General features: G+C 49.2%; 9 protein-coding genes and 1 long non-coding RNA gene across 15 annotated transcripts in view; 5 read left to right on the top strand and 5 right to left on the bottom strand.

Moving 5' to 3' along the window:
• The window catches only part of RTN4R (reticulon 4 receptor), a 65,127-nt gene extending 39,357 nt beyond the window's left edge, over positions 1-25,770 (bottom strand). Inside the window, exon 1 of the mRNA XM_015878491.2 lies at positions 25,515-25,770. Coding sequence (XP_015733977.1) covers positions 25,515-25,536 — 22 coding nt within the window. The 5' untranslated portion in view covers positions 25,537-25,770. The remainder of the gene's footprint in view (positions 1-25,514) is intronic.
• A 19,418-nt stretch (positions 25,771-45,188) lies between these two features.
• LOC107321212 lies at positions 45,189-174,700 on the bottom strand. Its single transcript, XR_001558498.2, has 3 exons — positions 173,968-174,700; positions 156,477-156,627; positions 45,189-46,326 (listed from the first exon to the last, which is right to left on the bottom strand). It is a non-coding gene; the product is annotated as an uncharacterized LOC107321212 (long non-coding RNA).
• Positions 174,701-210,145: 35,445 nt separating this feature from the next.
• LOC107321433 (proline dehydrogenase 1, mitochondrial-like) lies at positions 210,146-217,952 on the top strand. The gene is made up of 14 exons (XM_015878330.2): positions 210,146-210,456; positions 210,552-210,760; positions 213,861-213,895; positions 214,132-214,281; positions 214,364-214,428; positions 214,654-214,770; positions 214,867-214,946; positions 215,208-215,289; positions 215,572-215,664; positions 215,754-215,900; positions 216,009-216,184; positions 216,269-216,367; positions 216,473-216,561; positions 217,314-217,952. The coding sequence occupies exons 1-14, from the start codon at positions 210,178-210,180 to the stop codon at positions 217,499-217,501; spliced, it is 1,809 nt and encodes a 602-aa protein (XP_015733816.1). The 5' UTR covers positions 210,146-210,177; the 3' UTR covers positions 217,502-217,952.
• A 1,391-nt stretch (positions 217,953-219,343) lies between these two features.
• Positions 219,344-232,522, top strand: SCARF2 (scavenger receptor class F member 2). 2 transcript variants are annotated; one of them, XM_015878329.2, is made up of 11 exons: positions 219,344-220,106; positions 223,262-223,320; positions 224,330-224,431; positions 224,591-225,110; positions 225,185-225,403; positions 225,818-225,946; positions 227,289-227,392; positions 227,458-227,575; positions 228,999-229,120; positions 230,154-230,303; positions 230,674-232,522. In XM_015878329.2, the coding sequence occupies exons 1-11, from the start codon at positions 219,370-219,372 to the stop codon at positions 231,855-231,857; spliced, it is 3,444 nt and encodes a 1,147-aa protein (XP_015733815.1). In that variant the 5' UTR covers positions 219,344-219,369; the 3' UTR covers positions 231,858-232,522. The 2 variants fall into 2 exon arrangements, with proteins under 2 accessions (XP_015733815.1, XP_015733814.1); XM_015878328.1 differs by having other exon boundaries at positions 219,355-220,106; positions 230,151-230,303.
• Positions 232,523-237,473: 4,951 nt separating this feature from the next.
• Positions 237,474-242,150, top strand: LOC107321407 (protein DGCR6). Its single transcript, XM_015878290.1, has 5 exons — positions 237,474-237,660; positions 238,642-238,802; positions 239,005-239,105; positions 240,871-241,011; positions 241,495-242,150. Exons 1-5 carry the CDS (start codon positions 237,551-237,553, stop codon positions 241,576-241,578), a joined length of 597 nt encoding a protein of 198 aa, XP_015733776.1. The 5' UTR covers positions 237,474-237,550; the 3' UTR covers positions 241,579-242,150.
• Positions 242,151-244,015: 1,865 nt separating this feature from the next.
• Positions 244,016-249,319, top strand: SLC7A4 (solute carrier family 7 member 4). The gene is made up of 5 exons (XM_015878282.2): positions 244,016-244,456; positions 245,489-246,494; positions 246,598-247,274; positions 247,633-247,741; positions 247,896-249,319. The coding sequence occupies exons 2-5, from the start codon at positions 245,513-245,515 to the stop codon at positions 248,087-248,089; spliced, it is 1,962 nt and encodes a 653-aa protein (XP_015733768.1). The 5' UTR covers positions 244,016-244,456; positions 245,489-245,512; the 3' UTR covers positions 248,090-249,319.
• A 345-nt stretch (positions 249,320-249,664) lies between these two features.
• Positions 249,665-255,437, bottom strand: LOC107321409 (leucine-rich repeat-containing protein 74B). 2 transcript variants are annotated; one of them, XM_032447951.1, is made up of 8 exons: positions 254,982-255,437; positions 254,744-254,876; positions 253,961-254,167; positions 252,977-253,086; positions 252,476-252,591; positions 252,013-252,091; positions 251,817-251,912; positions 249,665-251,431 (listed from the first exon to the last, which is right to left on the bottom strand). In XM_032447951.1, the coding sequence occupies exons 2-8, from the start codon at positions 254,847-254,849 to the stop codon at positions 251,258-251,260; spliced, it is 888 nt and encodes a 295-aa protein (XP_032303842.1). In that variant the 5' UTR covers positions 254,850-254,876; positions 254,982-255,437; the 3' UTR covers positions 249,665-251,257. The 2 variants fall into 2 exon arrangements, with proteins under 2 accessions (XP_032303842.1, XP_032303841.1); XM_032447950.1 differs by having other exon boundaries at positions 254,744-255,437.
• Positions 255,438-255,644: 207 nt separating this feature from the next.
• On the top strand, positions 255,645-261,852 carry P2RX6 (purinergic receptor P2X 6). Its single transcript, XM_015878288.2, has 13 exons — positions 255,645-256,009; positions 256,080-256,230; positions 256,351-256,422; positions 257,199-257,274; positions 257,435-257,528; positions 257,734-257,814; positions 257,926-258,067; positions 258,281-258,390; positions 258,545-258,638; positions 258,751-258,816; positions 259,069-259,146; positions 259,438-260,338; positions 260,516-261,852. The coding sequence occupies exons 1-12, from the start codon at positions 255,660-255,662 to the stop codon at positions 259,528-259,530; spliced, it is 1,407 nt and encodes a 468-aa protein (XP_015733774.2). The 5' UTR covers positions 255,645-255,659; the 3' UTR covers positions 259,531-260,338; positions 260,516-261,852.
• LOC107321408 (transmembrane protein 17B-like) lies at positions 260,032-260,892 on the bottom strand. Its single transcript, XM_015878291.2, has 3 exons — positions 260,723-260,892; positions 260,504-260,617; positions 260,032-260,324 (listed from the first exon to the last, which is right to left on the bottom strand). Exons 1-3 carry the CDS (start codon positions 260,873-260,875, stop codon positions 260,061-260,063), a joined length of 531 nt encoding a protein of 176 aa, XP_015733777.1. The 5' UTR covers positions 260,876-260,892; the 3' UTR covers positions 260,032-260,060.
• AIFM3 (apoptosis inducing factor mitochondria associated 3) overlaps positions 261,701-283,959 on the bottom strand; it is a 23,026-nt gene continuing 767 nt past the window's right edge. Inside the window, exons 1-21 of one of the 4 annotated variants that reach the window (XM_015878284.2) lie at positions 280,119-280,345; positions 279,695-279,847; positions 275,932-276,145; positions 274,137-274,246; positions 273,631-273,740; positions 273,458-273,502; positions 272,766-272,862; positions 271,914-272,026; positions 270,801-270,887; positions 269,972-270,063; positions 268,657-268,787; positions 268,087-268,202; positions 267,770-267,841; positions 267,258-267,321; positions 266,734-266,810; positions 266,362-266,479; positions 266,037-266,135; positions 265,508-265,583; positions 263,283-263,387; positions 263,152-263,172; positions 261,701-262,941 (exon numbers count right to left, since the gene is read on the bottom strand). In XM_015878284.2, coding sequence (XP_015733770.1) covers positions 262,902-262,941; positions 263,152-263,172; positions 263,283-263,387; positions 265,508-265,583; positions 266,037-266,135; positions 266,362-266,479; positions 266,734-266,810; positions 267,258-267,321; positions 267,770-267,841; positions 268,087-268,202; positions 268,657-268,787; positions 269,972-270,063; positions 270,801-270,887; positions 271,914-272,026; positions 272,766-272,862; positions 273,458-273,502; positions 273,631-273,740; positions 274,137-274,246; positions 275,932-276,145; positions 279,695-279,725 — 1,818 coding nt within the window. In that variant the 5' untranslated portion in view covers positions 279,726-279,847; positions 280,119-280,345 and the 3' untranslated portion in view covers positions 261,701-262,901. Of the gene's footprint in view, positions 262,942-263,151; positions 263,173-263,282; positions 263,388-265,007; positions 265,090-265,507; positions 265,584-266,036; positions 266,136-266,361; positions 266,480-266,733; positions 266,811-267,257; positions 267,322-267,769; positions 267,842-268,086; positions 268,203-268,656; positions 268,788-269,971; positions 270,064-270,800; positions 270,888-271,913; positions 272,027-272,765; positions 272,863-273,457; positions 273,503-273,630; positions 273,741-274,136; positions 274,247-275,931; positions 276,146-279,694; positions 279,848-280,118; positions 280,346-283,959 lie in introns of those variants that run through there. The other 3 variants (XM_015878283.2, XM_015878285.2, XM_015878287.2) reach the window with 3 other exon arrangements.

Genomic DNA, 283,959 nt, shown 5'->3' with positions numbered 1-283,959 from the left:
GTTTGTTGCTCAGCAAATGTCTGCATCTTTCATGTAGGAAAGATTTTCCTTGGGCTTTGGCATCGCTTTTCAGTTCGGATGAGCATTTTAAGAACTAACCTTAAGGAACAGACTTGTATAGAGGAAAAACCACCTCAGTGGAGAAACTGGGAAAATGCTAAGAAACTAATTAAAGAAACAAGCACAAAATCTCCAACTTAACAACGCAAGCTTGGAAGACAGGAAAAAGCTTCAGACTCCCGACATGAAAAGAAGGAAAACTAATTTAAGTCTTAAAAGCATCTTGTTGTCGTTGTTTTGTGCTTACCCTGATTTCCCTACACATAACAGCTCTGCTATCTCTCTTTCACATGCATGTACATTGCCAGGCCTCTACCATGCTGGGTTTTGAGCAGATCTTTGCTCATCCAGGCCACCAAAATTTCATCAGACGAGGTCAGGAGCAGCATTCAAAGCAATGCATTTGCCTTCATTGAGGCCATTTCTCCTCTTAATCCATGCGATCCATCTCAGACTACTGCAAGGCCAGGCATGGGGCCCATTGGTATGGTAACCTATCTCCAGCAGCTGTGTGTGCCATGGGGCAAGAAGGAGGCCTGGCCTCAGAGGGGATGTGTCAGCGACCTGTAAGGAGAACAAATCTGTCCCTAAGACAGCATCCCTGCCTGGTCCATGGTCACATGTTAATAAAGCCTAGGAGACAATAGTGTCACCTGAACACGCCAATAGCACCAAACATGCCACCTGCGTCTGCTCCTGTTATAGCACACTGCTCCTGTTATAGCACACGTGCTCCTTGCACCGACCCTTTTTCCACCTTTGGCCATCGATCTGGAGAGCCCTTTTCACTTAGATGTCTTTTTAGAAGGGTGTAATGGCTGGGAGTCGCTCCAGCAGATGGCCAGCATGAGCAGCTCCAGACATGAAACTATTAAAGAGCATTTAAAGAGCAGCAGAGCTGTGAAGGATCTGGAGAGTGAGACTTACATGGAGCTGCTGAGAGAACTGGGATGGTTCAGTCTGGAGAACAGGAGACTCAGGGGAGACCTTAGTACTCTCTGCAAAGTCCTGAAAGGAGATTGCAGTGAGGTAGGAGTCAGCCTCTGCTCCCAGGTAACAGTGATAGGATGAGAGGTGATGGTCTTAAGCTGCACCAGGGGAGGTTCAGGTTAGATACTATGAAAAACTTATCCAAAAGAGTGTTAATGCATTGGAACAGGCTGCCTATGGAGGTGGTGGGGTCACTGTCCTTGGAGTTATTCAAGAACTATGGAGATGTGGCACTGAGGGACATGGTTAAGTTGGCAGCATTGGTGGCAAGTGGACAGTTGGACTTGATGATCTTGGAGGTCTTTTCCAGCCTTAATGTTTCTATGATTCTATGGCACTATCACACCGCCATCCCAGAGCAGGAACAGTGCGTGCACAGCACATGTACTAAGAACCACATGTAAAGGCTGTGACCTGATAGCATTCCCAGGGCCACGGCACTGTTGACCAACATCATCTATTCAAAACTGGCCCCAATCTTCACAAGTTTTGATCTTTGCAAAGGAGATCAGGCTGTGTGAGGTTGGTGGCACTTCACAGCCTAAGCTGCACACTCAGAAATTATATGAAGATGGGAAAGGTCAGGCAGTGAGAGTCCTTGATGAAATTCTTTGCAAAACCACTCTGCAACATAAAACACTCAGCCTGCTATTTAAAGAGGGGACTCTCCCAAGAGACAATCTTGGCGCTGATTGTAGGAAAGGAAGGAGTTTTTGCCTTACTACACATTGTCTATGAAAGCTCTGCTGCCAGCATAGCCCTGGCCTGGCTTCACCTGAAACCCATGTAAATGAGTGTTGAATAACACAGGGAGGAAGGAACTCCTGCAGAAAGGATGGCTGAGCATGGACAAGGAGAACATGTATGGGATACAGAACCTGCTTAGAGGCACTGTGCAGACCCAAGTGCAACTCCAGATCAGGCTCACACTCCTGGCTAAGAGTTTTATGGACATGAGCTCCCTCAGCTGAACTTCAGCTTATTCTGTTCCAGCCATGCTGTTGCTGGTAACTCTGGCCATTGCTGCTGATGGGGACAACAGGGAGATCTCAGCATGAGACCAGCCCTGCAGGGACAGGGACAATGGGACAAGAGAAGCTCAGACTCACCATATGCCTTAGGAAGGAGATGGACACCATGAAGCTCAACATAGGAGGCCAGGAATGGCTGGACCACAGCTGTGTGTGTGAGCAGCACCCAACTCAGCAGGGAGGTTTTGTAGGATCCCATTCTGCCTAACCTGAAACGTACCCACCCATCTTTCTATCTGAGAAGTGGTGACTACATAGGGAGGCCACTGAGAGCAAAATCATCTCACTTACATTATAATCTGAGCTCAGACATTAGCAACAGCTTGAAATTCCAGTGAGAAAGAGAAGGGTAGCATAGAACAGCAGGTAAAGGCAGAGGGAAGGAAGGAGAGAAGCTGCTGCTTTCCACGATGAGGACAGGGTTGGTATGAAGCCAACCAGCCTCGCTCAGAGAGGAATAAAATAAAGAGAAACTTCATTGCCCGTGCCCAAATGCATCAGATCCAACCCTGCCTCCTTCCTAAGTCTGTCAATCTGCCAGGGCATGTCTGAAAGCAATAACTACTCACTGCAAAGTCAGCACCCAGCCAGTGCCATAGCTCAAGTCACTGTGCTCAGACTGAATGCCAGCAATAAATGTGAGCACATGGTGGCCTGCTGCAAGTCCAGAAGTGATCTGGCAGCATAGAGAAAGCACAAGGAAAGTGTTGCTCCAGTCTGAGGCCATCCCAAGTGAGCGTGGAGAAAGGCACATCTTGACAGCAAGCTTAATGTGAGCCAGCAGTGTGCCCTGCCAGCCAAAAGGGACAACAGGAGCCAAGAATGAGAGCAACTTGAGACATGGGCAGACACTGATAGGACAAGGAGAATGGCTTTATACCAAAAGAGGGGAGATTTAGGTGAAATTCATTACTCAGAGGGCAAGGAGGAGCTGGCTCAGACTGCACAGAGCTGTGGGTGCTGCATCCCCAGTGGTGCCATGGATGGGCCCTGGGCAGCCTGAGCTGGTGGTGGCAACCAGCTCAGGGCAAGTAATTAGAACTGGATGAGCTTCAAGGTCCCTTCCAGCTCAAGCCATTCTATACTTCTCTGATCCTCATGTGTCCCTTCCAACTCAGGATACTCTGAGTCCCTGTGGAAGAGCAGAAGGAATTGCAAAGAGAAGCCTGGAATGGTATCAAGAGACAGGAAAAAAAGGTGTAGGATGGAAGAATCTGCCTCTCTTCTAAAGAGGAATTAAAATAGGTGACCTGATAACAGCATCTAAGCATTTTGGGGAAGAAAACAAGAGGGTACTCAAAGGCTCTTTAATTCAGCAGAGGATGTGAAAGTATGACCTAGCAGCTTAAGGTTAGAACTTAAATCAGAAATGAGTCACAGTGATTAGCCTTAACCATGAACAACAGAGAGAAATAGCAGCATCTCCATCTTCTGGTGCCTTCAAAGCCAGTCTGTCCAGACAGTAAGCTGCATTCCCACACACAGCCTAGCTATTGCAACAGAGCTCTACCAGGCCACAGTGCATCTCTCACATTCCTGTTCTCAAATACAAGATCTTGCCTTCTTAGCAAGCCCTTGCTACAGCTCACTTATGAAGCTGTTCAATAAGAAGCACCAATTGCCATGCAAGCCTCCTGCACCCCTCACACACCCCATCACTCCCATCACCCATCCCTCCCCTCTGCTTGCAGCCCTCCAGGCAGTCTTTGCTCTTTATATCAGTGCTTACAAGCCAGGCTGTAAGCAGGGAGGGGAAGGAAGGAATGTTATATGTGATGCCTGCAAATTATAGAGAGCAAGGTGCTCCCACATTTGCAAACCAGCTGGGATTGTATTTCCTAGTTTTGTTTTCTGTGGGAAATCTGCAAGGAGGAAGAGGGGGATAATGCTGAAATCCCCCCCAGAGCATTTGCAAAATGCACTTTTCTCAGCATTTCTTCTGAATAGTAATCCTGTCTTTTTAGCAGGACTAATTCCTTCTAATCCCAGGGTGCAGCTCGCCCTTATGTCAGCTCTTTTTCCAGCCCCAGGTCATGAGCTCTGCAGCAACAGTGACAATGACAGTGCCAGGAGTTGCCCAGAGGAACTCAAAGCTGCATCAGAAGTGCCACCATCCTGATGTTAGTCATGGAGCTGATATTCATGGCCAAGACATCCAATATCCTCTCCACTCCTTCCTCTAGCAGAGGTAAAGGTTGGCTCCCAGGCATTCGTTACTGTTGGCACATTGCTTTCCAGCAATGGGCACATAAGTAATATCCTGCCCCAGCCTTGGGAAGAGCTCCCCACTATAAATATGCATGACTGAAGAAGCCATCCTGGCTTCATGCTGCATGGTAAGTGGAGGGGCAACCCTACAGCCTTCCCCATGACATGAACAGCCAGACCCTGCAGTATTACATATCTGAAGGAGGTTCCAGACTGACCCTGACCAACATGGGCCCTCAGTGCAGGAGAGCTGCAAGCTGCAACCAGATAGGATCCCTCAGTCTGGAGAGCAAAGGTGAATTCACAGCTCAGCAGAACACAGCAGGGATGCACTTGGCCGGAGCACATCTTCTGCTAGTGAAAATAAAATGTAAGACTCTTAATTATTAATCAGTTCATATGCAAAATAGGTATCATAGCAGAATGGGGGAAGGGGAACGCATTGTTCCTTAAGAATAAATATTTAACATGATACAGAACAGCATGAATTTTTAAAGAGAAGTTTTTGTAACTGCTGAAGTTCTTGAACTGCTAAAGAAGCAGAACATATTCTAGCAACGATGCCAGATTCTGGAGAGGGCAACAGCCATTTGCACGCAGGCAATTGCAGAGGATTAGGAAAGATGGAAGAGCCTGGACCACGAGAACACCAGTTTTTCAACTATCATCCTCCTATGCCTGCAGTTGTCCTCCTATTTTCCCAGCTCCCAAACTTCCAGCTACAAATAGCTGTTGTGCTAGATGGGGTTGGCACTCACAGCCCTTTTTCCCTCCGGGTGAAGCAAAAAGAGCTGAAGGCATTCCACCAGCTCTCTCCTCTCTATGGTACCTCCATAGCCAGGGCATCACTTGGGGCTCTATCACTCTTACAGACACTGGAAGGGCAGAGCTCAGAGCAGATTTCAGTTCCCAGGTCCCTGCTCCAGCTCTGTGCTATAGGGCAGGAAATGCAGAGGTGATGGGGCACCACACATTGGGGACAGAGATGACACCCCACAGCACTATCCCAGCTCTCTGGCTGCTTAGAAGAGCCACAAGGAGCAACATAGAAACTAACCTGGCCTTTCCAACTTTAGACCAAAGTCAGACAGAACAAAGGCCACCAAAGGCACTTTTACAGGTGGAAGCACCAAGAAAGGAGGCTGAGGGAAGGGTCCAAGTCCTCAGTGCTGGGCCAAAGGAGAGAGCCCAGCAACAGCAGTACTAGCTCTGAAGTGAAAGAGTTAAGACAGATACATTGGTGGATGCGCCCACAGCTGTCCCTGCTCCCAGTCCTGAGGACAGTCCCCCCTCTGCCAATGGGCTGCAGGAAAGCTATTACATTCTCCTTTGATATACGCCTCCCATAAATCCAAGGACTGTAAATTAGGGTAACCTTCTGTTTTAAGGGCTGTCTGAGCTCTGCAAAGGCATCCCAAAGTCAGGGAGATCCTCATTGGAGACATCAGGACTGCAGGCACAGGGAGCAGGACACGCCCTCAAAGAGGGTTAAATGGTGACAACCGAGAGCACTGAGGTACTACCATGGAGATGTGATGATGTGAAGCACTGGAACAAGTGTCCCAGAGAGGTGGTGGTGCCCCATCCCTGCAGACACCCACTGTATGGTGACAATAATAAAAAAATGATAGTGGTAAATATCCAAAAGATTATTTATAGGAAAAACTCACCCATATGGAAGCCTTCAGTTTGCTGGGAACCACTGAAGCAGTCTCCACCAAGAACCAATCTCCAAGAGATGCTGCCTTAGTTGTGGTCAGCCCTTAAATGAGGTCTAGAGGAGGTGGAGTCAAGCTCCACCCCTTCTAGGAGCACAGCTAAATTACTCTCACCTGTGCTCCCACAGCTGACCCAACACTTGCCTCGGCTGATTAATCAGAGGTTCAGGCTGTGATTACCAGTTACCCATACACCCACAACCAGGTTGGAGGGGCTCTGAGCAGTGATGGAGCTGTGGGTGTCCCTGTTTATTGCAGGGGAGTTGGACCAGATGGGTTTCAAATGGTTCTATGACCCAGTTTTGTGCCTTGAGATCTTGATTTCACAGCTCCAGCACAATCTTAAAGCATCTGTGACCACACGTGGAGCACCATATTCCCATCACCACACAGCCATGGGCTGCCATAAACAGAGTGGTTCAAAACAAACCTGCCCAGAATCACTCAGGGTTGACACCTCACAAGACAGCCTCATTCCCAAGTGATGGACAGGAGGTACCAGAGGCTGGTACCCAGATATAGGGCATCCCAATGTGAGGCACCATGCACCCAAGAAGCAGCTCCGTTTCTGGCTTCGGTGCTGCCACCCAGTACATTTGCACCCTAGTCCAGGCAGAGCATTAACACACACTGAAATCTGAACCTGAAACTAAGCAGATGGGTTTCCCAACAGAAAACATCCCTGAGAACCCAGCCTGCTCATCTGCTTCTGGATGAGAAATCTAATAAAGTCATTGAGGTGAGTTAGGGCTGGGCACCATTATTCTCCCCCAATTTGTGCTGTCAGCCCCTTGTAAAACATGACGTATGACTCTGAAAATTCATCTCGGGGCCCCAAACAGAATTTATTCTGCTGTAAAAAAGAAATGTGCTGAAAGAGGCTGTGAACAGCGGCCCAGGGACCTCCATGCCACTGAAAACACACACGCACTGATCTCAGCAAACAATTGATTTTATTCCCCATTGCCGCCATCCGTCTCCACTCTATCCATTGCCAAATCTGGCTGGCAGGAGAATATGAGTTTTAAAGGTCACTACTTAATGATGTTAAGGAGCTGTCCTCCTTCCCAGATAAAATACTGATCAATCTGTAATATTTCTGATCGGGCTCTGCTCGTGGAGGAGATGGAGGGGGATTCTGTTCCCCTTTGTGTTTCAAATATACATAGAGCCCTGTCTGAAATGGAGCTGATAACTCACACTGCGGACTGATGAAGACTGGACCTGACACATCACATGTCCAGCTCATGGGCAGGAAGCCAGCAGAAAGGGGTGATGAAGCACAGTTTAGGTATCTGTACAACATCATGTGCTATTATATCCTTACATAACTTAATGTATAAGTGTTCAACCGTTACTTTTCCCATTGCCTGTGCAGAATTAGAGCAGTCAGAGCAGCCCTGGACCCACTTCTCTCCTTGCAAGTCATGCTGCTGGGCTCAGCAGAGGGCTCACGTGATGATTAGAGATTGAAGCTCTGCTGAATTAGGACTGGGGCCCTTATTGTGTAGCCGAGATATTCTGTCCTTTTGGGAAGTAGACCCATGCCTGGCTAGCCAGCCTTGCCTTCTTGCAGGCATAGATTTCAGTTTTTTGTTGGCACATGTTGAGAGTTTAAGTTTAGGACCAGGCTGCCCAGAGCCACATATTCAGGAGATATTCAAAGCTAAGTTGGGTGGGACTCTGGTCAGCCTGATCTAGTGGGGGGCAACCATCCCACAGCAGGGGTGTTGGAAGTGGATGATCTTTAAGGTCCCCTCCTACCTAAGCCATTCTATGATTCTATCCTAACCTTCCTGCAGGCACTGATGTAGGTTTCTGGTCTCCTTTGAGCAGAGCTTGAGCTTAGTGTTGAGCTCCAGATTTTACCATATTCAATAACAGGGATTTGTTTAATATTTGGAAGTAGATCTTTGACTGGCAGCTACTCTTACCCCACCTCCCATGGTGAAAGCAAACTGGGGCATTGCCTCACCATACAGCTCTGGGAGGTGTGGGACCCTGAGCAGCAGAGGGACAGCATCACTCTACCACCCTCAGCACAACCCCCTGTTTTGGAGAGAACCTCATTCTGGGGCTACAAACCTTCTTTCTGGTGATGCTGCCACTCTGCCAAGCCCAGCTTTATGCTTTGCCAAGCACAGCACCCACAAAACCAGAGGAGAAGTAATGGCTCCAGCCCTGCTTACAAGGCAAGAACTTGGGAGCCCTCCCACAGCCCACATACAGAAATGGGCTTTTCTGGCTTCTGCTTGCTGGAAGAAGCAGCATGATTTAAACATTGCCTCCTAAACCATGTGCAAGCACACTGCACAGAGCAAGAGCAGCACAGACCATCTCCCTCCCCAACCCTGCACGCTCTCATCCCCTTCCCACGCAGCACAAGAGAAAGAACTTGAATACTCCAAGTCCTCAGAATGAACCAAAGAGCTCCAATACCACCAAAACGCCTTTAATTTTCCATCGGATGTACAGCCTGCAACGAGTGCTTTGCCAGAGGAAACCTGCTCATCATTAATTCAGCAGCCAGCACATTTTGGAGTCTTTCTGAAATCCCCACAAAGAATTCCAGGGATGGGGAAAGGGATTTTTTGGGGGGGAGGTATTTTATTTATGTATCTATCTTTAAAATTCTAAAGCCCCCTCGGAGGTGCTCAGACTTTTAAGGCTCTCCGGAGATGGTGTCTGTATCTTCTACTTTCCTTTCTTGCTCACTTTGCTCTGCAAAGTAAATCCCTCTGACTTTTGGCTCACTAAACCAACCAGCCGCCGTGCCTCTGGTGCCTATGGAGACACTATGGGCTCCCAAACACTTTGCTTCACTCAATGGCAACAAAGAGTAAATTAACAACATCCCAGACCCCTCTTTCTGAACACTTCCATACAAAAATAAGCTATTTTGTAGCAATCCAGGCCAGGATCTTGAAGCAACCAAGGAGCCTCGACTGTGTGTGCATGCAGGGAAACAGAAGCAGGTCAGCGTATCTTTTTCTCCCTTTTTACCTGCAGGTGGATCTCAGTGGAGCTCCCAGAGGTGGCTGAGGCTGAATCAAGCTGCATCACAAAGGGATAGAAAAACCAGAAGCCCATCCGACCTCCTGGATGCTCCTTCTAAGTTCTTACTGCCCTCCAGCTCCCAAAAGCTGCAGCAAAGGGGCTGGGCTGCCCCTTCATCCATCCCAAGCAGAAAAGCTAAAAGTCATAAAGCTATTTTGTTTTGGAGATCCTTTAGCTTGGAGGTGTCCCTCAAGGCATTCCCCAGTGACATCTGGTAGGGCTTTGGTACAACCATTCCAACCTGTGCCCTGGTTCTGGTGGAGATGAGCAGGGTCTGAACAATCCCTGTCATTAACAGGTTCTCCTTGGTTATATACCACCAGCACCGTGCAAGCATCACAGTCAGATCCCAGTCAGACCCCCACCAACTTGGATGCTCCTGCAGACACAATTCCTGCTGACAAGAGTTTGATTTATCCCATGAAGAGGGGACAGAGCTGCAATGCAACGCTGTGATAGCAAAGCTTCTGAGGGCAGCTGTTGTGCTGGGTGGTAGCGAGGTGTGCTTGCTGGCTTGTCCAGCTACCAAAGACATGGGAGGAGCAAGGGATGAAGCTCAGCAATTGATACGATCTGCAGTTCATGTTTGTTTTACCCTCCGCTGGAGAAGTCTCCAGCGCTATAACCAAGACTTCAGTTCTATGCTTTGCTGGAATAAAGCCTGCTGTTTTCATCCAGAGTGCGTAAAGTGGAGTCAAAGGTGATTTACTGAATGGAGAGCAGTGATTTCCTGCAAGCAATGCACAGAACTCCACTGGCTTCTGTTTCCGACATCTGCAACCCCAAGCAAGACCGAGAGGGCTCATCTGGAGAGCTGGGGATGCTCTTGTGATGGGTAAAGGGAAACAATATCCCACGTAACTCACTAATCCAGCAAGCAGTGGAGAGAAAACCCACACAGCCCAACAACATCGGAGGTGCCCCAAGGGCATAACCAACAGCTCAGGTCTCTGAAATCAGCTCACAGGCAGAGAGCACCTCCTGCTCAGAAACAGCAGCAGAAATATCACTGCCGTCCACCTGACCTGGAAAAGCAGCTTAGGGGGAAGCGAGCAGATGACAGCAGCAGGGAAGGAGCCAGCGTGCCAGAATTAGCTGCCCCAAGGAAAGGGGATTACATGGTTTGGCATGTCCTGGGGGCAAGGCAGCAGTCAGAGCCAACAGGAGGGGGAAGGAGAGGAGTCAGGGAAGGGCAGAGGCTGGGACAGCAGGGCTCAGCAGCATCACCCGAGCTCGGCTGCTGCTTGCAGCAAAGCAGAGGCAGAGCCAGGAGCAATGCTCAGAGGTGATGCTCAGCATGCCAGGCACATGGTCAGTAGAGCAAAAGGTGCTCATGTCCATGGTGTATGGGAGGAGAGCACAAACATAACAGGATCTACAGGCAAACATGGATGAGGTGCATTTCCCAGCAATATCCCAGTCATGAAGCAGAGTAGATAGGAAAGAAAGAGAAGGAAGAAACAAGACAGATTAATGAGGTAGGGCTGAAATATGAGACCAAATATTTTAGAATATGCCCGCATATTCCAGGTGCTCTTTAAATTTGTACAGTCTAGTTACCCTACTATCTAAAATGCAATTGCCTACGAAACCTGTACAGCTTCATGCTCTCAGCAACCAAAGCAGACGAGTCTTCCCTCCCTCCCTCCCTCCCTTCCTTCCTTCCTTCCTTCCCTTTTCTTGGTTCCTTCCTCCTTCCTTCCTTCCTTCCTTCTTCCTTCTTCTTCCTTCCTTCCTTCCTTTCCTTCCTTACTCCTTCCTTTCCTCATTCTTCCTTCCTTCTTCTTGCTCCTTCCTTCCATCTTTTCCTTCCTTCCTTCCTTCCTTCCTTCCTTCCTTCCTTCCTTCCTTCCTTCCTTCCTTCCTTCCTTCCTTCCCTCTTTCCCTCCTCCCTTCCTCCCTCCCTCCCCTCTTTGTTTCTTTCTTCCTTTCCTTTTTACCTCCCTTCTTTTTTCTTCCTTTCTTTTTAGGGAAGGGCTCAGAGGCATTGTGATTAGAAGAGACCCAATGACACTTACTTTGAGCTCTGACAGCATTTTCTGAGAAAAGCCCATCTCTTCTGACTGATCTGCAGAGACGAGAGGATCAGGCCTGATGCCGTACTGGGCATGGAGCCTACTTGGCTGAGAGGGAGCTCCTCAGTAGAGCTGAATGCAGAAGGCTGTGAGCCATGTCTATGGGCAGCACTCATTCACTCTACATCTCACTCGGAGCATCCCTTCTGCACTGTACTCACTCCATCCAGAACAAGAGGGGAATGCAGCCCTGATCCTAGAAGAGGACATGCAAGAAGCTTCTACAAAATACTGCAAAATACTGCAGTCTTTTCCAACCTAAACAATTCTCTGACTCTATACCAGTGGGCAAGGCAAGAGAAAAAGGGCATCAGCCCATGGTTTGGGTGTGGGATCCCAGCACCATCTCTCCAGATGAATGAGCAGCAGAGATGCTCGGCCATCTCATCCTGCTCCCATCAAGCACTCACATGGCTGTGGAGCTGCTGAAAGGCACAGCACTAAGCTGAGCTGCTGGGGAAATCTTGCTGCAAAGCCATTCATGCCCCTCTTTGAGCTATCGGGTAGAGCTGGGCATGCCGTGGAGCGATAGCATTGAGTAATCCCCTCAACAGACACTCAGCCTTGAAGAAGAAAAGCAACCAACAAAGGGATATTTAAGGTTGCTACTGAGCACTTAATATAGTTTATATTTACAGCTTAATGGCTTTTCAGCATCACTAACTTCCATTCCAACAAGAAGACTTCCACTGTATTGCTTCAGCTTAAGTGATAACTACATCTTCACATTAATAAATATTTTAAAACAGTGGAACTCTAAACTCCTCTGGCACAGAGCCGGCATCTGCTCAGCTGGAGCCTGCATTTGCACATGAGAGAGAACAGATGGAACAACGCCTTCCGGATCCCCAGGACCACAGCAGCAAGGAAGCTCTCCAGCCCCATGATGGTATAGCTCAGCCTGTGGGAGACATTCTCCCTCCTCCACCTCCCTTAAGGGGTCACCTTGTTGCACCTATACATCCCACGCTGAGCCCTGGGGGCTGTGAGTCGGACCCTTGAACTCTCACATACACCCCAAAGTCTGCAAGGCTGGCACATGGTTGCACAGGTCATTGTAAAGTGCTGTTCCTCATGATGATGGAGATGCCTAAAAGCTCCTTCCTGAGAGCATTCAGACACTTCAGCTCAGGGAACTGGAGGATCAGCTCACAGCAGAGGCAGATTCTTTCTGCAGCTCTCAGTCCCTGCATCACATTAGCTGCAGCATGGCTTTGTGCCACTGGTGTCCCTTGGTTGTACTGAGGCTTGGCTTAGCCCTCAGGTGAGCTTGGTTATCCCATGCAGACAGGTTTTGTGGCTGAGAGATGCAAGAAAAAACCCAAAAAGCCAACCAAAATTCATTCTCAGTAAGAATAGTTGGGCATTGGCACAGCTGCCCAGGGAGTGGTGGGGTCACAATCCCTGGAGGTGTTCCAAACCACGCAGATGTGGCAGTGAGCGACATGATCAGTGGGTATGGTGAGGGCACTTTGGGGTTGGACTCGGGCAATTTAAGAGGTCTTTTCCAGCCTTTATGATTCTATGACCCTAAAGGACACTCAGGCTTAAGGAATTACACTTTACAAGCCTGCATCATGCCAACAAAACCATAACGGGCCATGTGGGCCATGTTGTGCCAAGGAGCCCATCCTCTCCTTGCTCTTAAACACTGATTCCTGCACAGCCTCCTCAGCCAGGAGTGATGCTGTCCACGCTCATCCCATAGACCTCTCCAGATATAAAGTTCTTGCTGCAAACATGGCCTTCAGCTTGTGGCCATACAACCCTCCAAGGGATCCCATTGCACAACTGTCACATGCATGCATGTATAAATGCTCCTCTGTGCAACCAGCAAGCAGAGTCATGGCTGGGAATAGCTGGTAAACACCAAACAAAGAGTGGATCATCTCTGCTTCTGATTGCCTGGATGGTTTACTAAAGGAGGGAGGGGAAAAATCCACTTTCTCGTAAGGATCCTGCTCTGTGAATGACATTATGCCTCTGCTCGTATAGGAAATTCTACAAAGCTCAGTCGAAGGAAAACCGTGACTTGTATGGTGCAAGATACAAATCCTTAGAGCTGACAAATGGATGTACCCATCTGCTGTGCATAGTATTATCTCCCTCCATAAAGAGAAAAGGATGGGGAGGGGGGAGAGGGAGAAAAAAAAAGAAGGAGAAAGTGGATTGAACTTTGGATGCTTTTCATTTCCCTACAATGTGCAGCAAACTGTGATTCCTATTCATTAAGGGAGAAGATTGACATTCATTATAGTGTGCATTAAATTCCTCATTCTTCTGCTACCTTCAGAATTAGTCTACAGAGGGTAGTAACCAGTAATTTCTATATTGAATTTCTAGTAACTACAGTGGTGTTTTTCTTCCAAGTAAGCAAGGCAGTTATACTAAGACACTCTTCCTCCTGAAAGAGTAAAACAGGCAGCACCACCTGAAAGCTCTGTTGCTTTCCTTTACAGTTGCAGTTAGACAAGCAGCTTCTGAAGGTGTTTGGGAAGAAAGCCCTGTAGCCCAGAGCGCAGACAGCTCTGCTGGACTTGTGGCTCTCCCTCCCTCAAAATGCCTTCCAGCTCTGGTTGTATATAACCATAATACGTTGCCAGCATAGGAGATGTATCAGTCCCATTGAGCTGGGGCAGGGAAGCCACAAGTGTGCATATATCCATTTACAGGACCCAACAGAGTGAGCCAGAGGATGGCTCCCATATCAATTCCATCCCCTCCTAAGGAGAATGCCAAGAGGGTGGTGCGTGGGTTAATGGGACCAGGCTGTGTCACCCATAGCTCTGTCACTACCAATATCCCTTATCTCTGGTGGGGATTTGGATGAATGTGATCTTAGCAGCGCAATAAGTAATTTGCTTCTATGGTTTTAACCAAGCAGCCCAATATCTCCTCAGACAGCAGGGGACCTGCAGACATTACACACAGATCAGATAGCATACAGCACACAGTATCCATAGCCAAGCAAAGCAGAGTGAGGAATACAGTAAAGGGGACAGTCATCTTTTTGTCCTTGCAGCCTACAGCTTTGGAGGCAAGATGTATGTCAGAGAAACCATCTGGGTGGTAGGTCAGCTCTGAGGGCACATAGAAGTCCATCCGCTTTCTAAGCAGCCTTTGTATCCTATCTAGAGGGCAGAGCACATGGTTTCTTAGGTAGAACATGGCATGAAGAACCCCGAGCCTGCATGGGACCTGCCTCCCCAACCCACTCTCTGGAGGACATCCAGCCCCACCAGCCTGAGCTACACCCAGGAAGCAGAGCCCTCCAGCAGGGTCTGGAGCAGCAGCTGTTCTCACACGCCTGACTTGCCATACCCTCATCAAATCGTTGCTTAAACAGCAGAGAAGACAGTGAAGAATGGTTACAGAGTGCCAGGTACACACCGGGTGCTTTAATCTGCTCAACCTATGAAAGAGCCATCAGGATGTGCAAAGCCTGTTGGCACCCCTCCCTTCAGGGCTGCCCTTGGTGTACCAAAACCACAGCAAAGCTCCCCAAAAGGGCACCAATGAACATGGGGACAGGGATTCCAGAGCTGAGATGGCCAGGAGAAACACAAAGCCTGCACCACAGCACTTTGCCCTGCCAGCTCCCACAGACACTGGTTGGCACCTTCAGAGACCTTCTAATGGAAGGTCTGATGCTCCAGAAGCAGGTGTGAACTGCTTACAGACTCTTGGGAGCCTGGACATCACACAAACTGGACTTGTCACCCATCTGTGGAAGCAGCATGGTGTCTTATAAGCTCTATGGTGAGTACACAAGGAGGTGGGCTGAGTGTCCATGTTGGGGATGGGGGACACGACTGCTTCACATTGCATCTCTGAGTACCATCACTGCATGAACCCCTCTCCTCACACACACTCTTTCACTGCTCTCTATCTAGACAGTGTCTAGACCCCCAGCTGACACAACATGGGGTACCACAGGGAATGCAAGGCAGACTGGACAAGGCACACTTCTCAGTGGGCTCAAACACTGTTATCAGAGCAGGCTGAGCAACAAGCCTTGTTAGGGACATTCTGACCACTGAACCCACCAAGCAGGGGGCACAACCGCTTTCTTGCTGCTGAAGAAACTGCACTATGTCAAAACACATAACAAGACAGCTTTAGTAATGAAGGCTACCTCCTTTCACTGGCTTCACTCACACCCTTGTCACTCAGAAAGCCTGTGGGCCTATCTGCCATCTCCTTAGCTCGTGACCTTTGAAGGACAACTCATGGGATTGCCCTGCACTGTTAACATTCGAAAGCAGAGCAATCATCTTAATAGGTTTTAAGGGACATAAATAAGCTCATCACAACTCTGGACTTGAGTTCTCTATCCAGGAATTCACCTCCTCCTTGCATCTCTGTGTATTAACACCAGCAGCTCAAACACCAGCATTTGAAGGTTGGACTTGATGATCTTAGTTGTCTTTTCCAACCTAAATGATCCTATGATTCTGGCAATAGCTTCAATGCTTAACTACCAGCAGTTTTCCTGTACAGAAAATCTCTGCTTTACCATCTCTCTCCTGGGGAATGAGGACTGTATGGGCAGCATCCTCCCCACCTCTCCTCATAGCACTACGTTATGTCTGCCCCCATCCATTGCTCACTCACTCTCCAGAGGACTGCTGTGTTTGTATTTTATTAATTAAGGAGATTTTAATACACCTGTGATGGGTTTGTAATGTCTCTTATCTGAATTTACTGGGAGTTACAGAATACATATCAGAGCTTCAACGTACTCTTAATTAGCACCCAAGCAAATAAGAGCATGCTAGATCTGGAGATCTTTGGGGCCTCACGCTCCCCATCTCAGAACCACAGGAGATGTGAATGTAATTTCAAACAGCTTGGAAGGGCACCTCCAAGGTATTTGTCATTGCTTTCCAAACCCTTATTTACTCTCTACTGTTTCCAAAAAGCCCTCGGGGAGCTGGGAAATGAATCTATTTTCCTATTGAAACCCATCACATGGACATTCTGTTTGGCTATATTTAGGGATGCTTGTGAAGGCACTCTGCTCTTTTAGCTCAGGGTCCTGCTGGCTCCAGCTGTTCTGGAGGGTGCTGCAGCTGCACACCTTGTTCTTTGGGAGCTCCTGCACTGCTGACCCCAAAGCACTTCTGCACAGAGACAGCACTGGGAAGCGTAATAACTCTGCAGAAAGCTGTAGGGGACATCAGCAGCCACACAACCAGAGCCATGCACGGCGCTCTTCAGGTTATTTCCACCTTCCCAAACTACTGTTGAGCTCTACAGCTGGCACAGCCCATATAGGTGCAACGAGAACGCTGCAGAGAGGCACATTCATGCTGACAGGAGCCAGGAGCAGTAACAGAGCTGATGTGACAGGGATGGCTTCAGCACGGCTGGCCCAGCAAGCAGAGCAGAGCCCTCCTGGGACATGGAGATGGTCTTCGGTTATTCAGCCATGCTGAAATCCATCTTCCTTGCTCTGTCACTCCTGCCTGCGCTGTAATCACTTCTTTGTTTTGCTCTATAGACACCTCCCAGGGGCAGCCTGGAAACTCAGCCTTTCAGCTTAGTGTCGGCCCAAGCTAGGATGGTCCCATCAGTCACTGCCAGCCACAACACCTGGGATTCCCTTCAGCTCTGCACATCAAGCAGGGCTGGGAGCTCCCTCCTGCAGCACTGGTTGGGTCACATAGATCATAGAATGGTTTGGGTTGGAAGGGACCTTTAAGATCATCCCATAAGAGCTCCATGAGCTCCATCCCTCAAGGCAGAGGAGCATCCCAGTACTGCTGTGCCACTGCCACCAGCTCCTCCCAGCACCCACAACAGGGACAGAACCCTCCTTACATCACTCAGGAACCAGCTCAAGACCTTCAGGCTTGTTTCACCTATCAGGGCAGCTTCTGCCGGCAGTGAAGGCAATGAGTATGGCTAGCTCCTGCTTGTGGGGAAGGCTCCCTGGGAGGGGGGCTCACCTTAACCCCCACAGACAGAGCATATGCCACCCATGCCCACTCCCCTGCCAGCAGTCCCAGCTTGATGCCCTGAATGACATTTCCCAGGAAAAGAACAGCACAGTAAATTCAAAGGTTAAATTTGCATATATTTCCCAAGGCTGCTGGGAAGAGTCAGCCACTAGTTCTGAGATGGGCTGCTGCCAGCCTGCCATGCAGGTAGCACCCACCTTGCACCCAGTGGGGCTGCCCATGAGATCCTTTGCACAGCAAACCCTGGCTCGTCCCTATGCCTTTTGTCACCGTGCTTTCTCCTGGATGCTAGAACCTCTTTCCCCACCAGTTCCAACCCATTGAGCCACACACCCCAGCTCAGCCCACTCCACTGCCCCTAAAACAGGCAGCTGCCCCAGCACATCATGCACCCAGGTACATGTGCAGCCTGTGATGGGTGTTTTGGTCTAACAACCAAGCACCCTTTCTAACGATCCAGAAAGGCCCAGAGGTTACTTGGCCTAAATGACGGATCCCACTCATCACCTTCATCCCCAAGAATAAGAGCTTTGCAGCATTGGGTGGAGGGAGCTGCTGGGGTAGGTGGGCTGCAGCTGGAGCCAAAGCTTGGCCAAGGCCCTTCTTTAGGAGCTGCTGGAATGCACTAAGCTCTGCTCTTGCCTCTGTGCCAGTTTTGACACTTGCAACAAGGTGTAATATTCCTCACCGTGTCATTTAGCTCCTATCACATTGAGAGATCCCTGTGCCATCATTGTCTCCAATTATCACTTCCCACCTCTCCCCGTGCCAAGTGGCAGGCTCACCCCTTTCACTCACAGCATCTCTCAGCATTGCAGAGAGCCTGTGCTGCTCCAGCCCTGCATACACAGAGAGCTCATACATTCAGCAGCCCGGCACTGTGCTCCTCAGGCTCAGAGCAACAGGATCACAGCTTGTCCCATCTCCTCCCTGGGGGCAATGTCCTGCAGTCACACAGTGGGGCAGCACATCAGGTGCTCAGCGATCCAGCTGACAGCAAAGCTGCACCTCGTGCCCCAGCCTTGTGCTCCGCCTGCATTGCAGCAGATGGCAGCGGGTGCCTCATTCTCACCCCCTGTGCTTTTTTTAGGAGTTTGGGCAAGGGGGTCACATTCAGACAAGCAACAAAACCTTTGCTTCAGGAATACAGGAACAAAATAGAAGTGCTAAGAAACTGCAGCTGACACAGCCCAACACATCCATCTCAGCTGCAGCAAGAGGAGGGAGGAGGCTGCAGGTGGGGAAATGGGCCCATGGCACGTGGAGAGCTGCCTTGACTGGCATCCATGGGGTGCTGGCCATAAACACGCACAGAAGGCATTGAATGCATCAAAGAGATGGGATCCCCCTCCAGCAACAAAGGAGATCAGCACAGGGATCCCTCCCAGCTGTGGGAGATGCTCAGTGCAACCAAAGCAGGTGAGATGCACCTGGGGTAGAGGTGAGCCCGGTGCCAGCACCCCAGCACTTCTCCATCAGTGCATCAGGTCAAGCACTCCCCAGCCTTCCCATAAATCCAAGGTCCTCAGGAAGTGACCAAGCAAACTGCTTTCAAGAAGACTTTGTCCCTTGCAGCCCAGCTGGCCACCCAGAAGCGTAGGATTAATTGTAAGCCTAGCAAAACACTAGGAAAGCCAAAAATAAATACAACGAAAGAAAAACATTTCCCGCTGGAAAGCCATGGCCAAGTAAAGTCAGTCTCTTCTGGGCTGGTTCCCAGGAGGCAGCTCAGATTCATTTATTCTGCCACTCATATAAATGTCTCTCTTTGGCTGTGCAGCTCCCTCGGTGCTGCCATCCAACCTGGGAGAACAAGGGCCCCTTTTTCTCCCTCAGTGCCAATCTCTGAGCAACAGAGCAGAGCCTGAGCAGCCCCAGCCTCAGGAAAACTGCAATAGTGGTTGCTGAGCTGGGGAAGCCATTTAAGCAGCCTGCAGCCCACCTCCCCCTTGCCCTACTAGCATTGCTGGGTTCAGCCCTATGCATCCACCACCACTCATGGCATGCCTGCAGCACCGTGCTCTCCCACCATCCATCACTGTGCACGTGGTTAGTGTCAGCACTCAGGACCGTGAGCTGCTGTAATTACCATTATTAATTCCCCCCTCCCTTCACGACATATTAGCTGCAAATTGAGAAAATAGGGAGGGAGGGAGGGAGAAGGGAGAGAAGTCCCTGAAGTTGATAAATCAGCTGCTGGCAGAGGAGTGATGCCCGCACCTCAGTGCACACCAGGCACAGCCCCAAGTGAGCAGGAATGGAATGAAGCAAAGCAGGGATATAAGTGCCCACGTGGAGACAAAGCTTCCACATCACTCCGGACAGACAGCTCCCAAGCACCCTCCAGACCAGGAGGTGGATGCTCTTATGCAGCACCAAGGGAGGTGGGGAGCAGTAAATAAAACCCACACTGCGTTACCCAGCCAACAAAATGGGCCACTGTCAAACTGCTGTGAGGCTGTGAACGACAGGAGCTTTCCCAGAGCTCACACTAATGCCTTTCCTCTGAAGGGAAAGGGACAGACAGCCCTCTAGTGTAAAGCCAACGCTAACCACATCAACACGGCCATGGGAAGCATCAATCACACCAGCCACAGGCTGGCCACACAGAGAATCACACAGAATCACAGGTGCATTAAGGTTGGAAAAGACCTCTAAGATCATCCAGTCCAGCCATCCATCCACCACCAATACCGCCCACTAAGCCATGCCCTTCAGTGCTACATCTGCCTTTTCTTTATACACCTCCAGCGAGGGCTCTCAGCTGGAAGCAAGAAAATCCAAATCCAGGTCCTCCCAAGGTCTTCCCCATCCCCTCTCCTCCTGCTGTGTATTTAAGAGTCACGCTGGGTTGGCATCCCCTTCCCACGCACGTCACTGAGCATCACGCACAGCCCCGACCATCACTCACAGCCTTAAGAAAGGAGGCCCAATTAAAATCAATATTTAAAGTCATCAAACGAGAGCGCAACAAATCTTAACAGCCACACAATTCACTCTGACATAACGACGCAGGGTGCAGAGCGAAGAGCCGCGCCGCAGCGCCGACAGCAAAGTTCTGCCCACGGTCATCAAAATTTAATGAAAACACACCAATTTTAAACACTTTTCCCCAAATCCAGCTCACAAAAGCTGTCACTTTGATGCGAACGGTCCCAGCCTCAGCCTCATCAGTCACTTTTACTTCCTCCTTAGTAGCTAAAGACGCAAATGAACTCCCAGCAAAGCGCACTGCTTCAGGAGAAGAATTTAGCAGCCAGATGGTTCAAGCAAAAGATTCATTCTTTGGGGGGGAGGGAAGAGTGAAATTTAACCAGTTTCCCCAGTGAGCAGCAGACAGGAAAGGATCTGACACAGCAGTAAGCAAAGCTGAACCACTATCACAGTTGTTGCTTCTGTTATATTAATGACCGCCCCTCTTCCAAGACAGTCATGTAAATTATAATTATCGCTAATGATGGATCGGTTTGTGCATGTCCATGCAAAGCTCTACAACAATCCCTGTTTTTCCAGGGCAGGAAAGAAAGCACCATAGTTGAACGTGAACATTCCTCTGTTTCCAATGGAAGGCAGAGAGATGAAAGGAATCACCATCCTTCGAAAGGCAAAGAGCCATCTGAGGGATGCACCCAGTTCATCTGAGATGGAGCAAAGCTGTGACCACCTGAAAACTCCCATCTGGGCAGTGAACCTCACTCTGCTCATGGAACAACACTGTTTTCTTTGGGCTTCTTCTCATTTTCACATGGAATTGCAGATGTGGATGGGAAGCAATCAATGGAGGCAGGGCTTGCAGTAAAGGCTCTCCAGACCTTTGAGGAGATGGCTGCAGATGAAGTATAGAAACATGCAGTGCAAGCAAGGTTTTCTGAGTCTAGATTCCAGGAAGCAGACAGCAAAATGGTCATCATTTAGCAAAAGGACTTTGATCTCTGAAGGATGTTGGTGGTGAAAGGGACAGAGGTATCCCACGTCAAAGGTGGTTTCTCCTTAGCTGGAGTTTGGGCAGAAGGGGAAGCCAACAGCAGAGCAGAACAAGGTGTTTAGAGTGTAATCCTGGACTTCCTCTAGGGTTTCCAGCCCATAGCTAAAGAACCCTTGAGCACAGCATGGAAATGAATGATATGCAAGGAGACACCTATGGACCCCAACTGCATGTGAGCAAATGGTGGCTCATATTGTGTGTCAGGAAGGTTCATCCCAGGGGATGCAGGCCCTGATGAGTCTTCTTCTGGCACTAAAATGATCACGATATGCAAGAACTTCCTTGCTTCCAAAACTCTCAAGTGTTTTTGCATGCTCCTATACAACGCTTTGACTTCCATTGGCAGCTCCAGGAAAGAAGGCTATAAAATAAAACAAAACACTTTTCTAATTCCCCGATTCCAGGAGCAGAGAGACAGTAAATACATCAAAATGTGCTGGTGCTGATGTTCAGCTCCAAGCTGCAATGCTAAGGCAGCGAGGGAGGCCAGAGCAGAGAGACAAACCTGCTGTTGGTGCAGCACAAGCCCTAAGGAGAACACTATCCATCTTGTTGCCTGATGCCTTGTCATTGCTGCCTGGACCCACATGCTTCAGCTCAGGGCTGACCTCTGTGAGCATTCTGGGGCCCTTGGGAGATAGCTCAGCATCACTCTCCCATCATTAGAGCTGGAAAAGCTGAGCAATCTCCTCAAGGGTACAGGGAAGTCAAAGGCAGAGCCTGGAACAGGGTGCAGAAGCTCAGACCACTGTGAAGCAAAGGAAATAGGGACAAAGCCCACACATACCACATGCAGATGCTTTCTGCCTCAAATCCAGGTAGGATTTCCATGTGTGCTGCAAACACACTATAGGAAATAGCCACTATGAAGCCACCCTGCTCTGAGCCATCACTGAACACCTCCATAGCAGCAGTCACCCAAACCTTGCGCTGCCTGCTGCTGTAGCTGTAAGAAGGGGTGAGTTTGCACACTGTAGCAATTACTTTAGCATTTCTATGCCAAACATGGAAGGATCCACCCTTGGCTTCTTGACTTTTCAGCATCGTTTTCTCCCTTTCCCTTTAGCCTTTGGAAACCTCCAGGAGTTGCAACCGTAGCAAAAAGGGAAGGAGAGGTCAGGCTCCGTGGATTCACAAGCTCCCTCCTCCCTCCCACACATACAGTACAAAGACCCAATTGGCTCCAGGATACAGCAGAAGGATGGGAGGGAGAAACCTTAGTGCAATTCCCAGCCCTTGCAGGCACCACAATGCAGTGCTGCCTTGCTCTTTGCAATGGTACAATGGTACAGGATGCTCCCGCTTCCTTGTGTGCGCCTCTTCTGGATAAACAAACCCCTTTAGGAACATCAAAAGAGGCACTTGGCACTCTGAGAAATGTCTTAATGAAGGTGACAGCAGCGTAGAGCATTGCAAATCCAGGGGAAGAGAGCACACGCTTAATTAGACCAACTCCTTTCTTCTCCCTTCTGTTCTGCCTCCCATGGCCTCAGCCACTCCACTGGGGCACATCCTGCAGCACAGCCGAGCCACGGGCAGTGGGTACAGCAGCCACAGGCAGGCTCAGCACAAGGATTAAAGCTCAGCTCCTCACAATCTTCCTTGTCCTGCTTTGTGCAGAGGCTCTGGCTCAACTGATCTCCCCTCTCCCTCCTCCTCCTCCCCACCCTTGGAGCTTGGTGTGGGGAGAAAAGGAGGATGCTGCGATTTCAGGGCAGGCAGCAGCTCCTTGCAGCAGCATCGTTGGGCATGCAGGGCCCATGGCAGCAAGCCCAGGAGCTGAGATCCAGAGCATCCTTCCCTTCTCTGCCCTAATTTCAGTCTCTCTCACTGCTTCTGAGCCAAAATTCATAGAGGTGCTGCTGGATTTGCTGATTTTGCCCCCCTTCCTCCCCACCACCGCCACTTCTGCACTTCATGAGCTGCCAGCATAGTTGTCACTATGCAAAGCCCAAAGCAGCCAAACATAGGATGCAGGTAATTAACAAAGAGCAGGGCTTGCAAGTACAGGGTTGCCACATTCCCCACGTTCTGGTCAGCAGCACAAACACCTGCTGCCCACAAACCACAGCAGTGCAGAGGGCAGTGGCAGCTCTCACTGCTTCTAATTCACTTCTTTTCTGGGCCAGCAGAGACACAACCACATCTGCACAGACACAACCCCACAGCACGGAGCAGCACAACGGCACCTCCACATTTTGGCTCTGATATTCCACTTTAAAAAGCCTCTCAAAACACATCCACGGATGGACCCATAGAATGTTGGTCCGAAGATTTTCGCTGCCTGGTGGGGAATAGGGAACGAAGCTCAGGAAATGCTGAGGCTCCTTGAAATGAATGAACAAAGTCCAGAATGGAAACATAAAATAATGCACTGATGAACGGTGTCTTCTCTCAAGGAAAAGAAAGAGCTGCTGCTGCATCTCCACATTGGTGTGGGTTCTTATACTACAGGATATTTGCTTTACATAAGAAAATCTATTAAAAAGAAAGAAAGAAAAAGCTTGGAAAGACCTTCTTCAGTATAAAGAAATAGTGTTAATAAAGCAGTAAGTGCTTAGAGCACCAGGTGAAAGCTCTGCCTCTAACTGCCCCTGGTGGCTATTTCTGGCTTGCAAAGCACTCGGAGCATCCTGGCAGCCCACAGTGGGAAACGTAGCCTAGATGCAGGAGGATGGTCACACATCCAAACATCATCCCCTAAGGTTCATAAGGACTTCACAGTCACACCTATCAGCAACCAGCAGTCTCTCACAAGCAGCAGGGAGAAGGGAAAAAATAAATAAAGAAATAAAGAAGGCAAAAATAAAAAAGTCAACCCCCTCAAAGCTTTGTTCTATAAATAAAGCTGTTGTAACATGGATCTTGTATTTCATTATCTCTGGTAGCAGCTGGAAACACAGGAAAGTCGCGGTGCAGAGAGACAGCCCTGCGCTGCAGCATCACTGAGTGCTCGGGTGCTGCACCACACCCAGCACCCTGGGTACCACTGCCAGCAGCACAGCGGGCAACCACGGGGCTCAGCTCAACCAAATGCCTACACCCACAGCACATCAGAGCAAAGGGATGCTGGCATCTCAGCATCACCCAAGGGCCCCACAGGCTGGCACCACAACCTGCTCCCCCCCTTGCTCCCACCCTGAAGGTGTTTGCTGAACAAAAAGCAATTGGCCATTTCAGAACTTGAAAAGGATTTGAGCCCTCCAAAAGAGGCGGTGTGTTAAGAGCAGAGCCGGGGAGCATCCCTTGACCGGTATAAATGAGTGAGCTGGAGTGCTCTCCAAAAAGAAAAAGAAACAAAATAAAAAGGAATATATATATTCCTTTATATATATATATACAGTGTATCTTTGATGGAGAAAGGAAGACGGCACACACGGGAAAGAACTCCGTGCATCTCTGTGTGCCAAACGCTCCCTCATCCAGCAGCCTGTGCAGCGGCAGAGCTGCTACGAGGGGCTGATGGCTCGAGTTCAGTATTGCAGCCCTCGGGCTGGGTTTCCAGCAACACACCTGGGCACGGCTTCTCCAAGCGGCCCGAACCTGAGAGCGTGTGTTCCTCCGAACGCGGGTCTTCATGTCGGGTTTCACCCGGAGGGACTGCAAATGGGATGGGCGAAACCACGAGCTCACAGCGGGGCACCCCCACACAGGGGCCGCAGCCCGACCCATCCGCACCGGCAACTCGAAAGCCAAAGGGCCGCCCGAGCAGATGGAAAAGGACGATCTGCAGGGCTTCTCCACGAGCCCCTCTCCCTGGCGGGCACCGAAGCGGGCTGGGGTCCATTAGGAAGGGGTCGGCCCCGCGCACATCCCCGGTCTCGGGGATCCCGCAGCCTCCGCGAACTTCCCCGGCCGGAGGCACCCGCAGCTCCTCCGCAACCTGGTCGGGAGCGGAGCATCGCTCCTCGGCAGCCGAGAAGGGAGCAGAGGAAAGCCGGGCTGGCTGCCTCCGCCCTCCTCTCAGGCTCCGCCGTTCCGGCCACCTCCCCCAGCAGCACGGGCTGCGCCCCGGTGGGAGGCAGCCTTGAGAGCGGAGGATGCCGCTTTTTCCCCCGGCCCAACCTCCTTAACACTTTACCTGCCCCAACTTCGGGGGGAGCCCGGCCGCACCGAGGCGGGGGTAGATGGAACAGGAGGGGCCTCAGCCCGCAGCTCGCAGCCGAGCTACCCCCCATCCAGCCCGGCCTCAGCCTCCGTTCACCCCTCCGCCTCTCCCGGGCCCAGAGAGATGCGGGCCCCCAGCCCGTGGGTTCCAGCCGCGCTTCCCCACCGGTGGGATCCGGCCGCTCCGCCGAAGAAAGTTGCAGGCAGGGAAGTTCCGAGTTCGCACCGCTCCGGGGGATGCGGCCACCTCGCTCTGCCCTGCCCTGGGGAGTCTCGGCGGGGGGGGGGGTGGTTATTGGGTAGTGGGGGGACGCACCTACCTTCAGCTATCGCCCTCTTCATCTTAGGGGTCGGGGAAGGCACGTCTGGAGGCGCAAAGTCGAGCGGCAGCGGTACAATCCTTGAGAAAGCGGAGCAGGTCCTCGTGCAAAAAAAACTTCAGCCCGAGCGCGGAGCGGAGCGCGGGGAGGGGGCTCTCCCTGTGCCGGTGCCCTCGCTCATCGGGGGAATGAGCAGCCCCCGAGCTGGAGTCAGCATCCAGGCGAGGCTCCCCCTCCCTCCCTGCCCGCCCGCCTGCCTCCTCCCTCCGTCCTCCCTCCCGCCCGCCGCACGCACGAGGCCGGGGCCGGGGATGCGGCGGATCCCGCGGAGGCAGAGCCGGAGGCGGCGGAGGGGAGCGCGGAGCCTGCAGCAGCGGATCCCGGGAGCGAACGAGCGGGGCGCGGGGCTTGGAGAGGCGATGAATGTTTTATGGGATCATGTGGTTTGACGTGAGAGGAATCAGCCTAGCTCGGATTTACTGGCTGGAGGAGTGAGAGGGAGGACGGGGGAGACGGGCACGGGATGGAAGGAAGGAAGGGAGGGAGGGGCCGCTCCGGGGGCAGCCGGAGCCGTTCCGACGGCGGCGGGTCCCCGCGGTGCCCGGGCAGGGCGGTGCGGGGATGGGAGGCTCATTCCTGGAGGAGAGGTGCCACCTAAAGGATGCCGCGGATAGGGCCGGCCGGGCGGCTGCGGGCATCGGGCCGACCGCTCCCCCGCCTCCAACCGGCAGCATCTCCGGGAGCCGCCCGCAGCGCTCGGCAATGGGATCACGGAAGGATCCGGGCGCTCCCGAGCCGGCTCCTCTCCGGGCAGGCTGCGGAGACACCCGGCTCGGCTCCACTCTGCCGCATGGCCCATTGCCGGGGTTCGCTTCTGCTGCTGTGGGGTCACTGCGTTCCCCGAGGAGGCCAGACCCCACATCTCGACACCCCCCCCCCAACCTCTCCCCGATCGCATCCCACCAGTGTGTGCTTTCGGGATCGTTCTCCTGACTGCTGCAAGGAGCTTACCTCAGTTTACCTAAAAGCATAACATTTACACTGATTGGAGGTGAAACACAGCGAAGATGCTTTTCCATCCTCATCCCTCTCACTAGTTTCCCTGTCCTGGAGCAGACAGTGCTTACTGCATGGGCAGCTCCCATCTGCAGCTGTCCCGAGGAGCAGGAAGCCAGATCTCATTAAACTGAACTCATTTGCTCAGTGGGCAAAGGAGGCAGGAAGGATGGTGCCAGAAACAGATGAATGTTTTGAATAGCAAGACATGGTGCCTCTGGCTCTGCTAGTAAGAGATTTCAAACTGCTATCTGTGCATACATATATATATAATGTATATATAGGTATGTATGCTATTGAATATTCATCTCTCTCTTATGACTTACCACCCTTATCTTGGCCATCTCCAGAGCTGCTTGCACCCAGGGCTTGTGCAGTCACCACATTCTTGAAGGCCTACCCAGTTTGCTCTGGAGGGATGGCATCAAGATGAGTCAAGAAACTGGTACAGTGTCTCCTCTCCACCAAAGACCTTCAACGCCTGTGGAAAAGAAGAAACACAACCAAAGAAAAGCTCAGTTGAGCATCTAAGCCAGCTGGAGAGCATTTATTAAGAGTGGGCTCTAATTAGGCGAGCAGCCTCAGCTGTCCACAGGCATCTGGGTTGCATGCCTTCCAGGTACCTTTTGCTGTCATTTTACTCATCATCCACAACCAGGGTGTAAATGTGAAGCTGGAGAAAGGCTCCCTTTGGGAACAATGTCAGATCACCAGGAGCAGGACAGGACCAGGTCAGCTTCAGGTGGCAGAGCTTCCACCTCTTTCCATTCTTCTCTACTCAATTTGCTTTGCATAGTATTTCCTCTACTCATTCTGCATAAGGGCAACCTCCAGCCCTACTCCTGCCCATCTTGAATCCCAACCTACACCCAATACAGTGCTTGCTGCCCAACCCCACCCTGCAACATACAGCCCCTCTTTTCTCTGCCTGTCCTGCACACGATGCCCCAAACTCTTTGAGAACATGCTGTCTAGGGAGTGCTGCGCTCTCACAATTTCTAACCTTCCTGGCTCAGATGGAACCATGGCCCATTTAGCACTTTGCTGTCTCCTTTGGGTCCTGTGGCAGGTAGCAGGTCTGCTCTGAAGTAGCAGATGGAGGAAGTTGCAGGTCTAAAGTCTCTTTCTGCAGTGACAGTCCAGCTCCTGCAAGTCAGCAATATGCTGCTCCTCCTTGTAAACACACCTCCAAGCACTCGTGTTTGAGTGGTGCCCTCTGACATTGCCATGTGCATTGGGAAAGAGAGGTCACCTACGTGCAGAGCATAAAGATCACTGCAAATAAAAGGACCTCGGAGCTGACATTGTCTGGGGGAGAGCTGGAAAGTGAACACAGGCAATGAAGGAGTTAACTGAAGCTATAGTCGCGAGGCCAAAAATTACAGGTTCTAACACCAAGACAGCAGGATCTTTGGCTGACATTTCTGAAAGGTTAATCTTAAAGTGGAGAGAGAACATCCACAGAATGCTGGGCCTGACTTTTCTAGCAGATCCCTGCCCCACTTGGGGCTGGTTTAAGACCCAGCACATGGGACACCATGAAGGAACATGGTGGCTGTGACCCTGGCATGCCAAGTAGCTCACCCTATTGCCAGCTGGTTTCCAAGCTCGTGTTATAAGACACAGAAGGCTCTTCCCTCTGTGCGTTGGACATTTGTGCTTTCCATCTCCCAACATGGCTAAGCGCTGTCTAGCAAAGAGAAAGAGCTTCCCAAGCAGGCGATCTCCTGGGAGATATGAGGTGGTTCGCAATTACAGCGTGAAGAGTTCTGTGCAGCTCATTTGCAGCTTGGAAAGGAGCCAGTATTCACTCAGATCAAGAGACACCTTGCTTTGACTGGATAATTACATGATCGTCTCTACCTAGCTCTTAATCACACTTAGATCAGTTCTCTTCCTTTTGGATCGTGAGTATTGTTTGCAAGGCTTCAGCTGGTCGCTTGCTCACTCATGCAGACACAGTGGCTGTAGCATGGATCTGAGGGTGCTGAGAAGAAGGTGGAGAGGCAGAAGGGGAAAATAAGACATTCAGACTTGGCCTAGGAGCCTAACTTTTCAGCCACTAGGAGCCCCACCCCACCTCTGTCAACTATCTCATCTCCTCACCATATCACTTTAGTTCAAGAAAAGATATTGAATATCTTTATTGTTCTTACATGCCTTGTTGGGGTTTATTTTGCTCCTACTGCCATGAAAAATGTACCAGAGCCTTGCAGTGCCTGGATGGGCAAAGCAGAGAAAGAATAGCTTCCCTTCTCTCAGTGCATCCAGCCCCTACCATAGGCAGTGATTCCCCATGGATGCTGCCTCTCCCAGCAAGGTGAATTATGAGCCTCATCGCTTCTGCTTCGTGATTTCTCTCCGATTTCAGACTTCTTCTGCCTCAGCAATAGGGTCGGCCTGGACGAGTCGCTCCTGTAAATCATCTCAGCGCTCGTTTCAGCCTGACACATCAATCCCTTCTCATCATGCAGCAAAAGGTTCCCACCTGGTCCTGGCAGTGCTGCAAGACTGGGACATGCCAGGAATCCTTCAGCATCTCTGTAGGGCTCATCCAGGCATCTCTCACAGACAGCTGCTGGAATTCAGGTCTTAGGGAGACTTAGCTGGATGAGAGCTTGCACGTGGCTTGGAGCTGCCCTAAGCTTACTCTGTCTTGACTATGAAGCAACTGGCAGTGCTGGAAAACTTTAAGGAAAGGGAAATGTAAAGCCCTAAAGAGATGTCTGCCAGTGACTTCCAGGCCAAGCTAATGATTCAGAACAGGGACTCCATCATGGACCTGGGTACTGGTGGGCTCTGCTGAGAAAGGCTCTGCATCCCCAGTGCCTGACCTTACCTACTCAAGGGCTGCCATTGGATTTCTGATTGGGGTGTAGGTTTCAGGACAGGATAGAATTCAAGACTGCAGTGACCAAGGAGTGGGAACACTCCTGAGAGCAACAGATGAAACATGACAGCCCCATCACAGCCACACCAGTATGAGTCAGCTGGGGTCATCCCCAGGCCCAATCACTGCAAGTCAGAAACTCAGAAGCTCTGCTGTTCCCAGCTCCACCACATGGATGGTGTGGGATGCAGCTCATATGTTCAATAAGTGGGTCAGTCTTTTGTTTTTCCCCCAAGCTTGCTGAACATTGTCTCTCTGCTTTGAGACAGTGAGATACACTTCTTCTACAATGATTGTTTGCTTGTTTTGTTTTATTTCCAGTTTATGTTTATTCTTTCTGAGTCCTACTCGTTGGGTGTTGCTTAGTGTCCTGGCTGGGGCAGCTGTATGGAAATACAGGAGGGCTATTGGAGAGCACTGGCAGAAAACAAACAATCTAGTTCATGATTAGGAGCATCTGCCCTTAAAGCCTGATTCTAAACGTCACATACATTTCATGGAGGAATGAGAGCATGGCAGAACCACATGACCATTCAAAACACCTCTGATTTCAGATCTGCAGTACTCCCAACAGAGTTAGCAAATGAGTTGCAGACCGGGAACTATCTGCAAATAGTTTCCAATAATGAATTGAGGTGCGAAAGCTGCAATCTGCTCCTAGACAATCTGTAAACAGAGGGAAGCAAAAATTCACCAAAATAAATTATTCATTTCAGATTACTCTCTTAGCTCATGCCTTAACTTGAAACCCTCCAGAGCCGGCAGTTATTTCCAGAGATGCTCCTATATCTTAAGCAGTGCAGTGTAAGGGGCAGACATGGTAATGGTGAAGCACACAGGGGTGTCTTGCCCCCCTTTGGCCAGAGCTCAACCCTTCCAAGTGATGTGACTTTGCTACCAAGCATGAGCCAGCTCCAAGAGTTATCCAGAGATGGGGAAGGCAAGGCTTTTAAGGGCCAAAAATTGGACTCTTCACCCATCCCAGTTGCCATTATCAGACAGAGATGGAAGAAACAGCCCTGGAACAGGAAATGAAACAGATGAGATGGGGAAAGGGCGGGGGAAGGACCAAACCAAATGGGGTATGGAGATGTGTAGCATGTTGGTATAGCAGTCATGGATAAAGACATGTGTGCTGGATGCTGGAGCCCACCTGTGTGATGAAGCAGGAACTGCATCCAGTCATCCTTTGTAATGTTTCCAAAAAGCCATGGGGGAAGAAATTGGCCCTTCTTAAGAAGAGCAAATTCCTCAAGAGTAACTTTGAGTTTCCTGAAGGCCAAAACCATTGAACTCAGGTAGACTGTCCAGGAGAAGGGTCCAAGCAGGATGTGTTCAAACAATCTGTAGGACTCAGTGTCCCATGCCAATGTACTTTTTCTGATGAGTTTAGGACTTGGCATGGCTTAATGCATGAAAAACTGGCTGAAGAGCAGAAAAACTATACATGGTAAAGAGAAACATATGGAGCTGGAGAGGTGCAAGATAGGAAACTGGGATCGTGCAGTGATGATTTGCTCAGTCATCCACAAAGACTGCACTCCCTGAAGTGATTTGAGCTGCTTATGGGTCTTCCTGTGTGCAGCAAGAGAGCGGTGAGGTGCTGGCACAGGCTGCCCAAAGAGGCTGTGGATGCGCCATTCCTGGAGGTCAAGGCCAGGTTGGATGGGGCCCTGGGCAGCCTGGTCTGGTATTAAATGTGGATGTTGGTGGCCCTGTCTGTGGCAGCAGGGTTGGAGCTTCATGATCCTTGAGGTCCCTTCCATCCCAAGCCCTTCTATGATTCTGTGATTCTATAAACTCAACCCTTTGCCTGCAAAATATCAGACTGGACTGGAGCATGTTAAGGTTTCTTGCAGAGAGTTGGGAGGCACTGTTATTTTCTCTGCATTAGAACTAATGCAAACTGCTACATGTGTATTCCTGAAAGCTTAACATGGGGTACATTGAGCTGAAACGTGGAAATACCAAGTTCAAAGCAGAGTCCTCCATCACCGATCATGCCAAAGTGGGAAGATCTGGAGAGCAATGTGCTTTATAGTATATAAGGGGGGTTTTGATTAAACATGACCACAGCCATCACCTGGAGAGAGTCTGTGACAACCTGGACTTCAAAATTTATCTCCTGTCCTACAACTTACTCTACTAAATAGAGAACACAATAGAGCTCACTCAAACAGTGAGCTCAAATCTGGCTGATTTGCCCTGAGCTTGGGTTAGGCCACCTTACGGACCCCACTGGTGGCTACTTTGGCCATTGATCTTTTTATACTGCACTTAAGAGCCTGAAGGGATGACTACAAACCCATTTTTGCACATCACATCCCTGGGAAAAAAAATTAAGTGCCCACGTAGTTTCCTAAAGAAAGTGGTTTTCAGGAAAAGACAGAAGGCTGGAGGTAAACATAATGCTTCTCTGTGGGAAGACTCTGAGTCCCTTGGAAATCAGTTCTCCTCGCTGAAAATCTGACTATCTATCTGAGAACCAGCTGCTTGATTTGCAGATGGAGCAGCATCAGTAAGAGGCGTCAGCCCAACATCTCTTGTTCAAACATGCTTTAAAATCAGGACCCCTTGAACTCATGCTGAGCAGGTGATGTGCAGGGATGCTCACCCCATGCTGGCAGCTTCATCAAGAGTCAATGTCACAGTGTATAGACAGAGCTTCAGCCTGAGCTTGTGGCTCATCCCATCCCCTTGGATTCAGTGTGGGTGCTCCCATTGGGCAGTGAACCACAGCACGCTGCTGCTGCCTTACCGAGGAAAGCGTTCCATTAGATAAATAGCCCTTAAGCAAATGGAAGAGCACTTACCCAAGGGCTGTGTTCAGGTGGCCAGACCAGGCTGTGTTCGAACCAGTGTGCCATATGGTGCAGAGACAGTGCTGTCCATTACTTTGCAATGAAATAATATTTTGTTTTACAATTGTTTGCAATTAGGCTTCTGCAGCAGATGAATAATCTGTTCTTGTTGATTCGACAGAGACGTTGTTTGGAAGGGGGACAAATAGCATGTGCTTCCCTCGCCCAGCAATCACAGGCATTAAAGTAGAGAAATACGGACTCGTCGATAATTCCTAGCGACAACTCCCATAAATTTAGCATCTCTGGCATCAAGCAAGCAATAAAGGAAAGAAACAGTGATTGGAGGAGCTACGGAACCCGCTGCCAAAAGGCAGCTCAGCCACTTGCTGCTTAGGTAGGGCTGTGGAGAAGGGCAGCAAGGGGCAAAGAGCAGAGCCCTGCTCTGTGCTGCTTCACTCTGAGGTGTGAGAGCCAATGGCACTGTGACCCCCGTGGGAGAAAGGCTTTCTCGCAGGCAGAAAATACAAGCCATTTTCAGAAGGCGAACAGATTTTGGTTGGGAGGTGAAGGAAGCGGAGGGCCAAGAATAGAAGGGAACAGTGGGCGGAATTCTGACTCCCTGCTGCATTCAAAGTAAAGTACAGGACAAGTTTCAAGGAAACAGCAGGGCAGACCTGGGGGGAGCCAACAGAGCAAATGAAGCCTGTCAGGGTGTTGGTGGTCTGACCACGCTGCCCCGCAGGAAGCAAGAGAGCATCAGGTTGGGTGCATCACGTGAGCTGCACCAGGGTGAGGTACATCACTCTTCTAATTGGGATAAGATTACTGGGATAAGGCAGGGTACAGAGGTCCAAGTGGTGGGCCCTTTATTATGGGCTGCAAAGCAGAGACAAGAAGCAGCAGAATAAGATCCTGGGTGACAGTAATGAAGCGGGTCATAAGCACGGAAGAGCTGAACATGAAACAGGGACAAATCACTCAAGTCACCGACAGCCAATCATTTCTAATACTTAACATTTTCAAACGCACATCTCTTTTTTCGGCCTCACAAATCTGTGCATGCACGGGCACGTTGCTAAGTGCATTGATAACACAGCAAGCTGCAGAGCAAAGCTGAACGCCATCTAAGTGGCGAAAACAGGAATTGCATTGGGCCTTCCCAGAGATGCAGAGAGGGCAAGGGAACGTTGGGAACGTTGCTTCCTTTCAAGTCCACAGCAGTCCCAAGGACAGCAATTGCATCCATGAAGGAGCCTGGATGGTGATGTGTCCCACCCCGTTTTAGCTCTTCTTGTGCAATCAGTCACTTCAAAGCTGGAAAAAATGCATTTCATGTTTTCTGAGAGTTGTGGGTGGTTGGGTGCTTTTCTCCAGTGCTTCCACGGAGCTGCTGTGAGTACCAGAGCTCTGCCAACCACACTGAAGGGTCCCCAAGATGACACCCTTGTAGTCTGTTATGTTGCTGGAGAGGGAAGTTGAGCTCCAAGAGGGAGGAAAGCATTTTTAAGTCAGACCAAATTACTCCTCACCCAGGAGGAGCCATTTAGCCATTTAGCCAACCTCCTGGGCCAGCTCCCAGTTTGTAGGGAGTTTGGAAGAACCAAGTGGGGTTCCATGCTGCCTTCCCTTTTGAAACCAAGCTCAGGCAGAGCTAAGATCATCCATAGAAGCGAAACAGGGCTGGGGGAGGGCTCTGAACCTGCTGACAACTTATGGTGTGATGCAGCATCCCATGGGTTTCTCCAGACAGCCCAGGCTGGGTGTCCAGATGGCAGACATGTAACATGAGAGCAGGTGAGCTGATAACCTGGCTGCTTGGACATCCCTGGGGGAAGTCCAGAGCCATCTCCCAGCCAGGCATCATCTGTTCTGTGTGTGGCAGGGGTGACAAGCAGCTTCTCTGGCTCACAGCCGTCCTTGCCCCTGTCAAACAGAGCTCCCCATTCACTTCTAATAGCAATGAGCAGAATGGGACTAATGGAAATGGATTGTTTTATTTCTTTCCTTTTGCAAAAGACCTGGCAAGATGTCAGAACACTGCACTGCCACTCTGTGCAGAGCGTGTTGCCCAGCTCTTTGCGTGCTCCTTTGCCATGCCTGGAGCTACGCAGCTCTTATTTTCAGCAGCAGAACTGGCTGCATAAAAGTGCGAGGAGAAGGCTTGGCTATCAGTCATCAGCAGATATTAATCACTCCCACAGAGGTGTTTACTGGAGGGGTGTATGTGTGTGCCTGCTTGTGTGCGAGAAGGGAGATGAACTGCCATTAGAATTGCAGATCGTGCACTTGTTAGCAAAGTGCCTAGACCCTGCTTTACAATTTGCTAATAATAAAGCATTTGTTCCCAGGAAACAAGCAGCCAGATTTATGTCTCGCTCACAAAAGGCTCCAATAGATATATTGATACCTTGTGAATCTGTAGCAAAGAGAGATATTGAAAAGCAGCTGTTTACCTGACTCCATCAACTCCTCTATTGATATCTGGGAGGCATTCATTTCACTATGGATAGACCACTTAGAATTGCTAACTCTCTGTTGCCAATACATCCCATATTTAGGGTTATTATATCACCATAAAATAGCTTTATGGGGCTATGAATATAGGCATGCATCAATATCCACAACTGCAGACACGGCTGTGTCATATGCCTGACAGTGCAGAGAGAGCCCAGGAAATAATGGGGCTCAGAAGAAGACCAGGGGACAGGGAACAGAGATTTCAGAGGGTGAATGCACAAAGGAGCATCTCCTGCTGCAGTTTACCTGTGTGAGTGTAGGGCTCAATGTTGCCTCCATACTGGGGTGCAGCCATACTCCAGCACTGGCGACTCAGTTTATCAGTACATCGTGACATTGCAGTGACTCTGGTGTCCCCTCAGCAATGCATTTGGGATGGAAGGAAGCTATGAAGCATCAAAAACACAATATAGATCATATAAAATGGCTTCCTCTAGAGCCTGCCATGGCTACACAGCCATAGCCAGCAGCAGTGGGTGGGGATGGAAGATGCTGGAAAGACCCCCAATGCCACCAGGAGTTCCTTCTACAAGCAGAATATCAGATGCAAAGAGGACAGACACAATGCTGCTGGTGATTTCAATGGGGCTTTTGATGCCATCCATAGTCAAGACCTTACACTGACTATCTGGTGTCTCCCCAACCCATTCACACACTCCAAATCTCTAACCACGCACTCAGGCATGCCCTTATTTCTTAGAGATCCGGTAAATCTGGACGGAGCTCAACACATGGCAGGTCTGCACACAGTGCACTGTCACTACTGCCAGGACAGGCCTCTCTGAGGCTCTATTAGACATTGCAGCTTACATCCTCCGTTACAATTGAGCTGATAAATAATGCACTAATGGAAAAGGAAACTTTATCCGGGGCATCTGGATTAAGACGGAGAGCTACCACAGCTTTTAGCTTTCATTTCCTGGCTCCAATGATGTATTTCTTAGCTTTGTTTCTACATGTGGATGCTTTTTTGCATAGAGCTTCCAAGAAGAGAGGAAACAGATTTTGAACGTCACACTTGAACTTTTGCTATTAACATTCTCCTGCACAATAATTCTTCCCTTTGCAAGAAAGCTGCTGAATCTCAGAAACCAAATGCAGATGGTACCCAAAGCACAGAAGGATTGAGAGGTGCCATCGAGCTCTTCAGAAAGCAATGCTGAGATGCTCTTGGATGATAAATTACCTCCATCAACCAATCTTTCTGCTTACCGCTGTATTCACCTAACAGAAGGAGCGGCCTTTCTCTTTCTGACCTGAGAGATTTTCATTCTGCCTATTAAATTAATAATTACAGCTTCATTTACCTGGGATCTCCAATGCCCAGACAGTATTGATTTTGCCCACGATGGTGTAAAGGAAAGACAGAGCCTCTCTCATTGAAGTTTTGGGCAGAGAGTCAACAGGGCTTCTCAGAAGGATGGGAGAAAGGAATCAAGGAGGCTGCTCAGCCCCATCCATCCCTGCCAGAAGCCTTCCTGGTGTTTGATGGCAGCACACCCAGGCTCTCAGGGGAATCCCATTCCCAGCAGGGAAGCGTTATTGGTATTTCTGATGCTCTTCCAATGCCCAGAAACAGCCCATGCTGAGAAACTGGGAGGCAGGAAGCACCTTTCCTGCAAGGCTGAACTGCCTGTGAAGGACTCCAGGCTCAGGACACTTAACCATGGTCAGGCAAGGAATAAAAGCTACAGCTCCAGAAACAGTACATCAACAAAACAGCTGTGCAGAGGATAAGCAGACTTAGTAAGGCTTTTGCCCAGCACAAGGGAAAACATATGTAAAAATAAAAAGTCTTAATACATAATCTTCAACTAATCTGTCGCTACATATTCTCTCTGCATTTAACTACTGCTATGCCAGGTGCAATGATAGTTGGTGTGTTACGGGCCATGTGATGCTCATACCTGCACTGTAGCAGTGGGCAGGATGTTATGTGCTGGGGCAGAAGGGAAGCAATGAGAAGGACTTGTCTGCAATGGGGGCTTGTCCAGACATTACAGTTTGCAGAGCAATTCTTTCTCCCTCTCCACCTCCTGTCCTGCCAGAAATGGTTTCACCCTATCCCTGGACATTGAGCATCTCCTCTTCAGTTGGAAATCTGATGCATAGTCCCAGGGTCACTCATTTCTTCCCTGCTCCATCAGCACCTCTCTAGGTATCTCCACCAGAAAGCTGCTGTGATGAAGTCTGCCTGGATTCTCTCGCAGGCACATGGGGTGGTTTACAGGCACCTAGCAGAAGAATCACCTCTAGCACTACAGACAGCCTTACTTCTTGGCCACTGCTTTAATCTGGTTGGATCTGAACCCAGCCTGGCCATTTTGCCCCTCGATCCCAAAAGGTTTTATGTATTTCCAGCTCCTCCAAGGCTGAGCTGTATCTTGTGATCAAAGCAGCAGAGAGATGAAGAGGCAATTCCTTCCTCTGAGGGATGTGTTGTCTTCCCTGTAGATCTCCACAAGACTCTACATGCTCAGAAACCAGCTTTGATCACATAAAAGATCTCAGATACTGCCAAAAAGAACTTTGTTGAGGACCTGGCTATTAATTGCACGCATTCACAAAGCGCCATCTCAAGATAAAGGCTGCAACCATTTAGGTGATCAATGGAGTTCACTTATCTATAACAGCTGATCATCCTTCTATGGGAGAACAGTAAATCAGCAGAAAAAGCTTCAGACTTGATAAAACAGATCTGCTGCACACCCTGGTTTCTTACAGAGACCTCCTCAAAGCCTCCAGAAGCTGAGAAGTTTCAGGATGGAACATACTAAGTGCCACCTCAGAGCAATGCATGCAGCTCCCAGGACAGCACAGTCTCTCCTAAACCTTCTCTAACTATAAGCTTGTTGCTCTTCATGGTGCCCTCACTGTCTGAAGGCTCCCCATGTGCTGCTGTGATTTCCACCAGCCATGGGTCCGATGACTGTGCTTTCCATTCTGCACCTTGAGGATGCCTTGTGTGGCTGGATTCCCAGCTGGGAAAGCATCCTCCTCTTCCCTGTTCAGCTCCCCAGCTTCGACAGGCACCAGCCCCGCACTGGCAATCAATTCTACATCACAAATCCAACCAGCTGCAATGTCCTGCGCAGAGGGAAAGAAGGGACAGGGCTGGCATTGAGAATGAGCAAAAAAGCCAGAGCCAGCCCGGAGCCTGTTGAGATCACCCACCCCTTCCAGCAGCATGAAAAGCACCCAGCAGTAACAGCAGTGGGGTTGGGGCATCTCCAAATGCTGGAGATAAAGGATGCCAGCTGTATCTCGCTGCTATTTTAAAACTTCTGTGAGTTAATCTGCAGTGTAGGGTTTAAAACCCTGAAGTCCTATTGGCAGAAGGAAAAGACAGAGCCCCAAATGAGTGAAATGAAGAAGGTTGTGGATGCCCCATCCCAGGAGGGCAGGCTGGATGTGGCTCTGGGCAGCCTGGTCTGGTGGATGGTGACCCTGCACATAGCAGGGAGGTTGAAAACAGATCATCTTTGTGGTCCTTTTCAACCCAGGCCATTCTATGATCCTATGAAGGGGTATTCACAGGTGCAAGCATTGCTGCAAGTTTCCCTTGCACTGGTGTAAACTCTGATTCTGGTGGGCTTTTTACTGTGCAGTTGGAGAGAAAGAATCCCTGATTGCATTGTCCCAGATGCCTTCCAGTAGTTAACAGAGTTGTGAGCAACTTATACCACTGGAAACATCACTGAAAAATCAGAAAATGATGGGAAAACAAGCAAAAGTGCAGGAAAAAAAACAACACCCATCCTTGGTGTTTAGAATGAATTGAAAAATATTAATTGAAATTAATATGCGAGCATAAGATGCAACACTCAGGACTTCTTAGATGTAGGAAGCAAGGAGCAAGAGGGGAGCTGAACAGCATCCAGGATGGTCTCCATTAGGAAGCTTTCACTTTCTGGCCTCATCATCCCAGATGGACTCAGGACCTCCACTGGCTTACACAGAAGTGAACCCCCCGCTGGTGCGTGGTGCAGACACGCTGCTCATTTGCTGTTTCAGGGACTCTGGATGCTGCCATCAGGAGGGTTGACTCAAGGCTTGCAAACAGTCCAAACAGCTTGGAGTTAAATTTACAAACGTTTGTGGCTCCTGGGGAATTGCTTTGTCTTGTACCGAGATCCTCCATCAGAGGAAAAGAAGGAGGAAAAAGGGACAGAAGAGAAAGAACTCTCAGGTTGTCTGGATTCTCACAAGGGAAACAGAAAAAAACACTTGGTAATCTGGGTAAGTAGCAAAGAAAGATGGGATTTCTCTCTCAAAATCCATGTATCTTCCATCTCCACGCAAGCACCTACTGGTAGCTTCCACAGCAAATTGATCCCGCTAATTCTATCCTAACTAAGAACAAAGTATTTAGGATAATGTCCAATTTGTTAGAAAACAGTTGTGTAAGTAGCAGAGGGCATTTCACTGCTATGAGCAAACAGCAAGCTGGGAAATTTGGCTGCAAACCACAGTCCCTGCTCTCCAGCAGCAGTTCTCCCATCTGCTTTTAGCAGAGGAACCTGCCTGCATGACTGAGCCTGATGGTGGCCAAAGTAGAACAAATGGCACCAATGAATCAGGCCAACACCCCTGTGCTGTGCTGTGTATGCTGAGCACATACATTTCTTGTTACGGAGCATCATGACCAATGGAGCAGCCTGTTGGTTAGCTAGACTATCAGCAAGCCAATTTGCTCCAAGAGAATTGGGCTGAGGAATATCAGAGCAGAGCATCCATCCCCCAGAGGCATCAGAGCAAACATGTCAAGCAGAGTGGTCAGCTCTGATCTGAGGAATCAAGAGGTTCACGTGCACAGGGCACAAGGTTTGAGTCAATATCTGAATCCTTGACACTGGAAAACAGCCAGCATTGCCCATCTGGAGCTTGGCAGGACCTGAGCACCCACCTCTACACACAGCTACATGCATGTACACAACTCTCCGACCTCCATGTTCCTTCTGATGGTGATGAGGAGAGAAACTGAAACCCAAATGGCTGAAGCCATTCTGCTGCATCCATGGAGACCCAAGACAGAACCAGTCTAGAGCATCTTTACTGCTATGTCCTTTGTCTACTGAAGTACTGGTGCAAAAATCTCCCAAGCTTGTGGCCAGTTGTAATTCTTACCTCCCATGGGATAAGAAGGATGGAAGAAGGAAGATGGGGATCGCTCATCTGTGATGCATTCAGTGACTGAAGAGGAGGTGAAATGTTCTGAGCGTAGAAGCCACTCAAGCAGCATCAAGAAGCAGGAAGGGATGTGCTTGAAAAGATGAATCCTGGCCTCCAGAAAACTCGTTTCAGGTGATAAGTCAGAAAATCTCATGACCATCAAGTGCAGTGAATCCATTCACACCACATTATTCGTATTTCTTGCTTTATTATGTTCTAAATTCCCATGGGTATCTGTTGATCCTCTTTACAAGTGTTTCACAAAAGTATTTGTCCCCTTTCATCTTTCTTCTTGGTTTTCCTTTCTTTTAAAACTTATTTCCTTATCTACCGCTCCTCTGCTCTGTTCTTGCTAATTCAACTTTGAGGCAGACAAGTCCATCCCCTCCTTCTTTCGTCCCTTGCTTCCTATTTCTTATCACATTTCATTTACTCCTTCTGTTTTTCTCCATCTTTAGGCCAGGTCTGTGCTGAGGCTGCTGTGGCTCTTCATATTGAGAGGGACTGAAATGAACTCAATGGGGTAGAGAGACCTTTTTTTTTTTTAATTAATTTATTTTATTATTATTATTTTGTTTCTTTAATGAAAAAACCCAAAGAAATAGGCTCTGGGGAACAGCCTGCCTGAGCACTCCAGGTCAGTTCAGCGGGCTGCAGAATTCAGCAAGGAATAGATTGTGGCTATCTATCCTGTTGTTTGGAGCACAGCAGACCACAAGCATATAGCATATGCATATAGGGGCAGTACAGGTCATGACTTTGTACTTAGCACAGAGTGGGCAGCAGTCCACTGGCCACAGAGGATTTAGATCTGAGCTCTCCTTGGGGAATGCCAAAGGATAGGAAAGCTCTGGGGTCTGAGTCTGGGGAGCAATAAGGTTTAGGGTAAGCCATCATGGTGGAGTGAGCTTTAGCAAGCTTGAAGCAGGGGTGACATGGATATGTTCCTAGGCAACCCGCTCTGGGTGTCCCTGTGTGAGAAGGGAGATTGGACCAGATGGACCCAGAGGTCCATGTGGATCAAGGAGGAATCCATGCTGTCCATCATTCTGTGATGAAGATGGCTCACGCTTTCACATGAAGGTCTTTTAGGGTGGAAGCAACTGATGGTGAGTCAGATCTTTCTGGATGAAGACTTCAGGTGACTGCCTGGGTCGGAGGGTTGAATGGCAGAGAACCTTGGGGGACCTGCAGGCTGGAAAGCATAGTTTGCACCTGCTGGGACTGAGGGGCAGAACAGCAGCACACTGTTGATTAAGCTCGTGTGTCAAAATGCAAGAGAAAACACATGGGGATGGAAGCCACACAGTGTGCAGACTGCACTGAACATCAATAGAAGGTGTGAAAAGAGGAGGATGGAGCTGGAAGTCATCTGGTTTGGCCATCTACAATATGAGGTTCTGTGAAACTATACTGAAATGTTGCCAAAAAACCAGCCCATGAAACCAGATCATTTTTCAGCGTTAAATCCATCACTTGTTTCTGGCACTAGCTTTCCTCTTCTGCTGAGGTTTCATAGACTGGGTGCACATATAGATGTTTTGCAATGCTGAGCTTGAAGAAATCCAGGCACCTCACAGAGCTGGGGGCTCAGATTCTCTTTGCAGAGCTCTGCCTTGGATTTGTACATTGCCCTGCAGGGCAGCTCTGAGCCACCACACATTTCCAGCAGCTCGCATGTGAAACAGAAATCTTTGTCCCATTCAAAGTCCTTCTTGGAGGGTTTCTGTGGGTTGTCTGATCCTGGGAAGAAAAGCTTTGGAAATAAGCCCATTTGGAGCAGCTGAGAGCCACCGTCGGTGCGGGGAAATGAGGCAGTTAAGGACATTCAGAATAAATGTCAAGAAATTGCAAGGAGAGTCACCTGCTCATTATTTTGCTAAGTTCTTGCTGAAAGAATGCTTCTTTAGGTAGCAAAAGATAGCTCCATGAGAAGCATTAAATGTCATTTCTCTTTTTTTTCCCCCCCCTTAAATCACATTAGGCAGAGCCATATGCCTTTTACAAGTTTCTGATAATGAAGGGCATGTAATAGTGACCTCATATAGCATAAGCGAGCCCTGTTTAACATGCTCATGCCTCCCTGGGTATTCATTACCAAGCTGACTGTGCCTGATGCAAACTCATCCAAGCCATTATTGCCCTGCTTTTTATTTGGGGATCACTTGAGCAGGCTGAGAGCCTTCGTCTTGGAGGGAATGTGCTTACACTTAAAGCTCTTCTGCATTTATTATAAGAGGTATTTAGGGCGGGAGGGTCATGGCTTCAATCAGCGTGCTGCATCTGGACTTATGAAACAGCATCTCATGTGCCCAGGTCTTTTGCCTTCCTAAAAACAGGGCTCTTGTAAAGATGTGGTACTTATTTGCTCCACGTAATACTGGGTAATGCCTCCCTCAGAGCTCTCTAGGGGTCTGGAAGCTGCAAAGCAAATCCAAAACAGTGCTGTCCCATCTTAGAAACCTGCTCCTCCATTGGGGGCAGCTTATCATGCTGACACAGCCACACTGGTCTAACAGTTCTTCTTCTGTCTGTTGCAATGTATGAGGTCTCTGGTAAGCTCCTGGTAAGCTTCTGCCACCCCTCTGTGCTTCAAACCACCACATCTGTGTTTGCCCCTGGATTGTTTACAGAGATGCTGACTAATAGAGGAATTGGAACAGGAGCTGTGAGTTTTTCCAGACTGGGAGCAGGTCTGCCATGGCAGGACCCCAGTGTTCATATCGAAATAGTGCTGCTGAATCTGCTAAGACAGATGGTGGAGGCAACACAAATCTGGCAGGGAAAGCAGAGGGGAACAAAAGGAGGTTGCTGGGATAGCCAAGAGCAGGGCTGGCAAGCTGGAGAATTGAAGAGGAAAGGAGGATTGTTTTCTTTCTGCTACATCTGTTAGCAACTTGCCTAAAATTCAGTCCTGTGAACCAGAAGACACTGATGGAGATCACCGTGTGGTTGTGCACCACGGTGGGTTGACCTCTACCTGCTCCCAAGCACAAGAAGAACCAGAGGCAGTGATAAAAGGAGGGGGAGAGGGATTTGAGAGGGATTCATGGAGGATGCCTTCTTCCTACCTAGCCTTATGTCCATGGGTATGTGCCAAGGAAGGAATGGAAGCATCCCCCTTCTAACAGTGCATAAAGTGACGTGAATAAACACACATGAATAAACAAGTTTCCACGTGACAAAAAATAACTGGAAAAGATTTTCAGGATAAGAAAAAGAAGAACCATTTTGATAGAATGAAAAACACTTGAGTGACATTACCTGCTTTGTATTTTTCACACCAGCTTTTCCAGCTCACTTCCCATTCCCATTTACAACGGGCTCATTCTGCACAGCTTTTGGCTCAGAACTTCCATCTCTCTGTGCTTTTCTTCTGAGGAAGAGTTTGGCTTTCCTTGCTGCTGGCATTGGAACCCCAGACCCATCACTTTCAGTTGGGGTGCTTTTAGTTAGACCTCACTTAAAGGCTGGCAGTGGAGGTGAGGGTATCTCATCTGGTGACCCCTGCATCCTTGAGGACCTTGCAGGCATTCTGAAGGTGAGCAGTTTCTTTCTCTTATTTTTGTGCTGTTGGGTTGGAGTGAATCCTCACTTGCTATAGCCAAGGATCTTGCTCCTCTCCTGTCTTGTGCTTTATGCTGTGTTACACCTATGTCTCTGCAATGTAGCCGTAGGTGGGAAAACATGTTCTGTACATAGGAAAATTCCCACAGTGTCTTTTATTCAGCAGAAATCAACAGCTCCAGGTCCTGACACAGCCAGGCAGGTGCTTGCTTGTTTTATGGACCTCCTTCTGATTTGATAGCTGGGGAGATTCACTGGCAGTTTCCAGTTGCAACCACAAAGGCACCTTTTAGGCCATGACCTGAGCAGACAGAGCCATCACAGCTGGATAAAAGAAAACATAGCACACAGTCAGTGCAAACCAAACATGCCCCAGCGGATCAGCTCAGGAGAAATTTAGACTAAGTCTCTAGCAACACAGAGCACGATGCCATCAGGACACACTGCTCTGCCTGCAGTTACTGCAGCCACGGGACCCAGCAAATGCTTCAGGAGCTTGCTCACAAGAGGTGGAATTGGGCCAACAGCAGCAGGAATGGACTGCAGGAGGATGACAGCACAGCCAGCCCCATTTTTGTCCTATGGGGGTAGCAGGGTTGTACCCCTCTCTGTTGGATAGGCTCTATGGATGGTTTAGGAGGGGCTGCTCTCACACTGTCCTTGTGCTGGCTGGGCAGCCTGATGCTGACCTGGATGATCAGGTCTAATTCCCAGACCCACATATCAGTGAGGGCAAAGCCACAGCCCAGCACACAGAGACATGGCACTCACCCACGCAGGCACGGCTGAACGTTTAATCAAATCACTGGCACCCTGCGCCTGGCCAGAGCCTTCCTGATAGCACTCGAGGAGATGGAAATGTAACATTTGAATGAATGGCCCTTTAATTATGCTTTATCTGTCCTGCTCTTTCGCTTCCCGCTGCAGAAAGCCAAGTGAATGTTAATGGGAAGGCGCTCCGCAGGGCGGCTCACAACCTCACACCTGCTTGCTTTCATGCTGCTGGATGCCTGCGCAGAGTATTAATTAAGCAATTAAGGCAAAGGAGGTGTCCTCTGGTCTGCAGCCCAAGCAAAACTCTCCCTTCAAGGACTCTGGACTCTGTCGCATCACCTGCCGTTATCAGCAACCCGCTGTAAGCTCCTGAGACCAGTGCAAAAAGCAGGCAGGAGAGGCTGGAGCTTAGTCAAGCAAATGCAGCGTGTGAGCTGCACAGTGAAACTGGCTCTTCCAGGGATTTCATCCATGCAGAGGTTTGGCCTGACCTTTCTTTCCTTCATTTCTTCCTTTTTTTTTAAGTGGGAGAGCATCCTCTACTTGAAGAAAAGTGCCATTCGAGCAGAATACAAAAGCTTTAGGAAAACTCCCATAGCAAAACTTTCCTAAGACTCTTTTTTTGCTACCTCTGGTTTTTGATGTACTCCAACCTGGCTGAGCTGTCTTTGAGAGCTTCAATGAGGGACATGTCAGCCAAGCTCCCATTGGACCAAGTGGAGTGATGGAGCAGTGCTACAGCTCTGCTGCTCCTGGAGAATATGGGAGATGGAAATGACAATAAGCTATTAGCCAGAATTTGATTTGAAGTCTAGGATAATTCACTGACTTCTGTCCTTTCAGCCAAATAGAAGAAAGAAGATGAAGAACACACACATACAAAAGTACTTGTTGGGGTTTTTTTTTTATTGATAGGGCAGGAGGTCTTCAATAGGAAGAAGGGATGGATTCATAAAGGAGTCAAGGATATTTGCCCCTTGAAAGAATACTGCTTTGTATCAGCCTTCTACATGAGAGGTCAATTACATCACTCTGACATCAGCACAGTGATGTCATAGATCCCATTGATTCAGTCACTTCTGTCTAATCCTGCTGCTAAAAGATAGGGTACCCCACTAAAATACCCCTGACCGCAGCCTGTGGATCCTGGCCATTGAGGAACACTGTCTCCTCTTACATAGTCCCTGTGGACCTAAACATAGGAGGAGGGTTGGGGAGAGGGAGGGAAATTAGATCCCTGAACAATACCTTCTATTAATGATAATGTCTTTACTTCTTCCTAGGGAGAATATTTGCTACCCAGCCATGTGCAGCCTGGAAAGGGGAATCTAGAGCTACAGATGGGACTCTCCAACAAGCTCTGTGAAATTCATCATACAGACAGAGAAAAGAGCTTAAAAGTCACAAGAGTGAAAGCCAAGCCTAGAAAATATCTCCTCTTCAATTAACAAATTCATTTACCTTGATTCACTGCCTTTCAAACAAGGGGTGCAATTAGTCGTGTTGTATGAGGCTGGTTAAAGAGCAGTGACCAAGGATCATTCCCATTGGAAGGGAAGCTAAAACCTGCAGCCGGACAGCTTGAACTGAAGAATTGCTCCTTTTCATGTGCATTGGTATTTCCTCTCTTATCTCCTCTGAAGAATCTATGGCTTCTCCACATTCCACCTTCTCTTTCTCCCATGAGCTGCTTGTAAATTAAGTCATTATTCTGGCACAGAATGGCTGATACTGGCAAGCAACCAGCAAAGCCATTAGCACAGACAGATCAGATCATAGACATAGATCACAGTCATAGAAAATCTTAGAAAGACTCACAGGCTCTTAGAAAGGAACCTCTGGAGGTCTCTACTTCCCATTCTGTCCCAGGTGACCCCATAGGTGCCTCTTACCAGGACGCTGTAATTGTTGTGTTTTTCTTAATGAACTTTACCCTTGTGTTTTCAGCCCACTTCTGCAGTGTTTTGTTAAGGCTACACAAGCTTCGATTCTTCAGTTTCTTCCAACTGGCCATGGAAGAATCCCCTTTATTCTGTAAAATAGGAATCAAAACCCAAAGAAGGTCAGTCTTGCAACAGATCTATCTGAACAGCCCTCTTGGCTTGACGTCAAGGTTGTTAGGAGCTCACTGAGAATAGTCCTTCACCTACTGGCACCCCTGTTATCATAGGAAATCTAGGGCTTATTTCCTTGCCTTGCTCAGAGAATATCCTGTTGCACTGTGTTAGGAGCCTTCAAGTTAATATATTTCACATCTGTTTCTTCCCTTTATCCACTAGGCCAGTTGCTGTCCAAAACAAATTGGTCTGATTTGGAATGATTTGTTTCTGACAGATCCCAGATGGTTCTTTTTTTCATCACCCAAAGATATCGTGTGCACTTACGAACTGAAGGCTTCGTACTTTCTGATATCAAAGCCAACCTGAGCTGCTGATGCCATTTGCCCCTCTTACAGGAAGCAGCAGCATGTGATTGAATGACATCACTTGGGCTGAGGTGTGATGTGGAGCACGCAGGACCTGGACACAACAAGTGGCATAAGGGAACTAGGACAGCTACAGAGCCAGTCCTGCCTTCCTTCTTTGAGAAACATGGTTGCATTGTTATTGGTGTGATAAGAAAGCAAACTGTCAATGGAAAAGGTGCATAGGGAACACAACAAGTGCAAATTAGGCTTGATTTGATGGGTAGATGTTTTGAACTTGCTGAAATTCATCAACCTGTGGTTGTTTTGCTCATGCCCAAGCACCCAGCCATGCCAAGCTCTGTCTCTTGGCAAAGAATCTGAGGACAGCTATGGCCCCAGCAGGAAGGTAGGAACACTCAGGTCATCCTGGCACCCCTGTGAGAGCTTTAAATGCTTCTCAGCAAGTCAGTGCCTGTGTTCTGATCCATTGCCAGCATGGGGATTTTGCTGAGGAGCACAACAAGACCCCTGTGTCACAGCAAGGGTCACGAATCCCCAAGGTGAAGCACTCCCAGGTAAAGTAACTCACTAGTTCCCAACTCCAATTCAGGCAGTGCTCTTAAGTGCATCCTTATCCCTTCTTCACCAAGCTGAAAAGGTTGACCAGGGTTGGCAGCTCTGATGATTCAGTCCTTAGAGAGCTGTTATTTTTCTTACAGCCCCAGCTGCAAGAGTCAGGGGATTACACGAGGCGCTCGGTCTTGAATGAAAATCACGGCAGAGCCAAACTTGTGACTGCAAAGAAAAACTGGAAACATGATTCCTACCAGCTCCAATAGGTAGATAAATAAATAAATGGAGGCAAATAAACAGAGCCGAGGTTTATTAATTTTTAAAATCTCATTATTTTAGGGCAGCATAAATGTTTTCTGTGACCGAAGTCAAGTGTTTTGAATGCTGGGGAGTTGGGGAGGGAGATGAGGAGCGTCTCAGTGCTCTGCTGCCCACATTCATTGTAATCAGATAATGAGCTATGGATGGGCTCGTCTCAAAGCCACCATCCACAGTGTCTGTTCCCTGACAGCATTTCTGGTGTGTTGCCAGTGCATATTAATTTTTGGTGTGATATTGTGCTTCATCTCCAGAAAGATGCTGTGGATGGGGTTGAATCGAGAAGCTCAGCACATCCACATTGCTCACCTTCCAAGAAGCTGAAATAAAGCCTGTTTGTTGGCTCTCAGCCTGGCCGTGGTGCAAAGCCCCCCTCTGCCCCTCCATCATTAAGGAGCAGAGTTGGGACAGGCCTTCTCCAGTTTAAATGCTTGAGTAAAAGCCAAGTCTTCCTCTTGACTTGATCTATAGAAAGACCTCATATGTTCAAACGACACTTTGTACAATAATCTGGCTCAATATAATTCCTGAATTGCAGGCAATACATATATCGGTAGATACACATCATAAGATACCTCTAAGTCTTCATGTATTGGCAAGCACACATCTATTGCCACCCAGTTTTGACCTTATCCCCAAAAGAAATGACTCAGATCTATCTTATATCAGCTCTCCAGCCTCAGGTAGGGCTGAATATCTTCAAGTGCCTGTTAATGCCTCGTGGAACTGATAACATTCAGAAGTTCAGACATGAAATTAAGTAGGCACAGCTGTAAATAGGAGCCCTCCTCCAGAGCATCCCTGGAGGTGTTAAGAAACACATAGAAGTGGCACATAGTGATGATGGGTTGACAGTTGGACTTGATGGCCATGGAGGTCTTTCCAACCTTAATGATTCCATGATTCTGTGATGTAAATGTCCTCAAGTGACAGCAATTACTTGAATGACTCAAGAGATTGTCATGCTGACATCAGCTAAAACTGTTGTATAAGGAGCTCCAGAAAGGAAGGGAAAGTAGAGAAAGGTGCTGACCTTCATGGTGCAAATCCCATCACTTGCCCACGCTGCTGGGGGGAGGGATGCCTATCTATTTCATAGGCATATCTCTACTCATGGCATTAAATTTAGTGGTCAGGGCCAAGGTAAGGCGCTCTGATTGTGATGGTGGCTTAGCACAGCAAAGGCAAGTGTTGAATTCCTAGTAGAAAATCGAAGGCTTCCTACTGACCTGCCTACGGAATCACAGGTCTGGTCTGGACATGCCTTGTCCTCCAACTGCTTTCAGCTTGTGCCTGCACAGCCATTAAGGAACTGCTGCTGTTGCATTGTGCACACCAGGTATTCTAAAGGCATAACAAAACCAGTTGCGACTGCTGAACAAGAGCCCGTTATGTTACGTTATGTTACGTTATGTTACGTTATGTTACGTTATGTTACGTTATGTTACCTTACGTTACGTTACGTTACGTTACGTTACGTTACGTTACGTTACGTTACGTTACGTTATGTTATGTTATGTTATGTTATGTTATGTTATGTTATGTTATGTTATGTTATGTTATGTTATGTTATGTTATGTTTTTTTACATACTCATTAATGTTGTATTGGCAATTCACAGCCCCCAGCGCTTGTCAGCTATTGACTAAGATAATAGCCCAGAGCTGCCAGGAACAACCCCAACCTGACCAGCTCTCCTGCTTAGGCAGCAACTATGAACACCATCTGCTGAACGAACCTGGCAGCTTGCGGATGTTCAGCATTAGTCTCAACCAGTTTTGGGATTCAGCTCCTTTGAGTCATTCCAGACCCTCACATCTAAAATGGAGCTGGTCTACATTGGACAAGAGAGCTCTGGGTGTTCAGTCCCTCAGCATCCAGCCATGTGCTTGAATGCAACAGCCAAGAAAAGTCTCCCATCTCTCCCAGAAACTCCCAAATCTCATACTGGAGATCTCAGGTTGCAGCTTTATTGGAACAGTTTGCTAATGGGAAGTTTCCCTGGGCACAGCCCTTGTCCCTCCTCTGCTCAGCCCATAGCTGGCATCAGGTTTGGCTCCAGCCTATCTCCTTCTGTCATTTCTCCCCTTGCCATTTCTCCAGTAACTTGGCTCTGAGTGATGAGCTGGGCCCAGGGCTGGCAGCAGAGCCCACACTGCAGCTGGTGGAGGGGGGAAGTTGTTGGCTCAAGCCACCAAGGTCATGAATGAAGCGCTGCTTGCATTGGAACATCCTGAGGTTGCTGCTTACGGAGCAAGGAAACAGTGGTGCCAGTGGGGCTCACCCAGAGCTGGTTGTATCTATGAGCTCCGTGAGTTTCCTACAGCAAATGCTTGCCAATATTGGGAGGGATAAGATAAGTAATCTCCTCTTTGGGGATTACTGCCCCCCACCACCTTGCATGCTCCTTTAGGGCAGGATACCACTGGGGCTGCTGGTTGATGCACCAAGGCTGGCAAGACTATCATTCAGCCCTGTTCAATACAAAGGAGCTGGTTCCCATCCTGCTTCCACTGGTTTATGCTTATCCCTTTTGCCTCACATCTTCATAATTGTCCTTCCCAGAGCCAGGTATTGTCACCCATCAGCACTTTGGCCAACACATTCAGGCACACAACTTCTCCCACTCAGCTTGATTTTCCAAGACCTGAGATCTCCTATCCAGCCCTCAATCAATTTATCAAGTGCAAGACTGATGCATTTTGGTGTTAATTTTAGCCAGGTTTGCTAAGGAAGCAGGAATTATGTGACATTACTGCCTGCCAGTCCTGCTGTTGCCACCTCAGTCAAGTCGAGCTAAAAGGCAGAGCTCTCCGAGATACCGTGTTCTTACAAATATAATGAAAGTATATAGCCAAGCTCCAGGAAGCAGACCCAAATTAGAGCTCTGCTGAGAAAGGCTTCCTTCTGAGATCAACCAACTTGCTAGACACGCAGGGAAACACACAGGAGGCAGCCACAGGAAACTAAGCCTCAGCATTTCTGCTGCCCGTGGAGCTACTTTTTGAAACAGAATACTCTGTGACAGTAAATCAAACGTCCAAGAAAATATTAAAGTCTTTCCATTTGAGAAACAGATTAAGCTCATGTAAGCTTCACTAAGCGAAGTTCCTGTTGGAATAAAAAAAGAAGGCAAGAAAATAAAAAGGCAATTCAATGAGCTGAGGGATTGAACGGGGCTTAAAACAAACTCCCAGGTCAACTTCACTATCAGTTCAATGGCCCAGTTTGCTTTAAATCTCTGTGTCAACAGGGAGAGGAAGCCAGAAGGCTGGAACATGCAGACTGGCACAGGGCTGCCTCTTTTAGCAGCATTCAAGCCATGTTCAGGCAGTGCCCTACTTAGGGAATGTGCTTATATCTTCACCAAGTTGGGGATGTTGTTTTAGCTACATCCCTTTAGCACTCAGATCCGTTATTTCCTCTGGAAGTGAACTCAATGACAGAGACCCCCTTGTTTCTTTGTGTAGTTTTCGTGGCTTTAAGGTAATGGCTTTAAGTTGTGCTAGGGGATATTCAGGTTGAATATCAGGGTAAATGCCTTCCCAGAGGAGCAGTGATGCACTGGCACAGACTGCCCAGGGAGTGGTAGAGTCACCATCCCTGAAGGTGTTCAGGAACAGGGTATATGATGCATTGAGTGACATGGTTTGGTGGTATGGTAGGGGTGAATTGATGGCTGGACTTGGTCTCAATGGTCTTTCCAACCTTTGTGATTCAGTGATTCACAACCATCCAGTGTGAGCACTCACCCCATACCCAGGCTGCTCTTTTACCAAGGACCAATGAAGAGCTATTGCTGGCAGGCCAAGACCTCACCAGGCAGCTGGTATTGAACTCCTGGGGGCAGGGAGCCTCCTTGTTGAGCTGTATCCCACATAATCTATTATAGGTTGAAATTTTGTGTTTTTACATGTATTACCATGTTTCCAAACTACTTCTGAAGCTCTTTCTCTGTCTTCTCACCCGTGGGCATCTTTTTTATTGTCTTCAGTTTTTCCTTATCAATCTCTCACTTTTCCTTGCTGCAGTTCTAACCAATAACCACGTCTTCTTTCCCTTTCTCCATTCTTTCCATGTTGCATTTTTATTTCTAACATGAGCCACTGCCAGCTCCATTTTGCCATTAAATCAGCATGGACTCCTAGCCAAAATTGTCTTCCTTCTTTAAAGTGAAATTATGACCTAATAAGCTCTCATTAAAGAACTTCCCATCTTCATTCACATCATTCTGATTAAAATTTCCCCTCCAAATTAATTCTACTCATAATTTTCCCCCAGCTTTGGGAAATAAGTCTTTCTAAAGCACCGAATGTATGTGCTTGTGTGTCTATAGATATATGGAATTACGTGGGACTAGTCTCTCTTTTCCTATATTAAAGATAATCAGGTCATGATCATGAGTCCCTGGGCAACCACTAACTTCCAACGTTGTGATTAATTCGTCTTTATCCATCATAACGAGATCCAAAATAAATTACTTCATGTTGGGGGCAATACCTTCCCTGTTAGAAAATTACTGTCTCTAATGTGAAATAATGCTAATGATGTTTGACTCCTGGCTGCCCCGGGTCTCTGGCATATGCAAGTACAGCACTGGGATTTGTCTTTATGTGCCTTGTGAAGTGGTGGGGATGTATCAGCTCATCCTCGTGCCTGAAAGGCCAATGGGAAATCCCAACCAGTCCTCCACTATGGGGGATATTAAGGACAAAGGATATTAAGGACAAAGAGGAGAAGGGATCTCTAAGTAATTTACCCCTGGTAAAGTGCAGATCTGCCCAATGAACACACCCAGAGGCTCCACAACATACAAACACTGGCTGCAGCTTTGCTGAATGAAGTGCCTCTTAGGGACAGGCAGGGAGGCTGAGGAGGTGAGGAAGGAGCTGAGGCAGCAGTGGGATTGCAATCTGCTCCCTGGTGTGGAGTGCCCACTTCTATCAATTTCAGTCCTGCCCGTGACAGATCAATCTGAAGCCCTTATCTATTGCTCATTTAATAAATCCCCCTCCTCTGGTTTTTCATCTTCACACACAAAAGGCACCAGCCCTGTGTTCTCTCTGTGAGATTACCAGTGTGAACACAATGACTGATCTCTGGCAGGGATGCTCATACATTACATTTTCCAGGGGACATATTGGCAGGGCTGGCTAAGCACCAGGTGTGAGAGCAATCACTGCTGGCTAGTGCAGAGATGACAGAAGACAATGCTAGGGGTGCTATGAACAAGTCCTCTGGATGCAACTGAGAGCTCAGTAATGGGAAACCTTCATCTGTTGGCCTTCCATCCTGCGTTTTCTATAGGTCCTTTGTCAGCTGGTCTATCCCACATTCTCTTCTCTGCCTTTCTCTGCCATGACATTCTGAATTCCCTTGGCTGTCATAACCATGGTTCTTTCTGGGATGTCTCCTTTTGGCACACTGGTGGAATCTGAGCACAGTGACTACAAGGAAGACTGTGCCATAGTACATGGTGGGACAGTTGGACTTTGTTTGGGTCTCGGTGCACGAATAATCTTGTCATGTTGTTCTCAAAGCAAGGAGAGCCATTAGGAACTGATGGAACTGATTAGGAACTGATTAGGAACTAAACTTTAAGGAGGAATTCTGGTGGAGAAAGAGGAAGAGCAGTTAAAGCACTTGCAGTGTATTAACTAAGTCTTCCATTTCAACAGCATCTCTTACCTACTTTTCTTTAGCAATAGAAAACCTTAATAGAAAAAGGTCCCTTGTCTGAGAGCCTCTTTGATGTTATTAAGGAAAGTAATAACTGTTTTCTGAGGTGGGGGGGAATAAATCAATTGAATGATACTAGGTTAAGGTGCTGTCATTGCTGGAATTTGATTCTTTCTGTAAGGAAAAACAAGGCTCAAAATACATTAACATGGGTGAAAACAGCAGCAGAACAGAAAATATCTCTCTTGTGAGAATTCCTATTGCAAGTCATTGCTGGAGGAGAAGCTTTCTCTTACCAAATCTATCCAGTGATGACCATACCATGAAGGACACTCACTGTAGTCAAATTAAAGCCTACTTGCTTAACAGACCTTGTTCACAGCAGGTGCTTCCACAGCTTGTAGTGTAAGGATACAAGCTCAGAGTTCTCTGAACAGCCAGAATTTCTTATATCTAATCTAAATCTCCTTTCTTTAAGTCTAAAACCATTCCCCACTGTTACAGGTCCTGGTAAAAAATGGTTTCTCTCCATCTTTTCTGTAAGATCCCTTTTCTCATTCCACTTCTAATCTTTGCAGGTGGGTTTGGAAGAGGTTCCTCAGCCAGGTTAATCACTTCAGAAAGAGACAGGTTGTATGTATTTCAAGGTGAGGCTTTCTGGGGCCAAACAGCCCTGAAGCAGCTCTGAGTTTCAATGCCTCCTTCAGGGAAAGGATCTGCCTGCTGGAATAGGCAGGAGAAAGAGAGCAGCCCATCCCCAAGGGTTAAGCTGAGCTGTTCAGAAGATGAGTTAAGTTACGTCTAAGCCTCTCTAATGAAACCTCCTCTTCCCGTTTGGAGGTAATCTTCCTTTGATCAAACCCTCTTCTCTCCTGATGAGAACACAGTGCAGTAATCAAGAAGCTAATCTGAGCCAGAGCAGCCTCACAGACCCCTCATAACCCACAGCATCACACTCCCAGCACTGTTTCCTTACTCTCCTCCCTGGTCTGCGTCAGGCATCTGCATATTGCTCCCACCCCACACTCCTGATGGAGCCTTCCCTTGAGCCCTGCAGGAACCCAAGCAGCACATTGATCCCCTGTGTTTGCAGAGGAAGAAATGGGGACCCGGAGCCAGCTAGTACAGGGACGGAGATCTGCCCACAGATTTCCCTTGCAGAGAACTCTCTCCAAAGACCAAGAGGACTTTTAAACTCCAAATCCAGGTTTTATGAGAATATAAACTTGAATAAGTGTGTTCCTGAAAGAGGAGGAACTCTGAGTTGCTAGGCCAGATGGAATAGAAATAAAAGAGCTCATAAACAACTCTTTCCCTTCCCAGCATGTCCCTGTGGATGGATCTTTACTTCTGGCTTGGTTATATCTAGCTCAGTGGCTTTCCGAGTTGCAACAAACTCTTAGTGAGTCCCCAGGACATCTTTTGCTTTTTGTCACCTCACCAAAATACATATTCCAGCTGGGAAAGCATCATCCCACCGCGTGGAATATCTAATTGTGCTGGATCAGGAAAATGACTCGGAAATGATGAGTCCCACCATGACTGCGGGGTGATATATCTTACAGCCCCCAGCCGGGGGAAGGGAGTTCTTGCTTTTCTTCCCTCTCTCAAACAGAGGATATATAGCTGATTTTGTGCTACCAGGAGGCCCTGCCTCTGATTTGCTTCTTGTGCTCATTGGGATTGTTGGATTATATCCAGAGATGATGCATATGCCACAGGGATTTATCCAGACTCTCCCCGAACACTAGACTTTTCCTCTTAGCAAGTCAGAGCATCTCACAAACACTGAGCATCACTAAGATGGTGAATGTGCTTCTCTTCTCCCAGCATGAAACGTGCACACTTGTTAAACCACATGCTCTCACCCATGGGTTTGTGCAGAGATGTGGGGCTGAGGTGCATGTTAATGCAAATTGAGGTCTGAATATCCAAGAAGAAACACAAAACAATACCCAAGTAGCTGAGCCCCTGAAATGTTCTTTGCACCAAGAATGAGAGATGTGCCTGGCCAATGTTATGCTCTGCTCAGCAAGAAGATTGAGTCACATTCATAGAATGGTTTGAGTTGAAAGGGCCCCCAGAGGCCAGCTGGTCCAACCCCCTGCAATGCACAGGGACACCCGCAGCTGATCAGTTGCTCAGAGCCCCTGCAGCCTGACCTTGGGTGTCTGCAGGATGGGACATCCACCATTCCTCTGGGCAACCAGTGCCTCTCTTGACTGGGAATCCTCAGTTTGGCAGTCCTGACGATCACAAGTGGGTGGGAAGGGCTGTGCTGTTGAACAACAGGACACCAATTCTTTAATAGCTTTTTCAAAGTGTGCTGGGCTCAGAGGAAGCCACTGACTCATTCCATTCTGTCTTTTAACGGAGATGCTCTAAGAGAAAGTAAAAAAGAGAGATGATCCTTGGTATGTTCCTGGGGAGGAGATTTCCTGCTTTAAATCAAGAGGAAAAGTCAGAGCAAGATTCACTGGCTGTAATGTGGAGCTTGAAGAAACGAGTTAAACGTAAGGAGCAAATCTGTAACACTGAAGGCAGCTGACCATTTGGTACTCGTTGCCAACAGGCTCATTAAATTTCCCATTAATTGGCATTCATAAATCAAGGTTGCACATCTCAGAAGAGGCTGCTGAGTGAGAGCTGGGCACAGCATCAGTGAGTGGGCTTCTCTGGCCTGTGTTAATCAAGGGGTCAGGCTGGTGGCCCCTCCTGAGTCTGAATCCTCAGCACAGCATCTTTCACAAGCATGAAGGTGTGTAGTCAAAGCAGAGCAGACCAGGTACACTTTATCTCAGTGGGGAGCATGAGGCCTCTGAGCACTGGGGGAGACAGGGATAGTTACTCTCTAAACAAATGACCAGAATCATGGGTTATTGCTGGATTTCTTTGCCTGGGTGGAGGGAGCAGGCTAATAACTCCATGGCTCAGCACATGTTCCCATAGGACAGGATGGCTGTCTGCTGTGCAGGATGGCAGTGTGATAGAGCATCGGTGCATTGCTCAGGATCCATGCCTGCAGCGTGTGATTAAAGTGGAGATGAGGCACACAAATCAAAGGTGTTCTTCTAGAGTATAAGGGGAAGAGCTGGATTGAAATTGCAGCCGCAGCCCAGCGGGACATCAGCTTTCCTCCATGGGAGAGTACAGCCTCATTTCTCTGTTCCTTACAAACCATCCCTTACGTACATACCCTTACTTACTATTCCTTACCCACTCTATTCCATACATACATGCAGGTCAGCATCCTGATGCTCCATGAGTAATGCTATGGGAGGCAGTTGCTAAAGGTGGAGATTTCCCATCACTTCCCTCAGGCTTAAGTCCCTCCAGGCTCACTGCTGGGCTATTGGCAAGGTCTGCCCTCATGCTCTTGCAGTCAGAGTACCCTCTGGTACTACTGGGACATGGCAGCATTCAGGATGGCACTTAGAAGATGTGAAACAGCCCTAGGTTAATGCTGTGGAGTAAGAGGAAACCCACCTCCTGCCAAAAGCTTTGTGTGCCTTTAGGAAACGTATATCACCCCCTGGACCCTACTCTGTAATTCTGGCACCTTCTCCAGGTCTGCTTTTCTATAGGCTCTCCTTGGGTGCAGCCTCTCCTGTCTATATCAATTGTCAATGTGGGAGTGAGAGGAGACCACTGCAGTTTGGTGAGCACATGGAAACTGCTCTTACCTTGAGAGGCACCAGGTTGGGTAAAACCCATCTATTGTGAGAGCTGGGGAAGGCAAGGGAGGCGCTGGCTGTGGAGCTAAGAGAGCAGAGCACATGGCAAGGATTTCAATTACGCTTTTGAAATACCGCCTTGCAAGGATCACCCTGAAAAAGGCATGGAGAAGAAGGAACTTAAAACAACGGGGACAATGTCCCCTTAAAATTGGATCCAAAATGAGCTTTATCTACACCCAGGAGCAGCACAGAATTTGTGAAAAGAGGACGTGTTTCCACTGGCATTTATTGTCCAAAGAGGATAATTTAGAGATACTTGCTGGAATGAGAAATAAAATCCAGAGAGATAACATAATGAAAAGGCAGACAATCAGACAGCCTTACCCTGAGAGCCGTGCAGCAAAGGATCAATCAAAGATTTCAGGCCTTCACATAAAAGAAGTGGTTTCTGCCTTTTATTAAGCTGATACAGTGAAAATAAGGCTCCAGGCAAAACACAGCTTCCCATTGTACCAGGGAAGGTCCAGAAAGCCCCGGTGAATCAGAAAAGCAGCAGGTCATCCCCAGGAGAAGAGCTAAGTGGGATGCGACCATGCAAATGCTCAGCAAAGCGTGGGCCATTTCCATGTAGTCACAGCAGGCTGCAAGCGCTGCTCCTGTAATCAGAGCTGGAGCACAAGCGCTGTGTGAAGCTGTCTGGAGTCCTTGATTTAGGCTGGGAAAATGCCTTTATGAGCAAAATAGCCAAGACCACAAGCGAGACCAGAGCGGGATGTGAGATGAAGAGTAACACAGAATCACAGAACCATAAAGTCTTCTAGGTTGGTAAAAAACCTTCAAGATCACTAAGTCCAACCATCAGCCTGACCTTCCAAGTCCCACCACATCCTTCAGAGGCACATCCACTCATCTGTTAAATACCTTCTGGGATGGGGACTCCACCACTTCACTGGGCAACCCAAACCAATGCCTAACCACATTTTCCATGAAGAGTTTTTAATTGACATCCAATCTGAACCTTCCCTGGCACAACCTGAGGCTTTGGTTTGAAGCTGAGGTTTCCTCAGCTGCACAAGGAAAGGTTCCTTCTTGACTCACTGACATCCTTGGGTCCAAAGGATGGAGAAGACCTGAGGGCTCTACCATTGAGTCTTCAGTAGTTGGGCATGTAAAGAATACGTGTCTGGGGTCTTCAGTGCAAGAAAGATGCGGAGCTGTAGGAACCCAGGTCCAGAGAAGGATGACCAGAGGTTGGAGCACCTCTGCTCTGTCTGATTTTGCTATTCCATCAGATCTCAATCCCTTTTCTGGGACACAGGCCACACCAAATGTAGCAGAATGCACAGAGAGATGGAAATCCTTCTCTTCCCCACAGAAAGACATGTTGGATGGATGCAAGGACAAAGTGTCGACAACCACAAGCCCAGCAGGAAGCTATTAAAGGAAGCTTTCATTCCACGGGGCTTAATTTTGCCTCTGAATGAAACACTCCTCATCTACAATGCCACCCAAATGAATAAGATGCAGAGCTTAACGCTCTGCACACTCAGTGTCTCAGGTCTGATATTTAATTAGCAGCTGACAGTTACTCTCCTGCTGAGAGAGGCTACAGATCACTAAGAATAAATGGGCACACACAGATTTTCCACTCACGGCTTTCAAGACACAGAGCAGAAACAGAGGAAAGTGGCATCTCTGCTTGCTTGGTGACACGAGACTTTGCAATGGCTCTGACAGCAGCAGGAAATTGCATTCAGCCTCCCCTGTTGTGGAAGCTGATCCTGCAGGTGGGACTGTGCCTCGGGAATGCTAAGGGAGACGATTTGTTTTACTCAGTGGAAAGCACCAATGGACAGATTCAGGTGGGGGATTTGGTATTGCAAGGGAAGAGTTCAGACTTTCTGTTGAGCCTCTTTTGCTTGCTGGGATTGGTCACCAGAAAGAGTCACCCTCTCTGTGCTGGGCTGCATTCCCTCATGTCCCCTTCTCAATTGAAACATACCCAACAGCACTCAGTGAAGCTCACTTGTTAAACTCCCTTAAAGTCTCCTTCATTTGATAAAAGCCACCCCTCCAAGACTCACACTCATGCCCTGATGCCAAGCACAAAGTCCCAGCCTGACATAGCAATCTCAAACCACAGTCCCAGGAGCTGCCTTCAGCTGCTGCTGGTTGAATTTTCCTGCACTCAGCTGGGGCTTTCAGTGTATGGACTCCTTGGGGACATTGTATGCCTGACATACAGAAAGAGCAGCGTGGTGATGGGTGGCAGCTAAACCCCTGGGACAGAGGGCTGAGGATGCAGAACGGGCTGCAGAGAGATGGCAGCAGGCAGGTCAGAGAGATGACAGCCCAGTGGGGCAGCCAGGGCCCTGACCCACCTCTGCTGCATCTCCTTCCAGCACAAAGTTCTGCACAAGCAATAACAAGAAGACAGCCGTGCCAGACAGCCCAACAAACAGCCTCCTGCGTCCATTTGCCCCTTTGACTTTCATTTCTGGCAGCAGCCAAGAAAGATGGAGAAAATTAAGTTGTGAAAGACTGACTTTGCTGTAGGTTTTAAAACTCCATCAGTCTGCAGGGATAGAATCAGACAATGGCTTAAGTTGGAAGGGACCTTAAAGATCATTGAGCTCCAACCAATAGCTGACAGTAGCTGATGGTATTTCTATTGTATATTGATGGTATTATAGCTCACCATTAATTTTCAGAGTATTTACTGAATGTTCACTTGGAAACAGCTCTGATCTGCATTTCCATAAGACCAGTCCCAAAAACAATGGCAAACAATTTAGAGCAGAAATAGCTTTCAGTTGGCTGGGTGGGTAGGAGGAAAAAGAAGCACGCACAGCTGGATCTTCATGGAATCATAGAATGGCCTGGGTTGCAAAGGCCCACAGTGCTCATCCAGTTCCAACCCCTGCTGTGTGCAGGGTCACCAACCAGCAGCCCAGGCTGCCCAGAGCCACATCCAGCCTGGCCTTGAATGCCTGCAGGGATGGGGCATCCACAGCCTCCTTGAGCAACCTGTTCCAGTGCATCATCATCTGAAAAGGGGGCAACTGTCCTAAAAATGCCTTCACATGAGCAGGGTCAAAAGGAGGGAGTTCAGAGGAGACCCAGTGCCCTCGTTATGAGTGTATGCAAACAGCAAGGACAGCACAGTACAGTTAGGACTTACACATTCCCTTTTAGAAATACACCTTCTGCAGCAGAGCTCACCACAAAAGTTTGCATCTCATCAGTCCTACAGTAATTGGCTCTTTCTCAGCCTAATAGTTCGTTATAATCTGTGGAATGGCTGTTGTCTCATTAATGTTGGTGTAATTATCCGGCAGTGGCAGAGACAGGAAATTTTTGGAGTTTTTGTTTTAATGCATTTGGGGCTTTTGACAACTCTTGGTGCTGTGCAGTGCTAGTGGTGGCAATAGGGCCCAACAGTGAGGAAGGAGGTAAATGTAGTCGGTAAAGAAGCAGCAGCTGATGCGTTTGGGAGGAGAAGCACCAGCTGGTGTGTGATCAGTGGATCTGGGCCTGGCTGGTAGACATGAACTGAGAACATCTGATGTTGCAGCTGGGCTTGACAGGCCAACTTTTCCTGCAAAACACGGATATTTGCCACTTCTTCCTAACCAGAATAGCTCTCAAAAGCCACGCGCTGAGCCAGTAGCTCCTGCAGATATTCCATGTATTTCCTAGTGTTGCTCTGCTTGAACTCCATCAGCATCCATTTAAATCACTGCATCCTAAAGGGACAAGGAAGACCCTGGAACTGCTGCCTAGAGAGCAATGGGTGCCTCATCCCCAATAGAGCTCAAGGCCAGGTTGGATGGGGCCCTGGGCAACCTGACCTGGCAGGAGACAACCGTGCCCATGGGATGGTGGTTGGAACTAAATGATCTTTAAGGTCCCTTCCAACCTGAGCCATTCTGCCATTCTGTAATTCTATGGCCCCTGTTTGGCACCCAGAATATGTTCTGGCTCCCAAAATACTGAAAGGGAAAAATAAAAGGCAGCAGATGACTTGTAAGATATCTTTGCCAGGACATCATACCCCTTTTTGTCCTGTACATTACCAGTTGTGAACATTTGTGCTGGCCTCACTGATTCCGCCTGACACTGGCATGGGTGCATGATCTGATCAGCCCAGTTGAGACTTATTTAGTCTGATTTTGGGTTGGTCCTGTGTTGTCCCCCAGGAGTTGGACTCAGTGATCCTTATGGATCCCTTCCAACTTGGGATATCCTGTGATTGTCGATCCTTAGACTTAATTCTTGATGGGAGACCCACAAGGCTGGGATATTTCCTACCTGCGGAACACCCCACCAAGCAGACAAGCAAAAAGACATCCCTCGCCTACCAACCCCTCCTCATGGCCTTGTCTTTTGTTTACTGAAGCAATGAGCTGATTTTACCTTCCTCAGAAATCCTTTGAGGATCTGGATGGGGAGCCTGGTGAAGAGCAGCAGCCAAGCATGACCTGCGAGCACTGGCACACAAACACATCAAAGGCTGAAAGCTGGGACAGGTGTCCCGAGGGTGAGCAGTGTTTTGGGTCCTCAAAAGCCTCAGCTCATAATGTTTGGGAAAGATGGAGGCAAACAAAGGGGGTAGGAACCCCTGGAAGCAATTGATAGCCCCAGGATAAATGCAGACAAAGAAGATCAAGGCAGGTTGGATGAGGAGGATGGAGGTAGAAAGAAAGAGGACTTGGAAAGAAGGCAAATGAAGAGGTTGGTTATGGGGAGAGCTGAGCTCAGCCTGTTTGTGTCATAGTGCAGTCAGCAGGACAAAACTGAAAGGCTGGAAAGGTTTGGAACAAGTTGGTTCTTCACTACATCAGTACTTGCAAAACTGTGGAGCGTTCTGGGGAAGAAAATGCTTAAATTGAGCCCTTCCAAAGACATGGGGGTAACTTAGGGCTTTATGCTGTGCAGTTCAGAGTCCTAAATGCCAAGCAAGGCCAAGAGGCTGTGACCACAACAGGAGCTGGAGGGCGACCTGGAGGGGGGACTCCATCTCTGAGACTGCCCCTGCTCCTGGAGACCTCATTTCTCCCCACTATGAAAGCACAGCACGAGCTGTCAGTGCCTGGGATGTATCTAGGTGACACAGTTTTCAGCACAGATCAAAGCAGCTGTGTCACAGAAGCCGAGTTGCTCAGCGAATGCCTTTACACTGTTTTCTTTACCCTGAAAAAAATACATTTTTTTTTCTCTGTATTTTAAAATTACAGAAAATGATGGAAAATGTGAAAAGAGAAGCACAGTCCTGACATGGCTCCTATTGCAGAGTGCAGAGGCTCTGGTTTGGTTGTTCCCCATCATTACATGGATTGTCACCCAGTGTCTTGCATCTTCATCCTTTGACATGAACTCAAAACTCCACTAAGTGTCATCGTTTAATTGGGTTTCCTGAATCAGCTGCTCGGCCTCATAGTCCACCCACAATCTCAGCTTGGGATCCACATTCCTTAGGAAGGATTTTTCCATCACTGCCCACCAATGCACTGGAAATGACCCTCAGCTGCAGACAACACCAATTATCCTACTGGGAAGATTTAGCCACATTGGTTAAAATTCACATCCCCGTTGGGTGCAGAGGTAATTAAATCTTACTATCATTATTGTGTAATAAAGGGCAACTGAAATTTATTTAATATGTGCTGGGTGAGAGGTGCTTCATTATAAAATTCAGTTATATATCCTTGGGGAGCAGTGCTTAGAGAGCAGAGGAATGGCAAGCGGAGAGGCAGAGCTGTCTGGCAGGAAGGCATTGCCTTGGGGTGCAGTTGGCCCAGTGGGGGGCAATTGGCACTTTGAAAGGTTAGTTGTGGCATTCTGGTGAGACAGAACAATGTGGGAGCAGTGTAGAATCATAGAACCATAGATTCATTAAGGTTGGAAAGGCTGTTAAGATCACCAAGTCCAACCATCAACCCATGCCTGCAGCTGTATGGTCACAGCCGATATCCAACTCCTTATATGTTTGTTTCATTGGGACTACTTCAGTAGCACTAATCACATCAATGAGATGGTCAAGGCAGGAGGAATTGTGCAGTTATCTGGTGTGGTACAAGGTAGATAATTCCATCCAGACAATCCGCCTTGACACCAAAGGCTCTCCTCCATCTACAACACATCCTCTAGGAAAGCGATGGTCACCTCCTATGAGAGTTTCTTTCTGGAGGTGAATCTCATGCCATGTGTTTCCATCAATCACTTCTTACAGTAAGGGCTGTGGCAACAGTCACCTACAGACAGGGTCTCCCGTCCGGCTTGACACCAGCCAAGGACTAATGGAGAGTCTCCATTCCCCTTTCTGACCATGGCACAGCAGTCAACTGTGACAAATGTGGTCTCACTGTGGCTTGAATCCAGTAACACACAACCACATGCTTCCCTCTGTGGCCAAGAATCTTTCCTGCACTGATTGAAAGGAGGTTTTGGGGAGCAGACCCCAGGATTCCAGCAGCCACCAAGTGCCACTGGCACCCCATGTGGCAAAGGCTGGCTGGGCAGGGGGGGATCTCATTGAAACCAAGCTGGTATGTGAGCAGCCCGCAGCCTGCACGCTTAATGAGCTGAATGCCTGGACATGCTCTGAATTCCCATGGGCAATTATTCCAGAGAGAGTCAATGCAGCTCGATGTGATTAGCCGTAACTACAACGTTCTGTGAAGTGTGTGCAGCCCCTGCTCTAATTGCTCATGTAGGCATGAGATAGCTGTTTTCCTCATGACCTCCTCTCAAAGCATTTTCACCGTGAGCTCCCACCTATCTGAACGTTTTCCCTGGAGTATCCCTCCACTCTCTGTGCCTCATCGCTCCGAGCATGACTGAGTGTTCCTGGTGTGACACTGCTGATCTGCTTCACAGCAAAGCTGAGAGCTGCCTGCCCTTAGGGGAACAAGGAAGGCACACTGAAGCCCTCCCCAAAACCTACTCCTCAGCGCTGCACTCCCCACTTGCTCTTACTGCTTTCAAGGGAAAAATCCTCCTGGTGACCTCTGCAAGAGGCTGCTTTGTGAGTCATCAAACTCCACTGCTAAATAGATGCTAACTGTCAGAGTAGGGTAAGGCACTGTCCAGAGCACATGAGCACAGCCCTCTGCTGCTGTAGACAGCTCTTCCTATCCCTCTGAAGAGCAGCAGCTCCTCCAGCCTGTCCCCACGCAGCCATACTTCTGCCATCTGATTGTCCTTGCTCACCGTGTCCACTGGGTCACAAGTAGAAGGCTTTTCTGAATAGGATCCACCAGGCAGTTTTCAGTGCATGGCCAAATCCCATGGGAAGGGTAGGGCGGTCATTAGGGCTCTGAGAGCATCTCCTGCCTAGGATACTCTTTGATGTAATTTAGGAGACATGGTGGTGATGGGTTGATGGCTGGTCTTTTCCAACCTTAACAATTCTATGATTCTAAGGAAAAAGCAGACACAGGGATTGTCTTAATCCTCATCTGGTGCTCCAAAGCTATGGCAGGTCTTACTGCAGGGATATCCTGCTTAGCAGTCAGAGCACATCAGCAGGGTGCTAAGGCTTCAGGAGAGGCTAGAGGACCTGCAGCCAATTAACCTTGCTAGCTAAATGAGGATGCAGGCTGCCAGGCCATTGAACTATCTGAACTGCTCTCTTCAGTCCCTCCTCAAGAGAAGCTCAATTAAAGGGATTTCTGCACCCTGCAGTCCAGCAACTCTGCAGGGCTCATGGCTGAGCTGAGAGCCCTCAGGTACTGTGAGCTTTACCACCCAAACCAATGCCCTTGGAAGGAGGGGAGCCATCTGGGAATGGCAACTATGCCAGACTCATGTATGAGTTTGCATCTGCTTTGGCCTGAAACACCCAATGGATTCACAGTGTGAATCAGCAGAAGTCTGTCTGCCCAGCCTCTAAGCTACGAGCAGAAACACAGCAAATCACTCCTGCAGCTGCTTCCCCAGCTGACACAGACCTTAGAGGTCTGACTTTGAGGTTTGAGAAGCAGAGAAGGCAGAAATGATCACCGTACCTCTCATGTCCTCCAGGAGAGAACTCGAGCTTTCAACAACAGCCATCTGAATTTGCACGAGGCCAGGCATCATCCTGCTCACACTTCCTTTGCTGTGACTCTCCAGCTCTCAGCGATGTCAGGTTAACGGGAAGTGTTACATCAAACACATTTTAAATGGCATCTTCAGTGGCAAAAGTGACAGGGCAAGAGCTGCTCCATGCAGGCAGCTTGTCTGCAGGTCTGTGTCAGTGCTGATGTGGGTAAGCAGAAAGCAGCAGATTTCACAGCCAACACTGATTTGGATGTGGCATTACTATGGAGGAAGGTAACTGCAGAAGGTGCGAGAGGGGCTGCAAAAGGTGAGCTGTGTGGTCTTGTACAAACCAAGGCAAAGCTTGTATGAAACCTTCATTGGGCAGAAAGGACACCCAAGCACAGGGCAAGCTGTTGTAGTCAGGCAGCTCTCCCATAGGACCACCCCTGTTCACTCAAGGGCAGCCCCTTCTTTAGGGGCTCAGGGATGGGCTGCTGGCTGCTTCTTTCCTTCATCAGAACCAAGCTGGCCCCAATTTCCATTGCATGGATGATCGTTGACTTCTGTCAACGGAGTTCAACACAAATTAGCTCGGTTTGGAAAGACAGCAACATTTACACTTCCAGACACAGAAAGTCAGTTTGATCCAAGAAAAGAAGAAGAAATCATTAATTCCCTCTTTCTGAAAGACTACTGAGCCTTGTGTCTCTGCCCAGAGCAAATCTAACTGGTTTAAACCCACAGGTGCCTCTGGCTGTCTTGCATCACAGCACGCTCTGCCTTGCCAGGGGAAGAAAGAGCACTGCAAGTAGAGCTGAGCCCTGGCATGGCCACCCTCCATCAGGTCTTCAGTGCTGCCTCCCTCAGGTGTTCAATGAGCCTCCATATCTGCAGGTGTCAGGCTCTGCATTCCCAGGTTGGCTTCCCTCCCTTTAAAACCCCAGGTATTATATGTGTCCATGCATTGAGAGGACTTGTATTTTAGCTGCATATAGTGAAGTTTTCTTACCACTAGGTACTTCAGCTCGTTCCATGATCTGGAAGCAGTGGAATGAAATGCCCATAGATGTACAAAGGGATGTACTTTGTCACACTGGGGAAGCACACTTATTGGAAGCATGCACTGTGAAAGGGAGAGATACTAGTAAACCCTTTCCTTTTTTGCTTCTCACTTAGTATCACACACACCTCATCTTCATTCATAGCATGTAATGTGGCTATTCCATATGTGAGGGGAGGCCAACCTGCCTCATTCCAGAAACACATCTCATGGTGTGTGGCCTTTCTGCCCAGTCACAGCAGTGCTGGCATCTGATGTCGGAAATGAAAAAGAGGCATTTGAATCATTTATGTATCATGTTACTTATCAACCTGGAAGCTTTACACCAGTGCTACTCAGACTAATGGTATTAATGACTTATAAACAGGAATACTCTTCATTTACTTGGGGCACTTAAGCCACCACCAACCATCTTTCCATCCTGCCAGGTCTCTCAATGGTCTGCAGTTGACCAGAAGTCCTTTCCCTGTTGAGGATTTTTTTCTGAGTATCACTTTACCCCTGAAGGAAATTAGCTGGAAACTCTGTTAGGAAGGCCCTGCTGGGCTAGGAAAGCCAAGTGAATCTCCAGGGGATCTTTAGGGGTGATACAGACTGAATATAAAAAAACACTAAATGTAGTGAAGCACTGACACAGGTTGCCCAGAGAGGTGATGGATGCCCCATCCTTGGAGGCACTCAGGGTCAGTCAATGGGGTTTTGAGCATGTGATGGAGCTGTGGGTGTCCCTGTGCACTGTAGGGAGTTGGACCAGATGGTATTTGAGCATCCCCTCCAATTCAAATGGTTCTTTGATTCTATGAAACCATACAATGAGTGTGAGCAACAGGGAGCTCCAAGAATATCCTAAGGAAAACAAACTGCACTAATTTGATGCCATCAGTGTCTTAGAAAGTTAACACACATTGACTCCTGGCTTCACAGCTGCTGGGTAGTTCCTTGGTAGCTGTGGTATTGCCTTTTTTCTACCTTCTTTCTCCCAATTAGTGACAAAAATCTTCATATCCAGGTGCTTCCCTGAGCAGCAAAGTGATGAAGGAACGCCTTGCTCTCCTGACAGTTGATTTTTCAACTGGATATTTGGCATCTAATACGCACCAAAATGAAAATATCCCCAGCATTATAAGGGCTCAGAGAGCTTTGCATTAATGTTGTATGCAGATGATGCGTTAATATATTTATCTGATCCAGCTCAATCTCTCCCTAATCTATTAGCATTAATATCCAAGTTGGAGGATAGAGCCAGATAGAAAACAAGCTGTTCCAAGCCTGACTTCATCACCTCCAGACGCTCCTGATGAAGTGTTTCGCAGCAACAGAGTTGTAAATTGTCCCCTCCAAGTTCACAGCACCTTGAGTCTGGGACAAAGCAAATATCATAAGGAGCAAAGCACTCCTTGCCAGGCCTTTCACTGTGGGCTATGAAAAGCTCTCTGGGTTTGGGGTATGATTTTAAGTATATTTTAAGTACTTTTAAATGCCTTTTAGCTGTAAAATCCTGCTGGCTCCTGAGCACATGGCCATGTGGGACAAACTATACCCCATCTGCTCAAGCACAAGTTTCTCCTTTTGCAGTTGTCTGTAATAAGACAAGGGGTGAAGCCCTGCTATTTCTGAGCTGTAAAATTTGGGCAGAACAAAGCCCTTCCCTATCTGCCCACCAAAGCCTCCTGCTGTAATGCACACTCTTGGGTTTGCTTGCAAGAGTGCCCAGCTCCATAAAGCAGCAACCTCCTGCCTCAGCCTGCAGGGAAGCCTTTTCTATCTCCTCCAGCTGAGACACAATACTTAAGGCCATAGTGGGCTGTGGCTCCAAAATACCCTTCCAATTCTGACCTGTGGGCAGAAAGACACCCCATTTTCCTGGGGCAGGTACCCCATTTTACACTGGGGTGAATCTAATCTGAGGGATAGGAGACAATGCTTCTGCAGTATCAACGATGAGGTGCACTATTTGAAGCAAATTTCTATGATTCCCCTCAAACATCCCAATGAGTTTAACCCAATGTATATTTCCTTGGCTCATGAATCAAGCAGATAGAGTGATCTGGCTCTGCTGTTTGTCCTTCACCTGAAATCAAAAGTCATATTTGTCTGCTGTGTGAACAAGATAAGCTTTGGGTGAGTAATGCTTCTGCCTCAACTGTAAGCCTTCAGAGTTCCAAAATACATAATAGAAACGTGTGTAGCTGTGATCATTACATATACAGGAATTAGAAAGGTTTGTTTCAGATCATTTGCGTTTGTTTTCCAAATTGTGTTTGCGCTCTTGAAAATGACATCAGCCCTGTGGTCTAAAGGAGAAACCAATGTTGAGAGGTGCAGGCTTCTATTTGTGACCTATCCTAATGACAGAACCGTTGTGTCAAACGAAGAGCTGCAATTAATGGCCCAAATGGGTAAAGAGCAATGCAAGCAACAGAATGAACAAGATGCAAAAGCCTTCTGAGAACCATGAGAGGGATTTTGCTAGATGCTACCTCTACACATTGGGGATCACACAGGAGCTTTGAGTGACCCTAGATGGCAAGCAGACAATATAGATACATGGCAAAGCTCTTCTGGTTTGGTCTCCAAAACAGTCTCCACAAACTGAAGGCAACTGCAGAATCATACAATCATTTGAGTTGGAAGGAATTTAGAGTTGGAAGGGAATTTAAAGGTCATCTAGTTCAACTCCAATATGGGATTCCATCAGGACAGTGTGAAGCCAGCTTGGTTTCCAGAGGTGTTCAGGTCCAAGAATGCACTGTTGGCTTCCCATGGCAGAGAGAAGTCCAGAAGCTCACAAAAAACTCACTCCATCTGCCTGGAGGTGTGTGCCCTCCCATCCAAAGAGGTCACAACAAATACTCCTATGCAAAGTCTTTTTGGACCTGGATACCTACTAGTGAGATAAGACACGGATTTCAGTTGGTGACCCTTCTTTTTACATCCACTTATTTTAAGACAACCCAAGAAAAAATTCCCCGAAATCACCTTGATCAATTCTTCATATATTTAATGAATTCCATCCAATCCCACTCTTCTAATAACAGGGTCCACACTCCCAGATGTGCCATCATAAATACACGCCACTCCTGTGACAAATACAGCCAGGGTGAAAAGTATATCAGGTACAAAAGACCTGAGAAATGGCAATTAAATGTGAAGGTAAACAGAAAACTCATAAACTTGCCTTGTTTTCTAGTTTGCCCTCAAAACTAAGGCCGTGCTCAAGCAGATAGAACTGGGTGTATGTGTGTATAATCAATGCACTTTAGTTGTGCGCTTTGCCTCTTAACGAAGGAGTGAATATGCAGATTTTGTAGGACTGTCAAGTGTCCTGATTCCATAAATGGTGTCCCCTGGAAAACATGACCTAAAAAGGTGCTTATGTTAAAATGACAGTGGAAATATTTATAGAACCCAGTATGAAGAGGTTTTCTATGCAGACTGAGCTCTGTTTGCAGTGATGGTTTGCAGTGTATCAGCACTCACTGCAAAGCACACTGCTGCTATGTTGGCCTGGATTGCCTCGTTGGCACCACTGGCATCCTCTGCATCTACAAATACCATGAGAACATACTTATCCATGGCATCTGGCTCTACGAAAGCCTGAAATCATGCATGGTTTCAAAGGTCAGTTTGCCACCACCAAACATCACATGAAACATTGATGAGGCTGTATTAGCTTATTGTGTATTAGACCATTCCTGGCACCGAAAGAAGAAAGGATGCTCCATAGTAAATAAGCCACTCCAGTAGAGACCTACATAACCATAGTGACTAACCCTTGGTGTGTGGAGCTCACTGTTTCTTGCTCACAATTGAACCTGGGTTCTCACAGTCTTTGCTCAGGTAGAGGAGCTTCTGGGAAGAGTCAGGTCCTGGCTGGTTGGCTGTGGGAAGCTGGCTGTGATGCCAACAACTGGCTCCCTGCCTGGGCTGCCAGCTTATCTCATTTTGCATTCCCATCCACTGCAACAGTGGGGAAATGTTTCTCCAGTTGCAGCTGAACAAACATCACTCCAGAGATCAGCAAAGGATCCCAGAGCTGCTCTTCAGGGAAAGCATAGCGTGCACAGGAAGGGATTGCTTTGGTTTTTGTTGCTAACGACAGGAGAGTGATCAGGATTTCTACAACAGCCCTTGGCTCAGGCTCTAATTAGCAACTCAAAACATGTGTTTTCAGTTCTTTCAACTGAGTGAGAAAGACTCAAAAGCCTCAGATATTGCTCATAGTGAGCTGAGTCTTAATGTGACATCAAGAGGCAGGCAAGATAAGAGTCTGCAGCTCTACTTCATCCTTTAAAGATACATATATAGGTACATCTTCCTTTTACTCAACTCCCTTTCAGCTTCTTTGGATACACCTTTGTTCTGTTCTGCGGTGCTGGAAAGCAACATAACCACAGTTAGACCATGGAAGGCAGGTCCTCCAGCTTTGTAAGATATGAGAGTAACCGCCACAGTGCAGGTCTTGTGGGGATACCCCTTTCCATGCTGTCCCAAAGGAACTGTTCATTGCTCTTCTCACTGTCATCACAGCTCAAGCTCTGCCCATCCTGGAAATACTGAAGGATGTCTAAGCGTTGCCTCCCATCCTTAAAAACTCTAGGAACATCCATAGACGTACACAGACACATAGGGATGTGCTGGCTCGTGTGCGCACATGCAGAACCCAACATCCACTGTAAGACTGCAAAGCCAATCAGTATTTAAAAAGAAAATTGCTTCTATAATCGCCATTAGGGACTCTTGTGAATAACTCTTAAGAGGCTGAGTTTAATCATATGATTATTCACTGATTTTTCTACCAAAGAAAAAAGGTATTCAGTAAGCAGGCTGGACTTGTCTGGGAAGCAGTCTGGGCTCTGTCCAAGGAATGTGAAAATCCTTGGGGTTGTGATGTTGAACACTGGTTTGGAAAATAAACCAGCCTGCTCCTTGTTCCTCCTATGGGACCCATTTCTCATTCTTGCCAAGTGACTTAAAGCAAGATGCTACCAAGTGGTCACAAATTACACCCCCCACCCCTGCCCCTCATCAGCATCATGCTGTGATCAGCAGAAGAGCCAAGTGCTTGCATTTGGGCTCTGTTCAGCCCCAGTTTCAAGATGCAGGGTTCTGCTGACTTTAATAAGCAATCCACCCTGACAAGCATAGCTCAAGTGGGGGACTTTCAAGAGTCTGTTTCTCATCAAGACCCTTCTGCTCTTGGCACCCATTATGGGATGTCCACCTTAACTCACCCAAAGGGATGTGATGTGTAGGAACCAGAGGCTGCCCTCCAGCTGGAACCATCCACAAACTGCTTAGTGCCCAGGGGTGTCAACTCTATTCAGTCCTCACTAAGACACTCCTCAGCCAACCTTTGTTAGGTTGGCCTTCGTAAGGCTGTCTGGTCTGGGTGCAGACACACATGGATCCCTCAGACAAGATGCACACTAAGCTTCATCCTCTTTTTCTGTGAAGACAGTATATTTTATACTAGGAATGGTCAAAACAGCAACACCTCATGAGCAGTTTACCCTATATGTGCCCTGGGGTCTGCTTCGGAAAGCTATCTCAGCAAATCTCCCCTTTTGTGCTAATGGCCCAAGTACTTGTAACAACGTAATGTCCTATTGATTAGTTATCCATTGTTAACAGATTTATGTGTAACTGCAAGCAAAAGTGTTTGATTTTTGACTGGATTCAAGGATCACTGCAGCCACAGGAACCCAAACCTAAAAGGTAGGAAGCTGCACTCGGGGTGTCAAAACCCTTTCCCAGTAGATTTGTAAACCCTTCATTTGGTGAAGGCCAGACCTGGAAGGATGATATGCTTTGACAGATGGACACATAGCACAAAAGTCCACTCTGACAGGCAAAGCAACCAACATGAGAGCAACCTCTGCCACAAGAGTGGGTCACAGCAGGCCTGGCATCTTGGCCCAGGCTCTCTGGTTGCCCAACAGTTGGACACACGTTACCTATGAAGTTCATGACATTCAACCATCATCTACTCTTCACAAGAGGGCCGTGACATGGGGTATCCATTGCTTCATTACAAATTCAGCCCCAGCTTCCCTGTGTGCTTCTAAATTACAGGTAGCACCTCACCAATCATCTTGCCATGGGTGCAAGTCAACACCATAGTTTTGGGATCCCTGGGTGTTGCCTATGGAGAGTTCAGCTCTTGGCACTGCATGGCTGCCCTTTGCTGGTATGTATTAGGAGTATCCTAGCACCAAGTGGTGGCATGGGAGAGAAGAAGGCCTACAGGTCCTCTTTCTACGTGCTCTAATGTCTGCTCAGTTCTCATTCCACCCTTCATCATCTGATTGTGAGTTCTGCCTATTTTCAGGGTGCACAGCCCGGCAACTCAGGGCAAACTCTGCATCTCTGTTCACATTTCTCAGCTGCCAGATGCTGCTGACACAGCCAGAGGTCCTAGCTGTAGTAATCTGGCCTTTAAACTCTAAGCCAGGCTTTGTACAACAATTAATTACCTCCTAACACAAAATCAATTGGAGCCTTTATTTTGCTCTGAACAGTAGTGATGAATAAGGCAAAGTTTCATCTTCTCTGCATTAAATAAACTTTTCCCTGATATGGCACCTGACAAAGAACAAATCTGCACGTGGTTCCACTAGTCCAGAACCTGGACAAGGCTGTGGTAGAAGGCAGCTGATGGAGAAACCCTGTTGGAGCTCCCCGTGTATCACAGCGCTGTTGTTGTCCTTATATCTAAGATAGATAAATTGGCCACGGCTTCTTGAAGCTGAAACACTCCACAATGCCAGGGAAAACATTTTGGCATTATCTCTTATAGATATATACATATGTATCTCTAATGCACTCAATATTTATGCTCATAAACAGAAAAAAATATACCTATGCTATGGATGTGCCACTGCACTCACATAGCTAATGGCCAGGCCAGGTTTTATGGTTAAATCCAGAATTCAAACCCTTTGCTGTTTAGGAAGAAGGCTTCAATACGCCGTAATGAAGGTTCATTACGTTCTGTATTAATTTTAAGACATGAATGCTTCATGTCAGTTTGTTCTCTGGAATATGTGGATTAGCCCAGATTCTCCAGATTTCCCTCTGAGTTAAAGCAGTGAGTTCTTTGGCAGCATTCTCAATCTCAACTCCTCAGGATAAGAGATTGCTGTTCCTTGACTCTGCCCCCATCCCAATGTTCTCTTTGTGTCAGCTTCTGGCTTTGCTCTCACTGGGACTAGAGGAGGAAGAGAGCAGCCGGACCAGCTTCACGCTTCACTTCATTGCCAGGACAAAGCTCCTCAAGAGCCCATTCCAGGGCAGGAGGACACCTCTGTTCCCACAGCCAATGCCACATGGGAACAACCTGTCAGTCCTTGACATCCAGAAGCAAGCTGCAGCTTGGATGAGCAGGGTCACCAGTCCTACCTGAGTTCTGACATCAAAACCCAAGCAATGCCCAGGGAGATACCTTCATACCTTCCCTCTCTTTGCTTTTAAGCTACCCAGATTCAAAACGTCCTCCCTGACATAGAACCCCAGGTGTAGTGAGAGTGGGAACAGGCAAGCTTTGTGGGTGCTCCAACGTGAGAGCCCATGATCCCCTAATGGCAGCAAACAAAGAAACAAAGAACACGCAGCATTAGCAGCACCAGATCCATCTATAACACAGCTACAGATCAGCGAGTCCTCTTGGCTGAAAACAGTATTTTTCCCCTCAGAAAATATACATGTAAACAGTCAACGCAAACAGTTTGCAAGGCTGTCAAATTGTTGCAGTCAAAAGATGAAGTTTCAAAAACGCCCTCAAGATCTGAACTGTTATTGAGTTTTTCTCTGCTTTTTTTTCCCCCCAGAGCTCCATCCTTTCATTTTTAAGTTGGTTTTTTTCTTCCTAAAGAAAACATTACAAAACACCCAACTCTACACCAACGAAGCAATCCTTGACGTGGCCTGGTTAAATATTCTGTTCAATCCGAAACTGTTGGCCCAAGAAATGCAAAACCTAATTGTTTGTGCAGCTGTGAACAGGAGAGCTTTGTACATTGCAAATGTATGCTTGCCCCGAAGAGTATTTTTATTGGACTTTAGCTGGTTGTGTGTGTTTCGGCATTGGAAGCTGTCGATACAAGAAGTCAAAATTAATCTGAGGCCAGCAGTACTACTTATTACACTGCTAAGAAAAAAACACACATATATTTTCCAGAGGATGCCAACAGCCCTCAGGTGCTGACATTACATTACATTACTGACTGCAGTTGATCTATAAATATCTAATGAGCCACCTGTTCCACTACCAACCCAACGAAGAAAGAGGCCACCATTAATCCTTGAATCACAGCGTTACTTTCAAGTCCATCCTATACTAAGATCTCACATTATTTCCCTCCACGTTTCCCACCAGCTTTTTCACTCCAAAATATTATGAAGCTCATTTCCAAACTTCATTTTTTTCCTTCCCAAAACCACGGCATTTTGATTGACTAAGTAGCAATTAGCATCTGAGTTGCTGTTATTTCATATCCTGCCAGTAGAAACATTTAAGTCAATATCCATCAGATTCATGAAAAACGCCTAAAACCTGGCCCTTTCCAAGCATAATTAGACTTGGGGAACAGTGCTGCTTTTATCTATAGGTCAGTACAAATATTAGCAATTAGCGAATATTAGCTGAGTCTATTTACTGTTTTTTTCCCCACTTCTGAGAAATACTCTTAAGTCTTATATTGGCTTTGCTCACACCAGAAACAGTCTTCTGGTTAGGTTAGCACCACCCCACAAGCTCCAGAGCATCGTTGAGTTGGGAATTCCCTGCTGAGTCATCTCAATGGTTTCATGACCATTCCACTCTATGTTTTGCAGCTCTACACTGGAAACACCTGCTTTCTTGCTGTTATTCATCATGAACTCCCAACATGCTGTAAGTGCAGGCAGAAGGTCTGCGAAGGAATCATAGAATAACCAAGGTTGGAAAAGCCGTACAGGATCACCCAGTCCAACCATCCACCTATCACCAATAGTTCTCACTAATCCATGTCCCTCAACACAAAGTCCAAACATTCCTTGAACACCTCCAGGGTCAGTGACTCCTCCACCTCCTCGTGCAGCCCATTCCACTGCCTGACCACTCTTTCAGATAAGTACTTCCTAATGTCCAACCTGAACCTCCCTTGATGCAACTTGAGACCATTCCCTCTGGTCCTATCACTAGACCCATAGCTCACTACAATCCCCCTTCAGACAGTTATAGAGAGTGATAAGGGTTCCCCTGAGCCCATCTCCTAATTACTGGTAGAAATGACTCCTTCTTCATTATGTCAGGGATATGGCCCAAAGACCATGACAAGAACCAAATGGCACCTGGGGTACAGGAACATCAAGGAAATGGTTAGAAAAGTGGCATATATTGAACTCGAGTTTATTCCAGCACAGTTTCTCTCCTCCTTGATGAGGAGCCGTGGCTCTGGCAATTATCAGTTGTGTCACAAACTTCAGCCCACAGCAAACTTAATTCACAGGTGAGTTTCTCAGCTTTACCTTGGTCTCAGGAATAAAGATTTCCCATTGGTCCAGCAGAGGAAAATGGATGGAAACAAAATCTGTTTCCACACAAGCCCCTTTTGCTGAGAGAGAAAAGACTTGAGCTGCCCTGGAATGCACAGGATGGGATAGCTGTGGGCAAAGCACATGGGAAGTAGGCTGGGAAATGCTTAATCCAGTCATTGCACTTCTATCTAGAAAGGTTTATAGGGCAATAAAGTGTGGTATCACCATGCTGGTAAGCCAAAACGCTCGAGTCAGAGAGCTGCTCTGCAATGACAGTGTTATTGCTGCTGATGCATTGGAGTGAAAGCCAGACCCAGAAGCCTTGCTGCTATCCTGTAGGAATGAAGAATGTACCAGATGGTCAAGTTAAGCAGATGGAAGAGAAAAACCAGTTGTGAATAATCTGCAAACAGATCCTCCAGGCTGCTTGCTCCTGGCAGTCAGGGCACTAGCAACGTGCATGTGGTACCTTCACAAGAGGGCAGAAGCACAGAGTAAAATTCAGGGCAAACGCTCCACACCAGCACAGCTGGATGTTCCCTTTGGCTATTTGGGTAAACAAAGCCCTGGTTTGGTCAGGACCGTGTCCAGAGACTGAAGCACAGCTCTCCTGCTGCTCTTGTTCCAGTGAACGTGCAGCACATCATCCCTGGTTACTGCCATCCTGCTGACATGGAGCCAATTACTGCCTCATTAGCAGTCGAGCAGCAGTCTGAACAAGGGACAGTGCTGACAAAGGCTGGTGGGAAGCAACAGCTCCTGCTCAGACTGCAAAGGGAGACCACAAAGGTGTTACGTGGCCTAACATCTCCCAGCACTGGGATGCTCAGACACAACAATTCAGGGCCAGCTGATGCTGGGGGCCTTCACACATCCTTGCTTCTCCTTTGTTTTCTTAGGTATGATGCTGCTCACCATGGCTTGGGTAATTATATCACATCCCCTATTGTGGGACATATTGCTAAGAACCAGTGCATTTAGCACCGTAGTCCCCATCATCTACTTTGCCCATCTCATGGGACATTGCCACAGGTTGGCCTTGCTGTATAGGTATAGAGCCCAGCAGCAGCACCCAATGCCCTTCATACTCCTGGAATCCGCTTTCTCTGCACGGTGGCACCTTGCTGATCCCCAAATCCTCCAGCACTGACATCTCCACACTACCACGTGCAGTAAACCATTCCAGATTTTCCTCCATGGGAAACAAAGAGCTCCCTGGCATCTGTTCTAGAGATCTTCAGGAAGCCAATTATCCTTGAAGGCAAACTGTCCGCAGATAATTGGAAATATAGACTTTTAACTGATGGAGTGTTGACTAAACTCCAGCTATTGCCTCACATGTGTCACATCAAATCTCTGAAGCTTCTTATAATGTTTAGCAGGTGCATTATCATGTCACATCCAGACAGGTGCCACAGTGCTGCACCTAATTGGAACCACGGTTTGCAGCATCCCTCCCACCACTGCTGCTGCTGCACAAAAGGAACTGGAGGAATTTGGCTATCTCTCTACTTTGAGCAGAGTGCAAGGAGTGGGCTGGTACTCACCTCCCTCCCTTGTGTTCCTGCTCTGTTGGGTGATCTTAGTGGTCATTTCCAACCTTAATGGCTCTCTGTCTCTCAAGCCAGGACGCTGTTATGTGGTTTTAACCCTAACAGCACCCCCTGCTCTGCAACATCCAGCAATGAAAGCACAGTATTGCTGCAGCACAGCCACCAAGATGAACTCTAACCACACCCCCAAGGACTCAGGGATATCTAAAGCTCTTCTGGTTCTTGGACAGCTTGCTTCAATCAAGTCATTAGTTCTCATTTCTTAAGCAAGCTGAGTGTTCTTCAGGAGGTTTTCTTGCATCCTACCTTCTTCATGAAGGAAGGAGGAAATCCCACAGCTTGAATCCAGCAAGAGCAAGCAGCGGAGGATACTTATCTGCATGTGAACCTGTACAGGGCAGTGTGGGTGGCTGCTTTTCTCTGCAGAGCTGGCAGGAAGGGCTGCAGTGAGGTCACCGTATTGACAGGCAGAGCTTTGCTGTTCTGGCAGCGTAGCCCATTTGTGTTGTTAATTAATGGCTTTGCTGGGGAAAGATAAATGCTCCAGCTTTATTGTCAAACAGAGGTAAATTTTTAATAAGGTCCAATTAGTGGCAGTTTCAAGTGGCAAGCAGCTCTGCACCTTCCCAGCTGCCTCCCAAGGAGGAGATGGGAGCAGCTGGAGTGGCCCCTTCATTAAAGTCCCTCTGGTGAGGGGAGTCCCTGCAGCACCCTGTATACAAACACACATGCTCATGTGTGTAACACACGGCAGCTGGGGAAGAACATGGCGCAGTGGGAAATGTACAGGAATATACCACTGTATCCTGGTCAGTGTCTGCCTATAATGCCTCAAACCAGCATCTCAAGGAAAGAGCTTAGTGTAGTTGATGCCACAGCTCCTGGGCTATGCTATGAGCACCAACAGCAGTAGGGTTGAGCTAAAGCCCTCATTGAGGAGTCATCTGGGTGTGGGCATTCACCTGTCTACAGCCAAACTAGCACAAGGGCATGGACAGAAGCAACTGCCAACTTCAAAAGCTGCTGGTGGTCATTTTACACTGGACAAAGTCATGTTTAAAGCCAACTGCTGAGCCAGCACCCAAGAGAAGGGCAATGAGGAGATCAGCACTGTTTGCTAGGAGCCATTTCAGACAGTTCCAGCTAGGGAAAGCTTTTCCAAAGTATCTGTGATGCTCTACTAGTGCTGGGAAGGTTGCTTTAGCAAGAAAGAAAGGTGAAAATGCAGATCCATTGACCTCTACAACCTACACCTTCCTTCAGCTGTGTCAGTATGAGAGACAGAAGCAGAACAAGTTCAGAGCATCATCCCCAGTGTGGGCACCTCAGGGCAGAGCTGCAGGTGTCTCTGACTCCCCTGCAATGAACAGGGGCATCACAGCTTCATCAAGTTGTTCACAGCCTGGTCTCCAGGAGCAGGGCTTCCACCACTCCATGTTGTCTGCAATTAACCAGCACTCTCAGGCCTCAGGGGTCTGTAGTTACAGATGGGAAGATAATGCAGCACAGAATGGCATCTGCTGAAGAGGTCTTTGGATCATCCCACCCCCAAAGGAGGAACCAGAGGTCCAAAGGATGCATGAGTACCAGCAGTCATTGTTCTTTCTTCTTGTTCTTGCTAATTATCCCAGAATCCCTGAAGATGTTTAATGCCTTCCCCTCAGTACGCAACAAAAAACACAATATGGGTTTACAAACTATGTTCTGTATAAATAGAACAATATTTCTAGCAGCACACTTCAAGTCAGGCTCAGTTATAAACACAAACGCACACACACAAACCTCTCCAGAAGGGCTTTAAGAGCTTCAAACTAGTGCTGCTTCATTGAAGAGAATCCCTCTGGTAGGCATTGTATCTCCAGCTGCAGTTATCCTTATGTATTAGAGGAGATTAAGAAACTCTCCCTAAAATAAGAAGACAAGGTTTCTTGGGGGAAATTCCTTCTGGCTGCTGCAGGTGGCCAACTGAAGCTCAGCAGCATGTCATTATTGAAGAGATTTTCTCAATGTGGAACTGTTCTGAGCAAAGCCTCTTGTACAGCAGAAACTTTTACCTGGGAGACAGACACCTATAATTCTATCTCTATGCATGAACAGCCCAGTCCCAAGCCTTAAAAGACAGCACTTTCTACTACCCAGCTTTCCTTCACCAGCTGTTGCCGTGTCTGTCTGAATGCAGCCAGGGGTATATGAGAAACCAGAAGGACACAATGAAGTCCCAGTGACTGCTTTTTAATACCCAAGCTGAGCAATACAGGCACAGCTGCCCTCACATGATTGCTCTGGGAAGGGCTTTGCAGCACTCAAACTGGAGCTTCTCCTTACATAGAAGCTTACGATGTGTTTGAAGGATACAACTCAATTCTTAACATATGTTGTTGTTTGTAATACTGGAACTATTCATGACAACCACAGACATTACCTGTAACCCTATATAAATGCTGAAGTCCTTTCATGCTTTCAAAGTCACTGGCTTCAACAGTTTTCTGTGCTAGTTTGTTGAGTGGAAAACTTTCCAGATAATTATGAACTCAAAAAGCTTTAATAAATGGAATACCTTGTGGTTTCATCTCATTAAACGATGGGATGAACCTCCTTTCCTCTCACCCTTCTAAGTTACCCTTCTTGTATACATACAAGAACGACTGACGTCACCCTATGGGATGTCTGAGCTGGGGGAGGTATGCCATTATTAAGTTAACTTCAGCCAAAGCAGCATCAGCTTGAGGCACAACATACAAACCACATAGGAAATAGTAAGTGTCCAGCAGCAGCTGCCTCATTCCCTTCAACATGAATGGATGTTGTATCCCAGGACAGAGCCCCTCAATCACCACTTGCAGTCAAGAAATTAATTGTTTGGCTGTTGGCTGCCTATATGTTGTTATAGGAATGTTTTTACACTTGAAGCTCCCTGAAGGCCTCTATAAGTATTCCACTCATAAATACAATTATAGCAGAGCTCTTGCTAGAAACAGCTATATATTATGGGATATTGCAGTCTCATCACCATACCAAAGTCATTGCAAAATCCAATAGATCAAAAGCAGAGAGTTATCACCTGAGCACTCACCCTGGTGGAAGTTCAGCACCTGAATACTGAAGATGTAGGCATTTCTAAAGGCTTCCCAGCAGGATTTTGCAGGTGGAAATTCCTTCCCTTTGCCTCTCCATACAAATGTGTGAAAACTGAGCAACTTCTTGCAGCATGGGTAGGTACTGCTAAGAGAAAAATTGCCAACTGGAGGAGACATAGGCTGATTAGGTGGAGCTCTTTAAATGCTGGCAAAGAGACAACCAGCTCATCCCTTCTGCAGGCCTCTTAATATCCCAGTGTATTAAAGAGATCGATCCTGTGATAACTCTCCCCAGCATAACAAAATGCTTTCAAGACCACCACTGACTCCTGCTAGATGGGCTTTTCAGACTGCTCTGAAACAGAAAGGTGAATGCAGGGTCCAGCATGTCAATGCTCTACCTGGAAACTCATAGCTCTGTGTAAAGGGAGGCCCTCAGACAGCACAACATAACCATTGCCAACCTTCCTTCAGGTACAAAACAAGGTAGAGAAGCTACTTTGGGGAGTACCAGGTACCCACCAGGACCTGTACAGAGGCCTGAGCTCCTATATCAAAGAGATACATGTGCACATGTTGGAAAGCCATCAAGTCTGAAGAAGACCCAAGATGTCCTGGTGTGATGGTCAGGGGCATGGTCACTGCAGACACATCCTTCCTAGATCAGTATCTTCACTATGGACAGAAGCATCTCTGCTCCTCAGCTCCCCTCTGTTTCCTGAAGATGTTCTGTTTTCAGTGAAAGATGCTTGAGAACAGCCAAACTATGCACAGTATCCTTGGAGAAGAGTACGTATGCTTTTGTAAGCTGGTTCCTACTGACCTGGAGCAATGTACACATCCAAGAACACACATAATTTAATGACTGCACTGGCATCAGCCAGACCTGCACTAGATAATGTCACCACCCCCTGGAGCATCTGTTTAGCATCAAGTCCATTCCTCCCTTGAGACACTTCACCTTCAAGATACACTGTAGTTGAAGACATTAAAGCATCCAACGGGCTTTTTTGCTGCTTGCCACAGCTCATTAGATAACTATTAGGAAAAAAAGCTCATTAGAATTTTGAAAATGCTGCATTGCTGGTTTTCTAAAGGCTTGCTGATACGGAACAAAACAAGAAGTCAGAACACAATGAGAAGCATGTAAACCATGCAGCTCCCCAGATAATCCTGAGTCTCTTTCTCACCATTCACTTTTCCCAACTTTCCCAGCCCTACCACGAAGAACTTTTGAGTTGAAAAACAAAGTGTACAGGCTCACAATTCATGTGCTGTATGCTTACAGGGTGAATCTTTTCTATGATGGACAGTCATGTAGGGGCATCCAGACTGTTCATGGCATCGTAGAATCATAAGGGTTGGAAATGACCTCTAATGTTATCCAATCCAACCACCTACTTGCCACTTGATAGGGTTTTCACCACCTCCTTGGGCAGCTCATTCCAGTGCCCAATCATTCTACCTCTGATATCCAACCAATTCAATGTGCCCGTGTAGTCCCTCAGACAGCCACAATACCCAGTTTTGGACACACACCAAAGAAATCCTGACCACCTGATGAAGCACAGGTCACGTAGTCACTTCAATGCTATGCAGAGGTTCCAGGTATTTCCTGGAAGAGGCAGCCTGCTGCCAGTAACCCCCTGTAGCAATTCAACAGGTCAACACAATGGGAAAGGCATTACAACAGAGGTGCGACGACAGAAGGACTAGTGTGATAAAATGATGCTATAAAGGAAGGTGCTATAAAGGAAGGGAAGAAGATTGCTCACCCATATCAGAAGATCCTCGGCTCAGCTCCAACAAGAAGAGATCTCCAACCAGAGCTCCTTCCCCAGGAGCAGTTCAACCCTTCAATGAGGTCTAAGAGAGGTACAGCCAGGCTGCACCCCTTCCTGTCACACAGCTGAACTGCCTTCACCTGTGCTCCCAGGGCTGACCGGGTCCTTTCCCCAGGTGCTCCGTCAGTGCTTCAGGTCCTGACTCAGCAGTTCCCATACACCCCCTGATAACCACAGAGCACAAACCAGTTCCCACCATCAAACCAAGGATGGCCACACGTAGCAGCGCTGTGCTTGCTCCCCTTGAGGGGTAACGTAATGGCTGATGGCACCTGGTGCCTCCCACCCATCCCCAAGTGTCGGATGTTGTTCTTTTCCTTCATGGTTTTTCTTCTTGCGGTTTGCAACTTCCTCAGAACCACTTAATTGATTTATAACCCAATAATCTATCCCCTTCATTAGCCGCAGTGTACAGCCATTTATCATTCCCTGCACAATAACTGATCTCAAGCCCATTAGTACATGACCTGAAATGGTTATGGGCCTGAAGAATTAAACAGTTCAGCCTGACTGAAGGGCAACATCTGAGAAGAGTAAGACTCAATCCTTGCATGGCCAGTGCTAAACATCAACCTGGGTTGAGGTTTAAAGGCAGCACTTCTGCAGGGTCCATGTTCTGAGCACATGAAACCCACCCACAGTGAGAAACTGAGGAATGGGAAAGTGGTTTTTAAAGTTTTCTCCCCAAATCAAGTGCTTCCAGTCTTTCAAACAAGCATGTTTTTGGCTCCGGGTACATCAACTGGGTCTAATTGCCCTGAGCAGCCTCAGCAGGGCATCCATCCGTATAACATCTATCCACTGCTAGAGATTACTTTCATTGGTCTGAGTGTGGTACAGGCAGCAAAGACCAGCAGCACCTGAGAACTGAACCCCCAAATGTCACTGAAGGGTTCAGGGGTCCTCGTGGTTCACAGAATCATAGAATGGCCTGGGTTGAATAGGACCAAAGTGCTCATCCAGTTCCAGCCCCCTGCTATGTGCAGGGCCGCCAACCAGGCTGCCCAGAGCCACATCCAGCCTGGCCTTGAATGCCTGCAGGGATGGGGCATCCACAGCCTCCTTGGGCAACATGTTCCAATGCATCACCACCCTCTGGGTGAAAAACTCCCTCTCTGGTTGCAGGGGATGTCAGAGCTTTGCAGGGCTATGCTCTGCCCCAGTGTCCTGCAGGAAGCAACAAGGTCCTGTGGTTGCTGGGCTGCATGAAGAGGACAGGGTTCCTGGATGTACCAGTGATCCTAGGATGCAGAGTCACACAGCCTTGTCCACTAGCAGCATGCATGTAGTCTGTTCAGCCTGCTTTCATGGATGGCTGAGCAGTAGATATTAGTCCGGCACTGTATTCATTCATTATTCAGTCCTTCCTTGCAGGAGGAGACAGAGAAGCTTTCGTGATGAATGCTGTGGTTCCTAAAAATAATTTACTACAGCTGAAAATGCAAGAGCTAACTCTTTCTTTCCTGACGGGGTGTAAATTGGAGTCACTTCAGTGAAATCTACCTCGGTACACAGAGAGAATAAGAGGAGACCTGGGCCTAAATAATTTCTTCTGAGGTCTGATTACCTGTGCTTTCTATTAAAGGTACACAACCACATCACGCAGCACAACCCACAGCCTGGATTTCTCCCTCCTCCTCTTGCAGGGAGGGGATGCTTGCACTGCCCAGCTTGTGCTATTGGCCATTAGGGTCTGGAGGTAGATAGGGTGAGAACCTATGCCTTATCTAAAGGTGCTTGTGCTCCAAGCCATAAAAAGTGTAAATCAAAGCAGCTGGAAGAGTGCTGCTACAGTGGCTGCTGAGTCCTAAAGAGCTCCCTCTGACATTGCCAGTCTCTGGATCCCACAGTGACAAGTTATTACCTTAATGACCTGAGCACATTTGCAAGTCATTAATGCCAAAGGTAGATGGCTGGAACAGCACTAAAGAAGTAACTAATTCTCATCTCCCAGTGATTCTGTGCTTGGAGCTCAGCCCAGCCACTGCTGTGGGAGCATAGAGATGCCCTGGAGAGCATAACCTCTGGCTCATCTCACCCCATGTTGTTCCTCTGGCCAGCAAGCAAAGCAAAACATACAACTTCTGGAACAGCCATTTCCCAGCCTTGGGACGCACCTTTGGATCAGAACTGGCATCATATGGCAAATTGTTCGTTCTTCCCCTGCTATGACCACATGTGTTTGAGCTGCAGCTCCACACTTACCTCCTGCCACCATCTGCCACCAGCACAACCCATCTACTCATCAGAGCCACCTCCTCTGGCCAAGAGACTGAAACTGATTCCAGGGACAGGCAGGTGAGTGAAAATCAGTCCATCCATAGCCATACTCAAGGCAATGCAAATGGGCACTTCAGCAGCTGTTAAACCCCTACAGCTTACAGTATAATACTATGTGATCCTCAAGGACCTCGATCCTTTGTCCAGGTCCTCCCTCACCCTCTCTTGGTGGTATAATAGCTGACTGCCTGAGCTCAGCCAGGCACCAGTGGGACTGCATGTGTGAGATGTCTGTTGGTGTCGTGTGGTTTGGGTTTTTTTATGTTTTCTTTCTTGCATGGTTACGTTCTTTGTTGGTTCTACACAGAAACACTCCAGATAAGGCTGGGGATGAAGGATCAGCCCACCTCAAGTTGAGTGCCAGCATATCTGCATCAAGACCCCACTAAAGTGGAGCAGTGAATTGGACAGCTGGACCTCCGCATCTTCACAGAGATGAAGGGAGAGGCAAACCCCCACAGCTGCTGTCCTTACATCTCACTGCTGAGAACAACCAGCATCCATGCAGCCAGGACATCACTGGGGCAGAGCAGGCAGCAGCGCCTACTGGGCTTTGTTCTCGAGGCATCATCTCTTAGCACCTCAAAGCTGGCAAGATGACACCCACCTCTGCCAAGTACTCCTGTAGACACAAGGTCTTTTAATTAGCAGATTCTCCTAGTTAATTACTTTTGGGAAATGCTCCAGGCTCTGAATGAAAGCAGTATTTTCCTAGGAGAATGAGTCACCTCTCCTACTTGCTCACAATTGTAGTAGTACAAATGCTTAGGGCTGGTGAGAGAACTTCGCCTCTGCATTGCACACCTCAAAGCACTCAGCAAAGGGCAGGAAACTCAGTGCTACCTCCATAACGTGCAAGGGGCCAAAGGAAGCTGGTGAACCTGCTGTGTCCAGCAAGATCCAATACTGTACCATAGCTGCAGTCACAGCATGGTGTCACAGATGAGCAGGGCATTCTTGTTCTGTGGTGTGACAGTGATGCTGAGATGGTTTGATCAGCTGGGCTCTGATGCAATACCCAAATCAGTACAAAAAACAGATGAGGGACAATAAGAGAACGAAAATCAACACATGAGCCCTAACGCTCAGCAGATAACTGCAGCACCAAAGACCTGAAACTGGAAGGCATGTGTTGATAGGCCTTTGAGGGAGCCACTCAAACATCACCTTACTGATGTTCAGACAGAACTCTGTCATTGATAAGACAGGGGAAAGCAGATTATCAGGGGGCTCATCAGAAAGCAAATTTCCTTCTCAGCCAGCTGAGAATGTCTGTGGGAACGTTCAAAACTTATTATGTTTGTTGGAAAGGTCAGAAGTGAAGAATGGGGAGGAACAAAGTACATCTGAGAAGAACAAACATGGAATGAAGGATTGGAGAGGAAGAAAAGTGAGTGGTTGCTTGCAAACAAGCAGATGATCAATAGGTTTTGCCTGGCTCAGCGTCATGGTGGTCAGACATATTTTCTCTTCCTCAGCTTGGGCTCAACCTCTTTGGGAGGATTCAGGATGGATATTAGGACAAGCTGTTCTCAGAAGGAGTGGTAAATCACAGAGAGTGGTGGGGTCACCGTCCCTTGAGGTGTTCCAGAACCATGGAGATGTGGCACTGAGAGGGCAACAGGAATGGTGGGGGTGGGCTGGGATTGGGCTTGGGGATCTTAGAGATCTTTTCCAACCTTAATGATTTGCTGTGATTCCATATTTTCACCTTCTTAAATAAGACAACTGAACGCCATTGGGTGCTGGGGGTCAGAGATGGAGCAGTGCTCACCTCGCTGGGAAACCTGCATGCCTTCTGCTAGCAGCAAACGTTTGTTGTGATTTTGTGTCTCTGCCAAGCGCCTATCGGAAGCAATGCAGCAATGTTTAATTCTTCATAAGACTTACCCTCAAACTGCCTTAATCAACTGCTGCGTTAATTGCTCTGTGCATTGAACGGCCCCTTCCTAAGATCTTGTTCATTAATGAGTGTGAGTTTGTGGATGTCGTTTACATTCGCATAATCGGAAAGCCATCAGGAGATTTGTGGTTGAACAATTTCAAGGGTCTGGAACAGCCAGGGGCTGATTCAAGTCTTCCCTATGCCCAGGACAGCCAATTATTTTGCCTGTGGCCTCCAATAGCTCCAGTTCTCATGGTCCGCATCGTGCCTGGAGTAGGATGACCTTAGGTGTGCCTACAGGTGGGTGTACCAGTATCTGTGCTTCCCGGAGACACACAGTATATCACCTCAGGAGCTTTTTAACTGTGTCCCTCTGAATTACTGGGGGTGTATTCTGTGTTCCATCCCAGATCAGGGCATAAAGTGCCCTGAGGATAACTGGTCTGCCCATCAAAGGCAGGTGTAAAGAAGGCATTGAGGACCTCAGCCTTCTTCTTATCTTCAGTGATCACATTCCCCGCTGCATCAACTAAGGGATGGAAATTTTCCTTGGTTCTTCTCTTACTGTTGATATATTTGTAAAAGGATTTCTTATTCTCTTTAACTGCAGTGGCCAATCTAAGTTCAAGCTGGGCTTTTGCCATCCTAACTTCCTCCCTGCATACCTTAGCAGCTTTTGGTGTGCTTTGGGGCCTTTGCAGTTTAGTGCCAACTGATAGGACAATGAGCAGTGCACAGATCTGCAGGTACCTTCCTGCTGCCATGTGCAGGCTGAAGGACTCAGCAAGAGAAGATTCGGACAGAGATGCTTTTTGCATCATAAATGTGCATTAGCAGAATATGCAAACAGCAGTTTAATAAACAGAAAGGGGATCATCTTGCAGATGCAATGAGATACAGCACGAGGAACATAAATAATCACCCAAGGGCTGAAAGTGCCATCGTTAACCATGCACTGTGTCCACCAGGGGGGTAGTTGGGGTCCCTGCCCAGACCTTGCTGCTTTGTGGTGAGACACAGATAGGAAATGACATCTCCTTTCAAAATGATTTCCTGGTAAACCTCGGATTAAACAGGCCCACGTATTGCTGGAGAAAGCCCTCAGGAGCTCTATTAGCGATCCAGCACGGTTCACAGAGCTCCCTCTAGCATCAAGGAACAGAGCTGGAGAGGTTGGTGCCCTCATGGCTGCAGAAAATGATTGGGAGCAGGAGGTCAACAAAAAGCATGAGAGATGCTATCTAACACCCAAACTGCAGAATGCAGAATCACCTACCTTGAAAGAGACACGAGGCCTTCAGAAATCCTGGAACTGGCCCCTAAGGGTGAGACTTGTTTTTAGGACTAAAACCACTTTGTTTTCTCTCTATCTGAATTCTTTTCTATTTGTGTGGGTAACAAGACCTCCTGCATCACAGGAGAAGAAGGTGAACCTGCTTCAGTTGAACAGCTTCTTAGTAGTGCAGTGCCCAAACGTATGGCAGCACTTCTTCTATCAGCATGGAGCAAAGCACAGAGAAAGGCTGAGCCACAGAATCCAATGGTGGGGCCCACAACACACATCTCAGTGGTGCCTAATACTGCTGATATGAAATAGGTGAGTAATGGGACCAATCCTCCATCTATAGATCTCCAAGGTATCTCTGCAAGGTTTCTGGAGCTCTGTATGTATCTAAAAGTGAAAAATAGTGCTCATCCTCATCTGCGGGTATGGGAATCACAGATTCTTTTCACAGCCTTGTCTTAGGGCAGCATTTGCAAACACCGTATTTCCTCATTTCTATGTAGAAAGAACAGATTTTTTGCTGTTCCTTGGCACTATGAGATTTGGTGGGAACGGACCCACTGTGCTAACGTAGGAGCCTTTTAATTTGTAAAAAGCTGCAGGAAGAAATGAAACCACTCTCTTCCCAAACTGGGGTCTTTTCTTGGTGTTTAATGACAAGAGAACCACATAACTTCAGCAGCAAGTGTCCATCCCTCTTCAGCACCTCCCTTGCGTTCTCCCAGGCTCCCTGGTAGGGCCTTGTCACTACAGAAGAGGCTCTACTCCAACTCTTGCCAAGTATTTGGCTGTATTCCCACGGTGACAAATCCCCCTGTGTAGTGTATTCACTGGAAGATGATGTGTCCTATTTGCTCTGAAGCACCGTGTTTTAAGCCTCTGCCTGCAAACTGTGTGATTTATTACACTACTTTCCATCAACCAGTGAAGCCTTGGGGCTTGACAGAGCCCATTACATGGACAAAAGTATTTGTACGATGACCTACCGCCTCTGTTCTTTGTGGTCTTTGTATACTTCCATACTTTTCTGGGATGTCAGATGGTGCAGGAAAGTTTCTGGAGTGGCCTCAAGGATGTCAGGACACCAGGCTTTCTTCAGGATGTGCCCATTCTCTCCTTTACTGAGCCAACAAGAATCAAAGAATTGTTGAATCATTTGAGTTGGAAGGGAACCCAAAGGCCATCTCGTTCAAATCCCCTGCAATGAAAAGGGACACCTACAGCTGATCAGGTGCTCTAAGCCCCATCCAACTGACCTTGGGTGTCTGCAGGGATGGGGCATCCATCACCTCTCAGGTCAAGAATTACTGATTGTTTCCTCCAAAGAAGCAGAAGAGACTGGGCACACCTTGCACAGTGCCATCATGGGCTGACAACCACCTCTGCTATGAGCTATCGAGAAGTTTTAACTTCAGAGGACTTCCTCTGACTTCCTGCATGATTCAAGCTGGAAAATCTCCCCCTGTGCCTCAGAATCTGTAACTCGCGGTTCATCTACAGCTGTTCGTGTAGAAGAAATCACCCAATAGCTCCTTCAGTCCCCGGGTGGTGAAAAACCTTCTGTGGCTTTCAGCATTTCTCTCCTCTCCCTGCTGGAAGAAGCACCATGTCCCATCTCCATCCTGAATGTTATCTATCCTGCTGTCACATTAAAGAACTCCCCAAATCAGAAGTGTTCTTTCCACGATCTCGCCGCCTTCCCTGTGATAAGTTAAATAGTGAGTTCTCCATTCATCTCAGCAAAGGCACTGATCTTACCCACCGGGAACATTCATTCAGCACAGCAGCCTCTTCCAGGTCGTGCTCAGGAGGTGTAGCTAATCTCAGCAGAAGGACATCATTAAATCAGGGCACTTCTCTGAGTGAAGACTTGCACTCACTGGCTATAGCTATTCTGGGCCACGGGAGATTATCTGGGGAGTGTTTTGAAGCTGCAGAAAAAATCTGCATCTTAAAGACATTATTTAAATTCAGTTCAGTCCAACCAGCCCTAATGATGTTACCCACAATATATCTTAATTTGATGTTGGCAATAAAGCTCACCATCGCCGGAGCACTTCCGTACCAATGTACCAACATACAAATGAATGTTACCCATGTCATTTAGTACCTCTGGCTGTTAAGGTGTCACTTTAGCCATATATTTAATAAATAGGGTCTTTTATGACTATAATACTGATAAGTATTCAACTAATTTCCATGTATGTTGCATTCTATATGTTGCTAGGGATTTTACCAAGGCCGTCACCAATAGCAACTGGGACAAGGAAATAATAAATTCAGGAGGCATTCAGAAAGATCTACAACACAGAATCACTTTATAACAATACAGGAGACATTAATCACATCGGCAGTTAATGGGAGGACTTGATGCAATCAGTTTAAATCCCCACCGAGAGGGTGAGAAACCACCTCAAATCGGCTCTCAAACTGGAGTAAAACTCGCCTGGAAACTTTTGCCAGGGTTGTGATCCCGGCCTATTTTTGTCAGCACAGCCTGGGAAGCTTTGGAATTGATGGCAGAACCCCGCAGCAGCACAGGGGAGGCTTCAGAGATGTCTGGAGGCAGCTGAGGTGCCACAGAGCTGCATCTCTAACAGTGCACGCCAGCAACAGAGCAGAGCTGCAGTGGGAGCGTTCATTTTCCCCAGACAAAATCTCAAGCTGGAGCTGGCACTGTGCTAATGAGAAGCTACCTGTGCTGCTGGCGGAGGCTGGGATTTATTTCAATTCCAGCCATGTTTTTCTTGCTGTAATTCCTCCCCCTGAATCCACCATGTGCTGGAGCAGCGTCTGCAGGGACGAGAAGTGGGTGCTGCAACGAGCTCTCCTGCAATTCAAAGCGCAGCAGACCCCCACGTCTCCTCTCCCCCGATGCCATTCCTGAAGGGTGGATTCCTCCGCTGCATCACAGCTTCATTACCACGCATGGTGGTACCCACGGGACGCAGCGCTGCGCATGTGCCAGGCAGATCTGAGCAGCAATCTGTCACTGTGCTGCCACGCAGGCTGGGCTGGGCTCTCCGTGGCTCATTATTTCATCTCATTACGGCCGCTCGCAGCACGGCAGGGTAACCTGCTGCTGTGGGTTGGTAGCAGCTTGTCACGCCAGTCAGCTCCACAAATCCTCTCCCCCGCAAGTGGGAACGCAAAGTTGCTCTGCAGAGATGGGAGAGAATGGAGAGAAGCGGATGGGGACCAGGAGGAGGCTGGGGAGAGGAGAGCAAGGGGCCAATGCACCTCTGCTGGCATTTGCATGCCCTGGTCTGCAGGGACTCAGTAGCAATGGTCCGAATGCTTGAGACCTTCCTCAGCTTCATCAGCAAAGCCTGAAGTGTGAGAGGCAGAGCAGGAGCAGCTGCAAATGGAGAAACTGGCACTTTTCCTCTACAGGGTCTCACTCAACTCAGCTTTGCACTTTCCTCCTAAATGTGATGGGGTTTTGACCACCCCAGCCCTGCACCTCCCATAGTGAGCACTGCCTGGCCAGAAACATGCTCCTGGTACCCACAGCATCTGTGGGCAGGACCCCAGAAGAACCTCCCTGATCCTCTCAGGGCCACCTTTAGCCAACCATCCCCACCCAGAGTATCCCAGAATGCATGTGAAAGTTGCCTAGCTCATTACAACACAACACTCAGCCAGAGGGACCGCACTCAGGGCATTCACTCAGCAGGTGATATATTTCTATAGCATTGGAGCCAACATCTGCTATGGTCCTGGTGACCTAAGTGTGGTACAAAGCACTTCTGATTCTGGCAGAGAGATCTCATGGCTTTGTCCTTTGCAGTCCAAAGGACCCGTTGAGCTCTCTCCAGATTCAAGAAGGTTTTTGGGAGTGTCCACATAGTAGTCAAGGGTGAGGTCTGTGCGTTTCATCCATCCCAATTAAGGATGAAACAATGGGGGGATTGTTCCATGGTCACTCTCCCTCATATATTCCTCTCATGGTGCTGCATTTAAGACACTCATTTGTCTGCTCAGCTTGCAGCATACCAATCAGCTGAGGGCTCAAACAGCAAGGTCAAGCCTGAGCAGAGCTCTCCTTAGCCCTGAGAGTGATTCTGTCATGATGCAGATAATGTGCAAGCAGGATCTCCTGCTGCCCTGCACCCATAATTGTTCTCTAGCAGAACCATCCCAAGGAAGCTGGACAAAGAGAGGGTGAAGCCAATAAAATACAGCAGGTCCCTGACATGGTTATGACCGTCCAGAGGTGTTTGCAGCACCATCAAGATCCACATGCCTTCAAACTCAGCCTTACAAAGCACCTCCCAGCAGCTGGGTTGAACTGACCTGATGCTGGAGGAAGAAGTCCCAACTCCCCAGTGGGCTCATGAAGATACAGGAGCTAGGAGAAACCAGTATATCCGTAAAGAGACCCTTCTGAACATGGATTATCACAAAACAGATGGGGAACAATCTCTGATTCAACTGAGCTGAGCTGCAAGTACCCCCTTCCCTTTCAGGGAGAGCTCCACACTTGCGTCTCTCTCATGTTTGGAATAGGTGTTAGTGGTGTTTTCCAACTATAATGACTCTATGATCTCAGCTCAGATACACACGTTTGCCAACAAGCATCTCCACATAAACCCAGTGGAAAGGTTTGATCTCAGCACTATCATCATGGGTTGAACATGAAGATCTTGGAGGTCTTTTCCGACCTTAATGGTTCTATGACTCAATGATTCTATTTCATCTCATTCTACTACGGGAATTCAGAAAGGTCCAGGAGGTGCATTTGCTGGCAAAATCCTGTATAATGGGATCAAATTCCTCATCTAAAATCTTTCTAGAGTAAGACTTTGTGCCATGCACGCATGGACAGCACAGCAGGTTTTACGCTGCATGCTTCTGCTCTGTGCTGATCCGCTTCCACAAGTTCTGCTGCCCACATTGATTGCCAGGTGGTTTGGCTGTACTGCCCTCTGACTTACATTGAAATGATGTGGTGTGTACTACAGTTAGTAATTACTGAGGTGCAGTGAAGATAATTGCCTCTTCTTGAAAGAGTTAGCAGTTACATGGCGTCATTCATTTAAATACCTGCGAGTGAGCTACTGGGGGTTGCATTTGTTAATTGATTTATTCAGTTGTTTCTATTAGAGAGTAAGCTATTCAGTCGCCAATTGCAAATAATGCTGAGTAACTAATTTGCTCAGGCTTTAGCATCCCCAGATCGCCAGCTGAGTCATATGCAGTGGGAGCAGCTGCTCCCTGTGTGTCTGTGCACTCACAGCATCTGCCACTGGAGGTCTCTCAGCTGCCTGGGTGTCCCCTGTGTCACCACCAGCTCTGCTTCTGCTCATTGCTGCAGGGACCCAGAGGGAATGCAGAGAGCCCACAGGTCTGCCTTGTGCTCCACTGGGACTCTGTTGGGTGTAGAGCTGCACACTCAGGTGGTTCCACAGGGGGAAGAGCTTTTTTCCAGTCCCCAGCCACTCCATGTGTCCTGCTGGACACACAGATTCACCCACACAGGTGAATACCCAGGTGTGCAGGAGTAGAAGCAATCCTGGGAGGTTTGGGGCTGTCTAAATGGTGTCCACGTGAAAGGAGAGCCACTAGCAGCAGAGGGATAAATGTGAGCGCATTGCTCCAGCACTGGGTATACAGGCTATGATAGACTGGATCCAAAACTGCAGGCTATGGGAGGATGTGCTCACAGCAGTAAGCACAGCTCAATGTGCCACTGGCACAGCTAATGAAGTGGCTGGAATAGGCCTCTTACATTTTATTCCAAACATAGTAGGCACAATTTGGGAATGCAGGAGTTATAGCAATGGTGGTCTTGACCTACTAGTTGAATCTTTCAAAGACTGGAACTTTCAGGCAGCTCCATTTATGAATACAGATTTCTTTGTGCTTGAACCTGCCAGGCTCACTCTTTGCAACCCGTAAGACATTGTGGAGCAAAGGCTGTATCTCTCTGATCTGGAGTGTGTGTATGGAAGGGAAATAAATGCTCTTTTGAAGCTGTCCATGCGAAAAAATACCCCACGGATGAGTTCAGAGTTACCGAGTGCAGGATGTCAGTGTGGTCTGCAATCAGACCAACATTGTCTGAGATTCTGGGAGTGCTGGGATCTGGTGAGTGTTGTCTTTGCTCTTCGTTATGCACTGAAGCTTGTCACCACTGTAAAACAGCAGCTCATGACTGCCCACCAAACCCACGGCTTGAAGCCAAGCTGGAATGGACACATTCATCTTTGAAAAGAATGCCAGGAGGTTGTTTGGGTTTTTTTGCTCTTAAGAAGTATGTGTAGAAAGTCAGTAGACAGCGCAGTGAACATGCCAGGCCTATGTAGGAACACATAAAAACCTGCTGGACCCAGCTTGGGTGCAGCTGGGATGGACACAACACTTCTGACTGTGCAAATCAGCATGGTGTCCCTTCAGGGGACAGGTTGGTGCATCTATTTGAACAGTGGTTCAGTCTGCATCCCTAGCTGTGATGGGATTAAGTCCACATGGAGAAGGTACCCTGCTGGACCTTAAGTACACACCGCTGTCTGTGTCCCCTTGTCAGCCATTCCAGGCTCTTCACTTTGCTCCCCATTGATGCATTGCCCCAAATGGCAGAGAGCATCACCCAGGTGACAAGCTCACATTCACAACAAAAGCAAATCCAGGACTTGCTGTGGGGTCTCGTATGGATCATGGCAAATAGGAACCATGTAATGATCCCCATCGTGGCTACCCCCTTAGTTATGATTCAGCTCTGTCCTGAGCCTGAATCACACTCTGGCTGCTCAGAAGGGCCTTAGGAGAGAGCTCTGGGATGCCAGCAGGCTTGGGATCATGGTGGTTTGTCCTAAGACAAAGTACAAATCAAAGCTTCATCTATTTCTCCCAGCCTGACCAAACAGGAGAATAGTGACAGCTGACAACCATGACTGTCAGGCACTGCCATCACTGTGCTCATGAGGTTTTTGACCTGGTCAACCGGTTTCTAGAACCACAAATGAGAAGAAAGTGAGTTGAAATGCCTGGGCTGTTTGAACCTTCACTTCAATTGGCCTTTATGTCCCAGCCAACTAACATGCCATTCTTATCTGCTGAGGAAACACTAAAGCTCTTAAAACGTTAATGAACATGCATGTAATACCAAAGTAAAGCATCAGTAAATCATAGGAAGTGGCTAATTCACAGGCAGAGGACCACAGGGTTTATTTAAGGATTGAATGAGTATAATGACATTTATTTCTGTTTATCTAGAGAGCAAAATAAAGGCAAGAGTGGGTGCAACAAAGCAGATGCGAGATCCATCTCGAACAAAGCAAAACAGAGTGCTTTTGGCGCTGGGCTGACTGTAATATCTCCTTAATCCTTCATAAACCAATGTACTACATGTTAAATATTAAAGGCAGGAATTGATAAACATCCAGGAGGATGAGATGGCAAATTATCACAACTGGGACCAGGAAAATTGATTGCTGTTGTTTTTTGTTGGGTCTTTTTGGTTTTGGGGGGGAGGGGAGGAAGGGAGGATTGCAGGGTATTTTTTAATAGAAACCCCTAATTAGTGTCTGCAAGGACCCTGATAGTCGCAGCCTGTCTGAATGTTATTAAAACATCTGATGCATTGTCTCACGGAGCCATACGTGAGAAATTAATTCAAACTGACTTGGCTGTAGCCGGAGTCACATGAGCTGAGAATGAATAGAGATCTGCAAAGTGCAATAATAAACCATTATCTCTTGCACAGCAGCTCATTTCTATACAAATGAACCTTGCTTTGTGTAAAACATGGGCCCTGCTCAGCTTTTACTTTGTTAGGCAGGACTATCTCTGCCTCAGCCATGAAATACGCTCCAAGACCGGGTTGCTTGGTGATGCTGCTAAGCCCTCCATCTCCATCCAGTGTCTGGGGAAAGGAGGCTGCTTCCTGGAAGTAGCACAGACTTTAGCAGCCGGCGTGCTCGCGTGCTTGCTGGGGAATCCTTGCTGTCTATGATTCTCATTACTTTCCTAACAAGTCATATCATACCCGCTGTCTGTTCTTTCAGCTCCAGCTGCTGAACGTACGCCGTTACTATCAGGACATCAAAAGCAAATCTCTACCCTTCCCGTGTGCTGAAAAAGCATGAAATATTGAATAAACCCTCCACACAAGTAATGGATAACTGTTAATTATTTTCTGTTGGTTTTGCCCTGTTTGTCGGTTCTCTCCCAGCATCGTCTCTGCATGTAGATCATTATTTTTGGATGCTGGAGGCAGTCTTGTCTGCTTTTCATTCACTTCTAATTGTTGCACTCCTGCTAAAAAGGACTCAGTAATCCAATGGAGGGGTAGAAATTGTCCCAGCTGACCCATTGCTCACTAGCAGTCAATTGTCTCAACAAACAGACTCTGCAACCCTGGAGAAGGGAAATTATTTACCTGCACTCGTATGAAGAATGAATCTATTTACAGGATGATGGTGAATGAAACCACCACCAAGAAGCACTGGGTAGCACAGCAAAGATTAATCACTGCGAGCTGTCCCCATCTCCAAGGGGACCGCTGCTCCAGCTGGGTGGGATACCAAGTCTGAATAGGGTTGTCACAAGCCTTCCTCCTTAGCAGGAATAAGAGAGGTTATAAAATAGCTCCATTCTCCTCGTCAGACTCTGTTCCGATTCCTGAAGTTGATATTTGGTGTTTACAGCAAACTATTGAGCTGAAATGAAGTACTTTCTTTTAGAATCCCCTTTTAAAAGTGAATATTTCCTATTGTGTTTTACTGTGAAAAGGCATCAGTCAAAAGCTTCAGCCAGATGTAAATAATACAGACTGCTTTGTCAAATACTGGGGCTGATTTAATGCCTTCTGTTTTCATTTTTTGAGTGCTTTTGAGCAACTGGAGCTATGAAATGACGTGTGTGGGATTCCTTGCTAGGAGCAGATGAGAAACACTGATAAAAGCAGCAACGTATTCCATGTAAAGAGTTAGTGCAGATTTAGAAACACCCCTAGAGAAGGAACCTACCACTGGAGCCTTCTTTGCTCCATCCAAACCAGAGCAATGCTTGGCTCAAAGCTGTGTTACTGCAGCAAAGCCACACTGCCAAACTCAAAGGCAAAGCAATGAGGAATCCTGTTGAAAGGCAGCAGAGAGTTGAGTCTTGGAGGTCTTTCATGGGGACAAGATATTGAGGTGTCTTCTAAGAGAGCAACCCTGTGCATAGCATGTATCACAGCGCAATAGGGAGGACCAGGTACACACTGTAGAGATCCTGAGAGCACTGGGGCTTTCAGGCTGGAGAAGAAAAGGTTCCAGAGAGTTCTAAGAGCAGCTTTTCAGACTCTAGAGGGGGTCTGTAAGAAAGAAGGGGACAGGCTCTTTAGCAAGGGCTGCTGTGATAGGACAAGGGGAAATGGTTTCAAACCAACCTTCCAAAAATGCTTATACAACCTGCAGATGTCTTGGCTCGCAAACACCAGCCCTGTCCCCTCGGAGTCATGCCCACAGCTCTGTGCCCACCATTGCAGCCAACCAAACCTACAGAACAGCTGAGTTATGCTCTTTTCTGCTGGCTGTCCTCTCCACCACATCACTCCTGGGCAACCAGGGTAATGAGGACACACACACACATCTCCCATGAGCTGTTGGATGAAGAACACTTCCCATGGCCTCAGTGGTCCCTGGGCTGGCTTCCCCATGGAGATGTCACCCCACCACAGCCAGGCAAGGTCAACAGGGTCATGCAGGCTGCAGCTCGCTGCCTCATTAGTGCTGCTACCCGCTCGCTGCTTTGCAGCATGGCTCCAGATCACGGTGCTGGCAGCCAAAAGATGGAGTTGCCTTAGCAACAGGAGTGGCGTGGAAGTGCAGGGACCTGCTGGCATCCCTTCAGCTCAGCCACATCCACTGCTCACAGCCAGGTCGGAGGGAGGGAGGGAGGAGAGAGTGCAGCCTTTCTCAGCTGGAGTCATGCTCCCATGGCCCTGAGCTATTACACCAGGAGTAAATTGCATGTGCGTATTTCTTTGCTAATTGCTGCCTTTTTACCAGCTTCTGAGGCTGGAGCAGTAGGGTGATACCCAGGAATAAACACATGTAAATAACCAGTGACAGAAACTCCAAATTGCTGGCTGTAATTCATGGTTAAGTGCCACATAAATGGGGTCAATTGTTTGAGAGCTAAAATAGGTTTCCAGACAGGAGACAGAGCAGAGGGAAAACCCCAGGGATCTCTGAGGGGGAAGCTCTGCCCTTGGTCCATAGGGCAGTGGTGCCAGCAGCATCCATATGCAAAGAGCTGAGCATGCATTTCAGTGCAGGGACAGACCACAAAGCAAGGAAGGTGATGGGTACAGAAAACCATTCGCAATGTGCCAGCAACACATGGGATTGCTGCAGGTACAGGAGGTGCACTGGGTGTCAGAGTATCTGGTCACTGCTGCAAGCACAGGGGCACTCATGGTGCACTGACATTTGGTGCCATGATGGAGTTACAACACCTGAAATAACAGAGGTGGTCTTCAGGCAGGAGATCCCAAACTTCAGGACAGGCTGCTTCCTCCTTCCCTCTGTGTCTCTGGGACCAGCGTGACCCACAGCATATCAGTAAGAGAAAAACTCTGATCTAAAGTGATGGACTGCAAGTCAGTGAGACCACCTGTGACTCAATTAGTGCCTGACTGACCAGCTATGATGGTGGGCTCCTATGCCCAGGCAGGCTCCTTGACATGATCCTAATACTCAGCTCCAAATAAATAAATAAATAAGCCTTCTTAAATAGTATCACCAGGTAGAGAAAATGAGCTGCAGAATAACTCCAGTGCAGGCTTTCAGTATGCATTACTGTATCTGAGACTGCATTTGCAAGATTGCCTTATTCAGAGACAATACACGAGACAATACAAGAGCTAAATTAGGATAAATTACATCTAGAAGCTCAGAGTTTACAAGGACTGGTAATTCACCCCACAGCATCAAATGATTTTTATGGCAAGAAACTGCTTTTAGTGGGCTCAGCTGTTGTGAATGAGTGAGTCCATACTGATGGAGAATTGATTTACCTGGGAAGTGTTCAGTTACACCAAAGGATGGGGAATAGACGGCTGGATGGGTAGGTGGATAGTTGGATGGGTGGGTGGATGGATGAGTGGGTCCCCAATATAACATCTGGCTTTCTTAGAAATGAAGGTCTAGAGATGTATTCAGCAGTATTAGTAGCTAAATGGACTGACCACAAATGAAATCACAGATAACTGCCCAGGAGTGAGCTGCTTTTAGAGTAGTGCGCCATTTGCAAAAGACACAAACACAGCTTCCTTTCATCCCAATTAAAGTTTGCAAGAAAGAACCCAAAAATGCTCAGTTCAGCACAAAAAGTGATGCTGTCCGCCAACCAGAAAATGGCTGGACAACAATCCCAGTTGAACTTGCTCAGCAGATAAAAGAGAGTTGTATAAAGCCAACATGCAACCCTTGCAATCCTGGTTATCAGCCTGTAACAGATATGAATCAGGAACATATGGAGTGGAGATACTTTGTCAGAATTTGAGAAAATATCCAGGGAATAATTGGAATGTTTTAGAAACCTTGGAGAAATATATATATATGTATATCTACATAAACATAATGCTTAGATAGAAGCTGCTACAGTGTGTGGATGACCTTTTCCAAGCAGATTTAATTGAAACAAACTTTCTGAGCTGGTGTTAAGAAGATTTTGTAAAGATGGATAGGGAGGCAGAAAGAGGAAAGGTGAAAAACTCCTTCTACATCGTTGCGAAAGGATGTGCTCGATGAAAATGAAAGCCAGAGGTGTTTGGGCAGTGAAGGAGTTAAAGAAACATATGAGATGGGCATAATGGATCATAGAATTGTGAAGGTTGGAAAAGACCTCTCAGATCCCCAAGGCCAACCCCAACCCAGCCCCACAGTGCCCACAACCACATCCCTTAGTGCAGCATCCCCATGGTTCTGGAACACCTCTACAGACAGTGAGCCCACCACCTCCTTGTACAGGCTGTTCCAAATCAATCATGGCAGTGGAGAGGCAATATGTGTATTGCAGTCCTTGTCTCCAGCTAGCTGCTCTGTTCCCCTTTGCTGCTGGGTCGTGAGCCTGATTCAGGACGTGATCCTGGGCGGTTCCACCCCGGGATCTGCAGCAGAGCAGTCCTACTGCTCATCCAAGGCCCTGCTATGAAATCTCATGATGCGTGCACCAGTCCACCCACAGGCAGTTCCAAGCTTGGCTATGAGCTGGCAATGTGCCACAACGGGACAGCATATCAAGACCTTACTCTAATTTTATCCCACAGTTATGTTAACGATATAAAACAGCTATGGTTGGAAAGCATATGGTGCAATATAAAAATCTCCATCGAGTGAATTACGGCAACTTCACAACAGAAGATGAAGAAGAATTTAGAAAAGCATTTTGGGGGATTTTAATATAAAATATCTTATAAAACTGCTTATCAGCTGCTATAATGATTTCCAAGTAGCAGCTACTTCTTTTAACTTCATACACACATATGCACATGCAGCCCACAGATTGATGGCGACTGAGAGCCCCTCAAATGAATTCCTCTGTTGTGGCGACTGTGCTCCAGATTTGAATAGAAGTGCCACAGTTGGGCCTCAGATTGTGTAATACAATCTCATCATTGATTTTTAGGTAATGAGATGCTAAATAACTTTGCCAATGTGCAACAGATCAATGAGGAAGGTGCACAGTGCACGGCGCATCGGTGTTCAGCATAAAGATTACATTATGAGCCTCGTTCATTTAAGCAGTGAGATGATCAATAGCAGCTAACTTCAATCAAAAACACATCAATTAATAATTGCTTTTCAGCTGCTGTCTTTTTTTTTTTGTCATTTCAGCTATTTGGCAGATGAACTTCATACTCCACAGCTACCAAGCTGTGGCTGATTGCCCAGCCAAGTACATCAGATAGATAGATCAGATTAGATTAGACTCCACAGCTATGTACAAACTGCAAGTTCTTTGTCTAGGCCACTAATAACAAGTTAATAAAAACTGAAAGTATTGTCAGCACTCGCTTATTGATACTCCCAGATGAAAAATGCACAACTTGTTTAAGAAGCTGCATTAAGACTGCTAAAGACATAACAATTACTCAGGGCAAATACTGCTTCACTGGGCTTTGCATCAAGCTCTTAGGGAGAAATAAGCTTAAATGCAAAATAGCAAATGAGCGCAGAAGAGAACTGGTAGGAAACAGTCAAAGGCACAAATGAAATGCTGAAAAAAGATGAAATCCATATAAGAATTGTGGCCAATCTGAGGGAAGGAGGCTGAGCCAAGATGAACTGATGAGGCAGGGCAGGAAATGATCTGGTTTCTGCCACTATTCCTCACCAGACATCCAGGGTTTCCAAGCCTTTGGGCTAAGCCTCCAGATATGGATTGCTTTTCTTGGTGGAGGGAAGATTGCCAGTCCCCTGTAAATGCACACAGCACGTCACCACTGTCACAGAGACTGTCTAGATGGCACTCAGCCTCCAAAGACAAAATCCATTTGCGGGTGCAGCTCTTTTAAGTAACCTGAGGTTGATCTGCTATCAGTTTGCACTGATGATGTTGTTTTCACCCTGATTTCCTGGGTCATTTCCTTCCTGTTCAGATAATTGAGGCATCCCTAAACCCTCCATCCTGAACATTTCCTCCAGCTTTTGAGCCTCGGCAATTTGTATTGTGAAGCTTCCAGCGACACTTGCTCCTGGCAGGTGGAATGAAACTACAGAGACTGGAAGGAAATGAAATGCTGTTACTGGTGACCCTTTGTCCTCTTATTTCCACATGCTTGGGGAACAGAAGACACCTTTGGAAAACAGAGGGTTCATCAGGATGGAGGAATCAGCTCACCTTGGACCCAAAGCAAAAGAAAAACCACCTTCACAGAATCATAGAAACGTTAAGGTTGGATCAAACCTCTAAGATCATCTAATCCAACCACCAACCCACCACCAACCAAGCCGTATCTCCTAAGTGCCACATCTACCCTACCTTCTCTCCACTTCATCAGCACCCTATGAACACAGGCCTTTGCTTCATACAGAGACTGTCTAGCCAACATTCCTGTTCAGAGGACGGGTCTCCAACTTCTAACAAGAGCCCAAAGCTGGAAGATGGGAAATCAGGGTGTCTGGTATCTTGTGCTAATGCAAGACCAAGGCAACAAGAAAAGAAATGCACCAAGGTTCCTTCCTCCATTCTGATGGAGGACTGGCTGTTGGTCCAGAATTTCATCCTTCATGGCCTGGGAGTAGTTGAAGATGAAGTATTGTTTGGGGTTCACCTGTGGGAGTCCTAAATCATAGAATGGACTGGGTTGAAAGGGACCCCAAGGATCATCAAGTTCCAACCCCCAAAAATGACTCTACAGTGTCTGAAGCCAAAAACATGCAGAAATTGGCACCAGACACTGCACAGATCTCAGCTCTCCAACACATCACAACTGCTTCAAACAGCGTTTCTATGCTTGGATATGAAATTCACATCCACACAGCCAATGCCATATAACCTCCCCATGCCATCTAACTGAGAACAGGGAACATCAGCACATAACTTTGCATTGCTGACCAATGGGTCAGCAGTGGGGAATCCCAGACCCTGCCACTGGTTGCTGCAAGCCATCATCAGACCAAGAGAAAACGTGTGATTATGTTGGAATGAAGATCGGTCTTGAGAACACAGCAACCTGCTCATAGAAAATTCACGAAGAGGAAGAAAGGCAGCACTGCCTGAATTAATTATTTCTTGCAGATGATTCACTTGCCTCTAATTATAGTTGAGCTTCTAAACACAAATGTCAGTTAAAATGTTATAGTTCTTCCTGCAGCTGTCATTCATGTGCTGGTGAAGAGATCAAGGCCAGAGCTATTAAAATCCTTTGGAACTAAACTAGGCGAAAAAGAGCTCCTGATGGGGTAAAATCCTCGAGAAGGAGCTCTGTCCTCAACGTTTTAGGCCCACAAAGCAATCATCTGTATTCGACACCAGCCTTCTGCTATGTTCCCAGCAGGTAATCAAGGGCTTTTAGGGATAGTTGCCTTTTTTCTCTGAATATGCTGCAGTACACGCAGACCCCCGCTGCCCTGAAGTGGTGTGGGGGAGCAGGGCAGGACATGCCTGTTACTGTCTGGCTCCTTACCACAAGCAGGAAAGGAAGAAAGACTGAAAATAAGCATAGCACCATCTGAATGATCATACCGGGCCCCCTGCCTGTGTGTTGGCTGGTGACTTGCAGAGAGCAGATGCCTGAGAAATATCAGAGCCCACTGTATTTCACCTCTGTTAAAAATGGCACGATTAGTGAACATGGTTTGGCACCCCAGGCGCTGCCTTTGCTGGGATGATCAATATCTAAGAGGGGGATCTAAGAAGATACCTTAGCAGGGTCTGTTTGGATAGAGCAAGGGGAAATGGTTTCAAACTAAGAGGGGAGATTTAGCTTGTAAGACACTTCTTCCTTATAACCGAGAATAGTAGGGAAACACTGGCACAGTTTGCCCAGAGAGGTGGTGGGTGCCCTATTGCTGGTGAAACACCCAAGGTCAGGCTGAATGGGGCTCTGAGCAACCCTATCAAGCTGTAGGTATCCCAGTGCACTGCAGGAGAGGTGGAGCAGACAACCTTTAAAAGCCCCTTCTAAACGAAAAGGTTCTATGATGTAGCTGGTGTACATACCAGGGCAAGTCAGGACCCAAACAGGAGAACTCCAAGAAGGTGGGCAGCTCCATGATGAGGACTTCATCCCTGCAGAGGGAGCAGCTTTTTAAATGGCCACAGCTGCCTTCCCCCAAGTCCTTGCAGGATGCTGGACAGGCCAGCACTGGGGAACCCTGCCTTTCAACAGACAGTTACCCTTGAACTATCCCAGATATATGAGCACCACCCTCTGATATCAGCAGCACCTGTAGGTAGAGGTTCCTTCATTGAAGCCTCCATGCTACACTCTTGAAGACAACAGAAATCTCTTCACGTAGGTACTGTGCAGTCCTACTCGTCATCTCTGCTTGTTCCATCATTCTTAGTATCCCTTGGTCAAATGTGCCTGAATAACTCAGGTTAGGGATCAGCCAAAATGAATAATCTGCTGCCTCCTGTTCAGCATGCTCAGAACCATCTCAGCTGTTAACTCTGCAGCCTGCGAGCATTTGGAGTTTACAGTTATTTTATTTTCCTAGGACAGATGGCAGACAGCACTGTAGTAGAGGGGCAGATGGCTGTGCACCTATGAGCAAAACAGGAGAGAAAAAAACCACCAAAAGCTGCATAGTTAAGCTGAAAAGTAAGTGGGCTCAGCTCATAGTGTGTAAACCCAGCTACGGCCATGTGATTTTCACCTCACACATGGAGGTGAGAGCAGGAAGGAGCCCTTAGGGTTCATTAAAGCATGAGGCACAGGGGGAAGCTCCATTCTGACACAGAAGAAATGACCTGAGGAGAAGAAATTCAAGGCAAGCCTGGAATAAGGTGATAATGGATGGCAACCTCATTGGCACAGGACAGCTGTGTGATCTCCCTCTGTTGCAGCTGTATCAAGAATGGCCTGATGAAGGCTGGAGGTTCCAATGGAAAGGCAGGAGAGAATCACAGCAAATGGCCATGGAGGGGGGACCTCAGCCAGCTGGGCTTCTCCACATCAGGTACCCAGGGTGCTCAGCTATAGGCCTGAAGGGCTCTCCCTGTCCAGGGTAGCAAAAGCTGCATCTGTCAAAGCAAAAATAAGATGTGATTTTGTAGATGCTTCAGATAGAGACATATCACTAGCACCATGCATGTGTTACGTTAAATAAAAGCGATGCTGCTGCTTTATCATTTGAAATCTGATTTCTGGGTGAAGTGTCTGTAATGCAGGCTTATGAGAGAGGGGGCAGAGCTTAAGAACTGCAATTCAGGGCTGTTAAGGAAACCTAGAGTGTGACAGCTATTGGATATCTCAACTGTTCGTGTGTCTGGATGGAAAGGAGAAATAAGATAGGAATGCTCAGACAGGTAAACAGTCTGTTCTGTGTTACAATACAATAAACAAGGCCATTCAGTTAAATATTGTCAGATTCCACCTATAATCTAACATAAAATCAAATACCCAAATTTAAGCTTCATTGCTCAATGCAAAAAAATAAAAATGTGTAAGCCAAGCCAGAAGGGTAAATAGTAAGAGTATGAGTGAAGCAGGATCATGAGAAACTCAAGGAGAGATTTTTCCAAGGAAGTCTTTCAACAGAAGCTTTGATACAAAAAGGCACATCAGACAAGGCTGACCAACCTGTACATCTCCACATCCTGTAGAATAAAGTGGCTAAAAATCTCTGGGTTTTGATTAGATGTCATGTTCCTCCAAGAAACATCAGCTTCCAACTATTTGAAACCTCTTAAAAAGAGAGCAAGAAGAAGGTCAGACCCAGAAGAGAGACGTCCCTCCTTGTTCTCCAACAAATAAATGTCAGATCTTTCAAGCCAACATTAGCAGACTCGTGTGTTGAGGCATTTTGTGTTATTTTTCCCAACTAATTCCTTTTTTATCCACTCTGAATGCTTGTTTGCCTCCTTGGCTTTCATTTCATAATTAGTCTCTCTGGACAGACCTTGAATCTTTCATTGATTTGCTCATGGAGAAGTTACTGTTGGCTAACCTTGTTCTTCTGGAAGGTTTTAATGCCAGGCTATGTATTGCATTCAGGGCAGTTCCAAGAAATGCTTCTAAAGGCTGCTGCCTCAACTTTGCACCAGTAATCTCTCCACAAGTGAAAAATATCCAGACTGCAGAACAGCTGCCAGCTTTGATAGCTCTTGGCAGGAGATGCTGAATGGCAGAGCCCAGTGGTGCTTTCCATCAGCAACGCATGTACAAAAGAGCGGTACTGGAACTCATTACAGGTTTTATTGCCTTACGTAGATCGTGGTTGCTCAGAACAAATAAAGATGATCCAAAAAGTAACAGCAAACTTGCCTTTGTTTGCCATCTTTTTAGGGGTAAAAGGAGACTGTTAGTCTGGAACTCCTCTATTTGAAGTGTAAATGGAAAGTGGATAAAATAACAACTCAACAACATGAAATTTGTACTCGTGTCTCCTTAGCTTGAGAGGAGAGACCTCGAGGGTTGTCATAAGCAGCATGAAGTGGGGGAGACACCCAAGGTCAGGCTGGATGGGGCTGTGAGCACTGTGGGACCAGATGGCCTTGAATGGTCCCTTCCGACTCAAACAGTTCTATGGTTCCATAAATCAGAGGTCAGTGCTGTGGCCAGTGCTGCTGAATTGCTCCATTAATGACCTGGGCAGTGGAACAGAGTACAGAATTGAGTAGATAATACAAAACTAAGGTGAGCAGCTGATACACCAGACAACTGTGGTGCCATTCAAAGGGAAATCTACAGGCTGGAAAAGTGTGAGGAGAGGAAGAACATGAAAGAATCCCAAGGGAAAATGCAGAATCCTGCATCTGGGGAGGAGTAACCTCATGTACAAGTACATTGTGGACTCCAACCAGCAGGAAAGTCAATAGAGAAGGACCTTGGGGTCCTGGTGAATATCAAACTGATCATGATCTGGCAATATACCCTTGCAGCAAAGAAAGCCAACAGCTTCATGGGGCTGGATTAGGAGAAATATTGCTGCCAGGTTGAGAGATGTGATCTGTGATCCTTTCCTTCTACTCAGCACTAGAATGGTGTGTCCAGTTCTGTGCTCCCCAGTACAGGAAAGATATGGACATACTTATATCTATACGGTGTCTGGAAAAGGGCTGTGAAGATGCTTAAAGGACTGGAGCATCCAGTGTATGAGAAAAGACTGAGAGAGAAGGGTCTGTAGAAAAAATGGCTCAGGGAAACCCTATCAATGTGTATAAACACCTGATGGGAGTTTTCACCAGCGCCCATTGACTGAACAAGAGACAAGTTCAGCACAGAAGATTCAGCAGGAAACTTCACTGTGGAGGAAATCAAGCACAGGTTGCCCAGAGGGGCTGTGAGATACCCTCGGAGATAGTCAAGACCCACATGGAGATAGTCCTGGACAACTTGTTCTAGGTGAAACTGCCTGAATGGAAGGCTTGGTCTAGAGGATCTCAAGAGGTCCCTTCCAGCCTAAAAGATACACTGATTCCTTTGGGTTTTCTGACACTGCGGTAGATTTGGATCCTAAACTCCTTCTGCCTTGTATAAGAAAAAGCACCTGGTCTTAGAGGAAACACTGTCAGGTTGTGGCAGAGGATGGTAGAAATTAATAGCCTAACTGATTCCATTAGGAAATTTGTTATTTTGGGAAGGGAGTATAAAACATCATAAAATAAGAAAACGTTTGATCATCAAAGAGCTCTTAGAAAGAATGTGAACTTGCCTGCACTGAGAAAAAAAAGCTCATTTTTATCCTGGTTTCATAAAGAACAAAGACTGATGGGATCACACTGTCTAGTCTGCCCAACCGTCTGCCAGCCCTTTTGTATAAGTGAACTTCAGCCACATAGAGAGGTCTTAGAGATGGGAGGTTTTATGAGAACCTACAGCTGAGGAGAAGGAATCAGTGCTGTTGGTGTATTCTCTGTGGGAAAGCAGGTTGAGTACAACCCTGATACTCAAACTGGCCAACAGGCCACCCAGCACAGGTCCAGAGCTGTCATAGTTCATGTCAAATCAAAAGCCAGCAGGGAGGCAAGTTGGGGTGGTTTTCCCCTTTATATAGAGAGGCTGCTAGGACTTAGGGATGGAAACATTTCTGCTGTGGACATCAAGCCAGCTTGGAGTTTTGGCCATGACTTCACTCCTGTTGCCATCTTGAAAACTGCCTTTTGCCTCCTTACTGAAATATATATGTATATATTTAATGTGATTATAATATTTTGGTTGTAAGAGTTAGTTAGTTGTGCGCATGGAAAATGGAAGGTGTGAGGAAAAAGGGCATAATGCAGATGTAGTTTGTGATGTCAATGAACCAATGGGTTGGTATCGTCTGCAACTGTGCTGCTAATGTTAAGGCTATTGCGCAGATTTGTTTAAAGCCGAGATTGAATTTGGTACAAGTGTTGAATCTGTGCTTTTTAATGTGCTTTGCATTGTTTCAGTTTGAAAATAACATTTATTTGCATCGACAGCACTGAGAAACTGGAAGACGTAAAAGTAATCCCATCAAATGACTGTCTCTGGAAGGCTGAAAATCTAAGGAGAAGCCTTTCTCTGTGCCATTTTTTTTCTCAGGACTGATTCCACATCCTTTCAAGTAGGAGAAAAAGCAAAGTTCTCCAATATTGCACACAGAGCCCTCCCTTCCCTTTTCAATGCAAATAGAAGGGCAAGAGGTAAAAAGAAAGCTGTTCAATAGGCATCAGAATGGAAATCTATTTTCTATGGAAAGCTTCTAATCCGCCCTTTGTTGCATATTGTTGGATCTTCATCATGTCCTCACCATCACCTTTGCCATACTTCTGAGTCCCTGCATAGATGTGAGCCTCACCCAAACCCACACACCTGCAGCATCCCTAATGGCACCCCACGTATTCTACCAACCCCTATTTACCAGATTCCTAGGACCTCTACAGCAGTAGAGGCTGAACCTTCCCACCAGTATCCCATTAGGTGTAGTTGCTGTCTGACAGGTGGCCGCAGGACAGTCTGACAGAATGGCATCTGACATGGAGGTGTGTATGGAGCAAAGGTGTGGAACTGAGTTCCTCCTTGGGGAAACAATGACACACACAGGCATTCATTGATGCTCACTGGATGGTGATACTGTGCTGTTGTATCTATTGTATCATGGAAATAAATGGGAGGCGTTACTTTCAGAGCAGCCACATTATATATGGCCCAAGGCAATTCCTCTTCACTCAGTGCAGCCCAGGCAAGCTAAAAGGTTGGACACTCGCTAGCTAATATAATGGAAAGCAGGAAGCTGCATTAAAAAATTCCACTGAGAAAAGCTGTTTTCCCAAAAGGAATTGTTTATAACTAGAAAAATGCAACTTGTTTGTTCACAGTACAAAACATGGACTGCTCTGGGCCTGGATCACTTCAGTCTCAGCAGGGATAATGAAAAGCCACCAGTGTACTTAAACAAGCCTTACATGATCTCAGCCCTGACGAGGATTTGGAAGGGTTCGAGCCCTGCTCCCCCACGAGCAGCGAGCTGAACACCGGTGCAGGCATCTCCTCATTAGCAAGCAGTACAGAGTAATTAGTGTGGCTCCATGGAGTGAAGCCAGCGGAGCTGGAAACCCAATGTTCATGCCATGCACAATGCAGACTTTGGGCTGAATCTCCACTACACCCGAGGAACGTCAGATGTGCTCCCAAAATGCTTTTGGCAGTTTGATGCCATCCATACGGAATTAAGTTCATGTGTTCATGGAGCACTCCACAATGACTGTCCAGGCAAAGTAAACACAGATGATGGGAGATTTGTTTTAAAAGCTCGTTTCTGATTTGAATTAAAGCTCTAGACTTAATAAAACAGCACAACTGCAGGACATTAGGAGTGTCAGTGCTTCCCAAATGTTTGCTGGTCATCTCCAAGGCCCAAAAGATGCCAGGCGTCCTTCTAATCCCTGCAGGCAATTTTTGTGTCCTAACAACTTATTGTCTTCCCTGCTGGGTGAGCCTCCAGGTCAGCTAAACTTCAGGATGTGAAAATGAATTGAAACGGGTTTACAGGACAGAGCCCTGTATGTAATGCTAAATAGAAGGGAGCAATGAGCCCCAGAGAGGAAATAGAAATGGATAAGAAACCTTGGAAATATGGGCAGAAAATAGTAAAAATGCAAATTGTCCCAGTAAATACAGGTTAGGACAGTTTGGACCAAAAAAAAAAAACCAAAAAAAAAAAACAACCCCACAAATAAATAAATAAATTCATCTGAAACAGCAGATAGTCAAGAGAAGGGAAAGGCAGCCAAGCAGGGAAGCCGAGAGGATGCAAGAACTGCAGGGCAGCAAATTAAAGTTTCACAGCCTGATCTGTCTGCAGAAAAAAGAGCATAGGTCCTAAGCCAAAAGTCAGGAGTGCCAAGCCAGTAGGGAGATGAAAGGCCATACTTACACAGTGCTGTCAACCTATGGGTGCATGGACCCCCTAATAGCTACAGCAAGCTACAGAGAGGGATAGAGTAGAATGCAGCTGGGTACGTGGGGACGAATTGCAGTGCCATGGAAGAAGACAAAGACGAGCAGAGCTCCTTTGCCTTCTCAGAGCTGAAACAGAGCAAAGAGAGGACATTGAATGGATTCTTCCAAGACTTGGAGGTCCTAGCAGTTCACTGTTTCTCCTCCAAGCAGTGGTGGTAAACCTGGACTCCCAGTTTGAGATGTCTGAAGCACAGGTCTAAACAAGGAGCTTGCTCAGGGGTAGCTTACCAGCACCCAGAACCCATTGGTATAGGAAGAGCTGCCAAGGGGTTGCCTCCATCCAATCAAGCTCCTGCCCACTCAAAGCTTGCCCAGGTGACTCCAGCCTGCTGTAGGCAGAGGGAGAAGGACAGCTATAGAATCAGCTTTCCCCCAAGAAGCTGATCAATGGCTTAAACTACCACTAACCCCATCTCCATCAACTGGTGCATACACACTCTGTGCCAGAATTGCTCATATCAAGCCAAATATGCAGAGCAGCTCTCTCCTTCTCTGACTTTGCAGCACCTGGCTGATTAGCAAAACCCTCGTTTGGCAGATGAGAAGAGCAGAGAACAGAAAAGTCTGGACTGGAAGCAGAAAAGGACACAAGTGGCAGGATGGGTTTCCCCCACAGAAACAAGATGAAAAGCCACATAGTAAGCACAGAGGGCAAGATTCCCTCATCCTTAAGCTTGTCTTCATAGTTGGCTCAGAGGGAGTCTTCAGAAATGATGAAAACCAAAGTAACCAATGGGCACCACATTTCAGGTCTGATCATTCATAAACCTGTTCCCAACCCTTCCCTCTTTGCAGCCTGAAAAATGGTTTTGCTCCCTGCGTGATGCAGTGTGTACAGCTGTGATGGGACCCCAGTTTAGGTGCAGCTTTGAGGTGTCCTTATTCCCCAAAATGAGCTCCCCAAAGCTGATCAAGGGACGGGTATTATTTATAACATGAATTAACTTCTACACTGAAAGAAAAATCAAAGTGACGGAATAGAATTAGATCAGATAGAATAGACATGAAAAGGCTCATTAACAGCTCTCCCCTGCCTACAGAGCCCTTGCAAGCTGGTCCCAGCTTCCAGGCTGCCTTTAGGTCCATTTATTGGCTTTCTGAGTTGCAGCAGTCTCTGCACAGCACTGGGAAGTTTTATTCCTGGAAGTTTTATCCCCAGGCACTTCTATCTCTCTAGAGGCCCTGGCTGTTTATTCCACCAGCCCAGCTCCCTGCTGTGACTTCTTTATGCTCTTCCTCTTGTCTTGCCCTTCACTTGCATATGTCCCCAGGCAGGCTTGGCTGCTCTTAGGACAGGAGCAACTTCCTCCCTCTTGGGGTTTTTCTGCTTTGACCACTTCATTCTTACAGAGGTTCAAAACACTTCAAGTACAAGCCAATCAAGAAGACGCTATGGCTCAGAAGAGGGAATGCCAATGATTTCTCTCTACCCTGAGCCCCAGCTCAAGGCATGTTTGCCATGAAGTAGAACATATCTGAGCAACAAATGACACCTGGGAAATCTCCTGTTGCTGAGCTTTGCAAGAACTCTCCAAGTAGATAGGTAGATAGATTAAGTGGATGGATGGATGGATGGATGGATGGATGGATGGATGGATGGATGGATGGATGGATGGATGGGTGGATGGATGGATAGGTAGGTGGGTAGATAGATAGATAGATAGATAGACAGATAGATAGATAGATAGATAGATAGATAGATAGATAGATAGATAGATAGATAGATAGATAGATGGATGGATAGCTAGATAGATAGATAGATGAAAATTTCCCTCTTTTCTTGGCCATTTTTGCCCAGAAATAACACTGTCCTATGCTATACTGAAGGAGCAAGAGGCTTCTGTCCCTTCCGGCTCTAAGGATGCTTTGCTGGCTCTTGCAGCACACTCATAGTAGATGGGATGGCTTTCAGTGCACATAGCATGGCGCCCTCCTGGCAGCTCTCTCATGCAAATGCACTCTGCAAAATGAAGGAGAAATTAAGAAAAGCCTTGAAGGGAAGGGATTAGGCAAAGCACTCTGTGCTTTAAATGGGCAGCTGAAGAGTAGACTGACTTTGGTTTGCAGTAGCTTAATCGAGGGAGTGGATTAAGTTAAGTCCTGAAAGGATTCCTTGTGCAAAGCACCCCACAACACCCTTCCTTCTGCATCAGTATCCTCCTGTAGCCTGTCCCTGAGGACTCTCTCTTCTCCCTCCTGTTTTTGGATAGGATGCTCTCCTTCTGACTCCAACGCGTAGAACTGGAAAGGCAGGAGATGTTTTACCATGACAGATGTGGAGCTGATGAAATTAGCCAGCATGGGATTTGAGGGGTTCTTTGTTTACAAAGTCAAGGAAGAGAACAGCAGGTCTCTGCAGACAGGAGTGTGTATTGCTCCTAGGAACCTGTCCTGTGGGATGAAGGGGCAGTACTGCAGGATAGATTTGGGTTTGTCATACCCTTTTGGGTGCCTGGTGTTGCTACATAGGATGAAAGAGCTGATACATTTCTTTAGACTGAATGCATCCAATACCAATGCTGCTCTCTCAGAGCTGTGATGCAGTCCTTACAGCCCTGCATACCTGCATTGACCAAATATTAAAACCCGGACACCCACCTCTTTGCCCCTCAGTCTTGGGGTTGGCTTAGGAAGAGGATAATGGGGAATATATATATAAATATATATATAAATAATAATTTATATGATAGTTTATCCTCCTGCTCCCAAAGCTTTGAGTTGTGCTGCGGTAGCAGTTTCAAACTTCTCCATGGCCAGAGGCTTATAACGTTCCTCTGCAAAATAAAACCTGAGAAGCACACTTCCTAGCAGGACTCCAGCTGCTGGCACCTTAACGAGAACATCTCCCACAATGAGACTTGTGATTCTACCCTGGGAAATGGCAGTGCCATCCCTTGGGAAGGATATGCCAGATGTGGCTCTGGTAGGGAGAGCTCCCTCCCAGCTCCCCCAACCCTCAGCTGGGCACCCCAGGAGCTCTGGGAATCGCCTGCTGTCTGCTGCACCGGTCAAAGGAGATGCACATCAGCCCCCATCTCCTCCCTGCTTCCCTGCGGATCGAGAGCTTTTTATCCACCCGTCTGCCTTCCCAGGAGATGAATATTTTAAGATCTTCCTTTTTGCTACTTTACAGAAAATATATAAAATGTTAAGTATGTGTCAAAGCATCCTTTTGATGTTTTCTCTCTTCTACACGCCGGAGCTTCACGGGCTTCAGCTTTGTGATTGATGCAGGAGAGTCCTTTGGTGCTAGGGAGTCCCTCCCTGGGCTGGCTGAGCCCACGCTGGTGACGGCCTCCACTCAATCAACCACGACTCGCCTGAAGCCTCGGGTAAGTCATGCTTTGCACATCTCTATTGATTAATTTATTAGGCTCTTTGCTTGCAGGAATGAAGATCCACGTTTCTGTAATTATCCAGGAGGTGGTGTTGGAAGGAGGCCACAGTCCAAGTGTGCAGCTCTGTGCTGAGATGCTGCCTCCATGGCACTACTCACACCAATGGGCAGCCTTGTTGGTTGGGTAGCACTGCTGCTTGTACCTAAATACATCCTGGCTCCTGAAGACAAAGCATTTAAGAAATAATAAGTAAATGAATTTGGTGAAGCGTTGGCACAGGTTGCCCAGAGAGTCGGTGGATGTCCATCCTTGGGGATGCCCAAGGTCAGTTGGATGGAACTCTGAGCACCTGATCAGCTGTGGGTGTCCCTATTCATTGCATTAGTGTTGAACCAGACGTCCTTTGAGAGTCCCTTCCAACTCAAACCATTGTATGAAATACAACAACTCATGGATTTCAATGCCAACCATCCAGCAAATCTTGCTCCTGGAAGTGAGTCATGTTGGATACTATGCTGGAGGACCTGAAGCTCTCTATACATTGCACTGTGCAAATCTATATCATCAGAACAGATTGATTTCTTCCTATCCCAGCTGACTAGGTGTGAGCCTCTACTCTGAAGTCAGACACTTGTGAACACACTTATTTTTTTCTTCCTTGCTAGTACAATGTTAGGCCCAGTTCTTATTCATAAAAATAAAGTAAAATAACAGCCATCAAAGGCTAAACCTGAAGAGAAGCTGCCAGACTACAGCAAGAAGGAAAAACACTCAGAGGTCTCCCCTTTCACAACCATCACTCCTCCCACCCCACCTTTGCAGGTGGCTCCCCATTCATCCTGAATCCCACTGCACAGATCTTCTCCTCCCACCTCCATGTGCACTCCCACATTCCCATCCCCTCAGTGTTCCCCCACACCTCTCAGCTTTTCTTGCCTTCCCTATAAGGTTGCATCCTATCAGCGTAGCAGCGACACGCTCCAGGGCCCCTATCCATGTGTGTGATGACTCCGTAAAGACTCTACAGAGTGACACCAAGAATGCTGGGCACCCATTACATTTTGTGCACAGATGTAAGCCAGCCTTCTGTCTAGGATTCATCAGTATTGTTTTCCAGCTAATTAAAATGGTAGCAGATGTTAATCATCCAAAGATCTGTCCGCTCTGCTACAGGTAGGTGGTGGCTATTTATTTTCTGTGTCGCTGCGATAACAAAACTGCAAATTTTCACCTGCCAAATAAAACTAAAAATAACAAAAAAGGAAAGCTGGCCCTTTAAAGATTCCCAACACTTTCTCCTACAAACTGTTTGTTGATGGGGCTGACTATTCCCTGGCTTCCCCTCCTTAGATCAAAGCCTTCGGCTCATACTGAAGGATGGTATTTTCAAAGAACCTCCCCCAGAAGGGACCTGCACACCCAACAAACAAGCACAGGCACTTCTTGGCTACACCACCGCGTCGTTAAAGGCTGAAAATAGCAAAGGCCAAACCTTTGCTATCCAGCCATTTTTTCTTTTAACTGCTTTATTCATTTGACCACTAAAAAATTCATTACATCTAAAGTTTAATGAGAAATTAAATGGATGGATTGGCTGCTAAACAGCCTGTGTGCGGGTGTGAGCGCTGCCAGAGGGGCTGTGGGCTAATGAAATGTTTAATGCTGAGGACTGCAGCGAGCTTGGGCACAGCAGATGCCGGGTTTGGTATATAAATAAACGCAACACTATGAGCTCATGTTCTCTTGACACTTTCCTGAAACCCTCCTCCTCCTGCAAAAAAAGAAAAAGAAAAAAAAGAAAGCTTCAAACTTTGCAAGAACTTCTCGAGGTGAAGGCTGAGCTCCGACAGCGCTGTCACCCCATCCTGCTCCCACCTGCACCGTGGGCAGCCCCACTGCTTGCAGGCTGACCCTCATCTGTTTGCTCAGCCACTGGAGAGCAGGTCATCTTTTAATATTTGCTGAGAGGGTTCTGCCAGTTGCCAGGCTGGCCAAGGAAACCCAACTTCAATGCCTCTCTGGCAGTGCTCTCTTTGACTCTTTCAAGCAAAGCTACGCAAGTTTGTGACCTTCAGAGTCAGATCTCTGAATCGGGATCATCTGGGATGCTGTCTGCCTTACTTTTGCAAAGGAAGAGAAATCCAAACAGTCATGAGATCAAAATGGGATGCAGGGAACCATGTGAAATTCAGAAGCAGGTACAGAGACAACAAAGTATAAACCTTGATGCAGATGGCCCCGTGTAGAGCCATGGGCCATTGCCAGCACATCAAGCATCCCAGCAAGAGCTGAAGGACCAGTAGCACGCATGCAGCATCTCAGAGGAGGGCCCACTCACATTCAACATGAAAGAAGAAGATGTGTCACCAAGTCCCAGCAATGCAAAGAAAGAGTGATGCACGATAGTATACAAAAGTGTGGGGGAGTTCCAGCAGCCTTGAAGTGCTGCATGGAAAGGTTGCCATGAGCCCAGGATCATTGGACAGAACTGTCTGGGAGGATGCAGGAAGGGTGCAGGAATGGAACACAGCAGGACTGACAATGTATTTCATCCCTTTTGCTTCTCAGCCCAGCTGTTGTCGGGGAAAAAGGGCAAAACGTTTCAGGTGCAGGAGAAGCAGAAGTGTGGTCTAGCACAGACATAGAGAGCTAATGGGAAACAAGGCAGGTCCGAGCATCCCTGAAACAGCCATGATGCAGCCCTGAACCTTGACGGTACATACACACCAGCACTTCATGGAAACCTGGAAGTGGGCACTGACTTCTCCAGCAGGTGACACTTGGGACCAACCAGTGGAGATGCTTTGTGCTTTGTCCTGCAGTTATAGCTCCTGCTCCCTAATAGCCAGGCGCTGGTCCCAGTGCAGCCCCCCAACCTTGGGACCTTCTGAGGGATTCCACCACCATATGACCCCTCTTCACAAGTGCCAGAAATCTGGGGGGTTTGATGAGCTGCTTCACCTCACCAGGGACACAAAGAGCATATGGAGGAAAGGAAATAATAGCAAGGCTCTGCCCTGCCCTCCAAAAGCTGCTGAGGAGCAGACAAGCAGGGGGTTCATAATGGGATGAGAAGGGGACAGCCTGGAGGTAGGTGCCAGGCAGGGCGCAACAGATAAGCCTGGGATTATCTGAGATTTGTGTTTTGTGCATTAGGCTTTTAATGCTCTCCATATGTAACAGGTTTCTTTCCACAAGCAGTGCAGGCCTAGGGGAGCAAATCCTGGTGAGAGGCAGCCAAGATGCCTGCAGAGCTGGTCGCTGGGCCAGACTATGGGAAGGGTGGTGGATCCTTACAATCTCATCACCTGTATGTGGATCCGCCATAGGATGATGTTGGTGAGCAAACAGTCCTGCTAACAAAGTGACACTGCTGGGCTCTGTCACCTCATAGCAGCAGGTTGTAAGCACTCATCACTGCATCAGCAGGCATCACCTTCCCTGCAGCTCCAAGGTAAAGCTGTCCTGCAAGCAAGCAATGAGAAACACACATGGGAACGGTTGTGCTCTTCCCCTGCTGAGGCGAAGGCTGATGAAGCTCACCAGGTATTGCCACCAGCCATGGCAGCATTCACCTCGTGCATGCATCCCACACAGCAAACATGGCTGTGGAACGAAGGAGCTGGGCTTTCCAGGAAGAAGGCAGCCATTGGGAACAGCGGGAGCATTCAAATCCTTTTTGTAATGAGTCCTTAATCTTCTTGTAGAATTGGCCAGTGGGACTGATGCCAAAGGCAAATCCTACACATTCCCAATAGCATGCATTAAATCAGAGCAAAACTGGTGGTGTTCGTCACTCGGAGAGGGAGAGATTGCACTTGTGACCTTCGTAGTTGCCTGATGACGTCTAAGCCTACTCTGCTTTTGATGGCAAGCTCCTCAGAGGAGCAGAGAAGTGGGGCAGAATCTCTCCCCGCTCTCAGCCCAGAAGGTATTTGAATCTTTCATTAAGAGATTTTCTCCCACTAGCAAGGACTCAGAACCACATGTTCAGATGGAGACCTGTCACTGGATGATCAAACAGCCCCACTTCCCAGCCCTGCACACTCCCAAATGGCTCTCCTCCCTTGGTAGATATACAAGAGCATGACAGACCGAGCATGAAGCAGAAGAGGCATGCCAGAGCAACAGGAGGCTCACATTATCCTTCCATATCCCACAGCATTACCAGGAGATGCCTGGGAGCCACAGTTGCTCCACATTTCTGAAAGGAGCCTCAGGAAAGTGGATGTGGCGGATGCTGAATGGAGAAGCTGCCTCCCAAGCAAGGCTGCAAAATGTAAATGCTCATGAAAAGTGTCACACAGCAGGGATGTTTCTCAGGGGCTGGTGAGGAAGCTGGCTCTCGGCCATACATCGGTTAATATTTTTAACAACAACCTGGAAGAGAAAGTAACGTCGTCGCTGTGCCAAGGCATGCAGCCAGCAGGAGGACCCGAGGGCTGATTTGCACAGCAGAGGATGGGTTAAGCCCCAAAACTTTCTGGGAAATTTGGTAAGGAGCCTGAAACAAAACGTTCAGACATGAAACAACCCATCCAGGAATGAGTCGTTCAGGTTGGGTACAGGGAGGGGCTACCTCTGGGGAGCTGACATTAAGGGACAAGTTGGGGGTAACTACTGGCAGGCAATTAGGCTGGAGCCAGTTCCAAAAGTGATGCTGAAGAGGCAAATGATAACTCCAAATGACCAAACAGGAGCCCAGAAGCCGTGTATCTGAGTTTACCACTGCTGGAATAGCGAGATCTGTGACATAGGTGTGATGATAAACTGGAGAAGTGCAGGAGGGAACCATGAGAATGGGTCATGGATGCTCCCTCTGCTTCATTTATCGCACAGAAGGTCAAGAGTGGCTTGATCATTATCTGCAATTGCCTGCTCAGGGCGTGAAAATCCGATAGCCCAGAGCTCTTCAAACCAGCAAAGATCTAACAAGATACAAAGCGATGCCACGCTGAAACTAGCAGTAGAGCACGGAAGTCTTAAAACAGAGATTTGGAGCTAATTTACCAAGGATTGTGTGGGATTCACCACCACTACAGATTCTAAATTAAAGCATTCTGCCAAAGAGACACTTGCTCAAAGCAAGAACCTGCTCAGGGATAACTACAGGCTGTGTTGTGTTTTTATTCCTGGAAATAAGACTGGGAAGCTCATCTATGATGGTTGCTGTGCATGGGCTGCAGCCTGCTAAGGCAGAGGTGTCCACCTCGACCCTGGCTGCTTAACCCACACCTGACTGTTCTCTCTGGCTATGCAGAGCCTATCCAAAAGGTTAAAATGCTCTTCATCTGCAGCATTGCTTTCAAATAGCCACCGGTATTCCCTGAAAGGTGAGGAAATATTCTGGATTGTCTCTTTAGCAGGGATTGATGTAGTAGGACAAGGGGAAATGGTTTCAAACTAAAAGAGGAATGGAAAAGGTTTTAATGATAAGGTTGGTGAGGCACTGGTGCAGGTTACTCAGAGAGGTGGCAGTGCCCCATCCCTGCAGACACCCAGGGTCAGAGGATGGTGCTCTGAGCACCTGATCAGCCATAGGTATCCCTGTGCATTGCAAAAGAGCTGGACCAGATGGCCTTTAGAAGTCCCTTCCAACTCAAACCATTCTATGATTAATGGCAGTACCCTGAGTCAGAGGTCTGGTAGTGACAGTGACATCCTTAAGCCAAAAGCAATGGACAGCAAGAGAGCACAGCTCCCCCAGCCAACCCACAGCACAAGCTCAGAGCTGTCCTACCTCCAGGATGCTGAACTCCTCAAGGGACTTTTTTACATTTATTTCATTCTGATACAGACAACAGAAATCTCTGTGGATGCTCCAGGAGTCAGCGATGGGAACCATGCGGTGAATGCATTCAGCTCCAAAATCACCTGCTTTCTCTGCTACCAGGAAGCAGAAAGAAATGGAGCACATGTGTCCATTCAGGACTATCTATCTATCCCAACATATGGGCAGAGGAACGTTCTCTGCATGCACACATGCATGGAGCTAACTTGGGTGCCTGCAAAGCAGCCTGCATCCTTCCTGCAGAGATGCTACGCAGCCCCAGGTGGGCAGGGGGCTGATGAGTCACTGCTGTGGAGCCGCCTTCGAGGAGCGTGTGATGCGTTCGAGCTCTCTGGCAGTTGTAATCCTGCCTTCTGAGAAAACCCAGCTCACTAAAAAGGAAGAAATAGAGAAGCCTGGGGAGTAATTCTCATTGCCAGAGAAGTGGTACAGACTTCCCACGTCTCTTGCTAACGTGCTATGCTCAAATGTGCATGAAGTTCCACAGGGCAGGGGTTTCTTACAGCTCATTAACAAGGCGGGGGTTGGCCTCCTTTCCCTGGTAACTAGTGGTGGAATGAGAGGTAGCAGCCAAGGGAGGTTCGGGTTGGAGATCCCACCATGCCCAGTGATCATATCCTTCAGTGACACATGCCCACATTTCTTGAACACTTCCAGCCTGCAATCCCAAATACTGTTTGCTTTCTATATCTGCAATCAATGCTGTCTCAAAGAACTGGAGAGGCACATTTCCCAAAGCTCCTGGGCTCCAGAAACTAAGGGAAACCAGTCATCATAATTTGCCACATTATATTGGGTGGTACCATCGGCTCTGGGAAACCTTTTCTCTTTGCTGGGCTCTGAGCTCAGACAAGACTCAGAGCCCTGCACACATAGATGAGCATGTGCAGTATGTTTCACGTTAACAGGCAGATGCAGCTCAGAATTTAGGGACTGGCAGTAAAGACTTTACAGTTTTTCCTTTGCCAGTCTGGTGAAATCTGTCCTAAGAGACCACTCAAGGGTCCAGCAAAAATCACTGCTTCTATTAGCAGCAGACCTGGAAGGTGGGCAGCTTCTTTAGAGGTGCTTTGGGACAGTTCCTGCAGGCAATGGGATGTTGACAAAAGGTTTATTCTACGTGCTATTCCTTCATGGCTGCTAAGTTTAGAGGAAGCCTAAAGCTGCATTAATATTAGCTGCTTGTCAGCTGCTCTATTGGTGGCTTCCATCCATGATCACTGTTTCGCTGGTGAGGCAGCCCCAGCCACATGTTCAGCTGCTTCTCTCATGGCCATCTCATTATTTACTTCCATGCAAGGGACCTGTGCCTTCCCTGGAGGGTGTTACACCATCCCCTCCTGCTCATCCCTTCTTCTCCTGCTTAGCTGGACCACGAGCTTGTCCTGCAGTCACAGTGAACACAAACTGACCCACTCTTTTACAGTACGGACTGTGCTGCTTCAGTTCCTGTTGGCTCTGTGGGTCCTAGGAGCTGCAAAGGACATTGCTCAAAGCCTCCCTGGTTCCTGGGACACAAACTGGTCGCTTGGTGCCTACAGAAAGCCCAGCAGCACCTCCCCTGCCAGCAGCTGTGGTGTAGGTGTTGAAAGCATACGTGGGTGCTTGCTGAGAAAATGATTCCCAGGATGAGTGCCTCCGAGGGAGGATGAAGGGGCTCCTGGCTCCAAGTCATGGGGGACCTCAAGTGCCCAAGGCAGAAACATGTTCTCTGATGAAGGGAAGGGAAGGGAAGGGAAGGGAAGGGAAGGGAATGGCGAAGGATCGGGCAAGGGAAGGGAAGGGAAGGGCAAAGGGAAGGGGAAGGGCAGGGAAGGGCAGGGAAGGGAAGGGGGAAGGGAAGGGAGAGGGAAAGGGGGAAGGGGGGAGGGATAGGGAAGGGAAGCGGGAAGGGAAGGGAAGGGAAAGGGACAGGGGAAGGGAAGGGAAGGGGAAGGGAAGGGAAGGGGCTATAGGGAAGGGAAGAGGTTGGGTGCCCAGCCAGGACCTTTGAGGCAGGGTCACAAATAACGCATTACATAGAAGATGAGAGCCTGGGCTGGGACAAGAACACACCAGAGCTTGTCTTCGGCCTGATCCAGAAGGATTGCAAGGTGTGAAAAGTGCCCTGGATGAAGTTCTCCAGCAGTAACTGAAATCCAGCAGTTGCTGCTAGCTTGGATTCACTCTGTTAACTAATTAAACATGTATTGGACCAGAGGGAAGATGCTGCTTTCCCTGCAGTTTCTCTCTCCCAGGGTCTGGGGCTGGTAGAAGGGTAGTGGGCTGTTTGCTTCCTCTTAATGCCTTTTCTAAGGGTTTCCCTTTCACTGTTGGAAATCAAGGGGTGAGTGAGGTTTCTTCTGCCTACGCCTCTGCTCCACAAGGGCAGCAGCCTCCACTTCAATGGCTGTGCTGCCTTCAGCCGTGATTCTTTGATCTTGTACTTAAATACAGCTGGCCATAAAGGACGAGAGAAAATTTCCCAGATGAGATTTGATTTCCAGTCCCAACACTATCAACATATCAGATTTTGAAAGATTGACCATTTCTTTGACTAATCAAAAATAAAAGGGACTAGAGGAGGAGTAAAAGCACACAAGAATGATTACTTTCAGGTTATTTTTCAATATTTCTTTTTTGGTTTTATGCTACTTAGAACTGAACTTCAATCCGGCCTACATCTGCATGTTGCTCCTCCAGTCTTCATCACAGCAGCAAACAAGAAGCTTGTAACCGCAATAGACTTCCACCACAAACTTTCAGTCCTTCCAGCACCACATCCTCTCTCCCACCCTACAGCTGTGATATGTATTTCTGGTTCCTGCTTTTATGATCTGGCATTTAGCTGCATTAAACTAGGGGCTGTTCTATCACGTCCAATTTACTAAGTGATAGAATCACCACCGCCTGATTACTCCACTCTTGTCATTATTTACTGCCTCAGCAGTCTCTCAGAGTCATCTCCAAACTTTATCAGTAATGATTTTCTGTTTTCTTCCAGATCGTTGCTGAAGGTACAGAATAGCACTGAGTCCAGGGGAGATACCTGTGGGACCCAATTAGGAAATGACTGCGCTGAAGGCTGATGTTGCACCAACAATTATACTGTGAGATCTAGCAGTTAACCAGTTTTTAAACACAGGCTAATCATGCCACATCTGTTTGTTAAGGACTAATCAAAATAAAGCCAGGTCAAAGACGCTGGCATTAACTCCTGACAGCATCAGCCCACTGACAGCTCTATGAATCCTCCTTGTGTTGGCTCAAAAAAAGAGCGATACCAAGACTCTCATTTCCAACACGATGCCCATAAGGCAGCATGTTAAGGTCAAGTCTCAATGTTGGGTCTCTTTCCTGCTAAGGAAGTTTCATCTCTTGGTGCACAGGAAGAGAAAGAGTTGAAACAAGCAATGAACAACAAAAACAGGACTTTTAGCACTTGCTCCCCTGGGCTTGGGGTTCAAGAAGATATGTCAAGTCTTCTAGACATGGGCATTGTATCCATGAGAAAGCCACGCTCCTTCATCTCCTCCATTACTAGACCACATGCCCCAGATCAACTGTTTATTAAAACTTGTTAGCTGGGAAAACAAGGTGGGGAGGGGGGGTTAATTAAATTAAAGGCTTCTCTAAAGGGAAGGCAATTAGGGTATTGATTGCAAGAAGTGCCAAGTTAATTGGGCATGTGACACATTGACATTTTTCACAATCAATAACCCTGCAACACCTTCAAAGAAATCTCGAGCAGCACACAACCACATCAGGGTCAAAAATGCAATAAATTTCTTGAGCTGATTATAGCTGTTGGCTTCTTTCATGTTTTCTCAATACAGAAAGCTGTCTGACAGGGCAGCTCTTTCCCCATGTGGCTTTAATAAAAGTCTTTGATGGAGCCAATGCAAGCTTTTCTTTTTTTTTAAGAATAAATCTTGTCAGCTTCAGTCAGCTTCGCCTTTCCATTCTCTGCCAATCACTGAGAAGAAAAGGGCCAGAGAGGGCTGGATAAAGCCAATTAACAAAGGCAGCAGAGAAGCAATGGAGCAACCAGCAGCGATGCTCCAAGGGCAGGCCGGTGCCTGGAGACTGCTGCAGATCAAGCCCAGTGTGACACTGTCTGTGCTGAGGAACAGCTTCACTGCAAGAAGGGATGGGCAAGATCCAAAGAAAGGCTCTTCCTTGTTTTCCTGTTTTATCTACCACTTGAAAGCGGAGCTGATGTTTGCCATAAAGCTGTTTGAAATAGGCTTCCATCCTCCTAGATCAGCCTGCGCTCTGCTGATGGATGTGTCTTGGGAGGGCATCCTCTCCCAATAGCTCAAATCTTGCAAGGGCAAGATCCCAACCACTGCCCCAGACATCCCTACCAGCAGGGCTGGAGGAAGGGTGTTCCTTCACATGGGGCTGGCTGGCTGCTGCAGCATCCCAAGGTTCTTCAGATGGATATCACTGAAAGATACCAACCTGACGAGACTGATTTCTCCCACGATGCTTCCATGAGCATGTATTGAATCATTCTGAGCCAGTAACCACAGCCTCCCTAATCCCAGATGCGTCCCAGAGGTCACATCAGCACAGTGTTATTACGAACCCATGGCTGGAAATACACACCAAGACAGACTAACAGCAAATTCAACTTTTCAGCCCTTTAAATTGTTTTACTAAGGAGGCCTGGGGACTTGCCTTACACTAACAGCATTATTGTCATGGATAATCCCATTACTGACTTGGAAATTTAGTTTCCTATTGCAGTGCTGTATAACTTGAGTTGACAAATTATCGTGTACTCACAGAAACATCTGGGAGAGGATATCAGAGCCATGACCTCACATGAAGCCCCACCATTATTCATTGTCAGCTGTTCAACAAAGTTAGAGCACACCAAATAATTAACTGGTGCAATTAGAACATGACCGTGCCCATGAAAACCGTGTCCTGCCAGTGCTGCCCAGCTCACGTGATGCCTCATTAGCAGCATCATTCAGACCTTTCCCTATAGCACAGTGCATGCACCATGTTTCTCCAGGCTCAGTGTATCTCGCCCTGTACTGAGGCATCCTTCTGCAGGAGGTACTGATGAGCAGTCACTTAATTACAATGAACCCTGCAGCCTTATCTGAGGAAAATTGGAAGAAAATTAACTCACTCCTAGGAGACAGAGGAACACTGAACAGGCTCTCAGGTTCCTGTGTCTGTGCTGGAGAGAGGAGATAAAACTGCTCACACATACACCATGGAAAGCGAGGACACCCCGGAATCACTAAATGAAAATGATTATAACCAGTGTGTCATAGAATCATAGAATGGCCTGGGTTGAAAAGGACCACAATGATCATCCAGTTTCAAACCCTCTGCTGTAGGCAAAGTTGCCAACCACCAGGCCAGGCTGCCCAGAGCCACATCCAGCCTGGCAATATATGCCAACAAACACGAAAAGAAACAACTCTAGATAAGCATCCTGTACCATAATTCATGAGTGTCAGATCAGGCCCATTTGGAACTGTTACCTTGCTGTTTGATAAGCATCATCCAAGTAAAACGCCCCTGGCTCTTCCTCTTGCCCTTTAACCCATAGGTCTTAAACTCCTGGGATCTGCATGCAGGTGAGCACATGAGGGCTGGCAACAGGCTAAAAATGGGCTGGAAAGTTTTATACTTACTGCTCTGCCCACCGTTTCTAATTAAAAAGTTTCATTAATCTCAGTGCTGCGTAGAGTTCCTTAGGGGTCTCCCTTGACTCCAGCACGATTCAGTGTTTTCATTAATGACCCAGATGATGGAAGAAATAGCTGGCTTATTTCATTTCCAAGATAATACCAAGTTTTGAGAGAACACATGTACGCAGAAGGACAGGATTAGAATTCCAAATGTCTTCATGAATTAGAGAAACAGGTAGAAAAAACAGCAGGACGAGTTTCTACAAGGAGAACTGGAAGGGATCAGCTGCAGTCATGAAGGGACTTGGAAACATCCAAAGAGAAAATGAACTAAGGCAAAGCAGTATAGGAGAATGTTTCATTCTGCAGGCATGCACAGGGGTAAAAAGTCTTAAAAATCCTGCTAAGGCATCAACTAGAATAATGTTTTTCTAATTACCAGAACAGCACTTTGAAAAGAAAAATAACAGAGGATCTGTTGAAGGGAGTTCAAAGGAGAGTAATAAGCACGTCCAGGGATAAAGGAAAACTGGCCCATTAGGCAGGACTGAAATGGTGAGGCAGGGCAGCAAAGGAGAGGCAGAAATTGCTGTGAAAGAAAGGGAAGGAAAATCAGTGGATGGGATCAGTTGCCGTGGGACCACACATCACTTTTACAGATCAGACATTAGGAAAACCCAGTTGCCTGAGGTCAGGGAATCCTTATCATTAGTGGGTATTACAGTCACAGTAGAAAAACCCTATTCAGGAATGACCCAAGTGGAGTTGGTCGTGCCCTGTTATAGAAGATGGGCATCCCTTGAACTAAAATGGAATAAGAAGAATCCTATCACGAGCTTTGTAAATGAACAAAAACATTCAATGGGTCAAAAAGAACAGCTGGTACTCACTGGTACTTTTTGGACTCTGTTATATGACAACTCCAGATCTCCATTTGGGCCAGTTCACAATGGTTGGCCATTTGGAGAGAAGAGAAATGAATTTAGAGATGGAAAAGGATCTATTTCTTTATATCTTTGAGTAAAACTACTGCTTTCACGGGAACATTATTAGTAAAAGAGATATCAGTGTGAAGTATGTCAAAGTTAACACTCATCTCTGGAAATACATTACTTTTTCCATCATTCTGAAATTACGTAGTAATTCACCATTTCTACATTTCCATATTCACTTCTGTAGGGTTTTCACTTCATTGAGAGAGTGTAGCATGGTGAGCGTATTTCCTTCATCTGGGACTGAATTTGGGATCTGTGGGAGTAGATGTTTCAAACTAATTGTTATCAATAGGATTCTATAACGATTGCTAACATCCAATTGTAAGTCCTGTTCTGTAGCTCACAGGAAGGGGAATCCACCACAGCCACAGAGAAGTGGGTTGGAGCGTAAGGAGCTGAGCTTCATCACAGCACGTGAAGTCTGCATCAGTGCTATTGCAATGGCAACTCATCATCCAACCCTCTTTAATTCAGCTTTCCACACCCAAAAGCTTTCAGAGAGATTTCTCCTGCTTAGAAAAAGCTTTGCCTCAACATCTGGGCAACCTCAACACCTCTCTGCCCAGCAGTCCTCAGCTCTGTGTATAACACGGGGCAATGCCACCAGGCATGGGAACAGGGAGAAAAGGATTTGACTCCACATTACTGGAGGTGGAGAGGAGGAGGTGATACACAGAGAGAGGGACCCCAAGTGACAGCTTGTTTGGAGAGGGGAGGGTGGCTACAGGGAGCACAACACCCCCATTCCCATATCTGTCTCATCCCTGGAGATGTGTTATGTTTAATTTGTACATAAAGCCAGGGATGATCTGGAAACTGTAAAGCTGAAAAAAATAACCAGACAGAGAGAGAGAGAGAGATGTTTGTATCATAAACTCCTCTTATAAAAAGTATGGTGACAGGCTTAAGAATAATGCAGTGATCCAGGAAAAAAAAAAAAAGCTTTAAATAGCAGAGGTGACATTTCCCAAATGAGCACCATTTACATGGCAGGAGGAGAGTGTTTATTGCATAAACTCTGTGTCACAACGTCAGTCATCTACGTAAATGGTGCGTCCCAGGTGGTAGCCATGAAAAACTAGTGCACTGCCACCGTCACCAGGTCTCTAGGAACCTTATGTAATGAAAACTTCCAATGGTATATAATGCATATTGTTCTGGATATGTCTGAATTGAAGCATTTGGGGCATTTCTGAGGGTAGATGTCCAATGAAATATTCAATTTTCCAAGCAGAGAAATAAAACAAGTGCTGCCATATTTTCTTCAAGTCTGAGGCAAGAAAAATGAGGGATTCCAGAGAGCAGATTTCTGTGCTCTTACTGTATAGAAAACAGTAACTCCCAGGCTGAACCCCAAGTCTTGGGTGGGCTCAGTGATCCTTATGGGTTCCTTCCAACTCAGGTTATTCTATGATTCTTCCATTGAGAAATGGTGTTTGGAGCAGGGGACATTGCCTTATAATCAGTCCAGGGCATGAGCTACCAACAGAGACAAACTGAGGTTCACTTGCATTGTGTTTTTGCGACTCCAAATTTGTAATCAAATGCCCAACAATGTATTTTGCTGGATGCACTCGATCATCATTTTCCTTAATCTTGTTCAGTAGCGAGAAGGACAAACTGCAAGGAGACTTATCAGGCAGCAATCATGTCAGTCCCATATCACAAAAACATAGAATTATTGAGGTTGGAAAAGACCTCACCAAGTCCAACCCCAACCCAACCCACCATGCCCACAGACCACATCCCTCAATGCCACATCTCCTCACAGCTCTCCTACACCTGCAGGGACAGTGACCCCAGCACTTCCCAATGCCCACCACTCTTGCTGAGAAGAATTTTTCCCTCCATTACACAGGGTTGGCTCATCCAAGCACATTACAAGAGCTGAGGAAGCTGTGCTTCCACCAAAGCATTGCAAGAGACCAGCTGGTAGGAGCTGGATAGGAGGAGGCGATTCTCTCAGCACCAAACTAGGCTTCCTTTGCAGCAGGGTGATAATTTATCTTCCCCTCCCATCCATTTGCATCGGTGACAGCTTTGGCAGCTTTTCTTTGCATTTTATTTAGGGATTAGAGGTTCTGGGGCTGAAACAAATGAGAGCCGTCTGTTGGCATCTGACCAGCAGGTCCTGGGATCCAGCTTGGATCAGAAGATAAATCTGAGAAGAAATATTAATATAGTGGAGCTGTTACAAGCAACAGTGCACATCTTTGGTCAGAGTGGATCCTTCCCTTTTATTGTTGATTGTAGCTGTCAGGACAGTTCAAACCTTCACAAGTTATTTGCCTATGCAACACAATAGGTATTAAAATACCCATTTCATCTCTTCCTGAAGAAGCAATCTTCTGCTCGTGGAGACTGTTGAAAGCAATCAGAGTTCTATTGCACTTAGGAGAGGATATTACCAGAAGTGAAGAGCTATATGACCAAAATTTTGTGCCACTAAAATTGACTAATAGCTTTTTTTTTTTTTTTTTTTAATGTATGTTATTGCTCACCATATTGCAGCTATTACTTGGGAAAATTTTCTCTTCTATAAGTTGTTGCTGGGTTGCATTCATAGAGAAGGTACAGCTCGTATATTTCAGACACAAACCATACAAGGACCATCCCGATGAACAATTAATCAAGCTGCATCTTGGTGGGTTAAGTTTTTTCAGAGAGATCTAACAGGATAAAGCACAAGTGAAATCCTCCCACAGAATGCAGCAGAAAGAAGATAAAACATTCCTGTCCCCAGGCTGGTCTTTCACCTTCAGGAGCCAAATATTTCCTTCAAGAGCTTAAGTGAAGAAGCAAGGCCACAGGGAAATGGAGGGGAGCGATGAGGTTGGATATCACACTGACCATTCTGTCACACCCACAGATGCTCCTTAACAAGGCAAAAGCAAAGCAATGTGAAGACCAGGAAGATAAAGCAAGGATGTGTGCCCAGCACCTCCTGGACATCAGGCTTTCAGTCCTCTGCTCCATCTCTCTGCTCTGTCCCCATGCAGGAACATTTTTGCTCACTGTGGCACCCTCAGCTGGTAGCTAGGTTAGTGCATCTCTTGCTCTTTTGCAACATGTTTGAAGAGAAAGTGCAATGGGTAGGAAGCACATAGAAACCATCTGAGTAGGGATGATCCCTAGATGCAAAGAACAGTGCAGAGAAGTAGAGAAGGTGGCACACTCTCCAGTTCCTCTGAGCTACCATGACAGCAGCATTTGTGAGTCATGGTCCCTTTGCCAAAAGATGCAACCGCCTGGAAATGTGCTGAGTTTTCACTGAGCTGAGAACCCAAACTGGACAAGGCATTGTATGTCTGTGGCATGGGGAGGGAATGGGAGCAAGGACGTTTCACCATGAGAAGCCACAGCAGATGCCCATTGCAAAGACATTTCACCCCTTCATCAGAGGTGGTTTGGCTGTTGGTGTTTGTTTGTTTAGAGGGGGTTATGTTTTGTTTTGTTTGGTTGGCAATTCAATATGTTTAAGCAGGCAGAGAAGTGAAAATTGTCGGTACCATCTGCTGGTAGCAGTCAGCAAAACTCACTGTTAATGATTGATCTTTTCCACCCCCTCCCTGCATTGGAATGTATCCATATATCTGCCATCCTCTGCAGAAATGGGTCTCAAAGCTGTTTACAGCAGCACTGCTCCTGTTTCTGGAGGTGCTCACTTGGTGGGGAGATCAGGAGAGGTGAATGGGAGCTCCCCATTGTCCCCACTGGGCACAGCATCTTTTCCATACCCTTCTCCACACCAAGCTGGAATGTGTTTGCTCAACCAGCCCCTAGCTCAGCTCAGCACTTCCCAGCCTCTCACTGGTCAGGCAGAGAAACAGCATATGAAGCTGCTGCTTTGTAGTCCAATTAACCTCTGCACTAAGCTCTTATCTCCGCTTGTTAGAAAGGGAAAGCACGTGGTGAAGTGATTTAGAGGGCAGCAAGCAGGGCTCTAAGAAGAAGCAAAGCAGAGTGGCATTCAACTGGAGTGCCAACTCACAGCTCAAAGCACTGGGGATGCTCTGCAAAGCAAACCATCCTCCTGCACCACTGCAAACCCTTCTGCTACACCCAAGCTGAATTCAGAGCAGGACGGGTCTGCTGAATGGATTGTTGCTGCTTTTCCCTTTTTTTTCCTTCTTCCCTCCCCCACTGCAAATTTCCCTTGGAAAAAATAATAATAATAATAATAATAAAATAAAATAAAAAATACAATTTTTTTTGCCATGTGTCGAGAAAAAAATACGGTGCAATTACACATTTTTATAGAATACCTTTCACAGCTTATCGCAAAGCTCTGCACATAAAAAAATGAATTGCATAAATTTTAAAGACATGTAATACATACACAGTTAAAATCATGCCGCTACAGCAATAGAAAACAGGTGTGTGCTTAAAGGGAGATTTAAACCAGGGACGTGAGCTGCACACGGGAGCTGCGGGGTGAGGCAGAGAGGAGCTACAAGCATCCAGTGATTGCTGGGATGGAGAGGGGCTGTAAATCTCAGCAGGGAAACAGCAAAATGGGCACCCAAGAGGAGAGCAGGAAGACAAGGGTAAGTACCTGGGAATTTGAACCCTTGCAGGAACAAAGCTGTGCAGATATTACTCTCCTGAGGCTGAGCCAGATGGGGGAAAGCGCAGCACTCAGTGCAGAATTTCCTCCTGAAGCTCTGTCTTACAGGGATACAAGTTTAAAAGGAGCCCTTGAGCACTTTTAAAACCTCAGGGACAAATGTGTACTTCAGCCTGCAGTGCCAACCCTCCAACTGCTCAAGGATTACTCTGCAGCTCTGTCTTGAAGAAGGAAGTTGGGTGGATTCCTGGACCAGTGCCTGAACTTCTGCCCTTGGAAAGCAGACAGAAAAGGTTGCCAGGACCTCCACCCAGTGCTCTGAGTCCTTGCAAAGACATGTATAGATTGTAAGGTTGGAAAAGATCACTTAGATCATCAAGTCCAAATATTGAACCATACCACTGTGCCCACTACACCCAATGAAGATGACTGCAGGTTAGCCCAGTTGTGCAGTGTGTCTAAGCAAACCTGTGCTCAGACAATGACTTGTGCTGCACCCTGAGGCACCCATTAGACAGCTACTTCTCCAGTTCCCAGGCTCCAAATCAAGGGCTGTCTCCTACTACAGCTCAGTAGAGAGGCAAAATGCCTCTCATTCCCTAAGTCCAGCCCAAAAGTCAGGACAATGGGCAGGCTGAAGGGAAGGGTCAAGATGGCCCATGCTGGAAACAGGACCCCATCCCAAGGCAGCCAATCAGTGCTTTCTTTCTATGCATCCAAATCCAACTTTCATCATGTTCTCCAGCCCTTTTACACAGTACACAAAATGGAAACTACAGTCCGTTCTCCATTCTTATTCAATACAGGACAGTAAGCTGGGAACATCAGGTTGCATCACTGCCACCCCCAGCTCAGCACCAGAACACATGGATGCCCTATGCAAAGGGCTGGCCAAAAGACACAGCAGATTGGTAGTAACTCCAAAAAACTGGGGCAACCCATGGAAAATTCCTGAGTGGGAAAAAAAATAAATTAAAAATAAAAGGGTGGGGGAAAGAAATCCAGCTTCCAAATGGAAATTCCAGAGGGTATTCTTCAAAAAGCTGCCTCTGAAGCTGTGGGAAGGATTCAGATCTGAGACTCATACATATTTTAAGGTGTTTCCTTTCAGTATGGCCCTCCTGGTGAGCCTTCATGATGAGTTCCACCCTGGGCCCAAGCTACATCATACTGATATTTTTCCTAATCATTATCAATCCGCTGAAGCCATTATGACACATGCTGGTTCCAATCCGGCATTTTTCTAATGAAAACCATTTAGGCAGGAAGATCTTGACTGGCTCACGCACCTTGGGAATCTCAGCCACTAAGAAAGTCATTTAAATGAACATGTGCATTCAAGGGGATCCTTAATTTTCACAGCTTCCCCAAGATGCCCGCTGTGCATAGGAGCAGAGAGGACGATTCCTGTGCTGCTTACCTTCATAAGGGAATAGTAGGACACGGTTGCAAACAGAGAAAATTCCACATGCATATGTAGAAAGGGAATGAAGTGAGATCTCTCCATGTCCATTGTGCCCTTTGCTGGATGGTTTCTCCACCCTCCATCAAGGTGCCTTCATCGCAGCATGGTTCTCTTATACATGGCAGCCAGCTCCACAGCATCCCTCATTTCTTTCCCTTGCCCTTCCCAACGGCCCTCAAAGACTGTGTGGAACTGTAAGCCCTTCTGAGGCAAAAAGTCCCTTCTTTTCAGCTCCCCAATCACAGCTTTTGAAAAGAACATGACACGCAGGTGTAGAAAACAGCAAACAGGCAGAGAAACAGACACCATCCATCACAGGAGCATTTGCTCAGTCTCAAGAGCTCAGGTAGGAAGATTTATTTCCCTGGTATTCAAGCGGGGGCTTCAGTTCGTGCTATTCAAGCTTTTGGTTGAGAACATCTAGAAATCAATCTATGCCCCTTTCTACCAGTCAGGTGGGTCACAAATGTATTTGGCTCAACCCTTTCACCTCTCACATCTTTTGACTCACCTCCTCACCACTCCATTCTCATCCCTACCCTTCCAGCATCACATCTGGTCTCCTTCTGACTTGCTCCTCATCCCTCACCAGCTACTGCTGTTGACCCAGATCTTCTCTCTCTCCCTCCCTTTTCTCTCCAGGATTCAGGGAAGCTTTGAGGAGGTACCAAATAGCTCAGGAGTCCCACCCTCAGCTCCACTCTTTACTCAGTGTTACCAAAACAGACTCTGACAAAGCTATTGGAGATCCAGACTCTCCTTTAAGTTCACGTTCTTCTGGTTTGTTGCAGACTCAGCCCACCTACCATGGCAAGAGAGGAGGTGAACACTTCATGCTGGTGTTCAGCAGGGGAGGTGGGCAAGCAGCGTGGACAGCAAAGTCTCTGCCCATCCCGTGCTTCATGTCTGGAGGCAAAGCAGGGAGAGCTGCATCACTGCCCTGCTGCTCTCTGCAGAGAATTTACCAACACTTCAGTTTTCTAAAGCTCATTTCAAATGCTTTCCTTGATTATTTTAATCCAGTAATTGATTTTTTTCCTAAATCCTACTCACATAGTTAAGTGCTCTCAAAGTCATTGTCTGCAGACGCATACTCCAAGGTCCCTGAGCCAGTGTTCGGGGATCTGAGAGGCCCTTTGCAACCTTCATGATTCTATAATTCTATAATAAGTGAGAGTAACCTCAGCTCAGTCTCTGCGCTGGCCATGGGCCTGAAGCACAGAGTGGGACTCAAACCTGCTGCCATATGCATGGGGGGCCGAGCTGACACCCACAGAGCTGCACTGATTCACCCAGCCCTCCTCTGCTACCGCTCGCAGTCTGGCTCTGATTTCATTTTCCCCATGAGAATCATGGGGGTGGGCAGGGGGCCCACAATGCCCACATGAAAGATTGTTGCACGAGGGCCCTCCCAGCTCCGCATTACACTTTGTTATCATGATTTTGAGATCTCTTAATTGCAGGGATATCTCATCCACAACAGGTTCTGCTCAGGTGGGGTCCAGCCCTGCTGGCAGGCACGGGTCATGGAGAGATGCTCAGATGAACACGGCCAATTGAGGAGTGGGAGTGGGCCGTAACAGCAGGCACGTGTATCACCTCATTGCTCTGCTCTGTGTGGGAGGCTCTGCAGTGGGTGAATTTCACCTGCTGGTGCCACCTCATTGCCTTGCTACATTCCTGCTGTCTCTGTCACCCACCAGCACCGCCTGGAATCATCAGCACTTCAGTTACACAATGTTTTAAAAAGAAACAAACAGTCACGGAACATAAAAGCAAAGCAATGCAATCATGAAAATAATAAATAAATAAATGAACAAAAACGTTATTCATGAATTCAATAACCTTCAAAAGTAGCCAGAGGTTGCAGTTCCATTAAAGCAGTTTCTCCACATCACAGACTTGTAAAGCCTTGGAATGAAATCTGCAAGCCCACTTGTGGAAGTGGTTAATCACCCTAATGAAGACAGGAACCATGGGAACCCTTCGCCAACCCACAAGACAATGTAATTCTGAGCCAAGGTGTGACTGGGAATGGATATGGGGAAGCTCACAACCTGGGAAGTGTCTCTGTGCTTGGGGTATGTGAATAGCCCACAATCCAGAGATACCCTCATGGGTACAGCGGACTCTCTGCAGCAAGTAATTAAAGCCGAACAACTTCCCACTCTTGTGGAGATGGTTTCCATTCTTCATTTCTTGCTCCCCACCTGCAGCAGACATCTGACAGCTACAGCTGGTTGTTTCCAACCCAGGAGCCCGGCAGAGTAAGGGAAGATGGAAAGCTTGGCAAGTCAATTTTTATTCCAGGTTGTTACCCTGAGGTAAGGATCAGTATTTACCTCTGAAGATAGGGGTCCCTTTCGCCTCCCAGCCCGTCTTCATCCTGACCTGGCATCTCCTGCATGAAGAGCAACAGCAGGAGTGGGACTTGGAGATGCTGATCTGCTATACAAGGTATAAGGCACCATGCAATCCCCTAAGAAAAACTATGGGTAGACAAAGGTGATACCCATCACCCTTCCAGTCCATGAACAAGACAAGGGCTTTTGAAGATAACTTGCCACATTTTCACTACATTTGTTCTCAGCTATGTTCTCACAATGCCTGTGCCAGTGGGAAGCGACATATGGGTACCGATGCTCCCCCAGCATGTCCTGGATTCTTATCTCCCAAAACACTGCAATGCACTCTGATGCTATCAGATTGGTTTAAAGCAATCCTCCACTGATATCCAAGGTGGTGAGTGGCAAGTGGACACCAGCAATGCTGAGCATCCTTTTGTAGCGTGCTTTGAGAGCTGCCTCACGTGGCTGCATCCCAGCTCAAGGGCAGATGCAGCCTCAGGCAGTGTCTGTTTGGTTCTCCCATCACTGCATCCTCCATGCAGCACCAGCAGCTGCAATGGCACACCTGTGACCCATTGCCTGGCAGCCTGGGAGGATGCTCTTTCAAACACTGTGATCCTGGAATGAGCATGGCATACTAATCCTGAATTCTCTTCTGTATCTGTCTTCATTCTCTACCTATTAGCAGCTTTTAGCTAATTCTAGCTTTACAAAGGTATTCTGTCAGCTAGATAAGTCAATACATCTTCCCTTCTAGGCAAGCAGCCTGGCCAATTATCTGTTATTATCATTTAATTCCATCCTGGACAACATCACTGATTTGGAAAGCCGTGCCTCTTCTCACTGTACCCTACTAAAGCCAACCTGTATCTGGCTCCAAAAAAAAGCTGCAGCCCTACCACATCCCAGCTCTCTGCCATACAATGCACATAATGAAGGGGCCATTCCTCTTTCATGCACAAAAGATGAGGTTATTCTCACTTTGCTTCACACATCTCTTTGTTGAAGGCGGGAGTTAAGGCAGCCTCTCAGCTCCCATAGCAGACTGTGGAGATACTTTTAACGTAGTTTGAGATGCATCTGGACAATACTCTCAGCCGTATGGTGTGATCTTTGGGTGGCTCTGTGTGGAGCAGGGCCCACTGGGCTTCCAGCTGGGATCCAGGTCTCCAATAGATCCGCAGAGCTCATGTGCCAGCTCCATGCATATGACCCAGATTCACATTGGGCACCAAATGGATGCAAGCAGGAACTCAGGCAGTATGTGCAAGTGAAAACACTGCCAAAGAGCCATTTCATTTGTGAACTCCATCCCACCACCTGCATCCCACCTCAATGGCCCAATGGCCAGAGTCCTCCATTTGTTAACACAAACAACACTCTCCCGTCCATCCTTTGCAATAAACACAGAGCCTTTCTCTAAGAGATTCCTTGACAGAGCACTCATGTTACTGTCACCTTAAAGCACACAGGAGGAAGGATCTCTTTCACATACTTCTTTATTACAGCCATGTCTTGCCAGTGTTTCAGCTTTTGGTAATCTGGCTGTGAAATTAGAAGGCCCTGCAGACCATGTATGAAGTCCTTTGTTTGCTGCTTATGAAGAAGTACAAAAAACCCACCTTTTGTTGCCATTAACATAATTAAACAGTTTCATAGGAGCTGTTGCATTCTCGGTGGGATTCACGTTTACTTTGCAGATGTGAATATAAATGTTGGTTTTCCTCTGATCAGCACATTGCCCCAGTTTGTTGCTGTGCCTTTTTGCTCGACCGTTCCTTTAATTTGCTGCACAGATCACATAATGTGGTTTTAGATCTCCGGCATCCATAGCAGTGTGTCACCAGCACAGCAATCTCATGTGCATGCTCAGAAATCAGCCCGGCTCCATCAATAACACTTCTTTTTGTCTTGCTCTGCGTACCCAGCAATAACAAACCCTTTAATGAATCATTTAAACTCTCTCCCGAACCGTAGTGATTTTCTAATTTCACTGTTCCATTCTGCTTTAAGTCATCTTTGACAGCGAGACCCACTGTAATCCTTCACAGGCAGGGAGGAGGAACCTTTGCATTTCAGCAAATGGTTTGTGTGAGGGTTTGGTACAAGCCATGAGGCCGCACAGCTGCCTTCAGATGCTGTTTCCTTCGGACTCTGTAAAAAACACTGTGTTTTAATCTCAGTTTCAGTTTTAGCTCTCTGAAGCTTAGTGTCCAAGTGTGTCGGTACATGCAGCCCAGTCTCTCCCTGAATGAGCAAACAAGTGGAAATTGGTCTCCAAGCATTTTAATCCTCTCAATCCCAACTGCTGGAGCAGGTCCAGAGGGGGCCGTGAAGATGCTCAGAGGTTGGACCACGTCTCCTACGAAGACAGGCTGGGGGAGGTGGGCTTGTTCAGCCTGGATAAGGCTCCAGAAAGACCTTATTGCTACCTCCTTGTAACTGAGGGAGGCTTATAAAAAGGAAGAGTGACTTTTTACATGGTCAAGTTGTAACAGGAAAAGGAGGACTGGCTTTAAACTGAAAGAGGACAAGTTTAGGTTAGATGTTCGGAAAAGATTCTCCATGCCTGGAGGTGTTCAAGGCCAGGCTGGGTAGGGCATTGGGCAGGCTGATCTGCTGGGTGGCAATCCTGCCTACAGCAGGAGGGCTCAGAACTAGATGACCTCCAAAGTCCCTTCCAACCTAAGCCATTCTTTGATTGTGTGATTCTATGATTCAAAACAGAGGTTTTTTTCAGATTGGTTTAAAGCCTGTCAGGAGGGATGAACAGAGCACCCTGCAGTCTCTTTGGCTGCCCTGTTCAATGGCATAGTCAGGAGGCTGGAAGGAGCACTGAGGGTAGCAGCAGGGCAGGCTGAGCAGTGCATCACCACCTGGCCATTGGTGGTTTTGCTGGAATGCACTGCTGTGCAAGATCTGAGAACCCAAACTGTTGGTAAGCTGCTTTAAGCATGAACCTGAATGCTGAGGGTACACCCAGCTGCCTTCCATTGCACAACAAGCTCCCACCAATCCTTACTCTTCTGCTGTGCCCCAGCTACAGAAGCATTGCGCACAGTGTTTTACTGCTTGAGAGATGGGCTGTAGTGTCTGTGGTTGCATATTCAACAGCAGTACTTTAAAAACAGCTGACCCCTGTTGCTTGGAGAGAGGCATCTCCAGAAAAGAGGGGTATTTAGGATGGAGGGAGCACATCGTGCCCCTCCAGCTGTAAGCTGCGTTGAGATTCACAACTGCCCTGCCAGTCTTTAAGGAAACGTTTTAATACTGAGAATGTAGTAACCCGGGAGGTTCAGGCAGCTGTTTTAGCAGACTGTGTTGTCTTTGCATTGACAGGGAAAATATGTCAGAGCAGTTGCCTGGGAACTTGGGAAGGTGAACATGAAACCTTTTCTAAACAAACAGAGAAGCAGAGTACAGATGGCCGGGAGGACAAAGGAAGGGACAAGCAGCATCCCAGCAGCTGGGAAAGAGCAGGGTCTGGCTTGGACTTGCTCCTCTAGGGACAGCATAACAAGGCATCCTCTGAGAAGAGTAGGAAATCTTTACTAAGGGACTGCATGAGAAGAAAGGGTGTCCTCATGAGGATTCCACCCTACCCTTACATTGCCTCCACAATTTGGTGCTGAGTTTAATTAAGTCTTACTCATTTCCAGGGCCCCCAGTGCCCTTAGAGATCCTTAGGGTCAAGCCTGAAGAAGTGCTGAGCACTCAGAATGAAAGTCAACAGGAGCTATCCTTTGAATAGATGAAATGTAAATAAATGCTAAGTCCACAGAAAACCAAGCACGGGGCCTGCTGCACGGGTTGGTGTGGGTGCATCCAAACTCTGATTCTCACTCTTATTGGTGCTCATCTTTCTGCATGTTTTCTAGGGAGAAAATGCAAGGTCATTACACAGGTGTTTTGTAGAAATACATTTGTTAGCACTTGAGAAGCATTAATAGACCCCGTGAAAGCACCAGAGAAACACTCGAGGGAAAATGAATAACTGTGTAGTCAACAAAGGGTTTGAATGGTACGCAATAAATAAAGCCTGTGGCACACATTGAATGGGGAGGATTAAGGAAAATATTGAATGACTACTCAGGCATGGAATGAGTTAGGGATTCTATGGAAAAACTAGTATATGATCATGTAATTAAAAACTGCACCATAATGATCCCTCTCAAGAGGCCGGAGCTGAGAGCAGCCGTAATTTTGGCACTTCCATCATCTGAAGCACTTGACATTGAGCATCAGTGTACTTTGGGTGTAGGTTTTTTAATATCATTCCACAAGTATAGAGGAAAAGCATCTTAATGCTTAAGCCATACGGAACTGGCTGTTTCCCTGTGACTGAGCACCTCTGCTATCTTACAGAGGTAAACACAATATCCAGCATTTACACTTACTCAAGAAGGCAAAGTAAAGGAGAGAGAATATATCAGTAGTGATTTCAAGCTATGGGCAGCTGAGAGAGGCTGATGGCACCTAAATAGGCTTGAAAGAGATTGTTTAGCTTCAAGTGATGCTGTGTGTTTAAGTATTTTGTGGTCAGAAAATGTGCACATCTATAAATGAGAGGTATTTCATCGCAAAGATGAAATTGGTCATGGTTTAGCCATGTGTTTGCAATTGTGTATGTGAAAAGAGTCGCATTCTGTGTGGACATTCTGAGTGTAAGAGCATGAAATTGGACTGGGATGCGCATTATTAGACACAAAGCAAAGCTTCTGTCATTCAGTGATGGAGAAGTCGAGAGAGCTCCTGGGGAGGGAGGAGGGAGTTGGTCAGGCAGGGGGAGGGAATGCACAGGGCAAGACAATCGCAGGGGGAAAAAGTCTGAAAATCTTGAATTTGGCAAGAGGTGGCCAAAATTAATTCTGTTCCTCATCTTCCAAAAGCTAGAATGTGTTGCCTGGATATTTCTTACCTTTCTATTCTGACTTTACCAAGGGAAACATTTCAGAACTAAGCTCTCCCATGCTACACAAGGCATTTTAATGCAAAAGCTGACACATCCCCACTAGTCTCTCTGCATTGCTCACCACACTGGGATGTGCAAAGAACAGGGTGCCAACCACAGACTCCACCACTGTTGGAGCTGCAGCGTTCCACAGCTTCACAGAGGCTGCAGCAATGCAGATGCTGACAGCTTCTGTTCATTAAGCCCACATTACCATTCTTGGAGGAGCCTGACCTTTATTCCTCAAATCAAATGTCAAAGATGTTCGGCAAGAGTTCAGCCTCACGGAGCTGCAGGGAGCTCCTGCTCTGCAGGACAAGCACTGGGGGATGCAGGTCCCCATCTTGGAGGACTTGGACTTGATGATCTTAGAGGTCTTTTCCATGATTCTATGTCCAAAGCTTCCATGCCTAGCAGGTACCTCCAAATACAACACCTTTATACACGTTATCAGCTTTACATCTGTTGAAATGCTGTTTTAACAGGGCTAAGAATCAAGGTAGACCTCTCTCTTTACAACCTTTGGTCTTTTAGTAGAGGAAAGGAGTATGCTGAAAGCCTTCTGAAGGCAATTCCCTGCCTTGATACCATTATAGCTGTACATTCTCAATCACATTGGCCAACATAGAGCTGTCATCCACAGCACAGAGAGTGCTACACACAATCTCCACACTGTCTGAAGCATCATGGGGTGATCAAACACCCTTCTGAACCTGATGATGCTCACTCGTGTCATAAAGGAACCGCAGAGGTGAGAACAGTTGTGTTTGCCATACTTCAAGCCCTTCCTCCTACCAGGAGCCACAATGCTCCTCCTGCCAGCACTGCTACCACGGGATGCCCAGACCTCTTGAGCTGCACTGTTCTAATCACGTTCCCTTTATGTAAGGTTTATATATTTACAGCCTTAACTCCGAGCTGAACAAAGTTTTTCTATAGGAATATACTTGTCAGTCCATCTGTCATTGTAACAATTCCCCGTCTCCTGGCTGTCAGAGAGCCTCAATAAGCTGTGCACTTGCAGATTTATGTGTTGGTAATAACAAAGTAACATGGCACAGACTGCAAAATGTAATTTTCTGCAGAAAAATACAATGTGACCTATTCCATCTCTCTACTGGTCGGTAACATTTTTAGAGTGGCGGTCACCATCTTGTGTCAGCAGATACAAGTCCAAGAAAGACCCTTAGGAGGATCTCTGATACATTGGAATCTGGGCTGTGTGACATAGAATCCTTGCATTCCTTCTCCCTCAGCAACGTGCCATCAGTGCATCCCTGTAGCAAAGGCCAACAGCATCCTGGGCTGGACTACCAGAACCATGGCCAGCAGATGATGGGAAGTCAGCACTGCCTTTTACTCAGTACATCTCAGAACACATCTTGACCACAGTTTTGCAACACCACTATAGTCACCAAGATGGGCATGGGTCTGTGTGAAGAGGGCACAGGATTGGGTCAGGTCCACTGTGGACAACAGAAGGCACTGAAGGTACACACTAGTGGTTTGCCAGTGCCTATGATAAGGTCATCAGGAAGACAGAGCTGGGTGTTTCACAGTAGTAGGGGGACCTACAAGGACAACAACATCCTACTGCTAAAGGCAATGCATGGAATCAGCCCAGCTCTGGACATGGTAAAGACTGAGTCATTGCCATTTAAGCAAATCACAGGTTGAGAGACAATAGATATGGTTTCTGTATGCTATACATTTAGGGCTATTTTCCAGGATATACACTGTATGCAGGTAGTGTTCTAGGATTTGGCTACAGAGGTTTGAGCTGTCAGCATCCACAGAGCAGATGGAAACTGCTTCAGTTAGCTGAGCAGAAGGCACAAGTCAAGGGGAGTGCCAGGTTCTGGAGACTCCAAAAGGGAGGGAGAATGGCCTCAACAGGAAGCTCAGTTTCCTTCTTTCATGTAGCCTTGAAAGGCAGCCTTTTGTATGTGGATAGACAGGACCTCAAAGGAAGAATGCACTTTAATAGGAAGCTCAAAATTGGGCTGTATCTCTCTTGTTGTGATGACCAGTAAGATGCACTGGTATGAGAACCAAATCTCAACTGTTCCTGGATAGCTCCAGCATCCTGGACACATGTGATGGAGGAGCACAGGAACCAGGAACCAAGCACTGATTTGAGCTGGACAGAGAGGACATCCCACACTGCAGATGTGCCCAGCCCAGGCATTGCATTACCCAGCAGGGAGCTCCCATATGGCACGCATTGTGTGACTGCATGCACTCCAAGAGCGTGGCTGGGAAACTCAGACTTTGCTGGCTGGAATCCAAGGCTTCCCAAGCTTGCTGTTTTCTGCTCTCAAGCTGTTGTCATATGCCAGGTCTCACTGATTAATGATCAAAGCATTTTGGCTTCCTTTGCAGAAAATGCATTTGGGAACTTGGTTTGTTTATTGTGCATTGAGGAGACTCTTGGTCTCTTCACTAGTCAACAAGTTATCAAGCAGGATCTGCCAAACACTTACAATGAATCAACATTAGCACCAGATCTGCCACGTCCTCTCACCAAGACCCTGGAGAGCTGTGGAGGACAGTTTTCTGTGTTGCATCTTCAGAGCTGTGGCTGGTTTCTTCCTCTCTCATCCAGAAAGCCCTCCAGTGATCTCAGTGTCTCCTCCCTCTGAGATAAGTTACATCTCAATGGATGCATCCAGCCAGGCAGTCCAGCCATAAAAGGAGGCCAAGAGCACTCATTCATCTCAAATACTCTAAGATTGTAATGGTGTAAATGTGAGTGAGGATCTAAATTTACTGTGTGATCAGAGTCCCGGATAATGCATCTCCACTTCTATTTCTAGACGACACATGAGATCCCCACAGAGTAGAGCACAGCTGAGTGATAGGCACACAACCCCATGGATCCACCACCAATAACTGCATTGTCAGGAGTGATGGGGCAGATACTGCAGGAGAAAAAGAAAAGGAGAGGCTGAGCTAACACTGCACATCAGGAATAATTGCAGCACTGGCTACTGCTGATCCCCAGAAAGGCTGAAGCTTGAACAGGGGTTAAGAGAAAGGAAGGAATAATCACCTTCGTTCTTTGGTTGATTTCCCATTAGATCCTGTAGATGCATGCATGGTTTTAGAGTACTAGAGGAAATGGCAGTGGATGTTTGTCCTGATAAAGAAGTGAACAAACACCTTTACTTGGGGATTAAACCTCCTCCACTTCACACGTTCTGCAGCAGAAAATCTTTTCCTGACCTTTGTCCAACCAGGTTTCACCATCACTTGCCGTGCTTGTCTCTTCGTTTCCACTCAGCACTTTAAGCAAAAGGTGCAGAAGAGTGTGATCCAGTGAGACCTGCTGGAGCCAATGCCTTGTAGGTCCAAGCTGAAATGTTCAAGAATGTGTAATTTCCAATGTGGGTCTATCACAGGGGATGGGATTGATTGGCCCTGGCTATAACCACTCACTTCTCCATCTTCCTAGTTGGGGGCTGTGGAGGGCCATGCAAGAGGCAGGTGATTCTGGATTACTTAGCAGGTGGAACATGCCAAACATGATGAGTAATGGCACTAAATACTTGGTAGGTCCTCTGAGCTGAGGTCCCAACCCAGCTGGTGTCTACAGATCTGTTGTTTGATCCAGGAAGCTCAGACAGCACAGCATAGCATAGCACAGCACAGTACAGGGCAAGATCTTCATGTGGCTCCTGTCCTCAATTCAATTGGCCACATCTCAAGACAAGTTTTGAAGTTAACTCTTCACTTTTAAAGTCACCCCTTACATCTTGCCTTGCTGTTTAGAACTCCTTCTTCTAAAGCCTGGACACAAGGAGACCTTTTTATGTGCAGCTGAAGAGCCCTCTACTGTCACAAATCTCCCCCCCCTTCAAGTGCAGATACTTACAGACATCTACCAGGTCACTACCTTGTACGCTCCTAAATAGACAAAAGAGACCAAACCTCTTCAGTGCATTGCATTAATGCAGGTCTTCAAGCAGCATGCCTTCTAGCAGGTATGCTCTCCTGTTGGTGGTGACTCCTCAAATGAAATCTGAGATGTTCATAGAACCATTAAGGTTGGAGAAGACTAAGACTAAAATCATCTAGTCCAACCATGAAACCACCATGCATGCCCACTAAACAGTGCCTCTCTACTCTTTCTTTGAAAACCTCCATGAATGGTGACCTTACAACCTCCTATCAGTTTTCTTACAAGATCCAGGACTGTTGGCCTCAATATCTCATCCAAACTCCATTGAAGGTCATGCTTTAAATATTAAAGAGCTTTTCTCTGGTATTTTGTAGCTGTATCATGCAGTCTTGAAACCTTTTCACTCCAAAACACCACTGCTCACTGCCTCATGGATAACTGCTAATAACCTCACAGGTACCTGAAAGACACCTGTTGTGGACACCATTGTGAGCAGTGCCCACCACAGCAATCTTTATCCAAGAACAATATGAACACCCATAGGCAGAAGTGAGTAGGAGTCTGAGGGCTGAAAGCCAAAGCTCTGACTGTGAATCATCTCCAATTCCTCCATCCTCGTTGCTTGTCCTCTCCTGGCGTTGATGGGCATCACACAGCAAAGAGGACAGAAGAAAATATTCTGATTTGGCCTCCTGACCTGAGAGCAGACTAACCACCCAGCAGTTTGACAGCCAATCAATGGGCCTGATTAATTAACTCCTAATAAGTTAATCTGAGCACTGAGGCAGAGAGAAGGCCTCCTGATGAAAGCAGCTCTCTGACGCCTTGCAGGCAGAGGAAGGAAATCGATTCCCTGCCTGCCCCATTTATCACGGTGAAACAAAGAGTTTCATTGAATAACCATGCTGGATGGATGAAATGTCATAGTGTCATTGAATGGAGATGTGTGTGGGCCAGCACTCACACTGCTGAAGGGTCCTCGAGTATCTCTCCCCTGAGTCGAAGCTGAAGTAATATACAAAAGAAGAGACATGAGACTTGTACAGGGAAGGAATTGTGACTAACAGTGCACGAAAGTCTCTTTCCATATGAGGCACTCCAAGAACCATACCCTGAGCGTGGTCAGTTTTCACATGTCCCCTGTGCTGTCGTTAGAGCTGTGGTTTCTGAAACAGGGAGGATTATCCTGGATACAGCTTTATCTGCCTGTCTGAGAGGGTGCTTTGAAGATCCATAAGCAGCCCAGCTTTCTAAGTTCTGGCAGGCAAGACCTGTCAGAGGCACAGAGCCCTCTGGAGATGCCTCAGCAGAGAAACACATCTTCTCTGCTGCAAATTCCCTGATGTGAGCAAGCCCTAAGCAGGCAGGATGTAGTGAGTGCAAGGAAATTATCCCTGTGAAGCTGACTTCATGTTAATCTGATTGCATTTTAGAAATCAAAGGAGACCCTGCCACCTTAAGTGTCAGGGGACCAACGGGGCTTCTGGTGAGTGGATCCATCCTATGTCCTGCAGGTATATCTGGAAGACAAGGACACAAGTTGACCACATTCCCTTTCAGCCTTGTAGTCTGACACCCTGGATTCAAGGTGTCCTTTGAGCATCACCAGCACTGCTCTGTCCTATCCCCTCCCCTGTCACTTAGTGTGATTTCAGGTTCAGCAACATATTCAACTTACATACCTTCAACAAGCTGCCCAGGCATGTGCTCTACAGCAAATATGTGATGTATCAGCTTTACAGAGCCCTCTTCTGTTCCAAGGAAACAGTAAAAAACTGCAGCATGATCTTCCTTCTCATATCACCATCCCTGGAGGCATTCTAGAACTACAGAGATGTGGCACTGAGGCACATGGTATGTGGGCATGGTGGAGATGGGTTGTAATTGGACTCAGTGGTCTCAGAGGTCTTTTCTAACCTCAGTGATTCCCTACACAACACATACCCTTTATTTAGCACCAAGGATCACAAGCACTGCTCAATGATCAGATAAACAAAAAGCATGTACAATGCCAGAGATTTTGGTTTGGCCACCCGAAAGAAGATGCCTCAGTCACATACCTGACAGTGCTGTCCAGTCCATACTGTGTTTCTGAGCCTACAGGAGGCTGTATGAGTGTGCTGTATCCCTGTGTGCACAGCTGCACAAAGAGAGGTCACACCAGAGTGAGCCCATTTAGGTGAACATGCAGTCACTGATATAACATGCATCAATAGAAATTGTTCCTTCAGCTGCCAGACAATAGGCTGGAAAGCATTAAAATCACTTTGGATTCTGGAGGGACAACTGTCTACATGGATTTAAAGTGGCTCCAGACGCTCTTGCTTCATTAAATGTGTCTCAGGGGATAAATCAGATGTCCACATATTGTTTGCTGGTCTCTGAATACCTGCTCTAGAAATAATGTTTTGGCCAGTTAGCTTCATGTATCATTAACATCACATTAACCTAAATATGGTCGTTTATCTGCAGGCTCTACACATCATAAACAGCCACTTGATGACTGAAAACAAGACCATCCTGCTCTAACTGCATCAAATACGATCATTCCCTTACTTACGCTGCTATTAAACAAAGTGGCAACACAAGTAGATCAAATAAGCCACCACCCGGAAGCCCAGCATCACCATTAATGGTTTTAGCAAACATCTGTTTGAAAGACACTTAACCTTCAGGATAGGCCACGTCGTGCTCTGTGTGAGCTGTTGCATCCCCACACACGCTCACACCAGCCAAGAGGAGCGCAGTAGCTCTCCTCTCCTTTCCATCTTCCAGAGAAGTTTGATTTCATGTGTACTCTAATGCATAACGTCAATATACTCCTGCACTCCTCTGCAGGTCCTTGGATGTTTGTGTTTGCACGCATAAATAATATACGGAGGGAAAATGCAGCTCAGGAAATGAACTTTGTAGTTTGTTTTGAAGGAGGTCAGGCCTGTAGCCACACTTTCCTATTGGTGCAGGGAGACACAGAGCCTTATGGCCAGACTCTGATTTCTCCCTTGCTGCATAATCACAGTGGAGGTAGCAACTGTCATCCTCATCCCACTGCGTATTTTAATGTTTGCTTTTCTTACAGCGTCCCACAGAGGCAATTAAACGGGGTGGGGAATTAAGCTCTCAGCATGTCTGCATTTCCACAAGGGCATTTTTAATGATGGTTTCCTAGCTGAAGTCTTTGCTGGGTTTGGGCTCATCACTTCCTTTTGTGTAGGCTCCTCCATATGTCCTTGACAAGACGAAGCCCCCAGATCTGTCCTCACAGTCAGTGGTATCAGCACTAACTACTGTCACTCTGTTGTGTTCTCCCAGAGCTGCTTTGCCAACCTGAGAGCCAGGGCCATGTACAAACCAGCGTTACAGAGTGAGGTTGAATGGAAACTGATGTGTTACTACCAGAGATGGGGCTGTGGCTTCAAGCTAAGAAGAGCTTACAAAGTGGGCAGAAGCTTTTGGTGCATATCTCCATTATGCAGATGTCAGGAAGATGCCCCCACTTGCCTGGTTGTCTCCAGCAATGTTTCTGCTCAGTGCTCTGTGATGGGCATACCCGCTTGCTCCTTCAGGCCCATCCCTTGGAGGCCAAACCAACAAATATTCTCTTCCATCAAACGCAGCCTTTGCTTCACAATGAGCCTCTAAAGGTTGATGCAAGCAACAGCACTGACACGCAAAACACCAAGAACCCCCTGAAAGCACCACTCCTGCATCACTGTCCTCATTCCCCCAGCCCTCCAGCTTCTTGTAGGCTACTGGTGCATCCCACCAACCACACTGATAAGCCCCAGGGTTGGGCTTCCAGTCACTCCTACTCGAACCTGTGCTATATATTCCAACAGTTTAATTGAGACTAATGGGCCTGTAAGTGCAGGTCTGTTAGCAATATGCCACAGCACGCCTGCCATATGCTGCACATTGCCATCCTGAGAGGCCTCCTCTCACCTACTTCTCACAGCCCTAACTGGACATACTTTGCTGAAAGCCTTAGCACTGAGGCTGCAGTGGGAGCAGCACGTATACAGGCAGACAAGCCATGGGGTGGGTAGCTGTATTTCCATTCCAGATTCAGAAAAGGAAGAGAGCAGCGGTGATGCATGAATAGCAAAGCCCTTGCCAGTGTGTCCTGTCTCCCCTTTCCCAGCACACGCAGGACAGAGGAGACCCTCACAAGGAAGGTGGGAGCAAAAATGCTTTGCTAGATGTGTGGATTGCAAACTCTCAGGGTATTTTCTGTTCCACGAGAAGAAAAAAACAAACAACTTTCTCCAGGCACTTGGTCTGTCTTTTTTTTCCATTGGAAATATTTACTGCCTGTATGAGGGCTGCTAAATTTCATCCTCTCTCTTCCCACAGTGCACACTGCCCAGGCTGCTGGTGAGACATGCAAAGGCCCTACAGAGCCACCCACCACACCTGCAGAACAGCTACAAAGCTCTGTGTTTGCAACCATCAGAGCCATCCTTTTGAGTGCTTGCTTCAGAATCTGAGCATTTCCAAATGTTTCCAGCTCCCAGACTACCTCTTTCCCTCTGCCTTCCCCAGCTGTCCTTTACTTTGCTATTTGCTTTACTTTACGAAGAGTGCTCCTTGCTCCCGTTGATCCCAGCAGTCTTAACTGCTCTGAATTCAGACCACCACATGCACAGTGCCAGGCACAGCTCACAAGACTGTGCTGCAGCATCTGTGTTCTGCTTGATACATCTACAGCAAAAGATTCAATTTCTTATTCTCATTCCTATTCTGTGATAGGTCCATCCTGATGGAAAAGCATCTTAGCTGAGGGACAGTAGTGTGGTCCCCATGGCACAACAGCATCCATTTCCCTACTGTAAGCTGATATGCACTGGAGAGGAGCAAACATGGGAAGACAGAAAGTGAAAAATTCAATCTGTCGGCAGAAAATGAAGAGGTCAGCAGGAAGTTCTGGGACAGGTGATTTTTTGTTTGCTGAATTTTATTGTATGTTTTTTTCTGTTAAAAGATCAAGCATCCCACAAAGCAAAAGAAAGTAGAACCACTGCAATAGAAGGTGTCAAAACATGGGCCGGCTGTATATCTAACGCTGCCCCAAAGGAGTGCCTTCATTATTCAGGGCAAGGCTGCAGCCAGGAGTGAAAAATCACAGCTCAGAAAGAGACAGAGGAGAAAATCTGTTTGGGAAGTGGTGTGGGCAATCTGAACCACCAGTCCAATCTCTGCTGCAGCAGGTTTGGGCCTCCAAGGATAGCACCATAGCAATAGGCCCACCTCTCAACAGAGCGCTTTCACACTTCATTTCGCTCAAGCAAGATGTTCTACTCCTTGAATGCCACCAGACAGTTCATTCCTTGAAAGATGCTAATTACTGCTGATTGGTTTATTAGCTTGCTGCCAAGAATCCATAATTTTCCTAGGAAAGGCAACGCCAGCCAGATTCTTTTTGAGATGAGACCTGTAGGACTTAACTCTTCATGTTCTGCAGTGTGTGTGAGCAGCACTCACAGCCAGGGCTGGCTCTGGGGCAGCACCAGCAGCAGGTTGTAACCGTGTCAGCTCCCTGGAGAGCAATCCTCAGCTCTAATTTATGTTATGTAGACATGCAGATGAGCTGCAGCTCCAGAGAGGAGATGATGGAAGCACTGGCATGACCACCGACGGTGTCTGATGATAGTCATTGCCCAGGCCATACACTCTGCAGACCTTTCCCTTTGCAAGAGAACCACAAACCAAACATGGGTTTGATGGAGGATACTATGCATGAATAAGAAGTATTTTGCAACAGTAGAGCACTGGTACCCTATATTTGGAGTGATGTCAATAGCTTTTGGGGGGCTCATGGCAGTTCAGAGGCAATGTGGAAGAGTGCACTTCCCCTACAAAAGAAGTCCTGCTGCATGTTGAGGTTGAGATGAATCCTAGTGCTCACCCTAGATATGAGAAACCAAGATGCATTATGTCCAGTTTTGCCTACCTTACCAGACAAAGACAACTGAAAGGTTAAAGCTGCTGCTTTTCCTTGGTACAGGATACTTCCATGGCTTGGTCCTAACAGTCCTAACCCTCGGATGGTTGGACTAGATGATCTTATAGGTCCTTTCCAACCTTGTGGTTCTATGATCCTCCTGAATCTACATGGCGTTTCCTCTGAGGGTTCAGCAGCACAGGGCCCCATAGGAGCACCAACAAGTCAATGTGGGGTCAAGGGGACCAACTGCAACCCCATCACCCTTCCCAAGTTCTAGCACTCCTGTTGGTTTCCAGCACGGCCCAAGTTCCTTCCACGCTTTCCAAAATGCAATTCCCTGCCATGCAATTGCAACCTGCATTCTTTGTTTCTAGACAGCGACCTTGCATCCAGCTGTATTACAGTGCATCTTGCTTGATTGCATTTGCCACGCCAGGCAAGGCAGATTGATTGCGAACTATTTACTTCAGCTATTCGCTCTTCATTATTCACAGTATGAGATTCATCCCATAAACGAGGGAACAGGCTAGAATTGCTCTTTATTGGTTTTGTTCCCTGATCATGTTCTGAGTCTTTTATAAACAGGAGGAGGGAAATTACAGGTATTTCAAAATAACCACACAAACATATCCTGCATCAATTTGTTTTAGCAAAGGCATATTTGCTGGAGCTGATTCAAGAATTAGACAGGGAAAACAACAACAACAACCTGTGAGCTCCTTTCCTCCTTTCATAATCCTTCAAAAGCAGATGATAATCTTTCATTAAAACCAGATATGTACTTCTGAAAGAAATCCAACCACGGTCACGTTTATTTTGGTATTTTCCAGACTTTCCCATTGAGGGAGATTTGTTTTACTAAAAAGCAGATCTGGATTGTTATGATCCCAATTGAAGGTATCGCTGTCCCCTCCTTCCCATCTGCCAATACAATGGTAGCAACCAAGCAATGTCAGCTCTTCCAGCTCCTCCAGTTTCTGTCTTCTCCTTCAGCTTCACATTTCTTATCTTGGTCATACAGTATGTGGAATTTCCAAATGCATTCCCATTCAAGAATAAGACACACCAGGGACTGATTCATATCCAAGAGCAAATACAAAGAAGTACCTTCAGCCCTCCGCTGGCCAAGGAGTGCAAATGATTGGGCTATTTAAGTAATTTCTAGGAAATGAGCTGGGAGGGCAATGTTCAATCAGTGGCAGCCATGAACCCATTAAATGACTGTGCTGGCTGGATTCAGACAATGGTGTTGTGAACTGCACAAGCTTCAGGAACAGATATTCTTTCTCCCAAGGAGGTTACAGTCAAATTTACTTAATATTCACTCTAAGAATTTTTACCTGTAAAGTTCCTTCCCAGAGAAGCCACTTTTCAAAGCGATGTGTCAGAGCAGTTTGGTTTAAATCCCCAGCACACCCAGATGCCTTTGCAGTCATCAGCCACCACGGTTCTCCACTTAAATCATGCTGAGCACAACCCAGAAATGCCAGAGCAATGGATTGTAAAGTTGAATTCACACATCCGCAGTGCAGAAACCCAGTGGGACTGAAATTTATATGGATAATGAGTCTATCCAATTAACAGAGTTAACACTAACGTGTTTTGGAAAGGATATTACTAAACCTCCTACAGCTGGGCTGAGCCAATTTCTAACTGTTGGAGGCTGGATGGGATTTGCATGGGAGGAGGAGTCCTAGATAATCTCTATGGGGTTCCACCACCAGCATAAAGTGCTCTTGCTGACATAACCTGCACTAGGAAGGCTCTCCCCCAGCCTAACCTTCCCTAAGGGATGGTCTCAGCCTCAAGCAAACACAGTGTCTGCTGGGCTATATGGCCCACCCTGACGCAGACAGCCTGATGGAGAAAGGCAAGCTGAAGGATGGTGATGGCAGCACAGCTGGTCACAATGATGCTGACCAACTCCTGAGTATCTGGGATTCTGAGAAGCAGCTTCTTACTATCTCAAATGGGCCACAGAGCCGTGCAGACCATGAAAAAGCACCCGCTCTCTCCCGGAAGAAAGGCATCCTGGAGCTCTGATGGATAACACCGTCCTCCCCCATGGCTGTATCCATGCTTACTCAACACCTTCCTTCATATACTTTCAGTATCAGCCTATACCTCTGATTATTCCAAGACCTCACATGCAGACTGGAGGGTGTACTTTAAATGTGCCTTGCACTGGTGACTTTCTTGGCATCGTGCTCTCTGAAGCACTGCAAACAGCAGCCATGCTTAACAAATAGATTACCACCATTGTTTATTCATGAAATATTTATGATAAATTTCAGTTTTCTTGAAGGAAAAAAAAAAGGGAAGCAGTGTACTAAACATGAATAACAACTTGGATGAAGTGTTGGAGGAGTCTTTCTTTCTGCAAATGCACAACATTCAAATCTTCGTGAAAGAGCAGTATATCTCTTTATCTGCTGATTTAACACAAACTCTGGGAGCTCCACAGATGTGTCCTTGCATGTTTATTAGTGGGGGGCTGCCTGAAATGAGTCTTTTGGTCCTTCCTGGAAATACTGCAGGACATGGCCAGTGACAAGAAGGTCAGTCAATGACTAAGCTTGTCTGGTTGTTCATATACTGATATGAATGGAACTGGGATGAAGAAGAAGAGACTCGGGGGATGCATTATTGCCTCTACAATGCCCTGAAGGAATGTTGTTGTGAGGCAGGGGTCAGCCTCTGCTCCCAGTAACAGCAATTGGACAAGAGGTAATGGCCTTAAGCTGTAGCAGGGGAGGTTTGGATTGAATATTAGCCACTGGCACAGGCTGCCCAGGGAAGTGGTGGAGTCACTGTCTTTGGAGGTGTCCAAGAACTTGGGAGATGTGGCACGGACAGATGCAGTCAGTGGGCATGGCAGGGTTGGACTTGGGGATCTTAGAGGTATTTCCAGTATTAATGATTCCATGACTATGATTCTCTGACTCTATACATCACAGTTTAGAAGGACTCCTGGAGATCTGACCTATGGCTACTCTACCTTTCAACCAGGCTGAAAGTCTGTCTCCCATCCCTTAGAGTACTTTGGAAGCCTTCAGAATCTCATCCTATGTTCTCAAATGTAGCAAGTAATTTCCTGGGATGAAACATACATTGTGGCAACAGACACTGCTAATAACCCCTTAAAAAGCAGTAAATCCAATCCATGCCTTCACAGAAATGAATAGATTCTCAGAAACGTGTTTTTTGTCATGATGAAGGAGATCCAGGAGCAATACCACAGGTTGGAAGTTCATAACTGAAGTCTTTCCCAGTCAGAGGTCTCAAAGCTCAGCCATGGAAAAGAACAGTTACATGTGCTCCTCCAAGGCTGGAAAGTCCCCCATGCTCTTGTGATGCAGTTTTGGGTAAGACAGCATCCCCAAAGTCCATGATCACTGTTGGCTCTGGAGGCAGGAAATTAATGGCCTTTAGTAAGAATTACTCTGTCTGAAATTACTGCCCAGACACATAGGCAGAAGGGAAGAGCAGCCCTAAGAATGTCTTGAGTAGTTACAGATGAGCACCAAGGCACGCACTTGGAAGGGCAAGGTGAAGATGGTGTTGCTCATAGGAGCAGACTCTGCCCCCTGTGAGACCTTTAGTGCGACAAGAGCAAATTGCTGCAAATTGCAAGCAGAGATGTGGGTGCTTCAGCAAGAGCTGAAGGAACATTTGTTCTGCTTTGGGCAGCGCTTTTATGAAAGCTTATTTTATTTGGTGCAACGTATTTGTGTAACATATAAACTTTTATGGAACCTCGGTCAATAAAATCCTTAATGAACATCAAATAGTGAAAATAATAAAAATCTTAATTGAAGGCAGCAATACCAACTTTACAGTGAAACATAAACCACAGCAAAGAGGCAACGTATATTTTATAGGACATAACAGCACAGATAGGTACATGTATTTAGAAGTACCAAGTGTGCATATGGTCACACCGTTATCAGCAGCATAGATGTTGGGTTTCTAGCTGCTGATCTTGGTCCTCAGCTTGAAAAAAAGGAGAAAGTCATGGTTTATATGTGTGTGTATTTCTGCAAAGCATTGCTTTGAGAGGTAGGTGAAAAGAGAAGGAGCAACACATGAGATCTTCCCATCTGTATGTATGTATTTTCTGTATTTCTCTGGCTTTGAAAAGGACCAGTAAAAAACCTGGATGGGGACGGGTATAACTCCAAAAGATACACATGCAAATATTATTCCAGGTAAACTCCTAAATCTATTCCTTCTGTTGACAAGGTAATTACAGGAGAAGGCTACTTATTGTTTAAGAGAGAAGGACATTGACTGCAAAGCATTTTTAGTCAAAAAGGAAAAGAGCTGTCCTCATTGGCGATAAACACTCATGTCACTCCTCTTCAACATCTTCATCAACCTGCTAGAAAATGTGCAGTGCACTTGTGCAGTTCTAAAAACCCCTCAAATAGCAGAGAGGTCCTTTGCCATTGTTCCCAAGAGCTGGATTACCTTGGGTTTTGGAAGAAGGCTCTCAGCCAGAGCTCTGCTGTCAGGACTTTTCTCTGAATTTCAGTTCTTTGTAAATATTCTGCAGTGAAGAAATCCATTTTGTATGTTGGTCCTCATCCTCAAGATGTTTTCAGCCAATCCTCAGAGAAGCTGTTGCCAAGCGCTCCGACGTCCCAGACACTTTGTCTCTCATACAATGGAAGGTACAGTTACGTTGACATGCATTTGTTTACAATACCTGTACTGATTATTTACAGGTTTTAATTTTTCTTATTACCCTTGGTTTGCCTTTCCAGACATTCACTTCTAAAGATCTTCCTCATCCTTACTAATCTCTTTGAGACATTTTGTTTCAAAGGCACTTTTTCCCAGGAACTGTAGTTCTGTGATTCTTAGCTCATCTTCACAAACACAATAATACAAGCAAGGGAACCCAAATAACTCGGTCAGAACCAGCAGGGAATTATACCACGTTTCCTTTCTGGGATGTTCCAGCAAATCCATCACCCCACAGCCCAGGTGGGACATCCAATGGGTGAGTCAACGGTGAACAGCTTTATAGGTATAACCTTGGGCTGAAAGGAATCACTGCCCAAGGGTATGGGACACGTTAACATGATGCATGTGGGGACTACACAAAGCTTATTCTGAGATGTTTAGGGAAGCAACTAAAGGCAGGAAAGGGGAGAAAGTCCATGTAAGCCCTCACTGTGTCTGCTTGAGGGGGTCTGATCACCATGAGCTGGAGCAAGGCTGTGGTCTCAGTAACTCATATATCCAAGTGCCAGCAACTGGGGAGAACTGTGATCTATGGGTAGATACTGGGCAGACTGAGTGCCTAAGCCCAGCTTATAGGGTATCCTATATATATACCTATACCCAGCTTAAAGGTATCCATACTGACTATACACATATAAATCTTCCACTAATTATCTCTCATCCTGAGCAGCCAGAGAGGATACTAGAATGAGGTCATTGGTGCACCCAAAGGGTTTGGGTGCAGCCATCAGGAGGAAAGCCTGTTCAGTCATTTGTGTATGAATCATTTGATCTCCAGACCAAAGAATGGTATCTGTTGTATTTACTGGCAAAGGTGAGAACCTCCAAGAGCTGCCTTGTCTCTACTCATCCCTCCTGCCCTACAATCCTGAAAGTTATTCCAGGCCACGCTGCTGAGTTCTGGTCTGTAATAATAAAGATTGTTTGGGTTTGAAATGAATCAAAAATGAATCATAGATATATAGTTCACTCCTCACCTGGAAAGAGCTGCTTTACTTACTTCCTCCTGATCTCTCAGACAATCTATTTCTCCTTTCACCACACTCTCAACCCATGTCATAGTCTGCTAAGCTTGGCACAGCCCCAAGTGCATCCTTGGACTCGTACCAAATGTAATTGAGCCCAACATATTATAAGCATCCCTCTCTTTTCTGGTTACAGAATGTGTCTTCCATCACACTATACTCAAATCCATCTTTACTTGCCTTTTGGATTTCCCTAAGCCCCTCACAGAAGTTTGTCTGATGAATCCATCAAACTTGAGTTCAATCAGCTGCACTCATAAAGGGCTGAAAGTGAGATTTCCTGCCATCCCAACCCCACCTCCTGTCCACAGGAAACATCAGTAGCTTCTAACGGGCTCATCTCACCTTGAGGTGAGTTCTCCAGATGGTGATATTTTCTTCTGTGTACCAAAGGGAACTCTCTGAAGATGTGGCTCTGGCTAGTTTTTGTTATAATGTGTCTTGTTCTCTGAAAATATGGAAAACAGTACCATCCTGCTGCATTAAACCTTGGCATTAGACACAGGGTAGTGACAGATGGATACAAAATGGATGAGACTCAAAATCCTCTTGGAGAATTTCCTTCACATTGTCCTGGGCCTCTGAGATGTCCTGCAGTAAATCAAAGCAGTCCATCTTCCATAAGCAACCTCTCATGATTCATCAGTTATGCAAATAGTTTATCTGATCTTTCTCTTCTCAGTTTTATGAATTCATTTACCAAATGCAACCATCTGAACTGAACCACCATCTCCCTTTGTAGTTGACAGAGGAAAATAAATGTGTTCCTCTCATTCTAAATGAGTCTAAGTGAAGCACACTCTACCAGCTCTTTTGTAGGTGTATACATTACACAACTCTGAAGCTGGTGAGACAAATCCAGTCCAACATCTCAGTCCATGGCCCACGGGAGATGCCAGAGCAAGGATGTTTCTATCACACCTCTACCCAGCCTCACAGTCTGCTGTAGATTTTCATGTTTGGGGATTATTTCCATATTCTATGCTCTACTTTCCATAGAGGAGAGCCTTTTAATGACTAAATTTGGAAGTCAGCCTTTCACGGAGATCAGCCATTTCCAGAGTTGGGCTGTGCCTACAGATTGTCTCCTTAACCACTGATTATACCCTCTTTATCTTACTGGCACTATTTATCTGCTCTGTATGATGGTACACGGCAAGGTACATGGGTCAAATATCCCATTTCTCTCACCTTGATCACTTGCTTAAAGCAAAACCCCAAAATCTTAACCCACCTTCCTTTATTCCGTGCAAAATTAGGGAGCAAATGCAGATATTTGATACGCTGTCAGTCTCAGTGACACCATTCACCAGGAAAGGAAAAAGTCAGGAGTCCCAGTAGCACACAAACCAATAATCCAGAGCTGCAAAGTCAGACAGGCAGAGACTAGGCCCACCTTCATCTGTGGCCTTCAGTTGACTTGCTTTGTAGCTTTACTGCAAGGCAATCTTGTCCAGACCTTTCTGTTAACACTTCCAGGTTTATTTTGACAATTTCCACTATTTTTACATACCTCTCTTTTGTAAAATTGAATAGCCACATGCTGGGTTTATACAGCCTAAAATTAATTGTGCTGTGGTTATATTGCAGAGCATCTCTCCCACTAATGACCTGTAGAAAAGGTTCCATTCATAGTTAAGGGCCAAAATGGCATCCTCTGAGGGCTATAAGCACCATTTGTTGTGCACAGTAGCTGTCTGTGCATCCCATCTCTGGCTCAGTTTCTACAAGGAGTGGAAATCACCCTGTGTTACTACCTGTGCTAAACATGCAGCTCCTCTCATCTCACCAGCCATCTCCTGATCATTATCACAGTGCTGATCAGGGGCAGCCACACTTCCAAGTATCATTTACTGCTACATTTTTAGTAATAAAATCTGAGATTTCCAGCCAAAATGACTCCCAAAATGTCCCTTTCTCCATCATATTCGACGCTGTTACACATCAAACAATATCTTGCACACATTGTCACCTCCATCTGTACCTCTGCTCTGCTTTCCCTTTCAACCCCTCTTTGACAATGCTGCACCCACTGACTCCTCTTTCTATCAGGTTATGGAAGTCAGCTACATCATGGTGCTTTTTGATACCATGGTGCTTTTTGACATCATAGTGGTTTTTGATACCATACATCTGATTTTTCACTACCTTATTTTTCACCCTTCTGGCGCTGGTGTAGGAACAACAGTAACTCTTACCCCCGTTCCATTGCACTCCTCAGGCACCTTCTCTTGTCAGCGGTCTGATCTGGCTCCATTGGTTGCACTTGTGCTGTCTGCATGACTCATCCACACTCAGATCCTGCAGCTCTCACGGGCTTTGCAATTGGGCAGAGGGCACTTCTGCAACCTTTGCACAAAAGGAAAGAAGCAGTTGTATTTCATGAATGTCTCAACCCAGCCACCCAGGAATGCCAGATAACAAGTTGCTGTTAGTAAAGATAACCATAAAAACATAGACTTAACCAAGGCTGGAAAAGACCTCTAAGATCATCCAGTCCAGCTGTTCACCTACCACCAATATTTCCCCACTAAACCATGTCCCTTAGTACAACACCAACCCATTGCTCGCTTGAGTAATTGGCTGTTGTTCATTACTCATTAATAGTCTTGCTTAAAGCAATTGCTGGTAGTGCCCTGACTTCTCATTGTGCCAAACAGATAGAATGGGTCATTTTGCTGCCCACAACATCAGGGGTGGATATTGGTGGTATGGCAGTAGAAGCTGAACCTTCCCAACAATATTCCCTTACATTTTGACATCATGTGACAGGTGGCAGTGGAGGGGCAGTCTGATAGAATGGCATTCTAACGTGGAAGTTTGTATGGAGCAAAGGTGTGTCACTGAAATCCTCCATGCACAAAAATTGCACCCACTGACATTCATTGATGATCACTGAATGTGATGGAGATGGAACGGCAGATGTTAGCACAGTGAGGTGGTGGGAGGTGCATTTCAGCTGTGATGACAGCAGCAGTGGGCCACCTCCACTGCTACAGATCTTTACAAGTGTTGCATACAGGCTCCTATTCATCACCAATGAAAATACATAGCTAATGAGGATGACTTTGTGGAAAAGCAGTGTTTTGCAGCTGAGAATTTGCTCTGCCAAGCAGTGTTATAGTGCTCATTGAATCGGTTGTAGTTTCTATAGAAATAAATAGGAGACATTACTTTCAGAGTGACCTACATATATGAGGCCCAAGACAATTCCTCTTCACTCACTGTGGCTCAGGCAAGCCAAAAGGCTGGACATCCATGGGCTACTTGTATGGTCTATGCCCCAGCCACGTGAGCTGAGCCATGTGTTGCAGTGTATGGGATGTTTGCCTCTCCTCCTTGGCACTGGATTGCGAGTGGTCTGCAGCACAGCAGCAATGGGAAGAACAAATCTGGGCACTGCACACATGTTTTGATTTCTGCTTTCCAAAGTGGGTTTTCAAAATGGTTGGGGAGGTTCTTTTTCAGAAATGAAACTGCTGATCTGATGGTAGTAAAGAAAAACAGTAATCGGACAAATGGATGCTTGGGTCAGTGTGACTCATAGTGAGCTGGCAGCATGGGATCCAGACTGACAGCCCAACCTGCAAACGTCCAGGCAAACACAAATCTGGGATAGTCAAGAGCTCAAGAAATGACTGGGATGCTGGGAGCTGTACAGAAACACCCTACAGTGTGGGGACATATCCCTTGCTTTCATTAATTAGCTAATATTGAATCCACAGCCAAGCTTCTGATATGCGTCCTGATAGAGAACACAATGAGCCACATTCAGGCTTTACATATACCAGGACCAGATAAGAGCAGCATTTCTACGTGTATCTGCCCTGTGCACTCAATAAATGCAGATTCCAGTCCATGCATCTGCAGATTTATGGAGCCACAATCATGTCCTGGTGAGGTCTGGCAGCCCTAGGTCTTCCTGGCTTTTGCCCCAGGAATGGCACCCAATTGGGTTTTGTGGTAGGAGTAAATATCCTTACTGAAAATGATTTGAGTTCTCCATGATTTTGCAGCCATGTAATTTATGAAGTGTCACCTTGAATAGAGATTTAATATTTCATGTCAGGTCGAACATATCCATTCATTTTCCATCAAGATCAAGTCTACCAGTGCTGGAAAAGACCTAGGGGTTGCAGCAGAGACTTGGTTGAATACTAAGATAACAGTGAGCTCTCTCATTGAAGAAATGTTGTCCTGTCTATCCCACTGAAAATGTGGCTTAGTGGAAAAACAGGAGAAGCCTACAACAATGGGGAAGGGTCACAGACCCAAATGCTTCTCAGCAGTGACAGACACTACAAGGGACAATGGTTACACAATGCAGCTTGGGAAGTTCAAATTTAACATCAAGGGGAAAAAATGGCACTGGGAAGATGGTGCAGCCTTGGAAGAGTTCACTGAGGGCTGCATCTCTGAAGGTTTTCTAAGTTTCATAGCAGAAAACCACAGCTGGCTTGACCCTGTATTGCTGATGGTATTGCTCTAAGCACACTATTGGATCAAAGGCATCCAAACGTGCCTCCCAACCAACACCTCCTGAATTCCGTCAGTATAACACTAATTTCCATCAATACATCAAGAACAGGACTTCATCTTTAAAGGACTTAATCTACATCCTGTGACATAGTTCAATACCCTGAAATTATGCCACAGATCCTTCACGGTCAGTCTATTGGACCACTTCAAGACACAGAAACTTCCTGTGAAGGAATTAAGGATGCTGTTCCACAAATGTGTCCTCTGTTTTCATAAAATAGCCAGCCAGGAGATTGCTAAAGGCATCACTGGGTTCTCTGAGCACAAACTGGATGACATCTGGAGACTAGAATAAAACCTGAATTAAAACCCATTGAGAGCTGGATTATCAACATTTACATTTACTGTAAGTCAGAAATTTACTCAGAGAGCTTCTCACTGGATTTACCAAGGTGAGTGACAAGCCACCTTGTACTGCATTTTATGCTATTGAAAAACAGTGCCTATTCCCTGTGTCTCAATTATAACAGACAAGCTGAAAGATCACCAGTCATTAAAGGTTCCTGGCCAACCAGGTTTTAGATTTAAAATTGGCCCAAGAAAAATGTCTACTTTTGTCCAAGGACACAAAGTAGCTGAGTTATTTCAGTGTTCCCATGCCAAGCTTGACCAGATTTCAAGCCAAGAATACTCAGCTGAAGACTCCAAGGATTGTAAACATTCATATTCCTGGTCTTAAAGGACTGTGATCACTGGCTCCACCTCTGACCTGTTCACATCAGTTGTAACCCACCCAAAGGACACACCAGCTTCCATCAGGTGCTGGTGCATTGCTTGCAGCAGGAGAGATGGGTAACTGCAATACGCATCTCCTGTTATTATCGCCTACTCTATTATAATGCATTCTGATATAAAATGTTAAGCGCTTCCTTGGTGTCAGTGGTTCTTTGGAGCAGGCACACAATGTCTTCAGCCCCTTTCTTGGATTTCCACTCTTAAATGACCTACATATCATGGTTTTCTATATCACTTCCAGGAACTCAGTCCTGCTGTATTCCAAAGTAGTTTTAGCTTGCACTAGTGCCCTTGCCAGTCCAAGCTAAATTCCCTTTGTGTTTTCTTTGAGACCATAAACCATAGAATATCCCCAGTTGGAAAGGACCCATAAGAATCACTGAGTCTAACACATGGCTCCACACAGCACCACCCAAAAATGAGACCATGTGATGGAGAGTGATGTCCAGACTCTATGGGATCTCTGATGATGATGACATAGAGGCAGAGCCACCAGGCCATCAAGTTCTTGTTGCTATTATCAGAGACATTGTGCCCTATTTGTACAGTATGCCTAAAATTACCTCTCACCAGTGCTGGTACGAAGCTGAAATATGGCAAAAGTGATGAGAAAAAAAGTAAAAAGGAAATAGTGCCACAAGAGTTAATGAGCCTGGCTGGAAAGCAGTCATCAGGTACCCACTGACATGAGGTGGGGTAATCAAAACAAAAGGGCTGGAAGGAAGAACGGATCAAACAGGAGGCCACTCTGTAGCTTGAGCTTTATTTCCCCTCTCCTCCACCTTTCCCCCTCCATAATCACACCCCATCTCCCACCTGAACCTCCTAGCACCCAAGGACCCCACAGAGCATCCCTACATGGTTGGAAACTCTCCATATATCTCTCCCTTGCTTGCAGTGGAAAATGCTTCCCTTTCAATAGCAAACAATACCGATGCAGAGGAAAAGGAAGAATAATAAGAGCCATTACGGCTACTTTACTGTGTAATAAGGGAGAATCACGCAGTAAATGGGAGTGGGGAACACAGGAGCACAGTGAATGTAGAGTGGCAGCACAATTGCACCTGAATAGAAGCAGCAGTCCCTGCATGCAGCCGGTGAGCCAGGAGCAGAGAGGGCATAAGAAAAGGCTCCAGAAATACCTTCAAAGGAAGAAGACGACAAACGGAAGCTTAGCCCTATGGAATCACGACAGCAAATAACGGCTAACACAGATGAAGCCGAAGCATTTGGTATATTCTTCAGCACTCAGAATAAAGAAATAATTGCAACAAGCTGTGTAAAGCAATGCATTTTACAAAGAGATTAGACGAGCCAGGTGTGAGAAAGGATGAGTTAAAGATGATTGCATCAGAACAGAGGTACTCAGATCTACAGCACCTGGTGACAGCCCCCCCCAGAGTACTGAAGGATTCAGCTGAAGCAGCCTCTGAACTGTTTGCTATACCTTCAGGCAGTCTGATAGAGCAGGGATTGAGGCAGAAGTATAGTATCTGTTTTCAGAAGAGGAAGGAAGGAGGTGGGGGCGGAAATTATAGACCAGCTCTAAATTATAGTTCACTTCCAGAGCCCGGAGATTTTCAGGAAAACAATATTAGACAATGAGATTATAGTCACCCAAAAGAGAAGGCAATAAAATCACCAGGGATGGATCTGATCTCTGAAGCACAAATCACATCAGGTTAGGCTCGTTCCTTTCTTCGCCATAATAACTGACCTACTGAATGGTAAGAAGCACTAGACTCAAAGCCCATTTCTGTAAGGGTGTTCTTATTTTGTGGTTGTTGTTAAAGAGGCTTTGCATGATGAAATACAAACTGGGAAATTGGCATGGTGGGGCTGGGTTGATGGTTGGACTTGATGATCTCAGAGGCCTCCTCCAACCTTAACTGTTCTAAGTAGGATCAAAGGAAGATTTCAGAATGAAGGTGTCCAATGCTGAGTTCTACAGCTGATCCCAAACCGTTTGTGTCCCTCTGGGTAACTGAAAGTCCATAACATCCCTATAGCTGATGCTTGAGAGGGAACATCTGCTTGGAAGTTTCAATTTGTTTTCTCCAGGAAAGGGTCTAGGTTTTATCCCCCCTCATTCAAGACCTAATTGATATTTTGGTCTTTACCTTGTGCTTTAGTTTCTTCCCCCTATAACTGTTCTTTTAGGTTTGGACTTATCCCAACTTCTCTCCTTCCCTTTTTTGTGATCCACTTAAAAACACATCGCTCACACGTTACATTTTTAGGCCTCCTCAGATGTCCTTGCTGCTGTTTCATGGTCAGCTGCTCCTTTCTGAGCTAACAGAGCTATTAAAAGCCAAGATTACTATTGCTGTACAGAAAGGGTGCTGCTGACTCACCTCTTCTTTGCAGACACCCACAGCTCGCAGAAGCAGGGTGAAGCCCTGCTCAAGCCTTCTCTGCTTGTTGTTCACATTTTCTGAGCCTAAAAGGGGATTAAGAATTATTTCCCACCCCGGGTATTTCCTTGATGTGCTTTGCAGTTGGTAACATGTGTTACTGAGAAATTTCTTGGAGCAAGAGACATAAATCAGGTAGAGAACTGCACTGGCCAAAAACGTTGGCTGCACCGTTTTGCTTGGAATGAGTGGTTGGAGAAAACCTCCCCTTCCAGAGTGACTGGGGTAGGTGGGTACTCCCCACAGAAGCCCCATCCTCATAGCAACCAGAGGAATAACCAGGTTTTCCATGGCTTTCCTTACCTCCACTATGCTCGTGCTCTTTATGATCTCTCCTGGCACTTGGAGGGGCAAACATTCAAAGCTCACAGCCCATCAGGAAGCCTTAAACCTGCTCTGCTCAGGGATGAGAGGCTCAGAAGAGCTGTGTTTTGCTCATAAGCTGAGTTCTGATTAGTTGGCTTTGATCTAGACACTGCAATACAGCAAGACATTGAGCTCCAAGTGGCTCTCCTAGGAGCGTAACAGTGGTGCAGCCTTCCCTCATCACCTTCTTTTCCTGGGGGTGGGATCTCTGACCCCTCCCTGAATTCAGAAGATTATAATATTAACCTTTAAATTGGTAGTGCTACAGCATACCCAGGAGCAACTTAGTCTGGGACAGCACAGTCCTCCTACATCATGCACCTAAACTCTCTTCCAAAGAAAGGAGATATCTAAATGATGTGTGTACCTACTGAAATCATCTAGATTTAAAGGTTTCACCTTAAAGAAAGAGTTCTAGGTTAAAAATGCCTCTTCCTCACAGCTGGAAGGAGCTACCTGCACTTGAAGTGGGGCTGTTACAGCTGGGCAGCATAAGCCAATCTCCCTGCATTGCTTTGTCAGCCCTGAAGCCTGAGAAGTAGTACTCCCAGGTGGCACAGAGCTTGAAAATGATGTGCTGCAGTCCTAAGCATTTGCAACACTTAAGGCTCCTGGGAAATTTAGCTCTTGAGCCAGTCTGACATATATATATATATATTAATTTCACCCTCTTTATATTTATTATAGGTTGCACTTAATCATGCTGAGCTGGTGAATAACATCTTTAAAATACTCTGGCAATTCCATGCAATTTTTGGAACCTCTCATAGAGGAGGAAAACAAAAATAAAGGGTAATGCTGAAGATGAGTCAGGCCATGAGAAACAGGCCCTGTGTGCTCACTCTTGGAGTTAGCAAATGGCTGGTGAGCTGATCCTGAGCTCCTCAACTGGGTCATTTCCTAAAAGCACTTTGAATTGGTTTTCATGAGTCATTCGGAGCTTGAGGGTGCCTTGAAGAGTTCAGCTGGTTACCAACTGCTTTCCACAATGCAATTCGGGTGTGCATTTTGTCACTTAACTCGTGCAGTTTTGCTCCTGCATCCCATACCAATGGGTGAATGGCAGCTGGAAGAAGGGGGGATGCACGCAGACTTTGGTGTAGGTAACTCAAGAAGCTGTACAGTTTGTTTGCAGACAGCAACAGGCTCAAGGGAGGAATGATCTGATGCAGAAACTGAAAACCTCTGGTCAGCAGTGTGTTTTGTGGGGGCTGGCCAAAGTGCTCAGCCTGTATTGATGGATTATCACCACACATTCCTCACACTCTGTAGAGAGGCAGGGATGTGGCTGAGCAGACACCAGCATATTCAGAACCCGTGTCCTCCGCTCTACAAGCACCAAAGTCTCTTTCTGTTTGCACTTAGGAAATGCTTTCCCCTCTGCTCGCCTCTCACAACCCTCTCCCCTCTTCTAATAAACAGCCCAAGCCCTACAGGGGAAGAGTCAGATGGTATCATTACATTAACTTTATATTGTACTTGTAACTTATTTTTATTAAAACAGGTGCGCGCTCCAAGGAGGGAAAGTTATATAATGCCCTGGAAGTTAGTTTATACAACCTAGAAAACAAGAATTACATTTCTCATCTAAGTCCACTGCTAGCAGCAGAGATTGTTCCTGTAATGGGGAATATGAAAAGGATGGATGGCCTTCCTTTCAGCCTTGTAACAACTGTAATGGGAGGAAGCCAGTTTAGAAGGCCCCACAGGGAATTAGGTGCTTTGCTGCTTGGGTAATCAGGAAAATTTACCCTTCACAATGGCTCCTTGGTGGAACCACCACACATTGGAGGGGTGCAACTTCATGTGCAGAAATCTGCTTTGGCTGAAGAAGGGAGAATTTATGACAGCTGGGATTGCACCCTTGGCCACCTCTGTCACCTGTGATGGAAGCAGTGGCCATGTGTGTCTTGTGTCATTTAGCAGAGAACCGCCTCTTCGGAAAGCACTTGATCAGGGATATGTTCTTTACACAAAAGAACTGTGCTGTGATTGAAGTCCCGGCCCTTTAGAAGTCACCTCTGCTGGAGGGGAGTGTATTTCTGGGGGTAGCAGAGCAGACTGCCTGCTCAGGGGAAACATCTCCCCAAGCAGGGCATGATTCTTACACCATGGCTTTGTCTCCATACTTGCCCCAGGGCTAGAACTGATGTGCTCAAACAAAGGAGTTTCCACCCACCTCACAGACCAAGCTTCTAGAAAATTAACTCCTGGGAGTTAATTACTTTGAAATGAACTCCAAGCTCAAGCTAAAATAGTGAGCATTCCTGCTGCTTATACAGTGTCTTCTCTGCTGCCACCTCTCTGTAAATCCAAACCAAAACTAGAATCTCTCCATCCTTCCCCATTAGAATAAGTCCCTAGGGGAGGTTACATTTCTCTTTCCCTATTTTCTGATGTGCAGGGCCACCAATCCTTCTGTGAAGATATGGGGTTTGAAGGGATGTACAGAGGTAGACTTTGGCTCTCAGAAGAGGTAAAACTGCTTTCCCTCTTCTCCAAAGATGCAGGACAATGATGAGATTGCTGCTTAGATAGGGAGCTCCAGTGAAGTCAAACCAGGCTGTGAGAAACAAGGGTTTGTCTGGCAGGAATAAATGCTGGGCTCAGACTGAACAAGGATGGATATGGCTTGACTCGTGGAAGCAGAGCACTCTGCTGGGAGCATGGAGCAAAACAGGAGGAAAAGCTCTCTGAGCATAATCCAGTGCAAACAGCCTGATCCATCACATCCCAGGGAGAGTCAGACAGAGCAACACTGCTCTCCCAGCCATCAATTAAGCTTGAAAACAGTTCAAGCTTCCCCTAGAGAAATCTAAACCGATTTGATGCTCTGGGTTTTGGAAGGTGGAAGTGCCAGAGCTCTGAAGATGTTCAAAGTTAGGGATGTTTTGAATTAAAAATAGCTCATAGTAGGCACTTTGTACTGGAAATTTGGTGTCAGTCTGCTTTGCAATGCCATCATCCTCTGTGTGACACTGACGACCTGTGGGATCAGATTTTGTACTAGAAAGGGGTCAGGTTTTGCTAGAGCTGTAGGTGAGACCTGTAGGGTTGCAACACAGGTCCAGAAAGTATTTCAAGCTTACAGACAGCATTCAAAGTGTCCTTCCCATAATATCCATACCAAAAGTCAGAGGCAAGGGAACTGCTCAAGACACCCTATGCTAAGAAGTGACCGTGAGCTCACAGTATAGTCTGTCAACCCAGTGGTCAAATTTGCACATTTGCAAACCTAAGAAATGGAGGCCACGATAGAAATCACATCTCCATACAGTACAGATCCTGAGAGCATTGAGCAGTCCAGGGCTGCTTGAGCCCCAGCCCACAGTAGAGGCCAGGCTCCTCTCAATACACATCATGTCTGGATAATGTGAATGGAGCACGTGTGCCCCAAAAAAGCTCTACCACACACACAAGAGGCCCACATCCCTTGGGTAAGCAAAGGGCAGTGTTTCCCCAGCCCAGCTGCAGTCACACCAGGTAGCCCACGCTTAGTATGCAGGCTGTATTTCCTAGAAGGCTTTTGGAGATGAGACGCCTGTCACCATAAACCAGCATCTGAATGCTCACTGACAGTGGCCAGACCTTGTGTTAATTCAGTTCCCACCCACTCCGGCTGTCTCCCATGCCTGCACTTTGTTTAACCAAGTGACCTCTGGTGGAATTTACAATCTTTCCATCGCCTTGATTTATTAGTCACAGCCTCTGGGTCTGATGATTAGATGGTCTGAGCCCGGCTCTATCCTTTTTTTTTTCCTTCTAAGTCTACAGCAGGTTATTTGTTTATGACAAAGGCTGATAATAAAAAATACTCTGCCACTTATTCCAAATCACATCACCATGGCAACAATGATCAAAGTTTTGGAGTTTTTCCTCAAAAGAGTTTGCTGGGGAGGAAGGTTATAGAGATCTCTATGCATACTCATCTGGTGTTTTCTAGTGATTTATCTGGCACTGGTTGGTCAGTTATGTATGTTTGTTTGTGGACCTCAGCTGCTCTCTTCTGTATCTCTGCCCATAAGTCCTGGCCTCTGTCCTCCCCCATTCATTGCACAGATCCCTGGACGCAGCCACCCTGCTCTCTTCTTCCCACCCAGCCCTTGGTCATAGGTCGCTATGACCCTTCTTCCCTTCCAGCTGTTTAACTGCAGATCCCAAGGGTGTCACACGTGGTGGGTACAGGGATGTGCCTCCAGATGCACAGTCTGGGTGCTGTAGGGTGTTTGGGACACAGGGGCTGAGAGGTTCTTTATGGTTCCTGCCATTGAGGAAAGGCTTTTCTGGTGTTTGACTGATAAAGCTCAGTCCAGAGCAGCATGCTTGTTTTGGCATTAAGGTTTTGGGAGCCTCACCTCATGATTTGTTTCTCCTCCTCATTATTATCATCACTCTCCTTACACCGGTGTTTTATCTTATGAATATTGATTATTTTGTCTCACTGGTTAGCGATTGTTTATTTTAAACTAACATTTTCTATTCCCACATTTCTGCACACGAAGGTGATTTATAAAGGCAGTAAAACAATGAGCGCTTGTTGCAGACAACTCAAAAGGCTTTGCTGTGCTAAAGGTTCCTGGGAATAATAAATCAAAACTAACCTTGTTACCAGAGCGTAATCCCTGCTGCATCCACCCATCCTCCACCTGACACCATACAGAGCAACCACAACCCCATAAGACTGCCCAAAGGTGCCTACAACCTGCAGGACCCCCCAAGCTTACTCCCTGTGCATGCCATTCATACCTGGCAGAAGAAGGGGGTGGATGCAGCTACAACAGCACGGATAGAGCCTCAGAAGCTCCTCTCATGGACTTCAGGCCATGTAAAGACAATCTGCCAGCTCTCTGCTTTTTTGGACAAGTCCATCATCTAAGAACATCTATTGTAGAGCATGCAAAGATCCACAGTGAAAGCAGCACACTCATCCCCCAGCCAGAGCTGTGATTGCTGAGGGAGAAATGCTGAAGACACGGTTACCTCCACCATTCACACTGCATCCTACAAGGTCACCAGACCTTTCATAGAATCACAGAGCCACTATGGTCAGAAAAGACCTCTAAGACCTCTAAGTCCAACCCCAACCCACCCCACCATGCCTACTGCCTGTGTCCCTCAGTGCCCCATAACTCCGGAACAGCACCAAGGACAGTGATCCCACCATTTCCCTGGGCAGCCTTTGCCAATGCATCACCACTTCTTTCTGACAAGAAATTTTCCCTATTTTTTTCCAATCTAATTTCCTTCTCTCTCTAGCACTGAGGATTTCATGCTCAGAACCCTCCATTCTGTCTTATTCAGGTCAATGGGTCTCTTTTTGTCCATGCAACATCTCTGAAAGTCTCTATCAACGTAAGGATGTACCCATTCTCTTCCCTAGGGTTTTGTGCAGGCAGCCAGATGTCACACACTGCCAAGCAAGGCTTTGCTAAAAGAGCCTGGAAAAGAGCTGCATATGAGTTCAGCACAGTGTTGGTGTGAGTGCTGGGGATGCAGCACAAGAACTGTGAAGGGCAGGACTGCTTAGAAATCAGTACAGCACTGCTGCGTTACATAGTTTGTACCTTCTGCCCCTAGATATATATTCACCTGCATGCATACTTGTAAAGCACTGGTGGCTGTATCAGTCAAGGCTGCCTGTCAAGGCTGGCATCCCAGCTAGGCCAGCCTGGTGGCTGTGATAAATTAAGGGTGCTGCTATCAGAACCTTTTCTCAGTGAAAAACTAAGATTCTGGAAGAAAAGTCACAGAAGATAGGAAACAAACACCTTTCTTGTAACACTGTCACTGCGAAGGAGAAAACTAAAAAGTATCAGAACTTGAGGGGAGAAATACAGCTTCTTAATGTTTTCTAGTGTTACTCATCAACCTCATCAGAGAACAAGAGAATTCATACTGTCCAGATTGTATGGAACCAGGCCCATCAGGAGCTGGCACCAGCACTTAGGAGTGTTCACACCAGCCCCACATTCCAGTCCCAAGCACACAAATACAGCCCAAGGGTTTGATTTCCATGAGGAATTTAGATGCAAACCGATTTTCCAACCTTAGGAGCTGCTGTGGAACAAAGCCATGGTGGTTCTGGTGAGGAATCCACTAAAAGAGGTGACAATGGAGTTGTCCAACACTGCCTTGAGTATGTACGTACCTCTCCCCTTGCTGCAAAACCAATGGATGTGTGAAGGCCACATTGGTTAATGGTGATGCTCCCCTGGGACCAAGCTACAACTAAAAGAGACCGCAGACCATCTGTATCAGTGTAGGCTGAGTGTGGAGCTGAGTGCCCTATTACACTCAGTTAACACATTACAGCCTGCACAGCCCCCCTGCTTCTGGGAAGCAAAACTGGCTCTGCTCTGTCCTGGACTGCAGACACACACTGAGTAAGCTGACACACCTGAAACAAGATGCTCTCAATTACTACACCATCCCCATCTGACAGGCACTCTTCATACATCCCCTCTCTCTCTCTAAATGCCCCACTACCCTCCTTGCTTATCTGAGCTCCCAGCGTGTAGTTCCTGGCAGCCTCACAAAGAGACGAGCCCTGGAGGAAGCAGGATGAATATTCATCGTCACCATGTCTGCAAGGTGAGTGGAGGCTCTCACACATCCACAGGCGAGCAAGATATCCATCATAAAATTCACATTCAGGGTCTTATTCCTCTTCTAGCATTAAATATTCAACAACAGAAACTTTCAAGACTTTTCACAGTGTAATTACAGTGCCAGGAGGATCATCTTCAATTGCTCAGCCCCAGCTTGCTTCCAGGACCAGTTCAGCCAGTAGGAGTGCTTGGGTGGCCCTGCTTTAAGTCACATCTCAGCTGCCTGTGCCTTCAAGGACAGGCTTGCCAAAGGTAAAGAAAATGTTGTGAGGGACTGCAGGAACAGCACAGCTGGAGAAATAAAGAAGGAAATGGGACAATAGAAGTGCCCATGGAGAAAGCTGTGGTCCCCATAGCCTCAGAGCCATCCTGGAATACAGCTGTGCTCAAGAGCAGGATGAGGAGAGTGACTCCTTCTCAGACTCAAGACACCACTGGCAATTGAACAGAGGGTGTTGTTAACCCACAGTATTATCCCATGGGAGAAACAGATTAAGTAGTGCATCCACATGCACGAAGGAAATGTGTTGACCATCATTTAAGCGAGAGGTTCTTAGGAAACATCAGTTGCACACTGCAGATATGGCATAAAAGCAGCTTGCTCATACAATACAGCAGTTACTCTTGGATACTGACAAAAAGAGGGTCAAATTCAATATGTCACTGGGTGACTGGAGAGTAACAGAGAATTGCTCAGTATAAATCCATGTGCCAAGGTTTAATTTGCAAGGTAGCATCCTTTAGAGAAACAGGTCCTTGGCAGAGTAAAGGTAAAACTGATACAGGATTGAGTTAATAAAGAATTTAAGGAATATTATCAAGTCCAGTCAGCGTGGTTTTGTGAAAGCAGCCCTTGCCCTACAAATCTATTCTGATTTGCAGAGGACAATGCACATGCAGCTGATAGGATTGAGTGGTCAAGCACAATCAAGCTTTACAGCTTTGGATTAAAAGCAGTTCTAGATGCTGCTGGTGAAGCCAGTGTGTAAATTAGGTGTTGGACAAAAACAGCAGATCTCAAAATGAGGAGGGAGATCTCTGCAAACGACGGTGTTACAAAGGGATTTTGCAAAGGTTCTAAATGCTGGAACCAGAGTGAAGTGAGATGATAGAGACAGTGATAAAAACTGACTTGCAAGACAAACTCTGCCAAATGATCAGTAAAGAGCAGTAAGACAAGACATCTAACAGCTTGGTCAAGCTTTGCCTAGCTGGACAACATGCACCATGATGCAGCCCAGAGGCAACCCCTGTCTCAAGGGCAAAGAGCTCTGGTCCCAGCAGCATCCCCAGCCAAACAAGCCCTCCTCTCTTGCAGCACCAGTGAGCAACACTTGCCAGGTAGGAGCTTCACCTTCCTCAAGTCTGTCTGGCTTTCCCCATACCTTATAGTTCTCATGTTCTTCTTACATGGACCAGCAGGTGAGGTGGAGCTGATAATTACACAAAATACACGGCCTAGTTTTGCTTCAGCATTAGGCATCCTACTCAAATCAATGAAATAAAGGGCTACTGTGAGGAAAAAATCCATTCCCTTGCCCAGACTCACCTCCTGGCACCATCTGCCTTACTGTGCTCTGCTCTCACCCTTTGACAGCCCTGGCTGCATATTATTGCTTAATTATCATCTCCTTTACATCAGCACTGGAACATTTAATATGGTCTGTGCTCTGCCTGGCATTACTGTAAAAGCGGTTAACAAATGTATCTCCATGTCTCACTAATCATACTAAAATCATGATCACTATTCTGTTAGGAGCCTTGCTAATGAATAGGCATGAACTGCAGCTCCCAGGGACCAAATGTGTCTTTCTTGCCTGCCCCTCCTGGAGCTGAGGCCATAGCTAAGCTGCTTCAGGACAAGGACTCATATCTGGCATGCAGCAACCTCTGGGACACCCAGCAGAACTCACCTTTGTGATAGATCATCTGCTCCCAGGGGAAACTACACTTCCTGGAGAAGCACCAAGGAGAATCATGGAGTATTTTCATGGATTCATAGAATCATTAAGGTTGAAAAAGACCTCTGAGATCATCCAGTCCAACCACCAGCCCTTGTCCACCCAACCACATCCCTCCGTGCCACATCTCCACCTTTCCTTGAGCACCTCCAGACCCTCTACCACCACCACAGGGATGGTACCCATGATGGTGTGCTCCCCCTGCCCCTTCTTTCTTTCTCCCAGCTTCTTCCTTCAGCCTGGTCTTGAACAGGAAGACAATGAGAAATAGCACTGGTAACACACTCCATAACAGATTAACAGCCACAGATGTGTCTCAAACTGGTGGTCTGAAATAGAAGTCACCTGGTTAGACAGGTGAGTTCAGCACAGTGGTAGGAGATGTAGGAACAGGATGAGGTCCTTCCTTTGGTAGAGCAAGACTTTGCTATCTATTTATCCTTATTCCCTTTTAGTGTACTCTTTTCCTTGCTTCCCTTTTACTTCTGCTCTGGTAGTTCTCTCCTGCTCCTGACCTCAGGTTTGTGTTATGGGATGTGCTTGCCAATGCAGCACCATGGCGAGGTTATCCCCTCTGCAGTGCTTTATGACTGCACCATACTGAAACTGATAGGATATGAGAATGAAGCTTTACCAATATTTTTCCTGATCCCCATTAAAACATGTCAAACAATTGACACCTCTTCCACAAGATAAAGCAAGGCTGCTACAGGAAATGAGCATGATGCTGTTTCTAATACGCAAGCAAACAGAAGCAGAAACTGAAATTTTGCATAAATATATATAAAAAATGTGGATTCATCAAAGTGATTGATACTAAACAATAGCAATGCGTTCAATAGAAAGAAAGATGCCACAATAAAATACCACTGACATGACAGCTCTCCCCAGAATTTTATGTTCAGTTTAATTTTAAACCTATATCTGTTTCTGCAGATAAGGCTTCCCACACTTCCTCAGGGTTCCTGGAGGCTGACAGAGAGCATCCTTGTTGTGGGGATGGTTTTCTCACCCTTGGCTTGCAACAGAGCGGCAAGAAACACGAGCCTCTGCATGTCCAATAAATTGCAATGTGCCTGTGATATAACGCTGCAGGATATCTGATTCCCTCTTCTATGCCCCTGTGCTTAACCCTAAAGAAGTGCTCAGATCTCATAGATGCCAAATTCCAAAGCTGGCAGCAACGTGAGGGAATGGCTTGTTTGGCTCAAGGAGAGGTGGACCTGCTGCTATGGCTGCACACAATTGCAGCTGCACCTCTATTTCATGCACAACCACGAGGAAAGTGGATTTTATTTTTCCCCCTAATTCAATATTCTCCTCCCAGCTTATCACTCAATGTCAGCTTCCGTATTAACGGTCCTCACTTTCCACAGACGAACAGTAATGTGGTGCTGGAGGTGCTCGTTTTACAGGTAAGTTTGCCTGCATGATGTGAAATGGCCACAGAATAAATAATCTTGGGCAGCAAACTCAGAGCCTGCGTGTGCAGCATCAGCTTTATAGAGCAATGGACCAGAGTGCAGATCCCAGATACTGGCACCACATCTTAACCCAACACTGCTAAAAGTTCTTCCTCTTCCATGCACAATGGTGGAGGGGATGCTCTGGTCCGGATGCAGCATGTTAGGAGTTATTTTATATACATGCTTTTTTCCATGCTTTTCCCAAATCTAAATGCCTCACTTTGCAGTTCTCAGGATCCTCTTCTGTGCATGCTGTGCCCAGGCAGCACATTGCATTAGCTGCACAGCCACAAAGTGCACAGTAAAGTCAATTTTGTTGCTTTTGAGCCAACTCTTGGGACCTGAATGAGTTCAGCTATAAAGGAGCAGCATTGCACAGCTCTGACCAGAACCCCGACTTCTTCACCTTTCATCCATCAACATGATGGGAACTCAGTGTTAGGGAATCACCAAGCAAACCTTACAACCATTCTGCTGAATAAGAAACTTCCTCTTGAAGGACTGTGTTTCTGGTTTAAGAGCTGTCTGGTAACCCCTCTATTCTGCTGGTCTTATTGTTAAGTTGCAAACCAAATGGAGAGAGCTGCAATAAGAATGGAAAAGAAGCATGCCAGAGAAAGGGGGTCTGCAGAGCATGCTCAGTGCCCCATACCTATAACCCGATGTTATTTATAACTTGACTTCAAATCTGGCAGCAGATCTTATCCTGCTTGAAGGCTAAGTGCAGGGCAGACCGAGAGTACTGAAAGGGAGCAGATTGTGCTGAGGCAATGGGGAAAAGGCACCACGCACCTCCAGGTCCTTAAAGATTCTGGTGACCTTGCCCCACTGCCTGCACACAAGGTGTTGGAGGGCAGTTAATTTCAGCTCACCTCTGCCTCTGTTAAGCTGAAAAGGAGCATGGTTCCCTACCAGCCAGTTCCCTATTAGTATTCTGCCAAATGCCTTCAGGACCATTTAATTTACATGCCCATTATTTTTACGATATAGAAGATTCGTAGGGAAGTGCCTCAGAGTCAGACTGTCTGAGTAGGGATGAGAGCTCTGATTCTCACAGCCTCATTTCTCTGAAGACCTTTCGAAAGCCACAGGCATGGAAAACAGCAAACTGAGCGAGGGAGGAAATGGGCAGGACTTATTCACCCAGAACAGCTTTCTCAGAGAAGCCTTAATTCTGGTAAGGGGGTTGTTGTCTGGAAAGTTTTGATTTGATTTGTATATGCAATTTACATCCATAGGGCTACTGCAGACTTACTGTATGCTGTCCGTATAGGGGGTGGACTACTCCATTTCTGCTCCCTGCACGCATCAGCTTCACCTGGGGTGTGAGGACAGCCCTGTAGAAGTGCACGATGTCTATAGGATTTCTCTCTCACGCTTCACAAACACCCTAGAGAGTCTGACTCAGACTCTGGAGCTGTTTTCAAGTCCCGTGTTATTTGCAAGTCAGAGCACCACGGCTCAGGCAATTGGACCCCACCTTTGTGCCACGCTGGAGTGGTGGCAGTGCTCGAAGAAATCTCCTGTCATGGGAAGCACTTCAACCTAAACGCTTGGGGTAAGAGTAGGAGCAGTTTGCACGCAGTGCATGAGGACTTACCCTATGAGAGACACAGATCCACTCAGGAGAAGTCCACAGGCTACTCTTCATCACAGACTACATCAACCTGGAAACCTAATGAGGTCCCTCCTGTAGCTTCCGCTGGCAAACACCAGTAGAAAAGCAATGAGAATGTTTTGCAGACATCAACGTGCAGGTGCAAGGGTTTAAAGAGACAATTGGTCGATTATCCGAGGATAATGGAGCAGATCACGATCCATTCATTCAGGAAGTCCCCTGGGAGCAGGAGCCTGGAGGCATGTACAGCCCTCCTGATGTGTTGTACTCCCTCCCCCCCTCCTCCTGCTCTTCCCTCCTCTACATGAAGCTGGAGCCATCCTGCGCTGGAAGTAGTAAAACAAATGAGGGAACAGAGCACTTCATTCATCTGTAATGTTTGCAAAGGGAAGAAAAGCTCAGACTTGGAACGCTGTCAGTGCAGAGAGTAGCTGAGCTCTTGGCACCACAGAGATTTTGGACCCAGTTATGTCTGGAGAAAGCTAGTAATAATAATGACAATAATTAAGGGCAGGAGGATGCCACCTGGTAAAATGTGGTGGGGCAGGCTGACAAACAGCCAGCTAGTCTTCCTTGGCCCTGCAGAGCCTGTGATGGATGGCACTCAGCATGTCCTTCATCCGCAGCCACTCGTGCTGGCTCCCCCTGGGCTGAGCAGCCCTTCCTTCCGCCAACCCAGAAGATATATCTGGTGCAAGAAGTGGCTCACTGGGGTCTGCTAAAGGAAATATATTCTGCATGGAAGCCTAGGCAGCCCGCAAGGAGCCTGCTTTTGGCAGATGAGCTCAGGGAAGAGTTAAAGCCCAGCACCATGCTTTCAGCAGAAAGAAAAGTTGTTCTTCTTCCTTTCATACACTTCCCCCTACAACACTCTTTAAAAAAAGAAGAAAAAAAAAAAAAAAAAAAAAAAGCTTCATTTTCACTTCAGTAGAAGTGGAGAGGCAGGAAATAATACAAAGGCTCTTCACAAAGCCCGACTTCTTTCTTCTGTGGCATCTGTGCTGCAATATCTGTGATGGCAACAGGCTCTGCTCTCTCTTCTCAGAACTCGGCCTCATCAAATATTCCCTCTCTGGAGGCCACGGTGCTGGGATTCCCTCTCCCAGCCCCATTTCCTTTCCAGTCACACTCAGAACTGCTTACAGAGCTCGGGAGGAGGGGAAGGAAAATGAGTCTTCTTCTTGAAGGGAGGGAAGGAGGAGCTGGGGCAAAGCAGGCCGTGCTTGGACAGGCCGTGCTTGGGCAGACCACAGCCATAGGCCTCTCAGAGCAGGGAGGTGACAGCGGGTACAACATGGCACTTTGCAGGGATGTTTTAAACCCCTCTGGGTTGGTCAGAGCTAAATAATTAATCCATATGGATTCATTTGCTGGTTATTTCTCACCTGCAGCCTTGCCAGGCCTGCTGCGGGCCTAGCGCCATGCAGAGCCCACACAGGAGCTTGGGGATGGCTGTGGGAGGAGGGAATGGTCTGCCCCACTGTGACCATCGTTTCAAAGTGACAGTCATCTGTGTAAAAAAGAAAGCAGAAAAGAAAGCAGCCTCCTCCCTGCCATTAGGGTTTCCACCGTGTTATTACACTGGGATGTGCTGTGATCAAGCCCAGGTGTCCACTCTACATTCTGAGGTCGAGAATGGCAGAGTCTCTTCTTGTGCATAGCTGTGTGAGGTGGCTGTCCTGACCTCCAGAGCCACCAAGTCCCATTGGATCCACATGCAGATATGTTCACAGGGCAAAAAGCAGGGCTTGGAAGCAGTGGTAAAATCACAGAATCATAGAATATCCTGATTTGGAAGAGACCCATGAGGATCATTGAGTAGATGACATAGTGCACAGACATTGCAGCAGATACTGAGTTAAGCAAAACTCACTGATCTCTGCCCATCAAGCTAAGGAGCAGGGCTACCAATAGCAGCTGAGCAAAATAAGGTTACCTGAAAGCATTGCAGAAAGTCACCCAGCAAGCACCCAGGGCTGCTCTGGCACCTGTGCAAATAACGCAATCAGATGTGTCCATCTGTATGAATGTGTCCCTGTGTGTTCACACAGAGGTGCAACACTGTGAGGTCAGTTACAGTGTAGGAAAGGTAATAGCAGGAATAGTGGTGAAGGTGAGGTTCAGGTGGGCCCTGTGCAGCTCTAGCCCCACCAGGATGCTCTTTACATAGGCATCGCAGTGAACTCCAGGGTCAGTCCCAAAGGCAGCTCATTGAGCACAGCACAGTGCTGGTGATGAAGGCCAGAATGCTGCTGCTACTCATAATCATTCCCTCAGGGCGCTGGGCCATCACCACCCTGCAAACATTTCTCTCCCCACTCCCACGGTGACCCCAGTCTCTCCAGGAGATCGCACTCATGCTGTTTTCTTCCAGAAATATCATTCTCCTAATAAAAATGCTGCTGTTTTCACCTCTCCCTGGTGTGGACACACTGTTCTCCTTCATGTTTTAATTAGTTCTCAAGTTGCTCTAGTATTTCCAGTGGAAAAATTAACTCACAACATCACATTTTCCCTCTTCCCACAAGGCCAGATGCGGACATTTCCCACTCCAGGTGGTGGAGAAGGACACATTATGCTCCCAGTGTCCGTCCCTGGCTTTGGGACATTCCAGCTTTCCCATACCATCAAGAAGCCCAATGTAAACCAACCCTGAGGGGTACAGAATAGCTCAAAATGCAGTAATGTACATCTTATTGCAACACTGAGACAATGCTGCAGCATCCTGCCCTGGGGAACCCTGCAAGCATGTCCTGGAGACACTCTGCCTGGCCTAGATAGTGGTAGTGATGGACCACAGAGGTGAGGATGGATTCATACCTGCAATTACGTAATGCATCAATATCACAAGTTATTTACATGTGTATGGAGTTTTTACCCCAAACCTCATAATACTACCAAAAAAAAAAAAAAAAAGATCATACAGCCAGTAATTTAAATGAAAAATTGTTATTCATGTATTTTCATTTTAACGTCACATGCCACAAAATATTACAGGCTCGTGAGGCAGCCAGTGCTCTGCTAATAATTAGAATGCATTACCACTTTGATGAGGCATTTACACACACAACTGCAGAGCTGTCTCAGATCTGCCGAGATGCTCCTAGCACCCCAATTAGAACACAGCAAGGGCTTACATTTGTACTGCAGATTGTGCAGTGTAAATCTCACCTTTTGCCTATTTCCAGATACCTTATGTATCATCCACATCCCCTCCAATGCATGGGGTGAACACTCAGAGCCTTCCCCACTTGAAAATGGGACTGGGCACGAAGTATCAAGGAGTGTTGCTGCCTGGCGGTCTGCAGGGACAATTGTCCCTCCAGCAACCATCACACATGCTCAGGCCCCAGACCCTTCCCAGATGCATTATACCCCAGTACTCACCCACTTCTTGGGACCCTGTGGTTCCACTGCAAATGGTCACAGCTGCTCTGCTGCACTGGGCAGGCCTCCTATCTTCCAGCATGTTAGGATCCCAGCCCCCATTTTAGCTGGTAGTTCACCCCAGGCTGCTTGCCCAGTTACCATTCTGCACCAGAGTCCAAACAGACCTAGAGCAGCCAACCCAAATCCACCCCAGCCATGCAGTCATAGCACAGTGCAGAGAGATACTCAGTAGAGAAATAGATTCAAGTGTTGTCATCCCTTGAAGGAGCAATTACCAGTGACAGGCTCTGCAGCAATGAGCTGTGAAGTTAAGACAAATGCCCCAGCAGCATCCCTCTAACAAATACCCAGAAGGTGAGAATGCAGTGGGGAAACACCAACTCAATAAGGAAAACATGACTATGTATCTGGAAAACATCTTTCACACCACTGGGTTCATTACGGTGTTTCTTGCCATCATGGGTTTTCTTTATGCCATTCAAAACCAACTGCATCAGCCTCTGGGAGCAGCGTATCCCTGCTAACAGCTGGCAGAGCGTGCCTTGCTCTGCCTGCTCTGAGCACATCTGGGCAGAAGGGAGCTGACACGGGGGAAGGGGTGAGACAGATGTTACAGGGAATTAATCAAGGAAGGGAATAAATGACCAAAGTAATACACAGCTCAGGGATGTCCTGGGCAGCAAAGATCCCACAGCTGGTTTCAACTCAGCTGGTGGCTTTGTGCTGCTGTAAATAAAGAGAGCTGCTGTGTTGCTGTCTGGCAGTAGAAACAGTCTGTCAGGGGCAGATGCCTCAGCCATCATCCTCCAGTTTGCCTTGCAAGTGGTGCAGATAAACCCCAGGAAACCACAGAGAAAGCCCCAGAGGAGAAACACCCTTTTCTTCCTCAAGAACTGAACCATATCCCATCCATCTTTCTCCAGTGAGCCCAGGGTGAGGGCTTATCCTGCTCCCAGCAAAGCTCTCAGTAAACCAAAACCAACCCTAAGGGAGACATTTGGAGAGCAATGTGAACTTAGCACTGAGCGATCCAGTGTCACATTACCACTACATGGGCATGGACAAATCTCTTCAAGGGATGGGATCTGTGCAAGAGGGTCTGTCAAAGGAGAGGGAGCACACCACTGGTGTCTGTAGTGAGACATGTCCCTATTGCTTTCACACAGCATCCGCAGCTCTGTTTGATGTACCTTCACCTTGTTGGAGCTATATACCCTGCTGCCTTTTGTGCTATAGTCTGAAAGCAAACTACGTAGCTTTGTCATCAGGAGTTGCACCCTATGCAGAATTCTTTCCTGAGGTCTTTAACCGAGCGTTATAAATGCACTGCATGGGATTAATGATAGCACAAGAAACTTTGGGTCAGAAGGAAACAATCAAACAACTGCCCTCTTAAAAGCAAGACAACTCAGATGCAGAAATAACACTCCAAGAGAAAAGACTTCCCAAACATTTACAGTTTAGAAGAGCCGTCTTCAGGAAGAGAGAAGTGCTTTACTTAGGATCAAAACAGATGACCCCAGAGATCCTTACCAGGAGTTGTAAAGTACATCATGAAAACGGGCAACTTTTACCTAGGCTGGCAAGAAAAAAGTCTTCTTTTTGAGAATGTTCTGTGTGATTTAGAAACTCCTCTTACTAAAATGAATCAATTTCATAAGCGTGCTAACATCTTTATTCCTCAGATGTTAAGAAGAACATTTAGAGCTGGAGAATGCATTGTAGGAGACCTTTCTTACATCTAAATTCATGTTTCTGCTGAAAGGTCAGAACCTTTCTGGGTGTTTTTGCCTTGATAAGCTCCTTCAGAGGTGTTTATTTACAAATGATCCATTTCCAGGTATGCATCTCATATAATAACTTCCATTGCTATTGTTCTCAGCACAGGAGATGGATGTGTAACAAGGCCATTCAGTGTTGTAACTGGATCTCAAGGCAAGAGCTGCTTGAGTACAGAACAGAGGGGACATGAGCCCATCCCTGATCTAAGTGGTGCTGCAGCTGCCTTGCCTGGCACATGGATTTGGGGTACATGGCTCTCTGCTCTCAGTCAGCAAAAGGGTCCGTTTGGGGACCTTCTTCTACCAGACCACTGCCCTCAAAGGTAAATACAGAGGTACAAGAATCACCTCCAAAGGCTTAAATAGAAAAGGCAGAGATGTCAGTAATGGCTGATGATTGTCCTGCTTCAAAACTCTCTAAGAACTGATTTTCCCAAGAAGACTGGTTAGGTAGGCTGAAAAATCATTGACAGAGCAGCAATTTGTTCCCATGCAAAATGGGTCCGTGGACTAAATCAGAGGAAAAGTTAACTCTCTGAGGATGCTCTGAGACACTCCACAGCAGCATCAGAAGCAATGAGGGTTATATTGCCTATAAACAAATGTGCTCCTTATTCATGAGCAGACAACAACACAAGGCAAAACATCCCGCCTGTGAAAGGATGTCAGACCCCTCATTGTCCTTCTAGCAGAGGCAGTTGATTTTTTCAGGTAAGCAGTGTCTGGGTAACTAAAGCAGACAATAGTGAACAATGAGGAGTCGTGACACACCAGGTTTTTAATGCGACACACCACATTATTTCTTCAGCACTGGGAGCAATAGGAAGTTGTCAATGTTCTGGCAAGGAGTCAGTGTTAATGTATTCTCGTAATGAATTTAATGGGATAATGAAATGCTGTTGTAATTGAAGGTATTAACAGCTTCTCCTGTTAAATACCAACTTCCTTATACTGCGTGTTCCTTGAGAAAAGACATGAGCTAATTTTGGTAAACAGAGGGAAATAGTGGGATTTAATTTGGATTTAGGATTCTTAGTATCCAGGTATTTTGTGATTTTCGAGACTACTCCTTCGAGTGGCTTCTTTCAAGTAACTAATTCAAATGCTTTCTTTGGTTTCATTGGCTTTAGCTGAGATTCTTCAAATTTGCATATGCAGATATCATTTAAATGACTTTAGATATGCAAAGAGGATTCTCCAGCCCTCAAATTCGGCTATTGTGCGCATCTCTAAGCTTCTTTAATTGCCTGAAAAGTGTCAGGTAGGACTCAGCAGCAGCTCTGGGGAAGGATGTGCTTTGTCTTTGGCTCACAAGAAGAAAGGAGCCCTCTGGGGACATGCACTCCCTGCCCACACATCTCAATTATCAGCTCTCTTCAGGTCCAGTCGCTGTTTGCCATTCGTGTTCCGTTTCTCATCTTCTCTTCTTTCTTTAATAGCCAAATAGTCATGCTTAATGACTGATTATTATAGCTGCCTTCAGCCTTGATGGTTAACAGTGTCTAGCTCACTGCCTCAGTATTAGCAGAGATTCACAGCAACATCTATGCTTTGGCCATTTGAGTTTTCCATGGCTAAATGTCAGTCTCCTCAGAGGAAATATTAGTTAATAGAGTGATCCCTGTGAGAGCTGATCTAAGGGCAATGGCCTTAAGAGCTTCAGTAGATGGGATGGAGGGAGAGTCCCCATAGAGTTTGGATTAAGTGTTCAGTGTTTTTCCCCTGGGTGGGACATTCCTTATGAAGGGCACAAAAGCTGGGCTATCTACGTCTGGGTAGCATATCCTTGGATCATCTGGTACTTTGAGTAGAGCTGGGTATACAGAGTATGGGTAGGCAAGAGCTCCCATCCTGCTGAGCTTCTTGGCAAGCAGGAATTGCTGAGGCAGCTCAGAGATAAACGAGCTGCCTGCACCTTATTTACAGCTCTGTAATTATTTGTTTGGGTGGCAGGCATATGGGCCATTCACAAGAGCCTGGGATTGGTCTATTATTCTCTCTCCAGTTTAACACCATGTTCTAAATTACGGCATTTGTGTAGGTCTTCCCTTAAATAATAATAATAATAATAAAGTTGGAACACGAGTGTGGTGCAGGAAAGCACCACGAAGTTGATTTAAGGGCCAGGAAGAACACCCTCCATGCAGAGATTTACAGGGTTCAAGCTGGTTAGCTTTTTTAAGGCAGAAGACTGAGAGGTGACTTCATCATTGCATCTAAATGCCTTCAGAGGGAGAAAATATCACACAGTAAAGAACCTGTGACTTCACTGTGAAAGGCAGAACAAAAGCTGGAAGCCAAAGCCAGCATCATTCAAATTATGAATTAGATACTTTTTTTGGAAGGATTGCATTTAACCATCAATGAGAGTAGCCTGAAGTGATCTTTCTGAAAGATATGTTTCAGTCAAATCCAAGTCACTAGAAGCACTGCATGATGAGCCTGGTGAAACATAATGGCTTGCAACATGCAGGAAACCAGGTGCAATGATCTAATGCATCTCTCCAGCCTTGTGAATCTGTTAAATAAAACCATCACATAAGCTGCAAGCCAGCAACAAATTCCTTCTTCCTGACACACACCTAAAAATGAGGAGGTGGCTGGAGCTCTGCCTGGAGGCACACACAGCCCTCCTTGGAAGGCTGGGAAGGTAACTGCACGCTCTTGGTCCTCCCTCATTGATTCTTCCTTTCTAGCAATGGATGGAAGGGGAGGTTGGAGTGGTCACCCCCTTTAACACATGCTCTGAAATCTGCTGCCCTACTCACTATTCAAAGCACAACCCGGTTATTTATAACAATTTTTTTTTTTTTTCATTTTGAGCTTCAAGGTATAACAAGGTGGTTATAAAACTGATTTAGGGATAGAAAAGTTTGATTACGGAGGGAAATTATTCAAAGGTTTCAACGAAAGGAATAAGTTGCAGTGAAATAGTGTTCCTGTTATGGGAAGACACACAGCGAATGAAGAGTGTTCCTTGCTCCCCATTCCCCAGCACAGGGCATGCACAGGGGGCAGGTAGGAAGGGGCAGGGGGCCAAGCAAGGCCTTTCCCACTGGGAAAGGAAGCAGAGGGTTCACCAAAGAGCACCAGTCAGCAGATCTGCTATTAGTGGAGATGATGAAATTACTAATAATGAGGCAGGGAAGGCAAGGCAGGAGGGGAAATATTGATGTGCTGTGTGGGAAGGAGATCAAGGATATGCTGGTATAGCAGGGGAGCCGTGGAGCATTCCCTTCCATGGAGGGTTAAACCCAGCCTGTCACTGAGAAACCCATCCGCTCTAATCGCAGCAGATGGGGTACCCTCAGGGTCCCACCAGCCAGCAAGGAGAAATTCAGCTTTTATTAATTTTTACTACACCGGGAGCAATGGTGAGCTTCAGGAGATGGCAAGAATGCTGAGGTTTTGCTTCTCTGTGACCCATGAAGGTCTCTAACCTGAAATCAGTTTCTGAACCTAATGGGAAAACCAAGACGGGGTCCAACTGATAAAGAATTAAAGGTAGGATTAACATCAGTCGCTGTAACTGCATGCAGGTACCTTGTTTGTGGCAGGATGCTTGGAAAAGGATAAGAGCTGCACCTTTGTTTAAAGATACAATCCACGAGCAGCATCAGAACCAGCACTGCTTTCCGGCTGGTGCATTGAGTGGCCACAGCCATCACAGAGCAAGGAGGAAAGGCTGGGATTCAGGTAAACAAACATTAAGTGCTGGATCTCCATACAAATGGAAATTAAGGATGTGATAAATATGCTTTTTAAAGCAATCAGGTCTCCAATAGCCGCTATTTGGCTCAATTGGAGACAATGAGGACACAGGGTAATGTGACAGATCAGCCATTTTGTGGGAATGAGCACATTTATTTTAGCTATACCACACAGACAAAATTCACTTTAAGTTACATAACACGACAATTTATCTTCATCATCCATTACCTGTGAGTTTGTAAGTGAAAACCTGTCATCAAAGACACAGCCTACGCTGGAATAAAAGTCCAGAGCACCAATTGCTTTGATGCTGCAGTCACAACCACACTCTGCAAGGACGTCCAGCTGAGCTGCATGTGTGCCACCCCACGCAGAGCAACATGAGGGCTACCCCAGCTCACCCTCAGCACCAGATCACCTCTGTTGCCATCTCCCATTGCCCACCTGGAGCACTGCATCCAGATGTGGAGTCCTTAGTACAGGAGAGAGTCTCAAAATCATGGAGTCGTAGAACAGCTTGGGTTGGAAGGGAACCCAAGGATCACAAAGTTCCAACCCCCTGCCTTAGGTAGGGCCACAAACCTCCAGATCTGGTACTGGTCCAGGTTGCCCAGGGGTCCATTTCTGGGTCTTGAACACCTGGTCTTGAACACCTTCAGGGATGGGGCATCCACAGCCTCCCTGGGTCCCACCACTCTCTGTGGGACGTGGACCTGTTGGAGCCACAGAAGTGACCCAAAGTACTCCCAGATCCTGCAAGATTCTCTTCCACGGCATGAATCCAACCTGGCGGTACCCAGACTTCTCCTTTTCCTCCTCCCAGCAGCCAAACTCTCCAACGATGAAGACTTTTTCACTCGGTGGATTTTGACTGCTTTGCTGAGAGGTGCAGCTGGGGTTTCTCGCATGTCATTTCTTGCTCCTCTTTGATCCATTTCCTCCTTCTCAGACCTCACTCACAGCATTGCCTGTTATCAGAGGCCCAGCAAGCCCCCAAAATTACAAGATTGGCTCCACTGTCTAGATCAATCACAGGTAATCCTATGTTTTTGTCTTGTGTACCAGCCATTGAAAAGCGTATTGCTCATGCGTTTTATTTCCTACATGGACTGCAGCACTGCCCAATTTTCTATACCACAGCTGGGTGCACTTGGCCTCTTCTGCTTGACTTGCCTGAAAAATGTGAAACTCTTCAGGAGCTTCAGAGTGAGCAATTGTCAAGAAAATCCACTCCCAACTTTCTTCTTCTTTTCTCTGGTAGCTGTTTCTTGAAGTAAAATGAGCAATGAAACACTGCCTAAGCATTTCCTATTTGATTTGAAGCTGGTCGTACAGCTTCAGCTCACGTGAAGCTCTTGGTTGTGCGTGTTTGGATTTTCTCCTGATGCAACATGAATTTGGAAATGATGAGTGCAAGAAAGGACTGAGCCTGAAGCCCAACAGAGGTGGAATTCCTCCTGATGCTGGAGAAGCTTTCTGAAGAGTAGAGCACTGCAATAGATGGTCGTAATCAGGGATTTGTTAATAATCTGTTAGGTGAGCATGCATTGAGCTGATCTGCTTTGGGAATAGATGGACAGATAGGCTCATTTCATCCTCACACTATGCAGCAGTTGATAATACTGATGTTCAGAGGAGGTGAAATATTGGCACAGGCTGCCCAGGGAGTGGTGGGGTGACAGTCCCTGTAGGTATTCCAGAGCCATGGAGACGTGACACTGAAGGACATGGTTATGGGCATGGTAAGGTCTTCCGGGATTGGGTTTGGGGATCTTAGATGTCTTTCCCAACCTCCATGATTCCATGATTCTATGATTCCATGACATGCAGCTGAAGACAGCTTGGAATAATAGCCCAAAAAGAGCTGTGAACTGTCCATTAATCAAATAGGCCATTCATTTTGAAAGCAAATAACATTAATCATTTTCTTGCTGATTTATCCTTCATAAACATTCAGAGTGTTCTTATCTCAGAACCTGAAGCAGCAGATGTGGATCACAGAAACGTCAGATACTTCCTTGTCATCTCCTGTTGCCAAAAGAAAACTCTCCAATGTCTCCTCCCAAGCACAAAAAAAAGGCAAATTCTCCTTTTGGTGCGTTGCCTTCCTGCTTCTTTTATGTGTACTGCAATAACATATTGCAATAAATATTTCCCATGCCTCTGCCTTCCACAGCCCTTATTCCCAGAGTCTATTAGTGATATTTCCCCTGCTCTTATAGAGACTTCTGATGATTTTCCCGCTTGCATAACTTTTAATTGCAGGAACTTCATTTGTACGTGGCATACAGGTGTTTTCATTGCTCATTGCTAAGAGAGATTATTATAATAAGGCAACCAGACATTTTATTTTTGCTTTTAACATTCAGCTTAACTACATCCTTGCTAGGGATCTTATAAAAAAGGTAGTATTCCAGAATTCACTACACCCAACTTCCCATTGCCAGAGAATGAGAGACATCCTGATGTGTTTGAAATGAAATAGGGGCATCTGTTGGAGCGGAATGCTTTCAGGTGCTGGCAGTAAACACAGTTTTCTCATGCTGGTTGCAAACCCATAGCTGCTAGAAAAGCAAAATCAAAGAATAAACAGAAAGGAAGTGGTTCATTGCCTGCTTTAGATTAACTGGTGACCTCCCGGAAGGAAGCCAGGCCAAATGGGATGCACCGATTTGCTAAAACACATTGACAGAAGTTTTACAAAATCAATCTGATTCCCTCTGGATCACGTTGTAGCATCTGAGTTTGGCTCCTTTCCTGTCCAGGCTGCATTTATTTACTGGATTCTTTGTTGGAGTGGGACCACTCTTCTGCTTCACCTTGAAATGTGAAGGCCCAGTCTTTTCTTTCTAATGACTAAGTCTCATTGCCGCATGCTTGATGCCCAGTGTCAACCTGCTTTCAGAAATCCCTGGCCCTCTTAAGATCAGTCATTGGAAGCCTTTTCATACCACACCTCTGAAGACTGCTCCACCGCTGCTCATTCACTTCTTTCAATCACATCAGCCCAGGCTGAGTCAGAAACCACATCTTTGAGCTCCTAGAGATGTTTGGCCTTTCCTAAATTCCAACCCTAGTGCCCAAACAAATGAACAAACAACAACAACAAAAAGAGGTTTAAAAAGAAGCACCTTATCAAGGAAGCACCAGGAAGTGCATTCAGGCAACCCAAGTGTACAGCACCCAAAGTCTGTGTGGGTGAAGTGAGCATCCCTGCCTGGCACTGCAGCTTGTGGTCCTCACAGACCTGGGAACGTGCCATGCTGGGGCTGTGCCAGGGACCACAGTATTTCTACTGATCCAGGAAGACATTCAAAACCATTGTGGTCCAACCTCTCTAGTTCCTCTTCAAGGACTGCTTATGAAATGCATTGCTTGTGAATAGCAAGACCAATGGGAGACCTTCTGAAAAAGGACCTCAATGTCTCTCCCAGCATCAGGGGTTCCTCTGGATGCAGTAGGGAATCCAAAGGGGCAGGCACAGAGCCCATCTGCTTGAGAAGTGCCAACATAGCCCCCAGATGGAGCCAGAGGGACCTGGCACAGCTGTAGGGCCACGTGCAGCCATGGGAGCTTGAGGAAGCAACAAAACCACACAGCAACTTAAGCTGCTGCAAAGGTCGGTGGGATCACCCCAACCATTCATCACACAGCTTAGATGCACGAAGCAAAGCCAAAGCTCTTGTCAGGAAGGCTAAGAAGAAGCAACATATACAGCAATCACCCATCAGAAAGAAAACACAGGCTCAGCTCCTTCCTGCTGCTTTAATCCCTCAGGAGGCAGTGATAAATCCCAGGATTTGGCTTGTCATGTAAGTCTGCAACATTTCTCTTTTATTTTTTTCAGCAGAGACACCGAGTGCTTTGGACAAACAGCACTGCCAGGCTGTGGGTTGCAGGATGTCCATCGTGTCCCATCCAGAGTGTGACCTTGGATCACCAAAAGCTGCGATGCAGTTATCAAGATGGGTTTGGTGTTTCAAGGTCACTCAAACATCTCTAAGGAGAAGGCAACAAAAACTCTAGCAGTATGCAGCAGCCCTGAGCCAATGAGCTGCTATTCTACACACTACAGATGCAGAAAAGGAGCAAAGGCTCCAAGGATGACCTACACCATTTACACCACAACCATGGATGGACTTGAGGAAAAGGCTTTAAAGCAACACAAAAAGCAGATTCTCCACTCTGCAAGCCCCAAAACTCACAGTATCTTCACTGAAAGCAGAAGTCACAGCCACTGTGCAACCACTTTTAGTTGATTTTAACTGCACCTGTCCCACTAGGCTCATGTTGTAACCCTCACTCTCTGTCCAGGAGCAAATCTGTCTTTTAAAGCAATCCAGACATTCTGAAGCAGCCTAGAGACAAGATTAGGAATAATTTAGTTGCTGTCTTTCCAGCTCTTTGAACAGTGGTGGTGTCAAATGCACCAAGTATAAACCTGAAATGGAACAGGTAATGGAGGCAGGGGAAATGCCATTTAAGTGTCTCATCTCTAAAGAAATTTCCCATCAGTGATGAAGACCATGATCTGAAATAAAGAAAAGATGAAACCACACACAAAAAAATGAGTGAGGTGGGGAAAATCCAATGCGGCTGAGAACAGAAGGTGCTTCTCAATTCATAAGCACCGGGAAAAGTTCTCACTCCCCACACAGTCCTAATTCCAGCATCCCCAGCCTTCCAAGAGTTTGACTTCTCAGCATAACTCCCAGCCTCAAAAAATGGTGCTTTGTATGGAGCACACCTCCACAGAGCAACAAATCTCTGCACGATTCAGCAGGTGGGGTGAGCAATTGGCTCTGCACCACGCTCCTCTGGTCTGAGTTACATGGCCCGGGAGAGGTACGTGATTGATTTCAAACCCATTTATGGCTCACATAAAGCTTTAAGATGGAATCGTGTTTAGTATTTTGTTTTTATTTCATTTTATCATGTCTGTGCACTGTAAATGTAAATGTTTGGCCTGAACTCAGTGGGTGTAAATCAGGGTAGCCCCCTGGAAGCCAGTGATGCCACACTGACTTACACCCAACAAGAATTTAGCCAGTTCTCTCTTAATGTATGGCCTGTTAAAGGCATTTTTATTTGTGGTTATGTTAACTGGGTTTTGCAAGGTTGCCAAATAAAGAAATGCTATCCAAGGGGACAGAAAAACGCTGTTCTTGGCAACATTGCTTTCAGCCCCTGGAACCACCTTGATGGCTGTGAGTGAGCACAGGCCAAAGCACTGCTCTGGGAGAGAGAAAGATGGGGCATCCCATAGACCAAGCAGGACAGCAGCAGTTCAATGCCCAGGTCCAGACTCTCAGCCAGGGGAGGTCCTTGCCAGGTCCAGGAATTCTAGGTCAACAAGGGCAGCTTTTGCCTTCCAAAAATCAAGGAATGAAATGTAGAATAGAACCATTAATGTTGGAAAAGACCAGTAAGATCATCCAGTCCAACCATCAGCCTCCCCCCTCCCCAAGCTCACCAACCACGTAAATCAGTGCCACCAGAAACTCCTTTTCTTTACCCAGATCTCTGGTGATGCAAATTCTGGTGCAGGGCCTGCTTTTGCTATGGAAAAAGACATCCCTATGACCACAGAGTGCTGTGACCATGACCGTGATCTGAGGTGTCACCTCCTCAGCAGTAGCCTCAAGCAGAGGGAAAGGGAAGCCCTGGGATGGGAGAAGGACAGTGGGGCAGGATGCAGATGCCGCAGACCTCTGCAGCTACTGGGTGTATTTATTTGCCTTCAGCATGGTCTCAAACACCTACTTATTAAGATAAAGGCTCATAGGCATTAAAATAATCAGGATGGGGCTTTTTGCAAGTGCAAAACTGCCGTTTCTGGCTATTGGGCATATTCTGAGCTCATTCTTAAATGTTGTCTGTCTAAATTACCTTCACCTTTTCATCAGGATATAGCGTTTATCATTTTCCCTTCCAGATGAGCAGGTGCAGAATGGCTCTGTGTATTGCCTGGAAATGCTTAGCCACCTGATGAATGGTAAAATAATGCGCATTGCTGTTGTACAAAGAGTATGTGCATTTGGCAAATGTGAAAATAAATATTGCTCATAGGACGCTGGAAAATCAATGGTGCAATTTCTACTACAAGGATCTCAGTAGGAAAAGCCTGTCTGAGATCACTTGTGCATGCATTTCTATAAGTAGCTACATGACACGTGCACTTTCCAGTGATCTGTCACTATTCCATTACAGAAAAGATTCAGGACCTGTCAAGAAACAAGAAGCAAGTTGGAGGAATTAGAAATAGAGATGAAATCCACCACATGAAGATCAAACACAGCCCGTGTTGCTCAGGAGCACACCTGAAGCTTTGCACCCCATGATTTAAATAGCTTCTGTCTCAGCCACCTTAAGCAACCATCCCCTTCAGGGTTGCGTGGAGTCTTCTGCTGGATGAGGCTTTGCAGACGAGAAAAAGAAATGGATGCAGACAAGACAAGGCAAGACACAACAGCCCAGCAGTGAGGTTTCTTTGATAAGACCACAGGGAAGACCTTTGCTAAGACCATTGGTGTGACCAAATCACTGCTCTAGGAATCAGAGCCCATATATCAGAATGCAGGGGTCCAGCTGCACACCTTGTTGGCAGTTTGTGGTTTTACACACAGCTCTCCTGTGCCACCTCTGCAGATCCAGCTGTGCCCCATATCAAACCATGTCCCCGCTCCTGAGTCAGCTTCGTGTTGCATAGAAAGAGGTGAAATCTGATGGCGTTTGGATAAATGCCCAGCACTCGGCTTCTCAGAAGTTAGCTCCAAATTCACACTTTTTCCTTTGGATGGGATCAACAGCTACTCCTGCTGGGGAGACAGGCTCACTCTTGTCTTTGGCAGCAAACATAGGGCTCCAGAACGCTTCTTCACCTCCAAATGAGGAGCCTCCTCCCTTCAGTTCTGCAGCCAGTTTGCAGGCCCTGCACAGACAGATGCCCACAAGTACATACACATACATGAACCGCTGTGCCCCGCTTTCACATTCCTGCGCCTGCTCTGCTGTTACAGACTTCCTACGTCTTGTGCTGACTGTGGCACATTGCTGGGATTCGAGTCTTTTTGCTTCTTTCTTTGACTGAGCTGACAGTCACCAAAGGACAGCTGATGTCCAACTGGGGATGAACGCAGCGTGTCGTTAACCTCAGAAGCTGGTTGGGGATAGGGTTTTACTGAGGACCATGAGGCGCCATCTCCAAGCACTCAAGGAGGTGGGGCCACACTCTTGGCCATTCAGAAAGCTGAAATCCTATGAAAACACAAGGTTTGCATCTTAAAGATGGCTGACGGGATTCTGATTTTCTTCCACGGTCTGGAACAGACCAAAAGAAACCCTGTGGATGCAGTTTGGACTTACATGTCTTAAAAGAAATGGAGAAAATAACCACTCAGTTTATAGAGAACGCATGTATAGTGAATGTATACTGCAGAAATGCCAGTACTGGAGATCAGGGAGGCTGAACTCAGCAGCAAACTTCCTGCCAAGCTTTTCTCACCGGGAAGGTTTGATGGTATCCAGGGAGCATCCTTGGAAGCAAGTAATATTTTTGTATGACTAAAAACACACGTTCATGAGCATCGAAAGCAGTAATGTGTAAATTCCAGATAGATGCAAAGCGTGCATGAAGAACTGCTGTCTGCCCTGTTGCATTTCTTCCTAGGATGATGTAGTAAGCACCCAAAGATAACATGCACATCCCTCACTTGATAACCACACAGTGCTCCCTTCTGTTTCAATGGCCTTGCATGGTGGATGAATCCTTGATCACCTTGCATGGTGATGATCCTTGTGGGTCCTTTCCAGCTTTGATTCTATGATCTCTGTCAGCACACAGGTCCAAGCAGCAGCGCTGGCATGAAGAGAGCTCTTGATCTCAGCTGCTCAGCACTTAGCAGGAGGCACCAGGCCAGCTCACATTTCAGGGTGACATTTTTTTCTCATTAGCTAAGGTCTTGGCTGCACTTTAATTGTTAATGAGAGTTCAATAGCTAAAGCTTGTTACATGTAAATTGAGGGAATGCCTGCCAAATGCCTCACAACCTCCAGCTCCTGTCCAACCAACCCTATAGGAAGCATGGGGCACAATAACCCTTCAGAACCCTTTACTGCAAGGTAGCAAAGAACTAGAGACTGGTGCTTGGACTAAAAGTTATACCATGCAGAGTTGAGCCAATAAGCACAGAGATGCTGCACGAGATTCCTTGTCTTAGGGAAAATCAGAACTGGAGGCACCAGAAAAGTGATCTCAGCATCTCTTCCGGGAAGAGAGGTAAGGTGGAATGAATCTGCTCCAGCTGGTGTGGTGCAGATCTGGGGTGCCTCCTCTCAGGCCATGGCACCTTTGTGTTCCTGCTCCCGCAAAGTGGGTAGCAAAAAAGAACATTACGAATCCTAGAAGGAGTTCAAACAAGCAATGTTTTTCATGAGATGTAATTTATAGACCTTTCCCTTGATGTTTTAGGAGGGTGTAAATAGAGGAAAGCAGCCCATAACTTAAAGGCAGGAATGTGCTAATTAAGCGTGCAAAAGGAATGCTAATTAGGAGTCTGGTGAGCGGGAAGGGCACAGACTTGGTACAGCTGCAGTGTGACTCCCAAGGGCAAAGCTCTCCATCCCTCCATAAGCACCAGCCCCTGCAGTGCCACAGCCTGCAAGTCCAAATCCTGGTATCCCAAACAGGCTGCCCAGGTGGTGTCACCACCCCTGGAGGTGTTCAAGATGTGCTGAGATACGGCACTGAGGGACACGCTGAGTGGGATGGGATGGAGCTGGACTTGGTGATCTCAGAGGTCTTTTCATGAGTGCCTACTGCGTGCACCCAACTCACCGTCCTCTGACTAATTGCTAAATAAAAGCTGTTGGTTGCCAGGTGTCCACACACTGAGCTGTGAGAGCTGATTGCAGCCGGATTCTGTTAACGCAGTGGGAATAAATGACAGAGGGAGCCACGGTTCCCCCAGCAGTTCAGAAGTGCTGTTTTTTCCTTCTATTACAACGAGTGAACAATGGTCAAGTGTCTCACTTCCCCATCCGCAGCCCTCCCAAATGAAAGGGATTACAAGTGTATCATTAATATCGCGGCAACCTGGCAGCAAGTCGACAGATTTAATTTGGTGACAAGATGAGTGGCACCAGAATTCTCCCATCTCCCCAGAAAATGAAGAATAGATTCTGCCTGCTACCAGTAAATATTGCTGGTAAGTGAATAAAAATTCAAAAGGGAAAAAGCAATTTTCCTTCTGCTCATATTGTGTTCATTTCACAATACACTTCATGCAAGAGGCTCCCCTGGCTGATGGATTTCTCCTAGATTATATCATGCCTTTAAATTTATATGCCCCAGCTCTTTAAAAGACTGTTTGCCAAGGCCTTTGCATTCCATGTTAGGCTGGTAACTGCTGACATTTGAAAGATGCCATCGAAGACAAATCCAAAATGGGTTTTTTTAAGGAAGAAAAGGAGACAGAGCTAGCAGGTAGAGGAAGATTAAAGATTCAGTCAACAGCTAAAATCAAAGTTTTCATGAACTGGTAATGTCAGGAAAAGTTTACAGGGCCTAATAGAGGGCTCGCGTGTCAGGAAAACCCATATTAAGTTTGTAGGGGTTTTTTCTTCCAAGAACTGCACATGAATTTTTCAGGGCTCTGTCGTCACTGAAATGGCACCGCTGTAACCCGCAGCGCTGAGAGCTTCGAACTCCAGCTCACACTGCTGTGATGTACAGAGGGAAATCCCATTCGTGGGTAGTGAATCTGTATTAATTATCAGCTTGGAACAGCTGTTACCTACCATCATACACTGGGAATGCAAAGCCAATCGTCAGCACTCCTCATGGTTTCAGCCAGTGCCCCAGGTGTCGCTGCAGTCCTAGAATCTCAGAATCATAGAATGGCGAAGCTCTGCCTTCTCAGCACAGGTGGGACCCCATTAAAACCTTCTGGATACCTCCCTCTCCTACCCCATCCAGCCCAGGGGCCCCACAGCAATAGGAGAGAGACAAGAAGAGGGATAAGGATAAGCGGCCAATACTGGGTAGTGAGGCATTTTGGGTCTGCCGTACAGCCCTGCCCAGTAGAAGAGAAAAACTGGGATCTGTATCTTCACTTTCACTTTACTTAAGGAAAAGATATTAAAAGCAAATAAGGAGTTTTTTTCACACCTGAAATCTCTAGGCTGAAAACTGCCACCAGGAGGAGGATGTTTAACCCTAAAGTAAAAGCCTGATTAGCAGCAGTGCTTAATTACTGTCACTCTCCTGCCTTGGCCTGGAATGCCCAGTGGAAAGATTTTTCTACTTAAGATGGATGAACATACTCAAAAGACTACAATTTAAGGAGCAAATCCAAATCTGAGCAATGTCTCTGACCTGGATCTTCATAACAATTTGACCAGTTTTAGTCAAACTATGCAAGAAACTTCTAATTAGCTTCCAGAGTGCACTCATCAGTCTTCAGAGCAATGAAAAGACAAAAATAGGTCCTATACAGAAACCTTCCAGCTCTCCTATGGATGGGATGTGACACCAGTGTTGCAGTATATTCTGCTGCACAGGGTCTGTGGGGCAGATTGGTGGGTATTACAGCAAAAGTGATGTCAGATGTTAACTTAAGCATGGGATATGGGGATCAGGATCTTACCTGAGCACAGAACTGGGTCTGGCTTTGCTCAACCAGAGGGCTCCTATCTGTGCACAGCCAGGTCCCACTTGGGTGTGCCCAATGTGTCCCACTGTGACTGCAGAAGGTAACAACTGCCCTTAGAATCAGAGAATAGAATCCGAGCACCATTAAGGTTGGAAAATACCTCCTAGGGACAGTGGCTCCATGGCATCCCTGGGCAGCCTGTGCTGATGCAAAACCACTCTTTTTGATAACGTTTTTTTCCTAATTTCTTAATATCCAAACTTCACACATGGTAGCACCCACCTCTGATGTGCTGAGCTGTCCCTTGGGGCTGGAGGAGAGCACACAGTGCTGCCCCAGGTCTCCTCCCCCCTCCCAGCCCCAGCAGCCCTCCAGCTGATGCATTCATGCTTGGAGCTGTTATTGCCACCCCGTGTGTTTATTTAAAAGCAAAAGGTCAAGAGTACAACTCATTTCCAGCACAGAAATCTTAGTGCTCCTCTGCGCTAAGTGAAGCCATTGGGCAATCATTCCTACAGAACAGGTGCTGTGAGTTGTCCTGAATTTCTATATTTACTATTTGCAATTTCTTTTAGAAGGGAAATAAGTGCACTCCTTGGCTGGGGGCTCACAGGACAACACAGCCATGTCTGACATGACCATGAGGCAGCCACGGCACTGACAAGCATCACCTGATCCTAACTGCTTTTAACAAAGCTATTACTTTTCAAACTCCGCCAGCCTATTCATGTAATTCCCTATTATGCTCAAAGAGCTGACACTGTAAACACCTCCAGGCTTGGATGACGTCCACCGAGGGCTGCTGCCTATTCAGCACTTGTCTTCTGCAATTATCAGGAAGATCACAAGTTTTCATCGTGGTGTTTGGGCTTCCCCAGACTCCAGATCCTCCACCAAATGATGACATGCATGCATGCAATCAGATGCATGTTGCTACCCACAGCCCCTTTTTCACTTGCCCCACAATGTGGCTCAGAGAATTGTTAAAATTGGAAAAGACCACTAAGATCATATATTCCAGCCATCTGTCTATCACCATCATTGCCCATGTCAGTGCCACATCTCACATTTCTACAACAGTGAATCTTCCATCTTCACTGTTTTGGAAAAGAAGCTTTTCCTAACATCCAACCTGAAGCTCTGCTGGCGTGACACAAGGTTGTACCCTTTCATTCCTGTCCCAGCCACCCCAAAGGCAATGCCACGCAACTGGAGCTGTCCTAGGTCAGGTCCCACACAATATCAATGTGCCAGTGACCCCATCCTCCTGGTGGTCCCCTTGGGGCTGGTAAGGCAGGGTTTCCCCGTTGCTATTTCCTTCTTTCCACAGCTGGGTAATTGTCAGTGACACTTTTCAAGTCACGTTGGGGAGGTTCAATGAAACCAACGAGGTGGAAATCAAATTTCAAGCAACCGGTAGGAAATTGAAAAGAAAAAAATGTTTATGGAACAGTTTTCTTCTCTTCCCCGAATGGTGGAAGTTGCTGCTGACACTCATAAATTATTAACTTGGATTTGCCCTGTTCTCTTCTCAGGGTAGCAAACACTGGAGGAGCAGGGGGTTTCCATGAAGGTATAACCCAGAAGCACTCCATCCCACCAGGGAAGGGCAGCAGTTGTTCTCAGCATCAGGACAAGGCATCTCTGGTGTTGCAGAAGGGAAACGTCCCATTAAGGAAGTAAACTGCAATCAGAATCAAGTGGGAGGGTCACAAAAAACAGAGCAATGATGGGAGCAAAAAGAGGGAGTTCTTCTCAGAGTGCCGTAACTTCATAATCAAGTAAGAGGATGTCTTTGGCCAGTTGCCCATCCCCTTCAGCAGTGGTGGCTGCTATTAGAAATGGGAAAAGTGATAAGTGACAAAATGGAGTGGGGAAATAGGCAGCCATTGATTTTGAATTAGATGTTATGAAGTGTGGAGAAGCGATTCAAGGAGCTACACTCGTCTGTTAAAGATGTGTAAGTCAGTGAGTGTATGACGGTGAGAGGGCAATTGAAATGCTCCGTGAACAAAATAAAAAGGTGCAGAGGTTTTTTTCCTAGAGATGACCAACCTCTTAATAAGGCAGAAATGCAATAAATGTTTCTGGGCTGTCTTCATGGCTGTCTTGCAAGAGGAATTTGAAGAACTCACCAGCAGTGTTAAGAGCACAGATTAAATAACACTGAATGGGGTTACCTTTATGTAGTAGGAAGGCGTTACCTCGCACAGGAGCATCCCCAGTAAATGCAGTCCCATTGGAAGGCACAACACAGTCCCAGCAAAGAGAGCAGGCTGGGGGATGCTCTGAGCATCAGACATGGGCAAATCCAAGGGAAAGTGATACATGAGTCAGCCGGAAGGAACCTGGAGAATTAATGCCAATCAACATGGCTTTATGGGAAATAGATCTTGTCAGCCCTGGTTTCGTTCAGAGAAGAGATCACAGGTTTGGTTAATAAAAGTAACTGAATAGATGTGATATACCTCAGCACAGGGACTGCGCTGCATGGCTGATTAAAAGCGAGCACTCAGCAGCATCAGGGAGAAGCATGTGAGAGATTGAGACTCGGGTAGGAGCTCAGACAGACATCATCGATGGGGAGCTGTCATTAAATCTGTGGTTTTCATAACGTTTTCCAGCAGGAGGTTTAAGGTAATCATTATTTTCATCAATGATTAGAACACGCTTATTAAAAACTCATTCATAAAAACTTTGTGGCTGAGGCAAAGAACGGAGGGATTGACAGATCCACAGCGGGATCGGAGAGATGGGATCAGCCAGAGATCACTTGTGCCTAACACTGAGATACAACCAAGTGCTTCATGGAGGGGTCCAACAGGGCTCTGCAGATCTGCTGTGGGTCACTGAGAGCACAACAGGAGTGAGACAAGGGATAAAGTGGGGAGAGCAGAGCACAGCAGCATAGCACAGCTGAGACTGATATGCGTGCTGCCAACAGCTGCCTGTGCAGAGCCCGCCAGCCACTAGATGGATGGAGAAACAAGCAACTCGAAGGAGCTCAACCTGTTTATCTTGACTAACAAGAAGTCTGCAGGGCGCTTTAATCATCCCACACCAGCACTTTGCTGTGGAGGAATTGCTTTAGGGTTGGAAGGAGCTTTTTCTAGCAGAGAAGTAGCCCAGTGAGGCAGGTGCCCACCTCCTGGGGCAGGCTGCTCTCCTAAGGGTGCTTTAACTGAAGGCAAGCAACACGTCCTTACACAAGGAGCAGGTGGGTGTCAGACGCAGGAGCCTGGAAGCCTGACAGCCCCAAGCAGCCTCACTTGAACTTCTCTGCCCCTGAGCCATCCCATTTCCCTCAACCACTCCTGCCAGTGCAGACCAAAATGTCCAGCAAGCTCTGCACCTCTTGTGAGCATCATTCCCATCTGCTGGGTCAGGCCTGGTCCCAAACCGTGACACCCAGGCTGGAGAGAGACTAAAAATGCACACGGGGTGAGAATGCAAACTTGCTGCTGAAAACAGCTCCAGATGGAGATGACAAACATATTTTCTCTGACAACCTGGAAACAATCTCTTCATCACGGACAGGGTATGCTGGTGGTCTCTGCTTGGACAGAATCAAATGCAGTCACCAAATATTTGCAGAAAGTATTGCTATCAGAGCCCTCACTGCCTTTTAAGCTCCCAGCAGCCTTATCTCCCACAGCAAACAACGGAACATTCAGCAAAATAACTCTGTTGCCACCTCCCTCCTGCGGCAGCCTGCTCCGCTCCCGCATCACCCACAGAGACTGGTGGGTGAAAAACTTCCTTTAATGAGAAAACGTCACTTTGTTGCTCCACCTGGACTGTCTTTTTGGCTTAAGGATTTGTTTTTCTGGTCATTCCTGGCCAGGAATGTTCGTTCTTTGTTGTGACTGATCTCATTTTCCCTGTTCATATGAAGCCCCCCAGCAGCGGTGGCCAGATGGCCGCTGGTGATGTCTGAGTTGATCCATGCCCAAGGTTTATATCTGTGCCTGCTGACAAACAGTTGGAGGAGTTCCTGAGCCCAGCAAGACTTCTGGGAAGAAGCCGAGCTGTGTCTTCACAGCCCTGGCCCCAAGGCAGGACTCACAGCCAGGACAGAGCGTGATCGTTGAGCCCTGGGGTGACCCTTTAGCAGGATGGTCTGGACCATCATGGAGCCCAGATCATCCTATCAAACAAAATGCCCCTTTCTTCAGGCTGCTGCCACTGGCTGTGTATCCCAGGACCAGATCTATCACTTTGGGATCTCTGGCCCCTCCATTTCCATTATGTATATATTCCATTTCTGTGCTCCTCCCACGCCTCCCTCACCTCTGGCTCATTTCTACCACAATCTTCAGCTTCCCAGTCAATGTCAGCCCCACTCTCATCCTTTCACACTTTCCTCCTTCCTCGCTCCTTTCTGCTCCCTGTCTCTCACGTAGTTCTGGAGCTGCACTCCGGTGTTAATCACCCTGTCCTGACAGGTACATCACCAGCTAAACATGGCACCACCAAAAGCCATTGGGACCAAGGCAGGCTTTGCAGTCTGCTGCCCGATGTGCTTGTTCAGATGCTCATGGACTGCTGGTTGGTATCATCCTCTGGTTCAGCACCATCTAATTCTTGTCCAGTTCTCCTCCCAGGTATAACCTCACTGTCTGCTGCAGACTCATTTCCATGCTGGTGGCACATATATACATACCTCACTGCCCAGGGTCCAGCTTACACATTTTGCTTGTCCCTATTTCAACATCAAGGAAAGGAATTTACTCCCAAACCTGGGGCCAGTTCAGCTTTCTCCCCATCTGAGACGTCAAGGTCCAAGCCATGCCTACACCATATCTCTGCACCACCAGCCTCACGGTGCACCATGTGAATAATTCATCACACGCACCGGTCCTCCTCTCTTTCTGTTCTCGAATTAGCCACGAGCAGATTGCAGCTTTCTCAAATGAATCTGCTACTTGGAGCTGTTCCTGTGAACAATTCTTAGGCTGCATTTCGTTTGCAAGCAGCAAATAGCTACGAGTGTGACTGCTGCTCCACTGGCCGCACCACATCTCTCCAGCTCTGGGGCTGTAGATGAGAGACTTGATTGCTTCCCACCCACAGGATGCTGCTCCTGCTCCTGCCTGCGAGCACCACCATAGTCATGCACTAACCTGAGTATTTATTCCCCGTATCTGACCTACCAGACAACTGCTGAATTACTTCTCTAATTAGTTTTCTCTTTTGTGAAGGATATGACCTTCCTCTCCGGAGAGAAACATACAAATGAGAAACTGTTCCTTGAAGGTAATGCCATGAAAGCAGCAGTCATAGTGGGGATAAACAGGGATCCAGATCTCTGCTGTTATAGCTGAAATAAAACCATTTCCCTTCCGCACTTAACAAATTGTCTCCATTTCCAAAGAAAAATAAATACATAGAGAAAAAATATGAAAAGAAATACAGGGATCATCTGCTCTCTGGGTGGTGTAACTCACTATAGGAGCTGGACACCCCCAAAATCCCCCTCTGGAGAAGGCAGCAGCGCCTTGAACAAGGTCACTGAGGGTTATGGGGGATTTAATCTTCCCCATATACATTGCAGGGTTGGAAGGGTCCTTACAGTCTCCCAGCCCCAACCCCTACCCTGGGCTGGTTGCCCCCCCACCAGATCAGGCTGCTCTGGGCCCATCCATGGCCTGGAGCAGCACTGCAGATGGGGCACCCATAGCTCTCCAGGCATCCAATAGAGCAGAGGTGGGATCTGCGGCGTGGAGCAGCCCAGAAACAGCAGCTCCCTGCTGCCCCCAGCTCTGACAATGCTCCTGGGCAGCTTTTTATTAAGCCTTGAATTAAATCACCCCCCAGCCCCGCAGCCTGGAGATGAGATTATTTGGATGCCACCTTTGAACCTTGTTTAGCAGCATGGCCTGGGAGACCCTGGGTCTGTTGGGAAGCGATCACGTGGATCAGAACGTGTTCCAAGCCCTGTAATTGCCCAATAAAACCATGTTTCTTTCCCATCCAGTTGAATTAGTGTCTGCAATATGTTTGAAAGCTTTATAGCCCAGTTAATTGTAAGGCAGTAACAGGAAGGGGCATTACAGCTTTAGAGAACACAAGTTGCATCTGTATTTAACGATATTAAACCATAAGAAGCCTCCATTGGAATAAAGCGGTGGCTGCTGTAGTGCCTATAAAAGCCAAGTCTCTGTTCAGCAATGGGGATGGTGGTTCTGGGGGCAAGGACAGCCCACAGCACCCACACTGCTCCAGCCAACCATCGTGCCCCATTGAAGAGAACCCCACCAACCCAACCCCACTGCAGGAAACCAAGATGCTGCAGGCATCAAGCTTTCAGATTGGGTATAAGGAAACATCTCTTCTCTGAAAGAGCAGGGATGCATTGGCACAGGGAGTAGTGGGGTGACTGTCCCTAGGGCTCTCAATATGGAGATGTGGCACTGAGGGATGTCGTCAGTGGGCATGGCAAGGGTGGGCTGGGGTTGAACTCGAGGATCTAAGAGGTCTTTTCCAACCTTCATGATTCTATGGCTCCCCACATGGGTTGGGGTGGCTGCTCCAGGAGTGGGAAGAGTGGTGTGAGTGTGGCCAGCATGTTAAACATCCACATTTGCAAGCGATCCAACTGCTGAGATTGATTCAGTGAGCAGGTCGGGAAAGGAGAGTCAGGTGAGTTCACCTGGAGTGAAATATGCAATCAAAGAAAATGGATACAATTAAATTTCCAATTGGCCTTTAATGAAACACGTTTCCACAAGCAGAACGAGCAGCGGGGACACGCCGTGCTCACCCACAGAGGCACTGGCACCCAAGTAGCACACGCACACAACCCCCTTCCACTGCTATAAGCTGTTAGAGGAACTCTAATTATAAAATTATCGTTTACAGAAGTTTCAGCTAATTACAGGATGCTTGCTGCAAGGCCTCACTGCTGTTAATGGGGTATCAGTTACTACTGAAGTACCCGTAGCTCTGCTTCAGAGAACATTGAGCAGATCCCATTTCCTTGCCTGCCATGTTAGCTGCATGCGAGGGCAAAAAGTGGCAAGCAAAAGGCCCTAAGTGTTGTTTTGTGCTGTGGGTTTGGTGTATAAAGGCCCCAGATGTTGCTTGGAGTCTGAGCCTGGAGTGGGGCAGCACAACAGGGGAAACCTGGAGCCTCCATATATCCCACCCCAGAGCCACCTTGTGTTCCATACTAGAGTATGACCCACCCCAGAACCACTACATGTCCCACCTCAGAGTCTGTTGCATCCCAGAGCTACTGCATGTCCCACCCCAGAACCACTACATGTCCTACCAGAGCCTGTCCCATCTCAGAGACACTTCATGTCCAATGCAGAGACTCTCCCACGCCACATCCACCACATGTCCCACATGAACACCCTCCAGAGCACACAGTTTCAGGGTCCAGCCCAATGCACAGCAGGCAGAGGTGGACATGGGTGCATGGCATCAAGGGCACAAGGACACAGTGCAGGGGATACAAAGGGGCAGCCACAGCCCCACACGCCCCACACTCAGCCCTGAGCTTTACAACCCAATGACTTCCAGCACCAGTTCTCTGTGCCTGGCTGTCAGTGACAACCCATAGGGCTATGAAAGAGAAACCGAGGCCAGGGAAACATAACCATGGCTGCAGGTTTATGTACAGATCCCAGAAAGAGTTGCAGATAAAACGTGCTATTAGGTTAAACAAAAATGAAACGAATTCTAGATAACGTTTGGAAATTGATGACATAATTAAGCTATTAATTTAATGGTCTTTATTATTTGGGCTGGAAATACGCACCGGTTCTCGTCTCGTTCCCTTTATTGAACAACGAGCTCATCACACACAACTCATTATCCATTTTCATAAACATTTGATGAACAATAACTGCAAGAAACATAAAATATTGTTTTTGTCCTTCAACTGTAATGACCATATGGAGACACGTTTCGCATTGGAGTCAGCAGTTGTACATCCCCGCTAATAACAGCCCTTGCTATTTTTACTGCTTGCAGCACAAATGCAGCCTTTTATGGGTGCGAGAAGGGGGGGAAGGAAGGATTTGATCTGCAGGGTCTTTTGCTGTGATTTGTAAGAGAGATGTGGTGCCCACACTCCCCTGTGACTCAGTGGCAGCTATAATTACTCAGTATTCCTGGCTGCTCGCTTACAAGATGTCGATTAATGCGTGACCAGAGTGAGAGCTCTGGTTGGGGACATCTCGGGACCCCTGTGCACACACTTAGGTTTGCAATGACAACATTTTACAAGGCAGCAGAGCAAGGCCTTGCTCTCAGAGCAGGGCTGCTGAGGGTCAGGGGTTTGGATTTGGGAGCTGGATGCAATGTGGGTCTCCCCAAAGTGAGAATATTTGGTGATTCTGTGGTTACTGCCCAGCTCACCCCGCTGCCCCCAGCATCCCACTCTTGGGCTGGATTTCAGCACACACCGAGCTGGGAGCCTTCTCTGGTGGGTTTCTATGGCAGCAATGCCTGGATGCTGCAGAAGTGCTTGTAGAGGGTGAACAAAATCCCAGCAGACAATGCCCCAACCCAGAACACCCATCTCTCCTGCACACAAGGAGGCTCAAAACCACCCACCGCCAGCCCTGTCTGCAGCGCAGCAGAGCCTATAAAACCTGGGGATGGATGTACTTGGAGCTGGGATGCGTCTGGTGGAGCATTAATAAAGCTCCTCCTGGGGCAGGACACGGATTCAGACACAACACTTCCCCTCCAGCACCGAGTCCTGGGCCGGTGTCAGCCCCACACAGATTTATGGCTCCTTGTGCTCGTAAATGTCGGCTCAGCGGGTGATGGATGCGGGCGCTGGGACGCGCTCCCCTCAACTTCGGGAGATTTCTTTATTTTTCCTGATCTTTTACAGCGGCCATAAAGCAGCTGCTGATTAGTGACGGGTCTTAAAACTTTAGGCAAAAGCTGTTGAAATCAGCTTTAAGTGCTAAGCTTCTCCGAAAGCGGAATGGCTTAGCATCTTCGTTTTGAGGTCACATCTGTGACGTGTGGCCCTTGGAGCTGCAGCAGCTGCAATGACAGTTTGGGTGGGTTTGGGGTTAGGGACCAACCCTGCCCCCTTCAGTCCCCTTGGATGCAGCAGACACATGGGTGAGGACGATGTGTGATGGTGGGCACCGCTGCCTCTCCCAGCAGAAAGACCCTCAATGGCATCACACTGGGACAACGTGACCACCACGCAGACCAGATGCTGCTCCTTGCTCCCAGCTTGGTGCTCCCAAGGGTTGAGCAGCACCAGCAAGGGTGTGAAATCAATAGAATCACAGTTTGAGCTGGAAGAGACCTTTAAAGGCCGTGTGGTCCAAGTCCTCTGAAATGAATGGGACAGGGATGGGATGATGCTTCTGGAAGGGCAGTCCTTGCTGTCCCCAGGGCTGCTGGTTCTGGATGTGTCTGTTCATTGAGCAGACTACCCTCATCATGTTTCTCCATTGGGTGTTGACTATAGCTTTGTCTTCTGCTGAAACAACACGTTTGGGGGAGATTTTACATTTAGGGGAGGAAACATCACATTTGGTGGAGGGAATCACCTTCCGGTGCCTCTCAACATCTTTGGCTCCTTTCTAAGGTGAGTCCCCACCCTCCATCCCAGCTTCCATTCACCAGCACTAACCTTATCCTGGCTGCTCACACAGGGCTGCACCTGGGGCAGGATAGACACCCATCCCACCCTACAGCATTATACAGCATTACAGGCAGCAGGTGGGTGTTGGATGGGAGAAGGAAGCAAAGGGTTGAAGCATCATCTCCAAGCATCCATGGTGGATGCAGGGATGGATGGAGCAATGGCAGGATGGGCAGACAACCCAACTCCATCAGCTCTTCACCATATTGAGAGCAATTGTGGCACTTGGGCTCCGCCGCCTCTGGGTGCTGACTGGTCTCTACCCATTCCCATCACACTGTGGGGCAGTAGGAAGGCAGCTGGGAGCCATTCCTGCACGTTCCCTCCCTGCCTGCTGCTTCACTCGGGAACAGAAGTTAGCAAAGATTTATCACAGCACTAAACCTCAGATTGAGCACATTTGAAAGAAGAACAATTTATTCATCAAAAACACGGCTTCATTTTATCTGCAATTACTCTCGAGTTAAAGCCTCATCCGGCGAGCAGTTGGCTGAATAAACAGCAACTTTTTTATGCCTAAACCACCCCGTTTTGACATCCCATTGGGAGAGAATAAATAAATCCATGAGGACATCACCTACCCAGACAACATTTGGAGAGCTCCACGGCCCTTTCATTTTTCTACCTGAAAATGGTAAGATTGGGAATGTAAAGTGGAGGCAGCTGTTGCAGCCTTAATCCTGACCAACATGGAAGGACTGGTTGGGGGTCTATGGAAGTGGTGTTGTGTGAAGGACAGCAATCACAGACCACACATGGTTTATTGGTTTGGATGTTTAAACAAAGAAAGCATCTCCCAACCCCGGTAAATAAAGACAGTTGGATGTAGAAACATAAACTGAACCAACTCACGGGGATGCTTTACCACCAGCAAAGAGACCCTTGGGGAGCCATCCGAAGGAAAAAAAATAGACAGGAGTGTGCGAAGTTACTAAAAGAGTCTATTAGAGGTGCACAGCAGCTAAACATCCTGAGGCAGAGCAACCACGGGGCAACAGTAAAAGAGCAGTATTGCTAAATCAGGAGCACTTTGGTGGCCTGAAACTTAAAAAAGAATCCTATAAAAAGGGGGATGAGAGCAGAAGGGTGAGTGTAGAGGGATAGTGAGCGCACATGAGTGTAGCATGAGAAAGGCTGAGTGAGTGGCGGGCAGCAAGGAGATAGAAAGCAACAGCAGAAGCTCCAGAAGTGCCCTGGAAGGATAATGGAAAGAAAAGAGATTCGACACTCATGTCTTGTAGTGGAGAGGGAATGCAAAGAGAGTACACAGAGAGGGCTGCAGAGAGCAGTGCCTTCCTCATCGTGTGAGCAGTTTCTAGGGCAGTGAGCGCCAGAGAGGGAGCCGGAGCCAGGAAGGAAGCACTTACAGGATGCTGAGGTAAGCTCAATCTGTCTGAGTAGTCAGGGATCGAGCAAAATTACCCCGGAAAATACAAGCGACCTCTGAGCTGCTGGCACTGGTTTGTGACAAATGCTGAAGGTTCGAGAGACCCTTCAGAAGCACGAGAGTAAAGCAAAGCATCTTTATGCAGCAAAGAGAAAACAAGGGGAGGGAAAGGATGGGGGGGTACGGATCACACCACCTGTCTTTAGTTCTTTGAGATGTTTTGGAATGTTTTGGGGAGAGCTCCAACCTCCTTAACCAGGAAGACTTTCTCCATAGGGAACCTCAAACAGCTCCTCTCACATGGCAAGTGTTTGGATTCACCCCAACTAAAACGACACCAACTCAGAGCCCAGCAGTGTGGCTGCAGCCCCTCTGCCCAATGCTTTGGATCAGGAGGAAGGCGTGATGCTGCAGTGGTTCTTTGGAGGGAGGAGGATGAAAAAGAGAGAAAGAAAGAAAGTAAGAAAGAAAGGTGGCTTTTATTTTTAGCCATTTTAGCAGCCAAATCGTTGTCAGGCCGTCTGTGCTCTGCTGAGCAACACTGCAGTGTTGGGCACAGCCAAGAAGAGCTTCCTCATAGAGCAAAATGTCACGATGCCACCAGGTTTAATCACAATCCCAGCACCCTTCGTGGGAAAAAAAACCACCAAGTTTGGGACAAGGTGTGTATTGTTTCGTATCTCTGTTGTTCCTGTGTTCCATAAGAGGCAGGCAAATGCGGCTGCAAACTGTTGCTGCCTTTGGGAAGACTCCAAGTTCCCCACTGGTGCCCTCTGGTGAGGCTGGGCAGACAAAAGGAGGTCTGGAAGAGTGGATCGTCCTTTCCACCACCCACCACCATCCAGCTTTGCCCTTCACAAGTGTCAAGAAACAGCCTGGATTGCTTTATTTCTCTTTGGAATGTGGGGGGTTGGTTATTTTTTTGTTCTTGGACGTTTGCTTCGCCTTCCCAGAGCTCAAAGTACAGACTGCTGAGGGTGGAAAAGACCCATTGCCAAGCCCTGCCCAGGCCAACCAGTGCAGGCTGTGAGTGCCTGCAGGGATGGAGGCTGCACCACTTCACTCCTGTCAATCCAGTGCCTCAATCCTTGACAGATTCATTCCACTGTGTTCATATCACTCTTGTACTGGGGAGCCCAGAACTGTGTGCAATGCTGCAAATGCCATTTTGTTCATCTTTAAAGCTGTGGTTCTCCAACAGACACTCACACTCACTCCAGGGCACTGGGAGGAGCAGGCAGCAAGTGCAGGCAGCAGAGGATTTGCTGAGCCCGTCCTTGACACCAGTTCCCAAGCACATCCACAGAGAATTTATTGCTTCAGATCCCTCATAAATGCCAAGCTGGTATGTGATATATGGGCTGGGCTGGGAGGCTCACTGCTGCAGCTCCTGCAGCTGTCCCGGGGAGCAGCAATGAAGCACCACAACTGGATGGAAGGGGATGGGACACACAGAGCAGGGCCTGGCAAGGTGTAACCCTGCATCAACCAACGCAGCACATCCCTGGGACAGAGCTGAGTGACCTGCTTAGGTCTGCTGGGCACAGCTGCACATCCTCTGACAGCCTGGCACCCTCACCTCTCACTCGCAGCACATATGGGTGCACACACAACCAAGTACCCTGCCCTGTAGGCACTTGAACCTGCTGCCCTGCGCTTCCAACCCATGCACACAAAGACACCATTGGAGCAAGCAGATAGCATGACTCAGAGGAGGCCCTGATGGCAGAACCTTGGCTCTGTGCGTATGAGCAGTTTGGGCTTTTAAAGAAAGCTGAAGGAACCACAGCGCTCCGCTGGGTGGGCTGCGGGGGGAGACGGGCAGCTCCGAGCAACGCTCCGCCCCCGGCTGCCCGAGGGGCACAGCAGGAGAAGCCGCTCCGGGGTTTCAACATTTGCCATTTCAGCAATGCGGGATCCTCGCTGTTCGTAGGTACTGTAGGTAAAACACCCCTAACACCGGACCCAACGCAAGGTACCGTGCGCTCCCCCGGCTCCGCCCGGCTCCCACTCTCAGAGCCGGTCCCGGCGGGCGGAGCCGCAGCGCCACCGAGCGGCCACATCGCGCTCCAACCTCCCGCATCCCCCGCTCATCCCCCGGGCTTAGAAGGGAAACGCGACCCCTTCGTGGTTCCGGCTCCGTCTCCTCGCATGGAACACGGCCCGGATGGAGCAAAGCCACAGAGCAGTTCCCGAAAGAGAAGAAGCCAAAGTGTCGGCACCGCTGTCAGCTCTGCCTGCCAAGACCCGCCTGGATCTTGTCCCGCTTCACCCTTTAGGGTTGAAATTTTCCATCCTCGAGTCTTTTTGTTTCCAAGTCTCAGTGAAAGCAGCCAGGGCACAAGAAGTGCTGAGACCAGGACGAGCAAACACCGCGAGGTCTTGCCAGAGGATGGTGTTTTGTGGGAGCTGTGGGTGAGATGCAAACGGGTGGGAGCTCACAGCGAGAAAGCTCAGTTTTCCAGCTGTATCAGCACCTCTAATGAGAGAAAATGGCTTTGTTTGGCCTGTGGTAGAAAACACAACATCAGTCACTCCAGCAGAAAGCTGTCACATCGCCAGCTTGTGGAGCAGGGGCTTGGAGTGCTGCCTTCCCCATCCCCAGGACAACCTGAAGAATCCATATTGTGACATGGAGAGGTGATTTGAGTTCTCAGCCACTCCAATGCGAGATCACAGAATCACAGAATGACCCGGGCTGGAAGGGACCTCAAGGATCATGTAGTTCCAACCCCCCTGCCTAGCAGGGACACCAAACATACACCTTTACTAGATCAAGTTGCCCAGAGCCCTGTCCAACCTGGTCTTGAACACCTCCAAGGATGGGGCATCCACAACCTCACTGGGCAGCCTGTTCCAGAGATCAGGGGCAGCTGCCAGCTGTGCTGCAATGTGGGCTCCATCCCGGGCTCTTCTTTGCCCCAAGCTCCTGTGGGAATGTTGCTCCCCTGTGACAATGTGAGAAAAGTGCAAAGTTTCCTGCAAAGCATTTGCCTGTGAGAAGGAGGGGAGGAAAATAACAGCAAACAGAGAACAGAATGGCTTGTCCCCTTTCACTGCAGGCATCTCCATAGTGAAAGGGGAAAGGGAACATTTTCTTTCTTCTTTTTTTACCCCGCTGGAAGAGAACCCAAGGGCCACTCAGCACTACCTGCTCTCAGTTAAATATATGGGAAGTTAAGAAGCCAAAGCAAGTGGTGCTCGGTTAGAGGGGTTCATCAGTTCCAGCTATGTGCTGGGCATTGATTCACACCCTGCAGCAGCTGAACCCGCCTGCTGAGGGGAGTGTGGTGGGAACTGAGAGCCCAAAGGTTTTGCTGTGTCTGCAGCCGCCCTCAGATCAATGAGGTTTTGCTGAGCCATGTCTCTGCTTCCCAAGGCACCGTCATTAAGGGCGTATTTTTAGGAAAACGAGATGCTGCGTTCATCGATAAGGAACAGCCCCCTTCTCAAGGACAAAGGTGGCTCAAGTTCACCTGCCTCGGCCTGGAAATGGCTGCTATCCCCCAGCCCAGCAACACCTGGCTGCTCCAGGATGCTGCACACCCACAGAAGCCCACCCTGGGGCTCTTTGCATCCTGCAAGGGGCTGCACAGTGCACTGTGGGGCTCTGTGGCAACAAACCCATGGGAGGATGCCCAGCTCCCACCCAGCTGCCCCAAACCCTTTCCATCACTGTTTTCCCAGTACCACTCCTCAGTGTGATGTGTTTGAATCATTTAGTGTGGGCTAAAACACAGCAAGATCCCTTCCAGGCACTCCAGCATCCCGGCTCAATAAACAACCCCTTGCCACAGTAGGCAGCCCAGAAAAAGGCTTTTTGAGTTTATTCCCCAGGCCCTGCTTGTATAGAAAGCTTCCAGCACATTCATTTCTAGGCTGTAAGTGCAGAGAGATGGCTTCAGGCATTTGCTCACCTTTCTTCCCCACCTCGCCTCCCCCAGACGGCCATCTCAGCTTCACCCCCTAATCCAGGATGGTAGAAACTGAGAGGGACTCTCTTTCTCAGCCCCAGCAGCCCATTATGTAGCACTGTGTTGAGGCTCGGGGCTCTGTGTGCAGGCCTTGGGCAGGGATGATGGGAGGGCTGGGGGGAAAAGAGGATGTGATGGGGGTGAAGAAGAAGGATAGTGATGGAGGAGGATGACCCAGATCCAGGCACCATCCCCTCTGTACCTCCCTGCTGGTATTGAAGGACACAGAGGGGATGCTCAGAGCCCCCTTATCTACAGGCTGAACAGGCCCAGCTCTCAGCCTCCTGTAGGAAAGGTGCTCCAGGCCCTTCATCATCATCACAGCCCTTTGTTGTACTCTCTCCTGTTTCCAGTGCTCCTTTGCACAGGGGAGCCCAGCACCGTGCCCAGCATCCCAGCTGTGGCCTCCCCAGAGCAGATCAGGACAGGGACAACCTCAGCTTACTGGATAACCTCAACTTACTGGATAACCTCAGCTTAGTGGATAACCTCAGCTTACTGGATAACCTCAGCTTACTGGATAAGCTCAGCTTGCTGGATAAGCTCAGCTTGCTGGCATGCCAACCACCACTGAAACCAAGGAGCAGCCAATTCCAGCTCCCCAATCTCCCTTCCTGGTGCCACCAGCGGCTGCTGTAACTTGTTGCCATCTGTTATATTCACTGTGTCAGAAAGCTTCTCTGCCCAGCGCCGGCCCATGAAATATGCATGTTGTGTCCTCTCATTTCCAACCCGCCTTCTCCTCCTGCACTAAATCCCCTTTCCGCCTATTTGTCTTGCCTTCAGATTTGTTTCTTCACATCTTACGGCTTCCCGGGCCATCAATAAGAGACGCTTCCCAGCTCAGAGCTGTCTGCTGAGTGATTGGGAACGTGTGTTTGTGAGCATCACACCGCAGCCACAAAGCACCTGGATCTGCATTTCTATCTGAACCTTTTGGGTTTCTTTTTTTAGACGTTGTTCTTTTGTGTCCAGATCTAAGAGTAAAACTACTTGGAAACCTCAGAGCTGAGGCTTCACATGGCAGCTTTGAACTGCTTCTTTCACTCTGGGGGAATAACACAACGCAATAAATACACGGAAGGAAACGGGTGTTGTTTTTTCATCGCCAATATTTTGCCTATCTCCGCCCAAAGCGATGCCCTCTGGCTCTGGCTCTTCAACACAGAGTCCCGGCCGATCCCGCAGGTTGCGCTGAGCATCGCCGGGCGCCAGATGGCACTTTGGGGCCGGCAGGAGGTTGGCTGGATTCCTGCGTGATCCTACAAGGCGAAGAGGGCGGGGAGCGGTGACCGTGCCCTGCCAGGAGCCCAGCTGGAACATCCCGCACCGGAGGCGACAACTCCCCTCCCACCCCCCCTACCCCGGGGATGGCTGCGAGGGTTCGGAGATCCCTTAAAGAGATTCCTTTAAAGATTCCTTTAGGCCACTCCGAGGGGCAGCCCGTCCTCGTACATCCCCCCTCCAGGGGCACTGGGCTTCCTTCCAAACCCCCCCCCACACACACACCCCGACCCTTCCCATCTACGAAGGGAAGGAAGCAGCTGGCAGGACACGGGGCGGAAAGCCGGCCCACTAACTCAAGCCCGTGCCTGCGGGAGCCCGGCGGGGCGGTGCCGGGTGGGACGTACTTAAGGCGGCGGCGTTGCGGGCGGGCGGCTCCGCAGCGCCCATGGCTCTACCGAGCGCCGTGCGGGCTCTCCACGCCACCGCCGCCCGCGTGGGCGCCCCACGCTCCGTTCCCCGCGGGGCCGCCCCACCGCTACCGGCCAGCGGGAAAGGGGGAACGCGGCCGGTTCCATCGTCGGTCCCACCGCGGGATGCGACCCCGACCGTAAATTTCGGGGACCCGGAGGAAGCGTTCCGCAGTAAAAGCAGCGCCGAGCTGCTGCGGGGGCTGCTGGTGCTTGGGATGTGCGCGGTGGGACCGCTGGTGGAGCACAACCGAGAGGTGGGTAACGGGGACAGGGGGAGGGGGAGAGCCGGTGTCACGGTGCCGGTGTCACGGTGTCACGGTGCCGGTGCTGAGGTTCCGCTGTCCCGCAGCTGCTGCAACTCGGGAAGCGGGTGCTGGGCCAGGCGCTGTTCGAGCGGCTGATGAAGATGACCTTCTACGGGCAGTTCGTGGCCGGGGAGGACCAGGAGGCCATCAAACCGCTCATCCGGCGGAACCGGGCGTTCGGGGTGGGCGCCGTGCTGGATTACAGCGTGGAGGAGGATCTGAGCCCGGCCACGGCCGAGCGCCACGAGCTGGAGTGAGCGCCGAGTGGCGGGAGGGATGCGGGGGGTGGCGGGCGCGGGAGTTGGCCGCGATGCGATTGGCTGCGAGCGCCCATCCCCCAAATCCTATTGGCTGAACGGAACCGCGCGTCACCGCCCCGCCTCCCGTGGCGCGCCCCGGCCCCCGGCATCGCCCCCCGGTGCCGCCCCCTCTTCCCATCATTTCACCCCCCCGTTCACAGCCTCCCCCCACACCCCTCATCTCCCCAATGGCGCCCAGCTGCGCTGTGCTAAAAACACCTCCCGAAACTCCGAGCTCGGAGCCCTGGGTCCGTATCCAGCAGGTGTTCGCCCACCCCTCCCTTCCTCCCCTTATCTCTGCCCCGCACCCAGCGCTGCCTGTATCGCACAGCCTGTATCGCACAGCCTGTATCGCACAGCCTGTATTACACAGCTGCTGCTGCCGGCCCTGGTTGTGATGCGGGAGCAGCTGATCCCTGTGTGCTGCCCCGGGCACGCAGCCGGGGCACGTGTTGCGATCCGAGCCGTGCTCTGCATCCCAATGGAGTGTAAGGGGGGGAGAAGGGGGGGTGACAGCGCTGTCCTTCTGCCGGCTGTGCCTGCGCTGAGAGCTCCTGCCTTTAGCACTGAAGGCTTTTCTGTACCCATTCCCTCTTAACTCTTGATGTGTTCAGGCTCTGTTGCCCCCCAGCTGTAGGTTATAGGGCTGCTGCTGCTATGGGGTTCCCACCCTGAAAGCTCTGTGCCCCCTCACTGTCACCCTGCCCGAGCCCGCTGGGTGCCATGTCAGCCACGGAGCTGCAGGCAGCGTGTCCTGATGCCATCTGCTGTGCGAAGCCTCTAGCAGCAGCCTGCATGGAGACACCCTTGTGCTTCCCCCCCCACCCAAGAAATGCTCCTCGTGACTGATTTGCATTAACACTGCACAGGCAAGCACTGGCTGAGCCCATATTCTCACATGCCTGCAGCCAGTTCAGTCCTGCCCTGCCCTGCCCAGGCTGCTGTTCGGCGCCCTGCCAGCTTGTCACGGGTATCCTCCAGGTGCCACTATGAGCACTGCACTCAGGTCATGGTGGCACAGGCAGGGAAAGGCTCCTGCAGGCAGCACTGCTGGGTGTGGGACAGGACATGGGTTGGCAGTGCTGCAGGCAGCCTCCAGCCTGAAACACATTGCCACATCCACCTTACTGCTAATGAGGGCACCCTTGTGCTTCTCCTGTGATAAAGCATCTGAGCCTGATCCAAAACTCCCAATTCTACAGCATTGGCCACATCACCGTGCACAGCCATCCAGCAGGCTGGTGCTCCCTGCACCTCTGCATTAGCTCTTGATAAAGGCTAAGCATGCCTTGCAAAGAGTTGCTTTGCTTCTGGGAGCTCTTGGGCAGTGCTGAGATGCTTCCTGTCCCCCTCCATCCCCCCTCCACGATCTGGTATAAGCTACTTCAGCTGGGCTAAGTGGCATTCGGTTGTTGTGGGAATGGCACTGCTTGCCAAAGCTAACACTGCAAAGAAAGCAGCTGATATCCAGGAAGGGCTATTTCTTCAGCTGGAAAGAGCTTCCTCTAGTTTGTTTTGATGCAGGACAATAAAAAGAGCGCCATGGCACTGCTTTGATTGCCCCCACCCTGCCCCGGGATGGAGGGTTCAATGCAGTCATGCAGCAGGAATGCTGCTGGAACGGGTGTGTTTGTCTTCAGGAACACAAAACACTTCAAAGCCAAGGGGTGTTTGCTGATAACTGAGCTGTGCATGCCACAAGGGCTGTGCCAGGGCTGCTTGTCCCCAGCACACAGGTGCTGGATCGCGGTGAGCTCAGGGCTGCAGAACTATCCTGCCTGCACCAGGGGCATCTTGCAGCCATCAGAGCTTTGCTATTGCGTCCTTTCATGCTCTGGAACAGCAAGGTTCTTGACCTGTCCCATGGTCACAGAGCAGAAGCCAAGGACACAGCAGGTTGTGGCACGGCTCCTGCTGAGCTGCAGTTCACATGAGGCTTTGCTGTGCTCTGAGCTGCCCCAGGGAGCCTCCAGCAGGAGGAAAGGGCTTTGTTTGTGCTTCCAGCAACTCCTAATCCCTGTCACGGGGTTCCCACGTGGGTGCTGCCCATCCGAGCCCTCTGGCGAGGCTCCCATGCTGGTAGCATGGCCAATTTGGGGCAGCAGTACTGGGGCTGTGCAAAGCAGAGATCTCCTGGGAGGAGGTGGCTCTGGGCTGCCTTCCAGGGGCTACTGCATCAGACCCCGGTCCATGGGCTGGGTGTAGGGGGGCAGCGAGGAGGTGTAACTGCTTGAGCTCCAGCAGGAACTCATGACTTGGGCACCAGCCCAGGCTGTCAGAGCCCTGCTATCTCTGTGACAAAGGGCTCGAGCTTGAAATTACATCCGAGGTTGGCTGGGGTTGGGGCTGAGCCTTGTTTGAAAGTGTTTGGCTGGTGCTGAGGAGCAGTGCAGTGGAGCAGCTGAGTGGCAGTGGGGCTGTGGGACCCATGGCTTGGTGCAGCTCGCCCTGCACGGGCTCCTTGCTTTATGGTCTGGCACTGGGATGAGGTTTGGTGTTCCCATGGTTTAAGGGCCATAGAGATCATGGAACTGTTAAGGTTGGAGAAGACCGCTAAGATACCCAACCCCAACCCATCCCCACCATACCCACTGCCCACATCCCTCAGTGCCACATCTCCACGGCTCTGGAACACCCCCAGGGATGGTGACCACATCACTCCCTGGGCAGCTGTGTCAATGCATCACCTCTCTTTCAGAGAAGAAATGTTTCCTGATGTCCATCCTGAAACGGAGCCCCCAGCCCCACCATGGTCAGCCTTGTCCTTGCCATTTAGTGTGTATCCCCAACCACAATAGGCTGGGATGGGCCAAGGTCCAGAGTATCCTCTGTGTGCTCTTTAGCAAATGATTCCTGGGTATTGAAGCCTCTTTGCTTTCCATGAGAGGATTTGGGACACCCGAGCTGCCAACAAAGTGGTGTTGGCCCCGTTAGCAATGGGATGGTGAGGGAAGAACAGGGTGTAGTGCCAGGCCTTGGGGCTGCCTTGGCCACCAGTGTGTGGCTGCAGGGTGCTGCTGGCCTGGTCCTCACCTTCCCTGTTTCTCTTCTTAGCTCCTGCACCTCTGCAGCCGAGAAGGAGCCAGGAGGTGAGTGATGGCCTCTCCTGCTCTCAGCAGATATCGCCTGGCTGAAGGCCTAGATGCTCCGGGCACCTGGGGGAAAAAACTCATTCCTCCTTCATGAATTGGAGGAGAAATGCTGAGGTTCTCAGCTGACCCCGCTCCTCCACAAACTGGGGTCTCATGAGGTCTGAGGAAGGAGGCAGGAGCTGGTAGGGTTCAGCAGAGGCCGTTGGGCTCATCTCTGCCTTCTTCCACCGCAGGAGCAGAGAGGAGAGAGAAGCAGTTCCGTGCCCATCGTGGCTTTGGGGATCGCCGTGATGGAGTCATCAGTGCACGCACCTATTTCTATGCCGATGAGGCCAAGTGTGATCAGCACATGGAGACCTTCCTGCGCTGCATCGATGCATCAAGTAAGTCCTCAGCGTGGCCCTGTGTGCCTGGAGACACCAGGGACCCTGCCCCAGCCAGCCCTGCCCATGTGGCTCTTTCCAGGTGGCAGCTCAGAGGACGGCTTCTCGGCCATCAAGCTGACAGCACTGGGCAGACCTCAGTTCCTGGTGAGTACCCATGGGGGTGGGTAGGGTGGGCTGGGTTAGAGAGAGGACAGTGGGTGCTTCGGGGTGCCTGAAGCCACCTGGGGGATGGCCTCAAGCTTTAGGAGCACATGAAGGGGTCCCAAGGTGGGAGCATTGGTGCTTTATACCGGGCTGTGTTCTCCTGCTGTGGGCTCAGTCTGTGGGGCTCTGAGCCCATACAGCTCACACTGAGCTCCATCCCTATAGCTGCAGTTCTCAGAGGTGCTGGTGAAGTGGCGGCGGTTCTTCCACCAAATGGCTGCAGAGCAGGGCCAGGGCGGGCGGGCAGCGCTGGAGATGAGGCTGGAGGTGGAGAAGCTGCAGGTGAGCAGGGTGATGTGTGAGGGGTGAGGTTGTGCTGCTGAGGGGTGTTGGTGGGGTCCGGCTGTGCCTTGGCACTGATGCTCCTTTTGGTGGCAGGAGTCCTTGGCCAAGCTCGGCATCGCAACCAAGGCAGAGAGCCAGCACTGGTTCACAGGCGAGAACGTGGGTGAGAGCGGGTAAGCTGTCCACAGCCTATAGGGTGCTGTGGGGTGATGGTGCTGGGACCTAGGCCAGCCCCACTGTGACACTGGGCAGATGGGTAGCAGCAATGGGTGGTCTCCAAAAGTCACTGCTGACTTGTTGTGGCAACCAGGGGCTCCCAAAGCAGAGAGGGGTGACAAGCTGGGGTAGGGTGTCTCTTTCAGCTGTTTTGCTGGTGGGGTGGGAGCTGGTAGAGGCCCCCCATCACCAGCACAGATCTGACTTCCCACCCACAGCACTGTGGATCTGCTGGACTGGAACAGCCTGATTGACAGCCGCACCAAGCTCTCCAAGCTGCTGCTTGTCCCCAACATCAAGGTGTGTATGTGCTTCAGCCAGGCTCTGCCCACCAAGCAGCTCTGCAGTGTGGACACTGCCAGTGTGACGCAGCTCAACCCTGTCCTGGGGTGGGAGGTTGCCATCCTCAGACCCTGCAGGGCTTCTGGAGCCCCCCACACTGACCTGCTGCATGCAGTTGGTAGGGTGGGCACCCCATGCACAGCACAGGTTGGGGGGTGTTGGGGGTGGACTCCCCAGGGCATCTGTCTCCCTACAGTGCTGCTGTGCCAGGCAGTGCTGAATGGGCTCTTTTCATTTCAGACCAGGCAACTGGAGCCTCTGCTTTCACACTTCACCGAGGAAGAGGAACTGCAAATGAAACGGATGCTGCAGCGGATGGATGTCCTTGCCAAGGTGTGGAAGAGGTGGGGATGGGCTCTGCTGCCAATGGGGACACGTGGCAGGTGGCCTCAGCAGCCCTCCGTGCCTCCTTCACCCCACAGAGAGCCACGGAGACGGGCGTGAGGCTGATGGTGGATGCAGAGCAGAGCTACTTCCAGCCAGCCATCAGCCGCCTCAGCCTGGAGATGCAGCGCCGCTTCAACAGGGAGCGGGCAATCATCTTCAACACCCACCAGTGCTACCTGAAGGTGAGGCAGGGGATGGAGTGCAGGGATCGGTGATGCTGTAAGCCATTTGACCTGGTTTTGGGGTGGCTGGTGGCGCTGGTTTGGTGACCCTGGGCCATCTGTGCCCAGGAAGCTTATGATAACGTGAGTGTGGACGTGGAGCTGTCACGCCGGGAAGGCTGGCACTTTGGTACCAAGCTGGTCCGTGGAGCCTACATGGAGCAGGAGAGGGAGAGAGCAGCGAAGATTGGCTACGAGGATCCCATCAACCCCACCTATGAGAAGACCAATGAGATGTACCACAGGTAGGGGGTGCCCCCACCATGCTCCTGCCTCTCTTCCCAGCGGGATGGGGCAGCCTCACCACGCAGCCCCATGGTGCCCTGCAGGTGCCTGGATTATGTCCTGGAGGAGATCAAGCACAGCCGGAAAGCCAATGTCATGGTGGCAACTCACAATGAGAACACGGTCAAATTCACCCTACGCAGGTGGGTGCTGGTGGGGTGAGGCCAGTGTTGGGTGCCCAGTCCTTGCTCTGCACACAGGACGTAAAGGGTCTTTGTTGTCCCCTAACGTTGAGGCTTGGCTTGCAGGATGATGGAGCTTGGGATCCATCCTTCAGAGAAGAAGGTCTGCTTTGGGCAGCTGCTGGGCATGTGTGACCAGATCACCTTCCCCTTGGGTGAGTGCTGCAGCACCAGCACCTGGGAGCAGCAGGATGTGGCAGAGGTTTCCTGTCCCGTTGTCACCCCATGGTCTTCCTGAGCAGCTGCTGTGGGGTTTGAAGGCAAGATCGAGCCAGGCTGTGGGTTGCTGGCTGAGGACCTGTCCCAGTCTCCAGGCCAGGGGACAGCAGTGCAAGGCAGACTGGGCTGTTTTCCAGTGTGGATGCTGCTCTGTCCTGGAGTTCCCTCAGTAAGCAGGGCTTGGCTCTGGGTCCGCAGCCTCCTCTGGTCATGCTGGAAAAATGTGTTAACTTGATGTTTCTGGTTGAATGCTTCTTGAATTGGCCCGGCCCTCCCTGCCGGCATTCCCAGGGCTGACGGTGACCTCGGCACTCTCTCCCTGGCACCTTCCCAAATCCCTGTGCAAAGCAGGGAGGGGACAGGCTGCTATGTTCCCCCCCCCTGTCCTAGTCAGGCTCCCTGCATCTGGCCGGAGATGCTCCCAGGCTTCCTGTGGGTTGCTCAATCCCATCCTGATGTACTGGGCTCACCCTACTTTCCCCCACACATAGAGGCAGGAAGCTGGGCTGGCTGACAGGGTGCTGGTTGGGACATCCCTGTGTCCCTTGGTTGTCTACAAAGCATCTCTGCTACCTGGAATGCTCTGAGTTGCTATGCCTGGATCCTTGCCCTTGGTCACAGCAGTGCCAGTGACCTGGACCATGGAAGGTCTTTGGGGCACTTCCACACTCTCCCTCTCTTCTTCCAGGTCAGGCTGGCTTCCCTGTCTACAAGTATGTCCCCTATGGCCCGGTGGATGAGGTGCTGCCCTACCTGTCCCGCCGTGCCCAGGAGAACAGGGGCTTCATGCAAAGAGCCAACCAGGAGCGGGACCTGCTCTGGAGGGAGTTTAAGCGGCGACTTTTTGCAGGCACCATCTTCAGCTCCAACCCCTGACCCCTCCAGCCCTGCAGGACCCAGCCTTTGCACGGCATTGGGGCTTTTGTGCCTTCATGTTAACCACTAACCCAGTTCCTCTGCCTTGTTCTGTTGCTGTTTTTCCTCCTGAGGCCTTTGCCTGGGGGGGAGATGTTCTCTTACTGCTGTAGAACCACATCCTCCTTCTGGAGGCCACTACTGTAGGGCTGCCTAGCTGGCTGTGCCCCGACTGATGTCCCTCTGCTGTTCTTTGGCAGAGCCAAAGCTCCACAGGCTCTCAGTGCCTTGTGGCCATGCCGGGCCTGAGACACCTATCATGGGGATGGGAGCCTCCCAGCCATGTCCCTGTGCTGTCCCATGAGGATGGGGCAGTGCTGAGGGCCAGGGAGCCAGGAGCTGGGCTGCAGCTCAGCTCTGCCAAGCACTGGATTTGCAGCAAATGGCAACGATTAAAGCACTGTTGCTCTTATTCCTCGACTCAGTGCATAGCGTTGGGTTCTGCGGCGTTTCCCTGATAGCAAAGGCTGTGGGTTGCTCCAGCCAGCGTTGCAGCGTGCCTTCTTGCAAGGGTGCTGGATGCAGCAGCAGGGGGAGTTGCAAGGCAGAGAGCCCACGCTGTGCAGCAGCTGTATTCCAACGCTGGGAGAGCTCTAAGCACACGTGAGCCTGGGCTCCTTCCAAGGGGCAGAGCCTGGCTGTGTCCCTGCCGGATGGTGCTGAGTGCCCCAGGGGCCACCTCACTCATGGTCCTTCCCCGGGAAACAGCTGCAGGGAGTTGTTGAACCGTTGACAAAACAGCATATTTTTTTGCCTTCGCTTTGTGTTTGGAAATGCTATAATGCTGGGGTTCCTTTCTCTTGCTTTTGCTGGTGTTATCCAAAACGTGGTTCAGCGGGAGGAGAGCACCTGGCAGAGCAGCTCCAGCCTGGAACCTGAACAAGGAACTGCAGAGAGTTGGAATAGAAAGCTCTTAGATGGGCTTGTGGAGCACCAGCACTGCTCCTCTCAAAAGCTGAAGCCTCAGTGGGACCAGAGGGAGAATAACAGCAGTAGTGGCTGATGTCTATGGGGTGTGCATCCCATCCAGCTCTGGGGGTGGGTGCTGGAGCAGCCCTGCTTTGGAAGTAGCCTGGGGGTCCTTGTGACTCTTGGGTTAACAACAGATGGATGGCTGGACCCATCCTGCCTGCAGAATGGGGCTGGGGATCTGCTGCCAGCACTGTGGGTACGGGGACATGGGACGTGTCAGTGAGGTGAGACACTCAGTGATTTGAAATCAGGAAAGATGAGTAGGTGGGTGACAGCTGTAACAATCAGGGAGTTGGGAGGTGGTTTCTGCACAGCCTGACGGGGCTGGAGGGTGCTGAGTGCAGCTTGGGAATGGTGTCCCCATCCGTGTCATTTTAGGACAGTGACATCGGTCCCCAATGGCTGCCAACCCCCCCAGCCCCTCCCTCTGCACCGTGGTTGCTCGCATCACGATCTACCCGTGCACAGGGACGGGGTGAAGGTGGTTCCCTGCTACGGCTCTGCCTCACGAGTCCCCATCAGTGACCGGGTGACAACACAGCTCCGTGGGAAAGCGGCCTTAGGAGGGTCCTGGTCGCACTGTGTTGTGGCATCGCTGCTCCCTGGACCAGAATGTGATAACTCCACAGGTCGGCGGTGAGCAGCTGCTCATCCATCCTTCATTCGCTGTTTTGACGGGACACGCCCCGGCTCTTTCCCGTTAGATGCTGTCGGAGCATCCTCTCCTGGAGGCGTGCGATGCTCAGGGGCGGCAATGAGGGAGATGCCCGCAGCCCCTCGGCAGGAGAGGACCCAACTATCCTTATTAAAACCACCGAGCCGAGCGCCTGGGATAGCCGAGCGTGCACGGAGCGGCGATGCTCTGCAGTATTCGAGGGACGCTGGGTGTTTGTGTAACCACGTGGCAGATGCCCGGCGTGTCCCCCGTCCACGCGAGGGATTTGGGACTGCTAGAAGCGCTCGATGTGCAGCCCCTGTTCCTAACTGTGTTTCTCTGGGGGGGTTACGAGTGGCTGCCGCTGCAGGCACCGCTTGGCTCCTATGGGGCTGCGGGCACCGGGGGGCTGCCGGACATGGGCACAGCCACCCTCGGGGCTATTGGGGCTCCGGATCTACACCCGTACCGACGCTACGCATCCCGCACCCCGGGGCCGTCGGGGCTCGGGGCCGGGGTCGGTCGCGGGGAGGAGGCGGCGGCGGCGGCCCCCGGAGCCTGGCCCGCCGTCAGGGGAACCAATGCGGAATTTCCTGGCTGCCGGCGGGGCCCCTCCCGCCGCCGCCGAGAGGGGCGCGGGGGAGGCGGCGGCGGCGGCGGCGGCGCGGAGCTCGCACTGCAGTTTCCGTCCGCTGAGAGCGGCCGTCGGGGCAGGGCAGGGCAGGGCAGGGCGGCACCGGGCACCGCGCAGCGGAACCGAGCCCCGTATGGGATGGGCCGGGCCGGGCAGGGCCCCGCAGCGCCGACGGCCATGGCGGCCCTGGGGCTGCGGCCGCCGCGCCCAAACGGAACCGCGGTGCTGCTGCTGCTGGCCGTGCTGAGCTGCGGAGTCGCGCAGGAGCTGAGCCCACGGGGCAGGAACGTCTGCAGAGCTGCAGGGTAGGAGCGAGGGGAGGGGAGGGCAGGTGGGGCCGGGCGGGCGGCCGGGATGGGGGGAGGGCGCGGGCCTGGGAGAGAGCGGTGTGGGGCGGTGGGGAGGGGGCGATGGGCCCCAACGTGGCGAGGGGAGCCGGAGCAGCGTGTCCCAGGTCCGGATTTTGGTGTCCCGGGTCTGGATTTTGGTGTCCCCGTTCTGGAGCTGGGTGTCCCGGGTCCGAATCTCGGTGTCCCGGGTCCGGATTTTGATGTCCCGGGTCCGAATCTCGGTATCCCGGCGCCGGTCCTATAGGAGGAAGCCGGTTCTGAGCGTTCCGGGTGTGGTCCCGCAGTGGGATGCGGGATGCTGCGGGTGTACCCTGCTGGAGCGGCTCCCGGAGCGCTCGGGGCGGCCGCGTTGGCAGCAATGGAGCAGTATTTGGCGTTGGCTTCAGAGCAAAGGTGCCGGTGCTGTCCCCAGGGTCGCCTCCCCCTGCCTACGCCCCCTCCCCAACTGGGGTTCAGTGGTCCCAAAGCCGCCTCATTCCCGCGAGGAGACCCCTATATGGGGGGGGGGGAATGATGGGGACTAGGGGGGCGGGGGGAGGGGTGCGTCCATAAATGCACCTTTTTACATCTCGCCCGTGAGGTCAGACAAGTCCACAAGGAAAACATGTGCTGCGCGCTGGAGAGGCCGCATAATGGCTCCATTCAGCCCGGCCGCGGGGCGCTGGTGCCCCCTCCTCAAATTACAGTTTCCGAAGGAGGCTTTGCCAGAGCAGTGCGGCCTCAGTACTCGGCGGGGGGGGGGGCGAGGGGAGGATGCACTGGGTCTCCACATCCCCCTGTAGAACTGGTGCCCAGCAAAGCTGTCACTTAGGGTGGCAGTGGGGCTGCAAGCGCCCGGGACCAGCACCCGGAATCTGTGTCCATACAGTTCTATGGATTACATAGGGTAGCAGAAAGGGGTGTACTTTGGAGCTGTTGGGTTTGGTGTGTGTGCTAAATGTGACTGCTCCTCTTGACTTGGAAGCTCATTTATCTCCTGTTCAAAGTCACTGTGCCCCCCTTCTGTTGGAGAAGCAGGGGTGCAGGGTGATGAGTGCAAGCACTGTGTGTGTGGGAATTGCTTTCTCCATGGCCACCATAACTTCCCTTTAGCCATTCTTTTCCTGTATATTCCCTTTTTGCCATGCAAGGCACCGAGTGATGGGTGGCGTGGAGGAAGAAGGGGCTCAGTGCCAGGGTCACACAGCTGGTGCCAGTGGGCACAGAGCTGGAGCAGGTGGCAGCGGTGCTCTGGGCTGTGGGGTTTTCACCTCCATCTATTTATGCAGCTCCTAAACCCTCAGCAGGATGTGGGATGTTGGGATGCAGGTGATGCTCAGTGAGATGTGAGATGCTCAGTGGGATGCAGACGCATCCCAGGAGCAGGGACAGCTCTGGTTTTACCCCATCGTGTGCTCCTTTCCCTCTGTGTGAGTGAAATCCCCGTCAGTTTGGCAAAGTGATTCTTTTTTTCCTTTCTCAAGGGGAAAAGGCAAGAAAACAGAAAGGGAAGGGATGTGCTGAGGGAAGCAGCAGGTCCGTGGGCAACCTGCTCTGGGGCTGAGCCCCGGTCCCAGCTGTGCTGTGGGGCGCAGGGAGGTGGCTCAAGCTTTGAAATGTGAGCACATTGGTTTGCTGTCAGAGCAGCTGATAAGGGAGGGGAGGCTGAGCGGGGAGGTGTCGGACACGGCCCAGTGGAGGCGATTAGCTGTCTACCAGGAGATAGCTTTAATCCCAGCGCTGCGTGTGGGCTGCCCCGTGGACCCACTCATGATGCTTCAGTCGCAGTGCAGAGCCATTGGGCACTGTGGTCCCTCCTTGGGCAGGATGACTCCTTCCCACCCACCTCCAAGGGGATGAGACCCCACAGGCACAACCCGTGCTTGTTAGACGACTCCATCACGGCGCATTTCAACCCATCGTGGATCCATTTCAACCCATGGAGCCCAGTGGATTTCATTCTGAGTCCTCCTGTCCACCACAGAGAGGCTTTGATTGGTGCCCCATTGCCTCTCCTCATGTGTTTCACCCCCCTTCCAGAGCACAGATCCCTCTCCAGCCCCGGGCGCAATCGCAGCGCTGTGTAATCTCAGTGACGGACGGAATGGATGGAGCTATTTTGGTCTCCAGCTGCAAGGCATTTTTTCCAGGCCCTGAATCATTTTTGTGGTTCCTTTCTGCCTCCCGTCCAATTTTTCAACATCTTCCACGAGAGGCAGCCGTGGCTTCTCCCATGTTGGTGCTGCCCCATTCAGCCCAGCCCGAGTCCCACCAGGGGCTGCTCCCACCCCCCCTTAACCCACAGCAGCTCCTTCTGGCAGCCAGACGTGGTCCTGTGACTGCTTTGCGTTTCACGAGTGCTTCCTCGCTGTCTCCTCCTCCTCCTCTTCTGCATTTGTTACATATAAAGGGAAAGGGGAAAAAAAAAAAAAAGAAGAAAAGCATGCATTCCAGGCTCTGCCACTGGTCCAGCCCATGTCAAGTTTTCCTCGACTGCAGCATGCCTTTGGATTGCTCCAGAGCCTCCGGGATCGTTCCCATGCATTGGATTATAGCTTCAATGTGGGGGCAAAGCTGCACAAATGGAGGGATGTCATGGATTTGGGCTGAGAAGAGGATGTTCCCTCCTCTGCATGGCTATGGGGTGTCCCTGTGCCCCTCTTCTGGGGGCTGCAGTGGTCGAGATGGGATGGGGTGAGATGCCACCATCTTACCTTGGGATGCCATCCCCATGCTGCCACAGTGCCAGGCACCAAACCCATCTGTAGGTTCCCATAAGCGCTCCTTGCTTTGCCCAGGCTTTCCTCCCTCCTGCCTGTTATTTTCCAATGCCTTGGTTAAGGATACGCTCATTTGAGTCTATCCTTTAAATCACATCTGATGGCAAAAGAATCCGAGCCATTTTCTGCGCATGGGGCACGTGGATGTTGGGTTGGGATGTTGCCCCATGCCCAGCACTGCTGCTGTTTGCCACCTTGTTCTCTGCTGAGCCCCACACTGAGCTGAGTGCCCCACGCCAAGTGTCTGCATGGCAGGATTGGTTCTTGATACCATCACAGCTGACAGGTTCCCAGGAAGGACAGCAGCTTTCTGGATATCCCAACCATTTGTGGACTTATTTTTTCCTGCAGCTCCTCAGTGCTCGTGTGCTGCCCAGGATGGAGGCAACAAGGAAGCGAGTGTCTGATAGGTAAGCAGCAATGCTGAGGTCTTGAGATGGCCCTGGAGCTGTGTAGTGCACCCCAGCTCACCTTGGGGTGCAGCCCTTGGACATGAGAGGCAGTGTGGTGAGCTCTGCGTGCTGCCACAGTGCTGGAGGGCTGTGGCAGAGGATGAAGGGACAGCCACGTGCCACTGCAGAAAGGGACCGGTGTCACCGTGCCCACAGAAAGCCATGGTGTGCCACCATGCAGGATTTGGGGACCCTGTGTGTCCTTCCAGTTTGGGGTGGCTGTGGTGCCCAGGGAGCCGATGGGCTGCAGACCCCATAACCAACTAACTCACCCTGCATGCGCCCTCATAACCACTCACTGCATGCAGCTGGTGCAGGAAGGGAGAAGGATGCACAGCTGGGAAAGATGGTCCTGAAGCAAACCATCCCCATTTCCTCTCCCCACTTTCCCCCCAGGCTGCTCTAACCATTAGACTCACTGCCTCTAACCTGTTCCATCTGTCTATTTTAGGGTTTTCTATAGTCCCCATCACCGTAGGTCTAACAACAGCCAGGTAAGGTGCTCGGTACGGGTGCTCTGTTCCCCCTCTCTTGCTGGCCAAGGGGACTTTGTGGGGCCATGGGGCCAGCACCATGCCATGCCCCAGCACTCACTCCCCTTTGGCACAGGGGGACTTGTGGGCTGGGGGGTGCTGGGGCAGCTCCCCCATAGGGAGGTTAGGAGAAGGGGGGCTGTGCTAAGTGGCTGCCTGCGTCCCATGTCCCAAATCCCGCTTGCAGCACAGGGATGGGTGAGCAGGGTGGCAGGGGGCTGGGGCAGGGATGGAGCTGGGGACAGTGGCAGGAGGATGGTGGCATTTCCATTGTGATCTCCGTGCTGTATCAAACTTCACTGACCCCTATGGTGCCACCGTGCACCCCGTCCCCGGCTCTGGGGATTGGGGACTGGGATGGGACGATCCTGGTGGCACTCAGTGGGCACCATTCAGCCATGTCCTCATTCTCTGTTGTCGGTCCATCTGCACAGCTGTCTGCGAAGGGAACTTCACCTGCAAGGAGAATGAAGTGTGTGTTAGACCCGGCGAGTGCCGCTGCCGCCACGGCTACTTCGGTGCCAACTGCGACACCAGTGAGTACCACTGGCACTGCTGGGGCACCCCAGGATGGGCCACCTCATGCGGGCAGCCTGTCCCCTAAGCACACTAGGAGCAGTGGGGATGGAGAGGAGAAAGGAGTGCTGCTTGCATGAGGTCACCCACGGCTGACTGCAGCGCTGTTCCACCTACAGAATGTCCCCGCCAGTTCTGGGGCCCCGACTGCAAGGAGATGTGCAGCTGCCACCCCAACGGGCAGTGTGAAGATGTGACGGGTCAGTGCACCTGCAACCCCAACCGCTGGGGCCCCAAGTGTGAGAACATCTGCCTCTGCAAGCACGGCAAGTGCGACCAGAAGACGGGCAAGTGCACCTGTGAGCCCAACTGGTGGGGCCCCCAGTGCTCCAGCTCCTGCTACTGCAGCCACAATTCCCAGTGTGATCAGCAGACGGGGAACTGCCTGTGCCAGCCAGGCTGGTGGGGCCGTGGCTGCAACAACCAATGTTCCTGCAACAACTCACCCTGCGAACAGTTCACCGGGCGCTGCCAGTGCCGTGAGCGCACCTTTGGGCCCCGCTGTGACCGCTACTGCCAGTGCTACAAGGGGAAGTGCAACCAGGTGGATGGCACCTGTACCTGTGAGCCGGGCTACCGGGGCAAGTACTGCCGTGAGCCGTGCCCAGCTGGCTTCTATGGGCAAGGCTGCAGGAGGAGGTGAGTGCTGGGGCACAAGGAGGGAGGTGGGAGCTGCGGTGTGCCATGTGCCACGTGTCCCTTTGTTGTTGCAGGTGTGGGCAGTGCAAGAGCCTGCAGCCCTGCACCGTGGCGGATGGGCGCTGCCTGACATGTGAGGCAGGTTGGAATGGAACCAAGTGTGACCAGCCCTGCTCGGCTGGATTCTATGGGGAGGGTTGTGAGAAGCTCTGCCCCCCCTGCAAGGATGGCCATACCTGCAACCACATCAATGGCAAGTGCTCGCACTGCAACCCTGGCTGGATTGGAGACCGGTGAGTGCTGCACGGCCCAGCTGGTGCATGCAGCGGTGCTACGTCCCTGCATGGGGTCTGGGGGTGGGCATGCAGCTGGGGCTGGGGGGGAGGGCAGCAGAAATGGGCTGAGCCTGCTGGCATGGCCATGAGGCCACAGGGAGCCTCAGGGACCCCAGTGCCACAGTGTTGGCACATGGGGCCGTGGGATGCCAGTGTGCACAATGCCACGGTGCCCCTATCTTCTCAGTGACCCAAACACACAGCAGGACTCAACTCTGAAACTTTCCTGGAGCCACCTGGGGTTGGGTCTGAGGCTCTGCAACACCTGCATGGAACAGATGGGAAACAGAATAGGGTGACCAGGACGGGCACAGCGGGGGCACTGTTAGAAAACCCCTCCCCTGTGCTCCAGCTGCCCTCATCACTCCACAGGTGTGAAACTAAGTGCCGCAATGGGACGTATGGGGAGAACTGTGCCTTCGTCTGCAGCGACTGCGTCAGCGGGGAGTGCCACTTCGAGACTGGACGCTGCCTGTGCCGCGCTGGCTCCCATGGCACATAGTAAGCAAACAGCTGCGGGGACCCCGGGTGCTCATCATTGCTTGGCATCACCTCCATCCCTGTCTGTTCCTGCCCCTGGGTGGGGTGGGATCCAAGCGAACCTGAGGCAGCAGCAGCCGATCCCCCTGAGCTCAGCAGGGTCCTCATAGAGCAGAGCCACGCTGCACCTCTCCAAGAGCTGCAGGATGGGTTTCTTGACCAAAGGATTTTGTCATTAGGAAATGACCATTTGGTGAAATCAAAGGGCTTTGACAAAACTCTTTTTTATGATTATTATTATTTTTTTTTCCCCCTGAGTTCAGGGTGGAATTTCTAGCCGAAAACAGAGAAAACCACATCCCAGAATAGCACATAGCCTCACGGGTATGGCATCTGAGCCCTCTCTTGCTCCACATCATTCCCATGGTATCTCCCAAAATCTGTGTGTCTGGGGTAGAAATTCAGGTCCAGCTGATGGGGGTAGTTTGGACTGTCTGGGGGATATCCCTGCTCCCATCCCTGCATCCCGCTGCACAGCAGCTGCCTGTGGGGGCTCAGGGCACGTGGCTCAGCCACGGCGGTGCTTTGAAAACCAGAGAGCATGAAATGTAGCTGAGCCAAGGGAGCAGCTGCTGCCCCAGGGGAGAGGGGCTGGGATTGGGGCCACGGTGCTACCAGCTGGGAGCAGCTGGCATTGGGCTCAGGGCCATCAGCCCCAGTACATCCATCCCAGTGCCCATGCTGTTAGCAGTGGGGTCCTGCATAGTGTCATTGTTGCCCCCAGAACTCTGGGGACAGGCTGCTTAGTGGGAGGGCACCCAGAGCCTGGGCTGCTTTGGGTGGTGCCTGACATATTGCCCACCTTCCAGCCCTGGTGTGTGCCCCTCTCTGTGGTGCTGAGCTGAGGGGCTGTGCCCTGGCAAGGAGGGCACCTCAGCCATGGTTGTTCTTCCTTCTTAGATACACTTAGCTGGGAGGTTTCCAAGCTCCTGGGCTGCAGTGGAAAGGCTCTATCCTGGGTGTGCATGAGGCACAAGGCCACATCACATCAGAACTGCTGAGCTGAGACCTGCTGCAAATGCCCAGCGCTGCTGGGTTGGTACAGTGTGTGGCTGAAGGGTTAATGACCTGTTGTCACCACAGTGCTACAAACCTCATTGCAAAGCCTTGTGCAGCACATGGGGGTGGAGGAGGGCTCTCAGAGACAGCAAACATGGGGCCAAGCAGGAAGGTGGCATGGTCCCCCCATGGGGATGCTGTCAGTGCAGTCCAACACTGTGCCACCTGCTTTTAGAAGGGGTTTGGGAAGGGAGAGCAGGGAGCATCCCCAGGATGCATCACCCCACCCTCACCCTCTCCCCAGCTGTAACCTCACCTGCCCGCCTGGCCACTATGGAGCCAACTGTGCTCAAGCCTGCAGCTGCCACGACGGTGCCTGTGACCCGCTGACGGGCGCCTGCCACATGGGTGAGTTGTAGGGTTGGGGTGCTGGGGTGCCTGTGGCTGGTATCTGAGCACGCTGTGTCTTGCAGAAGCCAACCAACGAATGGGGGTGATTGGGGCTGGAGCTCTGCTGGCACTGCTGCTCATCCTCCTGCTGTCACTGCTCTGTTGCTGTTGTGTCTGCCGCAAGAAGGATGAAGGGCACGGGTGAGTGGATGCTGGCAGGGAAAGGGGAGGACAGAAGGGAAATGCAGAGTGGTTTCCCATCCTCCTGAGAATGGGCAAAAGAGAACATGGGGTAGGAGCAGGAGGACCCCACACTGCAGGGTGCCCCCTGGCTTTGTGCTCCTGTTATTGGCTATTGCCTCACTGGGACCCAGTGGGTCCCTGGGCCTGGAGCCTACAAAGGGAAACCTAAAGTTGTGTCTGGGATCCCCAAAATGTCACGGGGATGAAGGCAGGAGTGTGCACAGCAACTCCCACAGTGGAGCTGGGCTGTAGGGTCTGCAGGACAAAGTGAGCCCCTCCAGTCCCTGCTGTGGGGATTGGGATAGGGATGGGGATTGGGATTGGGATGGGAGTGGGGATAGGGATGGGGATTGGGATTGGGATGGGGATTGGGATAGGGATGGGGGTGGGGATAGGGATAGGGATGGGATAGGGATGGGGTGGGATAGGGATGGGGATTGGATAGGAATGGGTGGGGATTTGGATTGGGATAGGGTTAGGGATGGGGATGGGGATGGCTGCTTATTGGGGAGAAAGGGGCCAGGGGAGCTCCACCAGCTGCACAAAAGCCGTCCCTTGTGCTGCCGGCTGCTGTGCAGGAATTTTCAGGAAGCCTCTGCTTGCAGCCGTGCCAACTCCACTCCAGCCCAGCACATCTGGTTTGGAGAGCCTGTGGGCTGCATGTCATTATGCTGCAGATAAAAGGAGCCACTTCCCAAACTCAATGCTGCTCAAAGAAGACTTGCATGGGAAATGGCTCCAAAGAGTTTCCTCTCCCCGGGCACTGCGGGGTGCCCAGACCCCAAACTGCCATCTCAGTGTCCTGTTCCAAAGCATCCCCGGTGCCAGGAAGGGCTGTGGCAGGGGGGCTGCAGTGGCTATGGGTGCACATGGGTTGAGTGGCATTGCTGCACTCTTTTTTGCTGCAAGAGAACCTCTTGCTGCTGTGGCTGTGGATAATTGCCTGAACGCTCATCCCCGAGAGGCTTCAAAACCAGAGAGCAAATAAAGAGAAGCCACGTGTTTGTTTGGGGTTGGGATATTTTTCTTTTTAAGTTTTTTTAGGGTTTTTTTTTTTTTTTTCTGAAGTTAATCATATGATTCAAAGGCCTGGCTGGGAGCTGTGGGTGTTCGGGGCATGGTCTGGCTCTGCCACAACGCAAGCTGGAGCGTGGGGCTGATAACAGCCCTGACCCCTACCCTGAGCCATCCTGGGCTTCAACTGGGGCAAAACCAATGGGGAATACACTCCTGTGGCATCTCTCTGTCCTGCCTCTTCTCCAAACCCTTCTTCATGTGCAGCATCCCTGAGCCCGCAGCTCAATGCATGGTCCTATGATCAGTGGTCCCAGTGTGACCATTGCCCTGCCCTGTCTGATGGGGCTGTTGCATTTCCTTGCAGTGCAAATCAAGACCCGGTGGCAGCCAAGAAGCCTCCAAGACGTTTGTGTGGGCGCTTCAGCCGCATCAGCATGAAGCTGCCCCGCATCCCCCTGCGCCGCCAGAAGATGCCCAAGGTCGTAGGTGAGGCACCGAGGAGCAGAGCAGGGTCAATTCATGCGACCTGCTGTGCTTCTCCCGGCCCCAAACCCATGCAGAGTGCACGAGGGCCGGGGAAACATCCCCACTGCAACCCAAACAGGGGCCATGTTTGTGGAAGGGGCCAGGCAGGGCTCGGGGAGGAGGACAGAGGGGGCTGTGTGCGCGGGGCTCAATGGGGCTGTGTGCGCGTTTCCTGCAGCCGCCCCGCAGCAGCTGGCTCCCACCCAGCAGCGCTGTGTAAACACAGAGGGGAGGGAGGGGATGGCCTCAGCTCCAGGGCTCTGTGCATTACAACCTGCTCTGGGGTTGGGGCTGTGCAGTGAGGCCACCCAGGACCCTGGGACAAAGGGGTCTGTGCCAGAAGGCAACAAGGGACCCAGGCAGGCGATGGCTCTGACCACTCGGGGCTGGCCTTGGAGCAATAACATCCATCCATCACCATCTGGCAGCACAGGGACCTGCAGCCCTTCTTTGCCAGGGGCCAGACAGGAGCCTCAGCACATCTTGAGCTGCTGCTGGTGCTCCTCTTCCTCCAGCCATCCCCTTGGTCTCATCCAAGTCCTGGAGATGCTGCGTGGCCACGAGTCCCAGCACCCCGTCACGCCTTCTCGCAGGAAGCAGAGTGCTTCATCTGCTTCCAATGGTCTGCTTTTAATTTTCTCTTTTTGGGTTTTACAACAAGGAAAGTCATGCCGGACTGGCTGCCTCCCCCACTCTGGGCCTTTTGCTCCTTAAATATCTCCACTGCTTTTGCTCTGTCTCTGGAGTTTCTCTCAGCTTTTGCATCCTCCCCCAACCCTTATATATCAGGATCCCCTCACCTTGCTGGGCCATTCCTCTCTCAGGTTTATTCCCTCTCACACAGTCATCTCCGTGATCCCTTATCTCCTGCACAGTGCTGTGTGGGGGGGAGCGTGGCTGCTTGCAACCACGGCTCATCCCAGGGGGGTGAAATGGGGCTGGGACCCGGCATGGCAGGCACTGGCTGATGGCCACTTTCCTGTGCTGGCAGTAGCTCACCACGACCTGGAGAACACATTGAACTGCAGCTTCATCGAGCCGCCCTCGGTGGTGGAGCAGCCCTCCCCATCCTGGTCATCCCGTGGCTCCTTCTCCTCCTTTGACACCACGGATGAAGGGCCGGTGTACTGCGTGCCCCATGAAGGTGAGACTCCAGCACGGTGCTTCCCTGGGTGCTGCATGCAAGGATGAGGGCTGGAGGTGGCCCTGTAATGGGGAGGTGGGGGTCCTGTGGCATAGAGGGACCTGGAGGCATGCAGAGACAGGTCAATGGGGAGCCCAGTTTTGCCCCTACCCCACCACTGTGCATGTTTGGTTTTTTTTGCCATAAGGGCAGCAAGGCAGTGGCACAGGGCCCAGAGAAGCCCTATAATTGGAGATGCTCAAAGCCAGGCTGAATTGGGAGGCAGGTGTCCAACCCATAGGATCGAGTTGGACCAGGTGGCATTTTAAGGCTCCCTTCCAACCCAAACCATTCCGTGCCTTCGTGACACATCCATGCTCTCTTCCTGCAGAGAGCGTGGGTGACAGCAGGGACAGGGCACCATCCTCCAGCCCCGGTGAGAAGCTCATGGCCCCTGCCAGTGGGGAAGAGGCAGCCGAGTACAGCTTCCTGAAGGAGACGGGCTCTGTCAAGGCTTTCCATGCTGACAGCAGCGAAACACCCCTGCTCAAGTCCTCGGACAGCGAGCGCTCGTCCTGCGGGTCTGGCTCAGCCAGCGCTGCGCTCTATGCCAAGGTCGCCCGCCTCTCCAAGCAGTCCAAGGAGGAGGAGGACATGGCGCTGTCCCCAGAGAGAACCAAGCCCCGTCCTCCCGACCCATCCACCAAGCCCAAGGTGTCCTGGATCCACAGCCGCTACAACTCCAGCCAGTCCAACTCTCTGCCCAGCCGCTCACCAGAGCCAGCAGCCACCCGGTCCAGCAGCCCTGAGCATGGCCAAAGCTTGGCCAAGAGGAAGAGGAGCCCCAGCGAGACGTCAGCTGGTGTGCATGGCAAAGCGGAGGAGAAAGGCAGTGGTGGCACACGTGGCAAGGAGAGACCGCAGAAGCATCCTAAGGAGCCTGGTGTCCTGGAGGGCAAAGCCAACCTTGCCGCGGAGCCCCAGTCGCCTTCAAAACCCAAGCAGAGGAGCAAGGCCAGCTCGGAGCAGATGGAGAACATCAACGGGGCGGTGCAGAACGCCTTCAAAAAGATGGGTGGCTTCCATGCAGAGCGGCGGGCTGGGGAGGCCCCACGCAGCCCCAGTGCCGGCAAGCCACGCTCCGAGACCCTCCATCCCCACCTGGCCTCCGAGGCAGCCACGCTGCTGGCGGCCCAGCTGAAGGAAAAGACTCAGAGCCTCAACAAGGCGGAGGGCAGCGCCCGGCCCAATGGGGTGGGAGCCCAGCGGGAGAAGCCCACCCCACCCCAGAAAGCCAAGCGCTCGGCGGCCACCGGCAGCCAGAAGGCCAGCAAACCCCTGCTGCCCACCTCACCCAACCTGCAGAAACTGATCCCCACCACGGCCGAGCCAGTGGCTGGGGGTGAACCCAGGAGGGTGGAGAAACAAACCACGGTCAGCAGCCAGGACCCGGCCCCTCCGGGCGAGCAGGTGGCCAAGAAGACGCCCATCAAAAAGCCCCCCAGGAAGAAGAGCCGAGAAGCCACCCTGGAGCCACCCAAGGCAGCCGTGGTGCCCACGCAGACAGTGCAGTAATGGGGAGCTGGGCACCTGGGAAGGACTTACAGTGCCTGGACTGGAAGAGCCCCCCAACTTCCTCATTCCACATCTCTCCCCTCAACCCCTTTCTCCTGTCAGCCCATCTCCTCCACCGCCCCTGGGCCTGGTACCCCCCTGGTTCTGTGCTCCCCATGCAGGGATGCAGGAGCTGGGGGCCCCCCCTTTTTTTGTAGCAGTATTATCGATCGCATAAGCAGTGCTTGTTGTACTAGACGTACCCATGTTATATTCTGCAGTAACGGAGCCGCTCGCTTCCCGCGCCCCACTCCACTCTGCCAGGTCCCCATTGCAGCACGGGAGCAAAAGGGAGATGACACATGGGACATCCCCGTGTCTTCACCCAGACCTCCCTGCACTGCCACATCTGCTTCTCCCCTCTCAGAGGTGCAGCCCCCGGTGCTGCCTCACCGCTCCCGGTGTGGGGTCGAGCTGGTTTCGACCAATGCCCCTGGCCCCAGGGCTGCCTGTGCCAGGAGTGGCAGCAGGAAAGCACTATTTAAGGCCTGGGCTGCACAGCGCTCAGGGAGGCTGTTGTGGCTTCAGGGGGGATCTGGCCAGTGGAGTTGGGTAGATGGGTTTGGTACGACAGAGCCTGGCATCTCTGCAGAGCGCTTTTCTAATAAAAGTGTATTTCTTCCATACCCGGGTGCTGTCTCTCCGTGCCCCAGGATGCCCATGGAGCATCACCTGGCCTCACTTGGGCACTTGGGATGCAGGGTCCTCAGTGGGACACAGTGGAGGCCAGGGGGTGATCCATAAAAATAACACTATTCAGCATTCAGGTTAGATATTAGGAAAGGGTTCTTCTCCAAAAAAGAAGTGATGCAGTGGCTCAGGATACCCAGGGAGTGGCAGAGTCACCATCCCTGGAGGTGTTCAGAGCCATGGAGGTGTGACACTGTGGTACCTTACACAGTCAGTGGGCCCAGTGTGTTGGGGTTGGACTTGGAGATCTTAGAGATCTTTTCCAACCTCAGTGATTCTATGATTCTGTTCCCACTTAGACCACCAGGTGTTGTTTTACGCTGATATTTCTACATGACGGGACTCTGAAACTCTTTTTCAGGCATCCCACTGGGGTCTGCAGGCTTTCCCCCCACCACTGCATGTTGGTTACCTCTAACAGAGAGCACCATGCGATGCACAGTGCTGCAAACACTTTGCTTCATGCTTTCCAGCCTCTGTTGATTTGTGAACCCCTAAACAGTTTCCCCTGCAGCTGTGAGCCCCACTGGAAAGTTCACGCTTAGCATAAATAAACTTGCTTTCCCTTCTCCTCTTGAGGCCTTTGACCTCAAGGCAAAAGCAGCTGAATCCCATCAGGAGAGGAAGTTGTAACACGGAACAATAACAAGGAATGAGGGAATACAAAAGCAAGCAGGTCTTTCCCCACTTCCCCTCCATCCCCACTGGGGATGGTGCCCATTGTGACACCCCTAGCCCCCACCAACACTGTGCCATTGGTGTTTTTTCCCCATTTAATTCCCCATTTCCAAAAAGCAAAAGAGGAGTTGTTGGGTTGGAAAACAGCGCATTTGTTTTGGCTTGGCCTGGAGAACGGCGATAAAAGCGAACCCGATTGCCAGCTATTCATTTCCTATTTCGGGCCCTACCAAAAATAAACTCGAAAGAAGGCAAATTCAAATGAAAATGAAAGATGCATGAGGCAGTGAGCTGCTAGGGTTGTACAAGGAAGCACTGGTTGGGAGGGGAGCAGCAGTGCTGGCAGCATTTGGTGCTGGGGGGGATTGCAAGGGGCTCAGGCACAGCAAACAGCATGGACCATGCACAGCACCTCCAGTGTTTGTGGGCATCAATCATGGGGAGCAAGAGCCTCTTCTGAGCAGGTCTGAGAGCCTGAGCTTTTGTTGTAGCTCTGTTCAGTATAATTTAGGAAAGCATGAGTGCGTTTGCATCCAAGCACTCCAACAAGCCCACTTTGACAGGAGATGGACAGAGATGTCCCACCAGCACTACCTGATTTATCCCCACGTCTGCGCTGGCCTGGATAGGGGGGAGTGCTCGTGCTTGTTTAGTCTGTATGGAAGCACAAATCATGGTGCTGTGTCATCGCTCTGCCAGGGTCTGGATTTCATTAGGAGCCACATGATCAGTGCAGGCTGCTGCAGCTGACTGCACTCCCTCTGTGCTGCACAGGACATGGGGGTGATGGCTGAGGCGCAGCGCTCAGCATCCTGCCCACAGGTGACCCCAGAAGAGCCTTATCATCCATTGCATCCCATGTGCCCATTGCAGCCCTCACATCCTTTGCATCCCTTATATCCTTTGTATCTTTTTTGCTCCTTGCAACCCACTGCATCCTGCTGAAGCTCTGCAGCCCACTGCACTCTTTGCATCCTTTCCGCCCCTTGAAGCCCTTGCAACACTTGCAACCCACTGCATCTTTTGCATCCCTTGCGCCACCCCCTTGAGTTCTTTGCACGCCACTGCATCTTTTGCATCCTTTGTGCCCACTGAATCCTTCCCATCACTTGCAGCCGGCTGTAGCCTTTGTATCCTTTGAGTGCCTTGCAGCTGGTGCCCCTGTGATGCTTCCATCTCCCACTCCATGCCCACACTCAGGCTGTCCATAGGGTGGTATGAACATGTTCCCCAGCATCACCCAGCCCTGCTGACAAATCTGCTCTGTGGGCAGTGCGGACATGAAGAGCTGTGGGGCCAGAAAAGCCCCTCCAGCCATCAAACCACAACCAGCTCCTCCGTAGAGACCCTGTGTTCTCCATGGGAGCCCCTAAATCCAGACCTTAGTTTAGCTACAGCTCAGGCTGAAATTCCCCTTCAGCTCCTGAGGCCATAGCAGGGGAACACATTTACTGCACAGCGCTCTCGTTAAGTTTGGATAAACCCAGCATACCCAAGGAGGTGGCTGTGAGGCTCCCGTGGTCCCCCTCACCCAGGGGATGAGCATGCAGGGGGCTAAGGTTGGATATAAGGCTACAAGAGGTACCAGAGGTGGTGACCACACACTCAACACACCGGCTGGCAGTGTGCAGAATGTGGATAGAGGAATAGATGAACAAATCCCCCCACGCCCTCCAGATCCCCAGCCCAACCCAACACTGGGATCTGGGCTGTGGGCGCCATGCATTTTGGCTCTTGGTCTGTGCCCTGGCCCTGCCATGCCCCCAGGCTCTGCATCACTTCCCCTCATCCTCTACCAAGAAGGATTTGGGCTTGTTTATACCATTGTGCATCGCTCTCTTTTGGCACAACTGGCCGCCCAGTGGAAACCCACAGCAGCTCCTGGCTCCAATATGGTGACTCAGAGCTGTGGTGACACAGCCACTGCCCCACGGGGGACACCGGGTTCTGGCAGCCATCTCCTGTGGATGGATTTGTGCTTGGCTTTCTCTGGAGGATTGCTCCTAATTGCAACGTGCTCTGTTTGCAGAAAGGAGCTATTGCAATGCACGCATGTGCGCACTCTGCTCTCTCTGCCCTGTTTGTTTGAATCGGGATCTCAGCATTTCTGAGCAGGCAAGCACGACCTCCAGGGGAAGGCAAGAACCAGGCTCCCTTCCTCAGATGTCCAGGGTGCAGTGGGCACCTGTGACTGCATTGTCCTGGGAGATCATAAGCTTCCTGCAGGGCTGTTCCTGCCGTGAAGCCTCTAAGTCCAGCCTCCAGGCTCTGCAAAGAGATGATGATGCGGTATGAGATGAACCCCTGAGCCCCCAAATCCAGCCCCAGGCAGCACAACCCATGTGCTGATTGTGGCACTGCTGCTGATGCCATCTCCCTGCTGCCACCCCAGCAAGAGCCCACACTGCCTCGGGTCATCATACCCCTGTCCCCATCCCCATAGCACTCAGGCAGCTCCAACCCCCAGCTCTGGATCAGTGCCTCCATCTGCCTTTCCCCATTGCTGCCCCAATCACCTCCCAGCCCAGCACAAAGGCAATGCTGGCCCTACGCACCCCAAGCCCGCTGCCTTATGGCGCACACACCAGCTCAAATATCCTTGCTGGTTCCCACAAGCAGCTCAGCCTTTCCAAAGCTCAGCCCGCGAGCCGGGAGGAGGCAGCACCCTGAGCCTGCCAGACTAATGAGAAGCGCATGGGACCCACATCTGGTAGCGATTGAGCGGGGAGCAGCGTTGGGAACGGAGGAAGCACATATTTCCTGCAGCACAAAGGAAGGGAGAGGAATGTTCACAGCAGAGCAGAACAGAGTTGGGGCCCTGGGGCGCAGGTCCTTCACACACGCTGCTCCTTCACTGGGGTAGGGGCACAAAGGCACGAGCGGCATCAGATTTGCAGACCTTCGTGCTGCCAATGGGGTTATGCTCCCACTAGAAACAGACTGGGAGCAGAAAACAGAGCCAGCAAACTGCCTCTCTAGGAAGGGTTATGGGCTGGAGACATCAAGGCAAGGGCTGCTCTATGCTGCAACAACAGAAGTGGGACAGGGACAAGGCAGGGCTGTGCTCAGCAGCACATGGTACTACAGCACCACATCACTTGGTCCTGTGCTGGTACTGGGTGGGCTCCTGGCTCCCATCCCTGCACACTGAAGGCTGATGGAGGATTTGCAGGTTGCATAGGCCGTGTTTTCCATCCCTTGGAAGCTCAGCTGTAAGCAGGCAGGCTCTGCTCCATGGCTCTGCCTTTGGCAGCTGCAGATGAGCATAAAACACTTTGGCAGCTCCTGAGAATGGGGTTAGGAAAATGTAGGTGGATTCGCCTGTTAAAAATACACCGTGAGAGGGAGAGGGATCCGTCAGCATCCCACCCAAAGCCTGGGATTTGGAGATCACCCTCATTGGGTGGAAAAAGGAGACAGCCAAAAAAACCAAAAAGGACGACTGATATTCAGGGACACTACAAGGAAGCCCTATTTCCCTGGGGATGTTCTATGTTCTTCTTTGCCCAAGGAGGCTGTGGATGCCCCATCCCTGCAGGGAGTCAAGGCCAGGCTGGATGTGGCTCTGGGCAGCCTGGGCTGCTGGTTGGTGACCCTGCACACAGCAGGGGGTTGGAGCTGGGTGAGCACTGTGGGCCTTTGCAACCCAGGCCATTCCATGATCCTCTAATGCAAACACTTCAGCTCCCATTGGGCACACAATGCAGTTCTTAGGAGCTCTGAAGTCATATTAAGAATCACTCCTTAAGCTTTCCAATGCATTTCGGTGCCTCTTTCATTTTGCTAACTCAAGGCAGGAATCTCTCCACGTGGACCCCTGGAATTCATTTAAAACTCAGCTTTACAAGGAACCTCAGAAATACCGATCTCATTACCTGCTCACAAACACACCAAACACTGTCGTTCCAACCCACCATTTGAAGTCGAAACCAACTTAATACACTCCATGTGTTCGCAGGAATTAAAAGACAGATCCCAAAGCTGCGTTTCCCCACATTTAGGCCTTACGGACTCCATCTCTCCTCCCCCAGCCGGCGATTCCCAACCACACCACACAGGGACGCGGTGACCCAACAATCCCTGCTTACAATGCCAAGGCTCAGCGGGGCCGCTCCGCCCCTATAGCCCGCACCGCCCCTATAGCCCCTATAGCCCCTATAGCCCCTATAGCCCCTATAGCCCCCATAGCCCCTATAGCCCCCATAGCCCCTATAGCCCGGGGAGGCTCCGCCTGCCCCACCGCCTGCGCCTGCGTCAGGCCCGGTCGGTGTGTTGGGCCCAGTGGGATGGAGCGGTTCGGCGGTGCTGGGTATGAAGTTGCCGAGCTGTCCCGGCAGCAGGAGCGGCATTACCGGCTGCTGTCCGAGCTGCAGGAGCTGGTGAAAGCGCTGCCCAGGTGCGAGGGGTGGAAGGGAGCAAGGGGGGGGTAGGGCGGAGTGGTGACTGTCGGCTACGAGCTGGGGCTGCAGCTCAAAGCCTGGGCCCCAACCCCGAACCCAGCCCCGGTTCTGAGCCCTGAGTCCAAACCCTGTCCTCAGCCTCAGCCTCAAATGATACCCTTGTGTCCAGCTCTGAGCTCCAATCCCAGCTCTACACCCCAATTCTGAGCCCTAGACCTGACTGAGGTTCCAACCCCCAGCTCTATACCCTGACCCAAACCCCAATTCTGAACTCCAACCCTAACTCCAAACCCTGACCCTGAACCACAGTCCTGACCTCAGTTCCAAACCTCTGAACCCCAATTCCCAATCCTAATCCCAACCACAACTCTGAACCCCAACTCCAAACCTCGACCCAAACCCCAAATCTGAACTCCAGTTCTAATCCCAGCTCCAATTGTGGATTCTGACTCTAATTCCAAACCTTCACCCAAACCCTAATTCTGAACTCCAACCCCAACTCCAAACCCTGACCACGAAGCCCAGTTCTAAATCCCAACACTAATCTGATTGCAACTCTGAACCCCAACTCCAAACCTTGACCCAAACCCAAACTCCAGTTCTAATCCCAGCTCCAGCTGTGGATTCTGACCCTAATTCCAAACCTTCACCCAAACCCCAATTCTGAACTGCAACCCCAACTCCAAACCCTGACCATGAACCCCAGTTCTAAACCCCAACACTAATCTGATCACAGCTCTGAACCTCAACTCCAAGAAAGTTGATCCCAATTCCAATCTCTATTACGAATCCAACCCCAGTTCCAAATGCTGACCCATTTCCAAGCCCCCAAATTAATCCAACCCCAACTCTGAGCACCAGCTCCAACTTAACCAAACTCTGACCCCAGTTCCAAACCCCAACCTCAACTCTGACCCCCAATTCCAAGCTGTAACCCTGAACCTAACCCTAACCCTGATCCCGCTGTGTCCCTGCAGCTCCTGCCAGCAGCGCTTGTCCTACACGACGCTGAGCGACCTGGCGCTGGCTCTGCTGGATGGGACGGTGTTTGAGATCGTGCAGGGGCTGCTGGAGATCCAGCACCTTACTGAGAAGAACCTCTACAGCCAGCGCCTCAAGCTGCATAGCGAGCATCGTGGTCAGAAGGGAATAGGGTTGGGGTTGAGGGACATGGGGGGCACTGGGGTGAGATGCTGGTGGTGGGGTTGAAGGACTGGGTGGGGGTGAGAGAGGTGTAATGGGAGGCTGGGTCACTGCAGGGAGGCAATGGGGAGGTGTGGGGATGGGGTGGTGGTGAGGTGGTGGTGCTGTCCTGATGCTGTCCCCATTGCTGGGTGCAGGGCTGAAGCAGGAGCTCTTCCACCGGCACAAGGAGGCCCAGCAGTGCTGCAGGCCGCACAACCTGCCCCTGCTCCGTGCTGCCCAGCAGAGGGAGATGGAGGTAAGGGGGGAGCAGGAGGGTGCAGCCACACTCAGTGCCCTTCACACGTTGTCCCTGGGGGTTTGGGGACATTTTGCTGCAAGGCAATGTTGGGTGTCCCAGTGCTGGAGCTGGCACAGTGTGAGGGACATCACAGCCCATGGGAACTCCAAAGGGTGAAAGCAGACAGTGCCCAGAAGCTGTGATTTACTCAGTTGCACTGATAAGGGTAGAAATAACCTGAGGTTCCTAAGAGCACAGATTGATTCCTAGTGTTTCCCAAAGCATTTCTGGAAAAGGGCTTTGGCATGAGAGGGACGTTGAGTCCCAAAGGCCCAAAGATCCTCTTATCTACACGTCAGTAGATAAGATAGAGGTTATCTTAATCCGTGTAATTTCAATGGATGTGTGAAGTTACTTTAGTCCACAAACGTGTAACTGTTTAAATGTTGGCTTTCTCCTGACCTTTACCCATAATAACCACGGTGTGAGAGCCCTTTTGTTTCCACTTCCCTTGTGTTCTATTGAGGTGGCTGAAGTCAGGCTGGGCCTGTATTAACCATCCCTTTTCCTCCTGTGTGTAGTGTGTTGTAGCAGCCTCTGTGGCTCAAGGACCAGCTGCTATGGGATCCTCTGTGATCAGCCCCACAGGGAGGGGTAATACAAGATATGGTTTGGGGATGCCCAGCTTCCAGATGGTATCTATAACCTTAAAAGTAAAGAACTCAATTGGCCTAGCAGAGCAGCTCACGAACCACCTGAGCTGAAGCAAGGCTTGTGTTTAAGCCTTACTTTTCCCAGAGCCTTTGGTGCTTTTCTGTGTCTCAGAATTGAATGCCTGGCTCTAAATAACGGTGCTGCCATATCCCTATGGCTTGAGAAGGAAGGCTGTCATTCATTGTCACCCAACAAGATCCTGCTGTGTTCTTAGAGCCTCCCACAGCACCTGATTTCTGGTGTCTCTTTGAAGTAGCAGCTGATCTCCATGTTCCAGGTGGAGGGGGGGATTTACACACTGCTGTGTGTCTATGGCAAAGCAAGTTCCAGCTCTGCCATCCTGTGCTTAGGCAGCTTCTATTGTTCCATTTGGTCTGCTGTAAGTGATGTGGTTTTCTGCTAAGGCAGAGCAGGAGGGCCTGCATGTTTCTGATAGGGGCTGTTTTGGCAAGTCCTCATTCGATAACATTCTGTTTGCTAGGAGCAGAGCCCCAGCAGGCCGTAGTTCCAAGCAAGGCTTCTGCTTGCCGTTGTCAACAACAAAAAATAAGCTATGCTTCCTGTTGCAGAGTTGGGAGTGGAGGAGTTTGGCTGCATAGTGAATCAATGGGAGCTGGCTCTGATGTGCTGCTCACAGGATGTGGAGGCATCTGAGCTGGCTCCTGTGTTTCTTAATGATCTGTGTCACTCCCCCAAGTCTTGCTGCTGTTTCAGCAGTGCTGTGAGGGATGTGTGACTTTTGGGCTACTGACTTCTTAGCTCGTGTATTGCTGGAGTACTTGGCTACAGCCTGTTGCTCCTCAGGAAAAGTCATTCAGATCACAGTCTGCTGCTCATGATCTCTTTCCTGGCTCCAAAATGCACTAACGCAGGTTAGTCCCAGCTGTTTCCCTGTGCTTTGTAGTGAGAGGCGGCTCACTGTAAGGCATGGCAAGCACCCAAGGTAAGAACTGAGGCTGTGCTTGCTGCCCTCTGCTGTCCTTGGAAGAGACAAAGTCATCGGAATTGGAGTGCTTTAAGGATGTAGTAACTCTTTGGTTTTCAGTAAAAGATCTAATTGTCTTCTCAGGCTGTGGAGCAACGAATTCGAGAGGAGCAGAGAATGATGGATGAGAAAATAGTCTTGGAGCTGGACCAAAAAGTTATCGACCAGCAGAGCACCCTGGAGAAAGCTGGGGTGTCTGGCTTCTACATCACCACCAACCCACAGGTCAGTGTTGTTAGCGGTGAGGGTAAGAGCTGGTGGTGCTCTTGTGCCAATGACACAAGTTTTAGTCTATTCTTAATGAATTCTGGCTTGGAAAGAGTGATTATTGCTCCTTTGCCCCATCAGCTGATGGGCACCGTGCCTCTCAGCAGGGGAAATGCAGTCTGTGCTGCATGGCTTTGTGAGCTGAACATGAGCAAAGAACAAGGTGGCAAGAGGAAGGAGGATAAGAGAGCTGTGTAAGCTGCTGGTGGTGGCTATAGGAGGGGGTGATCTCAACTCAACGGCAGCTGTGGAAAATGGGGTGCTTTAGAGAAGTGAAAGAGGGGATTGTATCATAGCAGTGTGTTGCATGTACCTCCTTGTCTTCTCCTGCAAAAGGATCAAGCACTAAATGGTGCCATGGTACAAATGAGCCCTTTCTGCTTCCTGCAGAAGGGACTGGGATCTTCTTACCCTTGCATTAATGTCTTTCTTCCTTTACAGGAGCTGACTTTACAGATGAACTTACTGGAGCTGATTCGGAAGTTGCAGCAGAAGGAATCTGAGTCAGAGAAGGCTTTTTCCTGAGCAAGACAAAGTTTTCTTCTGACTCCACTCTAAAGAATAGACTTAATGCATTTTGTTGTGTGTTATATTAAGAAGAGGCCATTGGTCAGCAAGTGCAAGTTGAAACCCTTAGGTTACCTTTAGAGATAGACCTCTAGAGCAGAGGGGAGCTGAAGAGCTCCAGGCTGCCCTTCCACTCATCAAAGCAAGGAGCACATTGCAATTCCTGCTTTGTTGCAGTGGGTTGCTAAGACAAGGGCTGACAGAGTGTGAATCTGCCACCTCCAGCCTGCAGCGTCATCTCTAAACTGTGATCTGCCCTTCTGAATCAAGGAGGAGGGTTTGATAAGGGATGGGAGAGGTGAGTAACTGTCCTATCAGACAGGAAGCAAAGTGCAGCTGCTTTCCTTTGCAGCCTCAGTGTGCAGTTAGTTGGCAGATAGGGAGAAAGAAGTCAACATTATGTCTGCAGCAAGATGTGTTTCTTGTGTGCTGAGGCAGAAATAACAGGCAGATGCTTCACAGAGAGACATTGAGGTGGATAACATTGATGTCTCCTCTGAGTTCTATTAAAATCCTGTTCTGAACTGTGATGTGATGGTGGTGTTTTCACCTGGCTCAAGTAGCCAGAAAGACACGAGAGCTTTTGCTTTGTTACTTTAAAACAGTTCCAAATGGGTAGAAATATTCTGCACTGCCTTCTGTGGCTGCCATTTTCTGAAGGTCAATGATCACACTTAAGATTTTTCTATCCCTGCTCTGGGTCTGAGCTGCGTTAAAGCTGAGGAGCTGAAGTGGTGCTCAGAGCTCTCAGGAATGAGCTGATGAACACATTGAGCCTCAGGTCTTGGTGCACAGAAGGAATGGGAGTGCTTGTGTGTAATCAGGGCTTTGTATGTGCAAGAAATGTGTGTGCAAGCAATGTGCCAGCTAATGTGCAGCGTTGGCTGCTTGCAGGAGATAGGATGGTGCAAGGCAGCATCAGAAAGCAGATATTTTCATGGATGAGTGGCTCTTCAAGTCAGAGCAGCTGCTGGAAGTGGATCAAGGACTTCTACCATCCTGTGCTGAAGGGCTTTGGTGACACACATCACTGCTTAAAGGTTTTGCAGCATTTCTACAGGCAAGGATTGTTTTTGGGAGGTTTCTCCTTTGTGCTGCTGGTTTTGCTCTTGCCTGCATCCTCTGTTATTACTACAGCAGCCTCTTCTCAGCAGTATTAGGAGGTTCAGTGCACAGTTAATTACTGAAGTTAGGAAATGGGTTCCTGCCCCTTATTCAAGGTACTGTAAGCCTTTATGTCCTTACAGAAGCAGATGGCTGAAGCCAGAGAAGTTTTCAGCAAACTGAGGCCATCACCAACTCAAACAAGGAAACTGCAAAGGTGCCGGCAGAGTTTGTGGGTGGTTTTTTGGCTCTGCTATAGATGAACACACTGGAGCTGATTTTCTGCAGCGCTGTGAGAAGCAAAGAGGCTGGAGCTGTTGCTCCCATGCCGTAACAGAGCCGGCAGTGCAGCTGGAGGAGCTTGGAGCACCTGCAGGCAGCAAATGCAGCAGCTTAGCATTGCTGTGCAGCTTCATAGCCCAGCATTGAGCAGAGCAGAGCCCCCAACACAGGGCATGTGCAAGGCTCTGCCACCCACCCCAGCTTTCTCCAGGGCTGTGGCATCTGTGGCAGTCTGCTCCGACAGCACCATGACAACAGAGCTTCCTGCTCCCACCATCTGGTTTCGGTTGCACGTGGCTCTGGCAGGCAAACAATCCCCACTGAAATTTTCCATGCCTGCAGCCTGCTTCAGGTCATGGGTTTTCTTTAGTCCTTTTTTGTTCTTGCTTTCTGGTTGAGGTGTGGAGCCCTCGGATGTGGTTCAAGTGGTTGGGAAGGTTATTTTAAGAGAATTAAAGCTCCTGGTGTAGCTCGTGATCAGTGGCCCTTCCCATGGGACTGGCTGCAGCTCTTCTGCAGTGGTGTTAGATCTTAGAGTGACCCAGAGGTGCTGCCCCAGCTGGAAATGCAGCAGTAAATGGCTGGATTGCTGCTGGCTCTGCTCCTGGGCAGCTCTTGGGTGCCATAGGAAATGCTTGGCTGGGGACCTGCTGTGTGCCTGGTGGCATCTCAGGTGGCTTTAGATGCCAGGAGCAGCGTGGGGAAACACTGCACAATAGGATCCAGTTCCTCTGGTCTGGTGGAAGGTGAGCAAAGGCATACAGGCCAGAGGAGCAGTGAATGATTGTAAGAAGAAACAAGATGAATTTCCTGCTGTCTTCTCTGCTTTGCTGAGCAGACCAGGGCAGTGTGGGCCCCTCCAAGGGGAGGATGTAGATTCAGTGTGGGTGAAGGTGAGTTATATATATATGTATAGGTGAGTTATATATATGTGTATATATGTGTATATATATATATATATACACATATATATACACACACACACACATATATATATGGGATCACTGAATATTGAAGGACAGACACCGAAGTATTTGGGGTGATGGCTGCCAGGCTCACAGAATTATCAGCATTGGTGCTCAGTAGCTGTCATGGGATCAAATGCTGCGTTAAGAAAGGCAGAAGAAGGCTGTGAAACCACCAGCGCACCCACATCCAGCGGCGGCTCCTTCATCCCAGTTCAGTGCGGGGCTCAATGGGGACCTCAGTCTGAGCTGCGAGCATCACTGAACCGAGGAGCTGTAAAGGACCCGCGAGCATCTCGGCGTCCACCTCCTGGCTGCACACGGATCTACCCCAGCGGACCCACCAGGTGGCAGCCGCCCACCGTCGTGTCGGAGGTGGGACCGGGGCGGAGCGCGGCGGCGGCGGTGGCGGTGCGGAGCAGGTGCGGGGCCGGAGCCGCACGGACCTCCCCCGGCCGCGCCCGCGGAGCTGCCGGGGCGCAGAGGTGAGCGGGGCCGGGATGGGGATGGTTGGATTTCGGGGTTCGATGTCTGGGTGGGATTTCGCCTTTCTCCCCTCCCGGCTGCAGGCCGGAGCCAGGTTTCCCCCCGCGTCACCGCGCAGCCCCCGCCCTGGCTCGGTACCCGCACGGACAAAGGGCGGTGGCGGCGTTGCGGGCGTGCCCTGGTCCTTCTGTTGCCGGTGACGGATGCGGAGCTGTGTGCGTGTCACCACGGCCTTGTTCCCGTGGATGGTGCCGGGGGGACCCGGCTGTGGATCGGAGGTTTTTGGGGGGAGCGGCTGGTGAGCCGTCTGAGCAGGGTTTGGGGGTCAGGGAGCAGCCCCCGAGCTGCAGATGGAGCCCGTTGCGTCGTGCTGGTCCCATGCCTGGCTTTGACTCCTGGGAAATGTCCGGCGCAGCCCCTGCACGACCCCTCGGTGGGTTTTCCGACCACCAGGGCTTCCTCTGAGCAGGGTGGTGCTGGATAAGCTGCCAGACAGCAGCACGGTCTGCTGTGCCCCGTGTGCGTTGGTTTGTGTTTTAACAGCGATCTTTGGATAGGGAAGGGTGGGGACATGCTGTACTGGGGGTGCAGCGGTTCCCCTCCACCTGGTTTCCAGGCAGGGCTTCCTGCACAGTGCCTAAATCAGCACACTGCAGCGCTGACCCCACCACGTGCTACAGAGCTGGGGATGTTTGTGCTCAGCAGGTCTGAACCCAAGGAAATATGTGACTTCCCCACCCTGTGCCCAGCTCTCCTGGGCTCTGCCAATGGATGGGATTTAGGCAGTGGAGGAGAAGCACAGAGGCTGCTCGGTCACAGAATCATTAAGGTTGGAAAAGATTTCTCATATCCCCAGCCCACCCCCACCGTGCCCACTACCCACATCCCTCAGTGCCACATCCCCACAGTTCTTGAACACATCCAGGATGGTGACTCCACCACCACCACCTCTCTGGTCTCACATAGCAGAATGGAACCAATGCATTCCCAATCTGCTGCCGTGCTCCTCACGCCTTCCTGCTTCCCACCAGGTCTCCCAGCAGGGCACCTGCAGGATGGCGAGATGGCTGCCCCGTTCCACGGACCTGACCCGCTTCTGCCAGAAACTCAACAGAGTGAAGACCTTGGAGGCCGACATGATGGAGACGTCCTTCAACAGGTGCCTTTCCACCATCGATTTGACACTGCTGGGAATCGGGGGCATGGTGGGCTCTGGGCTTTATGTCCTCACAGGCACCGTGGCCAAGGAGATCGCCGGCCCCGCTGTCATCGTCTCCTTCATCATTGCTGGCTTCGCCTCCCTCCTGGCTGCTCTCTGCTATGCTGAGTTTGGGGCCCGAGTGCCCAAGACGGGCTCTGCCTACATGTTCACCTACGTGTCTGTGGGTGAGATTTGGGCTTTTCTCATTGGCTGGAACGTGTTGTTGGAGTACATGATCGGGGGCGCAGCGGTGGCCAGGGCCTGGAGTGGTTACCTGGACTCCATCTTCAACCACAAAATTAAGAACTTCACCGAGACCCACGTTGGCTCCTGGCAGGTGCCCTTCCTGGCTCACTACCCTGACTTTCTGGCAGCTGCCATCTTGTTGGTGGCCACCGCCTTCATCTCCTTTGGGGCCAAAGTATCCTCCTGGCTCAACCACGTCTTCTCAGCCATCAGCATGGGTGTCATCCTCTTCATTCTCATCATGGGCTTCGTTCTCGCGCAGCCCAAGAACTGGAGTGCCCAGGAGGGAGGCTTTGCCCCCTATGGGCTGTCAGGCATCATGGCCGGCACGGCCACCTGCTTCTACGCCTTTGTGGGCTTCGATGTCATCGCAGCCTCCAGTGAAGAAGCCAGGAACCCACAGAAGGCCGTTCCCAGGGCCATCGCATTCTCCTTAGGGTTGGCCACTGGTGCCTACATCCTTGTGTCCATGGTGCTGACGCTGATGGTGCCCTGGCACACACTGGATCCTGACTCTGCCCTGGCTGACGCCTTCTACAGGAGGGGCTATTCCTGGGCAGGATTCCTGGTGGCTGCTGGCTCCATCTGTGGTGAGTGTGGGTTTGTGGGAGGAGGTGGGAGAGCATGGGGTCAGGAGCTGGTTTGATTGGGGCCCGCTCTCACATGGAGCCTTTTTCTCTGCCCACCCCTCAGCGATGAACACGGTCCTGCTGAGCAACCTCTTCTCTCTGCCACGCATCGTCTATGCCATGGCCGAGGATGGGCTCTTCTTCCAGGTGTTCTCCCGGGTGCACCCACGCACACAGGTGCCCGTCATCGGCATCGTGGTCTTTGGGCTGCTCATGGCCCTGTTGGCCCTTGTCTTCGATCTGGAGGCTCTGGTGCAGTTCCTGTCCATCGGCACATTGCTGGCCTACACCTTTGTGGCTGCCAGCATCATCGTGCTGCGCTTCCAGCAGCAGAAGGCGGATGGCCCGGCACAGCCAGCCAGCAGCCAGCCCAACCCTGAACAGCGTGAGGGCATCGCTGCCCCCGAGCAGAAGGAGTACGAGTCCTTCTCCGATAAGCTGCAGCTGGTGGGGAGTGACAAGAGCAAGGAGCACCGTGAGCCAGGGCAGCTGAAGGCGGCCTTTGAGCCCTACCTGGAGTTTCTCAGTGACTTCTACCCAGGTGAGGTGGTCACGGTGGCTGTGGTGACCCTGATGGTGTCTGCTGTCTGCCTCTGCTCCATCTTGGTGTTTGGCAACACCCACCTCCACCTGCCCACCTGGAGCTACTCCCTGCTGCTGGTCCTCTTCAGCCTGGGCTTCGTGCTCAGCCTCCTCCTCATCTGGGTGCACGAGCAGCAGCACAGCACCCAGACCTTCCAGGTGGGTCCCAGGCTGATGTTAGTGGGAAGATGCTGGGGGCAAATTCTTTATTCAGAGGGTATTGAGGGTCAGGGCCAGGCTGCCCAAAAAGCTGTGGATGCCCCATCTCCAGCAGTGCTCCAGGCTACGGATGGGCCCTGGGCAGCTTCAGTGGGTGGGAGCAACTAGCCCAGGGCAGGGTTTGGGGCTGGAGTGGGCTGCAAGGTCTCACCCAATCCAGTTATGCTGTGATTCTATGCCTGGCATGGGGTATTGGTGTCAGCAGCATCACCTGGGGTGCAGGTGTGGTTGGGTGGGAGTCAGTCCTGTGGCACAGCCATTGCAGGCAGCCCCTCCCCACTAGCTCCATCTCTTGCAGATCCCCCTGGTTCCCCTGTCTCCAGCGCTGAGCATTGTCCTCAACATCTATCTCATGCTGAAGCTCAGCTACATGACATGGCTCCGCTTTGCCATTTGGCTCATCCTTGGTGAGTGCTCCCAGAACCCAGAAACCATCTCTCCTAGTGAGACAAAAGCACCTACTGCAAGTCCTGGGACCTGATGGCCAGGCAGAGCCAGGACCTCTGTTTTAGGTCTTGTGCTGCTGGGTGGGCATGCTGACCTCTCTCTCCCTTAATCCAGGCCTGCTCGTCTACTTTGGCTACGGCATCTGGCACAGCAAGGAGAACCTGCGGGAGCCACGACCACAGAGTGTCAGCGCCCGCTATGTGGTGTTCCCCAGCAGCAGCCTGGAGGAGACAGTGCAGGCAGTGCAGCCCAGCTCTCAGCCTGCTGCTGGGCTGCCGGACACCGACACCACTGAGGACAAGAGATGACGCCCATGGGAGGGGGCCCTGTGTCTCTGGCAGTGCCCACCCACCCTCTGGACCCCTCTGCTCTGCCTGACCCTTGTGCGGCGAGGGCTGCCCGGGTGTGGGGCTCCATCCAGGCATGCTGCTCACTCTTCCCTGCAAAGCGTGGTGGAGCTGGCCCCTTCTCTCCCAGCACTGGGGAGCAGCTCTCTGCCCCCATCCCCAGTGCCCGTCGTGCTCAGAGGGATCCTCATCCCCTGTGCCCACCCAGATGCCATGCAGCAAATCCCCTTGTTCCAGCCCACCCCCACTGCCCTGCATGGATGGAGGATGGAGACAGGCAGCATACCCACCCCAGCCTCATCCTGGCTTCTGCTGCAGCCCTGCTGAGCCTTGTGCTGCTGTTCCCTCTGCCTTGACCCTCTCTGGGGCTTTTCCCCTTCGATGCCAGCACTGAGAGGCACGAGGAGCAGCCAGGGCCACACGAGCTGAGGAAGGGACATGGCAGCATGCAGGCAGAGACCTCATTTGTAGGTAGGACCATGGGAAGGGTGGCACAGCCTGTGTTGTTCCCCTGTGCCCCAGCAGCTGCCACACCTCTAGGCTTGGGTGCTGCCTTTCCCTGGCTCCCAGGGGCTCAGGATGGGCTCAGTGGATGCTTTTTGGTGTCATTCCCCCAGGTGCAGGTTTTAGAGGGTGCTGGAAGAGGCTGCCAAACCCCTCAGGCTTTGCAATGCGGATCCTCTGCCCTGCAGCATCCCAGCATTCTCCTATGGGTTCATGCCCTGGTAGGAGCTGCTCCTGTCCCCTGCCCAGTCCCCCTGGGGGCTCTGCACACCTGCAAAATGCCCATGTCCTGCTCCCCTTGCACTGTCACTGCTGCCCAACCCCTGTCCTACTGCAGCCCTGCTTGGCGCCTCCGTGTAGTGGTTGTGAGCAACGGGCTGACCTGATCACCCCCATAAACGCTGGTTCTGCAATGGCTCTGGGTGCATGTGCTGTGTTCCCCTCATAGCCACTTCTTCCCAGCTGTGAATGGTTTTTGGCCGGAGCTGTGAGCTTGGGGCAGGGAGCTGGAGCCCTATGGGTGCATAGAAGCGTTGAGCCCCAGTGCCTGCTGCAGGGACAGGGCTGAGCAGAGCAGTGTCCTGGCACTGGGTCTGTGCTGTTGCCCCAGAGCTTAGAGAACGTGCAAACCCAGCGTCAATGATGTGAATTAAAGGCAAGCCACTGGATACATGTGTGGCTCCAGCATGGCCGTTGTTCTGCCTTATGTGAGCTGTCGGTGCTTAACCAACCCAAATGCAGTTGTAAGAACACAGAGAAACAGTGCTCACCTGTAATAGTGATAGCAGCCGTGGGGACCACGTGGGCTGTGTGTGGGTGGGGAGTTGACGTGGCTGCAGGGAATTAAGGATGGAGATGTGATTAGTGGCAGCCTGGGAGGAGCAGTGCCCTCTGCAGCACCATTGGGTTGGTTAGAGCCCATACCCAGGGTTACAGGATTGGTTGGTTCTTCTGTTCCATCCCACATCCTGCTGAGGTAATGCACCCTATGCAGAACATGTATTCATTGGTTTTAAATTGTCCACCCAATAATGCTCAAAGCCATTTATTTTCTCAGTAGCCACAGCTAACCAAGGAGCAATCCTAACAATGATTTGTCCCTTAAAAGAAACAGCCTTTTTTTCTGGGGCTCATGGAAGTGATCTAATCAGCCCCGGCTGGATTGCGTGGAGATCAGTCTAATTGCAGTGCTGCAGGGTGAGTATGTAGGTCAGAGCGGTATAAGGGCTCTGGAAAACTGACACGGCTTTGGAGGTCACGGGCAGCTCACACGTACTGTGGGCCAGGCTCTGCATGGGGCTGCTGCATGGGTGAGCATCCCCACTGCAATGGGGAGTGCTGCAGCACTGGGCTTTGGGGTCTTTTCCAACCCTGTGGTTCTTTGCCACCTGCCACCCCCCCCGCATAGAGGAGCTGCAAGCGATCGCTCATCTTTCCCACGTGAGCCTCCCATCCTCCTATGCACACAGCCTGAGGATGAGGTAAGCACTGTGCTCATCCCCAGCAGCAATTAATCTCCTCCTTCCCTGAAAAAGGCAGGACGTTGAAAATTGGCACATCACCTCCAGGTGAATGCATTCCCTCATCCCCTGCATGGGGAAATCAGGCTGGGTATTGCAATAGAGGTGAAAGCACTCACAAAAGCATTCCTCTGTGCTGGTGGAGCAGCTTGGAGTCGTGCTGCAGGGTGCTCTGCTCCAGCCCTGCCCCAAATGATCCTTATTAGTAGCTGAGCATTTTGTGCTCACCAGCATGACTTGCATCAGAGCTGGTTCACGTGGAAGGGGCCCATGAGTCTGCTGGGAACATGAAGGTTCACCTGCCAGAAGCAATCAGAGCAGACCAGGAGTGCTGCAAGGAGACAGGCTGCTGGGCTGCAATGAGGTGGAGAGGAGTAAAGCTGCAAGCAAAGCCTAATCAAAACAAAAGCTGCCCCAGTAACAAAGGGGAAATGATCAGTAATGCCAACAACCTGTATTTACAGAGCTTAAAACATGCAAGAGACCTCTCGGAATGGTTTGAATAGTGGAATCATGGGCACAGGTGTTATTTATTTTGATCCATGTAATGGCATAGAGTTCTTTTCTCCCCAGCAGCACACAGAGGATGCCTTTGGTGCTGCTGGGTGATGGCAGACACATTGCAAGGAGAGGGAAAGGGTTAAAGCCACGTGCTGCTGTCAGTGCTGAATCACTGCTGAGTGCCTGTCCTGTTTCCAGGCAGCTTGTAGCATGTGAAACTCAAAAAAGGAGGAGCGTGCATCCAGGAAATAACACCAGGCGTGACCTAAGATGGGGTCTGCACCCTGGGGAGTTTGAGCTCCTCACAAAGCCAAGGAGCTGGGGAAGAAAGCAGCTGAAAATGAGTCACCACTGCATCCAACAGCCAGTCCAGCAAAGGCAAGGCTGGCTGTTTGCAGGGCAGCTGAAGACAGCAAACATCTGTGCATAGAACAGCTCTGGACAGGCATTACTTGCTAGGTAAGCACACTGCACTCCTGAGCTACCCTGTGGCATCCTATGGCACGTGGTGACCCCCAGCCCTGTGCCCACCATCCACGGGGAAGCTCCTGCTGGAATGTGCAGCAAGGTGAGCAGACAGACAGCAGCCTCAAAGGGACTCACATTAAGGCACAGCGTTATGGGAATTACCCAACACTTTGGGCTGAGGCCAAAGCTCGACCGCCAACAGACTTTTCCTCTGCAATTTCATGCTTCCACCACGTCGCAGGTGAAGGTTTGGGAGAAGTCTTTGCACAGCCTCACAAAGCTCTGCCAACTCTTTGCTCCATGCAATGTCCTAAAGGGGAGAATCACTGCAGGTAAGCAAGAGCATGGTGTGATGCACCCTCCCCGGGGCTGCCCACATTACAGGTAGGGGTGAGGTTCATTAGCAGCAGCATCCTGCTGCCTGGGCAAGGAGAAGAGCTGAGGTGACAAAGCAGCACAAGAATCAATGCAAGATGTGGGTTTTCCCTTTCTAGAAATTAAAGGACTTGCTAATTGTTTGGCCCTAAGGGCACTGAGCAGTTACCAGACTGAAAGAAAGCCTCTATTCCTAAAGTAATGCTCTTTGGTGAACACCACATGAGATGTCTTGTGCATAAACCCCTCTGGCAGTACTTTGTTATCCACACACTCAGCTTCTTCCCTCCCTTCCCTCTTCCTTCCACTGTCACACTCACAGGCAGGTCCAGGATCTCCATCCCAGTGCCAGAATTTGCCTGTAGAGCTTTGAGGATCCCACAGCATCCTTTGTTCTGCATGGGATTTCTGCTCATCTGAAGTCGAGAATGAAAACAACAGGAGGATGCACAACTGCTCTTCCCATCCCCAACATACAGCTGCACGTTAAAGCCTCCTGGTGGCAAAGTTACTCACCTTAAGGATCTTCAGAGTCTTGTTTGCTCTCAGGCCGGCTGCAAGTCGCAGAGCTCCTTCCACTGAAATACGATTATTGCTGAAAGCAGATGGATGGCAGGAGTCACAGCGCTGAGCTGCAGGACCTCTGTGCCCACACAGCCAGGCTGATACAAGATGATGCTGCACCCAGTGCTCTGGCAAAGGATATGTAACCTCCTGTTGCACCCAGTGCTGAAAACAAGCCTGGAGGGACTTCATGGCAGTTCCCTGCTACCATCTTTGTCTGCTCTTCTTGGTCACTTTCTTGGGACCACTTCCATCTTAATGACCACAAACTTGTTTCCACTGCTGTTTCACCACCACTCCAGCCCTAAGCACATCTCCCTACAGGTCATGAGCTGAACAGAGGCCACGGTCCAATCCTTACCCCAAACATCACATCCTTCTCTCATACACCTCATACAGGATGAGAGTGACTCACCTTACATTGAGCTCCTCCAGCACGTTGTTGGCTCGCAGAGCCTCTCCCAAGGCAGCTGCTCCACTGTTGCCAAAGCCATTGTAGGAAACATCCAGCACCTTGAGGAACACGTTTGCCTGTGGCACAACATAGACATTCAATTTAAAATCTAGTTACTAAAAGAAGCTGCTTTCTTTGAGCAGAGTAAGAACTGGATGTGGAATTACAAAGCAACTTCTATATTGATTTGTGAACCAGAAGCGCAATGAAACAATTCAAAGCATTCATGATACCAAGTTGGACTCTAAAAAGGGAAAGAGCTGGAGGTGGAGAAATGAAAACATATGTAAGTGTGTCAGTAAACAAGGAATGATTTCACTGTCTGGGTTCCAAGGTCTGTGTGATCCCAGATCATAGATGGCTGGCGGACAGACATCACATGATGACATCGATGCTCATACAGACAGATAGAGCTTCACATGAGACGTCAGCATTTAAAACAGGAGTGAAAACATTTCCTACCCCCACGCCTTTGGCCAAAGCAGCTCCCCCCTCGCTGCGGAAATGGTTCCAGCTGATTTTCAGTTCCTTTAATCCAATGTTTTCTGCTATTGCTGCTCCAAGAACTTCACCTTGAGTAAAACACACGGTGCCAAACAGCTGGAGAGTTAAAACAGCTGCTTTGCAAAGCAGGGAGCTTGGGTTAGTTTAGGTATTTCTCTGCCACTGTCTGTGTTCCATCTGGGCAAGCGAGCAGAACCAGAATATATTATTATCTTATATACCTTGTTTAGCCCAGACACAGAGCAGCAGCTGCCAGGCTATAGAAGTGTATGTGTTCTCCACCTGCAGGCTGCAAACGCAGGCCATGGAAGAGGAAATCTAATCAGCCCATAATAAAGCCATGGTCTGCAGCTCAAGCCTGAAGAGCTGACAGCACAACCCCCTTCTCCAGCCCCATGTGAGTCTGAAAGCTGACACCAAGCAACAGGTAGCATCCCACAGGCATCTCTCATTCTTCCAACTGGCCTCCATCCAACTGCAGCCTGCTGGTGGCAGAGGAGCCAGCCCTGCAGCTCTGAGACCTGGACAGACTTTCCCAACAAATGCTCTGTAAGTGTCTGATGGGGCAGGATAGAAATGAGGTCAGTGATGAGCCACGGCTATGGCTGAAGAGCAGAAGACAGGAGAGGTGTTTGTGAAGGCAGCAGGAGGTCAGAAGCACAGAGGTGGAGAGGAAAGCATGCATTGAAGCCTTCATAAGTAATAATGGGAAGGGAGAGGAGGAGGAGAGCTGGTGGCTGGAAGAGATGAGGACTATGGTTGCTTATCCATCTCTTTTGAAGCAAACCAAAGTAATGAGCTTAAAGGATGAAGAGTTAAGGACTGAGATCACAAGGAACTTCCTGCACAAGTGCTCCCCAACGGTCTGAAGCAACTCAATGAGCTTCCCTGCAAACCCCTGCAGCACCCCTCACTATGCAAGGCATTCAGACAGTGCTTTACCTGCTTTGTCACCCAACTTGTTATAACTCAAATCCAGGACTTCCACTTTGCTGTTTGCTGTGATGGCATCTGCTAAATACTTTGCTGCGTGGTCATCAAACTCATTTCCTGAGAGGCCGAGGACCTGAACTGTAGTATTTTGTAGAAGCATGGCAGAAATGGCCTTAGCTCCTTCAATGCCCATTTTGTTGTCAGATAAATCGACAGCTGGGGAAGGAAAAAACCTGATCAGGTCATCAGGTGGTACCATAACAGAAGCCAAGGAGGCGCCTCTATACTGTAATGGGAGAAGCAGTGCCAGGCTCAGAATGTAAGAAAGACTAAGCTGCTCTAACACTGTATTCTAACAGGGAAAACAGAAAGCTGGATTCCTCTGCCCACCTGTATATAGAACGAGCTTCCCTAGCACAGAATTAATAGAGCCCTAAATGTCTACTACAGAATTCAACCACTAGAGAAGGAAAACAAGATCCCATGTTCCTCAGTGTTTCACAGCACCAAGCTTGATGCTTCCATCTGTGGCTACCTCCTGACAAAGCAGATTAGGGCAGCCTCAGCTGAAAGCTGTTGTTCTATTCTCAGCTGTCTACACTGACCTTGTTCTTAGTGAATAATATATCCTACAGGGCTGCAACCAGTTTGGCTTACAAGAAGTTCTAGCCTCTGGAGAGGCCTCAGAGCTGCTGTAAGAGGGGGGTTGGTTAAGACCACAAAGAAAACAGTGCAATCTCTTCCTCTCCAGCAAAACTGCCAGTGGGGAACAGCAGGAAGGATGACACAAACCTGAAATGGAGCAGTTTTCTTTCAGCATTTCTGCTATTGCAGCTGTTCCTTCTCCCAGCAGCCAATTGTCACCCAGGTCTAACGAGATGACAGAGGTGTTGGCCATCAAGGAAAGAGCCAATGCCTTGGCACCCTGCAACAAAAAAAGGCCTTGGTGTGGACTGCTCCATCTATAGAGATGCTCAGGGAAAGGCTGGATGGGGTTTGAGCAGCCTGATGTGATGGGAGGCATCCCTACATGTGAAAGGGGATGGATTGGCTTTAAGGTCCCTTCCAGTCAAAGCCATTCTGTGCAACTCTGCTCCCCAGACCCAGGTGCCCAACCTGGATGTCTCTGAACTGAAGGACAAGCAGGAGGTGGGTCCTCAACACCTCCCTGTCACAAAAATGGGCTCCTTGACTCCTGGAGGGCAGAACAGCAGCCCCAGGAAGGAAGGGCTGATAAGGTTGGGGTCTTGGTGTGCAATCTGGGGTGGAGGGGATCATGGGGAGTATAACAGGGATGGGAGAGCAACAGAGAGGAATAAGGGGGCTGGAGGGGGAAAACAAGAGAGGGTAATGGAGAGGGAATAAGGAAGAGAGGGTAATGGAGAGGGGAAGGGAGGAAAGAGCAATGGTGGATGGAGGGGATATAAGGGATGGTGGGAGCATAATAGGGATGGGGAGGTAATGGGGGTATGATAAGGGCTAAAGGACAGGGAATAACGAGGGGAGGAATAAGGGGGATAGGAGGTATAAAGGGTGGTGGGTGATAACAGGAATGGGGGGGGATAACTAATGGGGGGATAGCAAGGGGAGGAATAATGGGGATGGGGGAAGATGGTGGGAGGAGGAATAACGGGGGTGGTGAGTTAATGATGGGATGGGGGGGAGGCATTGGAGATGGGAGAGGGTAACGGGAGGGGTCATAGCGGGGATGGGGAACGACACCCTCACCCGAGGGCCCACCCCGCGGTGCCGCAGGAGGAGCGCAGGGCTGCTCGGGCCGGGCGGCAGGCAGGATGCCGGGCAGACGCCGCAGACCCGGCACGCCGCCAGGTACGAGCTGCGCTCCCGACCTGCGGGACAAGAGCGGAACGCGGCGCTCCCGTCCTCCGCCATCTCCGCATCCTTCGCTGTCTCCATGGCGATGCTGCGTAGCGGAGGTTCCGCGCTGTGCGGGGCTCTGCTGGATTATAAGACCGAGAAATTCGCCCTGACTCGGAACCGACGCGTGGGGCTGTTGCACCGCCTGCTGCAGCTCGCCGTGCTGGGCTACGTGCTGGGGTACGGCCGCATCGCAACGCTGCTTTATCCCGCAGCTCCGAGCCGGGCTGACCGCGATGCCCGTCCGCAGGTGGGTGTTTGTTGTGCGGAGGGGTTACCAGGACACCGATACCGCTCCTCACGTTTCGGTCGTCACTAAACTGAAAGGAGCGTCCGTCAGCAGAGCGGGGGACGCACCGAGGCGGCTCTGGGACGCGGCGGATTTCTCGAGACCCCCGCAGGTTGGAGAGCCGGGATTCGGACCCGGGTCGCAATAGAGCAATGCTGGAGGGGTCCTTAATAGAGCAATGCTGGAGGGGTCCTTAATAGAGCAGTGTTGAATGTGTCCTTTTGCCTCGCAGGGAGAAAACGTGCTTTTTTTGGTTACCAACTTCATTGTGACGGACAAACAGGTTCAGGGTACATGCCCCGAGGTGAGCAGGCCTTGCTGCAAGTGGGAGGAGTGGAGCACGGTGCATGGCACGGCTCCCCAGGGCACAACCTTGGGCTGCAGGAGCTCAGGGAGCACTGGGATGTTGCTCACGAAGGGAGGTGAGATGGGTGTCAGACCTTGCACGATACCACCTCCCTATTTGCTCCCACCTACCTGATGCTGTTGGTGCTTTGCTCTCCGAGGAGGCTGGCTTTGCTTCCTGGCTGCAGTGCATGGCTGTGCAGCTGTTGAAGAATCAGCAGCTGTTTGTGATAAGGATGAAGAATAAACTCATTCTCTTGCCCAGGTACGTTTGCTTTCTGTGCTCACCAATAAAACCTTCAGCCCTCAAGTTTCAAGGGTGTCTGCACAGCAGATCCCATCTCTCAGTGTACCCTGTGGCACGTGTAACCTGGCTCTGTTCGTGCCCATGGAGAGCACCGTCACCAGTAGATTTTCAGGGCTGACATATTAGAAGGTGTTAGGAAGGGTATGTTGAAGGAATCTCATCCAGATTCAGGTTTTCTATAGCACTGCCATGCACTCCAGTAGCTGAATTCCCAAGGTTTGCACCTCTTCACATATAACCACTGGATGGGCCTTAAAGTCCCTTCCAACCCAACCATGAAGCTGTATGGGGGAATCCCATTTCCCAGCTCTGGGGGGAGCTGTGCTGCTGGTTTGGAAGCGTTTGGGGCATGTATGGAGATGTGGGTGAATGGCTGTGAGCCTTAAGGGGCTGTGCAGCACTGATCACTTCTCTCCTGCCTCTTTCAGAGCCCCTCTGTGTTGGATGGGATCTGCATGGAAGATGTAGACTGTCCTATGGGAAACCCGGTGGTTCATGGCAATGGTACTGCATGTTTTGCTTAAGAAACAGATGAAAATCATTCAGTTCCAGCTCTGTAATGATGCCTCACTGCCTGAGTTCAGTGCCCTTTTGCAATAGAGCCTGGAGGCTGGTAGAGACAGCCTTGAAGATCATGGTGTGATTCCTGTCACCTCATTTCTAGGGATTAAGACTGGGAAATGCGTGATGTTCAACAGCAGCCATTCCACCTGTGAGATCTTTGGCTGGTGCCCAGTGGAGAATGACACCCTGCCCAGGTACAGCACAGGGCTGGGGATGGTCTCTCAAGGTGTTTGAAGAGGTGGAGATGTGGCACTGAGGGATGTGGTTGGTGGGCAGTGTTGGTGGTAGGCAGGCAGTTGGGATAGATGACCTTAGAGGTCTTTCCTTAATGGTTCCATGATTTATAGTCCTTGGTCACTGCCACTGTAGCCCAAATCCCAGGGCTTTGTTGCTTTGCAGGAAGCCTCTTCTGGCCGAGGCAGAGAATTTCACCCTTTTTATAAAGAATACTGTCAACTTCACCAAGTTTAACTTTTCCAAGTAAGTGTGACACCCTCCAGCCCGTACTGTGTGCTGCCTGGCCCAGCCTTTGTGCTCAGCTCATACCAGGGGCTGTGTACCAACCCCCTGTCTCTTTTCCTTCTGTTTCAGGGGCAACACACTGCAGACCAATGACCCCACCTATTTCAAGACCTGTGTGTACGATCCCTTTTTCAATCCTTCCTGCCCTGTGTTCCGTATCCGTGACATAGTGGAAGCAGCTGGGGAGACCTTTGGGGCCCTCGCACTGCTGGTATTTGCTTCTTTTTCAAGCATAGAAAATGATTGTTAATTCCCCATAGGAAGCTGGGCTGGATGGGCCCTGGGCAGCCTGATCTGGTGAGGGACAACCAACCCAGGGCAGGGGTTGGGGCTGGGGGGCATTAAGGTCCCTTTTGTTTCAGGTGTGTTGTGATTCTATGACATATCCAGTCCCTGGAATCTAACGTGTGTTGATGTGCTGCAGGGAGGAAGCATCAGCGTGCGCATTGAGTGGGACTGTGACCTGGACCAACCTGCTGCCCACTGCCAGCCACGCTACTCCTTCATCCTGCTGGACAGGAGGTATAACTTCAGGTGAGGGTGCTGGGCTGGGTGCACTGCTGTCACTTGGGAGGTCGCTTTGTCTGACAGGGGCAGCAGAGCAGATGGGACCTAATAAGCCAGCTGTGCCCACACTGAGCCCGGATGGGTGCAGGGATGAGTGGCTGAGTCCTGTGTGACTCTGCAGGACAGCCTCCTACTACTGGGACTCGCAGAGGCAGCACTACCGGAGCCTGCTGAAGCTCTATGGCATCCGCTTTGACATCTCTGTGCACGGCCAGGTCCTCAAACCTCCCCCCCGATTCCTTGTCACTGCCTGCAGCTCCCCTATGGGCTCCTCACAGCCCTTTCCCTGCTCTCTGCCTTCTCTCCTCCACCCCTTGTTTTCATCAGGCTGGGAAGTTCGGTGTAATTCCTGCTGCTGTCAGCTTTGGCACCGGCATCGCCTTCCTTGGAACCGTGAGTACTGAAGATGCTCTTTTCCTCTCATCCGTGGGCTGTGATTTGCTGCCCAGCTGCAGCTTCTGAGCTTCAGGGAGCCTGATGGGCAGCCCAGTGTAGCATGCCTGGCACGTGCTGCCGTTGACCCAGTAATGGGGTCCCTCCCTGCCCCCATTTCCCTGTCCCTTACATGGCTATGACGGTGGCTCTCCCCTCAACCATCCCCAACCCACAGCATTTCCTACCCTGGCTCCATTTGTCCCCCTCTAGGCCACCATGGTCTGTGACCTGGTTCTGCTCTACCTGGATGCAAAGGCCGACCTCTATTGGAAGGAGAAGTTTGAGGAGGTGAGTTTGTACTGCAGGGCCATGTGGGAGAGCTGAGGTTTTGTGAGCTGATTTCATTGCTTTTTGTTTGCCCTTTGATTGTAACTCAGCTCACCAGATCTGGGAGCTGTGTCAGTGCTGTCGATTTGCTTGCTGTGTATGATGTCTGCTTGGCACTGACCAGGTCGACTTGGAGCCCTTCCAGGGCCTATCAGAGCCCTTCCATTCCCTATCAGAGCAGAAATGCTGCCAGCTCAGGGCAGGACTTGGGCATCCCCTGGGCTGTAGCAAACATCCCTATTTGCTTTGCAGGCAAAACCTCCTAAAGGTAAGAAAGAAGCAACAACTGAGGCACAGAAGGCTGGCCAGGACCTGGGGGATGCTCAGCAATGCACAGTGGAGTGACTTGGAGGTAGATGTGATGGGGCACAGCTTTGGCCCTGCAGGAGGAGGCCCAATTCTGGATGAGCTCTGGGGATGGGTGCTGCACTTCTGAAGGAGTCCTTGGTACATGGAGAGTATATGGAGAGTCCTCCTGACACAACATGAAGCTCTGGGGCAGTGCTGCAAAGCTGCTGTCAGGGCTGGGGCTCACTGGGATGGGGTCAGTCCATGCTCAGCATAGGACGCTTAAAGCACTTTGCGCTTCTTCCCTTTCCATTTGGCCCTGTGGAAAGCAGGGATGCACTGAAATAAAGCTGTTCAGAAAGTGGGAGGTGGCTCTGGCCCTACTCTTTCCCTTGGAGCCCTGTATCCTTTGCACGGTCACTAAGGTGCACCTCCATCCTGCACACCCCAGCTCTGCCCTACCAGGGGTCAGCATGGACACCTACCCCTTTACTGGGGGCAGAGCTCAGGGAACTCCTGAACTGCAGGGCCTAGGAAAGAGTGCTCAGAAGCACATTATGTGGTCCAAGGGCTGTTTAATGTTGGGCTCAGTGGGGCAGGTCGTGACCCACAGCATCACTTTGGCTGCCCACCTTGAACTGCCGCAGGTAGAACTGAGCTGCCAGCTGTCTGCTCATCACCCGCAGTGCCAGGAAGGCAGCCACCACCTCACAGATGAGGAAGGCCAAGAGAAGGCTGTGCACAGCCAGCTCCAGCGGCAGGCGGATGGTGAGGTGGTCCGTCAGCAGGAACAGAAGGAGGGGCAGCTGGATCAGGATGGAGAGGAGAAGGAACCCAGCAAGCTCAGGCACCTGCGTGGGCAGAGGTTGGTGAGGGTGTATGGGGACCCTTGGTATGTGGGGGGCACCTCTGCAGGGGCTGAACCCCCCTGAAGCACCCTGGATTGGCACTCAAGAAGGAAGGGATGTGATGGGCTCATAGCCCCCAGGCAAAGGGGATATCCAGCATGGAGCAGCAGGCCAGCCCTTACCTTCTCCTGCAGGTTCCCAATGTAGCCCAAGTAGAGCCGAGCTCCTTCAGCCAGTGTGAGGATGAGGAAGGCAGAGAGCAGGAGGAGCTGGTAGTAGCGGGGCAGCAGGTTGTACTGTAACAGGGCACAGCCTTGTCCCTGCCTGCCCTATGCTGGTTCCCAGCCCTGCCCATTCTGCCCTCCCACTGTAACCTTCCCTGCCTGGAAAGTTAAGGGTACCTTCAGCTGTAGCATCATGCCCTCAGCCAGGCACCAGCAGGGGAAGTAGCAGACGTTGAAGTAGAGCATCACCTGGAGGGGCAGGCTGGACAACACCTCGTGCACTGGGCAGGGCAAAGCAGGGATGGGCAGGACCCACAGTACCCCCATCATCCCTCCCTTGCATCCCAGCCCAGTGTAACAGCACTGTTATCTGCCAGCTGCCCACAGCGCAGACACAGCATTGAACCCCCCCGAGGTACCTGGATGGTAGAGGTGAGCAGTGCTGCTGTCCCATGTCTTGTTGGTGGTGAAGAGGGCACTGCTGAAGGCAGTCAGCCCCCGGCGCAGGTTGGGGGGCAGCGGTATGTGTGCAGCCATGGCCGGCAGCAAAGCTGGGATTAACAGGAGGGGAATTAAGGCAATGACTGCTCAGGGTAATGCACGGGACCAGGCAGCCATTGGCTCTCATGGTACACAGCTGCTGGGGAAGGGCCTTTATTGCCATAGTGAGAGCTCCCAGACACTGAGTCCAAGGGTACAGAGCATCTCCTGTCACCACCATGGGGACGTCCCCTCCACGCAGCACTCCACCCCATTGCACCCCCTCCCTGCTGCATTGTATCAGCATCATTATTGCTTAAAATTCCCTGACAGATGTGGATGTGTCCCATCCCCTGAGACCCTTCCCCTCATAGAACGGACACCGCAGCAGAAGTGCTCCATGATCTCCATGCTGGCATCGAGGTGACATTGCCAGGAATGAGTCTCAAAGTCTCCAGGCCCATGGAGCCTTTTACCCTCACTGGAGCAGGTGCTCCCATCGTGGAGTCCCCAATGACTCTCCTTGTGATCTTCAGCCTTCACCCCATCCCAGAAGGTGCCCAAGTGCCCAAGAAGCTGTTGCCAGTGCCTGATCTGGCTGCTCCTGCAGCTATTGAGGCTGTTGCAAAGCAGTCCTTAAGGTCCAGGCCCCAATAAGAAAAATGAGAAACCAAATAAAAAGGACTTTTCTACTTGCTAAAGCCAAAGCAAAGCTGTGGAGCACTGGATGGGAGCCCTAAAGAGGGCTCTCTTTAGGAAAGGAGCCCTGTCCTATGTAGATATCCCAGGCAATGTATCAAGGTATGGAATAAACACAGCATGCTGTGTGTGTTGGTCTATCACTAGATAAGGGCAGTGCACTAAGGCTGATGGACTAGTAGAGAGTCCCATGAGGTCCTGCTGGTCTATTTGGCTGTATCAGGACAGGACACGCTTTTCCTTTGGCCAACCTGCTGGGCTTGGAAGGAATCAGAAAGGGTCCGGATGACAACAGGGGCACTGCTTTCATTCATAGAGGGTGAATCAAACTGAAAATAATATTTCTCTGGCTCTGGGCTGAGGGTAATTCAGTGATAGTAAGGGAATAAAGCTCCCAAAGGACAGGAATGGAAGCTGTCCATGGGGGATTCTCACACCTGGCACTGCTGAATGGACAAACACAGGGCTCTGGACTGGCCACCTCCACTCCAGGGGCAGCAAGCATGGCTACATAGCACTGACATTGCCAGCTGAGATATGCAGCCCTGTCACCAGGCAACAGGAAGAGTAAGTGACAAAGGGCAGAGAATGGCCAGAAATACTCCTCCAGCTCTTCTTCCTGGAGCAGCATGTCAGCAGCAATGTCAACCCTCCAATAATCACTAAGGAGAAGGTGCAGATGCTGGGCTCCGTGGGGAGGAAAGAGGATCTGGGAAGGGGCAATGTGCTTGAGAGCACGTACTGGCCACAGAGAGCGACGAAAGGCACTCATGCTGTTCACAGGGTGAAGGGATGTGCTTGGGGCTCTCGTCGTGCTGCTTGGAGAGTGTGGATGTGGCACCCATCAGCACTGTGGCACCCGTGTCAGCAGTCTGCAGCTCCCTGCCAGCCACACTGGTGCCAAACCTGCTCCCCCAGGGCCTGTTTTCCTGACTTTCCAGTGGGGATTCCACCCACTGACCCCACCAAGTGGTGGCTGCAGGGCCAGGAGAGCTGGTGGTGGTTCACATGCACAGAGCTGCTGGGAAGGTGACTGCAGGGTGAAAGTGGCTGGGTCTCTGGCCAAGTCTCAAGGGAAAATGACTCAGGTGCATTATTTGCATCGTGCCGTGGAGCTGCAGCCGTCCCCATCTCCTCAAGGCCAGCGCAGCATCAGGAGGTTGCAGCCATGTCTGTGTTAGGAGCCTTTCCCTGTGAGCCAGGACATATCTCCAGTTCTATGAAGACAAAAACAAGCAGCACTGTGAGCTTTCCAAGCTGTACAACACCCCTTCCTCTGCCTGCACCTCCACCCCATGCAAAACAGTTCAAGCAGGCTTCAGTTGCAATACAAGCACATGGCCATCATCAGTGTCTCCATGCAGGAGTTGGAGATGTGGCACACCTGTAATACCCCACACAGACCCAGGACCCAAAACTGAACGTACTTGCCATGACGGACAAACAGCCTAAAAGGTGCAGATGCAGCAGGAGACAGAGAGAGAAAAGACATTCAGGGTTAGGCAGCCCACTCCAGGCTCCTCCCCAGCCCAGCTCTTGGTACAGCACATGTACTTACTCCACATCACGCTTTCGGATGGCCCTGCCAGCAGCCAGGACCTCGGCCACCTTGGAGACAATGGGGTCGTAGTTCATGCTGGCCACAGCCACCACTTCATCACTCCTAGGGCCGGAGAGCAGAGAGGTCAGGGCAGCCCCAACATGGACCAACTCCATCACCCAAAAGCAACATCAGAAGAGATGGAGCTGACAGTGGAGCAGTGTGTCCCAGTCTGGCTGACCATACCCCAGTGGTTGTGGTATAAGGTGAGATCAGAAGGTGAATGGGAAATGACTGAAGCAGAAGAAAAGGTGTAAGAACACCAGAGGAGCTTTGGGTAAAGGTCACAAAGCAAAGGAGAAGGGTTTCTCTGCTCCGAGATTTGCAGCAGTCAGACTGAGTGTAAATCTTCAAAGTCTGATTCACAATTAGTAACAGAATGAACAACATAAAGATCAGGGAAGATGCATGAGTGAAATATTAAACACTGGAGATGTTGCTCAGTGTGGAAGCACCCAACAAACCAGGATCAATCCACTGCCACAGGGAAACACCACCACAGCTTCCCAGACCAGGAGCTCAGAACCTGTTCCAGACACACTGCAGCTTTTCCACTGTTTGTTCCATGTTTTATCCATTAATGCATGCACAAAATGGCAAGAGTGAGCAAGGAGCCAGCAAATCATAGGCTGGGTGCTGTTTTAAACTACACTCTGTCCTCTGTGCAACTGCAAGTGAATCATAGAATCATTATGGTTGGTAAAAACCAAGATCATCCAGTCTAACCAACCATCAACCCATCACCACCATGCCCAGCAACTCAAGTCCCTCAGAAGATCACTAATATCCAATACATCCCCCAAGAAGAGCACCCTGGATTGGGGGTATCTGCTGGAACATGGTGAGCTCAGGTGCTATGGGACCCTGCACTGACAGCTAATCCAAGAGGTTCCCTTCTCACTGTGTGATGCTGTTGTGTATCAACACAGGCAACCATTCCCATCAGCAAGACAAGGGGCAGGTGGTCCTTCTGTGAAATAGTGTGCAGGGCAGTAGTGAACTGGAGCACCTCACATCAGCAGTGGCTTTGAAACATTTTGTTTGAGGCCAGCAGGAATCCCTCTTTTTCAAGAGGTCTTTGGAGGCCAACAAAGGTGCCCTTTCTGCAGCTGGGATGGGGACTAATCAGAGGTCTTGGCCTAAAGGCTGTAAATTGCTGGGGATGAGCACCATCTGCACCTGGCTTTCCCTTCTTCTGTAGGGTTCAATGCAGTAGAAAAGGGGGTGCCATGAGGAAGGCAACTACAGCTGCTCACTGCTCACCCCAAGAGCTTGGGGTTGGTCTGTTCTACTGGTGTCCCATGGGGACATCTGCAGAGCACCCTGTCCCCCAGAGCCTAAGGGCTGACCCCTTAGCAGCTCATCCTCAGTTCTGTATGGGGATAAACAGTTTTATTTCTCAAATTCCAGAAAAGAAAAGAGTTCCATTGTGAAAGCTGTTGCTCAGGGCAGGCTCCAGCAATGGGCACCACCAGCGTTTCATGCAAGAACCAGCACACACCAGAAGAAGAGCCTAAGCCAACAGGTAGATGTGGGAAACAGGAGACGGCCGCTTGGGGACAGCATCCTCATCCAAAAGCATTAGCACCAGTAGCAAGACTATCACCAAGTGATAAGAAAAGGAGGAAAGGAACACCCCCAGCCACCTCTGGCAGAGGCAGAGATGGAGCTGTGGCTGAGAGAAGCCCGCTGGACCCCTCAGTACCTCCAGCTCTCGGCGCACGGTGCCGTCCTGCCACACCAAAGCCATCTCCTGGGGCCTCTCCTGGGTGGCAGAAGAAGGCAGCGCTCAGCGCCCGCCCCGCAGCCCCAGTGTGAGGCCCTGCACCACGCAGGGGATTATTCACCTTGCTCTTGAAAGAACTCCACTGATGTTTTATTCAAGTGCTCTGGCATTTCCTTTCTAATTAGGGTTGGGATAAATAGCTGCACCTGTTGTGCCCTAGGATGCAAAGGAAGGGTGGGAAGAGGCTTCAAAGAAGACTGTTTGCTGGAGAGAAATACTCAGCACGTCACTTCTCCAGTGCCTGGCATTGATGCATTTCTACATGCAATTTATTAATGTCCTGCAACCTCAGTGTCCAGATTGGAGCAGAATTGACTGGAAGAAGCTCTAGTAAAAATAATTTCCAGCCTAGTGGAACAAGCTGAGACAAATGGACATGGAGAGGAGAAACACTTACTTGGTATAAAATGCAACAAACTTCAGTTCATCCAAGTCCCCTTGAATGACAACATCATCAAATCCTTCCCCGTGGCCTGAAAGATGAAGTTATTATGAGTGGGAGAAGCACTGTTGCTAAGAAAACCATTTCCACAGCAAATGTTTTGGTCTGCTTCTCATTTACTTAGTTTGACCATGGAATTAAAGATTGGTCTTCGCTTCTTTCTTCTGGATACAGCTCTGGCCTTAGCAAAAAGTGTTTTAAACCAGAGCTACAATAGAGGCAGCCACCCTGGGATCACTGAGAGATGGGCACTGGAAGGCAGAGGGATCAAGAATCATCCGTGTTTGCCCAAATACACTCATGTTCAGGGAGGCTTTCCGTGTCCACAAGGCCCTTCATGCTTTGCTAAACAAGAGGTGTCCCTGCACATCAACCTGGGCCAGCTGATGGGGCTGGAAGTGGCTCTGCAATGTGACCATGACTTCTGTGTCCCAAAACAGTTCCACCAGCACAGGACCCACAGCAGCCCCAGGGGATCCCTCACCTGCATATCGAATGCTTTTCCCAAACATTGCAGTCCACAAGTAGGGGACTGTGCTGATCTCTGTGCCATGGGCCAGCATATTCAGTGCTGCAATACGGCCTGGAAGACAAGAAACAGAAGAGTAAGTGAGGAAGCTCTGAGCCCAAGCAAGTGTGGGGATGGGAGAAAATATATTTTTCCCAGTGTTTCCTACATCTACTCTGTTTCCCTGCATTCAGTTGCCCCATTCTCTTCCTAAAGGGTTAGAAATTTCCCAAGGATATGGATATGGTTCTTCCCAACAAGCAGTTTATTGTGCAAAGCGAAGGCATTCAGATACACCTACCATGCATGTGGGCCATCTGCCAGTGGGGGACGTTCACTTTCTTATTGTTCCTCAAGGCCAGTGGGAACGTGACAGCATCACCAGCTGCAAACACTCCAGGGATGTTGGTCTGCATCATCTGACAAGAGGAAGCAGAAGGGAACCTTGGTGGGATTTTCACCCTACCTGGGCAGCTGGCAGGGAACTTTTCAAGGTCCTCCGGGGTGGGAGGTATGAAGATGTGGACACCCACAGCATCAAGATGGGCTTTGCAAACCACACACATGGCAGTATCCATAATCTCAGCATCTGGGAACAGACCATCCCAATGCTGGTGGCTCAGAGCCCGAGGCAAGTCCAGCTTGGAGGTGTTGGCTGTACCACCCTGCTCACCTTGTTGACCACGATGAAGCCTTTGGAGTCAATGTTGATGCCACTCTGCTTGAGAAACCCTGTCGCTGGCACTGCACCTGTGGGAGAAAGCAAAGGGGCCTTTTTTTTTTCCTCTAGACTTTACAAATTGCTCTGTTGTGGAGCAGTCAATAAAGCAACACCCTGGGAGAATGAAATACGAATCCTGTGATTGGTCCAGTTTGCAAAGTGTAGAAAAGTTACAATTAGGGACCTTTCTCTCCATGAGTATAAAGGAGAAAAATACCCTTGTCTTATGGTCCTCCAGTTCTATTTCCATAGCAGAGCAAATCACCACTGGCTTGATGGGCCTGGCAGTCCTTAGTGTGCTCTAGGGCACCCTAGAGGCTTCCCAGTGTACCCTAGAGACATCCCTTGGTGTTCTCTAGGGCGCCCTGAGTACTACCAGAGCTCCCCATCTTGCTCTAGTGTGCTCCAGAGGCTTCCCAGTGTGCCCCAGTGTACCCCAAGGACCTCACAGTGTACTCACAGCAAAGTCCCCTTACCTATACCAACGACACAAACATCTGCACGCAGGACCTTCCCACTCTTCAGCACCACCTCCTTCAGCTTTACGGGAGAGAGGGGAAAAGTGCAGTTATTTCAGAGTCAACAAAGTAAAACCCTGTAACAGTAGCAAGCCAAGCTGGTATCTCACTTCATTTCTGACATGCAAGTTGATTATAATCCCCTATAGTGGCAACAGGAGGAGTTTTGGGGCCCTCTGAGGGAGTCCTGTAGGTGCTTTCTAAGGACAGGGTTAGAGCTTGAACCAGGAAGCATCCCAGCAGGGTTATTCTTGATGCTCCATCTGCTCCTCCAGGATCTCAGAGCAATGTTACCACCCCAAACACTATGGCTGGAATATGTTTCCTTCTGTGGGCTAAGCCCAGGAGTAGAAATTTCAAGGGCTTGGAAAGAGAGGGCATAAACCTGGCTCTGAAGGAGACAGCAGTCCCATGGGGTGATATGTGGGGCTATGGTCACCTCTTGTTTCTGACCCACTGCCACACCATACCTTGCCCTCCTGCTCCCGGAGTTCTGACACCTCAGTCTGCATGTAGAACTTCACCCTGTTGGTCTCAAACATCTGTGGGAAGAGAGGGTGTACCTCAGCCTCCGCTACCCCATCCCACTGTGAGGTTCCCATGCCCTCATTGCAAGAGGCCCATCCCCATCCATGCACACCCCATAGAGGCTCCCATCCCAGTCTTTAGTGGGCTTGCAGCATGGAGCATCTCCACGGCTCCATCAATAAACCCACTCCTAAAACAACTGCACCCACAAGTTACCAGCAGAACCCACTCATTTCACCAAACCCAATGCCAAAGTCACCTTCATGACAGCACGGCCAACTTTCTCTCCAAAGAACTTCTTGAATGGGACCTCCTCCAGTTCTACCACAGACACTGAATGTGCCCTCTCTGTCAGGTAGGCGGCCACCTCCATCCCTGGGGAACACAAGCACATCCCAGTGGCCCAGTGCTGTCCCCACCCCCAGCCTTGGGCCACTCCACTTTCATACAACCACTGAGTATCATATGGGATTTATCATTCACATTAATTTATTCTTCCAGGTGGAAGCTATGGGAGGGCCATAGGGAGGTAAGCAATATGCCCTAACAAAGTCCCAACATGCCACAGGATCCATTTGGTAATGGACCACAGATGAAGGAAGAGAATGTTTTAGAAGTAAGGAGCTACTGGGTGAAAACAGCCCTTGTGACCTCCATATTTTTTCTTCTTTGAGGATTTTTGTTGACCAATTTTGGTGCTGATGATTGTAGATGTATTGCAGAAAGCCTCTGCAATACATTTTCTTTCTATGGGAGTTTTTGGAAACTGTTCTCTTTGATGACCTGCAGTTTGCAACTGGTCTCATCCCCATGCAAAACAAGAGCTCACCCAAGAAGGAAGCACCCACTATGACCACGTTCTTGCTGGCTGCCAACTTCACCACACGGTTCGCATCTTCCGGCGTCCGGATGTTGAAAACGTTTTCCACTTCCTTGCCCTTACAGCTGAGAGCTTTGGGCCTGAAAACATAAATGAAGGGCTTACTGGGCTGGGCTCCTGCAGACAGCTTGGCCTGGCTGTCTGCAGCCCATCAAGGCAACCAGATGCAGCCAAAACACCCCATATTGCCATATTTCTCTGCAAAATCACCCAGGCTGGAGACATAATATGCAAAACCTGAACACTGGAGGACAATGGCAAGAACCAAAACCAAGAGGCTGTGGATACCCCATCCCTGGAGGTGTTCAAGACCAGGCTGGATGGAGCCCTGGGCAGCCAAGTATTAGATATGGAGGTCAGTAGCCCTGCCTGCGGCAGAGGGGCTGGAGCTGCATGATCCTTGAGGTCCCTTCCAACCCATTCTATGATTCTATGAAGAGCCTTTGGCCCCAGTAACAGCCCTCATGCATCTGTTTGGTGGGACAACATTACAGGGCCAGGATAAACTCTGCACAGGGAAGTGGAGCACGATGCAGGATGGTTCCTGCTTTGTAATTCTAAGTTTAACTGCTGTCATGCAATACAATTTTCAGAAGCCCGGTGGGACACAGTCAACTCTACCCTTCAGCAGAAGCTTTGGGGCCCCATTTTAAAGGCTTTATAAGTCTGTGCAGATGAGGCTACAGAAGCAGGTTAGTCCTGTCACCCTCATGCATTTACTGGAGCTTATGTATTTTTAAATATCCAGCCCTTGAATATGTGATTCCCATCTGGAAAAGGGACTGAAGATCCTAAATAATTCAGGTACATTAAAAACACTTACCCAGTGTACTCAGAGCTTGTACTTGAGGACTTTCAAGTTATTTCCAAAGGCTTATGCACCTCCATAGGTGGTGGGTGCATATGGCTGCAGTGCTGCATTGCCCGGCATCAGCCCACAAACTGATGTGGCAGCAGAACATGTTTGCAAGGAATCCAGGCACAGGACCCAAAAGGCCTTAAGGTCAGCCAGGAATGAAAGGTGGAAATTCCAGTGAATGTATTATTTGATTCCCAGCTTTGATTGAGCAGATACACCCAACACAGCTAGAAAGAGAGATATAGCCCTATCCTACATGTGTTTGTTGCCTTCTCTGCAAAGGCTTTTGCAAGCATATTTGGTTTCTGAAGTGCCATGTGTGATCCCTTATCCTCAGGCACAAGCTCCTCAGATTCTCAGATATAATAGTTTCTCTTATCTTTGAAATGTTTCTCTGTTGCTTACGTGTTTCCAGTCGCTATCAGCAGTTTGTTGTACTCCATCTTAAATCCATCCTTGAACACAGCCGTCTTGTTCTTGACATCCACAGCCGCAGCCTGAAATCATTTCTAAATCATGTCAAGGGATGAAATCTTAGATACCCACTGAGATGCCACTTGCTGAGCCAGAGCCTGCCCATCCATGTCTCAGGTTATTGAGCAGTACTGGTGGTAGCACACTCCAGCCTTAGGATTACTTCTCTGTAAACCCCAACTCTGTGAACCTCTCCATAAAGCCAACATTTGCACCGTGAATGGCAGATCTTTGAGAGAATGGTGATGCTCTGCCTGGCCTGGACCACCTAACAAACTACCATCTGGTCTCTTTCTCTGCAGAGCTCTCATTTTCTGTTCTACCCATAACACAGGCTTTCTTTTTTTAATCCTTGAGTAGTCCTCTTGTTTTTGAGGTTTGGTTCCTATTGGCAGCTCAGCCAACCCAGACCTCATATCCTTCTAGTTGACTTTCACAAATCCTTGAAGATCTCCCAGTATAAATAGAATAACAGGAGGATATACTTGATTTATCACTTTCAGGGTGCTTGCAGGCACACTGCCCCATTCAGACGCCATCTGGTCACCCTGAATCCATGTGAAGATGCTCAGCAAATGGCATGTAAGAAATGGAAATCGCCATGGCACTCACTCAGGGAAGGATTGTATTCATTCTGCTTCTGAACAACCACAGACTGAGCTCAGGGGCACAAAACAGCCCAGGGAATGAGGGAGACTCAGCATTTCCATACCAGGAGTCAGCAGGTAAGACCACAGTGTATGAGTAGGACTCTCCTTACCTGCATCTCAGTCAGGACCTCAATGTCATACGTGCGGAAGAATTCCTTGGGGCGCAGGGCGATCTGCTCTGGGTGGGAATCCATTGACTACAAGAAGAAATACAATGCATTCTTCTGTCAAAAGCTGTGAGTTGAAAAAGCAAGCAGAGCAAGGCCTGCTCCCAGCACAAGGTCACTCCCAGCTCAACTCTACGACTCTACAATCTGAAATCAGTCCTTGTGGCATTTGTCAAGAGATTTCCTCCATGAACCAAGGGCTTCACCACCTACACCCTTAGCACCAGCTGCATACCAGGGATGGACGTGCAAAGCCCTTCATCTCCATTTGGTTGGGAGCAGGGGGCACTCCTTTCCCATGACTTCAGGTAACCGTGTACTCAGAAGAAATTTGTATCTTGAGGCAAGTTCAGGGTCATACGAGTTTTACTGAGAGTTCTTTAAACATTTGGTGTTTACTAAGAGAGGAACTTCTGATCCCACGGCTTGGGAGTGCAAGTTCCCATGCTGGTGTGTGAGGAGGGCAGCACGGAGCAGTACAGAAGCCCTGAGGGCTTTGCTGCTCTCCATTGCGGGACACCAAGGAGTCATGGTCCAAAGGGCACAGAGGGGAGCAGTCTGAGGAAGCTCAGAATGGGCTGATAACAGACATTCAGCAAGAGGAAGGGCAATTATTCTGTTACAGGAGGCAAGAAGCCCGCAGCATACAGCTTTACGTGCTACTCCTCTAATGGATCTTTCCAGTGCTCTCAAAAAGCCACGTGTATCTTTGCATTCCCTTGAAAAAGGCTTTGTTTTGGGGCTACAAACTGAGTTAGAAGCTCTGATTGTTGAGTACCAGCTCCCTGGGATAAGTAAAGGGACATAAAAGGGGAATACACACACTGCCTGAAGTCCATCTTTAAGGTGTTGCTGTTAAACCTGAGTTGTGTCTGGACTCAAGCAAAGCCTATGGAGAATGCCCTGGTTTCTGTGCTGGCAAACCCTTGCTCAGAGTCTGTACAACTCCCCTTTTTTGCTCCATCTTTCAGGATGAATTAAGGAGAAACATAACTGTGCAATGAATAGAAATATCAAAGGGCAATTTTCGAAACTCAGACTCAAGGTGCTACAAACCTTGCTGAGCTTTGGTCTGTCATAGGGCAAGTGTCTGTCCATCGTGCACATGACGATCCTGTCTGAGAAACCCTCCTGGCGCAAGGTCTCTGCACAGACTAACCCAGCTGCACCTAAGAAAGAAGGAAGACCCACACCAACCATGCATACACTGTATCTGATGGCCTGAATCTTTTACCCCTACAAACTCAGGTTTTGGTAGAAAGAACTCATTTGAACCGACATGGATTTGCACAGTCAGTGGGGTGTATTTCTGAGCCCAGCAGTGCAGTACAGCAGCGGGCAGCCTTCAGCAACCCAATGCAATGGACTGCGGTATTCTCTTCCCACCCGGCTAGTTTTGAGATCTCCTTTCCTGCTTACCAGAACAGACCTTGGCCTTTAGGAAGAGTTGTAAACTTAGCTGCTCAAGGCTGAGAAAGTTCTTTCAGCAACAACAACCACCACTTCTTGAGCAGCTTGGTTCAGAATTTGGATGACTGTTTACCCACAGCCATCCCATGCTCCCCAGAGAGCCCAACTGCCCTTGGGCAGTTATCAACAAACAGTATGGGTATAAGGAACAGAAAACATGCTTGAGATTGCAGCTCCTCTTTGACTTTCAAGTCCCTGGACTTCTAGAAATTGCAAAATGCATGTTGGTTTAGTATCCTGCTCTGCAAGCTGTGCAGCTTATCTACAATGCATCATGTCAGCACAACTACATGGGGTGCCTTCAGACTCCCTTCAGTTTGGAGTTCCACATTTGCTTATATGAGACATATTACTTAAGCCAGTCTGGATGTCCTGCTGTTCTGACACCCATGCTGGGAGGAGACACACATTACTGTCCCAGAGCATGCCACTTGATACCTGCACCAATGATCAGCACGTTGGTACTGCTCAGGTTGTAGTTGCTCAAGGAGATGCACTTTGCCATCATCTTTGTCCTCCTCTGTGTCTGAAGTGCCTATGCCACCAACCAGAAGAAGAGCAATCATTAGCAAGGCAGAAACTGGGGGCAACTTCTAACCAGGAAACACCCACATCCTTGAAACCAGTGAGGACCCCAAACCCATGCTCAACCAAATACCCTCCCATTACTTTGTGCACTACACTCCCTTCCCAGGTACAAAAGCAAAACATATCAATTGCTGTTGGCAAATTCATGCAGGGACAAAGCACTGGGAAAAAAGACAGGAAAAGCAGCAGGTCCACAGTAGTAGACCGTTGTATGATTCTGCAGTCAGCAGAGGAAATGGAAATGCAAAAGTTCTATCAGGAACTTCAGCCTGCACCTGAGCTCATAATGCCTTTAATATTCTAGGGAGCTGATGGACTATGTGACCTGCATTGCCACACCATGTTCAGATGCAGCTGATGAAGCCAAATGGCTGAGAGGAGAGGACTGCTGCTTGAGACTTTGGGTTTCCCCATTCTGGATGCTCACATATCCATCTGCTCAGACACTTCTTCCCCTGCCAGAGAGCCTAAAGAGCAGCATTCCCCCATAGGCACACAGAGCCAGCCTCTGGCTTTGCTTCTGGGGCTACTCTGCCTCTCACCTGCTTGCTCGCCCGGATGTACACCTTCTCCTTCTCGATCTTCACCTGAGGGTGACAAAGAGCAGCAGTTTGCAGGACAGGGAAGAGGTGTGAGGAGAACCCACAGGCCCATTCTGCCATGTGCTGGCCCCACACTTCCACAGAGGCAGTGCTGATAGGAACAAAGGTCTCACCTGGAACCTGGGCAGGCTGTCCAAGCCAGGAAAGTCCTCAATGTCACCAGTGCCAATGTTGAAGCAAGCCCCATGCCAGGGGCAACGGACTCTTCCTTTGGACAAAACCCCTGCACAAAGGACAGCAGAACAGTGGTGATACATCCCCTGCCTGCAGGGAGGGTTTCCATCTCCTGGGTTCTGCACTCAGGTCTATAAACCCAGCACCAGCCCAAGCAAGCTGTGCCTCGAAGCAGAGGATCCCTTAGAGCAAGCCTACTTGAAAACAGAACCTGATGCAACATGGAGTCTATAAACTGTCAGGAAATCACACATCCATAGCAACAGGGTTATTCCTTGTGTTTGCTCAGGCACTGCTGCCTTGGACTTTGGCTTTCCCTGCCCAAAGGAGCTGGTTTGTGGCAGGGTGAACTGCTGTCACCCCACTGAAACCACAGACATGTATTTGTGCTGCTGAAAGATTTACACCAGCCCAAAGATGGGATGAAGCTGAGCAAGAGACTGACCTTTAACCAGCGGGGCCCCATAGTGGGGGCATTTGTGTCCCATAGCATAGAACTCGCCACCTTCCTTGATCAGCAGTGCCTTCCCACAGCCCAAGTCCACCTCACGCATCCTGAGGAGAGGAGCACAGAGAGATGTTGGTAGAACTAATGTAATTCCCTCACCTCGTGCTGCAGCCCAGTCCCACTCTGCCCACCTCCCCCTTCCTCCAGCCCACCTGCCACTGGCTCTGGGTTGGTCACAGGTTTTGTCAGCCCTGCCCTAGGCAAAAGCACACCTTGCTTGCAAAACCAAAAAAGACACTGCAGTGCCCTCATCTACTGGATATGTGGTTAATTACATTATCACTGCTGGAAAGCAGCATTTCAGAACATCACCTAGGTTGGAAAAGACCTTCAAGATCATCAAGTCCAGTCATCAATCTTACCTAATGAATCCCAGCACCAAAACATGTCCCTTAGTACCACATCCACTCCTAAATGCCTTGAGATGGGGACCCTATTGCCTCTCTGGGCAGCCCAGTCCTCTGCCAGACCATCCTCTCCATGAAGAAATTCTTTACAACACCCAATCAGAACCTCCCCTTGGGCACTTCCTGGCATCCTATCAATTATCACCTAACGACCCCCTCCTGGTTTCAACCTCCATTCAGGTACTTGTTGACATCTCTCACTTGCCAGCCCTGGGATACCTCATGAAACCCACAGCAAAGTGCTGTGTAGGGGGGGGAAGCAGAGGGGCAGGGAGTTCTTTCTGCTTGCCCTGGGAGCCATCTGCCCCACCAGCTGGCAGCCCCACTCCCAAGCAGGACACTTGGCACAGGGATGTCCTTCAGTCAGCACAACTCACATTAGAGCAGTACAAGTCCTGCTGCATTCCTCAGCACTTCAGATAAATCCTGTGCTTCTCGTTAAATGACAACCATAACTTTGTCAGGAGATAAGATAAGTGAGAGAGTTTACAACTTACCCAAGGAACTGCATGATCTGAAAGAGGCAAAAACAAGAGCTGGCATCTCAAAGGTAATACACAGGAAGCTGCAAAGTCCCCACTGTGTGTTCAGTCCCAAAGACCCAGAGAGTGACCAGTGCCACACGGCTGTGCTGACCCCAAGGTGGGCACTCTGTTCTCTTGCCCTTGAAATCAGTAACCCTGAGTATCCCTCTGAGATCCAGAGGAGGAACGGACTCCTCTAGCCTCACCTATTGCTTATGAGCCATGGGACCTTCTCACACACCTCTACTTTGAGCTAGAAACTATTAGGAAAAAAAGGCCTTGCTTTAGCAGTTGCCTGTTTGACCATAGAGCTTTTTGCTACAGACAGGTAAGAAAAGGACTAAATGACCTTAGAGATCTTTCCCAACCTTAATGATTCTTGCACACTCCTCACTCTCAGCAACTTTTTGCTCTGTTGTACTGCACATTTCGAGGCAATGTATTTATCTAAGCCCTAGTTTTCCAACCTCCTTCTTGCAGCAGGGCACCAAAGCCTCTTTTAGGAGCACCCCAAACATGGCCAGCAGAAGTCGTCTCCATGGGCACCCAGCATCTCATGGCTGCAATAACCCCAGCAGCCATCAGGCTACAACTGCACCATGTAGAGCTCAGAATGGTGGGCTGACCCTCAATATCACATCACTGGTGTAAAGAGCAGTTGATGTCACTCACCTGTGATGGTATTTTACTAAGTCAAATTATTATCTCAAGAAACTGAGGAGCCAGGAGGAACGTTTGGTTTTGGCTCCAAGCTCTCTTCTGGGACTTTTAAAACTACCTATGAAGATTTTAGGCACTTACTGTCCGTTCTCCAGGTCCTTCACATGACACACAGATGCTTCCACTACGTCCTTTGGGTTGTGGTAGGGATTGCTGGCAATGGGATGCTCCTCAAGATGGTAATGCCGGGCGGTCCCATTGACTTTATAAACCAATGGGCTGGCTTTCCCGTTGGGTGACATCTCCTCCTTGCTCCTCTCCTTCTCAGGTATCACAACCTCAATTTTCACTTCAACTGCAGGAACAAACAGAAATCTTCATTAAAACAAAGCCTGGAGTTTTGCTGTCATTCTGCCTCTCCTTCCTCCTTTGGATTTCAAAAGGGGCTGGAAGATGTCAACAGAAATGATGTTTTTTGTTGTCTTGCATGGGAAGACAAAACATCTGATATCAAACTTAGCTTGGTTACCTAATTCCATTATTGCCCTGTTCTTTCTCAGCTGTGTACCTTTGCATGCATGAAGTAAATACTCTTGCAAGTAGGCATTAATCACTGGTGCAAAGCAATCCCTCTGTCACTCCTCCTGTCCTGTTTAGTGGAACATAGCTTCAGGCAGTTAAGTGTGAGCATGCCAAGGCCTCTAGGGCTCAGAGAGACTTCGTTTGTTGGTAGATAACATTAACTGAAGGAGAAAGCCAACACTGCATGGTGTATAAAACTGCTTCATTAGATGGCTTTAATAAGGAACTAGTATTAAAAATGCTCAACACTATTTCTGCATGGGGTTTTCAGCATAGAGAGAATCTTCAGCAAAAGCAAGAACTGTCTGGTTTATTTAGGTTTAAACTGTTTAACAGGTTTGACAATAAAAGCTCCCTTTGCCATAAATGCTAGCAGAAAGTCAAGGGATGGCTTCCCAGAAGAGACCAGAAAGCTGCTCTCCATAATAAGAATCCCTCATACCCATGCAGCAGCGTGGAGAGGTCCAGGAGAAGTGAAGAACATTAAAGGTCCTCAGGAGACAAGAAACACAAATTGCAAGGGTTCTCCTGGAAACACTGGATACAAGGGCCAGGGTGAGCTAATGAGAGCAGATGGGAAACATCTGTGATGAAACTGGGGGCCAGGAGAGGAGAAACAGGGCCTTGGTGGTGGGGACTGGGATAGGAAGTTCAGAGAGCCAGATCTCATCTCAGACCTCTCAGAGCCCATCCCAGACCTCTCAGATTCCATCCCATCACACACCTCCTAGATCCCTTCTCAGACCCCTCAGATTCCATCTCAGACCTCCCAGACCTCAACCCAGGCCACCCAGATCACATCCAGGCTGGTGCAAGAAGCTGTCAGACCTGCACTGAATGAGGAAGCTACTGCACCATGAGAAAGGACGATCTCAGGGCAATGAGATCACCCCTGGGAGTAGCAACACAGAGCTTTTGTGTGAGGCTAATCAGCTTACTTCAATGCAAATATCCACAATGGCCATTCATGGTACCAGCCATTTGGTCTTTCCTAGAGCACAACTCATTAAGAGCCTCAGAGCATCACTGAGGTGCCACCAAACCCCACAGAGCAGGGAGATGGTCACAGCATGTGCCTGAGAAACCAGGCTCTGACATCTCAAACCTGTCATTATCAGGTGACAGCTGTGAGCTTAAAAAATGCATTTCATGTCCACATCCATCAAGCAGGCATAAAATATCTCTTTATCTCCTAAGCACCCCTCGAGACTAAGGTCATTAATATTTATAATTAACACCAGGGGACATCTATAGTGAGCTGGGCATAATTGCCAGAGACCAAAGAGCTGTCCCAAGCACGTGGGAGAGTATTTCACTTTCCCAGTCTTGTAAATGTCACAGACAGGATGAGCTGCACAGAAGATAAAAGTTAAAACCCACAACCCAAAGAGGTTAAGGAAAGAGAATCGATGAGCAGATTCCAAGAGATGGAATATGTTGGGATGTTGTGGATACTGCGGGATGTGGTGTGATGTGAAGGGCTGTGGTAGGATGTGGTGGAACATGGTGGACGTGGTGGGACATAGTGGGATGTTGTGGGTTGTGGTGAATGTGGATGACACGGTGGACACATAATCACATCAAATGACATATGACATCGCAGGATGCGCTGGGATGTGGTGGACATGGCGCACGTTATGGGATGTGGTGGAATGTGGTGGATGAGGCAGGAAGTGGGACGCATGGTGGGACGTGGTGAGATGTGGTGGGATGTGGAAGGATGTGGTGGGACATTGTGGGTTGTAGTGAGTTGTGGTGGATGTGGTGGAGTTAGTGGATGTCATGGGATGTGATGGGATGTTGTAGACATGGTGGGACGTAGTGGGATGTGGTGAGACGTGGTGAGATGTAGTGGGATATGGTGTGATGTGGTGGGACACGGTGGGCACCTGGCTGCTGCCCTCTCATTTTAATGGCCTGCAACTCAAAACCATTCTCATTAAAAATGGTAGAGTTAATCCCAAAATTGTGAGATAAATGTGCCTGCTTCCACCCTGCCTCTCTAGGCATTAGCACCTCCCAGCAGCAAGGACAAGGGCAGGAAGGCACAGGAACAGCCTTGACATGCAGCCCCCACACCCTCACAAGCACCAACATAGTTATGCAGAGACTGGGAACCAAGCTCCGGAATGGAGTCTGGGGTCACACGACTGCAGCATTGGAGATAAGAGATTACGTCACTACTTGAACGCAAGCTCTGAATTAAATGCTGATATTTATATCAGTGCATGCAGTTGTTTGGTGCTGCGGGTCTCCTGCTCTGGTTTTCTGCCCATCAAAAGGTCTTTCTGGCATAGAGAAATGTGAGTGCAGCATGGAAAGCAAGCGTCACAAACAGGTTGTGAAACATTTGCCAGCACCATCAGCATCTGCAAATCCGTATCTGTTTATCTCAGTGCACTCGGAGGTTTTATAAGCACCGGGGTGAAGCATTGCAGTGTGTGCTAACAAGGGGCTGAGGAACTGCTGTCAAAACCTCCTGAAGGCTGCTAATCAGAAACAGAGCTGCAGAAGGAGTGTTCCATTACAGGGTGGCATTCTTAGAGCTTGCCCTGCTATGCAAATACAGCTTGACACAAAAATATGCAGCTCAGGAAATGCGCCCGCAGAGCGCTTTTATTCCTGCATCAGCCCAAGATTAAACACAATCTTGCTGATGGTATACAAAATAAAGCGGAGCTGCCAGCGGACTTTGTTGCAAGTTTATTCAATGGGGGCATTTATTCCTAGGTGTGCTCTGCCTTTTTAACAAGGAAGGCCAGAGTGGTTCCTCACTAGGGGAAGACTTACAGTGAGTGGGAGGATAGAAACTTGCCCACAGTGTGCAGTGCCGTGTTCCTTGGGCATTGTGATGACCACTGAAATAACCTCTGCACACAGCAGAAACCAACCTTACATTTTCTCTTTGTGTCTCAATAAAACCTGTGTGCCTGTGCCTTGCAAGGCCAGGATGGCCAGCTAGGGACACTTGATGGCTCACAGACATGACCCATATCACACCAACACCTCAGGCTGCCCAACAGTAGGAGCCCACCTGGCCCCAATAAGTGCTAAAGGAGTTTGTGGGGTGAGATAGGAGATGTCCCAGCAGCTTCTGGACGCATTGCATTGAATCAGGGCTGGGCACATGCCAGAACCTCCAACAGAACCTCCTGTGCCCCACACGGCCCCACAGCCCCACAGGACTCCAGCTGAAGGCAGAGCACAGGAATTCAGGGGATTAGCAGGCAGTAATCCTCCCTGCAGGAGCACAGAATTAACATTCCCCAGCGGTGCCCGTGGAGCTGCCGTTGACCTACATCCCCTCATCCTTCCATCTCACCTGGCTTGGGCTTGGAGAAGCATCCTCCCATGGTGAGCAGAGCAGCACCGTGCTGGGCACACAGCAGGGATGGTGGGCAGAGCAGCGAGTGGATGGGCACAGTCTAGCATGGCAGCCGCCCACTGGCACTGGGCCTCAGGCGTCCTTCAGCACCTGCATGGGGCAGAAAAAACTCTTCTGAAGTTTTAAATCACCAGCGTCACTTGGTTCATCTCCAGGCTTTAATAACTTTCTGAAGCCCTGCCTTTGGGAAGGCTAGAATTAACCATTTCCAAGAATGGCTGGGCTAGAAGGGACCTTACAGCCCCCAGCCCCAACCCCTGCCCTGGGCTGGCTGCCCCCACCAGACCAGGCTGCCCAGAGCTCATCCATGGCCTGGAGCAACACTGGAGATGGGGCACATCTGACGTTCCTATGGGCTCACCTCTCAAGCCTGTGCAGGTCCCTGTGGATGAGCCAGGAATGTGCTATGAGACCTACATCCAGTCCTCAAAGAGCCATCAGGTTTGTGCAGAGCTCCCAGACAAGCTCATTTGCAGAGGGAATGGAACAGGGAAAAGCCAAGTCACTGAGTGGCAAGGGTGAGAGCATCCAAGGAGAGCAGCATGCCAACGCTTACGCAACAGTAAATGCCGAAAAATAAATAAATAAAAAGTCAAGAAAGGAGGCACAAAAATGCAGAAGATTTGGGAAAAATACAGCAGCAAAGTCACATGCAGTATCTGCTGTGCTGCTCTGTGGACCTTTGCCAAAACTCACAGGAAGAAATGGAAAACAGTTCTGTATGAGAGAGAGTCTCAGCTGTTGATGTCTCAGTGATATAGGCCAACAGTTTACTGTAAAGCAATAAAAGATACCATGCAAAGATTCCCAACCCTGCAGAGATGCCAATGCACAGCCCAAGGCTGCAGGACTCCTTTCCAGCCGGTCTGGCTGGTTTCTGAGGGGCTCGTAGGGTGCCTGCCCATGAGTATCGGCCATTTGAATGAAGTGAATGCTTTGTTTGAGCCTTCAAGGCAGCAATCTGAAGCAATCCCCTTTGTAGTTCCCCTACTGATGGTCCCCAAGGGCCCTTTGGAGGGATGGGCTGTTCCTGGGCTGACCCTTGGGAGAGGATGGGAGGTTGATAGATGCCTGACGTGCCCATGGTCAGGGTCCTACAGCCATTCACAGCAAGCACCATGAGCACCATTTCAGCCCCACAAGCAACAGGGTGAAACTCCCATCTGGGAGCCCCACAGCCAAGTGCCATTGTAGAGACACAGGATCCTGGTTAGAAGGTCTCTGGATGTCAGGTCATCTCATGATCTCCCAATCTCTGAGCAATGCAAGGTAACCCTACTCTAAGCTTAAAACAGTGGACCTCGGTGAGGTCGGAAGTCCCACAAACACCTGGAGATCCCCATGGGTACCACACCTCTCAGACATCTATAAGCAGAAAAGGCCGAGATCCAATGGATGACAAAGAACATGGATATCCACTCATGGCAGCTGGAGGCCATCCCAGGTGCCTCATCCACACCCCTTCCACCAGATGTAGAGCTCCTAAGAAATGGGAAGTCAAGACGTTCAAAGTGATACCAGCACCAAGACAATCTCACAACACCCACTGGTCAGATGCAGAGCCTGGGAAAGATCTTTTGCTCTCAGGTCTATCACTTCTGGAGTACTTTGCCACTCTCCATGGCTCTGAGCACGGCCCCTCACCTGGCTGAGCCATTTCAGGTCAATGATTCCCTGCTTTGCAGAACCAACAATCCAGCTGTGCCCTTGATCCCTCAAGCACTATTCCCTGTGGCAGTTTTGTTTATCTAGCTCTCAATCACTTGTAGCACAGATATTCACAGGGAATGTCCTGGAGCTCCAAGCTCAACAGGAGATGCTATTTTTTAACTGCCTCTGCATAAAATAAGATTGTCTTTTTATTGCATTTCTGTCCCGTTGTTTGCAAACAAACCCCTGTTTCTGACTCAAGGACTGCAAAGTCCTGCACCTGGGCTGGGGCAATCCCAAACACACATACAGGTGAAGAAGAACTTGATGGTGTTGGCTAATGAAAAGCTGAATGTAAGCCTACAATGCCCATTTGCAGCCCAGAAAGCCAACTGCATCCTGGGTTGCAGCAAAAGAAGCATGGCCAGCAGGATGATGGAGGTGATTGTCCCCCTCTAGTCTGCCCTTCTATGACCCAGTCTGGAGAGCTGCATTCTGCTCTGGGCCTCCAGCACAAGAAAAAATGGACAAGAAGGACCTGCTGGATGAGTCCAGGGGTGAGGTTTGCCATCCCCTCCCTGCAGCTGGGAATCCAGGATGAATCTGTCCTCAGTCCCAAAACTGTCGGCTCTAAAGTGCAAACAGGACCATGTGCCTTTGCTAGGGAGAGAGATTTGGGTTTGCAGACTGTGCTCAGGGCACCTGATGGCACCATCTCCACTTGCAGGAAAGAGCTGGCTCTGGCTCTGGTCCCTGCTGTGGAAAAAAACAATCCTTGATCCCAAAGCTCTCCATATCTACTGCAGAGTTCCTTCCTTGCCAGCTCTCTGTATGTGCACAATATTGTCTTTCACACAGAGCACAGTGGGAACCGCTGAGCAGCTCCAGCAGGAGACTTGTTATGGGCACACCCTGCAAACAGAATGGAGCACAACCCCACCATGGTGGTGACCTCCACTGCATCCCATCCCATCCCATCCCATCCCATCCCATCCCATCCCATCCCATCCCATCCCATCCCATCCCATCCCACTGGCTGTGTCCTGGGGCACAGAGCATTTCTGCTGCAAACAGAGAATATAGGGACAATGGAGGAGGCAGGAACACATCCCTCTCATGCCACAGGCTGAGAGCAGAGCCAAGTGCTGGGCTTCCCTACGAAGCTCAGTGCCAAAAGCCCCCAGACCTGCTGGCAGCCCTCTGCTTGCTGAGTTCTGGACATCACTGCTCTCCAACTAAGCCAGCTTCACAGATCCAGTATATGACACCAGAGGGACCATCTGCTCTCACGTGAGCCAGAGCTGCACAGTGGTCACCCCACTCTGACAGACCCCCCCCCCTGCCTGGTGTAGCAACGCTAACACTCCTCTGAGCTGAAAAGTCTCAGGGCTGGCTCTTGGCTCCATCTCCAGAATAACACAGGCAGTGCTGCCAAGGAAAGCAGAACTCTCCTCTGAGGGCATTACTTCAACACAGCCCAGGTGTGGACAGAGCCTCGGGGGTCCCAAGGCACTCCCAGCACCCCACACTGTGCATGACATGTTGTCAGCCCAAGCCCTGACCCGGGGACAGTGTAGGGGTTGGAAAGAGCCACCAGGAGGACAGCAGAGTCCCACAGAGCAGAGCTGGGACAGCGTTTTTAGAGCAGGTCAAAACTTGGGCTTCTGAGACAGCCCGAGGGTGAAAACAGATGGATCTCCATCCTGGATGTCAGGAAGCACTTCTTTCAGGAGCCGTGCTACCCAGGATGCACGCACTCACATAGAGCAGCCCTACAGCACAACTGGGGAGGGAAATGCCCACGTCTGTGCCACGGGTCCCATCCCATCTCCAGGATGCTGCACCCGAAACCATCACACTGCAACGCACAGCCTGGTGCACAAACTGGGAGGGATCCCCATCCCACTGCACATCACCAGCTGCAAAGCTGCCACAAACGTGCCCTGCTGGCTCCAGGAGGAGTGCGGCAGCAATGTCAGGCTGCAATTAGCCACTACTGTTCCACCGGCTGCTGCTTCAGCAGTTTAGAGGCTCCAGGTTAAAGGCTCATTCAGCAGCGTTCTCATCGCCACCGCTCCAACGTGTCCTCTGCAAGCTGGATGGAAAATGTTCTGACATTAATAATTAAACAAGAGATTTGGTCCAGATCTCAAAGGTGCTCCCATAAATGCTAAAATGCTGAAAAGCAGCGCAGGTTGTGTGTGGGCTGCTGGATGCACAACTTCAGGTGTCTCACAACGAAAAGAGGTTCCAGTGCTGTGTTAGAGGGAAGTCCTGCTTGCCACCATCACCATTTCACCACTGCACAAGGGACAAGCGTATTTGCTACCGAAGCAGTGCAGGAGTTCATCACGGGAGCTTTTTCCAAGCCTGACAGCCAAGCACAACACCTCCACATTTCTACTTCCACGCATCACCCTGGGAATGTGACGTTCACTTCCAGAGGGGACCGCACGTCTCCCCGCTCCCCCCATTCTCTCACCCAGAGGCACATCACACCCGCACGCACAGACCGCACCGCTCGCACCTTGCCGGCCCCACCGCGGCTGTGC

Source organism: Coturnix japonica, chromosome 15, assembly GCF_001577835.2.
Source record: "Coturnix japonica isolate 7356 chromosome 15, Coturnix japonica 2.1, whole genome shotgun sequence".
Taxonomy (NCBI): Eukaryota; Metazoa; Chordata; class Aves; order Galliformes; family Phasianidae; genus Coturnix; species Coturnix japonica.
The sequence above is the reverse complement of the archived record's forward strand: the minus strand, read 5'-3'. Positions and strand labels throughout refer to the sequence as shown.

Bases quoted from the DNA above. Each gene is read 5' to 3' on its own strand.
- LOC107321433 (XM_015878330.2), top strand. From the start codon at position 210,178: ATGGCTCTACCGAGCGCCGTGCGGGCTCTCCACGCCACCGCCGCCCGC. The intron at 214,282-214,363 runs GTAAGTCCTCAG...GGCTCTTTCCAG, and splicing joins GCGCTGCATCGATGCATCAA to GTGGCAGCTCAGAGGACGGC. The intron at 215,901-216,008 runs GTGAGGCAGGGG...ATCTGTGCCCAG, and splicing joins CCCACCAGTGCTACCTGAAG to GAAGCTTATGATAACGTGAG.
- SCARF2 (XM_015878328.1), top strand. From the start codon at position 219,370: ATGCTCTGCAGTATTCGAGGGACGCTGGGTGTTTGTGTAACCACGTGG. The intron at 220,107-223,261 runs GTAGGAGCGAGG...TTTTTCCTGCAG, and splicing joins AACGTCTGCAGAGCTGCAGG to CTCCTCAGTGCTCGTGTGCT. The intron at 227,393-227,457 runs GTGAGTTGTAGG...TGTGTCTTGCAG, and splicing joins GACGGGCGCCTGCCACATGG to AAGCCAACCAACGAATGGGG.
- LOC107321407 (XM_015878290.1), top strand. From the start codon at position 237,551: ATGGAGCGGTTCGGCGGTGCTGGGTATGAAGTTGCCGAGCTGTCCCGG. The intron at 237,661-238,641 runs GTGCGAGGGGTG...GTGTCCCTGCAG, and splicing joins CTGGTGAAAGCGCTGCCCAG to CTCCTGCCAGCAGCGCTTGT. The intron at 239,106-240,870 runs GTAAGGGGGGAG...TTGTCTTCTCAG, and splicing joins CCCAGCAGAGGGAGATGGAG to GCTGTGGAGCAACGAATTCG.
- SLC7A4 (XM_015878282.2), top strand. From the start codon at position 245,513: ATGGCGAGATGGCTGCCCCGTTCCACGGACCTGACCCGCTTCTGCCAG. The intron at 247,275-247,632 runs GTGGGTCCCAGG...CATCTCTTGCAG, and splicing joins ACAGCACCCAGACCTTCCAG to ATCCCCCTGGTTCCCCTGTC. The intron at 247,742-247,895 runs GTGAGTGCTCCC...CCCTTAATCCAG, and splicing joins TGCCATTTGGCTCATCCTTG to GCCTGCTCGTCTACTTTGGC.
- LOC107321409 (XM_032447950.1), bottom strand. From the start codon at position 254,975: ATGCCTCCCATCACATCAGGCTGCTCAAACCCCATCCAGCCTTTCCCT. The intron at 253,087-253,960 runs GTAAAGCACTGT...GTTTTACTCAAG, and splicing joins CAAGTTGGGTGACAAAGCAG to GTGAAGTTCTTGGAGCAGCA. The intron at 252,592-252,976 runs GTAGGAAATGTT...GTTGTGCCACAG, and splicing joins CTTTGGCCAAAGGCGTGGGG to GCAAACGTGTTCCTCAAGGT.
- P2RX6 (XM_015878288.2), top strand. From the start codon at position 255,660: ATGGGGAACGACACCCTCACCCGAGGGCCCACCCCGCGGTGCCGCAGG. The intron at 258,068-258,280 runs GTATTTGCTTCT...GATGTGCTGCAG, and splicing joins TTGGGGCCCTCGCACTGCTG to GGAGGAAGCATCAGCGTGCG. The intron at 258,391-258,544 runs GTGAGGGTGCTG...GTGACTCTGCAG, and splicing joins GACAGGAGGTATAACTTCAG to GACAGCCTCCTACTACTGGG.
- LOC107321408 (XM_015878291.2), bottom strand. From the start codon at position 260,875: ATGATGGGGGTACTGTGGGTCCTGCCCATCCCTGCTTTGCCCTGCCCA. The intron at 260,618-260,722 runs GTACCCTTAACT...GCCCTGTTACAG, and splicing joins GCATGATGCTACAGCTGAAG to TACAACCTGCTGCCCCGCTA. The intron at 260,325-260,503 runs GTAAGGGCTGGC...CTGCCCACGCAG, and splicing joins TTGGGAACCTGCAGGAGAAG to GTGCCTGAGCTTGCTGGGTT.